Below are 288,358 nucleotides of genomic sequence, written 5' to 3' on the forward strand. Positions count from 1 at the left end.
GTCAGAGAGAGAAAGACAAACATCCTATGATCGCTTATATGTGGAACCTAAAATACGATACAAATAAACTTATTTACAAAACAAAAATAGACTCACAGACATAGAGAACAAATTTATGGTTACCAAAGGGGAAAGGGGAGGGATAAATTAGGAACTTGGGAGTAACAGATACACATTACTATATATAAAATAGATAACCAACAAGGACCTACTATATAGCACAGGGAACTATACTCAATATTTTGTAATAACCTATATGGGAAAAGAATCTGAAAAAGAATATATATATATATATGTCACTTTGCTGCACACCTGAAACAAATACAGTGTTGTAAATCAACTATACTCCAATTTAAAAAAAGGTATCAGTGATCTTTTTTTAATAATAAATTTATTTATTTTATTTTATTATTTATTTTTGGCCGCATTGGGTGTTCGTTGCTGTGTGCGGGCCTTCTCTAGTTGCAGAGAGCGGGGGTACTCTTTGTTGCGGTGTGCAGGCTTCTCATTGTGGTGGCTTCTCTTTTTACGGAGCACAGGCTCTAGGCTCGCGGGCTTCTGTAGTTGTGGCTCACGGGCTCTAGAGCACAGGCTCGGCAGTTGTGGCTCATGGGCTTAGTTGCTCCGCAGCATGTGGGATCTTCCCGAACCAGGGCTCGAACCTGTGTCCCCTGCATTGGCAGGCGGATTCGTAACCACTGCGCCACCAGGGAAGCCCAGTATCAGTGATCTTATTTCAAATAAAAAGGAGGCAAAATTGGCATAAACCTTGGGCCAGATTTCTCTTGTACCAAGTCCAGAATCAGCATGTACAACTGAAGCCAATGTACCTCATCTCAGACTTGCTGGACATTCATTTAAGGCTCCAGACCCAGTGTGTGCAAACAGAGCAACATTTCTAGTTGAAAAAGCTCTCAAGGACCATGGATTAGATACCCTCTCGAACAACAATAGCAACAACCATAGAGGGTTGTATTTACTGAAGAAGTCAAACAGTTCGAGAAGAGCTGTGGGGAACAGAGTCAGTGCACGGAAAACAAGCTGTAAACTCAAAACGTCTTTTGGAAAAGTAGCCGGCATGGGCCAGCTTTAGAGGCACTGCAGCGTGCTTGTTATAAATTCTTCTCTTCTGGCGCTCTGTACTTTTTCTGATCCACATCAGCAATGATCCAGCATCCAAAGCAAACTCAGCTTAAACCAAGAAACCAAACAAATGGTGATAAAGACGGTAGTACCCTAAATTCAACTCCATTTGAAAGAAGAGAACAAAAGGAAATGGCTGCTATTGCTTGCAGGAACACGATTTTTTAAATTGTAGTTCATTTACTATGTTGTGTTAATTTCTGCTGTACAGCAAAGGGATTCAGTTATACATATATACATTCTTTTTCATATTCTTTTCCATTATGGCTTATCACAAGATATTGAATATAGCTCCCTGTGCTATACATTAGGACCTTGTTGTTTATTCTATATATAATAGTGAGTATCTGTTAAATCCCGAACTCCTAATTTATCCCCTCCCCTTCCCCTCTGGTAACCACAAGTTTGTTTTCTATGTCTGTGGGTCTATGTCTGTTTTGTATATAAGTTCATTTGTATCATGTTTTTATGGTTTTTTTGGTTTTTTTTTTTTTAAGATTCCACATTAAGCCGACCCCCTCAAATGGCAACAATGACACTTAGAATGGAGTAGCTTTATCATAATCAAGTCATTCCACCTTGTGGAATAAGAAAGAAACGCACATAAGAAAAATGAATAAATGCAGCATAAGGTATTTTCCGCCCATTATAGGAGAACATTTTTTTTTTTTTTAAGAGATTGAACCACAAGAACAGCTACAATTATGACACGCTTCTCAGAAGGCATTTGGGGAAAATCATGTAGTGTGGTGACAGAGCAAGTCTTTCAACATAAAAAAGCCCAGAAACTGAGCAAAAGCATGTATTTATTTCAGAATCACTGCATACCTTCGAGTAATAAGTGTTGCATGTTGAATCCTGCTGAAATAAACGGTAAAAAGGAGAAGAGCACACAGTTATCTCCACAAACTGATAAACAGGGTCCATTCTTGATGTTTTTGAGTACAAAATATAAACAAAAGTGACTTAGAAAAACAACAGACAGCGATGCAAGTTTCAAATTTCAGTCAGGAGATAGTGCATCTCACCTCAAACAAAAGGCAGATACTGTGCTTCTAGAAAAAGAGCTGAAGAAAAATGACCATTATTCCACACTTACTTGTGGTTCTGACCTAACAGCAAAACCAGGTCACAGAAGACCACCTAAAAATTCAGAGACCCTGCCCCATATTCCCCCTGAGCATCCCAGTGAATGGGCACTGAAAGAAACTTCCATGAGATTGCACTGGGAGGAGGAAATATTACAAAGAAATAAAAAGGAAAGTCTGAAACCAAATGTGAAATTAGTCACAAACAAGAGAACTTCTTACCACAGAAGAAGAAAAGAGATTAGTGGCTCACCAGTGCATTCCTGGATGGAATGATTTCAAACTCGTTATGAGAATTCAGAATTTGGAGATTTCACAAGCTATGCTGAAACTGATTCCACCTATGATATTTTAGATATAAGAAAATCAGTCTGTTGGCAATATTTTTTTCCTCTTCAACTTCAACATTTGCTGGCTTTTAGTTTTTTTAAGAAATGTATATTTGGGTTCTTAGTTCCGGTCAAAATGGAGTAGCTCCATTCTTTCTAGGTCCTTCCTCTTACAACTAAAAAAAACTCTGGACATAACACAGCAAACATAGGAAGGCTCTGAAAGGGAGAAAGAAGAAGATGAACTGTCTAGGGACATCAAGACTTGAGTAATAACATGGTGGGGAATTCTGTTTGATTTTTTAATTTAATTTCTTTTGCCTCCTAAATAGCACAAATTGTTGGAAAAGTTTGTAACTCAGAACCACAAACAGATACAAACAAAAAAAGCTGTAAATAAAACCTGCTTCTTCTAGCCACAAGACTGGGAAGAGGGCAGCCTAGCAGAATAGAAAACCTTTTCGTATTACCAACTCTGTAACAGTCAAACACCAACAGAAAAACTGTCTCCCATTCCAGGATAAGAGGGGAGATAATCTTCTACACGGTCCCACGTCCTGTAGGTGGAAGCAGGTGATGACGCTCTGATTCCCCTGCTGGGGGATTGATCTTCTACCCAATCCCCCACCTGGTAGAAGCAGGTAGTGAGACAGGCCTGGGACCTGGGACCTTTTGCTGCAGTGCTGCAAAGCTTGCACTGGACACACCTCTCCTTGAGCTACAAAATACAAAGAAACTATATGGGATTAAAAATAACTGTGTGCATGCACAATTGGGGCAAATTCTGGACCAAAAGATACAAAAGACAAAAACAACAACAAAAAACAAAACCTCGGCTACCACTTCTGAAGAGCCAGGAGCAAAAACATGGTGTTGGGAGCTAAAGCAGGGTACTGAGTACGCCCCCTGCACTCAACGCCACCCCTCCGGCCCAACCCCTGGACACACCCCTACCCTCACCCCGTATAAGGAACAAGCTCACCCCACCTTAGCCTGCGAACAAGCAAGGGAACCTGTTGTTTGTTCTCGCTCCCCCCGCCACACCCCCTCCCCACCGGCCCCATGCTGCATCAGGGGGCCCTTGCCTGGGGGCAAGTAAAGCCTTGCCTGAAATTTTTGTCTGGCCTCTAGTCAATTTCTATTGCTTGGGGATTTCTCCCCACCTCCCCCACTGGGAAAGCAAACGGGGAGCAGATCTTTCACTCTCCCACCACAGAAGCAAGTGGTGCTCTGATTTTCCCACGAGGTAGTGTCAGTGGAGACCAGTGGGACCTGAGCCCCACCCTCACTTGGAAGCAAAGAGACTGAGTGAGGCTGTGAGAGTGGGGAGTCAGGACTCCGTTCCCCACGGCCTGGTGTCAGCGACGAGCATCAGTGATGCAGAACTGGGCTCTGCAAAACGGCATGATTTGGTCCTTCATTTCCATCCCCTTGACTGGCAACACTCCACGTAGGTAATATTAAATGACCCCCGGCCATGATGTGAGCCCTGGGTTTCATCTTCCTTTTCACCGTCGGCAGACTGACAGGCATTGTCCTAGCTAATTCATCATAAGACATTGTCCTTCGTGATACCTATTACGTAGTTGCACATTTTCACTATGTACTGACAAGAGGGGCACGTTTCCACCCCATGGCAGTGGAGCCCAGCAGAGCTCACAGCCCACTCAGTGAGTCAGGGCTCATAGGAGCCCGGCTGTAAAGCCATTTTTTGGCTTCTTTTAACTTACTTGTACTTTCCACATGTGACAGCATGAGCATGGGATTCTTTGATCACACAAGAGTAAAGCGATGCAAAAAGGAATTTCAAATCTTGTAAATCTCCTCTTGGTTTGGCCCTTGGAGCCCAGTTTTCCGGTCTGTAAAATGGGGATGATGACAATCATTCCAGACTCACAGGCTGAGTGACAGATGAACGTAGGCCTCTGGCACAGGTGCAGAAACTCGTGCCACAATTTCATATTGACGTTGGTCGTCCCGGTGACCTGTCCTGAGCCATGAAATGAACTGTGGGTCTAGGGACGTGTGGGGTGTCACACAGCCCACGAGGCTGACTGCGTGTGAAAGCTTTGTCTTGCCTTTGAGGGGAGGGTGTGGTTATGGCCCCTGTAAGGGGATGCATTAGACCTGTTTCTTGGGTTGCCGGATTTAGCAATAGACGAACTGGACATCCAGTGAAATGTAAATACCGGATAAACAATTAATAATTTTGGGTATAAATATGTCCTGGGCAATATTTGGGATATGCTTATACTAAGAATCATTTGTTGTTTATCTGGAATTCAAATTTAACTGGGCATTGTGTATTTCATCTGGCAACCCTCCCATTTCTCAAGGCCACGCATTTGCTCGTCTCAGCCATTGCGCTCACCTTTGCTGGTTCCAGCTGGGAGCATTTGAGCTTCGCTGATTCTCCGAGGTAATCTGGACCAGGTCCCCGCTCCTGGGTCCATGAGTCTCACAGTGGCCCAAGGCCAAGGCCAGGCTAGAATCAGCCCCCACTTCTCTGGAGTCCTCTTTCCCTGACGCTTCTGTCCGTCTTGTCGTGGGTCATCTTGACTGTTATTGGCCTGAGACCTGGGCAACTTACGGCCCGGCTTGCCAGGAGGTGAGGGAGGAACGGTCTGCTGGGCAGTGAGGAGCTGGGGTCTCCCAGTGTTCCTGCTTCACCAAGGTGGAGAGGCTTGCGGGGCACAGTTCAGAGCCACGAAAGTAGGGAGGCAGGGTCCACTGCGGCCACCTTTCTTCCGCACCTCCCTCTCCCATGCCTCCCTGCCCACGACCCAACATTTCCAGCCTTTACAAATTCCACGTGAGTCCCTTGCTCAGGGCTAGGAATCCAGTCGGTGGCTCTGGGAGGTGGTGGGACCAGCGTTACCGCCTCTTTCCGGGTCTTTCCAGGAGGTTCTGCGGTTCCCCCCCACCCCCGCTCCTGTGTTCTGCCTGCTGGCCTTCTAGCACATGCCCACAGTCGGTTTCTTTCGTGGCCCGTTGTAGCAACATCCCTGAAACTCCCGAGGAGCCCCGCCTGGCCAGTGTGTTTCCTTTCCCCCAGCGAACGTGGGAACGGCAGCCGTCCGCTGGGATGCACAGCGCACGCGATTTCCGCCACTCCCTCGGCGCCGGCTTGCTGTTGGGAGCCCCTGAGCGCTGAGCCCTGTGGGACCCACGTGCCGGAAGTGTGGGCGTGGCAGAGCCCCCGGCAATGTGGGCGTGGCAGAGCCCCCGGCGGCCCCCCTGAGCCCCAGCTCCTCCTCCGTCCTCAGCAGACAGATGTGCGGAGCCGCCCGCTGGCTCACCAGAGCCAACTGGAAGATCTTCAGGAATTTGGTGAGCTGGTTGTTACCCACAGCCATTATTAAAAATTATTTAAATCTTCAATTAAGTAAATTATACCCAAAGCAAAGGTAGTAGATGGTCATGAACTCAAAACTTACCACTTCTAATGATTTTACTATAGTTTACTATTATCTGTCTCAAGGTTATTTACATCAACTGTATCCATACAGTGAGGATGCTCTACTATATGATGGTATATGGCTGCCTGTCTCTTCCCAATTCCGGTCCCCAGAGCTGGGTGGTCCCCGGAGCCGGGGGTGTTCTCCGGCTGCTACCTGCCCAGCTCAGGCCCCACTCCCTCTGGGCTGCTGCTAACAGCGAGCGTCCTCCCTGGAGGAGAAACAGCCGGGCTGTGAAACCACACGACGCCCCTGAGCGTGCCTCCCAGCTCTGCTTTTTGCTTTTTGTGTGTGTGTCTCAGCTTCCTCCTCTGTAAAGTCAGAACAATCACATATACCCACAGGTTTCTCAGGAGGGTTAAATGATGGCCATGGTGATGAATAATGGGGTGTTTGTCTGTGTGAGTGTATAAAGCTCTGTCACCACAGAACTTAGATTTTAGTAGTGGAAACAGATAAGAAATGAATAATCACGAAATAATATCAGATGGCAAGAAGGAAAAGCTACACCCAGGCAAGGGAGCAGACAGAGGCAGGGTGGTCAGGCCAGGCATCTCTGAGGGTCCCTCTGGTGTTGTGAGTCTCCTTGTACTGTGTCCAGAGCCCCAAGGGGAGGGGGCTTGTCCACTGGTCCCTTGACACCTGCTGTGCTGTCACCGGAGCTCCTCCCTCCCCCACAGCCCCTCCTGTCCTCCCTCCCTCCCTCTCCAGCTGGTCCCATTCCTATTTCTCCCCCCCACCCCCCCCCTTCTCCGGAGCGTCTCCTGCAGCACTGCTCACTGCAACTTCCTGGCAGGAAGTTAAATGTCCTGGCCAGGTCGCGAGGCCCAGGCCCTGAGCTCCTGGAGAGACAGTTCTCTTGAAGGCAGTGCCTCCAGCCGGGCAGAGCTCGCTAGGGAGCATTTCCCAGGGAAGTCCTCCCTGGGATGTAGAAGATTCCCTGGGCCCCCCAAGAGACACCATCATTTGCAATGATTCCTTCAAAGTTCAATAACAAAACTTAAAAAAAAATTTTTTTATTGGAGTATAGTTGATTTACACTGTTGTGTCAGTTTCAGCTGTACAGCAAAGTGAATCAGTTATACGTGTACATCTAGCCACTCTTGTTTTAGATGCTTTTCCCATATAGGCCATTACAAAGTATTGAGTAGAGTTCCCTGTGCTCTACAGTAGGTTCTTATTAGATCTATTTTATTTATAGTAGTGTGTATATGTCAATCCCAATCTCCCAATTTATCGCTCCCCCCCTTATCCCCTGGTAACCATAAATTTCAATAGCAAAACTTTTAAAGGAAGTATTGATGCATAATATTTCTTTTCATTTATTCATTGGTGCAGAGAGATCATGATGGTATAAAAAATATGTGATAACATGGTACTGCCAGATAAAAGGATACATTGTGCAAGTTTAGGGGGAGGATTGCAGTAGGTTTTCATACACCACGTGAGCCATATGACGCTGATGCTATGGTTAGAATAGGTTTTATCAGAATGATTCTAAAGGGTGAAACTTATGCTGTTAGGGGCCTAAGTTGTAGTGGCCATGATGAAAAAGGACATGTTCTGGTGTCCACATCCAGTTTTGAGCACAGGGACAGATCCCTGTGCTGGATGGCTGTGACGGATTGTTCACTGCCCAAACTCAGACCCTGCCAAGGACCTCCCCAAGACGGTGTAAATCACCTCACCTGTGGAGTGACCCTTGGCTGCCCACGTCTCCCCCTCAGCAGCTGTTCCCTGGACACCCTGCTGGCTCTAGTTGTCAGGTGTTTTCTTCAGAAACCTCCCACTCCCACCCCCTTCTCTCTGGTCCCCATCCTTACCCCTTTCCTCTCTCCTCTGGCCTCTCCCATGCCCCTCCCCCAGCATAACCATTGCCATCCCACCCCAGGCTCCTGCATCCTAAATCAAAATGCCAGCTCCTGCAGGTCCTCTGCTCACCCCAGAGCTGTCAACAGGTCTCTGTAATGCAGACGCACCCCTGGCCTCAGCCTGAGGCAGTTTCTCGTGCCTCCTGGGATTTGATCCACACACGTGTCCCACACAGTGGGAATGGCCGGGCTGCCACCAGGCGCCTGCTCCCAGCCAGCCTGGTGTGGTGGGCCTGGAATGCTGCCCCCTGACGTGGTACCATTCATACGGTGCACACTTCCTCGTGGTGGGCAGCTGTTTGCAGAAAGTTTTAGTGGAAAGATGCAAATGAAGATGAGAACATTAAACAAAGAGAAAGAATTAAAGCCTCCATAGCATGTGCCACAGGAACCAAGAGAGAGTCCAAAGCGGAGTGTTTTTGGAAAGTGATGGGGAAGGTGCAGGGAGAGGGAGGGGTCCACCCTGAAGCTTTATAAGCTTTATAAGCGGGTATAAGGCTAGGCTTGCGAGGCAATGAGGAGAGCTGTGGGCACTGGTTTATTGCCCAGCATGGTGGTGACAGATCGTCTCTAAACCAAATGCCTTTCGTGTCCAGAGCTAAACTTGTCGGGTGGCAGGTGCAGAGCCAGCAGGGAGCAATGCTCGCCCTGCAGAGTGCCTGGGGTGGGCTAGGATGCAGGGATGTGGGGGAGCTGGGCCCTGTAGTGAGGGTCAGGCTCCCCAGGGCCACCTACCTCCAGACGGGAAGGCTTCACGGCTGAGAGCTCCCTGGAGCAGGGCCTCTCCATCAAGCCATATTCCAAACGGGCTGGGTCTGAGGGAGCAGCATGATGGCGACACTGTCCCACTTCTGGGGGTGCAGCTGTCTCCCTCCCCCCCCATCCCATTCAAGGCAGTCCCACCACGCTGGCCTGAGTGGGTCGGGTGTCCTGGTTTGCCCAGACATGTTGAGGCCTGGCAGCCGGGGCAGCCTTTTGGAGCGAGACTGGGGGACCCCAGTGGGCACCTCTTACTTGCTGGCCTTTTGGTTGGTGAGGGGCCACACAGCCGGCTGATGGAGATCCAGCGGTGCAGCTCCCACCTAACCAGTATGGTCAACTTTGCCTGAACAGGAATGTGGGGATTTGAAACTTTTGAAATAATACAAAGTTTCTCTAGTTGAAAAACAAAAATTACATTTTAAAGACGTGGGAGTGTGGGTGTGAGTGGATTGTTTTCTGTTTCGGTGGTGGGCAGGCAGGCAGAGATCCCGCTGGCCTCCGCTTTCTGGTGTGAACCACGGTGTTCATGTGCTTTGTGACCTTTGTGCTTTTGCTAATTATTGTGTCATTTTAACTCTGGCTGTGTTTTAATCTTTAAAATAAATGGCATATTCTGAAGCAAGATCATCTAATTATTCAAGGGATGATCTTGGTGCTAGTGTTAAATAAAAATACACCCACAGTCAGTAATTTTGAGATGAAAGTTAGATGAGATAAAATGCCCTAAAGAAGACCCCTAAACATCAGGAAATACCGGGCTGCTACCTTTAGAACAAGCACCCTAAGAAATTTTTGAGATGATGCTGAAAATCAAAGTAGCATTGAAGATCCATAGATAGCCCCAGCACTTTACCTTGTAGTCAATGTGAAGGAAAATCACTCCAGCATGACACGAGGGCTTCTGCAGTCCATTCCTCATCTAGGATGTCTCACCCTGCATCCTTAGGGTCAAAGCTCCCAGAGCTCCCAGGGCGGATCATTTCCTGACAGCTGCAGCTGGATGAACACCCCATGGGGCAGCAGCCTCTCCTTGTCAGTTTCTTCAAGAGAGGGGTCAGTGCATCCGTTCCCAGACCCCATTTCCATGCCTCCAGCCTCAGCTTCACCCACTGGATGCGCACAGAGAAGGAACGGGAGGCTGCGCCAGTACCCCACTGACCGTGGGCCCACGTGGGGCACGGGATTTGAAGAAGGTGAAGGGATTCTGACCTTTTACCTATACACCTTGGTAGCTGCTGAATATCTACAATTTTTGCAATTTAAAAAAACAGCTAATTAAAAAGAAAATAAAGGAAGAAAGACTGAGTTCTGCTGTGGAACTTGGGCTTTCCTAGAAAGCAAGGAGGAGGTCAGTGGGAAATCTCAATACAATGTGGTCAAGCATCTGCCCACTGCCAGCCGCTGGTCCTACTCTGCAGCACAGTCACCTGAGCAGAGGGCAGCACAGCCGCCCTCAACCTGCTCCATATGCCTGAGTGACAGCCATCCGCCAGGGGCCGTGGGGATGCGTTCAACATCTTAATCTGCTTGGGCTGCGCTAACCAAAAAGCATTGACTGGGTGCTTTAAACAATGGAGGGCATTAATTTCTCACAGTTCTGGAGGCTGGGAAGCTCCAGATCAGGTGGTGGCAAGGTTTGGTGTCTGGTGAGAGCTCTTTTCCTGGTTTGCACACAGCCACCTTCTTGTATTCTCCCACGGCAGAGAGAGAGGGGGACCTCTTGGTCTCTTCCTGTTTTTATAAGGGCACTAATCCCGTCATGGGGGCTCCACCCTCATGACCTCATCTAAACCTAATTCCTTCCAAAGGCCCCACCTCCAAATACCACACTGGGGATTAAGGCTTTAACATATGAACTTTGTGGGGACACAGGTGTTCAGTCCACCTAATAGAGAGGGGCTCAGGATGTTCAAACGGGAGTAAATGTTCCTTAGGAGGATTCCTCCACAAGAGGCTGCTCTCTCTGGGCTGGAGGCCCACCCCACCTCGCTTCCCCATAAGACTCTGGGACAGGGCAGCAGTGCCTCCCGCCCCCGCCCCAGCTCCACAGCCTGGCCCTCACCTGTGCTGTCCCTGGCTTGGCCACCTGCAGAAACTCAGAGAAAAGGGGCAGCCAGGTCTGCAGGAGAAAGGAGGAGAGAAGGGTGGGGATGAAACCCCTCCTTTGTTCTAAGAAGAGGCTACTGGGAGGAGCCTGGGCAGACCCTTTGGTACAGGAATTGCCTGGGCAGTATCAGGATGGCTCCGGCCATCAGACCACTGCCAGAGAAATGACCATTAGCTGGCAACGTGGGAGCCTTGTGTCACTGTGGCCAGGGAAGTCTGGGAGAGAGAAAGATGAATATTGAAGTTATTGCAGAGTGATGGGTCAGTCTTCTATTGGGAGAGACGGAGTCCCCTGCTGTGCAGAACCCAGGGAGGGGCCAGCAGACTCCGGAGCCTGCCCCATCATTGTGAGAGGCTCAGGGGTACCATCTCATGGAAAAGGGAGCTAGGGGCCATGTCCTGAGGCTACAAAATGCACAACAAGCACTCACTTAGATGGGGAGAGCAGGAAGGAGTTAACTCAACTCTAGCATGACTGCCCCCATCCTCCCCAGTGGAGCCTCCACATTGTCCATACACCACCATGTGCTCAGCTGCAGCTCTGCAGGGCACTGCCCTCTAGAGATGGTGCCACCTCAGTGACTGGGAAGGAGTCAGTCTACAAGCTGGGGGACTGAGAGCACATGTTAACAGCACTTCCTGACCCTGCCCAGTCTTTCCCAGGACCATGCTGCCTACAGCTCATCATAAATCCAGTCACGGCCCAATCTCTTTGAAAATGATTTTGCATATGGAATTGAGCAGCTCAGGGCAATGCAAAGTTACGGTGCCTCAACGCAGAGTAGCCAGCCCTGCTCTATTCTGAGATGAGCATTTCCATTGCTCAAACATTTCAGACCAGAATGGGATCCTGATAAATTTGCCATCTGTATATGTGGTCCACCCATTTCCACTCATTGCGTCAGCAGACATTGTTAAGAGCTGCAATGTAAACAGATTATTTGTTGTCTTTTTTTTTTTTTTTTGCAAAAGATATTACAGAAGAGAGCTCACTCTGAACCTGAAAAGAGTATTTCTGTGTTAGCATGGTTTTACAAGTTTTAGCTTCTGTCTGGGGGAAGTTTGCAAGCATTGCCTCCTTTCTCCGCATTCATTTGTAAAGCAACCTCCTACATGGTGCGATTAAAATAAAAACTTACTCAAATGCTTAGTCAATGCTGAGCAGCCCTTCTTTCATATGTACCCTATGAATGAGTTCTGAAGTAACAGGCCTAGAAAATGAAACTCCTCAAAAAGAATATGAAAATGATTTGAAAAGGTGCCAGAAAATACTTTGAGTGTGTGTGGGGGGCGGGGGGAGGGATATCAGCTCATGGGACTCTTCCAAGACCTCCAGATTGTGATGGCAAATGAACAACCTTGAGAGTTGATGTGGGGATAAATGACCCAGGTTTAAAGTGGGAGGCCCACCCATCATGGACACCATGGGGGCATCTCCTTTTAGTCAATGGTCCACTTCTAAATGCATGGACTCATGGCTGCCTGTTGGTTACGTGGGTGTCATCAATGCTCTGGCTTTGGGTCCCGCTCTGCTACTTCTTAGCTGTGTGGTCTGGGGCAAGTTGTTTAAACAGCCTGAGTTTCCTTGCCTGTAACATGTAGATAATAATAGCACTTACCCCACCGGGTACCCCTTCCCCATCCCTCAGAGCTCACAAATTAGATTAATCACAGTCCTTGGTTATAACAGTTTCCACCTCTGATCTGTGTGTGGCTTTGTCATTTATTTAGCTCTGTAATGAGTTATTTACAATAGTGTGATGGGCACCCATGTTTCCATCACCCAAAACGAAAGCTGTGACCAGGACGGTAACCTACATCTCACTTTATGGCCCCCAATATCTCATTAACCCCTTCTCTCCATTCCTGAGGTCACTATCATCTTGAGTCCTGTGTTCCTAATACCCCTGTTTCCCTTTATTTAGTTTTATGCTTCTGTATGTATTTCTAGAAGGTATGGATATTCTTATCTTAATTGTTTTTAACTTTGTAAAGATGGTATGCTACATGTAACTTTGGGGGACTTACTTTTTTCACTTAATGTTATACTGTTAATATCCATCCATAGTATTGTGTGTCACTGTAGTTCACTTGTTCTTACTGGTGCATCACAGCGTATACTGTAATGTACTCATCCACTCTCCCACTGAGGGGCACTTGGGAAGTAGGGGCCCAGACTTGTGCTAGTTAAAACAGTGCTGTTATAATCATACTTGTGCACATCTGCTGTTTTACAAGTATAAGAGTTTCTCTTGGCTGTGAATCTTGGAAGGGAATCATGACAGAGAACATATGAAAGTTCAACTTCAGGCGATCATGCCAAACCATTTTCTAAAGAGTTTGCACCAATCTACAAGGCCACAAGATTCATCTTCTCTAACATTCCATCATATTAGACTTGTTAAACTTTTTGCTAATTGAATGGGTATAAAATATTATTTCATTGTGATCTTGATTTACGTTTTTCTTTGTGAAGCTCTTTATAAATTAATTGGGCATATATGTTTCCTCTTCTGCAAAATATCTCTTGGTTTCTTTCCCCCATTATTATCATGGGTTGTTTGTGCTTTTTTTTTTAAATTGATTTGTAGCAGTTCTACATATCTATATCTTGTTCCAGTTTCCACTCTGACTTTCCACTGTTTAAAATTATCTCTTGGTGAACAAAAGTTCTTGATTTTGATATAGCTAAATTTATCATTTTATGATCAATTTTAAGTGCTTGTTTAAGAAAATCTTTAGCTCTCAGGAGATATAAAAGATTGTCACCCGTATTATCTACTATGAATTTTAAAACTTATTTTTGACATTTAATTTTTTACCTTATCTGGGGTTATTTTCCAGTTATAGTTTGAGGGAGATAGCCAAGTTCCTTTTTTCTCACACGGTTAACTATTTTTTCCAATTCCATTTAATGATGAATCTCTCCTCTCCTCACTGACCTTCTTTACCCCTCTCTCAGATACCAAAATCCTTTATATGCATGAGAGTCTTTTTCTTTGATCTCATTTGTATTCCATGGTCAAATTTTCTATCCATGAACCAATACTGCAAAGTTGTAATTATTCCAGCTTCATAAAAGTCCAGATGTCTGGTAAGGTAAGCTCTCCCTCACTTCTTTTATAGAAATGTCTGCCTATTTTTGGTCCTTTACTCCTTCAAATAAGTTTAGAATCATCTTTTCAGGTTCAATTTAAAAACCTATTGGGAACTTGATAGGAATTCACTGAATGTATACATTACATTATATTAAATCATATTATCTGTGAACATGATTTATCTCTCCATTTATTAATATCTCTGTTTTTTAAAAGATTTTTTTTTTTGATGTGGACCATCTTTAAAGTCTTTATTGAATTTGTTACAATATTGCTTCTGTTTTATGTTTTGGTTTTTTGGCCGCAAGGCATGTGGCATGTGGCATCTTAGCTCCCACACCAGGGATCGAACCCACACCCCCTGCATTGGAAGGTGAAGTCTTAACCACTGGACCACCAGGGAAGTCCCTATTAATACCTCTTAATAAAATTGGATACTTTTCCTTTTAGCGATCTTCCACTTCTATTGCTAGATTCATTCTCAGGGAATTAATATTTTCTGAAACTATTATAAATGGTTTCTCTGTAACTGAACAGGACCCTATGGGGCCTTTATGGGACAGACCTCTCATCTCCTCTGCCTGCTTCTTGTTTGTAGAAAAACTTTAGCCTCCTAGGCCGAGTTCCAAAGAATAAATTTAATCAGAGAAGTGAGAAAATGCAGAAACAAAGGAAAACAGTCAAACAAGACAAAATAATAAGAGTTTAGCCATTAAACAAAGTCAAGGGCCTTTAGTTCCTTCTCCAGGGCTATAGATAATATTCTGGGCCAAATCCTTCAGCTGTTTTGCAGATACTGAAACCCCCACCAGGGAAGAAGTTAATTATACGCTGCCAACAGCATATAGACCCCAGATTGGTTGGTACCTCAACCCCCCTCCCTCACCCTGTCCTTAAAAACGTTTCCCTGAGAGCCATCAGGGAGTTTGGGTCTTTTGAGCACTAGCTACCTGGACTCCTTGCTTGGTGCCCTGCAGTAAATGCTGCACTTTCCTTCACCACAACCCGGTGTCAGTAGATTGGCTTTACTGCGCGTGGATGAGCTGACCCAAGTTTGGTTCTGTAACATCTCTTTAATTGTACTTCCTAGTTCTTTGATGTGTATACATTTTATATCTTCACTAAATTTTATTATATCTAACAATTTATAGATTTTTGGAATTTTCTATGTAAACAATCAAACCTTATGCAAATGATAACAGTTTTACTTCCTTCATAAAATGATTTTAAGGGTGAATTGGGGTTATGCAAAAAAAGCAAATCTCAGTGGTTGGCAGCTAGTAAGCACTCAAGAAATGCTTGTATAATATCTACTGACATTATTGTCATTAGTAATTGATGGAAGAATTTTAGAAATTGTCTTAACCAATTCCTTCACGTTAAAGGAAGAAACAGAATCCCAGAACAGCTTAACGATTCAACAGGGATCCCACAGCTGCTCCGTGGCAGGACCAGCCCAGAAGACCTAAGCCGCTGGGCTACACAGTCAGGGGTCCTATCTCTTAATCCCCAACCACATACCAACGTGTACTTCCGTCCAGCGCAAACACCTGTTAAGAGGAGTGTTTCGGTGAGTGGAGCTTCCCTGCATCTCCATGACAAACATTTATTAAACCAGCAGCATGAATTAAGCTCCTTCTCTGTGCTGGGCTTCCCGTATCACGCACACTTCTGGCAGAGGAAAAATTTAACACTGTAACTCAGATGTACAGAAAAGGGTAATTTATTTCATTTAAAAAATTCTCCATAGAAATCTCATTTCCTGCTGACGGCGGTCGGGATGGAGGAGAACCTTAAACTTGCCTGCTGAAAGCAACTTGGAGTCTTTGGGTTTAATTCACTTTGGGTAAATACATAGCTAAATCAAATTCATATTTCCTTCTGGAAAGGTGTCTCTTCCCCTGCTTCTGTCCCAGGATGGCAGCTGAAGAGGGAGAAGCTGATGGATTCTTGTCGTATGTGGTGGGGCCACTGCACTCATCTAGCCTTTGGTCCATAGAGGGTGTTGGTTGGTCTGGGGCTGACCTGGTCCTGTCTTTAAACATCACCACTGGGCACCACTGGGTCTGGCTGGCCCTTCTGTCCTTTGGGACCACCACAGCTCTGATCTCCCTGGCCTCTCAGATCCTCTCAATATCAGCCTTGTCTGTCACCTGTTCCCAGGCTTTGTGACGATGACCTCATGGCAGGTCGGCTCCCAGCTACACCTGTTTCTCCTCTGTGGGCACATAGGAGCACTGGGCCTTTTCAGGCCATGTGGAAGCAGAGGGAGAGGCAGGGGTGTTTACCTGGATACCCCCCAGCCTTTCTGGTGTGGATGAGGAACAGCACACAGGATTTTCTCAGACCCTAGCTCAGCCCCTACTTCTCTCAGAGCCCTTCCCATCTCGCCCTCTCGTTCTCACCAGGCTGGGGGTTTCTCCTCCCACCTCTGCCAGGAGGGGTTGTAAGCAGCTCTTTGCAGGAAACTGCCCTCAGCAGGAAGCCCCTTTCCTTGTCACTTTAGCAAAGCTATATTGTAACTAACTTTTAACCAGGCACCCCATGCTCTACCCATCTCCGGCCGAGCACACCTTTCAAATCTTTTAATCACACAATACCTTGCCCAACTCGTTGGTTCTTTCCATAGATCAAAGAAGTAGGAATGAAGAATAAGTAATTAACAGATGACTGGATCTCTTCCCTAGCTTCCCCTTCAGTAATCTCACGAACAAATGGTGTGACCAAACTGTGTGAACAAGATAACGTCTGGAGGAACATCACAGGGAGTCCATGGGTGTGCGTGCAGGAGGGGCTGGCGACGACTCTGACCTCCTATCTCAATGCTTAACTGAGATTACTTCTGGTCCTTCCTTTAAAACTTTCACAGCCAAGCAGAATCTTCGGAGGTGGTCCTTTGGGGACACGGAGTCCACCAACTCCCCAGATTGCCGGCATTCTGATCGAAGACAATGTTCCACTCTACCAACGTTTATGAACTTGACTCTGTAAGTGGCAAGCAGCAGGACCCGATTCATTCGGGAACAGGATGGGGACGCACCCCTCTTCTCTCTGCATCTCTCCCTCAGCCACTCTCCTCGCTGCCAGACGGTGTCTCCCCTGCTTCCCGAGGCTTCAGGAAGCTTCCGAACGGAAGTCCTCACCTGCTCCTCATTCAGGCTTACAGCAAACCCCACGGTCAAGCTAGCCAGGTCTTTCTTGCTCTTGATCGATTCAGGGAGCTTTTGGAATCTAAAATAACATGTGTCCTCTCTTGCCAAAGCCTGACTTTAATGATGCTTCCCTGTGACCTCTGAAAATGTCAGTTTTGACATGCAGATATCTTCCTAGCAGTCTCCTGATGACCCACAGCCGGCTTTGGGGTCGCGAGTCAGACGCAGTTGTGCAGAGCAAGTCACGCTCCCGCTCTCCCCTTGTGTGTGGAGGTGACTGTCTTTGTGGACAAGGCACCCTGTTCTCCTTCTTTAGCCCATCTCTGAGCTAAAGAAGGCCAGATCTGACTGTTCTCAGCAGCCTTTCTCTACTTCGTCACCGCCCAGGATGCTGTAACTAAACATGTCCTTCAAGAATGGCCTCGGACTCACCCAGCAAATCCTTGTTCATTCACCCACTGGGTCTCCGTGCAGCCTTTACTGAGGACTCGCTATGGGTGTGGCTGTGAGAACCCAGAGACTAAGACAGAAGAAAGCCTTCAGGTTGCTTGAAGGGGCACAGAAAGTGCAGACAAGACTAGTAGTAACTGTGCTTAAGTGGCAGTTCCCACAGAACCGGGAAGAACAGGTCCCAGGAATCAAGGAAAAGCAAGACTGGGGGGTCTAGTTTCTTGGCTCCTACATAGAAGAAGGCTGAGCAGTATTTACCCTTGCTAAGGGCCATGGGCTTTACGCCCAGTACAAGTCTGAGATTTTGCCTCTGGGGACCACCGTTCCACCGGGGCTGGGGCCAGAGTGTGTTTCCAACGCTGGCCGCCTGGCTGCCGACCAGGAAGGCAGGTTGCTGTCCTATTCCACCCCCTGATGTGCTTTAGGGAGGGCAGGTGCCTCGGATGAAACCATTCAAGCCATCGGATGTGGCAGGCCTGCTTTCCAATGCCAACAGAAGTTAAGGAAATTACATAGGGCCCCAAAGGAGCTCTTTGAGAGCTGGGTTATTGTGAAATGCGAAGTGGGGTTGCCTCTGGGAGAAGGCTAAAAGAAACTCGTTTCAATTTTCTTTGGCCTTTGGAAGCATCAGCCTCGGCAGCGTTCACGTTGAGAGTCGGGTTCCCCAAATTGTGTTGAAAGGTGACATGGTTTTCCTCACACCAGCAGGGCCTTAGCATGACACCAAGTGTGTGTGTGTATGAGTGTGTGTGTATGTGTGTATGAGTGTGTGTGTATGTGTGTATAAGTGTGTGTATGAGTGTCTGAGTGTATAAGTATGTATGAGTGTGTGTATGAGTATGTGTATGTATATGAATGTGAGTGTGTATGAGTATGAGTGTGAGTGTGTGTATGAGTGTGTGTGTGAGTGTGTGTACGAGTATGTGTGTGTATATGAATGTGTGTGTGTGTGAGTATGTGTGTATAACATGTGCACATGGAATTCTTTTTGCACATCTCTTAAACACTCTCCCCAACACAGAAGAGTGTGGTTTTTTTTTTCTTTTTTGCTGCTGTTGCCTCTGCTGCTTTTAGCCTAATTTTTCTTAGGTTTTAAAAAGGTGTGTTAGAGATATCTCAAAACCCTTTCCTCCAAATTCTGAGATGTTCATCAGTGGGCAACGGAAGGGTGGTGTGGATGTGGGCAATGGTGAAGATGCACAGAAGTATTTATTAAGGATGTCAATGCTGAATATTGGAAAAGTTGCACATTCTGAAATACGTCTTACCACTTCTATGTCCAAACATGCGTGCTGTATTTTAAACATTTTATGTTATTAAAAATACAATTAAATATTAAATTAATATTTAATATTAGTATTAAAAATATTTGCTGGGTTGTATCAATAGAACTGACAGTTTCTTACTACCTCATCTTCACCATTAAGTTTTTTTAGTAAAACTTAGAGTCTTAATATGGCCAAGGAAAGAACGTCCTAATGAGATGATTACCTTTTTCTGATGTTCCTGCTTTATAGAACTTGATCCTCTTTCCTGGAGTTTGGTGAGAATAAGGGAGCATGTGTCTGTCCGGTAACAAAGGTCCCTGTGTTTGACAGCCACAGGGCAAGAACGGGAATGGTGTCAGTCGGAAAGTGAGATTTGTTCATTTATTCGTACGAATCCCAAGAAGCCAGGCGCTTTTGGTCACCATATATGAATCAGAGAGGAAAGATCCATCTCATCTTCCAGCCAAAAATAAATAAATACATAAGTAAAAGAATGCATTCAAGTCCTTTGAACAAATAAGAACAGCTAATGTTTTTGACTGCTCATGGCATGCCTGTCTCCATTCTAAGGGCTATGCACAAAGTCACTTGTGTCTTCTCACAATTGCCCTCTGTGGTCCACGGTTGTATTCTTTTCACGCCCATTCTACAGATAAAGCCACGAGTGGAAGACCAGCCTGCCCAGAGCTGCACAGCTAATAAGCAGCTAAGTTGGGACTCTCCCCCAGCAGTGTGGTCCAGGCCTGACTCCCTTCTGGCGACCACCTTCACAGAGGATGTGAGAGGCAGGTGCATTTGATGTCATATTTTGTCCTGGGCCCGTGTCCATCCATTTCCCCGCAGTCTGCCAAGATTAGAGCTGGAGAAAAATTCTCTAGTTCTGTCTTGAATTCTAAGAGTGGGCGTGGGGGGGTGGTTCGGGGGGCTTCTAAGTGGGCACCCGCCCGCAGCTCCCTGTGGTCCACTCTGCCCCCCTGGGTGACAGCATGGGGCTGCTGTACCAGCAGCACTTGGGCAGACCACACGTGGGTCCGAGGGCGGGGTGGCGGTGGGATGCTTTATCTTTTATGCTCTGGGGCTCTTGATAGGATTCTTTATTTTACTGCTTTTCAAATCCTTTGCATTAGGTTGTACAGGAAGGAAGAAAGAAAGCCTTGTAGTTTTTTATTTTTTTATTTTTGGCTGTGTTGGGTCTTCGTTTCTGTGCGAGGGCTTTCTCTAGTTGCGGCGAGCGGGGGCCACTCTTCATCGCGGTGCGCGGGCCTCTCACTATCGCGGCCTCTCTTGTTGCGGAGCACAGGCTCCAGACGCGCAGGCTCAGTAATTGTGGCTCACGGGCCCAGCTGCTCCGCGGCATGTGGGATCTTCCCAGACCAGGGCTCGAACCCGTGTCCCCTGCATTGGCAGGCGGATTCTCAACCACTGCGCCACCAGGGAAGCCCAGCCTTGTAGTTCTGATCCGCGTCCTTCGGAGGCTGGTGTGGGTCTGTATCTGGAGTCGTGTGGACACACCTGCAGAGCATGCAAGGGCACCCAGGAAGTGGCAACCAGAACAGACCTTGCCTTCTAGGGGTCTCCCTCACCCCACTTCCAGGAACAGGCTGGCTGCAGCCTCGGGACATGATGTTTCCAGGAAAGGGGAAAGGCGATGCTTGCGTCTGTGCAGAAACACCTAGCATGGGGAACACTTACCTCTGTGGAATCTTCTTAAGGTGGGCAGAGGAGTTCAACTTTGCCAGCCCGTCTTCCTCCCGACACCCATCCCCCCAGCACTCCCTGGAGGGTTCTTCCTGTGCTCCCGAGGCTGAGATGTGGGCCCCAGGCTCTGTGCTGCCAGAGCCCATGGAGCAGAGACTGCATGTCACAGCCGTCCCAGTCTGGCCCCGATTTGTCCCTACTCGCCTCCCTCCCCTTGTGTGGAAGAGGGGCGACCAGCCTGCCCAGAGCTGCTGACAGAGGCAGCAGAGGCAGATGCGTGGGAACCTGGCCACGGGTCCTCCAACTCCGGTGGTCAGGACACGTGGGCCACACGGACCCCAGATCCTCTGGGTCCTGCCCCCACGAGTGATGACCACAGAAGCAAGGCGCTCGCTATAGCTGCAGGAAGAAGAATGCTCTTCACCACCACCAATGATTTAAGAATAGAATTCACTGGCTCTGCGGCTGTTTCTCAGAGATGATGCCACTTTCCACGCCCCTCCTCTCACCAGAGACCCTCCCACCCCCCCCAACCCACGTGTAAGCAAGGGCGCCCACAGCTGATGGACGGCACAGATTCTGCCAGGCCTCCGAAGTGGACGCCCGTGAAACAGCTCTGCCAGAAGCAGATTTTATAGAAAAGGAAAGAAATGCAGAGGATTTGGGGGCAGTGGAACTACTCTGTATGATACTGTAGTGATGGATACATGTCATTTTACAGTTGTCAAACCTATGGAATGTACAACACAAAGAGCCCTAATGTAAACTATGGACTTTAGTTAATAATAATAATAATGATAAGGCTCATCGTTGTAACAAATGTCCCACATTAATGCAAGATGTTAATAATAGGGAAGACTGGGGAGGGTGGAGGAGGGAGTATATGGGAACTCTTTGTACTTCTGGTTATTTTTCTGTAAACCTAAAACTGCTCAAAAAGAGTCTATTAATAAAAAAACACTTAGAGTGAAAAACATCAATTAGTCATAAAAAAAGAGAAAGAAAAGAGGAAGGGTGCAGGGCACCGTCCGTTCCCAGAGGACTGCTCAGGTTGTGTAGACACAGCCTGGCCTCGTCAGGGAGCAAGAGCCCCCATGAGCTCTGACAGCTCTTGAGATTGGGGCTGAGGCCTGGCGACAGGACACTAGGCTGATGACAGTTTCTCTCTGGCCCTTGGCTGCCAGTGGGATTCCATACAAAGCCCTGATTTGGATGGAGATGAGACCTGCCAGGAGGGAAATATGTTGCCTTCATAAGGAGAGGTCCTTTTCAGGTCAGACTGGCCCATGCAGGAGGGGGCACGGGGACACACCCAGTCCTTGGTCACCTCACCACCTGGGCACCCCAGTGCAGCTTCCTGCTTCAGAAGGCAGGGATACTGCATTCCTGGTTTGCACAAAGATGATGCCCTGTGGCTGGCATAGCCTGGTCCAGGTGAGCAAACTGAAATGACCAATCCTAGAGTGTTCACTGGACCACTCCAGAGTCAGGAGAGAGACTCTTAGCTGTGGTAAGCTAACTTTCTGGATATTGAAAGGAAAGATCTTAGGGCAATATGGGTTGTCACATAGAAATAAAATAGCATTAATAGACTGCTATAAAATTAATAGAATAGAAATGTTTATTGAGCACCCACTCTGAATATGATACTGTGTAAGGTAGCTATTTAATAAAACGTTGGCAGGGATGGCCTTTATTAGTTTGTGTAAAATCTGACCCTCGCCTTTAGCATTTGGCCGGCTGTCTTCTAGTGGGCGTTTCACTTCACTTGTTTCTTGTTCACTTCAAACGCTCGTTGAGTGACTTCCAGGAGGCAGACGTCATGCTGGGTCCTGAGAATGTGGTGACTCCAGACTAGAGCTCCCGGAGCAGGGGAGGGGCTGCCCTGGGCACCTGTGCTGATACTATTGGTAACTACTCTGGGGGCCGGTGGGGTGGTACCAGGTGGGGGGATGGACACAGACACTTAGGGAAGAAATGGCTGCCCTGTCAGCTTGACAAGGTTAAGAGGGTGTGTAAACCCATATCTCTCAAGCATCCCATGACGTCCTCGTGATGCTTGCCTTATCCACACACTGCTGGCAGACTGTTCACTTGGTCATTTCCTTTATGATGGCTCACTCGTGCGTAAATAACTGGATTTAAGGTGCATACTTTATATTGCTATCAGAAATGAAAAGCCAGTATCACTTGTCATTAATAAATATCAGACTGAAGCATATGATCAACTTTATGTTGATAGAAAAAGACCACAATGAAACAAAGCAATGTTCTCCATTCTCTGGCCCATTGGAGGCTGAACCTCAGGCTTGTTCTCTCTGTGGAAAAGATAGATCAGCAAGAACACAGACCAGTAAAAGCAGCCACTTTTTCTCCTTGATGAGGTCAGAGTTTAAAGAGAATGGAATAGGACAGACCTGTTTTCCTCAAAGACCCAAGGTCTAGGAACAGCTAAATCTTCCACATCAAACAGTGCCCATGGATGAAATCTTGTGTGTGTATTGCTGGTTCATTCATTACTTAATTCCAAGAATGTCCTTAGATCATCTAATACATGCGAAGCATCCTGATAGGTCATTGAGGAGAACACGAAAGTGACATGACCCTTGGCCCCAAGGGACCAACAACCCTAGTTGGGAGATAATAACTGTATCATCCCCCAATGTGGTCCAACACACATGGAATAGGAGCCCTAGTTAGGCCAGCACACCCTGCCTGGGAGGGGGCACTGCGAAGAAAGATGCTCCTTTTGTTGGGATGAGTGAGCTGGACATTCTGCTCCAGAAGGTCCTTTGAGCTAAATCCAGAGGTCTAATTGTGATTTTAGCAGAGGCTTCAAATGAGAAGGGGTAGTGAAGAATTCAGAGAAAGCCTTGCTGATTCATTAGATTTTAAGGCCACTGGGATAGGGGCTTCCAGAAGATGTAAAGGGAGTTTGGGTCAGATCCTGGAAGGCCTCGAATATCACTGAGGAACTTGGGGTTTTGGTAGACAAAGGGGAGCCACTGAAAGTATTTGAGCAGGAGGTGACACAGAGCTAGTCTTTTAGGAGTTACTTGGTAGTGCTGTAGAACCATGAATGGGAGCCAGGAAAATGACACAAGAGGTGTAATGAAGCAGTCAGGGCCAGAGGAGAGAGAGCCCGTGCTTGGATGTACACTGGGCGCACACAGGGAGCATGCCCACAAATGTTGCAATTGGGTTATTATGAATAGCATGGCGTCTGCACATTATATAACATGTGACTTGTGTATATTTCATTTACACTCTTGGAAATGAACACATAGAACATGGCAAATTTTATTCATCTTTGAAAACTCACTGTATTGAACATTGGATATTCCAAATGACAATATAGTTAGGCTTTGTGAGTACTAACTACATCCAAGGTGCTGTCCTCAGCCCTTCAAATGTATTAATCACTTTATCCTTACAACCACCCAATGAAGTAGGCACTATTATTATTCTTGTTTTATCTGTGGGAAACTGATGCATGCAGAAGTTAGGTAACTTGCCTGAGGTCACACAGATAACCCCAGAACTTCTCTAGGATAACTCGTAATGGACTTCCTTTAAATAAAATTCCATTCAGGCATTCATGATGTAATTCTTTCCACACAGTGGATTTCACAACTTTTTTCGGAGCAGAGAACTTGAGCGCAGGGAATAAGCACCCAACAGGTGCGGGTTAGATGTGGAAGGATGCACTGGAGAGTTGGCTCTTAAGCTTACTGGTCAGACATTTCTGAGAAGCTTCTTCACCAAGGTTTACAGTCAGTTTCAGAGGTGAATAAACCTTTTCAGATGATCGGAAAGATGTGCTCTTTTAGTATCCTCTGAAGAATAACCTTCCCTTCTGTAGTTTGCTGATAAAGCAGGAGTCAATCCATGATATTATCATCATGACATGAATGTTTTGCTCAAGTTCAGATGTCTAATAAGAGCCATTTTCTTTCCGAGGGCGTGTTATCAGTTTCACGAATATATGCTCTGTATTTCATTAGTATTCTTCTAGCAAAACACGATTCTGAGTCATTTCTGAAATATCTGCTCTCGCCTGCATGTTGTTTCTCAGTTTTTACAAAAATTGCCTTTTCTACTTACTGGCAGAAAAATTTAACACCACACAAACCTAAAATGGATGTGCTGAGAAAAACACAGCACACCTATGGAGTTGTGACCACCCAGCCCATCATCTTGATCATCCATCTCCAGGGAGGAGCCTTGGGAGGGAAGACTAAGTGGGAGGGATAGAGGAAAAGTTCTATAATATGGATGGATATTCACCATCATGACTTCCTCAGATATTGAGCCAAAATGAGGTTCAGAGAGGTCGTCAGAGGATGTCGAGTGAAGAGAAATGGAAAATTGGAACCAATATGTGAAGGGTTGCTTTATTCATCACAATCAGAGGGTGTCTGATTAAATACCACTCACTTGCATTCAGTGGAAAGCAGTTCTGGCCCAGCCCCGTCCCCTGTCCCAGGTGGACACTTTCTCTAGGATGAACAAGAAAAGATGGTCTCTACTGTACTAGCTAGTAATGTGTTTCTTTCAACTGGAGGTACCTAGGTCCTTCACTCTATCTCATTATTGTAACAATGGTCTAGCTCACCCCTTAGAAGCCAACCAAATCATTCTCCTCTGTGCTGTGCCCACCGGCCCCTTCCATAGCAGTGATGCCATAGTGGGTCTCTGTCCCAAGTGATCACATGTGTTTTAATCACTTGCTTTTGAAGGACCCTGAAGTTCAGGCACTGTTCTGTGACTCTGCCCCTCCCATTTCCACCGGATGTAGATTCTCCATCATTTGAGGTCCGTCTGTTTTCCAAAGTGCATATCTTTGAGATGGAAGCCCCAGACAGGGCTTCCTCTCCCTCTGCAAGTAGGGTTTTGACAAACTCATCTCATTGCATAGCCACGAAAGACCCCCAAGAGGTTCTAGAAACTTCTGATCATGAAGGCTACCTGAGCAGACCCTCTCTGGGTGTTTTTGTTGGGGGTTTGTTTCAAGTTGTTTTCAGTGGGTTTGTCTTTGCACAAGTCTCTGACAGGAGGCTTGGTCTCCTGAGCCCCAGACTGAAGGCAGGATCTAGAGATTGTGTTACTGGATCATCTCAGTTGCTTTCAGCCCATGAGAGTGGTTCTTGCTTCTTCCTGGACCGTTGCGAGAAACTGAATGTGACTGCTTGGAAGTGTCTCTGGTTGGTTCTGCAGTCCCCATGTTGCTAGCTGACTGGCTCACACCTCTGAGAGCTCAAGGCTGGCAGAGCTGAACACTGAGGACCCCTTTCCCTCTGGTAGGTGGGACCAAGAATGAACTGGGAGGAGGTCGCCACCTCCAGAAGAGGTGCAGGTGCCTCAGGGAGAAGCTCAGATAAGGAGAAAGCAGAGTGGAACCCCTTCACCCCCTCTGTTATCTGTTACCGTGATGAGGCTCCCGACCTGGGGAGTGAAGCCTCGGTCAGCTTGGTCATCGGCCACTCACAGACACATTGTCAGGGGAAAGGGCCTCTTGGATGCATGAGTCAGTGCCAGGAGTGCGAGGGGAGGCTTGTCCGGAGGCCCAGGAGGCTGGAGCTGCATTGCATCCAGGTCCTTCAGATGCACATCTCAGGCCATTTAGGTGACTGGCTCCTGGCTCTTCACCCACAGGCCTGGGACCTCCCCCTGCCTCTCAGGGCAGAGCAAGGGCTGTTCAGTACTGAGGCTAGCAGTCCTGGGTGTGGAGCCTGGGATTCACAGCCCAGAAAGGATAAAGAAGCAAATTTCACGGCCAAGTCATTTCAACACTTTCTTTTGGACATTTACTATAGCACAGTTGTATGCAAAATACTGTGGAGGATATGATATGACAAATCCTACCTGCCCTCCCCGCCAAGGATACGAAGTTCTAGCAAGAGTGACCAGCCAACAGGCCAGCTCTAACCAAGGCTAAATCAGATGGAGACCCTCCTGGACTTTTATATATGCCTTTAGAATATATATACCTTTAAAAATAAATAACCTTGAACAAGTTTGGTCATTAATATATTGGGGCCTATAATAGGGACTAAATTTGTCTTTTCATGAACTGGCTGAGAAACCCTTCATGACAACCCTCCCCCCAGGCCATTGAAGTCAGTTTCAGGAATGTCCTCCAAGCCATGTTGGTACAGTTTCCGAATGGCCCATTGCATTTTGCTTCTATTATTTTATAAAAATGAACAGGAAACAGAATGAAAGTGTTGTATGCTTGTGATAAGAAGCTTCAACTGTATACATTCAATAGAGGGAAGGCCAAGTTGAAAAATCACTGGAAATACTGAAGGCTTTCATTCATTCATTCACACATGCATGCATTCACCCAGCAAATGTCAACTGACCACCTACTATGTATAGACAACTCTTCCAGGCAGAATGAGGTGCCTGCCCTCAGGGAGCTGACAGTCTAGTGAGGGAACAGGAATAAACAAGATGCATAATATGTAGAGTGTAGGCAATGAAGAGGGTCATGGATAAAGAGCAAAGCAGGAAAGGGGTGAAGAAGTCACATTGGGAGAATGGTATAATTTGAGAAGGGTGCCAGGGAAGGCCTCACCGGGGAAAGGTGACTTTGGGGTAATACCCAAAGGAATAGAGAACATGATGTACTCAGATTCCCAGGAGGAAGCCAGCTCACGGCAGAGAGAGCCGCAGATGCAAACGCCCTGAGGCTGGCGCCGATGGTGAGGCTGTGGCCTTCTTCTGGTGTTGTGTCTGAGTCTGTGTTGGTCAATGGGGAGCACTTCCAACAGCTGCTGGGGTAGAACATCTGGAAAATGGGCTTTTCCTGAAAAGTGTTGGATGAACATAACTCACATGAACTTCAGCCCAAATGACCAGTCTGTGAATATTGGACACCAAATGTGATTTGTTTAGTAATGAAACATTACTGAACATGATTCCTCTTTCTTTGGTGTTCTTGCTCACTCCCAGTGCCTTGAGTGGTGCCAGGTGCATAGCTATGACTCAATTAGAGTTTGTTAAGTGGCTATTCCAGAAGACACATGAGGGCCATCAGTGTGGCATTTGTCAGCGGGCATCCTGGGCCTTAGATGAGTGCCCCATGGGGCCTGTACTCTCTAAGAGCCAAGCATGGGAGCCCATGGGCCAGTCACCTGAGAGGTTCTGAGAAGCCCTGAGCACAGGGGCACGGGGGAGGCGATACTGGCACCTTGCAGATTCAACCAGCCCAATTGTCAGTAAGAGAGTTTTGCCAGGTCACCTTAAAAATAATTACTCAATCCCGAATGTCCTGAGCACGCTCAGTACCATGGAGCCTCTGTTTCCAAATTCCCAGGCAAACTGTTTTTTCTTCTCATCAGCACACTGGAGGGAGGACTGGATTCCCCTGGCTGCCAAAAGTGCCCTTGCTTTCAAATTCAAACCCCAAAGCAGCAGTGTGGCTGTTCTTCAAGCTGATCCGTTCAGAGTAACCGCAAATGCCAGCCCGGGTGATGGTTTCTAATTGAATGTGACTTTCTTTGTTAACGCCTGTCCTTGCCCCCAGCAGCAAACTGACAACCAGGACTTGCCTTTGTGAGCTGAAATGATGTAGCTGATAACCAACAGCCTGTATTAGTTTTTCCTGATAATCTCACAGTACTTTTAATGAGATTGGTGGCAAACGTGCCGTTTCTGGGGCAAATTAATTTGTCCTTGCAAAACAGAGTGTCAGCGATTTTTATTTCCTTTGTGTCTGACATACAACTGGTGGTGTTTTCAATGGCAATTGATACAACCTAGTATTTCGGCTGCACTGTGAGAAGGACAAGATTTTGCCAAGGGCAATAAAATCAGCATAACCACAATTAAATGTCAGATGACTGACATTTGGAAAACGGTATGCTGATATGTCTCCCTTCCTTCTCTGTTCTGTGACTTAGCAAAGGGCCAAAGAGATAAACAAGGCAGCTCAGGTAGTCGGGCCACGGAGGAGCAAAGTGGGCATGAAATGTAACCCTCTGTCCTTTCTGTGCCCTCATACTCAGTAGATGGGTACTTGCATTCTCTGTATATGTGCTGTTTGGTGACTTGCACTGATGCCATTTTGCATTGCTGAAGCCATGAGGGTGAAATCTGGCATAAGAGTTGGAAATACTGCACCCAACTCTTCCAGTCTCTCATTTCCAATGTATTGTTGCCCCCATCCCCAAACAAAAATCTACTCGAATTTTCTATCATAGTTGGAAGAGTTTTGGCCACAGTATCAGTCATGGCAGTTTCCATCTTCTTTGCTGTACATCTTTTATACTACCTCCTTTAATCAAAGTTTAGGATAAAGTTTTGATTTGGGCAGATCATGGAATAACAATGAGAATTAGCCATCTCTTTCTGAAGTTAGACAGAAAAGAACTTGCATGTTGAATCCACCAATGTAGTTTTAAAATTTAATGCTCCTAGAATGTTAACTGGGGCATTTTTTTTTTTGCTGTTAAGGGACCGATCACAGAAGAGAAAGGGATGCTAATATCTTCTTTGATGAGCACTGGGGTCCTGAAGGATATGAAAGACCTGCAGGGCAGAGTGGGGTCTCTCCACTGGCACAAGGTAAAGAGTAGGCGGGTGTGGTAGATTTCATTCTACCCGCTATTTAATTTCATTAACAAACCAGTCAAGAACATGAGAGGCTGTTCCCAGAGCTCCTTTGTCCTGTTAGGGGTTGGCCTCATTGGCATGGCTGGCTGTGGGTTAGATCACACCTGCTAAAAATCAGCAAAGAAAGGTGATATTAGCAACCTAAAACACTATGTAAAACGGGGCCATGGATCAACTCTCTTTCCTTTCTAACTTTTGATTGACAGCTTGGAGCAGCCAGTGGTGACAGCTGTGCCCAGAAGGTGAACATTTTCCCTTGAGCTGAGGTCTCAGTTCTATTATTCTTAACTTGGAGTTAAAAGAAGCAAATCATACAGGTAAATAGTTAGGAGTGGCTTAGAATCCATCATAGCAAACAAAAGCCAGGTATTTTTAAACGTTTGCAACATTGGCATGGACAACAGAGCTAAATAGAGTTCTGTAGCCCCAGGATGGGCATGACTCTTTCCTGAGTCACACAGTCTGCTTGTCCCCTGCTGACATTCCTGTGTCTTTGATAGAGTCCTTAGTAATCTATCTCTGAAGAGAGTTTTCCAGCTCAAAAATCATCATGTTCAAAAAAAAAAAAAAAAATCATCATGTTCAAGACCCCATATGTGGGAGAGCATTTTCAGTCATGAATCTTACCCAAGACTTTTGGTTCAAGTGATTTGGGGGAAAACATGGGTCCTTCCAGAGTCCACAGGTCATGTGGATGTATAGTTCAGTTGGTCTTTCAACTGGGCAGGATTAAGGACAAATTTAAAAATGTTCAGGTCAGCCAGACAGCTCTGTCTGTTTCAAGCAGGCTGGAATTCGGGTTCAGCCAGAAGCAGCACTTGGTCCAGGTACTTGAATCTCACCCTGCCCAAATCTTTATAATATGGGAACTCAGATTCCCTTGGCTGGACCCTTCCCTCAGGCAGCAATATTTTTTTTCTTTAATGTGAACCTGCCAAGATCACTGATGATCGCTTTTACAGCTTGGAATAAAAAGTTGTTTGTGATCCTATAAATAGGACAGCATATGGTTTTGCTTTTTACCTAAGACCATTGATTTCATTTGTCTTCATATTCAAGAGAAGGATAAATAAACTGCTTTCCTTGCTCAGTGGCTTGGCCACCTGAAAAACCAGTATCTGAAGTCAATTCCCAGCGGGAGAACTGTGCTTCGCCACATCTCTCTAAATCAGTCTCAGATGTTCTGGTTCTGACTCAGGATGCCACCCCGTAAACGCCAGGGTCTTCCATACTAGACGAAGACCACGTTGCTTTCTGGGTGCTCATGGAGTCACATCTGTGACCGAAATACTGATCATGCTCAGAGGTAAAGAGAAACGCTTGATATTACGCACGAATGGTATCACTTAACCTATCCTCCAAATTATCTTCATTTGGTGGTTAGGCCGGGTTCTTTTTGGAATTTCCCCAATTTCACCCAAGCAGATCACATATTTTCATAGGCGCACCAATATAAATGTATTTAACATAATAAATATTGATAAATACATAAATAAGTACAAGTAAATATAATGTATATAGCACTGCTAACAAGTATAAATATTAAATATAAATAAATGTATTGTGAATGTGTATTTATAATACAAATATCAATAAAATGTTGTTGAATGAATGAATGGGTCCTTCCCTAAAACAGTCTAAGTGTCTTGAATAGTCGCCATGATTCATTCATCTCGTATAAGCAGTCTCTCTCTGCGCGTAATTAATATGACAAATTGAATTTTTTTTTTTTTTTGGCCGCATGACTTGTGGGATCTTACTTCCCCCACCAGGGATTGAACCCGTGCCTGCGGCAGTGAAAGCACGGAGTCCTAACCACTGGACCGCCAGGGAATTCCCAACAAATTGATTTTTATTTGTCATCATAAAATGGAAAATTGTTTTCTGCTATTCTGACTCTCCTAAAGTTAAAATAGAACAATGTTGTAATTTTAGGGTTTATAATTTTTTCCACCCAGAAAATCAATACTTTCTATCTTCCCGATTTCTTATTTAAAAAGAAAAAAGAAAAAATTATGACAAACACAACCCAATGACTATTCATACTATATTTAAACACCAAATCAATATTTAAAATAATGATGCTAAAAATTAGTTCCAGATGGCTGACAGGTTTAAATGTGAAAAGCAAAACAAGTCAACTTTGAGAAGAAATCATAGGAGACTATCTTCATGATCTTGACAAAGTCAAAGGTTTCTTAATGCGGACACCAAAAGCACTATAAAAGAAAAAAATGGATAAAATAATGTCATTGATGTCATGTTGGGTACTGAAATTAATTTCCTCCACCTGGATGACAAAGAAGGCTATGAGAATCAGAAAGAGCCTGGGGGTGGGACATTTTCCTTCTCTTGGAAGAACGGGCTTTGGAGAAGAGTGTTGATTGGCAAACAGGTAAACACTCTTTGGGGGGCAGAAAGGTTCGTGGGTGGCAGCATCAGCCACTACCATGTGGGGCTGGGGAGCTTGCAGTGTGCTGGCCCCTTATGCACGATATCTCTTTCCATCTTAATGGTGACCCAGTGAAGTAGATAAGATGCTAAGCAAGGTCAAATGACTAGCCCAAGTTCAGGCAGCTCTTAAATGGTAACTGGGAAATCTGAGCCCATGTGGGTCCAAGAGGGCACCATGCCATACGCTCCCTGGGTGCAGGCCATGGGGCTGTGCCCTTGACCACAGCCCAGTGATTGATTCCCAAGCTTAGCATGAGTTTCTGTCTGCTCCATCCCTGCTTTCTTCTGATTTGACCTCCTGTTTGGCCACAAGTTCCGTTTTGTTTCATTCTGAGTATGGATGAACGGTTTGATAAAAAAAAAAAAAAAAATCACAACATAAATTCTAAACGAAGCATGTATTCAAAGAAATGGTGCTGTTAACTTTCCTTACTTCTAAATTAGATTTTCATTGGAAGTCTTTTCAGCTTGAGGATCATATGACACAATTAGATGATAGGGAACAATGACACCAGCTCCTCCGTGTAAGTTCCAAGGTAATTCAAGGTGACAGTTAACTATTGAATGATTAGAGAAAGGCCTGTTGGGACCTGGCCCAGACTCAGTGTCCTTGAATCTCCTTCCCTCCATGGTGTCTGGTACACTTCACGTTGCTGGCAGTCAACAGCTGTAAGATTTATGAAGAACGAGGTAATCACACTCGTTTTGGGGTCTTGGGCTATGAACACTTGAGTGCCATGTAGCATGTTAATATCAATTAAAAACTCCAACACCCGTCTGCTGAGGTTAATGGTATTAAAAGACTTGGCACATATGCCTGGATATCAGAACGTATTTTAGACTTTTGCTTTTAGAAGTTCCTCCTATGATTTAGACTCAAAAAGAAACTTCAAGAATTAACACTCAAACTTCCAGATTGAATGTATTACCCATGTGCTGTAGGGTGTGAATAAAAATTTGTAGCATAGGTTTTGAATAGATGCCTTCATGTGTGCGAGCAAGAGTGTGTCTGTGTCTGTGTTTGTGTGTATAACCCTTGACAATTTCAGGACGGGGCAAAGCTCTGTTGGTGCCACAGTTTCTCTGCACACCTCAAGTCCCAGATCAGAAGCCATGTCGCTAATATCCGTAGCTCCTGATTAGTCTCTGAATTGCTCTAGACCCTCGCTACTCAAAGCGCAGTCGTTGGGCTAGCAGCAATCGCATCACCTGGGAGCTTGTAAGAAGTGCCGAATCATGGGCTTCCCCAAGACCTTCAGAACCAGAATCCTCAGGGCATCTGAATGCCCACGGCAGTTTGAGAAGCTAAGAAACGCTACTCTAGACCAAGCATGCAGAGGACATTTTCTCCCACTCTGTTCAGAGCATATTTCTATGGGCCTTCAGATCCCTGCTTTGGTGATTTTGTGATTAAACGTGGTTAGGGGCTGAGCATTTTAAAACTTGTTCGGCTTTCCATGCTTGTTTGGTGTTGTATCTAGAATTTGGGGGCCCTTGGTCGGATCAATTCCTTACTTCTTTGTTCACCAAGCTCTTCTCTGGAGAGAAGGAGGATTACAGACAGAAGGGGATTCTGCTGTAATAGGAGCTGGCGGGATCTGGCCAGATGTGGGGCTGAGTCTCCAGGATGAACAAGGGATCTCTCTGAGACAAAATGTCCCTGTCGGTCTGCCATCAGGACCAACAGGGTATTTTAGTAGAATGTTTGGAACTGAGCTACAAACTTGCCTTCAATTCTGGTAATTGCCTACACTTGCAACTACTTTTTTGTTTCATAAAGAATAAACAAACAACACTTCTCCCCAGCAAAATCTAGATTAAAAAATATTTTAAAATCCTATTTTGCCACTTTGACTTTTTACATAAATGACTCATGGATTTAAAGGCCATTAGTTCTAAGGATCCATTCTCCTTCTTGGATTTACCCACTTATCCCCAGCTTGAGTGCCTTGAGTTTTCATAAAATTTGCTTTGTCGCATTAGTGTGACTTCAGTGCAGCTGTCATTCTTGGACTCTCTTTCCTCCCCTCTTCCCTCTCACCAGCCTCCATCTCTGGCTACACACACCAGCTTCATTCGCATTTACTCCCAGCCTTGACTCCTAGGTTCCCAGCCTTGATTCCTAGGTTCCCAGCCCCGACTCCTAGGTTCCCAGCCCCGTGCACCCAGATGCCTTGTGCCCAAACGTTCTTCACTGGGCCCTCAGTCTTATGTGCTGGAAGGAAAAGCCTGAGTACCTTCCCTGTTTACCACCAAGAAGTGACTCCACTGCAGCTCAAATCCAGGTTTTGCTGTTTCTATGACATCTCATGGACTTGTCAACCGTGCTATAAGGCTCGGTAAGAAACAGCCTCACGGAGATTCAGCCAGGCTTCAGTTCACACTGTGCCCCGGGTGAACAGGTTGTGCAGGAAATCTGGCCCAACCTCATCAGCTTGGAGACAGGGGACAAGGGAAAGGCCTTTGGGGACTCCAGAGTTAGCCAGGGCCCTCCCTGGCTTCCGTGCAAATCAGCCCACACATTCATGACATGGGCGGTGTGTTCTCAAGCTGTAAGGAAATCAGCATTTTGTAAGCAGAATAATATTTTAGTTGTACTGGAAGTGGAGGATGGGATTATCCTGCAGCAAATCATTTGTACAATGAGGAACCCTCCTGTGATGCAAATGCAGTTCACTTAATAAAAGCCTTCTAAAAGCAATGCACAAACCCCACGTGTCCGTAAATACATTTATAGACGTGCAGATACGTCAGATGAGTCACACCAGCAGCTATAAACAAACCCCCGCATACTGGTGACTTAAGTCTCGGGAAGATCCAGCCATGTGGTTCCTAGTCGTCAGGCCCCCTCCTCTCCCTAGTGATTCAGAGACCCTGGCTCCTCCCATCTCACAGCCCCCGTTGTTCCGAGCCTCAGAGGCAGGCGTCTGCATTCAGCCAGCAGGTGGGAGAGCTGGAGAAACCCCACCTGCCTCTCAAAAGCCTTGGCCTGGATGGGACGCACTTCTCATCACCCCCCATCGGGAAGAACTGGACGCACGGCCCCAGCAGGCTGCAGTGGGGCTGGGTCACGAGTTCTGGGCACAGGTCACAGGGTGCAGAGGGAGTCCCACATTTTGGTTGACAAACACCTTCTCCACCACATCTTACTTGCTTATTCAAGGTTTTAACAAGCAAATCTCCTCTAAGATGTCTGATACTTCTTATGTGGAAGTTTGAGTGACTGGTGTATCTTTATTTATGGAGAGTAAATCGAAGCCCTAGGGAAATTTATTTGTATTTTGGCAGCTGTGGGAGGAGAAACAAAGATTCCAGGGACTTCTTGTGCTTTGCAAAGCCTGCTGTTTTCATCACTATGGTATTGATTTTAATTTTAAAAAAAAGAAAGCAAGCAAATGAGAAAGGAATTAAGTGCACAGAAGCAGCTCTGTAGCCTGTTGTCTGAGACAAGGCTCAGGGCTGTGCGGGCCTCGCCTGTGCGCCCACCATCTGATTTATCTCGAGTCTGTTTCTCGAGAATCAGGGTTGCAGAGGAGTTGCTGAGCCTTTGAAGAACTGTCCCAGGGCTCAAGCCAGCTTGGCACTGTTTACTTCCCTGGATTTCACAACTTTACTGGAACCTGCAAAGAGTTTTGTTTAGCTTTTTTTCCCCCGCTAAAACACAGACGTACCAAGTTCTTGTGAAACTAAAAGTCATCCGGTAACCAAATCCCAGCCCCAATCTCCTTTGCTCTGAGTGCAAACATCTCATTAAGGGCTGGGAAGGATGCAGCCTTTGCCTGGAGACACAGGGCCCTAGAGGGAAGAACCCAGTAGTGGAGTCCCACAGACTTCGGTCTTGACCCAGTTCTGCCACCTGATGGCATCTGACCTTGGGCAAGAATCCTCATTTCTTAGGCCTCAGTTGCCTTATCTATAAAATGGGGCAACATCGCCCACTTTGCTGAGTTCCCAGGTTGGATGGAGGTATGGGGTGGGGAGCGGCTCACGTGTCCAGTAAGCGGTGGGTGGGAAATGGTTTACATGGAGTCCACTCCTTCCCCCCGTCTCCTTTCCACACCCCCTGATGAAAGAGTCCTCCTCAGCCCCCTCCTCCCTGCAGCCCAAACCCCGCGTCTGGTTCTCTAACCCCAGCTTGCTTGCCCCACCCACCCCTTTGTTCTCCTATCAGGGAGCATCTTCTCTCCAGGGTCTCAGGCTGCAAATACACATGCCACACACCAGCTCCTCCTTCCCAGGCGTCTCCTCCTTCCTCCCCCATTCCTGTTTCATTCCACCATCACTTCTCAGGCGCCTGGGGGCACCTCCGTGTGAGTTTCACTCTTCACCTCTGGTGATCTTTTTTCTGCCCGTCGCACCAGCCACTGCTCCATCCCTAGCATCCTCTGTCGCTCCAGTCTGCCTTCCACGTCAAGGCCAGATGCACTTTTTAAAAAAAATTTTTATTTCATATTGGAGTAGAGTTGATTAACAATGTTGTGTTCGTTCGGGTGTACAGCAAACTGATTCAGTTATACGTATACACATACCTATTCTTTTTCAAATTCTTTTCCCATTTACGTTACTATAGAGTATTGAGCAGTGTTCCCTGGGCTATCCTGCTATATTTAAAATAGATAACCAGCAGATGAGCTTTCTTACAGCTCTTCTTCCCTGGGCAGCCTGCTGAGGCCACCTGCTTCCCACAAGGTAAGAGACTTGCTAATGACCGACAGGCCCCAAACATCCTGGGTCTGAAATAAATCTTAATCTGATGGTCAAGGTCCTGCAGTCTAATCCCATCTTGTTCTTCTATCTCCCTCTCCTCTCCTCCCCAGCTGAAGAATTCCAGTTCAATCTGATTGAACTAAACATTAGCCAGTCGAAGCCACTGACATTCATGGAAAGAATGAATGCCTTCCCCATCCTGCTTTCTGGACCCATCTCCTTCACTCTTGTTCTTCCCGTGCCTCGACTGCATTCTTCATTTCCCCCCTCATTTTTTATTTTATTTTTATCCTCACCCCCACCCCTGCCCCAACACTTAACTTACAGAATCACTCACCCACTGGTGTTGACAGTCCTGGAGAGGCAAGTATGCCCAGAGAAGACAGGTGCAATTGAGTGAGGTTTAAAAATGAATGCTAGAATTATTAAACATCCCCAGACCTCGTTTCCTTAGGCTTTAGAGTTCAGATTTATAAATTTGAATAAATTTCATTACTTTATTTACTAATCCAGTTTCACAACCAATAATTACATCCCCTAAATATTTTAAACTGCATTTAACATCTAATATATTTTATTGTTCTCTTAAGAATTCCCAACATCCATAACAAGCAAAACTTTCCAAGCATTTAAAACAATTTCTGTAACTCTGATGAATTCAATTTACCATGTATGTTCAATCCATGTACAACCTAAGACAAATCATTTTCTACCTTTGAACTTATATCCTGATTCGAAAATCAAATACCCAATTATATCTTTTACAATCAGTAGGCTAATCTGTTGGATTTGTTAAAATTTCCAAAATATTACAAACCTTTTAAAGATGAAGCACACACTGATTGCTTACTAAAATTAATGCGGTTCATTTATGGGTTTGATTTACTGCCTCATTTCTCTGCTTAATTGTGACCTTGTGTGTTAAGAGACACATGTGCACCGACTTCCCGGAAGGAGCAAGTTGGAGTTTCCATCTCATGGACCCACCAAAGGGATTTGGTCTGAGACTCAGGATTTGAGTTTTCCCAGCAATGTTTGTATTCACTCTGGCACAGATACCACTACTTACCCAGAGAAGTTCCTCTGATGTCAGCCCTTATATCAAAGGTGCACATTGCCAGGTTCTTGGTCCCTTTGAGTCTGTGCATTTCTGGTTTTCTTCTTCATCCCCACTCATCTGGCTTTAACAACTCTCCACTCACCCTCTCTTCAGAAATTCACCTCCTCCTATCAACCGCCAGAGCCTCTAATTTCACACATGGTTTCCACGGAAGGGAGTCTGTGATCTGTTCCCATTTTTCTTGTTGGGTAAGCCCCCAAGCTCTTAGAGGTGTTAAAATGACATGGAGAGGATTCTCCATCTCTTGCAGGCTCTGTCTCTGGGTTTACACACTGAAACCCTGCAAGGACCGGGGTCTTGGCAGGATGGGGGTCTGTCTCTTCTCTGGGCCTGTTTAGGACCTACTGTGCATGCCCGTCAGACCTCACATACCTTTGAAACTGCAGTGGGTTTTCTGTGATTCACATGCTGTCCTCCCCCGCCCCATGGTAACTACCATGTTACAGGCAGGTAATAAATTACTGTCATCTTGCTGAATGCATTTACCCTGGAGGGAGGGCCAGATGGGAGAGTGATTCGCTCAGGGCCACACAGACCACTGATGGCAGGAGTGGGATGGATGTCTGCTGCTGTCAGCTGCACCACGTTGGCGCTGCTTTGCACCTCTAGTTCAGACGCTCACATAAAACTAATGGGTTTGCTCTTATCCCCATATCCTCAAGGCGGCTTTTAGTGATAGAAACACTAATTCATATTCCCCAAATGAGAGACGCTCTGAGATCGTAAAATGTCATTATAATGTTGGTCCTTGGGGTTAAAACTTTGGTCAGTCACTGCAGCTGTGGAAAATGTTCAGCTCGTGAAGTTGTAAAAATTACATGAAATACTGTCGTTTGGTGGGCTGGGTACCTTCGGCTGCAGAAAGGTGGGGTGGGGGTCAGATATTGTGTTTGTTAGGCTTTTTGTGCTAGCAAGAAAGAGAAAGCTGGAGGTCACCTAAGAAAGAGAGAGAGTTTATGGGAAGATTCAGGAGTATCTCATAGAATCAGAAAGAATTTTGAAGAGTGAGGCCTGGGAAGGGGTGGGGAGCAAGTCAGTCCGTGTCAGCCCTGGTCCCCAGCGGGCAGAGGGAATAGTAGAAGCACAGCAGATGGGGACGCAGCCCTGTGGATGGTGGCGGGGGTGGGGGGGGGATGTCATTTTCTAGATTTGTAGACACCCTCCAAGGTACCCGTTCTATCAATGCAAACTAACCTGGACTTAGGGAAAGCGCTGCTGGAGTGGAGTTTTGGTTACCATGGAGAGGATTGCTAAGTCACAAAGATGTTAGGAGGAGGACCTGGGAGAGACAGAAAGAGGTGTGCACGTGGAAATATGGCTCCTTGGTCCTTGAGCAAAGAGACCCAGCCCCTGCCGGGGAGGGCGGCTTCCCCTCAGACCCTGAGTCCACGGCACAGGGTATATACTGAAACACTATATATAGATATAGATGTAGATACAGATATAGATATAGATATATAAAACTTTTTCAAGTTCTTTTCCATTATAGGTTATTACAAGATATTGAATATAGTTCCCTGTGCTGTACAGTAAATCCTTGTGGTTTATCTGTATCTTTTAAAAATCTTTTTTTGATTAAAAATTTTTAAATTGTGGTAAAAATATATATAACATAAAATTTACCATCTTAGTCATTTTTAAGTGTATAGCTCAGTGGTATTAAATACATCATAATATTGTGCTGCCAGAACCACCATCTGTCTCTAGAACTCTTTTCGTCACCCCAAACTGAAACTCTGTACCCATTAAACAATAACTTCTCCTTCCCTCCTCTCTCAGCCCCTAGAAACCATGGTTCTACATCTTATCTCTATGATTTCTGACTACTCTAGGTGCTGCATATAAATGGAATCATACAGGATTTGTCCTTTTGTGACTGGCTTATTTCACTTAGCATAATGTCCTCAAGGTTCATCCACATTGCAACATGTGTCAGAATTTTGTTTCCTTTTTGAGGCTGAATAATATTCCACTGTATATATAGACCACAATTTGTTTATCCATTCATCTGTCATGGACATGGGTCACTTCCATCTTTTGCCTACTGTGAGTTAGCTGCAATAAACATGGGAGTACAAATATCACTTTGAATACCCTGCTTTCAATTCTTTTGGGTATACCCAGAAGTGGAAGGTCTGGATCATATGGTAATTCTATTTTTAATTTGTTCTCCATAGTGGCTGCACTATTCTACATCCCTACTAACAACGTTCCAATTCCTCCACATTCTCGCCAACACTTGCTATTTTCTGGCTTTTGTGTGTGCGTGTTTTTTTTAGCCACATGTTTGTTTTTTTTTTTTTTCTGGCTGGTTCTCTCACAGGCTTTCCCTCGCTTCCCTCTAGCTATGGGGATGGGCCGTTTTCCCAGGCGCACCATCTCGGCCTGGGGAAGCCGTGAGAACGGATGAGTGCCTTTTGAAGGAGGCGTTTGGCTTTTGCAATGGAAGAACCTTGGTGTGTAGGGAGCATGGGAAGATTTCCTTTTGCGGCTGGGGAATGATGTTGTCATGTAAACAGGCTAACAGACCTGAGGAAAGGGCTATGGCTTTAGAACGATGAGGATGGAAATGTACCACGATAAGAGCTGCTAGGAACTAAGCAGCTGAGGGATTGAAGAGTTCCTTTTGTCTCGTGGGCCAGTAAGGGAGTTGGTAGAATGATGATGGAGTTTGCCTTATCCAAGCAAGCCTGGGTCTCCCAGAAAATTTTTGTCTTCCACCAGAAGGTCAATGTAAGAAATTATTTCTCAATGTTAACTATTTCCTTGAGTAATTTGGTCAACTTCCTTTCTCTTCTGAGGCCAGTAGTGGAACCCAGTTATGTTTCCAGGATGTTGCTGCTTAGGATCAAATTCTTTCGAAGACATTCAGGGGATGTTTTCGTGCCAGGCATGGGAGCCCTGTGCTACAGACCAACAAGGCCCTGTCCTGGGGTGGGGTGGGAGCGCAGGCGTGGAGAGAATGAGGGGGCCATTGAGGGGGTGGAGGGACTCGAATCGCCACCAAAATAAATACCAGAGAAAGCCCCCAGGCTCCTTGCTGTGTAGAATTTCCTCTCAGCTAGCTCTCTGCAAGACCCAGTGACAAACATTCATGTACTTAGCACATTTTAGCGAATCATATAAAAAGCCTAGACAGATTTTTCTCTGAATTGAAAACCAGATTTAGAGAGCAGATTAAGAAATACTGTCCTTGCCGTGTGAATAGCTTTTGAGGGAATGGTGTCTCCACTGCATAGAAATGCTGTGGCTCCTGCCCATAGGCATTTAGTGTGTCTTTCTTGGTGAGGGGGGATCAGAGCCAGCCACGGAGCCAGGGCCCAGCCACCATGCCCACCCTGCTATGCATCCTCCGTGCCTCTCCTCTCCCCTCCCCAGGGCCCCCAGCAACCAGCATACTTTCTATCTCTATTTCCCAAAATCCTTTTCCCCTAACCCCTCTTATATAAAAATAGAATCTGGCAAACCATCACATGTTAGCACAAAGCTTTTACATAGACTTGCTTTTATTTATTTACTATCTGCGTATAATTGATTTACAATGTGTTAGTTTCTGCTGTACAGCAAAGTGATTCAGTTATACATATACATACATCCACTCTTTTTTAGATTCTTTCCCCATTAGGCCATTACAGAATTTTTGTCTTTGTTTTTTTAATAAATTTATTTATTTATTTTATGTTTTGGCTGCGTTGGGTCTTCATTGCTGTGTGCGGGCTTTCTCTAGTTGTGGCGAGCGGGGGCTACTCTTCGTTGCGGTGCGCGGGCTTCTCATTGCGGTGGCATCTCTTGGTTACGGAGCACGGGCTCTAAAGCAAAGGCTCAGTAATTGTGGCGCACGGGCTTAGTTGCTCCGCGGCACGTGAGATCTTCCCAGACCAGGGCTCGATCCCACGTCCCCTGCATTGGCAGGCGGATTCTTATCCACTGCGCCACCAGGAAAATCCCATTACAGCGTATTGAGTAGAGTTCCCTGTGCTTTACAGTAGGTCCTTATTAGTTACCTATTTTATATATAGTAGTGTGTATATGTCAGTCCAAATACATAGACTTGCTTTAGACTAAAGCCCACTCTGGGATTTACAGTTTACCTCAGGCTGCCATTTAAATGTCTTGGATGATGAAATAAAAAAACCAGATGAACGAACCTAAGAGCCTTGTCTGCCCTGGACGGCAAGGAACGAGCCCTCATTGCCTCTCACACAGCGGCCATTGCTGTTTCCACAACCCTTGAAGCCGATTCTGAAGTCAGCTCTTACCTTCTGCATCTATTTTTACATTATTAGGGAAATTGGTGAGTTTTTGCATTTGCTGTCAGTTCGTTCATGGGACTTGTCACTCCCGGCCTTCACACATCATATTAACGTGTTGTTTAGTTAAGCACAGTAATAAATAAAACTTTGGTTTATTCTTAGACCCAAAGATAAACGTTGGGAGCTATTAAATGCTTTTCTAACTTAATAAGGCCTCCCAGGAGGAATTTGTCTTCAGTAAATCACAGAGTGAAGTCTAGAAGAGCGTCTACTGACGCTCTAATCATGGTTGGCTGATTTATGCACGTTGTTATTTTCCCCTCATCTTTCCCAGTGTGCTTTGTTCAACATTTATTGAGGCTCCAGGTTCTGTAGAATAGCTCAGCAAGACACAGTCTCTGTCATTCATTCATTCATTCATCCATCCATCCATCCATCCATCCATCCATCCATCTGTTGAGCAGAACTCTATGCCAGGAGTTCTATTCAGGTGTCAGTAATTCAGTGAGGATGGTTTGGACCAGGGGTCCCCAATCCCTGGGCCTCGGACCACTACTGGTCCATGGCCCGTTAGGAACCGGGCTGCACAGCAGGAGGTGAGTGGTGGGTGAGCGAGCAAAGCTTCATCTGCCACTCCCCGTCGCTCCCATTACCGCCTGAACTACACCCCCACCCTGATTCATGGAAAAATTGTCTTCCACGAAACCGGTCCCTGGTGCCAAAAAGGTTGGGGACTGCTGGTTTGGTCTAAGACATACAATGGAATACTTAGAGAACAGACACTAAATTGGATATTCACCTAAGAAAACTGTTGTTTGGAGAATGTATTAGTTATCTAAAACAGGCTTTAAGCAATAAACATTTATTATTTTCACAGTTTCTGAGGGTTAAGAATCCGGACATGGCTTAGCTGGATGTCTTTGGTTTATGACCTCTCGTGAAGTTGCAGTCAAGAAGTTGTTGGTCAGGGCTGTGATCTCACCTGAAGGCTCAGCTGGGGCTGGTGGTGTCTGCTTCCTGTGGCTGCTGCCAGGCCCTGACCCCTCACCACTTGGCCTCTCTAGAGAGCAGCCTCATGACACGGAAGCTAGTGTGAGAGCACGCAAGACAGAAGCTACTGTCTTTTTATAACTTAATGTCTGTAGTGACATTCCATCACTTCTGCCATATTCTTTGTTAGAAACAGGTCAGTAAGTCCAGCTCAGACTCAAGGAAGGGAAAAACACAAGAGTATGAATACTGGAGGTGACTTTTGGCCTTCACACATCATGTTCATGTGTCATTTAGTTGAGCACAGAAATAAATAAAACTTTTGTTTACTTTTATATCCAAAGATAAATACTGGGCGTTATTAAATAGTGTTCTAACTTCATAAGGCCTCCCAGGAGGAGTAGATGGGCCATGATCAGATGGGGACTGCCTACCACAAAGGGTGTGTGGGTCAGGGGTTCAGCTGCTAGTAACAGACCTGATCCAAGTGGCTCAAACACAGCATTTATTTTTCTAAAATAATGAGAAATCTGGAGGCAGGTAGTTGCTGGCCTTTGCTCAGAGGCTAAGAGCTTTGTGATTCTTCTAGCCTTTTGCTTACAGCTCCAAGATTGTTGCTGGAACTCCTGCCATCATGTCTGCATTCCAAGTAGCAGTGGAATACATTGGCAGTGGAGGAAGGAGGTAAAAAGAGTGCCAGCCCACCGTCTATCCTCTTCATTCCAGGGTGTTCCATTCAAAAGCTCAAGTCACATTTCCATGGCCATCCCTAGCTGCTAGAGAGACTGTGAAATGTAACCATATCCACCATTATCTCAAAGTGCCCATTGCCTCCAGCCCCTTCCCACCTCTCCTGGCTACACATAGACCTGACTACCCTTCTTCTATACCACCATGCCTGCCCCTCGAGCCAATGTTGTGCCCCTGAAGTCACAACTTTACTAATGATTGCTCTTGTGTTTTGTGAGTTTGTGTGACTGAGCAGGGGAACCTCAATACCCCCTCCATCCCACTCACTCTCAAGCCCACAAGGAAGGCAGCATTAGAGCTTTATCACTATCAACGGGGGCACAGAAATCACAAGTGCAACCTCCTAAGTACAGCTCAGGAAGTTAATTCAAATATCTGAAAACAACTTGGGGAAGTTCACAGTGCAAAACAGACTTAGGAACTGGGTTATTCATTCATCCATCAGAAGCTCTCTTCTGAGTGTCTGGAGTGTGCTTGGCACCGTCTGGGGCCACTGTGGAGAATAAGAGAGGCAAGCATGGAGTAACTCGGAGAGTCCCAGACCCACCTTGCTCTGCCAGGGGCTTAAATGAGTCCTGGAGTGCCATCTGCCTGGCTTCTGTCTTCCTTAAAATAATGAATAGTTAGGAGTCCAGGTCCTGGAGGAAGACCATCTAGGTGTGGGTCCTTGCCTTAGCACTCCTGGGTCCCCTTGGGTGAGCTGCTGAATATCTCTGGGCCTCAGTTTCCTCATTTATAAAGTGCCCACCTTAGAAAGCCACTGGAGAATTATATGAAAAGAAGAATGTTCCTTAGCATAGTGTCAGGGGCACAGTAAGAGCTGTGCTCATATCAACCAGAGAGATAATTGTGATGATGATTATGGGGAGAATAATGATTGTTTCCATTTTAGAATGTGGTTATCCTTTCCTTACTTATAAGGATACGTCTATCTGTATATATTGTCTATTTTTCCTAATGCAGAGAGAACACGTTTGCACTGCAGATGGACCCCCTTGCCTCCTTGTCTCCCAGGGTAGGGAAGATTCCAGAACAACTCTTTTTTTTTAAGTTTAATTTTTGTTGAAGTATAGTTGAATTACAATGTTGTGTTAATTACTGCTGTACAGCAAAGTGACTCAGTTACACATATATAGACATTCTTTTTAATATTTTTTTCCATTATGTTTTATCACAGGATATTGAATATAAGTTCCCTGTGCTCTACAGTAGGACCTTGTTGTTTATCTATTCTATATATACCAGTTTGAACCTGCTAATCCCAAACTCCCATTCCTACCCTCTCCCACCCCTCTCCCCCTTAGCAACCACCAGTCAGAACAACTCTTGATTGGTCCAGATGCCCATACAATTCTACAGACAAGTGACTCCTGACTTACGAGCTTACATGTGGTCCCAGGTATTCTTTTAAAGTCATAACTGTCATTGTGTTTTCCCAGAAATAAAATGATATAAATTGCACCCAGGCCAGCTCACCAAAGATATAGTTCACTCTTAACACGGCTTACCGTTAGCATTAATAGGACTAGCCTGAGTTCTGGGTCCTGGGAATTCGGGGAAGATAAGAGAGTAAGAAACAGAGAAGAAGAGATTTAAAGGAGACAGGTATGCCGAAGCAAACTTTTGAAATATGGTCTGTTGACTGAAAAAAAAAAAAAAAACACAACCTAAAAGTTGAGAATTATGTTTTATTTGGCAGACAAAACTGAGTACTTAAGCCCAGGACACAGCATCTCAGATAACTCTGAGGGACTGCTCTGAAGAGGCAAGGGAAGGAGCCAGGATATATAGGAGTTTTTGCACAAAGACTGGGTAGTGGGAACATCAAAAGATTACTGTTAATTAAAGAAAATCAGACATCTCTAGTTAAGGAATTCAGTGCTTTTCTATGTATGGGAAGATGCAAGAGTCTGGGCTCACTGAAATCATTCCTTGATATGCACCTCAGCTATCTGTGGCCAGCATCCTGTGCTTTCATCCTGAGTCTCCTCAGGGTGCACCACTGGGGGTGGCTGCAGCAGCTGACTGCTAGATGGGGGGGGTATCCTTTTTCTACCCTGAGTTCCCTCAGGGCTTACCTTCAGAGCTGCTGTAATGTGATGGCTGGATGGCTGCAACGTCCTTTGTTTACTGAAAAGGCAGGCAACATTGTTCATACACAGTCACTTGCATCTCCATTCTTCAGGATAATGTCCACCTTCCCATGTCCTTCCGCTCTTCTTTTGCCGAAGCCAAGGTCACCTCACCCTGGGGAGGCGGTCAGTTGAGGGACAGACAACCAGGAAGGCATACCCTACCCAGGTATATGTGCTCCTTCACAGGAAAATGCTTGTGAACTCAAGCACTGAGTTCTAATTGTCAACATTTAAGGGAGTTTGAAAAGAGTCATTCTTCAACGAACTATATCAAATGCTACAATATGTGCCAGGAATATGCTAAGCGCTGGGAGCACAGAAATGAACATATACGCAGAGCCTGCCCTCACGGTGCTGCATTTTTGCAGAAAAGATGTTTTGCTTCAGAGAAGTCAAATCAGACACCAGGGAGCCTCACCAGGGTCCCTTCTGTGGTCCATGCCGGGGGCTGCTCATTGCATCATGCCTGCTGTCTCCCCTCGTCCAGGTCCACAGGCTGTCTGTAACCTCAAGTGTGTTTGCCACGTGCTTGCCACGTGTTACAGGTGGGGACCTGGTTGTTGGGCAGTCTTCACCATGCCAGGACTGTGAATTAGGACAATTCTTTTCTTTTCTGGAAACTAAAATGAGCAGTCTCACTATCCCACCACACAATCGATGGTATAGTTTCCTTTTTCTTTCGGTGTCTGGATTTTATCCCCCTGGGGGTGCTGTGCCATGAGCCTGCCTCCTTGGTTCAAAGCCAGTGTATGTTTCTGCAGGAAAGAACTTCTGTATTAATGGGGTTGCTTAGCAGGCAACAAACTACTGGTCCCTGGGAGTGGGCAGCTGAACAAGTCTGGGCATGTCATTCCTATCTGTCTTAGTTCTGAGTCTGTCTTCCTGTGACTGTCTTAGTTCTGGGTCCTGTTCAGCAGACCAGGAGCAGCCTTCAATTTTGGAGGGAACTTGCCTGTGTGTGATGAAGACTGGGTGTGATGATCCCTTTGAGGACCATCGAAGTTTTACCATGAAAATAGCGCTCCACTGTGGGCACTAGGGAGTTTTAATAATGGAGAATAATGCTTATGTTGTTGTGTTAAGTGAAATAAAGCAGGGCACAAAGTTATGTATACAGTGTGACTACAACTATGTAAACCAGGGGAGAGAGAAAGAGAGAGAGAGAGAATATGCATGAGCGGAAGGAAATGCAGCAAAATATTAATAGCGCTTTGGCTTTGGGAGGTGAGATTAATGGTCTCTACTCCTCTGTATTTTCTAGATTATCCCCAGGCAACATTTATAATTCCTACAATCATAAAACAATAAACTTTATATTAAAATATACATGGTTTCAAGACTTGATACTTTCCCTCCAGCTTTAAGAACATCTGATAAAAGAAGCTCTGGTTCTCCAAGCAGCAGCTGCTATCTTGATTACTGTATTGTTAAAAAAAAAAAAGAAAAAAGAAAAATGGAGTCATTTGCCCCCCATGACAGCACACCGAGACTTAATTACAGTTTCAACCCCTCCCAGAAATGTGACCTTCAAAATAGTCAATCTGAAATTTATCGATCAACACTAGTGAGGAAATCTGCAGGATAAAGACCCTTGCGTTCCCCTTCCAGTCCCAAGAGTAGAAGTCCTGGCCCCGAATAACTCTTTCTTTTCTTTTGCTAATAACCTTCTTGCCCCACCCTCTTTTCTATAAAAACCTTCCATTTTGTACAACTCTAGAAGGTTGCTAGAAGGGATGTTGCCCAATTTATGAATTGCCAAAGAAAGCCAATTAGATCTTCACATTTACTTGGTTGAATTTTGTTTTTTTGACAGTATTCTCTCACCATTAATGAGATAAATACTAAACAGAAACTAGTGTCAGTTGGGTAATCAGTAGATAAAATTGCCTATGAAATGAAAACAAAACAAAAGCAATATGAAAACAAAATTAAAATCTTGTATTCTATGTCAGAAGTGAATTTCCTCTTCAGGACACGTTAAGAAATGTTCTGAGTAAAATTAAGGTAATTTTCAATAGTTTTTCAAGCCTACGTTGAACAGGAAGATGTAGTAATCAATGCTGTTTTCCTTTACTGCTTTGTAGATCTGTCTAGAAACTCCAGGGTCCAGGGAGGTCAGAGGTGACCATCTTGCCTGCACTTGGTAAGTTCTTTTTTGCAATTTCTAGTATGGAATTGTGGGATCATTTTGCTAGAAACTGTTAGTGCCCTGATCAACTTTTTAAAAAATATAGTTTATATACTGTTTGTTGCAGACAATGAGATCTTCCTTCCTTCCTTTCTTTCTTCCTTTTTAAAAATTGTGATGAGAGTATTTATCATGAGATCTATTCTCTTAAAATTGAAAAAAAAGCACCACCATATGATCCAGCAATCTCACTTTTGGGTATTTATCTAGAATAATTGAAATCAGGATCTCAAACAGATATTTGCACTCCTTTGTTCATTGCAGCATTAACCACAATAGCCAAGGTGTGGAAACACTCTAAATGTCCATCGACAGATGAAAGGATAAAGCAAATGTGGTATATACATGCCATGGAATGTTATTCAACTTTAAAAAAGAAGAAAATCCTGCCATTTGTGACAACATGGATGAACCTGCAGAACTCTATGCGAAATGAAATAAGCCAGTCACAGAACAAATACTGCATGATTCAACTTATATGAGGTACCTAACATAGTCAAACTCATAGAAGAAGAGAGTAGAATGGTGCTTGCAGGGGTTGGGAACAGGGGGAAAATTGGTATAAAGTTTCAGTTGTGCACAATGAATGCATTCTAGAGATCTGCTGTACAACAGTGTGCCTGGCCAATTTGGAAAGTTCTAAGAGAATGAGGAGGTTCATCAAATCCCAAATGATGGTGGAGTTGAGACTGCATTGCAGACTCCTATGTTTAGGTACCCAAATGATTGATCGGTTGATTAGGATAGAGGCCACTGTATCAGTTATGATTAGAATTAGTTGTACATTACAGAAACCTCCAACAACAGAGGCTCAAACACAAGAAGTTTTATTCTCTCATGGAAAAGAAACCCAGAGGCAGGCAGTCTAGAGTTACATGGCAGCTGCCCAACTTAGCTAACTCAGGCCCCTTCCAGCTCATCATCCTGCCCTCCTCAGGTGGTGGCCATACCAGCCGCAAGGGGGACTAACAAATGCAGAATTGTTCTCGGAAGAATTATCCTGTGCCCAACTGAAAATCAAGAGCTCCATTATTGGGGGCAAAAGGAGAGCAGATATAGGGTTAGGCAGCCAGCAGTCGCTGCCATGACCACAACTTAAGCTATATGTGGTAGAATGTTCCTGGATCTCCAGGTGAGGCATGGCAATCTCTTAGCAGTGTCCCAGCAGCCTATAAACACAAAATAAAGCAGTAAGATAAAAGAGCTGCTCCACACAGCCCAGTTTCCCTCAGTGCAATAGGAGCAGGATAATGACATCAGCACTGCCATTCCAAGAGGGGATGATGGTAGGTACCCAGGGGCTCCTAGTCCAGAAATTCTGAAGTCTTCCAGGCAGATAGAGTGAGACCCCTCCTCTGAGGTGCAGGGTCCCACCATCTGTGGGTTCATCTTTGGGGGGCCTCCCCATCCATTGTTCTCTGGGGCCCCTGGCTGTATATCATGTGGGTTGGGAACCTGCCCTGAGTTGGGGCAGCACAGTGTTTCCAGCCCACCTCCTGATGCTGACAGCTTGGAATTCCATAGTTGAATAGTAAATGCTTTTTAAAAATTGAGGTGAAGTTCACATAATATAAAAGTAACCACTTAAAAATGCATAATTCAGTGGCATTTAGTACAACCACAGCACTGTGCCACCATCACTTCTAGTTCCAAAACATGGTCATAACCCCAAAAGGAAATGCTCTCTCCATCCAGCACTTGCTTCCCATTCCCGCCCTCCCCCCAGCCCCTGGCAACCACTAATCTGCTTTCTATTTCTGTGGACCTGCCTATTCTGGATATAAATGGAATGGTACAGTGTGTGATCTTTTATGTCTGACTTCTTTCACTTAGCTCCTGTATTCAAGGTTCATCCATGTTGTAGCATCAGTAATCCATTCCTTTTCATGGCTGAATGATAGTCCATTATATCAAATGCTTTTTTTAAGCTCATGGTTTCTTTGACAATTCAGGTTAAAAAAAAAGAATACACAGTCAGCTTCTGATCTATTTGCTTCTAGTCAGTTCCACATGGCTACAAGCATACCCAGAGTTCTTGCCAAGACATTGGTCTCAGACCTGCTTTATTTCCTTCCTTTCTTGCCTCTAACTTCTCTCTCTTTTGATCGAATGGTAGCTCCCCTGAGTCTTTCTGAAACATGGTGTGGGGAAGGCCATGCCTTTCTCTTCCTCTCTTTCCGAGTCACTTAGGCCTTTGTCACTCAATGACCATCCCAGGCTCAGCTCTTACTATTTGGCATCTAGAAGCAGTTGACTTTTTTTGACTTTACAAGGCCCTGAATTTCTAAACTCTCTCTGTTCCTTTCCTGATGATAACAATTCCATTGACTCTCAGACACCATTGATTGTAAAACAGACCATGATCTTATGCACCACCAAGGGAAAAAAAAAAACCCCTCTGCTAATTAATCACAACCTGTCATATAGTACAAATGCTGTTACAACGTTAAAAAAAAATATAAGTGCATCTCAGAGTCCCTGGCATGCAGTAATAATAATAACATGAATGGCCAACATCTACTGAGGTCTTACACGGTGCCAGGCATTGTGGATTATCCCTGGAGAGAGTTTTCATTATTATTTTTATCTCTTTCACACAATGGAACAATGGAAGCAGAGGAGTCAAACCCAGCAGGCTGACTCTACAGCCCTTGCTCACATCCTGTTGGGATATATTTTTCATTTGCCAAACCTGAGTACATTTTCTGTTCTTTCCATCACCCAGTGACCAACACTGATGGTCACCTGTAGGAGTGTGCATGTGGGTTGGAGGGGATTTTCCCTTTAGGACCTTTCAGTTTAGAGGGAGGGGTAAAGGATTACAGTAAAACAGGAAAGCGGGAAGGGGAGAGGGGTATCCATTGGGAGCCTCACTCAGGCTCATGCTCTATCCCTTCCCTGGCTCACGTTCGTCTCTGTGTTGCCAGTGCCCACCGTGTGTGGGACTGTGCCCCTCCAGCCTGTGGTCCACAGGGAATGTGGATCCCCTCTCTTGCACTGTCATAGACTGGATCCCATGGAAGGGCATTGATGGCTCAGCCTGGCTATGCCATGGGGTTACTGCTAGTTGACAACTGACATCTCATCTTCCCTTCTTGCTTAACTCAAAACCAGATTATACTTCAGCTGGCAATGTATCCAGTGAAAAGAAGACATTTCCAAGACTAGCTTGCAGCTGGGAGAGGCCATGAAATTTAATTCTACATGTGGAACTATTATTTAGAACTTTCAGTAAGACTCCATAGTGGTGGGGCTGGGGGAGGCATTATACACTTTTTTGTCTTCCCTCACTTCCTCCTAATGTCAAGATGGAGAATATAGATTTGCTGGCTGGAGTTCCAGCAGCCATCTTGGACCATGAGGTCACTTTGACATTGAAAGCTATGCTCCAGGATGGTATATCAGAAAGATAGGAGCCCAAGGTCCTAGTGATATTTTGGGCCTGCCACGTCGGCCCCTGATACCTGTGCCAGACTGCTTTTACATGAGTGGGAAATAAAATCCTAATTTAAACACTTGTTTCTTTTTTCTAGTAATATGCAACCAGATCGACTTCTGGCTGATGTACTCCCCCACTGTGTGATAGGTGGTTTAGGTCAGGTGGGAGGTACACTAGGATGATAGAACCACCAGGGCCAAATAAAGTGGGTAGGGGAGGGTCCACCAGGCAATAGTGCTCTTAGACAAAATGACAGCATACCCACTACAAAGACCTGTCACTTGCTGGGTGCTTACTAAGGGCTCAGCTCTCTGCTAGGTGCTACACCTGCATTATTATTTAATCCACACCAAAATGCTGTGACAAGACTCTCTTGTGACCATGGTTATTCTCAAGGTACAAATGAGGGAACAAAGACTCAGGAAGGTCACTTTGCAAGGCCACTTATTTGGGAGCCAGGTTCTAATCAGAATCTTTTTGACTCAGGAAAAAACCCTTAAGCCCTGGACCCCAAAAAGCTGTGCAGATATGAAAGCAGGAGGGTGGCCCAATCAGATCTGTGGCTTTGTCTCATCACAAAAGTGAAAGAAACAGATCAGAGAAGGGAGTGGTACCTGGCAGGCCAGAGGCAGGAAGACACGCGGCAGAGCCTGCCATGACTTGGACTAAATGGAGACGGGCAATGCCTGTGAGGTTGCGCTGAGCGGTCCCCGGGACCAGAGTGCTTTCACCGGTAACTCCTTCTCAAGCCCTTGGTGGGGCTGGTCCCTATTAGATATGAGATTTAACTCGTAAGTTTCCACTAAGAGCCACTATAGATGAATGCACTATCTCAAGTTCATGTTTGATGACACGTTATAACCCATTACTGGCCATCAGGAAGTGTGCTGATTTTTTTTCAACACAGTTTTTTAAATTATGAGCTTTTCAAGGGGCAAACTCAGATTGCTTGGGGGTGTACGTGTCCATGTGAAATGAAATGAAAATTAAGAAGCTAATGTTGCTGTTGAAAAAAATCACTCGGCTCTAAATCAAGATGGTACATCTGAGGAATAGTCTCCATCTGATGTCTTGGCAGTATGTCTCAGACCAAAGAACTATTTAGACACTAAGGGTTTTGTTTGGTTTTGTTTCACCAGTTATCAAGCCTAAGAAACTTCCCAGTTATGCCAAATCCTGCAAAATGATGAAGACTATCATTTGCCGCTATTTACAACGGAAAAAAACCATTCATAAGTTCTTCCTGTTTGCCAAGAATGGAGGATTTTCACTGCCTTGGCTCTTAATAATACTTTTGCTTTATGTTTTTCTTGTTAACATTTCAAGAGTGTAGTCTGTCTTCAGCAAATCAGAGACAGCTGATACAAACAGTAACTAATAATATGTTTGCCAGGACGAACGGTATCATGCTATGTTCACTAGCGTCCACCGAACCCCGTGATATAATACCTTCCCCATTTGAGCACTGTTTGTCTTGGTTTCCTTCCAACCTCACTGGCCGAGGGCTCTGGCCTCCATTCCTGTTTTTACACATTATCTCTCTCTGTCATCCAGACCAGATCTTTAATTCCCTCTCTAGGACACACTCTCCAATCTGCCTCCAACATTGAGTTTTCCCCAGAAATCCAGACCTGCTAACATCTCCACATGGATGTCTGATAGGCACGTGCAGATTAAGACAGCCAAAGCAAGAACTCTCTATTTCTCCCCGCCCCAAACTGCCTTCTCTCTCAACCTTCCCATCTCAGTCAAGGGCACCTCTCAGTTGCTCAAACCAAAAATCTAAGGGTTGTGTTTGATGAATGTCTCTCCTTCACTGCCCCCAAATCCAACCCATTCATCAGCTTTACCTCCAAACAGTTAACTCTGGTAGGTCCTCATCCTCTATCTCTGCCGCAATCATCAGACTCCCAACGGGACTCACTGCACTTCCTGTTTCCACTTGGTCCTACACAGGGCTTTACACTTAGCAGTAAGAGTTAGCCTCAGAAAATCCAAAGCAGACCATGTCACTCTTCTGTTTAAAACCCTCCAGTGTCTCCTCGTTGACCTTGCATAAAATCTGAGCTCCTTCCTTGCCCCTTTCCCAAGCCCATTCTTTCCTCCCTGTTGCTTACCAAGCATCAGCCTTGCTGGCCCTCTCTGAGGTCCCGAGACACACCTCACTCCCTTTTGCCTTGAGGGCCTAGGCTCTAGCTGGTTGCTTGTCCCCGAATGCTGCTGGTTGGCTCCTGGCCATCATTCAGAACTTAGCTTAAATGGACCTCTCCAGAATGGCCCTTCTAGATGGTCTACTCGTCTCAAGTAGTATTCTTCCACCCTATGTTAAATTTTTGCACAGTTCATATTGCTAGCCTGGATTTTTTGCATGCCCTTATTTTCTGTCTCATCCCACCAGAATGTTAGCTTCATGAGAATAGAGATCTTTGTGTCTTTTTTCCTGCTGTGTCCCCAGGACCTGCATCAGTACTTGGCCTCTGGCAAGCATTAACTGAATATTTGTTGGATGGTTGAGTTTCCAAAAGTCTTGTATTTTGCGCCATATAGTCTGACATCTTCTCTATTACAGTCTGCTTTGTTACATAATTTTTTGTAACCGTGCAGCTCATTCATAAGTACTGAGTTTTCAAAGGTGATGCATATTTAGTATGTGATTAACTCATTACAAATTCTAGACTTTTGAGTGTATCCTGTGACTCAAATACTGTATTGATGGGAGAACTTTCAAGTAGTCAACGATTTTACCAAGTCAATGGCATCTATGACTAATAGACATTACTTAGAGATAGTCCTTATTATTCCATGCACTTTACATATATTAACTTTTAATTCCCATATAACCCTGTGAGTCTGGAACTATTATTGTCTCCATTTTGCAAATGGGCTGGGTGTATTAGTTTTCCAATTCTGTGTAACAAATTACCATAAACTGGTGGCTTAAAAGAACACTTATTTACTATGAGTTCACAGTTCTGTGGGTCAGAAGTCTGGGTAGAGCTCACTGTGTTCTCTGAGCAGAGTCTTACCCAATGAAATCAGGGTGTTAGCTGGGCTGCGCTCTTGTGTGGAGGCTTTGGAAGAAAATCCACTTCTAAGCTCACTTGGTTTGGTGACAGAATCCAGTTCCTTGTGGCTGTAGATCTGAGGTTCCTGTTTCCTTTCTGGCTCTCAGCTCTTAAAGGCTGCTCTCATTCCTGAGCACATGACCCCCTTGTGCTTTGAGTCTCTGACTTCCTCTTCTGCTTTCAGCCAGGGGAAACTCACCTAACGGGGTCAGGCCCAGCCATATATGCCCTTATCTTAAGGTCAATTGACTTGGCCTTCATTACATCTGCAAAATCCCTTCCCCCAAAATAGATTAGTGTTTGATTGCATACCCAAGATACAAGACTGAGACTATCATTATTGTACAAACAATAATTAAGCCCAAATTATAATCCATGCTCACAAATGATCTTTATTAGAAAAACTTCTAGATAGCCACATCAAGTGTTTTGTTTTTCTTCTTCATTTTTACCACTTGACAGTGACGGGGGTCACTGAACAGCAAGAATGTTGTCAGTTTAAGTCTAATACGGTGCTTTTGGGGGTGTAAAAGATGAGGTGCCAGGACTGACCTTGAGCAGTTGTAAAATACGGCTCCTGGCTCTACTCTCCGCAGAGGTGCTGGCAGAGGCTCATCTGGTTCCAAGTGAATGAATCAGAGAGAATGGAATGTGGTTTATTTGAGTTGGTGTTTCCAAGAGATGAGCGTCTGTGCCATTCTGAGGAGGACAGCTGCTTTTTACAACTTCTCCTTCTTGGAAAGGCCCTGTGTGCCCGTGCTCCCTGTGGTATAGACCAGGGTCAGACCTGCAGCTCCCCGTGGCCAGAGCTCCTAGCTGGCACTTAGCAACAGCCCTCTGCTCTGCTCTTGGGCCCCTGTTTCCTGGAGAACTAGAGTTTGCAAGGTTGCTGGCCCTTGCCATCAACCAAACCATCCTCAGTTCTGAGGTTCCTTCATATTTTAATTCACATGAGGAAAAGATGCAAACTTGAGATGCTGGATTCTTTTTGCACCTAAAGAATCAGGTTACTGCCTACTGTGTCAGATATCGCCTCATACCAGGCTGTGAGTCCAAGTAAACAGGAAAGTTCAGAACTGGAGTGGACCTTTGAGATCATCTGGTCCAGGGATTCCAACCCCGACAATGCCTGGACACCTAAGGCATCCAGAATTAGAACCCACGGTCTTTGTGTACAAAATTTTGTGTTGTGTATCCTTCTATGGCTCTTTAGCAGAGGCATCTGTAGCTTTTGTCAGACCCTCAAAGGCATCTTTGCGCACCCAAAATTAAGAACAGCTGATCTAAGGACCTACTGTATAGTACAGGGAACTATATTCACTATCTTTTTAATAATCTATAGTTGTTAAATTTGGGACTTTCTGAAGATGATAAGAGAACTTTTGGAGAATGACTAAACCCACACTCTGGAGTGAAGAGAATTTTTACCTCATACATGGGAGACACCAAACTATAAAGACTATCCGGAAGACCTAAACCAATGGAGAGACATGCTGTGACCCCAGATCGGAAGACTCAACATAGTAAAGACGTGAATTCTCCCCAATTGATGATGTGCATTTCCTTTCAAAATCCCATCAGGATTTTTTTATAGATACAGAAGAGCTGACTCTAAAATTTGTATAGAAAGAAACAGCAATAGCTAAAACAATTTTGAGAAAGAAAAGTAAAGTTGGAGGAATACATTACCTGGATTTAAGACATCATTCAGACTGCATGATATTCAGACTGTGTGATATTGGGGAAGGGATGAATACATAGATCAATGAAACAGAGCAGGAAGTCCAATACAGGTACACACAAATATGGCCAACTGATCTCCAAAAAAAAATTATCAAAGGAAGAATCATCCTTTCAACTAATGGTGTTGGAACAATTGGACGTCCACAGGCAAAAACCAAAATCAAACAAACAAAAAAGAACCTTAATCTAAACCTCACACTTTGTAAAAAATTAACTTAAAATTGATCATAGATCTAACTATAAAATACAGTACTCTAAAACATTTAGAATAAAACAGGAGGAAAATTTTCATTACCTAGACCTAAGGTTAGGCAAAGATTTCTCACAAAAGCACAATCCATAAAGAAAGAAATCAATCTATTGGACTTCATCAAAATAAAGAGTTCTGCCCTGTAAAAGATACTGTGAAAGAGGATGAAAAACACAAGCCACAGTCTGGAGAAAATATTTGCAAATCACATATCCGATTTAAAATGTTGCATCCAGAATGTATAAAGGCAGCTCTAAAGTCAACGGTAAGAACACAAATAATCCAATTAAAAAGCACGTGGAAGATTTGAACAGACAGTTCACCCAAAAAGATACACAGATGACAAGATGCACATGAAAAGATATTCAACCTCATTAGTCATTAGGGAAATATAAAATTAAGCTATGAGGAGAGACTATGCTCACCCACCAGAACAGCTAAAATAAAAAATACTGACAATAGGGCTTCCCTGGTGGCGCAGTGGTTGAGAATCTGCCTGCCAATGCAGGGGACACGGGTTCGAGCCCTGGTCTGGGAAGATCCCGCATGCCGCGGAGCGACTAGGCCCGTGAGCCACAATTGCTGAGCCTGCGCGTCTGGAGCCTGTGCTCCGCAACAAGAGAGGCCGCGATAGTGAGAGGCCCGCGCACCGCGATGAAGAGTGGCCCCCGCTCGCCACAACTAGAGAAAGCCCTCGCACAGAAACGAAGACCCAACACAGCCAAAAATAAATAAATAAATAAATAAATAATAAAATTTAAAAAAAAAATACTGACAATAGCAGTGCTGGTAAGGATAAGGAGCAACTGGTCCCTCATACACACATTGGTGGAGATGCAGAATAGATGGTACAGCCACTCTGGAAGACAATTTGGCAGTTTCTTAGAAAGATATAGCTATATCTCTATACATCTTATAAAGATAAAGATATCTATATCTGTATCTATATATCTGTTACCATATGAACCAGCAATCCCACTGCTGGGAATTTACAACAGAGAAATAAAAACTCGTGTCCATGCAAAAACCTGTACACAAATGTTCACAGCAGCTTTCTTTGTCAACACCAGTTCAGTCCTTCAACAGGTGAATGGATAAACAACCAATGGTATATCCATGCAATGGAATAGCCTTAGAAAGAAAAAGGAGTAACTATTGATACACGTAACTTGGGTGGATCTCAAGGCCAAGTGTGTGCATGTGAGTGTGCCGGGGCTATTTAGGAGTAGACTAGTACTTTTGCATCCTCAGTCGTGTCCCAGCGGAGCCCAGGAAGCTCTGCGCCCAGCCCTTCAGCACCGCTGGCTTCCCCAGCTCTTTGCAGATAGCAGCCCATTCCCTTGGAGTCTGTCTGTGGTGTCCAGCCCCACAGCAGGGTGTGCTCTATCTCACCGATATTTTCCCAGCAGCCTTCCCTTTGGGGAACTGGGCTTGATCCTCCATCCCACCTGGGCCACCGCTGGCAATTCTCTCTAGGAACTGTCTTCCCTTTCTCATGCTTCTTCTCCACATCCCAAATCCTACCTCTTCTGTCCCTCTAACGCATCCCATTACCATAGTGAAAAGTGCCACCTCCACATCAAAGGGGACATTAGTCTCAGCTGTAACGTTTTAGGGTTTTTCATAGAAAGACTAGAATCGTGTACTACTTGTCACTGCATTTTAAAAATTGACGTCATTTTTCTTTTATTACAAATGATGAAACACACAAGAGGATGTAAATCAGGTCTGCACTGGCCCTCCCCACTGGTCAATATCCTGTGCTGCCCATGGGGTCTCCCTCACGGAGGCCAAGCCTTCCCCATGTGCAGTAGGTCTGGTCCCTCCTCCTACTTGACCAAATTCTTTTTCCCTCTGGTTCTCTCCTGTAGCATCAATTTTTTCCTTTCTGGTAACTCATTTCTTTCAGTGAGTATACAGACGAGCTATTATTTCTCTCATCTTAACGGAAAAGGAAATTTCTCTTGACCCCATTTCCCCTCCAGTTTTAGCTCCATTTCTCGAAAGTGGTGCCTCTTCTCACTGTCTTCTGTCTCTCTCACCCTTTCTTCAACTCCACCCAGACCTTTACCCCATCCTCCCCAACAAGACCTCCTCTTGCCGAATTCACTGATGCTCTCCGTCCCCACCTCACGTGACCTCTCAGCAGTGATTTACAGGTGATCATTCTCTCCTCTTAAAGCCCCTTCTTCACTTGTCTTCCTCCCACCTTGTCCTCTCCTCCCGACGCTGCCTCCTTTCCTTTCCTGCTGACTCCTCGTCACTCCTCGTCACCCCCTGACCCCTGAAAGATGCAGGGCCCCGGGCTCAGTTCTTGCTTCCTTTTTCTACCCTCGTCCTTCTGGGAACTCCTCCAGCCTCCTGGCTTTACAGACTATATTCCATCTAATTGAAGATGCCCTCAATTTTAAAAGCACCACTGAGTTCAGTTCCACCAAGGATGGAAAAAACACTGCCAATTATACTCTAACCTCCCATCATTCCAATGTCCATCATGTCCCTTTGTTCTAAGAGTCCCTGAGCTGCTCTGGGGTGAGTGGCACAGCTTCTCTGTCCCAAGCCATTGGGGTTGGGGGCAGGGTTCACACTCTTTCCTCTGTTCCTTTCCCCCAGCTCTCTTCATTGCCCAGCCTGTGGGATCATGGAGAGGTCTTGGAGAGGTATCACCTGGTACTGTGACCAGCCCTGCCACTTACAGGGGAACTTACCCCCTGGGGTTGTGCAGTGTACAACATGCACAGCTGTGCATTGTTGCCTGGCTTCACCCACTCCTACAAGTCTTTTCTTCTCTCTTCACAATACCCTGGCCTCGACTTTTGAAACTTAAAAGCAAGAATGAGACTCTTTAGTTCTGTGCATTCTTCTCTGTCATCCCTGAGGCAATGGCCATACCCTTGAGCCCATCACTGTGGCTAAAAGTAGTGATGCCCTAATTGACATGGGCCCGGGAGCCCATCCCAGAATCAGTCACAGTGGGATTCCCTTGTTTTGCTTCATCCAATCAAATTTCTCCCCTGGGTATGGGGGGGTGGAGTCAATTCCAACCAAACGTCAAGGCTGCTGCCAACAGGGAGGGATGGAATGAACATGGGGGCATCCATGGGGTCTGTTTCACAGGGTCAAAGGCCAGGGAGGGTGTTTTGCAGATGGAGGAGACTTGGGCCTGTGTTTAGGCCCGTGGACAGGAAAAGGTTAAGGAGGATGGAAGGAGAGGGCCTATGTGTGATTCGGAGCAAAATCCTGGAGAAGAAGCGAGGTGGAGAGAGGGGGAGGGGCTCGATTTGAAATGAGGGATGGATCTTCTCCCTGAAAGGAGGGTGGTGATGAGACCTGTTAGTCAAGTGAAAGGAGGGCCGCTGAGGATATTCCCTGCCACCCTCGTGTCTCATGTGAGGCGAGCAGGGTCTCGGCATGTGCAGCTTCATGGGACTCTTTGGGAAGCGGCAGTGGATAATTCTAATTGACTCTTTCCATTAATGAGAATTGTTACCATCTTAAGGGGTAGGGCACTTCAAGGCTAGGGTTTTTATTCACTTCTCTAATGAACAGAAAGTACGTCTACCTTACACATACCTGCAGAATTTGGGAGAACACATCATGCGGTAAGGGGATGTGTGTGCAAAGGTTTTTTAAAAAGTCCTTCCTGGGAATCCCTGTGGCCTGGTGGTTAGGAATGTGGCCTCTGACACCAAACGGCCTGGGTTCACATCTGGGCTCTGCAACCCTGGGCAGGCTCCTGGCCTTCTCTGTGCCTCGGAGTCTTTGCTAGGAGTGGGGATGATGTCACTACCTTCCTCATAGGGCTATTTTGAGGATCAGAGGTCATAATACCTGTGTGTGTTTAGGAGACTGACTGGCACATATTAAATACTCTTAAACGTGAGCCATCAGTATTTGTAAGAATCCTGTGACAATGCTAGCATGCACTGTCTTCAGACCGTTCGCTGTCTTTAGGAGTGAAACTTGTTTATTTTCCTAATTCACAGAAACCTAAATTCTTCCAGTGCTATTTTCATTGGGGAAAAAGCATGCCGATGTTTAAAACGTGTTTCCATGTAGCCACATTTAAAATGTCATCGTTGGTTCCTTTCTGGTCAACTATGCAGAAGTGAATCCTCTCTAGAACATTCCGTATTAACAATCATGGGAGGTGGTGCTGATTTGCCTTAATGAATGATTTATTTATGAATGTATTGATGGCAGCCCCTTCTCACACCGGTGCCCCTTCCCACTTCCTGGCCCGGATGAGAAGAGCTTTGGAAGGAGGGGCAATCAGGAATTGACACAGTATTCCTGGGATTATCCGATGCAACACTACATGCAGTACACAGCTCCACTGCCCTGCCACGGTGGTGGCTCAAGGCTCCCGCTATAAGAGGAGGTCTTGCCCTGGAAGACTCCAGAAGCTTCACTGAAACAGCGTGGCTGAGGAAGAAACCACTGGTAAAGCAATGACGCCTCTGGTAGGGCACTTCCGGCAGGAGGGAGTGGCCACCCCTTGGAACCTACCTTTCCCAACTATTTCAAATTTCTTTAATTCATTCCTGGTGTTTTTTTTTCAATTAATAATTTTTCAGTTCCCCCAGGGATTAATGAGTTGACCTAATACAAGTCTTCATAAGTAGAGGCTGGCTTTCTACATTTAGCACAAAAATAACAATTCATAATCCCTGCTTCAATAGCCCTCACAGCCTCCTGGCATCAATGCCTGCTTCTCGTGGGGCTGCTAGAGCCTCATGTCCTAAGATGTGTCCCTTTAGGACAGGCTGCACATGAGCCCGCCGCACCCACCCCCATTCCCACTCTCCCCCAAAAGAAAACACACTGCAACGAACTGCACCACATAGCTGTTCTGAAATTCCGGAAAACCAACAGGCTTTCCACTCTCCTGGAAAAAAATCAAAAACCAAAACACTGCCAGAAACACGAATATTTGGCCAGTTGACTAATATACTGCAACTTTCACAGGGACCTCAAAGCGCTTGGTGTTGTCTGATAGAAAATGCCCCGATTGTCCTGTTGAAAGAACTGGGATCTAGAGTAATGAACAAGTATTATTTCCCTAAAATGAATCCAGCTGTAAACGGAGAATGGGTTTCCTGACCCCTCCCGGGTGCACACAGATGCCGCTTGCCTGGGTCTTCTGTCCTCTTCCAGAACATCATTTCCTCATTTGCTCTCTAGGTTTTAGGGGTATCAGAGTGTGGCCTGCATAGTGACAGGTACTAAGTTAGCAAGGGTGAAGGGCACCGGTGTTCACCCGTGGTCTTTCATGGGTCACCCTCCAGAAGCCAGGGTGGGCCTGATGCAACCATCGCCACACTTCTTGGCTGCTGACAGGCTGTTCAGCATCACACGGATTCTGCTCTTCCGTTGCCTCTCATAATTTAAAAATGTGGGAAGCTGTGGAAGGCTGCCCCACCCCCGGGATCATTCCAAAGAAAACTGGGAGGCAGAGGCTAGTCTCAGTTCTTGCATAGAAACATTCATCAACGGTTTTTAAGATTTCCAGGGTTCTACTTTCATTTCGTTCCTTGGGACTCGAATATTCAAATCTGGCATAGTCTTGAAGCCTGAAAGATGGATTGAAGAGATTTTGTATATCACTTGATCCTAAAAACAGGGCACACAACCTCTTAATAAATAGCTTTGAAGAGATCGTGATTTTAGAGCCCGTGATTTATTACTCTATCAGAGGAAGACGTGCAGGAGAAAACGTGCACTGAAATAAGCATGACTAGGGCAAACTAACCTCCTGGAAGAAGAAGATGATACCTCATTCCTCTCTGCCCCTGAAATGCCCTGAAAAGAGCAGTTTAGTGCAGGAGTTTTGCAATCCGTTACAAAATTTCAGTGTCTATTGGAGGTTCAAATGCATAGGAAGTTCATGCATTTTCTTTTTCAGCTGTTCCCAGATCTCCTAAATAAAGCATTTCCCTAGTGTAGGCTCCCAGGGCTACATGTAGGGCAGTGGCTGGGTCTGCTTGCTGGGGTCAGGAAGGCTGTTCTTCCAGGAAGGGCTGCAAGGACCCTGGGAACGGACCAGCCCAGCTCACAAGTATGAAGAGAATGTCGGGAGAGGAAGTGGTGGCTGTGAGTCAGCATGAGTCATCTCGTTCCAATGAGAATGAAGATTGAGGTGTGCGCCTTTTTTTTTTTTTTTTTTTGAGTCTCAATCGTGTGGACATCATTGGGAATGGAGGGAAATAACTGACTGTATGGTCGTTGCTTTTCAAGTTTCAAACTGACATTCCAGGCGGGCTGTGCCTGAGCCAGCATCTGCTTTCAGATCTTCACAGCCTGGTCCTGGGAAGGTGGAGCCCTCAGCTTCTCCCTGGTGAGTAGGTTTCTGTCACTTTCATGTTCATTTCTGCAGTTTGCCTCAGAGTCTCAGCTCTAGGAAAGCTGAGGGGTCTTGGAGTGGATACTGTGTTTTCGTTGAGACATTGAAGATCTTTGACTTTAGAAAGGTGGCTCCCCTGCCCTCATCCCTGTAGCTACTGTCTGTGAGCCTGATTGTTTGGAGTTTCTTAGCGGTTCATTGTGAGAATGCTCATCCTGTATTACCGAGGAGACAGTGATGCTTTGCTGGTTTAAAAGAAGCTGTTTGAGACTCCTCTGTGGAGTCGAAGGGAAGTTCAGAGGTGGAGGTGGGTGACTGCTAACTAACCCAGGGGTGCTGAGGCCGGGCTGGCTTCCGCTTCTCAGAGGTGGAGGAAAGACAGCTTCTGAGCAATTTCTGGCCGCGTGGTCTGAGCTGCCCACTTTTAGTGCAAGAAATACAATAAAGAGGCAGAATTTTGGCTTTTCTCTCTAAGAGCATGAGAAAGATTCCAGGAGCTTATTCGGTGTCTTTTGCCTTTCCTTAACACTGAAAGGCACAAACAATAGTAAAGTCAGAAAGAAAATTATGCCGCGGACTGGGGGGCAGGGGGTGAGGAAGGGGGAACTGAGTGGTTTTGAGAACTGACTTGACCTTGGTATGTGTTTCTCAAGCTGTTAACATTCTGATAAAGCTTAGCTTTACTGTCAAGTAAAATACAGGAAACATTTTTTTTTTTTCAAATGTCGTCTGGTTACTGTAAATGAAACGGTTAAAATGTCATAAATACCTTATGATAAACATTTTTCAAATTTGCTTAAAAATCTGCACATGAGTAAGCAGGGTATGACAGAGCTTTTTCAGTACAGTCATTTGAGTGTGTGGGCTTCCTGGGTTAATAATGAGTCAGCACCTGATTTCTAAAATTGGAGCAGCTGAGAGAACATTCGATTTGCCCCCCAGCACAGTGTGGTGGCTGGCGGGCCCCCTCTAAGAGGATTCGGCTGTTTGGTCTTCCGTTAAAACCAACTTTGATGCCTCCCCTGTTTTGGTGACGCCTCCAGCTTCGGTCCCAGCTCTGCCATGTGTGGCTGGAAGGCCCCTTTGCTGAGGGGTCCCTGTGCCGGACCATCTCCTTTGGCTGATGTTGATGGTTTTTAGGTTATGCCATGACCGGATTGGTTGAGTATACGGTTGGTTCAATTAAAGATCCAGAGTTTATGAAAGGCTGGGGTGGCCCAGGGCTGAAGCTGTCCTGGCTGAGGGACCCGGTGGGAGAGGCGGTCACCGTGTGAGCTTCAAAGCCCAAGTTCTGCAGGTGACACGTGGCGTGGGAAGACTGTCAGCTTAAAATCTGAGAGCGGGATTCCGAGGAAGAAAACCTCCTTCCAATTTTATTCTTCTTATCTATAAAATGAGAAAACTATTAAGAAAATTTTTTAAAAATTAATGATTGGGTTGCAGGCTAGCAGCTCAAGGGCCCAAGGCAGGCCTGTTTGAATCCATTTCCCCCCCCCTCTAAGTTCTGCTGACCTGCCTGGGATTGGTTTCTTGTGTTCCGATGACTGTTGGTGGGGATCCCATATTCTTTGGGTCACAGGCCCTGATGAACCCTCATGTCGCAAGGCTCTGATAGCCTTGGGCTTCCAGACCGTGCGTGACACCACCCGTTTCAGGGGCCGCCTGGGAGGACTCAGAGAACCAGCGTCTGCCAAGTGCGTAGAAGAGGGTCTGGACTCAGAAGGGACCCCCTCAATGTTAGCTCTGCTAGCTTCTCTTCTTACCTGTACCCTAAAGGTACCTGGGCTCCCCGAGTTAGTGCCTTGACTTTTTCAAGCAAGATCCTGCGATTCCAGTGGGATCAGTGTTGTTCCAAGGCTGAGTCACAGGCATACAAGTGTCAGCTTGGGGCCTCAGCCAGGCAGAGACCAGGGGTTTCCAAGGTGGGAGACCTGCCCAGTGTCTCTTTCTTGGTGAGTAATCTTCATAAGCGCTCAGAGAAATGCCGTCTTCATGGAGAGAAGAGCCCGTAAAAGGAGAAATGCCTTGGGAGGTGCCTCTGTGTTCCACGTCTGCCTGCACTTTCTCCTGTCCTCGTTTCAGAGACCACACCAGCTATCAAACTTGTGTTTATCACTGTCTGTAAAATCCTCCCGGATAAACACTGTTGGGAAGTGGCTTTGAAGTGGCTGATTTTATCCTAGACATTGATTCTGTCATGTAGAAGTCAGGCAGTTGTATGGATGCTAGAGGTCCACTGGTCTCTTACCCATGAGACATAAGCCTGTGATGAACTTCTGTTATCATTTCTGTAATCAGGAGAAAGAGTCATTTAAAATGGTCAGAAATAAGGCCATGGCTAGGTCTGAAAAGACAGCATTTATTAACGTGATTTGCTGCTTTGTCATGTTTTTCTAACTACCCAAAGATGCTGATTCTAAGTGTGGATGCAGGCAGGGAGTAAAGAGGGAAACATTCGAGGATAGAAGCTGAGCAGACGTTTTAAAAGGACATCTACATCCAAAGCAAGCAAACAAACAAACAAATGCTGAGAGTTTGATGACATTTGGAAGTTGCCCGGTGCCCTATGGTCGTGGCATCCTCAGCCTGGGGACTGGCTATGGCTTGCTGGCCTGGTTCCCCACTCTCCACTCCTAGTCAACACCCCGACCTGGGCTCTCATTACCTCCTGCCACGAGGTTTCCATGGTACCCGATAGGGGTGTGTGTGTGTGTGTGTGTGTGTGTGTGTGTGTGTGTGTGTCCCCCGCTGTTTGGCAGTTTGGGCAAGTTCCTTAATTTCTTGGTGTCCTACCTTCATCATCGTGAAATGGGAATATAATAATATAATATAAATGGGACCCACCCTCGAGGGTCCTTGTAAAGATCAGTGATAATTGGCACACAAGTTACAAGGAGATTCAACAGCCATTAAGTACACATTCAGTGATTTAGAGATATACCCACACACCTTTCCATCTCTCCCTGGGCCCTGAACCCTGTGAATCCAGAAGGAATTGGCTCTCATGCCCACGAAGTAAGATCCTGTCTGTGTCATGAATTACATGGCATGTTCTGTATTTGCAGGACATTTATTGATTAGGTGAATGGGAAGTGCTTCTTGGTTCTCTCCAGGAATACCTGGGGTTCTAGATGTCACGACCATCATCATGACCATCATCGTCATCATCCTTATCCTTCACATCATCACAGTGAGAACAGCTCCCATTTCATTCAGCTCCAAACATATGGTAGTAACTTTCTGTATATTACCTTTAACCCCCTCCTCCCAACATACACACATACCCACCCTGGAAGGTAGAAAGGATGGCCAGTTACTCAACTCACTGGAGGTCCAGGATTCCCAGGCAGGTGTATCAGGCAGAGCAGTTGCTTCAAGGAGTGCATTGGTGATGGGAGAGCCCCTTACCCCCATCAGGAGAGGAGAGTCAGGAAAAGCAGGGGACCAGGAGGGTTCTGTGCATCATCCAGCAGACTGAGGTCACAAGCCAGAAAATATAGGACCACTGAATTCAGACCTGCCCCCGGGGTGGAAGCAGCTGGATTCTGTACTCATGCTTCCTGTCTTAAAGCCAGCTACAGTCAACTTCTGGTTATTTGAAAATCATCATAGTATATGGAGCTGACTCATATTGAAAATATTAAGTAAGATACACTTAAAACTAAAACCCGGGGGAACATAACAGGACCTTTCCTTGTTGATTCTGGAGGTATTCAAGATCATGCAGTGACTCAAAAGCCAAATCTTTACACTCATTCTGCAGGGGTCCAAGAGAAGTGTGTCCTTTTGCTCTGTCTGCCCTCTCCGGAATGGCCCCATCAAAGTAAGGCACCAAGTGCATTGTCTGTCTCCTTTCTGAGCTTAGGCTTTGCATCCCGGGCACTGGCTCCAGCGTGTACGTCAGTCTTAAATGGCACCACTTTGTGGGGAGATTTTCCCTGCAGCTGCCACTTGTGCCATAATCCAGAGGACCCTCTGCCCAGCGCCATGGGTGGGGCCGTGCTGTGGGGCAGGGTTTGGGCTCCTACCAGACTCGGGAGGGTTCTGGTTAGACCACAGAGCTCAGGCAGGGAGAAGCCAACAACAGATCAGAAGGAAGTCGAGGCCACAGGAAGGAGGGGTGGGTGGGATACTTGGCTGTTCTCAGAGGATTACTTTGATTAAAAAAAAACCAAAAAACTGGTTTTATTGCATCTTGTATAATTGGAAAAGCTAACAGTGATGGCCAGGCTTATCCATTACAGTTTTCTTGCTTATCTTTTGCTTTCAGGATTGATTATCCGGCAAGTAAAGACTTCTGCTACAGGGGCTTTTAGCCCTTCTAGCCACCCTGTCTTTCAAAAACGTATCATACTTAAAACATTGGAATTTTTAATGATGGCAGCAATGTATCATTTTAACTATTCTCACTGGACAAATCATTTATAGAGTGTGAGAGGGATGCATGGGTTTCTATCAGTTCAGCTAGATATAAAGGGGTATAAAGGGAAATTACAAAATAACAGTGCCTCCAGCAAGTGTTAGATTTACTTTCTCTCAGGTAGAAAAAGACAAAGCAAGCTGTCTGTCCAGGGTGAAGGTCAAAGGGCAGTCAGTTCATTCATCTCTCTTCTCTGCCATCCTTAGCATTGACTTCCTTCCTCAAAATTGTCTTATGGTTTTATGAAGGCTGCTAGAGCTCCAGCCATCACCTCTGCATTCCACCCAGGAGGAAGGAAGGAGGTGGGGGCAAAAGCCTAAGAATCTTAGATGTCAAGCTCCTTTAAAGAACCTTCCTAGAATCCCCAACTAACCCTTTCTGCCTAAGTCTTTCACTGGCCCCCTCTCTGTAGAGGATCCTAGGAAATGTTGTTTTTTAACTGGGCACATTGCTGCCCCTGACAACAGGGGTTGTTGACAACACAGGAAGCAGAGGAGAAAGGATATGAGAGGGGCAAAAAGCAGACATGAAATAACCACGTTGCTCTCACTGGAAGTATCAGGAGGGGGGTACAAAGAGACTGTGGCTTCAAGGGCTTTGAACACCTGGAGGAGACATTCAAAGGGACAGAAATCACTTGTTTGATTTTTTTGTTATATCTAAGTAGGATTTCTTTTCATTCATGCATTTAGCAAATATTTCTCATTTATCCAATAAAATAATGATAATTCGAGCACTGCTTTGTTTATGGAGTGTTTACTTGGTACCAGGCACGGTTCTGGATGCTTTGTACCTACGACCTCACTTAGTCCTTACATAACTGTGTGCAGATTCTATCAATTATCGTCCCCATCACCCAGGTGAGGAACTTGGGGCACAGGAGGGTGTAAGGAGATGAGTAAGGTCACACTGTTAGTAAGTAGAGGAGCTTGGCTTTGAACCCAACCGTCCGGTTCTTGGACCCAGAGATGTGAACCGGCAGACAAGGTCTCTGCTATTTATATCTTTCTGGCGAAATAGACATAAATAAGTTCAATAAGGTCAGGCCGCCATGGGTGCCCCAGGAGACCGGCCCAGGGAAGTGGGGAGCCCTCACCTCTGACAGCACCTCCTGCCTGGGGAAGACGCATTATAGAATCGGGTCTAAGCTGAGCATTCTTCCCCCCCACCTCCCCACTAGGGGACACACCAGGAATCTCAGCTATGTCTGGGCTCATGACTCGCCCCTTTCCTCACAGCCAGCTCTCCCAGAGAACTCGGCCTCCTGAGTCAGGACCACGCCCTTCCAGTCCTGAGGGTGCAGCAAGGAAACTGCCCAGACCTGGCTTCAAAGGCTGGGCAGGGTTCCAGCGAAGAGCAGAATGGCTGAAGTAGAAGAGGTTGGGCTTCAAGGGGCTGCAGTTTATTCACATCACTCAATCTGATCAAAGGCCAGAGAAGGGGAAACTGTCACATTCTCCGCTCCACACAACTGCCCGTTATCTAGTGACACAATCAGGGCCAGGAGGATGCATGAGGACAGGATGGATTTGGGGGAGGGGGAGTGTTTGCTGTTACCCCACCTTGGACCTAAGGCCCCTCCTGTGCTTTGCTTGCTCTGCACCATCCCAGGGCCTTCCTCCTCCAGCTCCTGTACAGATGGGGTGGCCAGTGGAAGACATAGTCTGCAGTGGGGTAGCTGGGGATTTTAGGAAAGCTCCTTAAAGGACCTTGACATCTAAGAGGCTTAACCTTTCCCCTCAGGTCCCTCCTTCCTCCTGTGTGGAATGCAGAGGTGATGGCTGGAAATCCAGCAGCCTCCTTGAAACCATAAGACAATTTGGAGGAAGGAAGCCAGTGCTAAGACTGGCCGAGCCAGCAGATGGAGCAGGTTTGGGAGGCCAGGAGCTTTACCTGGAGATGTGACTCTTTTTGGAGTGGGTTTACCTGCATGATGCAGAGAGAGGTGGGAGAAATCACTGGTGAAGAGAGTCAATCTGTGGGTCAACTAGGAGGGTCCATAGGGTTGTCAGGGTCCCTTCTGTGTGCAGCTGCATTTCATATCACTGGTATAACAGGCAAAGGCTCAGGGCTGCAGAGCGACTTCCATGGCCCTCAGGTGCTTTTGCCTTCATGGGCCCTTCCTGATGAAAAAAAGTGTCATGACTGTCTTGGTACAAAGATGCATGTCATCCAGACTGGATTTATTCTTATATATTCAATTTCATTATACTCAGGTTTTTCTTCTGATGTGAAAATAAACTAAAACATTTTATTTTGAGAGTATTATGGGCCCAAGGCCTTGTCCCCTGTGTGCCCAGTGCAGAGGAAGGCCCTGGGAGGGCCTCGTCGTGGAGAATGGAGGGTGGTCCCGGTGGGGGAGGATGGCTTCTGGACTGTGGGTGGTCCCCCGGACTATGGGTGGCCCTCTAGACTGTGGGTGGTCCTTTGGACTATGCGTGGCCCTGGCAGTGCCTCTGAGGATGGCAGGCGGGTCTGGCCTATTGTGTATAGCTGGTGAGCCTCAAGTCAGCTTTGGAAATGACAATGTGGGTTTTCAGATAAGGATTCTCAGAGCAGAGTCATCTACCCTGTGTCCACTTTACTTCCCCATTCCTCATTCTCCCTGTAATTGCTCCGCTTATTCAAAGGGTTTGTTCAGGGGGTAAGGGTTTCAGTCTCCAATGCTAAGGCATCAAAACTGGAACACTCCTTTATTCTCCAAATCTCTAAATTACATTAAATCTGTTCCAAGCTTACCCTGCCCCTACTTTACCCCCTCAACCTGCCTGTTGGGGAATTCAGATTCTTTCATGATTGGGGATCCCTGTTGGTCCTGGTATCATTAAACAATCCTGGGGTTACCCGCTTCCAGAAAACCGGGGCTGGAGGCGGGGGGAGTCCACTGAGGCGGTCGCCAGCACTGCTGCTTCAACGCTGAAGACTTGAAGCAGTCAAGGTGAGGCCCCAGAGCTACTCAGGGTCCTACTCCAGCCGAATGGGGGCCCGCATGACCCGGGGCTCTGTCGCCTGACCACAGAGCCCTGCCTGGAGGTGCGCCACTGCTCCTGGGGTCTTGGCGTGAGCTCCCAGCCTCCGTAGCTGCCCTCGGCTGTGTCCGGTGGGAGCGCCTTCTGCATGCCTGTGCTGCCCGCTGCCTGCTGCTGGACCTCTTCTAAGCTGGGCCTCCGTCTTGGCCTGAGGGGCAGAAAGAGACGTGATAACAGAGGGGAAGAAACAGAAGACGCTCGGGGAACCCATGGGAGTCACATGGTGTCCTCTGTGGCTTCCCAAACCTCCAGAGCAAGCCGTCCAATGAGTGACTGCAGCCACATGTGGCTAGTGTGACTGGGTACTGAATTTAAATGTTTACTTCATTTCAGTTAATTTAAATGTAAGGGTACATAGCCACATGTGGCTAGTGGTTACCCTATTGGACGGCACAGATCTAGAGCTTGTTTTCCTAATCCGGGCAGCTTTGAGAGTCGGGCTGTCACCCTGAGGAAGGATGTGGCACTGGGGTGAAAGTTCAGAATTGGGCACCGCGTGCGCTGAGGTCCCCCGGAGGGTGGGTGTCCCTCCCAGGTGGAGGACCCTTCAGCTAGGAGCTGTGGGCCAGGCAGATGGGGGTCCAGGGCCTCTGCCACCAGTGGCCGTGAGCCTCGATGTCCCCATCTCAGGGGGATAAAACCCCAAGTGACTCTCAGGGCCTCGAGGGCCCCAGCTGAGGGGCCTGTCCAGGAGGAAACCAGGGCTGGGTGCCTGACACCTGAAGCATTTCTGCCAGTGGGGTTGATGGCTTTTTCGAGGTGCGGGGGCCTCAAGTGAGGAGCACACAGCCTGACCGTCTGTGCTTGTGGTATTTGATGGTGAACTTTCCTGTTTGGAGATAGGCATCCTTAGTTTTGTTTGCGTGAAGCCATCCCAGGGACTGAGCTCAGGTGTGGTTCCTGTCACTGGCCTCCTACACATCCCCCAAGTGTGTCTTTTGACTCTTTTTGACTTTTTAAGAAGAGAAGCATTAAACTGTGTTCAGCCATCATTGACAAGAAACACGCAAGCGGGGGGGAGATGATCTGCCCCGGGGGGAAGATGGCAAGCCTCGGCCCCCGGCCTTGCAGCTCTCAGCACAGCACACGTTCTCTCGGGCGCAGATGATGACCTTGCACACGTGTGGGATCGTGGGCTGAGACGCACTGCCATCCCTCCCCTGAGGCACCCCCCCAAATTCCAAGATTTCGCTCCTGGCGGCTCCCCCACGCCCAGTGCCATTTGCTCTCGGTTCGTGGACCGTCTGTCGGTGGGGAGGCTGTGGGGCACTATGATGAAGCAGCCGCTGGAGCTGAACCCCCACTCAGTCCACTGCTCACTGCCTGGCAAGTCATCTGTGCCTCCTGACCTCAGTTTCCTAATTTGTGAAATGGGAACAGGAGCAATGAGCACAGAGGATTGTTTCGAGGATGAAAGGAGTTCCTTCATGAAAAATTCTTAGAAAAGTGCCACACAGAGTAAGTGTTCTATAGTATTAGCTTGGAATGGATGCCTTTTTGCCATTTACCTGTTTTAATTTTCCCTTTTTTTTTTTGTTAATCAAGGCATAGATGATTCATATGGCATTTACTCCTGACCTTTCTTTGGGCCCCAGATCTCCACCCCAGCAGTGGTCCATCCACTCCAACCTCGGCATCCGAGGAATTCCACAGGCTTTTTTTCCAGGCTCAGGGACAGCATGAGCTGTGGAGCCCTACACCACTGGGGGAAAGAGATTCAATAGTCCATCCTTTCCTTTTTTTTTAATTTTTATTTTATACTGGAGTATAGTTGATTAACAATGTTGTGTTAGTTTCAGGTATACAGTAAAGTGATTCAGTTATACATATACATGTATCTATTCTTTTTCAAATTCTTTTCCCATTTAGGTCATTACAGAATATTGAGCAGAGTTCCCTGTGCTATACAGTAGGTCCTTGTTTGTTATCTGCGGGGTTGGCCATAAAGTTCGTTTGGGTTTTCCGTAAGATGTTACAGAAAGACCCGAATGAACTTTTTGGCCAACCCAATATTTTAAATACAGTAGTGTGTACATGTCAGCATCCTTTTATGCACTCATTATTCAACAAATGTTTCTTAGGACCTATGGAGGCAGGGGATGAGCAAATGTGATTGTGAGGAGGGCTGCCAGAGGAGGGGGCCCAGCAGTGCTGGGCGAGGGTGTCTCCCACATAAGGGGTGGCCTCTGGTGGTCCCTCTGATGAGAAGATATTTGAGCGGAGATCTGAGAGGAGTAGGTGTGTGTGTGTGTGTGTGTTGCTTGCTTCTCCTGTGCAGATCTGGCAGCTAGAGTGGAGCCCTGGCTCCCCCTCACCAGCTCTGTGGCCAGGAGCCAGTCACTGAGCGTCTCTGGTCCTCGTACAGCATGAGCCAGGGGACCCACAATGGCAGGTGCTCAATAGCCCAACTTGGAGTCATCATCATCACGAAGACATGCTTCATTTGCCACTGGGAGTTCCCTGGGTTCGAAGGGCACTCCCACCACCCTCATAGCCCCTCTGTGTGAGCCCCATGAGGCAGGGATCCCCAATCCCCAGGCCTCGGACCAGTAGTGGTCCACGGCGTGTTAGGAACCGGGCCGCACAGTAGGAGGTGAGTGGCGGGCGAGCAGGAGAAACTTCATCTGCCGCTCCCCATCGCTCCCCATTGCTCGCATTACTGCCTGAACCATCCCGCCCCCCTCGACTCCATCCCTGGAAAAATTGTCTTCCACGAAACTGGTCCCTGGTGCCAAAAAGGTTGGGGACCGCTGCATAAGACGGGGACGCCTTATGGCATAAGGGGTCATCTGATCTATACTTAAACCCCTTCTCTCCTTCCAGACACAGCTTAATCCAATGCCTCTTTTCTGGTATTTGCACATTTTGGACCTAGCTCTGCCCCTGAAGCCATTCCATCATAGCCATGATCATAATTACAGTCATAATTCAACACGTTCATTGAGCAATTATTCTGTCTCCCAAACTGTTGAATTATAACATGAGCCCCAGCTTCTTCCATGCCAGAGCCCTTCCAAATGCATGGACATCACCACTTGTATTCAAGCTCTTCCTTCTTCCTGTGGTTCCTGAAAGATGCAGCAACTGTGACCCCGTGCTGCCCTCCTTGGCACGACTGCAGCTCTCTGATGTCCCTCTTCACATGAGCACCATACCCTCCCTTGTAAGGGATACTAGGCTGAGGTTTGGGGCCAACACGCCCATCTGTTGGACCCGCAAGCAGCTGCCATCCCTGCCTCTGTGTGGGGACATGTTTAAAGCCACATCTCTCTCATTTTGCATTTGAGGTGCTGACTTATTTTTGATTTTTTTAAATGGAAGTAAAATTTTACATTCTCCTTAGTTTGATCTTCTAGATTTGGCCCGTATATTCTCTAATTAAAATGTAAAGCTTCACATCATCTGCCAGTTGGAGAGGTATCCCTTTTATATCTTTACCGGAAGATCTTTTGAATCAGTGTAGACCAGGAGCAGAGATCTGTGGCACTCCACTAGCGATTGTCTTCAAGGTTGCCAGCATTTAACATTCTGGGGCACCTCACCGAATACAAACAGCTTACCTTGCTGTACAGGTTTCAATCATGTGGGTGAAAGGACGAGGAACATACAGTCAGATGTGTGATGTGATCCCATAGACTGGTGGGGCAGGCAGTAATAATTTAGACACTCAGCCAGACTTCTGATGGGTAGCCATCCTCCTTCTCTCCCGTTCTATTCTTTCTTTCCCTCATCCTCCAGCATGGGGAGCTTTTGGCAAGGCTGGCTAACTCTTGGGCAGCTGTTTATTAGATACGAGCAGTAAGTTACCTTAAACTTTCAGAACATTTGAATGCTCATTTGTCAAATGATTGCTGTTTTAGTTGTTTTACATAGTCACATCCTCAGAGTTTGTGGGTTGGATGCATTTGATTCGCTTCAGATTTGCCTTTCAAGCTGGAGCGACTGAGCCCAGCCTGACAGACGGGTGGCTGTCTGTGAATGGTCCCTTTGAAGTCCCCAGAAGTGCCAGCTCAGGGTTAAGATCTGTAGAGGGAGAGGTGAGACGCAGAATGAGTGCAGACTGCCACCCAGCAGCACAAGAGGTGACTGCAAACCACGAGCTTCCCCGGGAGAAAGTGAGTCTCCCAGGCTCTGTCTGCTGGTCCAAAGCGGGCATTACCTGCTCTGTGTTCACCAGCTGAGTCCATCACCGGGGGACACTTGGATGGAACAGGAATGGTCACTCGAGAAGGGATTCTATTTTCCAAGAGCACATCCAGATGAAAGCCTTTTAGGATCATTCAAGTACATTATTTCCGAGAAGACAACTCTTTTGTAATCCCTTCTGGGGCACCTCGTCCCTGGCCGTGGGGAGTCTCGCAGGTGCTCTGAGGTTGGTGAGTGATGGGGCGCACCCTCCGGCCACGGGCACCCAGAGGGCAGCACCTGGAAAGGGGTGCTCAGGGGGCACTGTTTAGCTGGTGTGTCTCAGCATCTCTTGAGATGACCATACGGATTGTCTCTTTTAATCTGCAAATGTGGTGAATAGGCAATAAGGCTTCCAGCTTTAATTTGTTTGAAGAAGGTTCAGAAATAAAACTGTATAAAAAGCTGTCCAGTGGAAAGCATGTTGCTCCCACGGTCTCCCATCTGGTTCCCACTGACCTCCCCCACTCAACACCCTATTCTTAGTGTCTTACGTATCCATCCAGACTTTATGCAAATATAAGCACGTAGTTGAATGAGTCTTTTTCTTTTCTTTCCTATTTTCCATAAAAACTATCACAGTCGTTTTTGACTGTGAAACCACTTTTGTGTGTGGAGAGGATCGGCTTATGGGCTCTGAGCTCAGCAGCCCTGTGTTTGGGGCTGGCAAATCTCAGGGTTCTAGCGGGGCTGGCTGAACGTCCCCTTCTTCTCTGTACTGGGGGTGAGGCCCTGAGCTTGCCCAGGTGTCCAGGGGACAGGCAGGCAGGCCCTCGCACTCCGGGAAGGCACGTGTGGGCTCCGGTCCCCAGCGAACCCCCAGGGAGCCAGAGGGGTGAGTTGCCAGGATCAGGCAGTTCTAAGACACGTTCCCAGGGGTTGTGTCTCCATTCCCCAAGGTGACAACCTGGAAACCGGCCGAGGACCAGGAAAGAGAGCAGTGACTCTGATGCCCTGTGCTTCATGAGGGTCCCAGACCCCTAGAGTCACCTTGACACCAAACTGTATTCACAAAACAGGCAGATCCGGAAACGGGGATTGCAGGTTCAAAAGAATTAATCTCAGAATTCTTCTGAGCAAACCTCCCCCCTAGTGAAAGTCAGTGCTCCTGTGGTGGGAGACGGTGCCCCAAGCAGTCACGGCTGGCTTTCTATGAGCACCTGCTCTGGGCCAGTGTCTCACACGCTGTCACTCACCGAATCCCCCTAAATGATGGTCCCCATTCCTCAGAGGGGAAGCAGCGCCTGAGTCACTATGCTGACTCAGGCACTGCTTCCCCTCTGAGGGGCTGCTTTTTTTTTTTTTTAACAGATTCAATGTAAAGTGGAATGAAAGGAGCTTATTGTTTTTATTTTTAATTTATTATTTATTATTTATTATTTTATTTTTGGCTGCATTGGGTCTTTGTTGCTGCGCTCGGGCTTTTTCTAGTTGCAGCGAGTGGAGGCTGCTCTATCTTGCGGTGCGTGGGCTTCTCATTGTCACACAGCTGACAAGTGGGGTAGCCGGAGTCCCAGGCCAGCCCGTCACCCAAGGCCACAGCCATGCCAGCTTCTCAGTGGACAGCTGTCCTCATGGCAGCCCCCGGGCCTGTGGGACTAGCTGATTTTACCCTCAGAGTACCCAGGGGCTTAGGAGACAGAAGGCAACTCAGTGGCCCAGGGTGGGTGACAGCTTTGCCGAGAGAGGATGGCCCGGCCCTTCTGTCCATCCTTGTTTCTTTCAGGCGCCAGGCTGGCCCGGAAGCCTCCTCAGAGGCCCTTCCTGCCGAGGACCATTTAAATCAGCAGCAGGATTTTGAGCTGGATGGAATTCCACGCTTTTTAATACTTTTAATTTGACTCCTTCTCAGCACAGAATTGACTCTGACGGAAGAGAAAGCAAATGACAGGTGTTTATTAAGAAGGGGACTTATTTTCGGGGGAACGAGTTTGGGGGAAGAGTTGGGCAGAGTCAATGACAACGAAAGTGAGTAGGAGTCCGACTTTGTGAGTCACCATTGAGGGCCTCTGGGTGTGTCATGGGTTGGGTTGTATCTCCCCCAAGTTCACATGTTGACGTCCCACCCCTCCAGTAACTCAGAAGGAGACCTTATTTGGAAATAGTATCACATGTAGTGAGGTAAGATGAGGTCATCCTGGAGTACGGTGGGCCCCTAGTCCACGATGGCTGGTGTCCTTACAGGAAGGGGACTTTTGGGACACCCACATGGAGAGGATGCTGTGTGAGAGTGGCCAGGAACTACCATGAGTGAGGAGGGAGGCTCGGGACAGATTCTCCCCTGGAGCCTTCAGAGGGAGCGTGGCCCTGCGACACCTTGATCGCCGACTTCTAGCCCTCAGATGTGTGAGATAATACGTTTCCGTGGTTTGAGCCCCCCAGTCATTTTGTGGTGGCAGCTCTATGAAATGAATACGATACAGTGCACATCCTTAAAGGTCCTGAAGGAGGCGCCTCTGAGCAGGTCTCCATCCGCGTCCAGCCCAGCGTGGATTAACCCTCAAGAAGCGTCTGCCCAGAAGTGGATGAGTGGATGATGGACGCAGGCAATCAGGTTTTATTTAAGCAAATAAGATGTTCTCACTTTGTTTTCACTTTTCCTGAACTGCCGAAAGGCAAAGGCTCAAAAATGGGATTTGGTCTTCACATTTGCTTAAAGAAAAAGTTAAAAAGGAAAGAAAAGGAAAACGTGCTTCATCTTTGTAAGTGATGGGATTGATGCTCCGTCCAGTAGGTAGACTACGGCGCGTGACCCCATAGGGGGCTGTTTGGGGCTGTCACCCCCAAGGGCCCGTGACTGAGCCATGGGCTCCATGTGAGCAGAGAACCTCACACGAGAACCTCCCCGACAATCGGAACTTTCACCCGCAATGTCGTTTTCCGGCTCCTTTCCCTTCTGCCCACGTTCACATGCATCACTCCAAATTCACAGAACGAGGGCAGGGGCTCCCTAGTGCCTGGGAAGTCACATTTTCTGAGGGGATTTTTTGCCGCATTTCCTAGTTATTGAGCACGGGTGTCTGTGAGTCTAACATAAACATGGGTTTGACAAGCAGTTCAGAAAAACAGGAACCATCAATTCATGAGAACTTAAAGAAAAAAATAGTTTAAAGAACCGAGAAGTTGCCACATTATAGTGAAAGAATGTCAGGTTTGGGAAATGACAAAAGTGAGCAGTTTTCACCTCGAAAACCTGGTGGAATCAGTTACACAAGCTGTAACCACACACAAACATGGGCATTTCTTATCATATAAGAGCATTTACAGTCAAGAAGCTTCTTTCAGAGTATTTCATGGAAAGTTATTTTAGCAGCAAGGCGAGCCTTCAGCAATGAGTAGTTGTCAAGTGAAACCCTGACTTCAAAGCCAGGAGACAGAGGAGCCCAGACTCAGAACAGAAGGCCACTGGCAGGGTGGGTGCCCACGTACACAGCCCCCGTCTCGGGCATCATGTGCTGGCCGGGATGCCCTTGTGGCTGGGCAGGGGATGCACCTACCGCCGGGGTCCCCTGCTTGCCACCATTTGCTACAAGTGCCAGCTTTTACATTTTTCAATAATTCTTTTATTGTAAAATTGAGGGCATGATTTGAAGCAAAGCAAAAACTGCTTATAAAAAATACTACGGGGCTTCCCTGGTGGCGCAGTGGTTGAGAATCTGCCTGCCAATGCAGGGGACACGGGTTTGAGCCCTGGTCTGGGAAGATCCCACATGCCGCGGAGCAGCTGGGCCCATGAGCCACAATTACTGAGCCTTTGCGTCTGGAGCCTGTGCTCCGCAACAAGAGAGGCCGCGATAGTGAGAGGCCCGCGCACCACGATGAAGAGTGGCCCCTGCTTGCCGCAACTAGAGAAAGCCCTCGCACAGAAACGAAGACCCAACACAGCCATAAATAAAATAAATAAATAAATAAAAATTAAAAAAAAAAAATCTTCAACAAACAAAAGCCCAGGACCAGATGGCTTCACAGGCGAATTCTATAAAAATAAATAAATAAATAAATAAATAAATAAATAAATAAAATACTACGTCTGTGGGATGTAAATGGCTTATTACCTTAAGGTACTATCTGAAGAAAATACAAATGCACCAGGTGAAGGTGGCCTGAAGGTAGGGGTGCTGTGTGACTGTCCCAGGACGGAAAAGGGGTTCTGCTGGGACCCCGTGGCAGCACCCAGACCGCTGTCCTGACCCCAGGCGCAGGCTTTAGAAATTAAGACTGGGAAAGAAGTGATGCTCACCCATATTCCTATTGCTAGAGCTTTCTGCTGTTCCCGTTCACACATATTTGCTTCCAGTCTTTTCCCTCTGTACTTATTTAGTAATTGCATATGTAATCTATATAACATAATTAATCTTCTTTAACATTTAGACTAGTACACTTTAAGGAACACCCTTTGCCTCATTTTTGTGGTCAGCTTACCTTGCAGTCGTGCACAACTGGTCTCTCTTCAGGGGACTCTCTATTCAGGGATGTCTTTAAATTTTGCCCTCCCTGCTGAAGAGTTTTATGGCATAAATCTGATAAAATTGTAGCTATACATCAAAAAATGTAAAGGATTAAACCCAACCTCCAGAAATATTGATTTTTAAAAACAAATGTATAAACTAGCAGATTGTTCTGGGGAGAGGTGGTTTAAAGGAGAGGTCTGTGGCTTACTAATTATTCTTTTAAAAATTGCCTACTCATATTCTTTGCCCCCTGTTTCCCCTTCTTCCCTCCCTCCCTCCTTCCCTCCACTTTCTTTCTTCCTTTCTTTCTTTCTTTCTTTCTTTCTTTCTTTCTTTCTTTCTTTCTTTCTTTCTTTCTTTCTTTCTTTCTTTCTTCCTTTCTTCCTTCCTTCCTTCCTTCCTTCCTTCCTTCCTTTCTTTCTTTCTTTCTTTCTTTCTTTCTTTCTTTCTTTCTTTCTTTCTTTCTTTCTTTCTTTCTTTCTTTCTTTCTCTCTCTCTCTCTCTCTCTCTCCCTTCCTTCCTTCCTTTTCTTAATTTCTCCCCTTTCTTTCCTCCCTCCCTTGTTTTCTTCCTTCCCTCCTATTTTTGTTGTTATTCTGTAAGAGCTCTTCAAATATTCTGTATTTTAAATCTTTGATATATATCCTGCAAGTATTTTTTCCCAGTCTGTTGCTTGACATTTTACTTTGTTTCTTGTGTCTTATTTCTTTTACAGAAATATTTAATTTTTATGGTAGTCCAAGCTGTTATTATGTTCCTGACCTCCAGGTTTTAGCTTGCCTAGAAGGTCTGCTCCCACCTCTAGATTACAAAAATATTCTCACATATTTTTTTCCTTCAGGTGATTTGTAATTTTATTTTCGAGATTTAAAATGCCAAGTGGATGGAGATTTATATTTGTTTATGATTTGAAGTGTTGGGGGGTTGTCAAACTTGTCTCTAAATGGCCAGCAATTTCTCCCAGCACCATTTACTAAGCAGTTCACTTTTTCCTGCTGAAAATATATTTTAAGTTTATATATTTTAGGTTGGGGGTGTTGGAAGGGGGTGACATAGGTGATTTTGGTTGGAATGCGGGATTGAGGACTTTGACACAACCCCTCTGCTTTTCAAACATCCTGTGACTTCAGGGCTGAGGGATGCTCAGCGCTTTTAGAGAATGTGAAACAGAAACAGGAAGGGGTCGGGGCAGATAAATGGGGACATATGAACGGTGAACTCAGTTGGAGGACAGAACAGCTACAGCAGAGGGGAGAAGATGTCAGGAGAGGGCTAAGGGGAAGCTTGGAGTAAACGGGTCCAGCGGGCGGCCAGCTCATGGAACACAGATGCTCAGGTGGACACAGGCCAGGCCGGGCCAGTTCCCAGGACACTCATGGGCGCTGGGAGAATCAGGGTCGGATGGATATCTGCATATTGAGAAACTTTGACCTGAACCTGGAAAAGTAGACGGGCTACCCAGGTAGAAAAGAAGCCTGATTTTTCTGGGACCAAAAATAAACAGATCAATGACGATCAGGTATGGACACAATCACAAGATCAGGTATGGACACAATCTATACGAAAGAGCCGACCCCACCAGGTGGAGGTGGAGTTGAACCAGACGATTAGAGGGGCCGTCAGGTCTGCTAAGGGGTCGAGTGGATGGAAATATGGGGAGGGCACCCAGAGGGCCGGCCTGAGAGCCCCCTTTCAAAGAAGTCTTCCTGGGAGGCTGTGATGTCTGTCTTACCGCTGTGAAGACTTAGGGTGAGACCATTAAATCCCCAGGGTCCATGGCAGAGATCGGCTGAGCCAACCACGTGATTGTGTGACCTGTGCATCACACAGGTCCCCGTGTTCACAAGGTCGGTGCCTGATTTAATGCTCTGCTGTCACCATCTTGAAATTCTTAATAGTGTTTGAACAAGGGACCGTGCCTGTTCCCTGGGCCCCATGTGTTCTGAATCTGGGCCTGGACGTAGGTAACGGGTCCCAGCCGCTGTCCTGGGAGCCCAGCTGTCGCTTGCAGCCCTGCACGCCCCGTTCCAGGGAGCCCCCGATGGAAGGAAGGCAGGGCCTGCGGCAGGCGAAATGGACTTGTCCATGGTGACTTGGCCTCTCCACGGCTGCTTTATGTAACAGCAGGTCCTGATTTATGAAACGTGGCTTGAAAGCAGCTTACAGAAATGAAGGGGAAGGGGGTGAGGAGAGAATTTGCGGAGAAATTCTGCCCCCGTGAAAGAACCTCCAGCCACATGACTCCCTGCACTTGGGCTGTGTTCTCTCTGCTGGAAGAGCCCACAGAGAAAGGAGGCTGCCAGCAGGAGGCCCAGGCGCTCTGTTAAATGGATGGCTCAGCCGTGCTCTTCTAAACAGGTTCCCTTCCAGAACTAAGAGTCCAGGGGCCCGAGGGACTATATCTCTGTCCTGAAAAGGCACACTCCAGGGGGTGGAGCTGTTGGACCACGTTTCCAATTGACCCACCCATTCCTGGGGCGCCCTCAAGATTGAGAGAATCGTGCTTTCTGTTCATGATTCTCTCAGCACCCACGGTCCTGCCACTTTGTGGACCTCCTTGTGCAGAAGGCACCACGTGGCCTCAGCATCCAGCACTGAGAGAGCCCCAGAGGGATAGTTCTGGACACTACCTGGACATTAGGCTCAGGCACCCCTACTTGGGGACAAACTTGCTCTCAAGTTATAAAGAAAGCACCAGGGGGCCTGATGCCACCCCAGGTTCCTGCCCCAATTCTCCTAAATCCATGGCTCCCAGGTGAGTTCTCCTGGATTTCACGGATCAGGTTGTGACCACAGAGCGCCCACTGAGGTCAGCCCGCTGCAGGGTCCCTGGAATCTGGTAGCTCAACAACACGATGGTGAAACACCCAGAACATCCGGCTGCAGTTGCCCCCCTAGGAAGCAGAGGCTTCAAAACAACTTCTTCTCTGCTGTTTCCATGTTCAGGCCACCTGTGGGTCAAGTCGTTCATAAGGTGGCCATGGAGGTGAGGGTGTAGACCACAGTAAAGGCTATGCTCCCCCAAAAGCCTACAAGCGAGGATAGAGTGGGAAAATCCAAGTTGATCCAAGAGATTTTTTTTTTTTACTGCAGGACTTCTCAGAGCCTTTGGCCATGCTTTGTAAATATCCAAAATAGCATAAAATAGGCAGTAGATGGTAGATGGTGGGGAAACCCTCCTCTCTTTTATTTTTTGGACAATTTTATGGAACCAGAGTTCCAGTGAATGCAATTTGGGATAACACATTTCAATATTATAGAAGATTAAAAGGAATATATTAGTATGGGCTGAAAGAGAGGTGACATTTGGATTGAAATTAAAAAATGGGAAAAGAACCCCATATGGGAGGAGTGGTGTGGTCAGAGGCAGAGCCCAGTGGCACGTGGTGCCTGCAGGGCTGGCCGGGGTGGGAGGAGGAGCCTGGGCGCTTTGTTAGAGCCTCAGTTGCCAGGTCACCGCGCTGGGCCTTTCACCTGCAGGCAGCGTGTGTGTGCCCATGCGCGCGCGCACTACTTAAAGGTTGTGAGTAGAGAACAGGATGATGGAGCTTTAGAAAAGTGACTTTCTGGGAAGAACTGAAGACCCACTGGAGACTCAGAGCCTACTTAGAAGGCACTCAGCACGGAAACTTGCCGTGCATGGCCAGGAAGGACTGACCTGGACCGTGGTGGGGCCACAGATGGATACACGAGGGCCGCGATTAAGACAGAAGTGGCAGCAGGGAGAACTGGCTGAGTTGTGAAACTCCAGGCCGCCCATGTCACCCTTGACATTTGAGAACTCAGAGCAGATGGTAACACCTGGGCCCGCCTGTACACGTGGGTCAGGCGGGTGACTGCGACCATGTGAGGGGTGGGCATGGGGTGGAAGTAGTTCCTCTCGCCCAAGCATCAGGAAGACTGCAGAGGGATTCCCCCTCTTTCTCTCGTGTGCATTGGCTGAGTGGCACCAATAACAAATGGCAACACCTGTGTGCCAGGTGCACATCGTGGCAGCATGCCCCGCCGGCCACCATGGCGTGGCCAGCTCCTTTGGCCAGTTGTCTATGTGGAAACTGTGTGGTGACGAGGAGAAGCTGGAGGCCTAGGCAGGCCCTTCCAGTGATGGATGGCTGAGCACTGCTGGTCAGTAACTGCAGTCCCAGACATGCATTTCTTAAGGCATATTCCAGTTGGATGTGGCTCTTTTAAAGCAGAGGACTTTCTTGCTATTTGGAACCTCCAAAATCCGCTGCTCACGGAGCTGCCTTGTCCTGGAATCTCACAAATTTGCACGTTGAAGTTCTTAATAAAGGACTAATTAGATGATTCAGACAAGCCCTGTGGTTTGGAAGTCACAGGTTCTGGGGCTGAGTGTCCATGCAGGAGACAGAGGTTGAGGAACAGTATCTCCTAAACCCAGGTTTTATGTTTGGATCACAGGCAGCACTTCCAGACCGTCTCCCAAAGAAATTCACCAGTCTCTGTTCTCTGTCCATTCCCATCTTCTGGCCCCATCCCGGGCACACATTTTTGTGTGGGCACATTTCTGTGTGAACATGCTCTGATGTGCCCTCATATGCAGACACTGGGACCATGACATTTTAATCCCTCCTCCATCAAGGCATATAACCAGGACAGACTGATGGAAGGTTTTTAGTACTTAGAAGGGCAGACACGATCATCGTCTTACGTTACAAAGAACACCAAAATATACTATGGGAAATATTTCTGGTGGCAATGAGGAAGTACTGAGATTTGAATGAAGTGAAAACCCACAGATATTTTATTAAGCACCATAGGTTCTGATGAGGACGCAACCATCAATCAGAAAGGAATTCTGGTGGAAATGACTTACAGTGAGGGGTATACGCCTAAGCTGAAGGGGGCTCTGGGACACAGGAACTGGAGGTCAGCGGGGAGAATGACTTACGCTGAGACCACGGTGCCTGTGAAGGAGGCGGCATCTGGACGAGGCCTTGAGAGGCACTTGGACTCGCATGTGCAGCGGTGATGACAGAAGGCTGTCCAGGTGTGGGGGGCAGTAGGTGCGGGAGCGCGGAGGTGGGCGAGTCCAGACTGTGCCTGAAATGAGTGTCGGGTGTCATGTGGCTGGTGAAGGAGTGAACAGAGGTAGCGGCGGAACTCAGCAGGAAGGGAAAAGTGTGTCCTGATCAGACCTGCTGTGACATAAATCTGCAGATGAGCGTGGCCCCTCACCCCAGAGCCCTCAGGACACGCACTCTGCCACGGGTGACGTTGCTCAAACCAGGGCTGAAATCCCCTCCGGGGGGACTCCTCTCAGAGCCCTGGAGAGCCACAGTGGAAAGAGCCAGCCAGGCCAGCACGCCTCTCACTTCACCTGGCAGTTTCTAAACTCTGTCCCATGGAATTTGTCACTCTGTTAGGCATCCAGAAAAAGCACGGTGGCCCCCAAAGCTTCTTCCAGAAGAAGAGCTTGAAAATGGAAACGTAAGCAGCCAAAACTGTGACTTCCAAACCACAGGGTTTGTTTGAATTACCTACTTAGTCCTTACGAACAACCTCCACGTGCAAACCTGTGAGATTCCGGGACAGGCGTTTCAGTGAGCAATGGATTTTGCTGGTTCCGAATAGCAAGAAAATGCCCTGGCTTTAAAGAACTAGATCCCTTTGGGATATTCTTTATTGATAACTTGTAGCTTTAAAGAACCAGATCCCTTTGGGATATTCTTTATTGATAACATGTCATAGCAGGAATATGACTCCAAACTACGTAGCTGGGGTCTTTCTTTTGGGGATGCTGGGGTCTTTCTTTGGGGGATGCTGGGCACTTTTTTCCTACCATCATGGACTTGTCACAGTGCTCAACGTGGATTCAATTGCTTCTCTCCACAGCTATCTCTCACTAACTCCAAGGGGCGTGTGTGTATCTGTATGATTCCGTGTTGTCGATGTGGCAGTCTTGGCTCTATACCATAGTCCTTATTATTTAGGATTCCACTGAGAGGATAATACTAAGTTTTGTGAAATCGAAGTTCATAAATTGGCTGAGCCCATGTGGGTTGAGGGTCCTCTGAGCTCTTGCAGGCTGGCACGGCCTCAGCTGTGTCCGGTGGCCCAGAAGATACAAACCCTGGACACCTTGCAACTGTTTGTAAGCAAATAGAAAAACCAAAGTGATTTTGAAATGTGCATTAGTTTGCTGGGGCTGATGTAACAAAATACGACAGACTGGATGGCTTAAACAGAAATTTATTTGCTCATGTTCTGGAGGCCAGAAGTCCGTGATCAAGGTGTTGGTAGGTTTGGTTTCTTCTGAGGCCTCTCTCCTTGGCCTTGCAGATGGCCGCCTTCTCCCTGTGTCCTCACATGGCCCCTCCTGTGTGCCCGAGCACCCCTGATACCTCTCTGTGTGTCTTATCCCCCTCGTCTTATAAGGACAGTCATATTGCATTAGGGCCCACCCATATGACCTCATTTTGCTTTAATCAACTCTTTAAAGGCCCTACCTCCAAATACAGTCTTATTCTGAGGGACTGAATGGGGGTTAGAACATCAGCATATAAATTTGAGGGAAACACAATTCAGCCCATTTATGATGCTGCATTTCAAAGACTCACATCCATGCCAATGGATGAATTATGCAGACAGTGGCTGGGTGAAATGTTTGGCCACTTGATATCATCGTTCTTGATTATAAAGACAAAATACCTTCACCATTGCGTTCTTCATTCTGGGGTCCATGTTTTAAATAGCAAATTCAGAATTTTGCTAGCTGGAGTATTAAATCTCTTTCTGGTTCCAAACAGTACACTTTCATCTCTACATATTTTGACCCACGTGACTCTCATGCTTGCGGGAACACAGGGGCTCCTGGTGTTCGGAGCAGGACCATTTATTCCCGTGATAAGGGGCTGTACCACCTGCTAAATGGCTTGATCTATTTGGTCCCCCCGACAGAAGGCAGCTCTCGGGGTCAGGCAGGCTGATGACCAGTTCAGCTCCTCCCCTTTAGACCTGGCGACGCCCTCTCAGGCTGGAACTGCCTGCCCCCAGGCAGGTCTGTCCCATCATAGGGAGGCTTCCATCTGGCCCACCTTCGAGGGTTCTTCTCTAAGCACATTTCAAGGTCAAATTGTATAGGCTCATTCTCCAAAGGGTTGGCTATCTTTGGTGGTGCTTTTCTGCTCTAGATGTATGGGTTTTCTTTCTTTTACTTGGCAATTTTTGATAGTAATTTCTCCCACATGTTCTATTCACATAGGGATTCACTAAGGTGAGGACCAGGAGGAGACAAGGAATATCTGAATGAATAAGTTAGGTCTCTCTCCCCGACTTTTAATCTGTTTTATGCTCTTAAATACTATCCACTTGACCTTTCCTTGAGAGCTTTGGTTCTTTTATCACTGGAGTCCCACAGACCAGGGTTTGGACTTTGAGCCCACCGCTTACTAGTCACGTGAGTTAGGCTAATTCAGTTTGCATCCCTGCATCTCAGCATCCTCATCTGTAAGATGCAGGTAAACGATAACACCTATTTCTGAGGCTGCTGCCAATGTTAAATGTAAAACTCAACACAGAGTTCGACATTGAGTCGGTGCTTGGAAAATGTCAGCTACATCATAACTTTTACTCTCACTTTGCACTTGCTGTGGCATTTCACAAAGTTATTATTCCTTTCCCTAGACTCACCTCAAGCTTCGAGAAGACCCAGTGACCATCTTGTATAACCCCGTCTATACCTCTCTACTCTGTAACATCTCCTTCCATGACCAGGTGCCGGGCCATCTTCTAATGGCTGGAAAAGTTGGGTTTTCATTGAGCCAGTCTGTTTATTGAAAACTTGCCAACTTCTCATCCACATTTGGCCCCTTGTACAGAGCAGTTCAATCTGTCTGTTCTTACATCCCTCTTGTGTCCCTCCAAGATAAGCCCAGACCCAACTGCAAACAGGTAGAATGTGATTCTCACCTCCTGCGCCTCTCCCCCCTGAGGCAGCCTTGTCTCTTCTTACTTCTCCCAACCCACGTCTCTTCAGCTCCCCTCTGATTCACCCTCCCAGTCTCCCTTCCCCTTCGCCCCGACTCTGGGCCTTGCTCCTCTTCCTTAGTCGACTGGCGGTGGCATCTTCTTTGGTTTGCTCCAATTTTTATCTCTTCCTCACCCTTAAAACCTACCAACGCTCACCCTCAACATCTCCAGAATCCACCTTCCTTGGAAGGGATGAGGAGGCGGATTTTATATAAACCAATTTAAAATTTGATGTCTTCAATGATTAAGTTCTTTCAGGAAATCATTGATGTTAGATTCTGAGACATATTTCCTGTCTCAAAGAGTGAAGTCCCATCTATGGGATGGGGCTCCATCTTTCTCTGTAGAATCAATAGCAACAATGTCCAAAAGGATCTGAGTTACTTCCTAGCTATGCCTGAGCTGTTTGGCGGTTTCAGACCTCGGCCTCAGATTACCCTGACCAAGTGAGTTCATATGAGTCCCTAAAAAGGTGCTTCCCACCTAGAGTGCAGCTTGTTGGCCGAGTCTGGGGGTGGGCTGTTAGTTTGGACCTCAGACACAGTTACTCACAGAAGACAGGTGCCAGGGGAGGTCCCCGGGTCCCGAGTGAAGGCTTGTTCACCCTCCCTGGGGTGACTCGGAGACTAGGACTCCTGACAGCCCCATAACTTTGAACACCAGGATGCTACATTCCTTACAAGTGTACGTGAAGACCCACCAATGATCCCACTGGGATGCAGGGACCCTCCTCCCTTCCCTGCATCAGCCCACAGCTTGTAGGGTGGCAACCTCAAAGCTCCTCAGGGAAGAAGGCAGGGAAGGGAGATGACAAACGTCCCCCGCAGAGTGGGAAGGATACTTAGATTCTCAGATTCCCTCCAGGGGTAAGAAAGGGATGCGGGTTTCCCTGCAGGCCAGGACACTGGGGTGAGTCCTGAACCAAGATCAACATTCCCTCCCAGATATCAGCTATTTTTAATGACAGAGCTGGTGAAGAACAGGGTTTTCGTATGTGGAAACAATGAGATCCCTAATCTCGCATCCCAGCACTCACCAGATGTGTCCACACAGACCAGGGAGAGAAGGGCCATTCTTGAGTAAACGGTGTTCACAAGTTGGACAGAATTTGTACATTTGGTTGTTTTTTTTTCCCCTTCAGATGGAATAGTGTGCGGTGGGCAAAAACAAATGCCTTGACTTCTAGCTTTTCCAGAATCTCGGGCAAGTTAATCTCTCCAAAGTCTTGGTTTTATGAACTCCAACTGGAGACAGAGCCCATCTCATGGCTTCCGCCTCATGTAGGGATGCTGCTCAGGCCAGTGGCTGGTGCGGAATCAGTGAACAGCCCAGGAGGACTCCTCCTGTGCAGTTACAGCTCTTCCTCAACCTGGCCTCGTGCCCAGGACCTTCCGCGGAGGCAGAAACAGCCTCTAAGTCCGCTCAGAATCGCTTGCAAGGAAGGGTGGGCTTTGTCTCGCCTTACATTTGATGGGTCTCACCGTGAGGGCTGCAGGGCATCACCTTCAATGTGGATCAGCTTTAAACTGAGTGACAGGTCACTAGAGGATTTCTTTACTACTTGGGGCTTTCCGAGAAGTGTCTGTGCTTCGGTAGTTTTTGTCTTATAAAAGTTTCCCACCTGCAGTGGAGTTTATAATTACTTCAAAGCTTTTTATAAATGAACTAGATTTCCTTTGCACTCAGGATAATTTACAGAGTCATCAGTCACTTCACTGCAGCTGGAAGCTTCACACAAACCCCGCCAATGCACCTTGAAAATGAAACCGCGTGTAAGTGGGAGCGAGGAAGCATCCCTTTGAGGGAAACAGAAATGACTGTCCAGCAAATGGTTCCTCCAGCGCATCTGCTTGACATTTTTAAGAAAAAAAAATCCTAAATCACTCACCAAGATTATGTGAATCTCATAAATGAAACGATAAGGATTACAACTTAAAAGAATCATTCCGTCTAAAACTCGTATTAAAATACCCCTAAATGATTTATTTAGCATAAAAGGGCTGGAGGGCATGCCCTTCTGCCCACCCCCGCTCCATCCCCAGATTTTACCAACACCGTTTCTGCTTGGGAATTTTTTTTTTTTTTTGTCAGCATGGATGTTACCTTAAATTATATCACTTGAGTGAAACTGCAAATAAAATCACACATAATGCAGACAAAAATGACTGTACTTCCCAATTTTGAGACCGTGACTTGCATGTGAACTAGACACTTGTCTTCCTAAACCCCAGGAGACCCCAGGATTCTAGAAGGAGTCAGAACACACCTCCAGTTGTCTCTTTCCTCGGATTTGTGTAATTCCTGGCACATGCCTTTCAACTTCCATTTCTGTGAAACGTGTGCTCTTAGCCTCAGGGCTTTCTTCCTGCCACTGCTCCTAATTCATTACTTTATATTCGCGATTGCCCTTCGGGAAAAGGAGAATCTTGTTTCAGAATTGCACCTGGGCATTTTAAAGTAAATACGATGCAAATGCTTAGTTGGCCTTGTCTGTACATTCACTTCAGAGTGAAGAATGAATATGTAAGACTGGGAGGGGGTGGGGTGGGCGGGGAAAGCATTTGCATAATGGTGTTTGCTGCAGGGGGAAACTGAAACCCGGGCTGTGTAGGTGGAGCCCTGTTTCCTAACGTCAGCGCCGTCGCCCACGACCGCCCCCGCCGACACATGATGCTCTGCAGCCGCCCCCGGAGACAGAGGGATGGCCGGGCGCTGGGGGCCGGAGAACCAAGTGTGAAACCAGAATCAACACCTGGAGATGGGCCGGCTGTGGGCTCCCTGGTCTCACCCGTGAAGAAACACTCCTTCTTTTCTCCTGAGGCGTGTGTGAACCTCTATCAGTGGGGTCTTATCTTGTGTGACAGGGCAAGTCTTGAAAAATGGGGATAGATCACATTTTTAAAGAATTACTTCTTCCCCGCCCTGAGAGTCAGTTTCTCAGTCGGCTTGAGTGTTGCAGAGCCTGAAACCAGAGGATTAGGGCAGCCCATGGCCGTCTATTTCTTCGAGAACAGTTCAGCCCTCGGGGTGTCATAAAGGCAGCTCCCTGGAACGGCATCTTTCACCTACTCGATCTGTACCCCTGATGTACTGCAAGGCAGTTTGGGTTTGTAGTAGTTTGAAAATTATATGATCTTACATGTTCTGTCGTTTTTGCCTAGCTAATGTCTCTAAGCAGCAGGGTGAATCTGGGGCAGTTGGGGGGTAACACCAGAGTGTTTTTCATACAAGATGGGTTTGCTCTCAGTACTAGATTTTCTGCTGTGAAATATATACTCCTTATAGGAGTTGTGAGAATAGGAGCCTTATGGTAGCCGTGTTTCTTTTTGTTCTGTCTTCAGCCAGCAGTTGGCTGATACCCTTGCTGGTCAGCAGTGGGGAGATGGTCTCTTGGACGAGTGGTCCCACCCTGGAGGTCTCAGCCCCATGGATGTTCTCAGGCCCTCTGAAGTCCACCTGCATGTCAGCCATTGTAAATAACTGAGAAGCTAATGGCTCTGGCATTTATGTAGTCTATGACATAGGGGCTCTTTTAATGTATATGATAAACATTCTTTTATATGCCTAAACTATCATTTAAAAAAAAATTACCAGCTTATAAAAATAGAACTAGTAGCATAATGTGTGTGAGGGGGTGATGACAGAGGCCCGGGAGACAAGTGGCAAAATGTTCTCTAGGAATTTTCACTTATAAACTTTGATTACTGTTCATTTGGCCTCAGGATTAACATCATGGAACTACTTTTCATTCTTCCATAATGGGTATAACGTCTCACCATCAACTTCTTAATTTAAAAGTATTTATTTTATGGAACATTGAAAAGAAGATAATTTACACATGTGTGATTTTATTAGGCCTCCGTGGGATGTTTGCACTGAAAAGCTGCGATTGAGGCAGAAAGACAGGAGCGGGGGAGCTTTATGTAATTCACCTAAACATTTTAACTGGGTTGTGTTACTTTTCTTGTTACATTTTGGAAGAAGGAGGAAAAAACAGTCTTAAACCTAGGATTGGGTTATTACACGCGTTTATTTCCACACATTATTACATAAAGGATATTAGGTCCTAGGCAGCAAGCCACCCTAAGGAATAGTACTTTTGTCCTTAGGAAGGTCACAGTTTAGAAGGGCAGACAGTTGTGAAAGATAATGTGATATCAACAGTCTTGTTTCCCAGGGGCCAAATGTGTGCCAGGCTCTGGACCAGGTTCAACTTGTGAATGATCTCACTTCCTCCGCACACAGTCCAAGAGAGTGGTCCTATTATGATCCCTATTTTACAGATGAGGCAATTGAGGCACAGAGAGGTTAAGTAACTTGTCCAGGGTCACACAGCAGGTAGGTGGCAGGGCCTGGATTTGAAGCCAGAGAGTTGGATCCCAGAATGCATATATTCTCAACTGCCATGGCACTAAACCACACTATGAACGAAACCCTCTGGGAGCACAGAGAAGAACTCTGAGGCTTCTGTCTGTGGGCGTCGAGGGTGTGTTCAAAGAAGAGTTGATGTTTAGCTCAACCAGGAAGGGTTGGGACGCCTGTGTTGGATAAATACATAAGGTGGCTTCTCCTGCTAATGACAGTAGAAGAAAAGTGTCCCAAGGCCATTTGTTTGCACCTAAAGATACATCACATTTTAAAGGACCCTGGTTACCCTTCGTCTTCTTCAATCTCACGCCACGGCCACGTGGTTAATGTTGGTGAGGATGACATTCCTGTCCCCCAGAGCAAGATGTCACTTCTCATACACGTCATTCAGGGCATAAAGTGAGTAAAAATACAACACTAAAGAGAATATTTCATCAAGATATGCTGACTGGGGATTTCACTTACTGAAGTCTAGTATTAGACTTACTAGAAAGTCTCCAGTAAGTCATGAGAAAAATCGATTTTGAAATGTGCTGATGTAGGTGGTACGCACCTGAAAGATGCCAAGCCAGGCTTTGGAGAAGCCTGATGCCCCTCCTGCCCTTCGGTGGCTTTTAGTTAGAAAACGAAATATTTGTTTGGTGCCCACCATGGCCAGCCTTGCACGAGATCCTCTTGGGGCAGCTCACGTGCCAGTTCAGGCAGGCGGGTGATGGTGCCTCAGGAGGAGGTACTCAGAGCCCAGCACCGCTGTGAGCGGGGAGAAAGCCCAGCGTCCTCCTGCGTGAGCGGTGGGAATGTATCTGCCTGACAGCAGTGACCGTGTTTTACCCGTCTTTGTCCCCTTCCCGCCCTGTCCTCTTCTCCCCTCTCCATCCCATGGTATTTGTTGGTGCTTGTTATGGGTTCTTATGTTGAAGCCCCAAAACCCCCACTACCTTAGAATGTGGTGGGATTTGGAGAGGTAATTAAGACAAAATGAAGTCATTTGGGTGGACGTTAATCCAATACGACCGGTGTCCTTAATAAGAAGAGGAGATTAGGGCACGGACACATGTAAAGGGAAGACCACGTGAGGACACAGCGAGACGGCGGCCACCTATAGGCCAAGGGGAGAGTCCTCAGAAGAAACTGAGCTTGCTAACACCTTGATCTCAGACTTCTGGGCTCCAGAATTTTGAGAAAATCGACTTCTGTCGTTTAAGCCCCGCAGCGTGTGGTGCTTTGTTATGGCAGCCTGAGCAGACGGGTACAAGCGCCGATGTATTTTTGTTGAATAAACCCATGGTGAGATGGATGCGGGGTGGGGGAAACTGTTGCATAGCTAGAGGAGAAGCAAACCATAGAGGTCTTTCAACCGGGGCAGAGAATTTAAATTCAGTGTTGGAGGCAACAGGGAGCACAGTAGGTCCTAGCGCAGGGGAATTCCATGGCCAAAGCAATGTTTTAGGAAGACTGGTATGGTGAAGCTCTAGACTTCTGAGCCAGTGAGAGGAACCAGGCCTGGGAACCATAAGAAGGCTTGACAAAGGGTTAGTGGATAACTGATGGGAGGTGATGAAATGAAGGGGGCTCCTTCCTTCCCTGTATGTCAGTGTTCTCTCCTGGAGGGACAGAAGAGAACTTCTGAGGGACCAAGAAATTGGAATTCTACCTGGAGACAAGCCCACAAAGGCTCTGATCTGATTGGACAGAGACCAGCTTCCTCACTTATATAATGAGAGCGAACGAGCCGGTCTCTAAGGAATTGAGAATCCACATCCCTGGAGTTCCACAGGGCAGATGAGATTTTAGGGGGACCTGGTATGTTCCCAGCGCCAGACAGATGCTTTCACCTATGGGGTGTGGCACCCCAGATACCCGGCCCTGGAAAGTGAAGAGAGGGTGAATTGGGGCATCCATGATCAGAATCCATTCGTAGACCAAAGAGGCCATGAAGGGTGAGGCCCATGGGCAGCCTGATGGGCTCCCGGGCTGACTTGGCCACTAGCGCTTCAGTGCCACCAGCTTTCTTTGGCTTTTCAGCCACTGCCAGCGGGAGGCTGGCTGGGGTTCCTTCCCTGGTTCTTGCTTTGGTGGATCTTGGTTACACATTAAACTCTAGTTCAATATCCTGTTGCTCTTTATTTGTACTCAGGGCTGCACAGTGATGAATGAGTGAAAGATTAGGGCAGATCAAATGTCAAATCTCAGCAGATGCCCTTATGATTAGAGTTGTTTCTACAAAGCAAAGCAAAGCTTACGGTATCAAGATTATTTTTTAAAAGTGCACTTTGATCAAAGTTGAATCCATATTTCTTGTTATTTCAAAGTTTAGAATGTGTGAACACCCTTTAAAAGCCCTATTATACAGAGCTATTCTGAAACCAGTAAGGCCAAGAAACCTATGAGCGTTATTTAGCATAAAATGAAAATCAAGAGCCTTTATATTTTAAACTCTTCAAGAATTATGCTAACCTACTTGGTCAGATTCCATAGCAAAGACTATTGAGTCCCAAAGAAAATGAAATTCCTGGGGCAGGGGGAATTGGAGTTTTATAAGATGGCGGCTGGATGAGAAATAATGTTGAAAGTAGAAGGAAGTCTAATGATTATATCATGTAGTCCTTTGTCATGACTTAGTCTTCTCTGTTTCAACAGTTTCATCTGACTTTCTATTATTTTCTGTATGTTTTAACTTCTATTTTTAACTTTCTTTATGATTGTACAATTCTAAAGGACTCTCAGAGGGACCCACCTGGGAAGCCTGGGGTAACATCTCTGGGAGTAGGCTTTCTCATCGTGCTAAGGCTTGGAGGGACTAAGAGAACTGTTTTCTGTTGAATTTGATTGGATCTTTCGGTGTACATTTCTGTGTCTTTAGTTAAATGGGATGGACTGTTCAGTAACGTCGAATACTTTAGGGATAAAAGAGGAATCCACACTTGTAGACCCTTTCCTTCAGGAATGGACAGTATATAATTGCAGAGGCTTTCGGATTTAAACAAGACTCTTTCCAGGTTAAGAGTGACAGAAAATGCAACTCGAACTGGCTTAAACAAATTCTAGCACTTACCATCTCATGTCAGTAAGCAATCTCGGAATAGGATTCGCACAGATACCTCTCAAGTGAAGTGAAGACATTTCAACTTTTTTCCCCTCCTGGATACCTCTCAAATGAAGATACCTGTCAAATGAAGTCAAGACATTTCAACTTTTTTCTCCTCCTGGCTCTGTCTCTAATGTGTTGACTCCCTTCTCAAACAGACCCAACTTTAAGGGCCTCAAGTGGCTGCCACTCGTCCTCTGGGTCCCAATCCAGCAGCAAAGAGCTTTTGTCCCAGCATTCCCCGCAGAAGTGCTGAAACTCACTCTGATTGGACCAGCTGAGGTCATGTGCCTATCCCTGAGCCAATCACAGGGGGTGAAGGACTGTGATGTACTCATTGATTTACCTGCCTTATCGTCACTCCTCTCCCTGGGCAATGGAGTTATGAAGATTGAGAATGGATCACTAAGGCAGCAAACCACAGGTGTCCACTAGATTTTACTCACTGGCACAGGTGACTCACTAAATGTATGCTTCCTGGTGTGCAAAGGAGCCATGTCTTGACTTCCAAGTAGCCACCCGTCGCTTACTTGTCACACTAGCTATCCCTTTTGTAGGTTGGCTGGAAGAGGGACCTCAGTATCTTCCAAGGTAGCCCCTTACAAATTGAGTATTATGTCTATTATTCTTAAGCCTGGCGTGCAGCTGGTGGCAGGATAGTCCCTATTTAGATATTGTCTGTCATTTCTTCCACCTCCCTCCCAGCAACCCCAGCTCCTGGTGCCAAGTGTCTAGCTCCTTCCGTATTGGCCCAAAGCGTTGTCTTTTGTGTTTGAGAAGGATTTCTTATTTCATGCATCCACATTTTCTTTCTATGAAGCAAACACAGGCCTTTTGTCTTTCTGACTTTTTCTACATGTCATTTAGCTAGGATGATTTGCTTCAAAAATGCTCTCTGATGTTGATAAAATGTTTTGTCTTCTCTTATGCCCAAGGAGCAAGTCCTTCCTTAGCAGAAAGTATCACCTAAAGGTTCATCTGTTTTGCCAGTCAAATGCTGCAGAGATGTTCTCTCTAATAAGAATCCCTTTTCTCAGTTTTGACCACTGAGAGGTCGATCAAGGCCACTTAGCAGAACAAAACAACCTCCTATTTCTTTGTCGTCCAAGTTCAAGGCATATTCAGTGAGTTCTCAATGATTACAACCAGCAAGCAAAGGATGGCTGCTGTATTATTTGGTGAACTTCATTGTTTATTGTGATTGTTCAGTTCACTTTTAGACCTCACTTCATTTTCAGCCATTTAGAAAGACAGTTATTTGTTCTGCGAGAGCATTTGCAGTCTGTTTCTGATTAGTTAAAATGGTCTTGACCAGGGCTAAGTTCACATTTCAGCTTTGATTTATGCCTTCCCTATCTGCAGATATGTTTCTTGTTACCCCATACAACAGAAGACCTCTTCTTATTTATTCCTTCTCATTTTCATGTGAACAAGGTAATTTGGTATCAGAAATACCTAGGCAAGGCTAGGTATGCTAATGTTATAAGAGAATAAGATATGGAGATAATATATAAAATTCCGGATTACTGGGGCACAGAAAATAACCTAAGCAATTTCTGGAGTTGATGATTCCAAATTCTCAGGTGTCCTTCTTGAGAAGAGAAGACATGATATTAGAACTGTTCAGAGAAGGGTTCCATGGAACTGGGCCAAGGCCTTTGATGAACACATGTCCACAAAGATAGACTGTACACTCCAGGCCATTTGAAGAGAAAATGTGGCCACCAAGGTCGATGTTTTAAGTTCTGTGGCCATTTATTCTCTATTCCCTCAATCTCACTGGCCCTGAATCTTGTGTAAAATGTGGGCAGGGTAGGAGCCCAAAGAACGACATGGTAGTCAGATTAAGGAAGAAAGACAGAGTTCACAGAAGTCACTGATAATTCAGTAATCACCTCATGTCTTAGCTGGAATGACCCTCTCAGGGGCCCTGTTTCTATGAGGAGAAATACAGGTGTCTCAGCCTTTTGTCCACCTCTGAGCCTGGGAACTGCAGTGGACACCCTTCACCTTGATCCCGCACCTTCATCCTTCTCTTACACAACCCAGCTTTGCAACAGATGCTATAGGTGGCATTTGTATTTTCATTGTGTTCATGGGTCTGTCTGGCAAAATGCAAAATCTTACTGATAACGTGTGAATTCTTCCAGCGTAGAAATGAATACCGTCATCCAGATGTACGGAAAACAAGCCCACTTAAATATTTTTAATAACATATAACTTTTATAGGATGATGCATTCTAGTTATTTCATCTTAACCTCTGCCACATAAGACATTTGAAGACCTGAAGTGGGTTCCATGACAAAAATCCAAATGTAACAGCCTTGGAAAAGATGGTGTGTGTGTGTGTGTGTTGTAAGATGTTAGAGTGAGTGCTTTTGTTTTCTTTTCCCCCATTTATACAGACTTTTGTTCTGCTCTTAGATAAAATACTAATAAACAGGAAGTTGAAAAAAATGTGGTGCAATTGTTCTGAGTGTTGTTTTTCTTGTGAGGCTTTATTACGGGCCATCCCAGACCATCCTATTCAAAGCAGCCCCTGTAGGTGGTGATGTTAAAAAAGAAATGAACCAGTCGGGCTGCTGGAGCCGCCAGCTCTGCAGCTGCCTGCTTCCCACGTGAAGCCTCAGCCTTCAGGACCCTGGGGGCTGCTCAGACTTCCCAGTGGTTTCCTCTTTATTGGCCCTGAACCAAGTTGTAGAATTCTAAGGATGTGAAAGTAAGGCCATTCCTATGGAAAAAAATATTTTTCTTCTTTACTCCTCATTCTGAGTGCACGAGACTTTTTCATTTCCCCTGAATGCTCATTTTTGTGTGTGTGTGTCTGTGAGTGTGTGTGTGTGTTAAAGAACCAGGAGCAAACAATTTAATAGGAAGGTGCAACATTTATTTATCTGTAAGACAGTTCATTCGCTACGACCGTGGGCTGTTGCCATTTGGAACAAGTGGTTAAGAGAATCTGAATCTTGTTTTCCTTTGCTGAAAGGGTGACTTTAATAATCACGGCAGTAGTTCATTTCATGATCTATGATGAGGTGATCGGCAAGAATGGATACTCCTGAAAGTAACCCTCACCTCCCCAGGCCCTCTGCCCTCAGTGAGTCCTGGCCTGTTTGAACTGGGGTCTGGGAGCTCCGGCCCCTGGGACAAGCAGAAGCTAGACAGGGGAGGTGCGGGGATGTGCTGATTCTTGTGGGACAGTTATCAGTCACAGTGTAATGTCACCTCCGTTCTTCTAACCCTGCACTTGTGGGGTTTCTGTGCCTTCCAGGGCTTCCCCGTTCTGTGTGAGAGCTTGCAGAGCCAGGCCTGGAGTTTTAGACCCTCTAGGCTTTTACCTTTTTCCCCCATGATAGTGTCGCCTCCTTGGATGTCCCATAGCTGGGGATGCCAGGCAGGAAGGAGCGGGGCAGAGCTGCAGGAAGGGGGAGCTGAGGGAATAGGAATGCTAGGGAGGGGCCAGGCCAGGCTCTGTCCCAAGTGTGCCCAGGGTCCCCACCCCTCCCCAGAGGCACCCAGAGGACCCCCTTCCACCATCACCCGGGCTTTTCATCCATAGCCACCTGGGTCTCATCTAACCTCCCCAGTGCCTGCTCTGGTCAAGCCTGGGCCCGTGGCTGATGCTTGCGCCACCCAGACAGCTGCCTGTCCTGGACCTGCCCTTCTGTCTTGCTTGTTTTTGCACTTAGTACTAAGTGAAACTCAATGTTAAAAACTAGAAGGAAAAGATAGAGATGCCGTCACAGGAACGTGAGCATGGGCAGAGGTAAGAGGGAGAGTGCCAACTGCCCAGACCCTGCCCCAGAGATCCCACGGTCTGGAGCCTCGATGCCATTCAAACAAGCTCTTGTTGCTGTGAAAGTCAAAAAATGGGAGAGAGTAAATAAATCCCTTCTCTGTCACCCTGAACCTGGAGAAAAGCAAACCCTTGGGGCCGTAGGATTTCACCAATTAGAAATCCCATGAGGTCTTTTCTGGGCTTAGCCCTCTTTGGGGAAGAAGTAGGATGTGTATAAGTGTGTGACATCCTCCCAGGTTCTGGGGAAAGGTTCCAGGGAGACAAATGTCTCCATGTGGAACTTGGTGTTTGAAGGACCTTTCAGGGTCTTTTTAGGGCAAAGAAGCCTGATTTTGACAGGATTAACCAGTTTGCTTTCAGAGGGCAGTGGTCACTGTATCTGGAGATGGTGAACAGTGGGTTTCCCTAAGATGTTACACATTTTAGGTTGAGTGCATAGGTATTCGGCACTCTCATGACTATTTTTACCATTTTATTTTCTGTTCAGAGTCAAGAACTGTATCCACCTAAGTTAGCCCCTGTCAGTAAATAGAATGTCCCAGCAATGGAGCATCTAAATGCTTCCTGGACCAGACCCCTGGCATGTCTGTGAAGATAAATGATTGGAGTTAAATCCAAAAGTCGAGTCAGGTGAAGATATTCTGCAAGAAGTGTCAGGCTGCTTTTGTATATTCTGGCTCCTGAATTACTGAGTCTTTTCTTAGATGGCTGGGCTTAGAGGTTAGAGAGCAGATAAGTAATTTTTCTCTGTAACGCTGAGCATTTTCACTGATTTCAGTCTTACTCATTAGAAAATAATCTGCTCACCCACAGATGCCAAGCGTTCCAGAACAGAACCACTCTACCTCCCCCTGTAGCTGGGTTAGACCTCTTTCCCCCTCTGTGGCTTTCACAGTCAAATGTGAGTTGACTAGCAGTCATTTGTGAGCGAGAGGTATTTTTGAAGCATGCTCGACCCCACTCTGTCACAATATTTGGTGGTGGTGGGATGTGTGTGAAATAAAATATCCACCCCAGAGTCCTGTGAAGGTCACCCACCCTTGGATTCTGCCATTCGAAAGTTTGGACATTATTACCCCAAAATGCAATCCGACTGAACACCAGTTTGTAAGGGCCCTGTTATGAAATTGCAGGAATTTCCATGACCTATGCTGTCTGAGTCGTTTTTAAACGTTGGTGCCCTGAGCCTGATCAGCCCGTTTTTATTTCTGACAATTTATAGTTAAGGAGGGATTGAAAATGAATTTGATCTGTTTCACTCTGAAATTTCCCAAAGGTCATTTTACCAGCTTTAGACCAAAGTCGATAATGCTTTCGTTTTGAACATAGTTATTTTCTTTTTGTGAAGTGATCTCTCCTTGCTTGGTGTGTGGTCTAGTGACTTGATGATTTCAAAACCCTACGCTGTGAGCAGGCTTGGTCTTAAGAGTCTGGCTCTGGTGTGGCCGGGCTAACTTGGCCCATTAATCGGCCTGACTTTGCACCGAACAGCATATGACTGGCAATTAGATTTTGTCCAAAAGAAGGAAACAGTAGAGGACCTCAATGGTGTAATTTTAGAGCTTTAATGTTTGGTCACTGGTCGGAAAGATCCATTCACTTCTATAAAGATATGTAAATATGTACTCTTTGTAACCTCTCCCTCCAGATAATTCAAAGAGCCTACAATTAATTGTGCCAAATCAGGAATTTGCTTTTCTAGAAGATTTTCCTCTTTTTCTTAGGAAATCTGTTAATAAATCTTCTTGGTCATTGTAATATTTCCATATATATTTATATATTGTATATTTTATGTAGCTAATGTATATATACCAATGATCTGAGTCCTTTTTAAAGAGAAGAATAATATTAGTTGATTCACCTCCATTTCTTTTCAATATCAAAAAGGACATTATAATAATCCCAACAGGAGAGGGTTCAGAAATTGAAACAAGTTGACATCTGCTGAGTTCTGAATTAAAATGGAGCATTTAGCTTCCTTTTTTTTTTTTCTCTGTTAAGCCTTAATAGTTTTTACACATCAGGCCTTTTTAGATCTAAGGTAAAAATGATTTAGAATTATATTTCAAATTAGAACTGTCATATGATCATTCACATATTTTGCTGTTGTTATGATATAGTAAACAATGCTCTATAATCAGTAATTCACATACTGGGTCAGTGATTTTTATCTGCAAATTCACCCACATTGCATGGCATAAATATTTCATAATTGCTTACCTATGAAATTAGTATTTCATATTTGCTTGCCTATGCAATTAAGTTTTCTGTGATGCTGCAGCTCATCTTGTAGTACACAAGTCAAAAAAATTAGCAAGATGCATGTGGTTCCTTGTACAAAACAAATGACACATGCTGGCCTTATCCATAATTTTTGGTGTTAACAGATGAATTTGAAAAATGAAACTTGCCTTTCCTAGCAGCAAGAAAACCTTTTTCTTTTTCTCTCCTCCTTCCTTTTTTTTTTTTTTTTTTTGTTGGTTCTTTTTAATTTTTTAACCGCTAAATCATCAACCTCAGCCATCCCTTCTTCAGGGGAATTACTCACTGTATTTTCTGTTGGGATCCATGATGAGTTTCCTGTTCTTTCGCAAAAGTTTACTCAGTGGTGAGAGCGAGCTCGCGTACAGAGGACTCATGATGGGTATGAGATAGCAGCCTGGCTAATTTTACTTCTGAAATGACTTTTAAAATAGCAGTTTTTAAAGTGTGTCTTTTACCAAACCAGAACAGCGGTATTTATCACTGGATCCTCTCCCTGCATATAGGCTTTCTATGCTAGATGTCTGGTCTCAACTTCCATTTTTCTCACACCAGTGGCCCTAAAGAAGGCCACTCTGTTTTAATATAACTTACATGTAGCAGGAAAGGAAAAGGACAGTGCACCAAATAAACCGTAATCCTATTTAATCCTCACCATGCTGAGAAGGTTTGTGAATATGAAAATATTGTATGATTGTCCTTACATGAGATGCCTAGGGCTGTGAAATCCAAAGAGAAAGAAAGTATAAGAGGGGTTACCAGGGGCTGGGGATAAGGAGGAATGGAGAGTTATTGTTTACCGGGTACCAGATTTCTGTTTGGGATGATGCAAATTTCTGGACATGGAGTGTGGTAATAGTTGTACAACATTGTGAATGTGCTTTTTACTACTAAATTTTAAGCTTAAAAATAGTTAAAATGGTAAATTTTATGTTATGTGTATTTTGCCACAGTAAAAAAAAACCCCACATGCACGGAAATAAGGCATCTGAATCACTATGTGTAATAAAGTTAGATGCTAGATGTGATTTGCAAGGAATTATAGAAATTATGGGGGGAAAAAAATCTCAAGAGCCACCACTGAGTCCAGACCTCTGGTTTTACTGATCTGAGAGCTGAGGCCCGGGAGGAATCCTGTTCTCACCCCTGAGTGATGACGGGAGACCAGTCCCGGACTCTTAGATGACACTTGTCTGCCTCTCCCCAGAATGGCCATTCCTTCTCATTTGGAGTAACCGTGCCATTGGTTAGATTAGCTTTGTGATAAAGCCCTGCAGCTAGGACCTTTTAATCCTGCAGCCTTTAATCCAGACGGTCCATGAGTTAGCTGGGTGCGTCACTAAGGGAAGGCTCCCAGACCAGAGGCTGATTGATTCCCCAGCCCCGTGACTGGCTTTTATTTCATGGGAAAATCGTGTTTGGAACCAAAGTGGCTCCTATAGTGGCAGTTTGCAGCCCACTCTCTCTCCCTGAGTGCAAGACACTGTCACTCGATGTGAGTTTGGGATTTGATGGGCTCTATCCATGCTTTCAAACCTTAATTCATATTTAGTTTACATCTACTTTCCTCAAGTGTACCATCTTACCAAGGGAAGTATATATGCGAGACTTATCCATGTGATGTTTGTAAACTGGTTTAAATCAGCTCGGGAGCTAAACCCTCATGAAACAAATTTCAATAACCACTCTATGGCGTTGGAATACAATCTCTCAAGCCTCTTCTATGATATGCCTTTCTTTTTTACTCCAGTATATATCCCCTATCATCAAACAAGTTCTTGAGCCACGTTTGATTTAAAGAATTCCCCTTCGTTGGAATTAACACGAATTATGTTTAATTTCACACAAGCTGTAGTCCCACTTGTAGACGACTTGCCTACTTCCTGAGGGTAAACACTGCGCCCGTGCAAGGTTTTATTGTAACACATTTGTGCCCATTGTCAGCACTAATAATTCTGGGTAGAGGCTGCAGTGAAATGAAGAAACTGCCCGAGCGAAGGACCACAAATGCTTGATGTGTGAGACAGGCATGTCAGTGAAACAAGAGCATGACATACTTTTTCTTTCCAAATGAGGCAGCGCTACAACTAAAAAGCCATTTTGCCTTTCGCTTTCTAAAATACGTCTTGCTGGAGAAAATGATCGCTTCGTCCCATCCATTGCCCGTGGAGATGCCATTCGGAAAAATCTTGCACGAATGACAGCACTTCTGGGGGATTTATAAGTGGCCATCCCACGCCGTCCCAACGTGGAGCCAGATAAATCACCTTCAACATCAGGGTTGTTCCGGGCTGTTTTCTGTGGTTGGTTTTGTAATTCAGCTCACTGGGAATCTTAGGCGAAAGTATATTTCTCCTAATCTGATGAGTGTTTCCCTGGGTCTGAGCTCCTTCAGAAGTGGACCACACACGTTCAGTAGGGACCACCTGATGTAGAAAGGAGGAAGGTGAAGGAGCCGAGTGGCTGGAGGAAAGTCACCGAGGACAGCCTGGTGATCCAAGGCTCTTGAGAATTAAATGCATTGATCTTGCCTGAAGGGAGCTTGGGCGGGAAAAGGAATAGAACTCACCAACGTGAAGGTGACTGATGCCCAGGAGACAGAAGCAGTGTTTAGCACGGTAGGAAGCGTGACCAGAGTAATGGGGTGAAACCAAGGAGGGACGTCCTGGAATTTAATATTAGAAATTAACTTCCAAACAGGGGTGTGTCCGTCAGAGTGTGAAACGGGCTTATCAGAAAAAACTGGGAGACTGGTTCTGGTGACATTGCCAAGAAGGTTAGAAGGAAAAGCTGATGAACAGGACGAAGTAGCAAATAAGGTGTGTGCTGGCAGAGCACTGGGCCAGGTGAGGGCCCAAGGGACAGTGTGGCTTTTTACAGACCCGCCCCCACCAAGCGAAAGGACATCAGGGAAGCCAGGTCTACACCTGCAGCTCTGCCCCTGAATCAGGAGCTGCCGAAAGCTGAGCTTTTTGTCACCTTAACACCTGGCGTCCCAAATTTGGCCGCTGGAGTTCCTCTGAAAGCCTCTTTATTACTGTGAGTTAGTGTTATGAAGCCGCAACAGGGAATGACATGGATGACCATAATGGGTGTACCTTTTCTTTTATTACATCTTTGGACTTTCCAAATAAATTGCAGAATTCTCATTCATATCGGAACATTTTCCATGAAAACAATAGTTTATTAAAAGTGCCCAGAAATGTCCCCGTTGCCTCCCTGAGTGGTCTGGCTGGATTTGTTTTTCCCCTGCAGGCAAGGAGATTTATTCCCATTGCAGGGGTTTCCAGTGTCATGTTGACAGTCTTGAGATAATTCTTCCTGGCTTCATGTACTGACCTGCTTTTAAAATAGTCCTGTCACACTGCTAGGTAGGCAAAGTCATATTTTCATCACAAGGGAAGAGTGCCTTTTCTCAACGTGAAAGGATCACACGCCATAGAATAGTGATTCTGTGACCAAAGCTCCTTTCCCCTTTAATTTCTACAATTGCTTTTTAAAAACTGCATGGAATAAGTATCTGAATCAGAAAGGAGGCCCCGGCTTTCTTCAGGTTCTCTCGGGAGGAACCCCGGTGTCTGTGTGGATTTCTCCTCCATCCCTCCCTCCCTCCCTCCTTCCTTTCTTCCCAAACGTCTCCTCTTCCTCCTCCTTTTTGTCCTCTTGCTTTTTTTCCCAGCCCCTCGTCTTCTCTTTCTTCTGCACTTTTTTTTTTAAAAACAATGCACATAAATGGCTTTAAAAAATACAAGAAAAATTATTTTTGTATTTTTGCTTGAAAAAAAAAGACATGAATTAAACACTGAAACCACCCCTGAATATATTAATCTACAGGAAGAGAAGAAGGCCAAGGGAAGCAGCAAATAACAGAAGCAGAACTATTTTATTATTTTTTTTCCAATTGTGGAGAGACTCAGAGAGGTTTGCACTCCCACCAAGCGGACCGTACGTGGCCCATGTTAGGTGACCGCCCCCCCTGCCCAGGAATGAGATGGGTCACAGCACCAACAGTGAGAAGGAACAGAAAAGCCACAATGCCCTGGGTGGTCCGAGAGGGAGTGCCACCTGGGGCTCACTGGCCTTCCCGGTGACCATGGCCATCTGCTCTCCAACGTGGTACCGGGGGCCAAGCAGGAGAAGAACCTGGTTAAGGAGAAACAGACACCAAGTGCTCCCCTGGGAGAAATCTTGTAATCTGCCAGCTGCGGGGACAGTCTTATCTCCAGACATCACCTCCCCTCCTCCCAACGCCCACAGTTTGCTCTGAAAAGAGACCAGAAATCCTGCTTTGAGAGCTTCATGAACACACGAGCCTCCCCCAGGTGTGTTCACCGCTGGTCTGGGAGGCTGAGCCCAGGGGCGGGATGACCACAGCCCACCTCCTCAGTCTTTCCAGGGAAGGGCAGAGGGGGGCGGGGATGGCAGATGGTAGTGTTAGGACTTGGTGCAGGCACGGTGGAGGAGGGTCTGTGGGGGACACTCAGGGACCAAGGAAGTCTAAAGGATGGAGACCCAGGCTCACCGAAGTGCATGGTGGGAGTGAGGAACCTTCTCCAGGCGGGAGGGATGAACCTATTACTCGGATTTCTTCCTCTTAGTATATGCTCAAACACCCAATACTGAAGACACTGTCCTCTTGGCTTTGGAAGGCTCCACGGGCAGGAGATGGCAACCCACTTCTTAAACGCTAATGGGATGTCCGTGGTGCTCCAGCCAGGGTGCTTGGTGCTGGCCAGGCTGGGTCCGCCAGCCACGGGGTCCGTCCTGGAGAACTTGCAGTCCAGCCAGACACACGGATCTATGGACCAGCAACCTCTGTGGAAGGGGCTCCACGGGCTGTGGGGTGGTGGCCACTGATTTAAACAGTGGTGAAGGCGGCCTGGTAAGAAGACAAGGATGTGGGCGGGGCCAACAGACGTCTGCCGTCCTTCCCGACTCTTCACTTGCTGTCATCTGCAGCCGGTTAAACCCCCTACCCCAACCCCATGGCTTCCTTCTCTCTAAATGAGGGTAATAAGAGTATCGGCCTCAGAAGTTTGGGCAAAGTCGATAATTTACACAATGCACCTAGGACAGGACCTCAGCAAATGGTAGCTGTCAGTCTTGGTCACCCCAATGTACCCATCTGTGCCCACCCTGGAACTGTGGTGAGTCCCAAGCTAGGAAGTGGGCTCGTGCTACCTGACAAGCTCATCAGTCTGCCATTCATGGGTACATTTAGCATATTCTCACCCAGGGCCAACTCTGACCAAACCCCGTGCTGGCAGGGGACACACTGCAAGCCTGACTGAGCCTGCCCCAACACTGGTCACCCAACTACTCGAAGGAAGCCTGAAGCACGAGGCCTACGTGTTGCCTGGTGACAAGGTCTATCCTCCCAGGGAGAGGTAGCAGGAGGTACATTTCAAACCACAAAGTGACATTTGCCCTTCCATTCAAATGAGGGGTGGTAGCGTCTAAAGAGAGAATGGCTCACTCCCTCTCCACTAGCTTCTGAGTCATGGCCACCAGCAGGGGCCAGACTCTGGCCACCCCCATGGAAGGCACATGAGAGAGCTGGGGAAGCCACGTCCAGAGAATCAAGGTGAGTCTGGGTTTGAAGGCAGAGACTGGGCTTTGCTTCCCACTGGCAAGAAGCAAATATAGATCATTGACACTACCACAGTGTTAGGCTTCTCAGTGAATCTGAGTGAAAAATGACAACGGTTTCCAAGTGACTTCTGGAAATAAACTGTGGGTAAATAGCATCTACTTAAAGCCTGGAAACCGAGTTTCCTTTGGTTTGTGTTTTTAAATGCTTTGACGATGTGGTTTGCTTCTCTCCAAGAACAAAAAAGAAAAAAGTAAATAAAGGCTGACAGTGGAGTGTGATCCAGAGCCAAGCTATTCTAATCGCCTGCCGCCACCTGGGGCAGGACAGTTGGTGACAAGAACAGACAGTCGGTACGGGCATGAGATCCATCCCAAAGGCACCAAACCCAACGTTAAGACGAAGAAAACACACATTCCAGCATGGAGCAAATGTTGCCATCCTTCGGAGGGAAAATGCAAATGAGGATGATTTCAAGGATTGTTTCTACCTTGTCACCAAACGGAGACATTGCCAAGCGCTCGTGGCTGTGCTGTTCGCTTGAAGCGATTAGGGCTCATTCCCTAGCAACAGGCAGCAGCGGAAAGAAAGCAGAAAGCATTGCAAGAATGTCACCTAATAAACACAGTGGGAACAGCATCAAGGACAAAGGCAGCCCCAGAGGGAGGGACACGCCAGGCAGAGTGCGTCACCTCCCGGCCATCTTGTCTATGCCCGTGGCCACCGGCAGGTGGGACGGGTCCTGCCGATGTGGGAATCCCTCTGAGGCGCTGAAATATTTGGAAGATTTCACATTGGATTTTGCAGGCTGGCGTGGCCGCTCTGGATTCGTTCCATCAGAAGTGCTTTAGTGCTATCTCATAACTCTTTTTTTTCTGTATTTGTCCTTCTCAAAACCAATCCGTCAAGCAAATTTGCTGATCAGCTGTCCCTGGGACCTCTGTGCACTGGCTCAGAACCTCAGTCTGGTGTTGTGTTCAAAGGAGCAGGCAGATCGGAGCCTCTCAGAATCTAGAAGCAGAGCCCCCTGGGTTTAGGGGAGAGTGAAACCCCTTTCTCCCACCCTCCTTGGACCGCAGCTGTCCTGGTACTTAGGCACTGGTTCTTGTAACTTCCCAAATGAGTACCACTGCACAGGCAAGAAGAGAGCTCTTAATAAATGAAGTCCAGTTGGCTTTGAGTTTAGAAAATAAATCAAATGGCTATTTCCCACTAATAAGACAGTTGCGGAGCAGATAATAAGTCGTAGCCATTCTTGTCCTCTGCCTGTTCCCTGGGCCCCTGTACTGCTTCCTTTTCTAGCGGCTCTGTCAGAACCCTGGTGGGGATTTCCTCTGACCTGGCTCTCCTGGGGTTGAACGGCAACCTATATGGACACATTTTGTGCTACATCTTTTTTTTTTTTTTTTTTTTTTAACAAAATGATTAACAATGAAAGAGTTGGGTTTGGGGAGAAGCCCTTTTTAAAACAAACTACGGAAAGTAATTGGTGGGTAGTGGCAGTCTTAGAAAACACTTCTTTCTGTAACCCTTTAAAAACTCTGTTGCTAACTGCATGTAAACTCCTTCATTAATATCCTGGATCTGGTACCCCTTGAGCTCTATAATGTGAATTAAGGTCAAAGGGTGCTAAGGAACAGAGTTCTTATTTGAATGTACATTTTGGTCATATAACATCAACGACCATTTCCCTTTCTGTTTGAAAGATCTGTGTGGTCCCAGGCATGAGGTTCTGTGGTTCAGGGGTGCTGCTGGCTGCAGATTTCACTTGGGTCTGCTACAGCTTGTCTTAAGCCGAATTTGTCTTAGAGCTTAATTTCCATTTTCAACAAATTAGGCAAAATGAAAAGTGGTCTTTGGAAAAGAGTGAATGAGTGACTAATCCATTCTTCAAACGTCTTTCTTGTGATAGTTAAATGGTGGTGATTCACTAACCCATCTCTTGATAAAATATAAAGCATGAATTCACGGTCACTAAACAATCTGACAAAACTACCAAACCACGTTCCTGGTTGAAGATGCGTAAAGGCCGATGTTTCTCTGGATCTTTTTACTGATCCTTTGATGGGACTTTTACTGAGACAGCTTTAGCTTTCATCATGGTAAAACTTTTTGTGTCACTCTGGGTTTTCCTTGTCTTGGACAATGTTAAGTGTTAAGTGAAGGGCACCCCGTCTTATCAGAATGTTTTTTCCAAGACACGCAGCAGGAAGTAGTGGGCTAAAGGTTTGGACCCCTCTCTATTTCAGGAAACATCATGCTTGTCAGTAATAACTCTGTCCCTCCGTGCTCTGTTCACCGTGGTTTGCTTGCTCTGTCCCCATCCCTGTGACTCGGTGTGAAAGCGGGCTTCAATTCCACTTTGTCACCCACGGCCCCACTTTCTTTTTAGTTGATCTTAGGTAAGGAAGTGAGAGGACATGGAAAGGATTTGTGTTCTGTAAATAAGAGTTAAGTCTTTGCAGATTTTGAGGCTGGAAATCAACAAAACAAGATTTGCTCACAGAAGTGGTTGCTTCTAAACTAAGTATAGACTGGAGATAAATCTGACAAGCTCTGACATCTTTAAATGTCAAATCCACCGCACAGCCCAGATGACATCGTACCTAATGATCGAACTCCCTTTAAAATATACTTCATGTAAATACATTTTTTGTGAAACCACAAGCTGTTTCTCTCAGTTTTGTTTTCAGCTGGCTTTGATAAAGAGATTGGTTGGCATCTTACAGCTAATTAAACAGCTTTCAAGCCAACATCATTGAAGAGTTTTAGACTCAAAAATATACTATACTCTTCATGATCCAGGGGTGTTCACGATGCTTTTTAATTGTGCTAACAGACCCTGTCAGAGGAGAATCATTTTAGCTCAAACTTGAGTTTCCAACACAAATCGTCCTATTTCTGATGCTGCAGTTACAGGGTCTGATCTCTGTCAACTTACCAACACAGTAGGTTGAATTCATACTAACAAGAAAAAATGCAATTCCTATGTTCACTTAGATATATTAGTATTTGTGATATTGCACATTTCTTATACTTGTTACATATTTCATATGGGGACTAGAGAGCTATCTGTTTTTTCTTTGTGGAAAATAGAAAATGAAATGTGAGAGACCTTTGTTTCCAGGGCAAGGATTCTGAGTTTCTGAGCTTTTTTTTCACTCTTGTCTGTCTGGCTTTTTTATTTTCTTTTTGCTAGTTGCAGTTATTTCTAGGTTCTGGAAAATTATTACTTGCTTTAAAGAAAAAAAAAAAAAAAGCTTGGTTTTCTAATTTTAATTTTACAGTGTAACCTGTCCTAACCCTTAAAGCCAGATTGCTCTAACAAAATTGTGTCATTTCATACACAATGGATTGGCTCTCAGTAAAAATGTGTATCTAATAAATGGGGGAGAAAACCCTTACTTACACTTAGGAATGCCTCTAAATGTAACAATGGTATTTTAAAACCTTGGTGTTAACACGTGCATTTTGTGAAAAAAAGGAAGAATAAGTTAGCTAGTTACAGGTGAAGTAGTTGTGCTGAGAACATTAATTTATAATATGGAAGAGTTTACCTTTTGATTTTTCTACTTGCCAAAAAATTGGGAATTTTTAAAAAATGCTTTGAATCTTTCTTCAGTGAAAGCTTTTGTCCTGTGCTACCCTGATCATAAGAAATTCCCAGGTTATACATACAATTGAGGGGGAACTTGAATTTGTTCCGTGAGCACGGCCTTTTTACTTGTGGTAAAACAGAGTTAAAATGACAACAGTTCTGAAGAAAGTGCTTGAAGACCATGTCATGTTTCACTCTTTCCAGATGACTAAAATCACAATCATTTCCAAGTCTTATGTCGGGGGAAGGGGATATATGTGGTTTAAGAGTGGCAAGTATTAGTTAAGGTCAGGGGTTTTCTGAATGTGAATATTCGATTATGCTGGTTAAGGGTGAGGGCAGATATTCTAGGGTAAGATACTCATACAGAAAATGTCTTAAAGTAACAAATTCAGGTGATTCCCAGAGACTTCTTATTCCCTCTCATCTTTCATTGTAGGGTTCATTCAAGGTTTTTTGGTTTGTTCTTAAACGCTGTCGTCTTACACAAGTCAGGCTGCCTGCTCTAAAGTGTCAGATCAGTCCCATAATATTGAAAGAGCTGGATTATAAAAACAAGAAGTGTGTAAATTCTGAATCACATGTTAAAACATGTCTGATGTTGAACAGCCTAACACATTCTCTTGACCAGAAGATGTTATTACATTGATATTGTCTTCAGTTCAAGTTTACGAAAAGCCATGCCATCCTCTCCCTGAGAATGCTGTAAATTCACCACAAATGTGTCCATCCTTCTGAAGGATTGAAAATTCCTCCAAAGTTTTCTGTCCATCAGTACATGTTCTCAGTGTTCTTCCTGAGTTGTGTTATTTGTTTGTAGTGCTTTTTCAGTGTTTATTTTGCTGCCCTATGTTTTAGGAAGAAATCCACTTTCAGAAGAAATGACTTCTTACCCTCTGTGGGTGTTTACTTTCTTTATTACCTTAAGAATTTTCAAGTAGGAATAGATTAGGAGAATATATATTTGTGCAAAGAACATGGAGGGGAAAGAATTAACTAATTTTTAAATTGTTTGAAATCAGGGGACTGCTGGGCTGGATCTATTGGGGTTTTTCAAATTGTTCCTGTATTTAATTAGCCAAAGCACTGAGTAGTATTTCTTTCTGATATAGATGTTGAAAACAGCTTAGTTTTTCTAAATGTAAATAGCAAGGACTAATGCTCTTAGTATTGCCTGTAAAATCTAGAAATGTCTGCAGGCTGTTGTGAACAATTCTGTCTCTTTATGGAGAGTTGTTTGGGCTTTTTAGAAACTCATTAAATTGATTGTGAGTGCCTCAGTGTTATCAGGAAAAGGAGCTTTAGAAAATGGTTTCAGAATGTGTCATTTTCTCCTTGGTTTAATATGAGATAGTGTGTGGGCATGCTGGTATTTTAAAAGGCTAAAAATGTACATAACTCTGTACCTTCAAATATGAGATAGGATTGCAAACAGAGAAGAGTTTTCTTAAGTCTTCTGTCTGAAATTCTGCTTTTCTTCCAATTAGTTAATTCTTGGATTTTTAGCGAGGATTCTTTCATCCTTTTTTTATCTTCAGTTTGTTGTTGGCATTCAGCATAAACAAATTTTGAAAAGCCATGGCAGCTTTCTATCCTTTTGATCTGAATATTTAATGTTTCATCAAATAAAACCCTGTGTTTTCATTTTAACTAGTTTCATTATTTTTTTTAATGAAATGATTTGTGGTAGAAGACTGCTATTTGGTTTCAATATTAATATATAAGATGAACTACGTGGGTGTCATTTATTTTCAGTAGTAAATAACTGCTTAACCGATTCTTTTCCTTTAGCATAATTCAATTGACGCCTTTAGAATTTTGCCCTTCACTTTCACACAACATTTGATGTGTGTGGATGAAAAATAAAAATTACATGTTGTATCATTAAAAGCACCTTTCATGGTGTCATGTGGTCAGAATCAGGGAATGTCATGTAGCTGGTTTCAAAATCCAATCAGTAAGTTAATCATTAATTATTCTTGTTTCCAGGAAACTCTACTTAGGTTATTTCAGAATTTGAATTTGCTAGAATTCTTGTTTTTAATCTTTTGTGTGTGTGTGTCATTTTAACCTGAAAAAGGGGTTAATTTAGCAAGATTAGGTACCTTTTCTGTTTGTATTGTGGCTTCTTCAATTTCTCATAAACTATTTAGTAGCTAAAATGTTGAAAGCAGTTTGGGAACAAAATGTCTGCTTCAACCATGACAAAATTGGCCACAGTTTGCCGATTGGGCTGATAACAAAAGCCAGCAACACAAAATAGGTAGAAAAACAGTTTGTTCGGTGATGTGAGACCACTGCAGGTCTTTTTGCATGTTATTTTTTTCATTCTGGTGTTTATGTTGTGCGGGCAGAACGTGGAGAGAGGTTTCTGCTCACCCCTAATTTTGATTAACCATTTCAGCTAGTGGATTTCTTTTACAGCTTCAGAAAAGAAGCTGCTCCCCTGGCATCTGAGACACATTTGAGTTAAAATCCAGCTTTGCACCTAAACCCCACGTTTCACCCGGGCTCCACCTGCTTGTAAATGTCTCGAAGCTCATAATTGGATCTTTTCAAGCAGCACTGTAAATTCCCTTTTCTCAAGACTTCAACGTGGAAATATATGGCTGTGACTGCATTTTTGCAAGTGTAAAACAAAAACGATAGTTTGCAGTTTTAAAAAAATTCCCTATCTGAGCATACAGTTGACAAAAATTTTAACAACGAAAAGTACACATTGCCTCTCATGTGGTCGTCACAGACTGTAAACAAATATGAATGTCTTACATGAGACAATACATTTTTTCAAGTGATAGGACGAGATAACAGCATCCTCTCACTCCTCTCTGTTCTTCTGAATTCTCATGCCTTGAGTGTGTGTCTGATGGTCTTTTTTTTTTTTTTTGTTCTAAAAATCAGATACTCCAGGGCAATAATTAGGATGAGGGTTATGTTTCTACTTATCTAATCTTTGTTTTCACAAATAAATACAAATAACTCAAACTGAAACTTGATGGCTTTGGTGATAATAAAATAGCAGCCACGGGGAAATTTTCTTCATTTTAATGTTCTTTCACAACCCACATTCAGTTTCGGTAGGAAAATTATTAACCTTTTCAACAGCATGCTAAAACATAGGTTCATAATAGACTCCTGAGTATGATTTGCAGGTTTTGGTTCTATTTTGAGATTTTTTTTGGTGTGCAGAGTTTTTTCTTTTTCTTTCTGTCTTTCTTTTTTAAATGGCTTTCTTTGACAGCGATATTCATGACTTGGAGTCCTTTCGTTGGTATCTTTTCAGTGTGGGCACATTTTAGGACATTTGTATTTATTTTTTATGGTGGGAAGGGAAGATTCCTATTTCCTATCCTCCTACTGTTTTGTGCTGTGAAAGAGGAAATGTTCTTTAGTCTCATTGTTTTCCCTCATTTGAATTCTTGGGTGGACATTGTGAATCCCATGCCCCCATTTTAAAACAATCCATTTGAGCCACATTTCAGAGGGCAGATGGCTCTGGGTTAGGCATCTGACTTGACTCCTATCTGCCTTGGGTGGCCTCGTGTCAGTGTCCATCAAGCCAAAGCAAGTGGGGCCAGTTTGGGCTTGTGGTCCTGAAGGTCTGCACAGCCACCAGCTTGGATGGAAGGCCTGGGATGGTGGGGTCTCCCTAGCTGACTGCTGCTAGTCTTGCACTTCTGGAAAGGGCGTGGGGGGAGGTGATCATGATCTGGTAACTCCTGTGTCTTGACCTGAAACACACAAGGGGTGGAACGTGGGGTGGGAGAGGCGGGCGCGTGGGATGCTCTCGGAGGGCAGTTTCCATTTTAGGCGTCTTCTTCCCCATGTCTGGCTGAGACAGTCACACCTGCAGGGAGGGCCCTGGATGGGACATCGTCCTACCCCACGCACACTGCCCTGTGTCTGATAAGGCTGTGCCTCGTGACTCACGGTCCCCTTCTTTGTTGCATCCCCGTGGTTTGTAACTCCCCACCCTCACCTGGTGCCCTACCCTACCTGTTCCCACCGCCCCTGCAAAGTGGGAATGGAAACTGAGGAGCCCTCATCTTGTCTGTATCCAGTACTGCCACTTTCAGTGTCATAGCCTGGGTTTGTGTTTTTCTTCTTCTTCGTCTCATACTTCCTGTATGAGGTTCGTTTTTTTAAAATGATAAACAAACTATTTTTTTTACCTTTTTTTTTTTTGACCTGGTCATGTGTTGCCTCCTACCTGTCCGGTTGTGAGCTTTTGGCTGGCGCTCCCCACCTGAATATCATCAGGTGTCGATGTGAGCAGGGCCCCAAAGCAGAGTGGGCTCTGCTCCCCTCTCCTCCCAGGGTGGCAGTCAGGAGGGTCAAGCTGGTGGAGACATTTTCTAGTCTCCTGTTTGAGAGAAATGCCAGTAGACAGCTGGCTCGAGATTTCTCCTCAGGCAAAGAGAGCGGGGGAGAGGAAGGCTACAGTGTGGGAGGGTGGGGCTTGGCCAGGAAAGAAATGTGATGCGGAGGGGAAATCCCGGGTGCAGGTGTAGTATCCCATGGTGCCTGCCCCACGCTATACAGATGAGCAGCAACTGGAAAAGGGCATTGAGGGATGAATCATACCAACATTTCTCCCGAGGTCACCCCGAGAACATGTTGAACGTCTCAGATGGTTTCTGGGCTGCTGGCTTCTTCCTCCCACTGTAGGGATCCTGGGACAGAGCCATCCAGTGAGGAGCTTGGGTACAGTTGACCAAACTGAGAACATCAGTAGATGGCTGACTTGCAGTCACCGCGGTCACAGGGGCTTAGCCCGCGGCCCAGGTATCACTCACTACTGGTGATGCTTGGGCGTGCATCACAATCACTTGAGGGCTTGTGAAAACAGACATCCCTGGGTCTCATCGCCAGAGTTTCCAATTCAGAAGGTCTGGGGCACACCCTGAAAATTTGCATTTCTGAAAATTCTCAGGTGATGCTGTGGATCCAGAGATCCACATTGAGGACCACTGGTTAGGGCCATGGGCCATGGGTGACTGGAAAACCTAAAAGCTTGTAGGTTGTCTCCATTTTCCCTCTAATCCTGAGCTGCTCTTCGTGTGTTCTAGACCAACCTTAGAGGTAAAACCAGCCTTTCAGAAGGCCCTTTGCATCTCTTAGTAATGGTATAGCAAGGTTACCTGTAATTTTGACCTTTTACAATAGTATAGTCAACCAGACTATAGATCTGCTAAAATGTTTTTGAGGTTTAGTTCTTTGAAAAGGAGGTTTTCTTTTATGGATAGAGAAAGTGACCAAGGTGAGGGGGATGGTACTGACTAGATCAGGAAATAATCCAGTGAGGCCCAGCCCTTGGGTTGCCCATCCTCATCTCCATTAGTGGAAACCTTTAGTATTAACAGAGGGAGGTATTTTGTGGGTCCCTCTCGGTACCAAAAGGTGGACAAACCTCTGAGATCCTCAGGGGCTCAGGGTGTTTGAAGATCGGGATGCTGGACAGGAGGCTGGGTGCCACCATGTACTGGCTGGTGGTTGAACTTCCCCTGCCCCCCAGGTGAGAGAGATGCTCCTAAAGCAGCAACCTGAGAGGGCGGATGCTTAAGGGAGAGCACACATCTGGAGCAGTATCTAGCAGATGGGATGAGCTCAACAAATGATGGCCAAGAGGACCCGGCTGTGTTCGGGGCAGCCCTGGGGAAGGCTCGCACTCTGCTGATGGATTAGTTAAAGGCTGAAACTTTCTGAACCACGGGTAAGTCTGTAATGATGCGTGGCACACTTCGTAAAAACTGCTTCTCGGGGAGGTCCCCTCAGGAGAGGTTCTAAGTCGGCTCAGAGTTATGTGGCTTTCATTCTAAAAACGGGCCCCCCCCCAGAAGCAAAGGAAGGGGGCCCCTCAAGGGTGGCTCCTCTCTCCCCTGCCCTGATGTCTCTAGTAGCACAAAAACTTAATCTTTTACACATGGGATCCATATCACTCATCCCTAAAATTAGTCTGTAAAAAGCAATGACGTTTTCTGAGCACGTCCTCTAGGTTTTAACTTTCTGAGACGTAAAAAGCCAAGGACTCCTGAGAGCGAACACCTTGGCATTGTCTAGCGGGTCCCACCCTCCTGGCAACTGTTTCAAAAGCTCAAAAAAATTGGCTTCCAAGCCTGTCCGAATCCAACGTGAGTCAACACGAACAGGATGTGAGCGCCTGGCCGGTTGTTTTCCCAAGCGTTGACGGAACCCTTGATGCACAGCGGGCTCGAGTGTGTTTTGCACATGGGTGGCTGGGGGCTCTGGTCTGGCTTTTCGGCACTGACGTATCGGCAGTGTCATGGATGTTACAGCAAACTGAAGTTTGTGCTCCTTGCTTCCCCGCTCCCCTGCCCTGGTACTTACTGCCTGGGAAATAGAAATTTGGATGGAATCAAGGGGAAATGCCCTGACCGGTGGCCCATCCAGCCCAGGGATGGGCGTCTGAGCTGCTGTCTCTCTCCCCTTCTCAGTTTCCCAGGCTAGAAGCCTTTCCTCTGCCATTAGGAACCAAAAGGGTGTGATCTGGGAGCTGACTCAGGGAGCATCCAGAAGATTGCCTGGGCTGCATTTCAGGCCCCTGATGAGGACTCATATTCACAGTGTGATGTACGTGACCCTGAGGCCATCCCTCAGATCTGAGGGAAAGCGGAGCTGGGTACCCACAGTGGGGAGACCTGCTGGGGGCCCCCTGAATGCTACAGACCTGCAGAAACAGCACAGCTCAGCCAAGCTGGGAGTAAGAATAAGGAAGTAACGTGTGACCAGAAGCTTCTCTAGGAATGTCCTAACACAGGGGAGGCGCTGGTGGTCTCCACCCCCTCCCAGTGTCCGCTGGCATAAGGGAAGCCAAATGTGCGATCAGCTCTGAATTAGGGGCAAATCTTTTAGCGTTCCTGGATGTTCCATCTTGGGTTTCTTCAGTGTTAACTAGACGGCCAGGTCAACGTGAAGTCACTCAGGATTTGACTTATGCGTGCAAAGGCTCGCACACAAACTAGCTCAGGTTTTACAGTGGAAAGCTGTAATTCAGAATATAGGGATGAAGGTAGGAGAGACTCAGGTCTTGGTCCCAGCAATGTCTTTTCCAGTGTGACCTTAGGAAGATTGCCGACTTCCTTGCTCTGTGTGCTTGTAAAATGCAGGTTGACCAGATGATCCTTCCGGCCCTGCCACCTCTCACTCTGTGATCCTGGTCCAAGTAAACGTGGTTGGGTGGTCCATACCAAATCCTGCCTGGGCTTTTGCACTTTGGTTTTTCCTCCCCACTCAGAAGTAGGGTAACTGGAGAGGAGCGTAGGTTCCTAAGCTGTCTATTTCAAACTAAAGGAACAAGGTTGCCCCTTCCACCCATGTCAGCCACTGATGCATTTCTTAGTTCCTGTTTCTCTTTGCCCACCCAGGAAGGCACTGTGTATAAAATCTTGGGCCCAGATTCAGATATTGTCACATTAGAAAATGCTAGCTCATGGAACACACATCAGGAAACTGGTTTTCCCAGCAGGCTCATTTGAGCACTGCTCTCCCCAGAATGTTGGCGACCACACAGCCAGGTTCATTGTCTCTCAGAAAGGCCGGTATTTCACTGCCACTAGGATAGGAGGCCTCTGAGAAAAAAATAATAAAGGCTGCGGGAGTCTGTGTGCTTCAGCTAACTCATATGTGGAGGGCACTTGGGGAAGGTATTGAGGAAAAACAATACAGAGTTTCAAGAAATAAATGCAGACTGTCACAACTGTCTTGTGAGTGTCAGGACAGCAAGGACTCAGTCAAAGAAAAGCTTTGCTGTCTGCTGCCCTGTGGAACCCTGCCGGCAGAGGTTCCTGTGTAAGAGGGGTTCCACTCCAGATATGTATGGGAAGCACACAAGAAACTAATGTAAACGGCTTTCTTTATTTCCTAACTTCTCAGGGTCTTCTGCATGTTACTGTGCATTGTGAATGAATGTCTCCCGGAAGGATGGAGCTTTCCCAGAATCATGCAGCCCCTCCCACCCCAACCTTTTTGCAAATAATTTTGTGCCATTAACAAAAGTCAGGAAATGGAGAGGGGCCAGGGCAGCTGGCTTTCCCCGTGAACTCAGGGTTGCATCTGGGGCAGGTTGCCTGTGGAGGGGATTGCAGGGTCCTCAAGGAAGCTCTGAGCAGTCATGGGCAGAGCCCATTTCTTCTCTGACCATCAGTAGTGGCTGGTCAGATAATATGGCTGGGAATAGCAGGCAGGTGTGGATTTGACCTTGCTTCCCATGGCGATGCTGTCTCCACCCCTCTCTTCCTACTCCAAGCATCTGAGCAGCAGATTTAAGCACAAAACCGGTCTTTGGGGGAGGTGGCGCCATTCGTATTTATGAATCAAGCCATCCTTCTGTCAGTCTCTCGAAGTATCCCTTCACTTGTTTGGAAGAACTAAGAATGAGATTCCGCAAACGATGTGCTGCTTGGGAGCCAAACCATACTGGTCTCAAGTGGCAAGGCAGTTTTTAATAGAATCATAGGTTTTGGAGCTGTTCTCAACCCTGTGCTGTCCTCAGGGTCTTTGCTTGGTCAAGGTCCCCCCTCTTAGCATCCCTCCTTCCCTCCACCTCACTGAGGCTGCTTGGTACAAGCTTGTCTGATCACGATGCTGTGATGTCCCTGGGAGCCCAGCTCTCTTGGAGGGGAAGAGGAGAGGGGACCAGAAGTTCAGCCACCATCCTCCTCATCCATCCTCGTTGGACTGTAATTCCATGGTGACCTCTTTTAAGTCTCTTTGGACCCCTGGGGAGAGGTGTTCAGGACATCACCTGGGCAAACACCAGGGTTGTCCTGAGAGTCCTGTGTGACTTCAGCTAGACCAACAGGAGCACATAGGGGAAGGGCCTCGGTGTGCCCCAGGCTTAGACCTGGGCTCAGAGGGGCAGAACTGACTTCAGCTTTTCAGTAAACAGGCAGTGGGCTTCTGGGAACATCTGCCTTCACAGTCTCTTGTGAATTATTTTTAAACCGATGCCCCGCCCCCCTATCCCCACCGCAATCTTTGTTGATTATCACTGTTTGAATAGATGCTGATAAATTTGATTCCCCATCTTACTGTGGCATTTACGATCTGTCTTTCCCTTTTCGGTTTCCATATACTGGAGTGACTGTGTCTCAATGCGGTTGGCAGTGACCTGTGTTTTTCGTGCATGTTTTTGTTTCAGAATAACTGGGAGATGAAACAGGAAGCTTTATGACACACTTGCTCGAAAATGACACAGGCACCGAAAAACCAGGACTCAGCCCCCTGCAGCACCTCTACCTGCTGCCCACAGCCGAGTGCAGGGGAAGGGCTGGCCCTGGGACCTGACTCCATCTGCCATGGACTCTAAGGGCCTCCACATTCAGTGGTGATGTCTCTGCGATATTGTGGTTATGGTCTAGTCTGGTCGGTTTCTTATTATCTGGCCAGTCTCTGTGTGTCTTCATCCCTTTTCCTTCATTAAAAGCATAACGAAAGAGAAATGGATTGTTTGCTTATTAGTTATGTTTAAATATTGATAGAAAGGTTACCAGATAACATTTGAGATTCGTTCCTCTAGGACCAAAGGGCAACCCTGCCATAACCACACAGATCATTATGACAGCGTCTAGAAGAAGCATGTTGAACTTGAATCACTTATTACTCAGCCTGGTTTGCCCTGCCCTTTCTTCTCTCTCTGGAAGACCTCTCAGGAGTCAGTATTAGCACGTTAACATTTGAGAAAAACACTGGGAGACGTTTGGGAGTCTCTTCCCACACCTTCTCTGATCATAATCTACAAATGGTGCCCCCAAATTATCAGCAACCTTGAGCTTGCTTGCTACTGGAGACCTCTGTCTTCTCAGCTGCCTTGCTCCCTCCCTCCACACATCAGTCACCCATTCACTTCTTCATTCCACAAAGGTTTCTTTGGGGCATCCCGTGGGCCACGTTCTGGAGACAAGGCTGAGGATGGGATCAAGTCTGCCCCAGCCTTCTCAGCACCTCTAGCCTACTTGTGCGTGGGCATCGATCGCTGGGCTTCGCTCACCAGGTGTAGGAGGTGCTGGGCAGTTCATCACAGACCGATAGCACGGTCATGTCCCTTAGATGCCCTGATTTCTTAAATCCACCCTTCACATCGGAGCGCCTGGAATTGGCAATTAAACATTCCTTAAAATGAGTAAATGTCAGAGCATCCCTTCTGTGGGGGGCGGGGGGTGGTCCCCACTCTCTTCCCCCACCCTTAGTAAGACATCTCCATCCTCCTGGGGACCTGGCCAAAGAGGCCATTGGGAGTAGCCTTCCAGCGATGCCTGTCGGTCTTCACGTTTAAGCTTAGCAGACATGCAAGTATAATTTAAAATGACCGCGTTGTACTGTTCCACACATCTCAGAATTAATTTATCTGTAGATAAATAGTAGACCACGATGATCATGTCAAAACTCCCTACTGCCCAGCGCAGTATATATGAGACGTATATCCGGGTCACAGCCCAAAGGTCCCCAACCCAGAGGGGTCTCTCTGACCACCTGTCCTGAGAGACCCACCCCCCCCGCAGTTATCCTGTTTTTTCACTTATTAATTAGCTGTCACCTTTCACCCGCCCCTCAGATTTCAGCTCTATAAAGGCAGGTTCTAGTCTGTCTTATTCCTCAGTCTGTCCCCAGCACCTGACACTCCGCTCAGCGATGATGTGTTGACTGGATCCATTATCTTACTGCTTCTCAGAGCTAAGGAGGTAAACAGAGTAGCCTCGGAGAGGACCCAGGCTTTCTGCCAGGTCACCGCCCAGCAGGAAAGGTTGATCATGAGCTATCTGCCCTCTGGATATTCAGATTCTCATCTGAAACCAAGCTTTGCATTGCTAATGAGCATCCTTCAGTTACATTGTGTTTGCTGACGTTCCGGAAGATGACAGGTGACCATGTAGTAGAAGCATGTGTCCTCCGAGGAGTGTCTGGAGGGACAGGGCTCTCGTCCTTGCCTCGGACGAGTCACCAGACTTCTCTGGATGCTAATCTCCTTCGCAGAACACTAGGAAGACCAGATGACATGATTCCCAAGATCCCACCCTGCTCTGAGATTCTTTTCTTCCACCTCTGCTGATTCCATTTCTCTGGGTTCTAGAAGAGGAGGAAACAGTGCAGAAAAGTATCACAGGGCAGCAGAGACAAAGACCCCGAGAGTGCCAGGAACCTAGGTGCAGTCGTGGGTTTGTGGACATGCCCTGTGGGTAGATGTTTGAAGTAATGGTTCTGAACCCAGGCCAGACATTAAAATTACCCAGGACTTTTAAAAAATCCAAATGCCCAGGCTCCACCAGGACTAATCACACCAGAATTTGGTTGAGGGGAGGGCGGGGGGCAGGCACAGACATCAGTGTTTTTTAAACCTCCCCAGGTAAGTCCACCATTTAGCCAAGGTTGAGAACTGCTGGTCTAGGGTTTTATTGTCCACTATGGTAGCCACTGGCCACAAGTATTTATTGAAAACTTAAAATGTGGCTGGTGTAACTGAGGAACTAAATTTTTAATTCCTTTTTATTTTAATTAATTTAAATGTAAATAGCCACCTGGGACTGATGGCCGCCATGTTGGACATCTCAGATAATAGAACACGTATATTGTCACAGAAAGTTCTACCAGACAGCTTAGTCTAGGGCAACTCTTGACGCCTGTAACTGCCTAGTGAACTGACCCTGAAAGAAGTTGGTCATTGCCCCTGTCTGTTACCTTGACTAAGGCCTGCTCTCCTGTCTTGGGCCTGCAATGTATTTTTCACCTACCTTTTGAGCCAGAGCTTATACAGCAGCAAGAGTGGTGGGATTGAAAGGAATTTAAAATATTTGAAAAAGTCTAAGCCCCCAACTGAAGTCATCTGGCGTTCACTCGGGCCATTTACCCGGTTGCATCTTTGAAGACCCAGCCCTGGAAGGGGAACTTTCTGAATGATTATTTAAGCAGTGGGAAGCAGGCCTTCCAGAAAGAGCTTTTGGAAAAGCAGATTGCCAGAAGAGGGGTTTGGAGTTTTGGAGGTGTTTGGGCTTTTGAGTTGAGCTGGGCTCGGCTCGGCAGCTCGGCAAGCTCTACCAGTTTGGGGTTAGAGCTGGAGAAACAGAAGCCAACGCTGAATCACTTTCTGCTTATCGCTTGCAGACTGTCAGATTTTTTTTTTTCTTTTTTTGGAGGGAAAGCACCTTACAACAAATAATAATACTATTTTGAATTTCAGAGCTTTCCCTTTTTCAAAGCACTTTACCACCTCTGACTTATTTTGTCCTCACAACAAGGCTGTCCCATAAGTAGGGAAGGGATTTTTAGGGCTTGTCACAAACTCCCAAGAGCTTAATATTATGGAAAGAATTTACAAGTAAAGGTGTAGGCTCTGAGGTGTTGTTTTGTCATTTCTGGCCACACTCAAGTAGTTGTAGCACGACTAGAATCAAATGTACCCCGATTTTGTGCTCCTACAGTGAGTTGTGGTTTGAAAGGAAACGTAGGACTTCACATGGGTTCTGTCTTGTTTCATCCCAGCTTTCCAACTCATGTGAGTTGATTCTTTGAAACCATTTTTTTCTCAGAGGTTTGTGTGATTTGTAAATTTGATAAATATGCTTTCAGTGTCTCCCTCCAAGTTATCTTTTAATTCATTGATTTTTATATTGAAGTACAGTTGATTTACTATGTTGTGTTAATTTCTGCTGTACAGCAAAGTGATTCAGAGATATATATATATACATATATATATATACATTCTTTTTTTATGTTCTTTTTCCATTATGGTTTATCACAGGATATTGACTATAGTTCCCTGTGCTATACAGTAGGACCTTCCTGTTTACCCATTCTGTCAAGTTATTTTTTAAATGGTGACAGGACTGGGCCCTGTGGCCCTCCATGGAAACATTTCTTCTTCCCTCCAATGGTTATAACTGGTGCAAAACTAGCTACAGAACGACACCGTCCCCTTGGAATCTTTAACCTTCTCTATGTGTAGAGCTGAAGAGAACCATTTCAAACCATACTTGCCACAGGGGAGAGAATACTGAATAGTCTGTCCAACTAAGACCTCCCAGGCGGCCAGCCTGGCCGTCTCCAGCAGCTGAAGTGGGATTCAAGGTAGCAGGATTGACACCATGCCGTGAGTGGACCTCTTTGGGATGTCTGTCCTGCCAACTGTGAATTCTTCTGGTCACACCATCCTCTGGCCCATCTTTTGTATCTTATGTGCATAGGATCCGATGAGAGGTTTTCAGATGCTTTACTGAAAGCAAGACACACTTTCTGGGGCATTCCCCTAATCGACTGTTCTGGTGAAGCTCGTCAAAACAGGAAATGAGGTTAGCATGGAATGACTTTCTCTTAGAGAACTTGTGTTGCCTCTTTAGAGACCACCACTTTCTTCCCAAACGCCTGTGAGCTTTGCCTCACACCTCTTCTGGGATTGCCCGGAAATCGGAGTGAGTCTGTAGTTTTTAGAACCCATTCTTTTAGAAAGTGGTGGTGATATTTGCTCGTCCCCAGTCTTCCAGACCCTCTCCTTTTCACTCCAGTATCTCTAAGATGTTTGCAAGTTGCTCTGAAGTTAGATCTGCAGGTATTTCAATCACAGCACAAACATGGTTGAGCTAAGGGTTCCATGTACTTGTCCAGATGGACGTGGTCACACACGGGCTCCCCACCTGGGCTTCAGGTGGCTTCCTCCTCATGCTGGTGGGTCCACATGCTGCCTTTTCATCAGAGATGCCAGTAAGAGAAAATGAATCCGGTAGAGATGAAAACTTCGTGGGGAGAAGCTACGTTCCTCCCCTGCTCCCCACGTGAGCATCTGGCTCAGAAATGCACGGTGATTGAAACAGCGGGGCCCGACTTCACTCCTGTGAATCCCCACATTGGGTTCTGACTCCGTCATCAAAAGCCATGAGGGTTTCATAGTTTTAGGCGAGCTGCAGCATGCTTATGGAGGCTGAGGCTTTCTGAAAAATGGCCCTACTTGAAATGTCTAGATTTAACTATCTTTTTGTTAAGACTGAAGTACTTTTGAGTCACATTTGCTTTGATTCAGTGGCAGGGAGTCTGCCTGGGGAAAGTCTAGCCTTGACTCACAGGCGCCTCGGGAGCACTGATGTCTCCAGATGGGAGACTTGGATTCCCTTGTGATGGTCTGCCTGTGCATGATGCTCTCACTTCTGTAATCCCGGGTCTGTCTCTCTTTTCCCATGACTTATCTGGATCTCAAAAGCCATCTGAGTCCCCATAGCTGGGAATGGGGCACAGCCACTCCACACCCCGACCTTCAGCTGGGAGTCCCTGCCTCGCTCTTCCCAGGTCTCCAGGTACTGCATTTTCAGTGATGACTGGCTAAGTAGATGGATTAATAAAGGTGCACCTTGAGAATCATCCCAGCTCTCTGGTGATTCACAACATTATTTTCAGTCCTCATAACCGGCCGCAGAGGTGGGATTATTATCCTTTTGTTTCAGCTAAGAAAACCGAGTTTCCCTTTGTTTCAAATCACAAAACTAGGAATGTGATGGTTCGTCTTGATTGAAATCCAGAGCAGTCTGGCCTCACTCATCCCTCTCACGCTGCCTCTCTGTATTACATTTTATAAATATGTACAACAAACAAATGCCATTTTTCCTTACGAAGGACTGAATGGTAAGTGCCAGTTGGAAGGAAGATACGAGAGCATCATGGAAAATGGGGCGATTGGAAATCAAATGATCCGTGCGAGGTCCTGGTCCCCTTCTTGCTGCAGCAGCCCTGCAGGAGGGTGGCAGCCCACGAGCATCTTCTGGGGTAACTCAGTGACCATGTTGGTCCTGCCTCTTGCCAGCCTTGGGTGAGGATCCTCAGTCACAAAAGGGTCAGGATGTGGACACACCTGTTCTCTGAAAAGTGCCTAATTCTCCAAGTGTGGCGGGAGGGTGGGTGAAAAAGGCAGAGGCCCCACCCTGGCCCCTTGGCACCAGTATCTGCTTTTCAACAAGATCCCAGGGGACCGGAGAGCACAGCTGCTTGCTCTGATCTCTGGGCCCCTTGAGGTCAGAGCTCTGTGGTCACACTTTTCACCTCCAAAGCCCAACATACGCCTGCCTGACGTAGGTGCTGAAGAAAGGCTGGTAAAGTGAATTTGGTGTTTATTCTTCTGAGGAGCTTGTGGGGTGGGCGAGGTGGGGAAATCAGTTAGACAGAGGCCCCTGGGGCCCCAGGCAGGCCTCCAGCCCTCAGCTAACAGCGGGGCCATTCAAGAATCAATGAGGGACTTCCCTGGTGGCGCAGTGGTTAAGAATCCGCCTGCCAATGCAGGTGACACGGGTTCAAGCCCTGGTCCGGGAAGATCCCACATGCCGCGGAGCAACTAAGTCCGTGTGCCACAACTACTGAAGCCCGCGCTCCTAGAGCCCGTGCTCCGCAACAAGAGAAGCCACCGCAATGAGAAGCCCGTGCACCACAACGAAGAATAGCCCCAGCTCGTCGCAGCTAGAGAAAGCCCGCATGAAGACCCAACGCAGCCAAAAATAAAAAAAAAATAAATAAATTTATAAAAAAAAAAAAAAAAGAATCAATGAGATGGAGAAGGGGGTCAGGATAAGGAACCGTGAAACGAGTTCCACCCGTGGAAGTGGTCCTCGCTGCCATTTGAGAAGGAAAAGCAAAAGATGAGGGAAATCTATCATCCAAAACTACTAGTGTCCTGTCTCCAGCTCTTACCAGTTCTGATTCCGTTATTGTTTTCATCTCTGGACCCTCTAGAGGCAGCACAACACAACAGTCCGTTTAGGGGAGGAAACCATTTACCGTGTTTGCCCAGGACCATCCCATCCATGCCTGTTAGACATCAATTAGCGCCTGTTAATTCCTTTCCGCTCTGCCTTTCACTCTCAAACGCGTCCTGGTTCGGACAATAAAATAGTGGGCGCTCTATCTTTAGGTCACCTTATATCTGCTTTTTAATTTTCCCAAGAAGTTGCTTTATAAACACTAATTCCTGCACACAACTGTCACCTCTTCCAGAAGGAAAGGGGTTTGGCGGCTTACGCACGGTTCTGGCAGGGCTGCCCTAGAATCAGCAGAGTCAAAAACGGGGGAGTGAGAATGAGTGCGTGCATGTACACCCGTGTGTGTGTGTGTGTGTGCACGTGTGGTGTGCGTGTCTGTGGTGCGAGTGTGTGCTTGTGTGTGTGGCGTGTGTGATGTGGTGTGGTGTGTGGGTAGACGTGAGCTGGGTGCCCGTGGCACGTGCGTGTGGTGTGGGTGTGTGATGTGGGCGTGGTGCGTGGACGGGCGGGTGTGGGCACCGCTGCGTGTGCCGTGTGTGGTGTGTACGTGTGCGCGTGCATAAGCCTGGACGTGGGGATGGCACGTGTGTGGCGTGGGTACAGGTGTCTGTGCGCTCAGTGTGTGTGTGTGGCCTGTGTGCTTCATACGTGGCTGAGCGTGGGTGTCTGTGGTGCGTGAGCGCCCGTGTTCCTGCGTGTGTGGCGCGTGTCTTCGCAGGGCGCACAGGCGGAGTGGGCGTGGAGGCCTGGGGGTGTGTGATGTGTTTGTGCCTTTGTCTGTGGTCTCTGTGTGTATGTGTGTGTTGTGGTGTATGTGTGTGTGTGTCCACGGTATGTGCAGGTGGGGGGTGGGTGTGTCTGCGTGTGGAAATGGGTAGGTGGGGGGCTGATTTTGAGCCCTCGGGGGTCGTTGGCAGTCTCCCTTCAGACCCACCTGACACCACGGAAAGGGAGGCCTCTTCCCACCGCCACCCCCGCCCCGGCACTTTGGGGAAGCCACTCTGAGAGGTGACGTGGACGGAAGGGATGGGGACACCTTCCGGGCCTGGTGAGCCCAGGCCCTGAGCCACCTGCACCTGGAGCCCTCGAGCGTGGGCCCGGGCCATGTTGTTCATGCCCAGCTGGTGACTGGCACACAGTAGGGCCTCAAGAAGGATGTGCGCAGGGCAGGATCACTCCGGAAGCCCCTTCCCTCTGCCCTGCTCACTGACTTGGGGCACTCGAGGAGCGCTCCTTACTCCGCGTTTCATGCCCAGTGTCCGTGCGTGAGGAGAGACGAGCTCCTCGCTTCAGCTTGGTGCCCCCGGCTGGCACCCCGATACTGCATCCTCCTGGACAGACTGCAGAGGCCGCCAAGCCCAGCCAGGCAGGGCCCTTCTCCTGGTCAAGGCCAGGTTTCCACAGTGATCAGCACAGCGGCTAGATGCTGACCACCGGAGAGGATGGCTGGCCTGGCCCATGGCCAGCATGTTCCCCTGCCCAGCCCTCACCTGCTGTCCCCTTCGGAAGAGCATTGCTCATGTTAGCTAAGGGCCACCTGACTCTCCCTGACCTGTCTCTTCCCGAGGCAAGAATGACCCCGGAAAGTACTTCTGAAGACATGGTCAGTGCTGGGGCCCTTCCTCTAGAGTTGGAGAAAGGGAGATGCCATAAATTCCAGAACTTGATCTGTCGGGCCCCAGATCTGGTCTGCGGGGTCTCTGGTCTGCATGTTTGATCTCTTGGAATCTCGGTTTCCAGAATCATCAGCTAGGGAGAATAATGCTTCCCACGCCGACCTAGGAGGGTATTTGCAACGATGTATGAAAGCACTTAGCCTAACGCCAGGCGCAGAGTATAGAGTCAATAAATGGTGACCATCATCCTATTATTTTAACGCATAAAAATTGAGGTTTAAAAAATAATAAATGTATCAGGAAGTGGTAGAAATATATCATCAGCAAAAATACTCAGATGGGGTCCTAATGACCTAAGCTGTAAAATCATAGCAAAAGGAAGAAAAGATCTAGAAAGCAAGGGAAGCAGAGACAGCAGTCTCAGGAAAAAAAAAAAAAAAAAATAGGGGTAGAGAGAGAGTGAGCCAGAGCAGTGCAGGGCCAGCCAGCCAGGGCACGGTTTCCTCTGCCGTGACAGTGTGACAAGGGCCCGATCCTGAATCTGCAGAGCCAGACATGGTAGAGGGACATTGATTTGCTTTAATGTAAATATTTTGATGTCTTTCTTTTTCCTGAACTTTTAACCTTGCTGGTAAACAGGGTTCATACAGTAAATGGATTGTTTTTCTGAGAACTGCCTTTTGAGGAAATAGGAAGAAAAAAAGGATTTTTATTAGCTAATTGTCAGTCTCGTGCATGATTAAAAGCTTCATTATTCTGCTTCTTAACTCTGCCTTCAGGAGACGCTTGGCCACCAAAAATTGATGAAAAACACTTTAAAATGTGTAAACACACCAATTCAAAAAATAGCAAACCTCACACAATAAAGGGAGAAAAGTCATTCTGTAGAAGGTTTCTGAGACAAGAAAAACAACCAATCCAAACTCCAGTTTGTTGTTTATAATTAGAAACTCCCCGAACTTCATTTCTCTGGAGATTCAGGCCCTGGCTCACCATCTTGGTCCATTTCCAGCCCTTGTAACATCTGAAATGTTAATGGAAGTCAAGAGGGCATCTGAAGTCCTGGCAGCAAAGGCTGAGCCTTAAGATACACATGTAATAGCCTTTCTTTCTCCAGGCAGGTGGCTCACAGCCATCACTGTTTACTAACACTGTCCCCGTGGGTGGATTGTGCAAGAGTATTTTGTGATAAAGGAGAACCAGGACAGGGAACTAACCAGAACACGGAAGATCTAGGTTGTAGCATGAGCTTTTCACTTGAAACTGTCATTTAACCTCTACCCTGTAATTTTCTTAACTGTTAAGTGAAGATAAGACCTTTGGGCTGTGAAGCCTCAGGGAGATGTGGTCAAAACACCAGATCTGTAACTTGCTTTGAAACAGTTGGAGGAAAAGAGAAACCCTCTCCATATCAAGTTGTGATGGAGTCGCATCAGCCTCTTAGTGGATGACGGCAAGTCCTTGAATGTTCCTGAGACCCGACAGCAACCCCAGCCTCCAAAAACTCTTCCTCTCCTGACTTTTATACCTACAACTGTTGTGTCTCTTCAGGTGAAGGCTGGCAGAGCCTACCTTTCAAGTCATGCCCCCATTGGAAGGGAAGCCAAGGACACTGACAATGTTTCAAGTCTCCGAAGATATAGGGCAGGGTTGATAGGACTTCTAAGAGAGTTTCTTGCTGCGCTCTTAGAAGAAGGAGGAAGAAGCAGAGGAGAAGGGGGCAGAGAAGATGAAACAAAGGGCCAAAACTTTAAATATTTATTTATTTATTTATGTATTTATGTGTTTGTTTATTTTTATTGCGGTCTAGTTGATGTACAATATTATATGAATTTCAGGTGTACCCATAGTGATTCACAGTTTTTAAAGGTTATATTCCATTTATAGTTATTGTAAAATACTGGCTATATTCCCTGTGCTGTACAGTCTATCCTCGTAGCTTATTTATTTTATACATAGTAGTTTGTACCTCTTAATCCCCTACCCCTATCTTACCACTTTCCCCTTCCCTCTCCCCACTGGCAACCACTAGTTTTGTTCTCTATATCTGTGAGTCTGTTTCTTTTTTGTTATAGTCACCAGTTTGTTGTATTTTTTAGATTCCATAAATAAGTGATATCATACACTATTTGTCTTTCTCTGTCTGACTTATTTCACTAAGCATAATACCCTCTAGGTCCATACATGTTATTGTAAATGGCAGAATTTCATTCCTTTTTGTGGCTGAGTAGTATTCCATTGTATATATATATATACCACTTCTTTATCCATTCATCTCTTGATGGACACTTAGGTTGTTTCCATATCTTGGCTATTGAAAATAGTGCTGCTATGAATGTTGGGGTCCATGTGCCTTTCTGAATTATTGTTTTTGGCTTTGTCAGACATATACCTAGGAGTGGAATTGCTGGGTCATATGGCAGTTCTATTTTTAGTTTTTTAAGAAACCTCCATGCTGTTTTCTGCAGTGGCTGCACCAATTTATATTCCCACCAATTTTAAAGATGTGATTGAAGCAAACCACAAAATGTATTAAGAGAGGCAGCTCGTGGGAAGTCAATTCCTAAGGCTCTGGGTTCCCATTATTCTCCCCTCCTTTCTTTCAGAATAAATTAAAGAATGGGCTAAAATCCAGGTTGTGTGTATGATATTTTTATCTGATGGATTACCTCATACTCCTAATCAGAGCTTATGTGTTGTAAAGCACCCCCTTCCTGTTCTCCAGGCACCTCACTTCTGTAAATGTTATGAACATACACACATATGAGTCTACTCTGCAGAAAAGCCTAAGGAGGTCTTTGGTCCCCCGCAATTCATCTGAAGGTTTAGTTCTGGAAGGCCTGAGCTTGTATTACCAGCAAACTGTTCCACACACTGCAATAGCTCTGTAAATCACCACTCTCCCAAATCAAACAAGGGGAGACGTCAGTAAATACTACAGAATGGAAACTTCTCCTTCATTTTCTGACCTTTCTAGTTGACAAGGGTATCAGTCAGTGCAACGTGTGTTGGGACTGGTAAGTCTGAATATTCATTTGTAAGGCTTTACTTGTAAATGAAATATTTTTGAGAAATTCAGTTGCCTGCCGTTCATACTTTTTTTCCTCTTGATTCATTTCAAACGATTTTTCTTTAAAAAATTTTATTTATTAAATTAGAGTTGATTTACTATAGTTGATATTGTGCTGATTTCAGATGCACAGCTTCAGATTCTTTTCCATCATAGGTTATTACAAGATACTGAATATAATTCCATGTGCTATACAGTAAGTCCTTGTTTATGTATTTTATACATACTGGAGTGTATTAATCTATTAATCTATCTATTAATCCCATACTCCTAATTTATTCCTCCCCCTCCCCTTTCCCCTTTGGTAACCATAAGTTTGTTTTCTATGTCTGTGAATCTGTTTTGGTTTTGTAAATCTGTTGATTTGCATTGTTTCCACTTCAAACTATTGAAATTGGAAAAATTGTGTGCTGTTTTAGGATGCACTTGTAATCTTGAAAAAGTCATCTCGTTGTCGTGGTGCTTTCTGTCCCTGCTCTGGTTGGCTGGTTGTTTCTAGTATCTACAGGGCTCTTCCTCCCTGGGTTCCTTCCTAGTAATGACTAGGCTGCTGGCTGTCCAGCCAGATGATGAAATAGGAGTTTTTAAGGCAAAGACTGCATGGGTAGTATTACTAAATATAGCTCCTATGTATGTGCACGTGTGTGTTTCTATCTCGAAAGTGCTTTGCAAAGTTACATAAATACTTGTATGGAAGCTGTGGTGTGCCCCGAGAAAAGTATATTTGAAAGTATTCCTTCCACTGGTAAATAAATCTTCCCCAACAATTCATCCTTACCACTGCTAGTCACGTTTGAATCTCCTTCAGTTCTCCTCTCCTGAACCCCTGTTAGGAAAAGGGTTCCCCGAGTGTGGCAAATACTCCCTGTTTCTTATATTGAGTTCAAACAGGAAAATTCTAGTGTTTACTGGAAAAAAAAAAAAAGAAAAAAGTACTGCCTACTTTATATCTGTTGCACCACACTGGCTTAAATGACAAAACAAACAAACACAAGCACTGGAAAGCTGGGCCTCTCTTAAAGCAAAGGTTGTGAAATTACAGGGTTCAAATTAGGCAAAACTTTCAAATCCTCTAAGAGTAACATGTTGGGGTGTCGTTTAGATCCCCCCCTCCCAGTGCCTGTAAAAATAGATTTTTAGCTTGATTTATGCCAGTGTTTGTAACTTCAGCATGAAATACGATCTCCTCTGATTCCTCCTTAAATTCAAGGAGAAATACATCTTTCCATCAAACTGAGACATGAAAATAATGGTTATTGAAAACCTTTGAGCACATTTGTTTTAAAAGAGCACTTCCATACACTCATCCATGGCCCATTCCTCCCCATTTTAAGATGGAGAAATGAAGACTCAGAGTGGGCAAACGACTTGCCCCCAACGACCCAGTTAGGAAGCGGCAAAGCTGGTACTCGGAGTGGGTTTATTTAACCAAACTGTTTAAAATGTGAAATTAGTTTGTGAAACAACCTTATGTGGTTGGTATTATTGTCCCCAGTTTATCATCACCCATCACCAGGCCCAAGGCAAAGTCACACAACTAAAGACCAGCAGGACCAGAACAGGGGAGATAAACGCTCCTGAGCGCTTTAGGGTTTGCGCATTTCCTCGGGTCCAAGTGCAGGATGGACTCGAGTAAGGAACCTACTTCCAGAAAGAGGCTCCCCTCTGAGAGTCGATGCCTTTCCCTCACTCTGTAGGTCCAGAAGGCTTGTTCTGTCTAGACTGACACAGAAATATGCGGCTCTCCTTTTTTCTGTGTCTCATCACAGAAAGGAGGTACGAAAACTTGGGAAACGGGAGACCTCCCTTTTCTGGAGTCACCAGCAATCAGCTCCAAGAACCTGAAAACAAACCCTCGGCAGGGAGTGTGGAGGCCTCTGTCGGGGATTCTCCGAGTCTCTGGCGCCGTGGCACAGCGGCCAGATGCTCCTGATTCAACATCGGGCCTGTGTGGATGGCACCCAATAGGGCATCTCGGGCAAAGCAATGCGGTCCTTCAGCCCCGCAATAAACCCTCGTCCCGTTGACAGCTGCTTCCAATCACTTCTTCAATTGAGCGCTGAACAGTCAGTGAAGGTCAGATACAGGATCTGTTCTTCTCGCCCATGAAGACATTTTAAAAAAGGCTCTGCACACTCACCCCCAAGTCAGGGCCTTGACCACTGTGGACTGACAATGTACTGTGAAGAGAGGGAGGGAAAATCCTTTCCCTGAAAGTTTCCATCCATCGTTGAGTAAATATCATAAATCTATGGCAGAAACAGGCTGCCTGTACTCCAGTTAGCTCCTGCTACAATTTTAGCTTCCAGGCTTAATGCCCTAAACGTGAATAACATCGTAGCCCAGCACAGGTCTGATTAAGGAGGCGACTTTGCCAACCTCAGGGTCAGAGCGGGACTCCCCGCTCCCTTCCTTTATTCCCTGTGGCTTAGTAACCACTTCAGCAAATTTCCCCATTAAATATACAAGGCAACTGAGTGCAATAAAAACTAAAGGAGGGCTTCCCTGGTGGCGCAGTGGTTGAGAATCTGCCTGCCAATGCAGCGGACGCGGGTTCGAGCCCCGGTCTGGGAAGATCCCACATGCCGCGGAGCGACTAGGCCCATGGTCACAATTGCTGAGCCTGCGCGTCTGGAGCCTGTGCTTCGCAACAAGAGAGGCTGCGATGGTGAAAGGCCCGCGCACCGCGATGAAGAGTGGCCCCCGCTCGCCACAACTGGAGAAAGCCCTCGCACAGAAACGAAGACCCAACACAGCCATAAATAAATAAATAAATAAATAAATAAAAATTAAAAAAAAAAAAAAACTAAAGGATGCGGCGGGTAAACACCAGTGTCTCTCCGGGCAGACCTTGCTGGGTGACAGAGAGCAGCTCTGCTCCGTTTGCCCTCCGGAATCCTAAATGTCCCCCGTCACGAATGCCAGCATAAAAGTGGCTCACACCGTGCTTCTGCCCACTGGTCATCTTCAGTCTGTGGGTTACACGTCCAGGACCATCTGCTTCCCAGGCGGTCATGTGATCTATACATGGAGTAGCTGGATATTCCCTAGGTACATGCGACGTGATTGATGCCCACACACGGCATCTGAGAACGGGGCTGAGGGTCACACTCAGGAGGTGACTCGAATTGTTAGCACCTAACATCCCATCAGGAAAGAACGGGGCTTTTTGTCTTGCCCAGATGGTGCCAGCCCCTCAAATATGATTATGGGTCCCTTGAATAATTCCTGGATGGAAGCCATATTTGTTGAGCTCTTAATGCATTTTGGGCACACTTAATAAGAAATGCTGAGTCTTCTGTGAGGTGGCAGAGGGTCTCTGCACATGTGACCTTATTCACTGCCCATAACAATCCTGTCCAGGTGATGAATTATCTCCATGTTTTTCACCTGAGAGCAAGCTGAGGCTTATTATGGGGTGACAGTAATGGAGCTGGAATTTGAGCCCCACTCTGACTCCAAATTCAACATTCTTAAGCAATAAAACTTTCCTCCCTCCCCATCCCTGTTTCTATTCTCATCCTCCTAACACACACACACACCCTTGTGTGGGCCAGTAATACCAACAACTTACCACAGCACAACTGCATTGGTCCAAATTATAGGGATTTAGAGTCTAAATTTTCCATGATATTGAGGCTTTATAGAGTCAATATTTCAGGTAAGTTTGTATTTATTTATTTATTTATTTATTTATTTATGGCTGTGTTAGGTCTTCATTGCTGCACGCGGGCTTTCTCTAGTTGCGGCGAGCGGGGGCTACTCTTCGTTGTGGTGCGCGGGCTTTTCATTGTCGTGGCTTCTCTTGTTGCGGAGCACGGGCTCTAGGGGCGCGGGCTTCAGTAGTTGTGGCACGTGGGCTCAGTAGTTGTGGCTTGTGGGCTCTAGAGCGCAGGCTCAGTAGTTGTGGCACATGGGCTTAGTTGCTCTGCGGCATGTGGGAATTTTCCGGACCAGGGCTCGAACCCGTGTCCCCTGCATTGGCAGGCGGATTCTTAACCACTGCGCCACCAGGGAAGCCCTTCAGGTAAGTTTTGATTTTCTCTTAAACCAGGGTTCAGCAAAATTTTTCTCTAAAGGGCCAAATAGTAAAGGTTTTAGGCTTTGTGAGTCTCTGTCATGACGATTCAACTCTACCATTGTAGCACAAAAACAGTTAGAGGCAATATGGAAAGGAATGGGAGTGGTTGTGTTTCAATAAAACTTTATTTACCATGACAGGCAGTGGGCCAGATTTGGAAAAGAATGGGAGTGGCTGTGTTTCAATAAAACTTTATTTACCAAGACAGGCAGTGGGCCAGATTTGGCCCAGGGGGCCACAGGTTGAGACCCTATAGTTTGAAACTCAAGCCACCTTTAAAACACCCTAGGGTTTTAGACACTGGGTCTGTCTAACCTATCAGAAGCAAGGCTGGGAGCCAGGGCCCTTGCAGTAAGGGGGCAGAAGTTGACAACTGTTTAAGAAGCACTGCGGCCAATATTGCTACTATCCCCAGATAGCCAGACCAGCAGGTCTCAACATGTGTTCCACAGAGAGATAACAACAGGCATTTTGCCAGAAAAGAGTTCTCTGAACTAGTAAGTTCTGGAAACATTGCACTGGAGAATTAAACTGTTTCCATTATTGCAAGACTTCTCAGGGCCTTTAGTGTGCCAATAATCCTATTAATCTCCAGGAAGGGAAAGCAGTTCAAGTCTCCCCTTCTGGCCTGACCTTGTGCACAGTCCTCTGTGTGTAGAGCATGATGTCTGCAGTCTGGGAAGACTGTTCTAGACCCAGGTCCTAAAGTTTTTCATACTGTCTTACTTTTCTACCTCTTGTCCCACCTGTTCCCACTTGAGGGTACCCACCTCAGTTGCTACCATGCACACAACAGCCCACTTCATCCTCAGAGCAACACTGCGGTCTGGTCAGGGACTTTGGACACTGTGTCTCCCATGACCCAGTGTGGATGAGCTCAGCGTGGAGGGTGTGAGAAGGACAGGGCTGGTGTGGAGGCTGGTGCATCTCTTTCCTCTGTTTCTACAACCTGCTGCTTGAAGGTCTGGTATTTATGATCTGCTAGAATGTTCCAGAACCTCAAGAGTCTCCTGTGCTCCTGGTTTGAGAGACTAGATGGAAAATCTCCATAAGAACACAGACTCAGAGCTTCATGAAGCCTGACACAGGAACAGTTGGCTTTAGTCAGGAAATGTAGGGACTCTGATGGGAGCACAGATACGGGACATTTATGCCCGGAAGGTCATCACCTCCTGAGACCTCGATGAGAAGGCAGGACTTGAGGTCGGGAGTCGCTGCTGTTGTGGAGAAACCATCCAGGGAGGGTAGTTTGGGGCAAGACTCTTAGCTCTGAGGAGCTTTTGGTGCATTGTCTCTACAATAGAAATGCTGATGCTTGCCAGCCTGGGCTCAGAGCATGGGGGCTGGTGGGGAGGTGTGTGAGAGAGCTTTGCAATGAAGGCTGAGTGATTGTTTGGAGGAAGAGTCTGGGAGCAATTCAGACCTTTCTGGGTCCTTCTGAGGAGCTAGGCATTGTGGCAAAGCTTGGGATTTGACTTACAGGACAGGCTTCTTTAAGCATATGCTTTAGTCGCCAGCTTTGAGCCCACTCTTGAAAACTAAGCAGTAAATAATGAGAGGCCTAAAAAGTTCCATCCAGTCCGAAAAGACCTCCAGCATATGGAACGCAGCAGTTGATGGGGGGAGGGCCTCTGCCCCTCCATGGGGCAGTGGTCAAGGGGTTCCTGAGCCTTATTTATAATGTTTAGTATTTTACGAGGAGGCTGTGAATTATTTCTGTAATTGAAAGTTGGTTTTTAAAAAAGACAAAGGGAATCAGGAAAAAAGATGTGACTTTAGGCTCAGACTCATTTCCATCTCAAAAAGATGGGCGAGTCCTGTGGAAATGTCCTTAGATTTGTTGATCTGTTGTTATCACCCCGTTTTGTTTGTCTCTCTCTTTTTTTTTTTCCATTTGTGTGGCCACCTGACTTTCCTAGTGGTGATTACTAAGAAAACTCCTAAACTGAATCAAAACAACAATGACAAAAGCAAAAACAAAGACCCAAGTCACCAGCAGCACAACTCAGACCCTTTTGGTTAGTGTGGGTTTTCCACAGGCCGTCTTTGTGTTTCAAATGCACCTGTTTCCTTTTTTCTTTCTTATTTCCCCGAGAACCACTGAGAAGCCCTCCCTCTTTCCCAGGGACCCAAAAGGACCTCCCTGTGGTGGGACCCACACGGGCCTTGGGGCCACACATTTCTGGCAGAGCCGGGGAGCCCCATCCTCCTTCCCCCCACCTCCCTACCCCAGGATGAAGGGCCTTCCCAGGTGAGGCTCCCCTTCCACCCAGGCAGGTGCCTGGTCCTAAAGCCAGGTTTCAGGGAAAGCCTTTTGTGGCTCTCTCCCTCATCCTTGGTCTGTCAGAGGAGACTTTTTTTTTTTTTTTGGCCACACCGCAGCAGCTTGCGGGATCTTAGTTCCCCCAACAGGGATGGAACCCGTGCCCCCTGCAGCGGAAGCGTGGAGTCCTAACCACTGGACCGCCAGGGAATTCCCTCAGATGAGACATTTTATGGGCAAAGGGACCCCCTTCTTATGAGGAATCAGTCCACAGGGAGACACTACCCCTATCAGTGGGGCCCTTGTATCTCCTGCCTAGAAAGTACAGTCCCCTGTTTCCTCCTGGGTTGTGAGAAATGGGTTCTAATCCTTCCATTTCCATAGTCTCACCTCCCCAGCGTCTCCATTTTACAAATGAGAGCTTCCGGGCCTCTCTCTGACCCAGGCAGGCAAGGTGAACGTGGCCTCCCCTCAGCACAGTGAGCCAGGAGAAAGAGCGCGCAGGTTAAGAGCCACACAGGCATGAGTTCAAATCCCAGCCCTGACCCTGACTAGCTGTGTGATCCAAGGCCACTCACCCAACCTCTCTGAGCCTCAGTTTCCTCATTTCTAAAATGGGGACAAGACCAAACGCTGCCCCGTGGGGTTGTTGCCGGGGAGAAGTGACGCAGTGGCTGTGCAGGGCCCGGCGCTAGTGCCCAGTGGAGGGGTTTCCGAGCGGGGCCTGACAGCTCACCAGGAAAGGCTGCGGCCCGTCCATCCCGGGGAGGCCGTGCCAGATCAGAGGGAAGCTCAGCAAGCCACTTGAAAGGGACCTTGACTCATTTTGTGGTAACTGAATGTGCAGTTCAGGAAGTGCTTCGCAAGAGCGAACTGGGCTCCAGCCGCCCCCTCGTACCCCTGCCCTCCGCTCCGAATCTTCGGTGTGAGGATGCCGTTCCCAGCAGCGTTCCCGGCCTGAGCTGGTGCGCATGAGCGTGAACCGCAGGGCCCGCGCATGCGCACTGCCAGCCCACTGAAGGCTCGCAGCGGTGGGGTCCGTGGCTGGAGGACAGCACGCCCGCCCGACCACGTGTGTCCACCCCTGAGGCCAGGCGCTCCGCTTTCTGAGCCTCTCGTAACTGGCGCTCCCACGTGTCAACCCAGCGCCCAGCACTTGACATTTAATAGTCACAAGCAGCTCCCCTGGAAAGTACTAAACTTCTCACCATTTAAGGATGGGGAAACTGAGGCACGCAGAGGTTATGAAATGCCCGGGCACATGGAGGACGATGTGTCTGGAGCTGGGATTTGAACCCGGGGAGTTGGACTGCAGAGGCTGCCTGTTAACCTAGCCGCTGGCATCTAGAACCTGGCACACGGTAGGTCTCAGTGGTTCCTAATAGGAGTGGAAATGGGGCCACTGCACGTGATGTTGTGAGTATGGCGGGAAAGAAGGGTGTAGGGTGACCTCAACCCCTGCTGCTGTTTCCTGGTGGGTGGGGAAGGAGCTGTGAATGTGGAGGAACCTCAGGGCATGTGGCAGGGTCCCCTCTGGCTCCTGGTGGGCTGCCCCGCAAGCCTCTGGTATCAGCTGCCCTGGGAGTTGGCATGGTCGTGTCCACTGCACCCTCTTAGACCCTCCAGCCCCCCGGGCCTCCCACTGAACACCCCAGGGACCGCGGCAGCAGGAGCCCATGGAGAAGGTACTGAGGCCATCGGAGAACCATGGGGTGACCTGCTGGGAGGCTGGTGCCACTGGGGACCAGAGACTGGATGAGGTGGGGAACCTCTGAGAGGAAGAGGCTGCCTGGCCTTTAGCCCTGATCCGTCCACCCCCATCTGCCACCCCCAGGCTGGCCACGTGGGGTTTCCAGGGAGAGGGAAGTGGGGGAGTGAAGTGACGTGGGAAAGCGGGTGGCACAGAATTGCAGAGCTGGCTCCCAGGCCCTGAGAAGAGCAGATCCTCCTCTGTCCCCTGCCTCAGAGGCCTTGGGGAGCGAGAACTCTGTACATTGAGCTGTACCCCTGCTGGGAACTCAGGGCCTGTCCTAGTTCCTCATTCAAGGCGCACACCCTAATCCCCAAGGCAGTTAAAAACCCCAAGTTGCCCAACTTGGTCCGGGGAAGCCTGGCCCATTGTCCCACACACCCTTACAGCCTGGACCCTGGCTGCTAGGCCTGGTCTGTCTGGCCCCAAAGGCCAGACAGTGACCTGCGTCCTGGAGTCCACGTGTCGAGGAGGAAGCTGCCATTCTGACGGCCCAGAAACATCTGTTCCCCATTCGTCATTGTCGAGCTCTGATGTCTTTGGGGGCTAAGTTTGAAGGACAGTTTTTACTGTTGTAACCAAAAAAGCAAAAGGAAACAAACAATTACAGGCCTCCTTTATTTCAGAACTTTTTTGTGTGTCAGTAGAAAGCCATTCCAGTAAACAGGGGCTTTGACCAAATTACCCTCCCCCATGATGAGTCGCTGGGGCGTCTCCTCTCCCCTGCTTCACACCCCATTGTGCTGAGAAATGTTGAGATAAATACATTTGGGCTGAGGCTGGAACAAAATGAGCAGAAAATGTTTCATTTTCACCGGGGCTTGTCTGTGCGTCTTTCAGAGGATACCTGTGACGGGGCCAATGTGCCTGATTATCTGGGGTCAAAATGCTTTGAGTAACAGCGGCTGCTGTCAGAGCAGCACCGTTGTTCACCTTTCCAGCCTGTAGCTCAGCTCCTACTCTGATCTGGATGTTTCCAATATGTGCTTGTTCGTGCGATGGATACGCTCGTTCAGACTCACGGGAACTGTGGCAGCACCCAGATCAGCCCTGAGAGCTCTTACAGCCTTCCCACCCTGGGCCCTGGCAAGCGCGAGTGTCACCAGATTCAGAGCAGCCATAAGATGCCCTGTCTGCTGGAGGCTGAGGGCAGGTGAGCCGTCCTTTTGGAGCTAATGAAGGACCACCGCTTGTCCCAGGGCTCAGGGGAGGACTCTCCCACTTAGGGAGAGGTTCTGGGTTAGGACACGAGGAGGATGCTCCCCAGCAGGAGGCAGGGTCTGTGCTCCTGGGATGTGACAAGGGAGCCCCTTGGTCCCTCTCTACCTTCCTGCTTGTCGTGCAAAGTGTTTTGGTTTCCTGTGGCCGCTGTAATACCCTTGGTGGCTTAAAACAACACAAGTGTATTCTCTGACAGTTCTGGAGGCCAGATGCCCAAAATCAGTCTCACCGGGGTCAAGGCAAAGTATCGTTCTGTTTTGGAGGCTTTAGAGGAGATTCGGCTTCCTTGACTGTTCCAGCTTCTAGAGGCTGCCTGCACCCCTGAGTAGTACTGATACTTGAAGACGCCTAGTTACAAAGATGCAACCAAACCCTGTCAGGAGAGCTGCAGTATGTTAGGGGCTACCCATCTCTGTTGCATCCAGTTTCCTCTGGGGCAGCGCCCCTTCCTTCCATTGTAATATCTTGGGGAGGGGGATGGCTGCAAAAGCCACACCAGAGCGAGAGGTACCAGTTCTTTCCCCCCTCTTTTGGTGCAGCCGGTGGGGGACACAACACCACGCTCCGTCATTGGCATGCTGTTTTCTGAGACTTGGGCACTTACCTTGTTCAGCTCAGCAGTGCCCCCCCTGACCACATTAGTCCTGCTTCGTGCCTGTTTCTGCCATTCTCTTCTCTTCCCTGCCCATTCCCAAAGCCAGCGACCCAGCCTTCCCCGTGATTCAGGGAACTGCCATTTTCTTAGCACACAGGCCCTTTGTGATGGAGTTCAAAGATGAAAATTCTGTTGCTTGCACTCAAGACCTGTGATACAAGGATTGTCTGTCTACTGTGTTGAATAAACGGAGGACTTGAGGATTCATTTTAGTGCCATCTTACAAATGGCTTGATGCGTCTTGGAAACTGGGTCCCGGCATCAAGGCCCTGGCTGCTGTTAATGAGGGGGTGTGCCGAGAGTGCTTTGGGGGGGAGGGGCAGCGATAGAGGATGGAGCTGGTTTTACTGATCTCTGCCCCTGCTTATCTATTGTACAGCAACAGGTTCTTCGATTACATACAATGGCATCATTATTGCCAGAGCTGTGATGGGGTTCAGAATATGCTACTCCAAAATAGGGCCACCTGGACGTATCGAGTATTTTAAGCTGAAGGGACTTGAGAAAATGCAGCTGGAAGCTTACTCTGCCCTCCACCCCACTTGCCCTTCTTCCCTGAAACAGGTCATAAAACCCTCATGTGAGAGGTGCCCTCCCTTTACCTGGAGAAAAAGAGCATCCTTATCTCTAAAGACAAAGAGACGCCAAGAAGAATTCTAACAAACAGACCTTGTTAAGATTCCCCCAGTTTAATACACTCATACTCCTTCACCTGTCATATTCCTCCATGCCTGGATGCTCCTCATTAAACCCAGCACAAAACACTCTGGTCTAACTGTCACTTTGGGTCTTCATTTCCTTATGAAGGCTTCCAGATCATGTGAAACTTCTATTAAATAAATGCATATGCTTTTCTCCTGTTAATCTTTGTCAGTTTAGTTTTCAGACCCCAGGACCCCACAATGATCAGGGAAAGACTTTTTCCTCTCCTTCAGCCCTATATTTTCTCATTAAACTCCCACTTACCCCGCTATGTGCAGGACACAGAGGATACAGAAGCGGGCATGAGGGTTAGTAACGGCAGGCCAGAGCCTTAGTGAATGCTGGCAGCGTTTTTGTTTAGTTTCATCTCTGAAGCACCTCAGTGTGCAACGCATATTTGTTGAATGAACGAATGAATGGAGGTTGCGGTCCAAACCAGCCTTCTTGCTGGTGGACCGACGTGCCCATCTAAAGCTGCAGGCACGCTTCAGCAATGGACCCCCAAACCCAGCTGAAGAGCAGTGAACATTGCTCATTTCCTTTTTGTTTTGTTTGTATGTTTTACCCCTCCAGGACTCCCATGGACCAGAAACAAAACCAAAACTCGAATCCCCAACTCGGGCTTTTGCTTGAAGGTAAGAGGGCTCAGAAAAGGGCAGTGAATATTGGTGCTGTACAGTTTTCAAGCATTTTGGAATAACATAGATCTAAAGAAAACAACAACAAGAGGTAAATATTCTTTATCATCAAAATGGATAGCTGTGAAATTTACAGGTAACTTACAGTTGTTAAAAACTCTTTCTAAACTATGGGTCTTCTTGGAAACTAGCCTGGTGTCCTTGGGCTGGAGGTACCAAGAAGAGCCAAGAGAGACTAATTGTAGCTGAGATCCAAGGAGTCATGGGATGGGGTGGATGATATCAAACAGAACTCAAAGCCAGGAGAACTGGCTGAAGCAGGCAGGATGTAGGTGGGGGCATCCACTTCAAGAAGCCTTTTGAACAGAGGCTCTAAGTCAGGAGGCAGCTGCCCTGCGGAGAGGGACAGCCTCAGACCAGCAACTCTTGACCTGCTGGCAGGGTAACTGAGAAATTTCCTGAGATACTGGGCTTTCAGTGCTAAAACGGGGACAGTCTCAGGCCAGCTGGGATGGTGGGTCACTCAAGTTCCCATCTGTCTGTAGCATTCTCTAGCGATGGAAGAGCCTCAGTCCCCGGGGCCACCAAGATGCCCCTGTTGTCCACTGGTTATGCTTGGGGTGGGAGTGGGGTGAGAATAGGGGGAAGGATCACCGTACCATCCCCTCCTGGAGCAGAAGCCAGGGCTTTTCTAGGATTTTGGACTCCGGAGTGGAAGGTGAATGCTTAAAAACCTTTAGGATTTCATGGAAATACTAAGATTTTCTGTTTAACAATAAATTTTAATATTCAAAAAAATGCAGACATGTTTCTCAGAGTTGGGACTGAGTCGGTGTAGAAAATATCCTTTCTCAGGGAAGGACTGGGGGTATGGGATTAGCAGATGTAAACTATTATAAACAGGATGGATAAACAACAAGGTCCTACTGCATAGCACAGGGAACTATATTCAGTATCCTGGGGTAAACTGTAACGGAAAAGAACATTTAAAAATGTCTATATGTGTGTAACTGAGTCACTTTGCTTTACAGCAGAGATGGGCACAACGTAAATCAACTATCCTTCAATTAAAAAAAGTAATTAAAAAAAAAAAAGAAAATATCCTTTCTCTAGAGGTGAAACTGCACCGGAGTTCATTTGAATTTCAAAGGGAGTGCAGCTTACTTTGAGCCAACACAGCTCAATGAATCCTACTATGGCATGTCTTGTTACCAGGCGTACACCTTAGTGCAGAGGGACTCTGGAAACTAGATTTGGAGTCGTGAGGTCTCTGGCCACTGTTTCCCCTTCTCTCTTCCCAGAGGCTGCTTCTCTCATGGCCCATCTCTCATATTTTGATCCTCTAGAAATGCACAAATAACTCAACTGCATGTCAGAAGTGCAAAAAAATTTAACTTTCATCTTTTTTGTTGTTAATATCTAAGCTCATCTTGCACTCAAAGCCCCTTTCCTATTGGTAGCAACAAAATTTTTCATTTAACTAACTGACGAGTCCTCAGTTTCTACTGCCTTAAAACTTAGACTCGGTGAGATCTAAGTTTCTGATGTCACCCAAGGTTTCTTTTCCCCTTTTCCTTTTCCAAGACAGAGTCCAGGTGCCAGAAGTGGATCTGTGTGCCCTGTCACATTCAGAAAGGAGGGTCTGGCCTCCCAAGGAAGCAGAGTTCCTCCCTCCTGGTCTTTGGTCATCAGCCTCTGACCTCACTGTGTCCCCCGCCTTGGCATCTATGTCTGGGGTTACTTGTGGGCTGTTCTCACCATGGGCACAGCGCTAAGGGCTGCTGTGACCTGTGTCTGTCTTCAGATTGGCTGGGAAGTCATCAGTGGCAGAATTATACCACAATTTGTTTATCTAGTCACCTGTTGATGGCAATTTGGGCTATTTCCAATTTTGGAGTCCTGTGAATAAAGCTGTGAAGAATATGTGCAAGTCATTTTGTGGACAAATGTTTTTTATTTTTTTCTCTGGGGAAAATACCTAGGAGAAATACCTAGGTCATACTGTAAGTGTATGTTGAATTTATAAGTAAAAGCGATTGTATGTTCCTACCAGCAAAGTACGAGAGTTCCAGGTGTTCTACATCTTTGCCAACATTTGCAAGGGTCAGTCTATAAAATTTTAAGCATTCTAGCGCATGAGAAATGATATCTCATTGTGGTTTTAATTTGCATTTGTCTAATTACTCATTATGTTGAGCACCTTTGCATGTACTTATTGTCATCTGCAAAGTGTCTATGCTTGTTCTTTGCCTATTTTTAATACTGGATTGTGTATCTTTCATTATGGATTTATAGCAATTCTTTATTCTGGATACAAGTACTTTGCCAGTTAAATATATTTTGAATATTTTCTCTCAGTCTACGGCTTGTCTCTTTTTAAAGAGAAGAATTTGATGGGGACCAATTTATCATAAAAAATTTTGATTAGGGCTTTGCATGTCCTAAGAAATCTCTGCCTGCCCCAAGATTGCAAAGATCTTCTATGTTTTCTTCCGCAGGTTTCGTAGCTTTAGGATTTTACTCTTAAGTTTATAATGGATAAACCTAAATATGTGCTGATTAATTTTTATTTGGAGATTTTCTAGATACTCTGTTGGTGATTTCTAATTCCCGTGTGGTCAGAAATACATGCTGTATGATATCGTATAGATCATAGGCAAAAACAATTACTGGTTATCTCTAAAAGAAATTATAGAAGGACAAAAAGGTAGTCTTTTATTTTGCTCACATGTTTACCATTTTTGGTATCTTCTTCCCTTGTTGAAGACCCAGGTTTCCTTCTGGTGTCATTTCTCTTCAACCTGAATAACTTCCTTTCACATTTCCTGATGAAGAATTCTCTCAGCTTCATTTAATTAAAAATGTCTATTACCTGAATTTCTTGAAGGATTTATTTAACTGGATGTAGAACTTTAGCATTAATCATTTCATTATCTTATCATCCCATGATCTCTGGCTTCATTGCTTCTGATAAAAAGTCAAATGTGATTCATCTTTGTATCTGTGTCATTTTCTTCTCTGGCTGCTCAAGATTTTTTATTTTTCAGCAGTTTAACTATGACATGCCTTTCTGTGGTGTGTGTGTATGTTTATCTTCCTTGGAGTTTATTGAGATTCTTGGGGTTTACAGGTTAATGTTTTCCATCAGATTTAGGACGTTTTCAACCATATTCTTTTAAATACTTTTCCTGCCCATTTTCCCTCTCTTCCCCTCTGAGATTCCAATTACACATTTATTAGAATGCTTGGTATTGTACCAAATGTCACTGAAGCTCTTTCATTTTTAAAAATCTGCTTTGCTCTGTTTCTAAGATTGGCTAATTTGTATTGGCCTGTCTTGTAGGTCACTTACCCTTTTTTCTGTTGCCTCCAAGATGTTAGAGCTATCCACTGAATTTTTCATTTCTGAGTCTTGTCAGCTCTGGAACTTCCATTTGGTTCTTTTTAAAGAATCGTTTCTGTTGCTCTGCTGAGATTCTCTACCTCTTCACTCATTATGGCAATGTTTTCCTTTAATTCCTCAAATATATTTATAATAGCTGTCAATACTATAAATTTCCAGTCTGCTAATTCCAACATCTGGGTTACCTTGGAGTTCTGTTGACTGATTTTTTTCTTGAGTAGGGGTCACACTTTTCTGTTTCTTTGAATATCTAGTAGTTTTTTTATTGTATACTGTTTTTGTGGACAATGGGTTTAGAGATTCTGTATCTTTTGTCTTGCTTTGATGATAGCAGGCAGTTAATTATGGCATGTCACCTTGAAGTTGTGGAAGCTTGATTTTTACTCTTTAAGATGGATCTGTTTTGGACTTCCCTGGTGGTCCAGTGGTAAAGAGTCTGCCTTCCAATGCAAGGGATGCGGGTTCGATCCCTGGTTGGGGAACTAAGATCCCACATGCCACGGGGCAACTAAGCCCATGCACCACAACTAGAGAGAGAAAAACCTGCACACCACAGCTAGAGAGACGCCCGTGAGCCACAACTAAGACCCGATGCAGCCAAAAATAATAATAAATAAAAAGATGGATCTGTTTTGATAGTTTTCTTAGTCTGAGGGAAATGTCTTTAATCCTGGGACATAATCTTTGCTCCCCTCCCCTCCCCCTTCCCTGGATATCAATAGAATGTCCAACATGTTTATGAAATCTCTCCTGGAAAAACTGGCAAGATTCAAACTCCAAACTCTGTCTCTCATTAAACGGGCAGCAGTTAAAATCTCTACTCAGCTTTTAAAAGTTTTAGCTTCTTTCAGGATCTAGCTCTTCAATTCCCAGACACTCTGGCAGCCCTGAACTCTGTCCTCTGACACTTCAAATAGTAAGATTGCAGCTTTCTGTCTGGCAGACTGAGGAGAGCCCTCAGCAGAAAACTGTCTAAACATAGATCTCATCCAGTGCAGTTCCTTCTTTCAAAGGTCAAAGTCCCCTGCCTGCTTTTGCTTGCTCTCCAATGCTTCCAAATCGTTGGTTTCTAATATTTTGTTTGGAGTTTATACTTGTTATCTGCAGGGGGATTGGCCCAGTAGGAGCTACTCTACCATCATCAGAACTAGAACTTCTTCTATACCCGTTTTAAGGATTTTAAAATGTATTGCAAAACTGGCCTTCACAAATAATTGTACCAAATTACATTCTCACTGGTGGTGGATGAGAGTCCTTGATATCCTGCCCCCTTGGCAGCCAGAATTTCTGAAGCTAAATATCCTGGAATGCCAGAACTTTAGAGACCACCAGATACAGTAATTCCTGGTTCAAGGTCCCTGGATCCCAAAAGGATTCATGAAGGTAGTATAGGGTTGAAGGACAAGTTTTATAAGTTACAAACACTATTTCCAAATATAAAAAGCAGAGTTACCCATAACTAAAACTTTAAGTGACATTACTTTTGGTTAAAATGACATATTTTTCATGGAGACTTTGGTTTCTTTTTCTAGTCAGGACTTCTGCTTGGTAGTTAGTTATGTTTTTGGCCAACCCAAATTGGCAAAATGCATTATTACTGATAAGCAAAGTGTGACTTTTAGGACATAGGAACCTTGGGGAGAAAGTGAATCAGAGGAATTGTTGGTGGCCATGGGCCCTTTGAGCAGTGATGGGCGTTTCCTGCAGATGAATTTAGACTTCATCACTGGATCTCTCTTTGTCTGGATAGCTTTGTCGGCTAGAGCTTTAGCCCCTTTATTTACTGAGGCCCAAGGAGCTCAGAGAGCTTTGCCTGGAGTCACACAGACTTACTCCCAGTATGGGTACAGAGATCAAAACCCAAGATCAGCCTTTGTTCTGAACACAGAGGCACATCTTTTATTTTAATAATTTATTTTGTTTATTTTTATTTTTGGCTGTGTTGGGTCTTCATTGCTGCACGCGGGCTTTCTCTAGTTGCGGCGAACAGGGGCTACTCTTCGTTGCGGTGCGCGGGCTTCTCGTTGCAGTGGCTTCTCGTTGCGGAGCGTGGGCTCTAGGTACGCGGGCTTCAGCAGCTGTGGCACACAGGCTCAGTAGTTGTGGCTCGCGGGCTCTAGAGCACAGGCTCAGTAGCTGTGGCGTACGGGCTTAGTTGCTCCGTGGCATGTGGGATCTTCCCGGACCAGGGCTCGAACCCGTGTCCCCTGCCTTGGCAGGCGGATTCTTAACCACTGTGCCACCAGGGAAGCCCCTACAGAGGCACATCTTAACTGTGAAGGAGTAATTCTGCTATCTACCATGGTTCAGAGAGAAAAATAGAAAAAGGTAAACTCAGAGAAGAGTATTTTAGAGAACTGTCTTGGGAGCATTTTAACGGATGGGCAGCTGTGTTCTTTGAAGTGCCTGTGATTCCCGTGTCACTAAATTTCAGAGGCAAGAAAGACCCGGTGGAATCCAGGTGAACAGATTTTCGCTGAGCACGGGACCCATTGTATCTTACCAGGTTTTCCTTTATTTGCTACAATATTCATTTCTTATATTTTGATGCTGGATTTGGCTTTGTGTGTGTGGCTTCACTTCAGTCCTGCTTCCTAGATTTCCAAAGGCAAACACTTGCCATCTTTCGTAAAAGCCGGAAATGACTGGAGTCATGTAAACACACAGATTGCTTTTCCTTTTATCACTCCTCCAACATCCAGGCAAATGTTACATATTCCTTAGTATATAGTTTCTGTAGCCAAACTTAGGTTTATTTCACCACGGTTTTTTTTCCAGGGAAATCAGAGTCCCCCATTGGAGGCAGTGGTCATGAAGCCATGGAGACTTTTGTCAAAGTCTTATTGCTTCAAAAGGACTTAGGTCAACCTTTAATTGCCTCTACCCAGAGATACGAGGTGCCTTTTGCTGCGTGTGTACGTGTGTGTGTGTGTGTGTGTGTGTGTGGTCATGTGTGTAAGAGTGAATGTGAGTGTAAGAGGCCAGGCCTCTTAGCCATTTTACTTTTACTCGTGCTCTCAGAAGACCAGCCGGCTAAGCAGGGTCAGGTGAGGCCAGGGTACTCCTGCCCGGTGTTGTATGGAGATGTCTCAGAAATCCAGGACCCAGTTCCGCTGCCTCAGAGCCATCTCAGGGGTCTGGGATTGGAATGACCAGATCCCCTGGGAGGCAAGGAAGCAGCCTCACAGGAAGGAGAAGCTGGTCAAACCATGGAGTGGAGAGGCCTCTAACCTCCAGGACACCATAGGCTTTTATCCCCTTCACCTCAGGAGCAAACCCTTTCCCACTTGTTTTTCCATCCAGCCAGGCCAACGCTGTCACAAAGAGGGAAGACCCAAGGGCCCCATATCCTGGCGCTCCAGCCAGGACTAATTTCAAGAGGACACCTGGGGACTTCCCTGGTGGTCCAGTGGTTAAGACTCTGCACTTCCGCCACGGGTTCGATCCCTGGTCCGGGAACTAAGATCCCACATGCAGCGTGGCCAAAAAAAAAAAAGACACCTGGAACAGTGCTGGGACAGGGTGCAGCGAGGGGGCAACAGCCCTGCAGAGACTGCCTGCGGAAGGAGGGGGCAGGAAAGCCTTCCCAGAGGAGGGGGATTCAGCCATCTGTGATGAAAGGTCCAGCACACCGGCAGCAGGAGGCCTGGAAGGCTGTCTTTTCTCCACCTTGAACCCTGTGAACTTAGTCAAATCCTTCCCTTCTCAGTCTTCTATCCAGAGAACTAGGCTGGAAGCACACCAGCCCAGGGGCCCCTCCAGTTGTGCAATGCTAATCCTGAGGGCGGGGCAGTTGCAGATAAGATGTGAAAGGGGTCTGTTCTTGGTCCAGGCCTTGCAGCCCTCTGAGCGGGATGCACGATTCCTTCCGGGGCTTCAGATCCCCTCGCCCCATCTCTTTCTCCTTCTCGACCTTGTCCATTCTCCTGCAGCTGGAACTGAGAGAGCCTCGCTTCCTGCCTCTGCTTTGTCCTTGTCACCATTTGTGACAATATATGTGGGGTGAGAACAGGACCAGGGGACCCTTTAGACTTTAGGCCAGTCCATTTAGATCTGTAAATTGTGGGGGTTTTTTCTACTTTCATCTGAGCTCTTCAAATAAAAAGATTTGAGAAGCTGAATGCTTTGGACTGCTGACAAAAATAATCAATAAACAATTTATAATAGGACTAGAAAAGAGTTTTATTTGAGCCAAACTGAGGACTATAGCCCAGAAGACAGCCTCTCAGATGACTCTGAGGAACTACTCCGCAGAAGCGTGGTTTTCAGCACCGTTTTACATGTTGTCAGAACAAAGAACATTACATGAGTCAGGGATCCATTCCTTCAAGGTACCAGACCAGATCATCGTGTACATAGTGAGTCAGTGTGGCTTTGGCACCTGGGAAGGGAGTTTTATCATCAAAAAGGTACCAGCATTGGCGTCCCAGGAAGAAAGGCATTTGATCTTTATGTTTAACACGGACCTTCTTTACTTTTGGTCAACGCACCCTTTTCTTTAATAATTAAAGCAGATGTACAATGTATGTTTGGTAGGCCGCAAACAGGCTGTTTTAGTCAGCATAAAGTTCAAGTTAACTCACGTATAAGCCAGAACGACTTCCCCATATCTCAACATGTGAAAATTTCTTTTATCAGGACACATATAAAAATATGTGTGGGCTCTGAAGCCAGACTGCCTGGTTTAATCCCAGCTCCAACTCATACTAGCTGTGTGACCTTGGGCAAGTTACTTAGCTTGCCTGGTCTTCGGTTTCCTCATCTGTAGAATATGACAGTAATAGTAGCTATCTCATCATTATTAGGATTATATTAGCTATGATGTATGAAATTCTTAAAAAGTTCCTGGCATGTAGAAAGTACTGTATAAGTGTGAGCCATCATCGTTTTTACATGATTTTGCTTCCTTTCTCTTTGTTCATTGCACATTTCTAATTGCTAAAAGAGATCCCAAGTTTCTTTTCATTTAGGTGAAAGGGAAGTCTGGCTACCTCCTGCCTCCTTAGCCCTGGCCTGTACACACGCTTCACCTTTGCTTTTCTTGCTGGAGCCAAAGACACACAATTGTGCCCGTGCCCAGTTAGGGGCATTGAGACACAGAGCAGATGTACTTCCTAGACTGTGGTTTGGGTCCCTGTACTGTCTTTCAGCTGTCTTTTCAACTCTGTGTAATTTTTGTCATCCTCATTATCAAGGATATTCTTTTGTCATAATTATTTTTTTGAAAATTAACATATGCACATTGTAAAAAACTTCAAGTACAAAAAGCCCCCTAACCCTGGTCCGAAGGCTGATTTCCTTCCCTTGACTGGTAATCACTGTTACCAGTTTCCTGCATGTCCTTCCAGGCTGGTTCTAGAACAGCATTCATTTGTTAACATCTTCTCTGCTTACCAATCGACGCCATTGGTACAGGGGTGTAAATGAGTGTGGGTGTACCAGGGCTGGGTGAGAATGACCTCTGGGCTAAGTTGCCCACCTCCCCACAGCCAAGGCCATCTGCAGGCACCTGCAAGCCACCAAGGTTACAGCCCTCGGGGCTGGGCCTTTCTTAGTCCAGAGGAATTCAAGAGCCAGCTCAGTGAGTTGAATGTCTTGGCACCAAGGTCATTGCCTGACCTTGGAGCCCAGTTCTAAAATCCACCCTCAGCCTCTGGTCTGACACCCACAGCCTGGTTCCTGAACCCCTCCAGCCTCTTCCCTTGAGCCTGGCTCTTTGACCTGAGAGTTTGCTCAGGAGCTCACCCTGTCCCCTCCAATCTTGCCCAGAAACCCACACGAGAGACCAGGGCTGACCCACTGCAGCCCCAGCCTACCCCTCGTGTCTGGTCCCCCTTGTCTCTCTGAGTCACTGGGCGCTCTCTGGCAGGACCCTTGCTGGAACCCACTGACACTGCCCCTGTCCTGCACTGCCTCTGATTCTGTGGGCTCCACACTCTATGGGGAAAACTCCCTCTCCCTGGCTTGTTGCAACCCCAAGCACCTTAGGATTCAAGACCTAGCGGTGTGGCTCAGAGAGATTCACTTAACCTCTACGAGCCTCAGTTTCCTTATCTACAAAATGGGCGTGATATTCCCTACATACCTCGCAGGGTTGGTCTGAGCCTAGTATTTAAGTGCTGCCATGTGGATAGAAGTTCCTTTGGCTTCCTTCCACCCACCTCGTGGAGATATCGAATTTCCAGGTCCTATCAGCTCCCTCTCCAAATGGCCCTCACGGCTCGCCAAGCTTCAGGCTCCCATTTTGATTTAAGGATTGAAACCGGTGAATTTCAGGTGACTTAGCTTTCATACCTCCCAGACTGTTTGGCCATTAGAACAGTTCCAGGAGAAGATCATCTCTAAGTTTCTTGGAGGGTGGGTAGCAATGACATAATAATAAAAATGGAGGTCAGTATTCATTGAGCAGTAACTGTGTGCCAGGTATTCTGCCAGGAGCTATACGTGAATGACCTCACAAATCCCTGTGACAATCTATGGAGGCAACTACTGCCATTGACTTGTGATTGAGATGCCCAGATAGAGGCTCAGAGACCGGAAGGGATCTGATAAGGTTGTGCAACTAACAGATGGGAGACTGGCATTTAACCTTTGGAAAAACTCGAAGATCAACTAATTTATTCAGAGCTTGCAAGAGGAAGGGGGTCAGCCACCATCCCTTGCACGTGGCAGAGACTCAAAGGCAAACAAGGGAGCGGGAAAGCTTTATAGTGGGGGAGAGGTGGGAAGGGATTGGAGGCTATTGGCCTGGGGGATCTGGAGATGGGCTGTATAGGACGGGGCATCCCATGTGAGGGATCACATCTGACTTTCTCTTGGTGGTCCTGTGTTGGAAGTGGGGACGAAAATTAGGGAAGCTGCAGTGATTCATCAAGTCCTGGCCATTTTGGCTGAGTGTTACAGAAGTCACTGTTTAGCTTCCCGGATTGTCAAACAAAATAGTAAGCTGGGTTCCTGTGAGTGTGACTGAGAGCAGGCTCGCCTCCTGGGCTGTTTACTGTGGATGAGGGCTCGGTTCCCTGGGCAGGTCGCTGCAGGTTGGGAGGCAGAGTCTGTGTTTATATACGGTCTGGTCATTGTGCATTTGGATAGTCAATCTCTTAAACCCAAAAAGGAAGTCTAACTCTGTATTCTTGGAATCTGGAAAATTCCATAAGGGCCATTCCAAGAGCATCTCAGAAGAGAACCCCAGATCCTGAAACTACAGAGGATCAGCCTGTCCCGAGCTGTTGACCTCCGTGGCTCCCACGTGGGCAGGGTTCTTCTGCTTCGGAGGCCTGATATTCCACCGGCTTCCGACAGCGGTAGTTGCAGCGTTTCTCGGGGGTCCAAGCTCCTCTCCAGCCAGAGGCCACGCTCAGGGCCCTCTCAGAGTGAGGTTATCCGCCCCACCCCCTGGGTCTGCAGAGACCAGCTCCCCAGACTGGCCGACTCGCCTTGCCTAAGGCAGCCAAGACGGTTTCTACTGGGCACGTTTTCTGTGTGGTGTGTTTTTCTTTCTTTGGGAGCTCATAAAATTCCCCCGTCTGCCCTGGGCCTCTCCGTCTTTAATCTTCAGCCTCTCCTGGAGCTGTCCCTATTTCTATTTAATTATGCCTGTTTTTTTTTTTTAATGGAAGTTTCTTGTTGACTTTTTATGAAGATACGGAGACATGGATAGACTCCAACAAAAATGAAATCTTTATGGAAGAGTCATCTCTCTCCTGGAGCCTCCTGACAAATGTTCCTCCTTGGATACCTAGACATCTGTACATATTGGTGGGGAGTTGGGGGAAGGGGGGAAAGTCGCTCTGGTCTTGGCTGGAGCTCAGCCAGCTGAGTGGCAGGCAGCGGAGCTGGTTATTACTACAGCATCGTGACCGCGGAGGGAGTGGGGTACAGCTCAGCGGGGGGCAGGGCGTGGCGGTGACCTGACACACGGAAGAGGAGAAGTAAATCTTTCCCAGGTACAATCCCTTTGCCTCGGTGGCAGCTGAATTGGCACTGCTCCCTGATCCCAGGCAATCTGGCTACATGACTCCACAGGCGTGGAGGTGACACGTTCTGTGACCCCTTATTCAGCATCTCCTGCCCTGGTCTCCCCACAGCCTGGCCTGAGAAGCCTTTGCCTTTGGACCTAACACCAGACGTGACTGTCTGGGGTCACTGGCTTGTTTTCCTTGGGCGAGCTTCCCAGAGTGTGGTCTGGGTACGGCTTGGGATCCACAGATGGTTCTCCAGGGATCAGGGGCCTATACAGGGTGTGAGTACTGGTGCCAGGAGGGGAAGGAACAATTATTCACTTACAAGTCGGTATTAGGAACCACGCACACTACATGCTCGGCCCAGATCTGGGCACCAGGGACTTCAAAGTCATGGTCCCTTGTCCCATGGAGCTGACATTCTTGAAGGAGGAAACAGGCAAAAATAACAGGCAAAAAAGTCAAGTAAATATATAAATGACGTGATGATTTCAGATTGTGGAGAGAGCATATGGGACAAACAGGGAGAGAAGAGAAGGCTGTTGGGGACGAGGAAGGGCGTCTGTTTTAGACAAACGGTCAGGGAAGGCTGCCTGCTGACATTGGAGACGAGCAGGTCTCAGGTCAGGGGAGAAGCGGTCCAGGCAGAGGGGCCAGCAAGTGCAAAGGCCCTGGGGCACTTGTGGAGTTGAGAAACAGAAGATGAGGGTGGCTGGGATGGTGTGAGCCCCCCCAGGGAGTAGAGGGAGGTGAGGCTGGGTCAGGTCTGGGGACTTTGTAAACAAGCCTTCCTGATTAACAGCTCTTATTTCAAGTACAACATGAGCCACTGAGTGGATTTAGGGAGTAGAGGCCTGACGCAAACTGATGTTCCTTTTATAGACGGCATTTTGGCTGCTGGGTCTCTGGAGAAGGGACTGTAGAATTGTATTAGAACCAAGATGCCGAGTTTTCGGAGCCTCGAGAAGGCAGCAGGAGTTTTCTACTCTCAAGGGATTTGGGGAGGAGGGAGATGTTGGGGTCACTTTCTTCAGGGTGCTTGGGTCAAGAGCTGTTTCCTTAAACTTCAAGGCTTCCTGCGAAACTTGTCCCCAGCCTAAGTTCTGAGGACAACTGAGAAGTGATAGTTATGTTTGCCTCCCTGCAAGTATATACTTTCAGGAGAGGACAAAGCGCTGTAGACCTCACATGTGAATTTTGTCAAGGAATGGAATCTCCTACGTGAGTGACAGCTGTCTACCCAGTAGGAGGAACGGTCATATACATCCTAATAAGGGAGGAAATGAACATATTTTAGCACCTATCGTGGCAGACTCTATCCCGTGTGTTAGGTCTTATAACTGCCACCACTGCCCTGAAAAGTACTGTTAAATATGAAATCTGGGACCAGAGAGGTTAAGTAACTTGCTGAAGGTCACAGAGCACTAAAAGGCAGAACTGGGGTTTGACTCAAGTCTGCCTGATTCCAGTGCCCTTGCTTCTGTCACTCACCACAGTGGCCTTGGACAGCATCCATGTGCTCCCTCCCATAAATACTGTCATGGTTCCTCAGGGAGAATGAAGATCATGGCTGGGTGAGGCTAGGGCACCCTTGGGAGACCCTTGTGTCTTCCTGCCATGGGCCCAAGAGCTACAGAGCCTCCCTGAGGCCTGCAAGCTTTCAAAAAACATGCTTGACACTGGCACATAAAGTAGCTCCAAGGTGGAAGAAGAAAGCTGCAAAACCACAGCTAGGAACTTAGATCCATAAAGAATAAGAAAAGCGAAAGATTTTATTTTACCCTCATTTCTCCCTTCTTCCACACTCATCTCTGCCTTGTGCAGCCCCAAGTTTCTGACCTGTATCACTTTCCTTCTGCCTGAAAAACTTCTTTTAACATTACCTGCAGGGCAAATCTCCTGGCAATGAATGCCCTCTGTTTTTGTTTGAGAAAATCTTTCTTTCTCCTTCACTTTTTTCCAATTAAATTTTTAATTTTGAGATAATTGGAAATTCACCTGTGTTGTAAGAAATGAATCAGAGAAGTCCTGTGTGCCCCTTATTCACAAAAGTAACATCTTGTAGAATGATAGTAGATATCACAGCCAGAATACTGACATCAGTACACTTTTATGTATACTCATTGGTGTGTGTGTGTGTGTGTGCACGTGCACGTGTGCACATTTAGTTCTGTGCATTTGTATCCCATGGGTTGGTTTGCGTATCTATCACCACAGTCCAGGTATGTTTTATTTCCATCACCACAAAGATCTCTCCTGTTGCCCGTTTATAACCCAAGCTCACTCCTTCCCACTCTCCCCGCTTCCTCAACCCTGGCAACCAATGGTCTGTTCTCTTTTAATAATTTTATAATTTCAAGAATAATATATAAATGGGGTCGTGGTACATATGCCTTCTTTGCTCAGTGTGACTCTCTGGAGATTCATCCATGTTGTTGGGTGTATTGATACCCAACCTCCCTCTCGATTGCTGACTGCTATTCTGTGGTGTAGGTGTACCACAGTTTGTGTGTTTAACCACTCATCACCAAGGGACATCTGGGCTGTTTGTAGTTTTTGACAGGGAGATCAGGGAGAAAGTGGTCCAAGAGAGGATGGAGAAAGAGACCCCACCAAACCAAACCAAACCAACCAAGAAACAAAAAAATGAGAGAGAGAGAGAACAAACAAGCCTGCACAGAGAGTGAGGATGGAGAGAATGACGGGGGGGGGGGATGGGGGGGGTGGAAGTGGCTGCTCCAGGAGGGGCCATCGGGGATGAAGAGAGAACTACAAAAAGTGGAAGGTCATAAGATATATAATCACGCCCCCATAGATTCCTTATTTGCAGTAAAACTCATATTCTCAGACAAACAGGAACTTTCACGATGGACTCTTCTTCTTTTGGGAAGAGGAAGCACAGGTCCTGCCTGCACGTGCATGCGACACGCTCCCTCGCTTGCTCTTGCACACGCACTTTTGCAAACACACAGTTCTGCACGTGTGCACACAAGGCCAGCCCCAGTGTAGCAGCGTTGTGAGGGGCCCTGTCTCCTCCTCTTTTAAGGCAGATGTTTTTGTAAACATCAGGGAGTGGTCTTTTCTTGTGTAGATGTAATATTAATAGCTCCTGGTCACCAGCCCCCTTGCCCACTGATGCTTCTTGGGGGTTGGGAGGCGAGGAGGAAAGAGCCATATTCTTGGCATCCTGATTAGAACTTGGAAGTTAGTGCCCACTAGAAATAATGCACGGGGCATGGAGTTTTAGAATTAAGTCTTTTGTGGAATGTCATAGGACTCTAGTCACCCCAAAACATTGTGTCCATGGGAAAATGCACTTTGAGTTCCATCTTGCAAATGAATTTTTATGGGCTTGAGTGTTATGTAAACTCTTCATAGTATCCTAGTGATATGTATTTATTGTAAAAAAAAACTTCGAGGATAAAGAAGAAAGCAAATATAACCCATAGTTTTTTACTGCATACATTTTTTTTTCTTACAGAAATGTTATCACATTGCACATACTGCATCATATCTGGCCTTATTTGGTAATTGTGTAAGGCAGAATTCTAAATATGGCCCCCCAAGATTCTATGTCTAAATCCCAGAACCTCTGAATACCATGAGCTATCATGCCCATGAAAATATTACCTGACGTGGCACAAAAGAACTTGGTAGATTTAATTAAGGTTATTAGTTAGTTGACTGTAATATAGGGAGGTGATCCTGGATTATCTGGATGGGCCCAAGGGAATCCCTCGTGCCCTTAAAGGCAGAAGGAGAAGTCAGAGAGACTCAAAGCATAAGAGGGATTTGATGTACCACTGCTGTCTTTGAAGATGGGGCCACAAGCCAAGGAAATGGGGGAGGGCTTTGGGAGCTGAGAATGACCCCAGCTGACGGCCAGTAAGGAGATGGGGATCTTAGCCCTAGAATCACAGAGAAGAGAATTCTGCTAACTTTAAAGCATCTGTAAGCAGAGGCTTCCGCAGATCCTCCAGATAAGAGCATAGGCTAGCTAACACCTTGATTTCAGCTTGTGGGACCCCGAGCAGAGCCCCAAGTGAGCCCACCCAGACTTCTAATCTATAGAACTGTGAGATAATAAATGGGGGTGTTGTTTTAAGCTGCCAAAGTTTGTGATAAATGGTTATGCAGCATGAGAAAACGAATCCTGTCATAAACCACAAGCATTTTCCATGCCAGTGAGCTTATTTGACATGTCTTAGTGGCTGCAGAGTATTCTGTCACGTGGATGTCCCATACTTTGGTGGGTGTCCTTTTAACGACGGACACTAAATCATCCTTGAGTTTAACACAGTCATCTGCAGATGAGACTCCCAAGCCAAGTCCTCACATATCTCACTCTTATTTACTGGGGCAGAGGGTTCTAAGAATCACCCTCCCCATCTGTGGGCCCCAGCCAGAGTAGACTAGACTCCTTATTTCCAATGTGTGCGGGTCTTGCTGACACTGTGCCCTGACTTCAAACAACAACTCTACCCATGCCCTGCCTCACCTTAGTGGACGCATTTTTTAAAAAGCAGATCCTCCAAACTTCTACTTACAGTCAAAAAGAGTAGCAGGGACCAGATTGATCCTCTCGCATGAAACAAACAAAAAAATGGCAAAGCTATATGAATCTACAAAAAGTTACTAGAACTGAACACTGAGTTCAGAAAGGGTGCACGTTATAAGATCAATATAAGGAAATCACTTGCATTTTTATGTACTAGCAATGGACAATCAGAAATTGAAATAAAAAATATGATTTATAGTAACCTAAAAAATAAGAAATACTGAGGAATAAATCTGACAAGGGATTTGAAAGGCTGTATGCTGAAAACTACAAAGTATTGCTGAGAAGAATTAAATAAAACCTAAATAAATAGAAAGATATACCATGTTCTGAGTAAGAACACTGTTTTTAAGATGGTGATTTTCTCCAAGTTGATAATTCAACACAATCCCAGTCAAAAATCCTTGAAAGCTTTTTTTTTTTTTGGTAGAAATTGATAAACTGATCCTAAAATTCAAAAGAAAACATAATAGACCTGGGATAGCCAAAAGGGTTTTGAAAAAGAAACACATTTGGAGAACTAACACTACCTGATTTTAGATCTTATTATAAAGTTACAAGAATAAAACAGTATGGTATTGGAATGCAGAGGGACAAATGCATCAACAGAAAAGAATCTGTATTTCAGAAATAGACCAACTGATTTTTCAACCAAGAGGAGAAGGCAGTTCAGTAGAAAAAAGATACTCTTTCCACAAGTCATGCTGGAACAATCGAATATCCACCTGCACGAAAGGTCGAACTTCAATCAATACCTTGCACTCTATACACAAATTAACTCCAAATGAATCATAGGTCTAATTTTAAAGCCTATAGCTATATACGTTCTACAAGAAAGTATAGAAGAAAATTCTAGGCAGAAAGGGGAGGTCAGAGAGCCTCTGAAACTGAAACTGAAACTCTGGGTTAGGCAAAGACATTTTAGATATGACAGCAAAAGCATGACATATGAAAAATTTGATACATTAGACCTCACGAAATTTAAGGACTTCTGCTCTGTGAGAGGCACTGTTACGAGGATGAAAAGATAAGCCATAGACTAGATCATATTTGCAGGTCACGTATCTGACAACAGACTCGCATCCAGAATATTAAAAAAAAAAATACTCTCAAAATCAGTAATAAGAGAAAAATCTAATTTTATAAATGGGAAAAAGAATTGAACATACGCTTCATCAAAGAAGATGTATGAATGCCAAATAAGCACAATATCATTAGTAACTAGGAAAATGAAAATTTAGACAACAATGAGATACCACTCCACACCTATTAGAACATCTGAAATTTAAAATACTGATCGTACTGAGATGTGGAGCAACTGGCACCTTACACACTGCCAGTGGGCACGTAACATGGCACACCCACTGCGGAAAACAGATGGGCAGTTTCTTAGAAAATTAAACATACACTCATCCTATGACCCAGCCATTCTACTCTTAGGTGTTTGCCCAAGAGAAATGAAAGCACACGTCTGTTCACATGAATGTTAATAGCAGGTTTATTTTTAATGGCTCAGAACTGGAAACAATCCAAAGGTATAGCAACAAGTAAATAAACAGTGCCATGTCCATATAATGGAATACTGAGCAATAAGAAGGAATAAACTATTGATACCTGCAAGAACATGAATGAATCTGCAACTAATTACTCTGAGTGAAAGAAGTCAGAGAAAAAAGATATGAAATGCCTGATTCTATTTACATGTAATTTCAGGAGATGCAGACTAATCTACAGTGACAGAGAGGAGAAGAGTGCGAATTCATATGTTAAATGCATATATTAGAAAAAAAAAAGATCTAGGGAATTCCTTGGTGGCCCAGTGGTTAGGACTCTGCACTTTTACTGCCAAGGGCGCGGGTTCATTCTCTGGTTGGGGAAGCTGCGTGGCACAGAAAAATTAGGAAGGAAGGAAAGAAGGGAGGGAGGGAGGAAAAAGAAAAACAGAAAGATCTAAAATAAACATTCAAGTTCTTAGGAAATTTTTTTAATGTATGCAAATTTTTTAAAATGATTTAAGAGGTTGAAGGGTTCTGGGATGGAATGCTGAATGTGACAAAAAGAATCTAACTGTATTACAAATGTATGAAATCACCTCACTGAAGGGGTGGGCGGAAGAGGGTCCGACCTAAGTAGCATTGGAAATGAAGGGAGACTGTGAGACCAAAAGCAGGAGGAATCATACGTATCACTGTATTCTAGTCGAGAAAGTTGTTTCCCATGGGGGTATGGAAAATGAAGCCACTAGTCATGAAATCTGGAGCTGAAAAGTTAAACAAATGGATAGCAGATTGTGGGAGCCAAGTTTCTCATCATTGGAGTGGGAGGTTACAGACAAGGCAGGGGAGAAGGCTGGAGTGATCCACGGGGTAGAGGATTAGCAATGGAGACTTCAATAAGGACTCACGTTTAGCTTAATAGAGATACAGACGGAGGCATACAAAGTATTTGTAGATACGGATTGGTATAAATACCCATATTTACTTGCTCTGTCAGCTAAGAAGTCCTGAGAGAAATGATGCCCCTGTAGCAATGAGCACACCTAGTGCCCAGGTCTTAGATTTTATGACCATTCTCCAATAAAAGGGACTAGGACTTCTTGGAGACATGGCTGTTTCTAGGATGGGCAGGGACTATGCAGGATGAGCCTGGAGCATTTTATGGTGCTAGAGAGTAAGAAAGTGCTCAGAAAAACAAACAGCAACACGTGATGATGGAAGTGTGTCAAAGGAACACAGCAGCCATGCGAAAGAGCTCTCAGTGGTCAAAGCTGGAACAATTTGAGCAATAAAATAAAGTAGTATTGGATTATAAATAATCCAAATATAAAATAAATATGGATAATTTCATGCTGATAATATGAATAAATAAATGGAGAATAGGTAAATCTTCTACACAGTGGAATTTCAAATAATTGATATAGATAATTTGCCCCCAAGGAGATAGAGCATAACTCCCACTCCCTAAGTGTGGGCTGTGTGCAGGGCAACTTCCTTTCAAAAAGGACAGCGTGGAAAGGGAGAAAAAGAAGCTTTAGAGAAACTCAACCTACCTCGGCCCGATGATCAAGGTCAGCATCAAGAGTAATAAGGCATCTTGAATGTTTGTATCCTTGATGTAATGTGATGGGAATGGGACTCAAGCTTCTGGGTCTTCCTCCCAGAAATCCATAATCCCAACCTAATCATGAGAAAACACCAGACAAATCCCAATTTGGGGACATTCTGCAAAACACCTGACCAGTACTCCTGAAAAATGGCAAGATCATAAAACATAAGGGAAGTCTGAGAAACTGTCACAACCAAGAGGAGGCTTAGGAGACAGGACAACTTCATGTAATATGATGTCCTGGATGGACTCCAAGGACAGAAGATGGAGATCAGGCAAAAACTAAGGAGATCTGAATAAAGTGTAGACTTTCATTACCAGTGTATCTATATTGGTCATTAATTGTGACAAATGGGCCATAGTAATGTAAGACATTAACAACAGAAGAAACTAGATGTGATGAACTCTTTGGACTATTTTCGCAACTTTTCTGGAAATCTAAAATTATTCCGAAATAAAAACTTCGTTAAATAAAAAAGCATTAAAAAAAAAATTGCTGTTCTTCATTAAGAACAGCAATATCACACATGTTCCAGTACCTTGCATCACTCTGCAGGAGCTTCTCCAGACCCTGTGTGTGTGTGGAGTCTGCTCCAATCCCCAGACAGGCAAATAGGGCCAGGGAGGGGAAGTGACGTGTCTGGGTAGCAAAGTGTGAGCAGTGACCCCAGGACTTGAACTGGGCTCTCCTGGCCCTACCCCATCAGCTTGCCACGCTGGTTTCCACGTGTCCCTCTGAGCACAAAACATTGGAATTGATACACTTATACTCCAACTTGACTTGCCTCGACTTGACCTACAGGTTGGAGGCACCATCTTGCTGTTCCTTCGCCTTGGAAGCAACCGTCTCAAAAAGAAGACAGCCAGGAGCTGGCACTGGTTCTGGAATGCCGTCCTATCCACAGAACTATCCCTCATCTCTCTGTGCCAAGCACTTTCACAGGTAATGATCTCATTTGGTCAACCCCCAAAATATCATGAAAGGAAGTGATTATTCCCAATTTGCAGATGAGAACACGGAGGCTAGAAAGTGACTACAACTGGATGCAAACGCTTTTCCTTTTTCCCGATCACCTGTCCACCCTGACTCTGGCTCTGACCAGCACCCACCTGCCCGGGGTCCCAGACAGAAGCTGCTCATTCCCCCAGGTGTGAGCTCATGACATCCATCACCACCCATGGCTTGACATGGCCTCCCTAACAGATAGATTATCACCTGTTCTCTGCACATGAGTGTGCCTTAGGGAGCTTATCAAATCCCAAAGGGGAAATTGCATCCTCTGGGGAAAATATCTGTGGCGAGGGGACCGTCTTGTTTCCTTTAGCTGTCCTTCTGGATCACAGCCGAGTCCCCCAACGCACGCACGTGGCACCCGAGAGTGTGGGCAGAAGCGCTTCTGCTGAGTGGGATGAAACCTTGCAAGCACTCTGAGGGTTGAAACTTTGAAGAGGTTGACATCTTTGAGAGCTGAAGAACCTTTGAATCTCCCTTCGGCTCCCTCTACCCCGACCACAGCCCTTCTCTTGATGTCAAACACGTGCTCAGATTGAAAACAATGAGGCATGTGTCTAAGCCGACAGGACTGTTTTGCTTGTTGCTTCCTCAGTGGTTGGAAACAGACCTGCCTCGGAGATCCCCACGACACTTTAAATGGGGGACACCCCCTGTCAGTCGTATCCACGGATTTGCGAGAAAGAGCAGGGAATGGCATCTCTGCCGCCTGGAACGGCGCCTGTGTGACCTGGCAGCATTGGGGGTGGGTCCCTCTTCCAGCTGCGGAGAAGAGGGGACAAAGGTGGCTGGACTTACTGGGAAGCATGTCAAGATAAAACTGAAATGTCCAGGAGCCCATAGAGGGAACCTTCCAGAACAGTGTATGACATGACCGCCTTCACCCACACCAGCCATACAGGTGACATCCTCCTCTACATGATAAACAGCCTCCCTTCAAACCAGAACACCTGGCTTCCATGCTCTCTTCTGCCAGTGAGCCAGCCATGCCACCCTGGGTGAGTCCCATGGTCTCTTACCGAAGAAGCGGACTGAATATTTTCTGAAGAATCCCAGCTCTAAAAGTCTATGAGTTCTTTTGTCTCTGAGTTAATGGGAAATCGGCTACGTCTCGTCCTCCTCTCTGTATGGTCGAAGTTAGGAAACATTAACAGCCAGAGATGAGCTGACCAAATTCTGAAGAGGGAAGGATTTGGGGACCAAATGGGGAAGGATTTGGGACCAAAACAGGTAACAAGAGTATATGAACAGAGGAAATTCAGGTTGAATCAACTTTCAACAAATCGTTATTGAGTAACTTCTACATGAGAGTCACCAAACTGTTGGAGGGAGGAAAGATAAAACCAAGATTCTCTCCCTGAAAATCCTACATTCTAAGTGATGCATTCCGTAATGCTCAGCGGAAGAAAAATAACCCAGAACTTGCATAGACAATAGGCACTGTGGGGAAACAGTAAGGCTAAAAGAGAGACAGATGTAGAGCAAGAGGTCGATTCCAGGCGTAGAGCAACGAAAGAAAGGGAGGAAGGGTAGCCTTCAAGCATCAAGCCCAGTAATAGGGCCTTACTTTATGGTCGGTCCTAGTACTCCAGAATTTAGCCCTAGGTACCACCATGCCCAAAGCTCCATCACTAGGAGGGGCTGCCAGGATTCTGGGGATGATGGCAGGTTTCGAGAGGATGTTGGGGTCACTGGGCTGTGAGGATACTGGAGAGAGAGGGGAATGGGGTGGGGAGGCCGAGGCCTGATGCAAAGTGGGGGCTATTTTACATTAAGGACTACATAGCGGGTCAGGGTATGAGGCAAAGTGGGCCCCCTACATCCCCGCACACCTGTTTACTGATGTTCTGTGGGACCTAATTCCTCACCGGCGTGAGCTAACACTAGAAGCTCCTGACCATCATTCATAATTTTCACCATGTGAACGAGTTTTCAGGTCTCCTCCTGGAAACAAGTTGAGATAACTGGGAAGTTCGCAAGAGGCTGGGTCTCTAAGTTGGCTGGACAAGGATTGTTCTGCATCATAATTTGCAGAGGGTCCCACCTGTGTCCAGAAGGGGAAGTGGATGCTTGTCTTGCTTTGGAGACCTCATGGGGGAATTAAGCAGAATATAATTTCTGTCGAGAACAAAGCAGGATTAGAGTTCCGAGAAGGAAGTCCTCCTTGCTAAGGGGATGGTCTGAGCTGAGAACTCATGGGCTGTGCTTGCATTGCACGGTTCTACCCTTTGTTCCAACAACAAAACGTAGACTCAGTGTCTGTAGAACAGAGCTGGAGGGGCCTTCACAGTTGGTTTTAAAGTTAAACTAACCACGACACCTGGGTCCCTCATCTGTGCCTTTTCATCATCTGTATCAGTTTGCTGGGACCATAACCAAGTATCAAAGCAGGGGCTTAGAACAGAAACTTACTGTCTCAGTTCTGCAGACCTGAAGTCTGAGATCAAGATGTGCGCAGGGCTGGCTCCCTCTGAGGCTGGAGGGAAAATCTGTTCCAGGTCTCTCCTGGCTCCTGGCGGTTGGCTGGCTGTCTTTGGCGGTCCTTAGCTTGTTGCTGCATCACCCCAATCTCTGCCTTCATCTTCACATGGTGTTCTCTTTGTGTGAATGCCTCTGTGTCCAGATTTCTCTTTTTTTATTTTTATAAGGACATCAGTCATGTTGGACTAGGGGCCCACACTAATCCTGTAGGAACCCATCTTAGCTAATTATATCAGCCATGACCCTATTTCCAAGTAAGATCACATTTTGAGTCTCTGGGGGTTAGGCTTTTAACATGTGAATTTAAAGGGACATAATTCAACCCGTAACAGCATCCTTTCTGCACAGGGAGCCAAGCTGGAGGACCCATCAGGTCACAGGCAGGGAAAGGGATGCAGTGGGCTGGGTCCCTCCCTGTTTGAAGCAGCTTTGGAGGACCCATCATCCCTGCATCACAGGTGTAGATTGAGCTCAGGTCCACGGCAGAGCCCGGTGTGAGCTGAGATCACTGGACCTCCACCACCCTGCTGGGGGCGGGCACTGGGGCAGGACTCCCAGACCCACCCCGACAGGGGGCTACCCCAGGCTGAGGATGACCCCATGATTCTGGCACACACCCAGAGGTGAGAACCACTGCCCCGTGCGGCAGACCCGGAATAATGGGCTGCTCTGGGCACCAGCTGAACCCACCCAGGTAAGACGTGGCCCCGCTGTGCTTCAGCTTCCCCCACTGTAAAAGGGAGGTGATGCTCTGTCCTGCCCTGCCCACCTCGGGTCAGGCGAAGCCCCAGTAGGAAAGCAAGATGGAACGGCTTTGAGAAGACCCCACACCTGGCGACACAGAGAGTACTGACGCTCTGTGCAGTCCTGGCCAGCGGGCGCCAGCCGGCTGTCTCATCTCCTCGGGGCATCCCGAGTGCCTGCTGGCAGGGACACTGTCTGATGACTAAAACGTACCTGGCCTTCCCCAGCCCCGCTTCACACGCAGCAAGGCTCAGCCAGTCCTCGTTGGCAGCCTGCCCGCCTCTCCGGCTGCTCAAGGCAGAGGCTGAAACCTACCCGGGTTGCGTTTCAGGAGTCCCGGGCGCTGAGCTCTGAGGGCAGCAGCCTCTGGGGCTGGGCTCTGGCCAGGTGAGCCAGCTGCACCTGTGGCTCCGGTTTCTCCCTTGCCCCACCACCCCCAGCTTTTTTTCCAGAGTGCCTCCATCCTGCAAGACTGACAGCTGACTCTGGGCTGGGAACAGAGTGTAGGAAGTGGTCTTTTCAAACGTCCCTCGCAGCCCCAGCTGCCAGAAGCCCCGCTGCCGCCGCGTTGCCTTATTTACCCTGGCCACCAGGCCTCTCCTGGCTGACCTGAGAAAACAGATTATGGTCCAGAGCCAGGTCCTTGCGTGTTTCCTCTCTGGAGGTGAATTGAGTTTTAAAAGAAAGGTTTCCTGCCGCCTGTGACACCGTTTTGGTGCGTTTTATCTGTCTCCACCTGCAGGGCAGGGAATTAACCTGCTGCCCGGGGCCGGGCCAGCGGACGCTGTAAGGCGAGCAAAGCTCACAAGTGTGGGTCTGACGCCACACCAAGGAGGCCTGTTCTCCTCCACAGAGCATTGTGTGAGGGAGGCCCAGGCCCAGATCTGAACAGGGCTCTGCGTAACTCGATATGTTTTCTTTCGTTGCTGTAGTCACTGTGTGCCAGATTTAACTCTGCCCCGTCTGTGTCTATGTATGTTGGGTTGTTGCAGGGGGAGGGGAGAAGGAGGGGGGCCACCGGAGGGGGAGGGGAGTGTAGCCATGTGTTTTTTTTTCCTCTCCATCTTCCTTGTTTCCTTTGCCTGCTTTGCTCCCTCTTTGCTATATACACCCTACCACGACTGTCCTCGTGTCTCGGTCCTTAACCCTTTGCAGATGAGCACTGCACTTTGTGCGTCCTGTAATGCATCTCCACAGACTCCCTCAGGCGCCCTGTCTGGGAAGTGCCAGCCCTGTCAGAGTTAACAGCGGGCCTCTGGAAACTTGAACTTCCCCAGAAGTGCTTGTGCGGTAATTAGCAGAGCCCCACTCCGATACAGAAAAAGATCCCCTCGATTATAAACAAACAAGCAGAGAAGGACCTCAGAGCCAAGAGTCACCAGTGTGCCCCAGACCCGCGGCGGGTACCCCCTTTGCAAAAGGCTCAGATCCTGTACCTTCCAGAAATGGGATGGAAGGATAAGCTTGATGCTCCAGCAAGATTCAGAAGGAAGGTGGGAATCTGTTGTCCAATGAAAACCTATCAGGCTGGGCCTCACTCCTGAGATGCCCAAGGTGAACCGACCCAAGGATGGTAGAAAGAGTCACTCGTGGCGGCCTGGGCTGATGGATGGATGTTCTTTCCTGGGTGAATAGAAGCCTTGCTTCACTTTGCTGGAGGGAGATGCAGGCTGGCAAAATATCTTGGTACCTAGTAAAGGGTGGTGGCCAGAGAGAGCTCCTCACACAGGGCGGGCTCTGCTCTCAAGGGGGGTGGACATCATTCCTCAGGTCCCAGGGCCCCGCGGGATCAGGGGATGGGAGTGAAGAGCCTCAGTCTCGCTGTTTATGTCTCCCAGCCATCACAGAAATGCTGAAAAATACAGAACTTTGGGTCTCCTTGCAAGGGGAAGATGCCTTGGCTCATCCTGGGCTATATTTAGAATGGAAAATGTGCTGGCTCAGAGAAAACTGGTCATGTGCCCTTCTCCAGGCTGCACGCTGGGCTGGGAACCCCGCCCCATCGGCCCTCCTCCCCATCCTTCACACAGCTCTGACACCCGCTTCCTCCTCCAGGGAGCCCTCCCAGCCTGTAGGAAGACCCCACAGGGTAAGGCCCGGTTTTCCCGGTTAATAAACTTCACAAGCGTCCCCCTCTCATGAGGACCATGAGAACCTAGTGTAGCGCTGTTTGCGAGGCCGGGTGTGAGCTCAGAGCTCAGAAGGGCATGTTGGACCTGAACGTGGAAATTCCGCTACCTTCCCCCACTCCTGCTTCTCCAGGGGTGAGGGCTGGGGACAGCGTGGCAGGGAGTGGACGCAGGGATCCTGGCCCGAACGACAGTCCTGGGTCCAGCGCCACGATTGTACTCTGGGGAGTAATGTCACCTTAGGCACAGAGAGCTTCGTGGTGGTGATGATTCAGCCGGTCCCCATCAGCACCCGGCTAACTTTCTTTTCATAACCATCAAAATGTTTTTAATGAACCTGGAGGTTTGTTGCATCACTGTTTTGCTTGTGAATCTGCACGTGATTTCTCAGAAAGAACAATCCAAACCCGCCCTGTCGCCGATGCTGGCCCAGCGCTACTTCCCACTTTACTGGGGAGAGGGGTCAGAAGAGGCACCGCTGAAGACAGGCGTCTGTCACCCGTGCTCGTGGGGGCAAGGGGGACAAGGAGGCAGTGGGTACACAGTGGTACTCTCACTTCTTGGGCACCTGTCGTGGGCCGGGAGCACCACGCACCATTTCTGATCCTCACATCCCCTCTGAGAGGTGGGAATTATCGAGTCCTTTTTCCCGTTCAGGAAACCAGGGGTTAAATGCCTTGTCCATGGACCTTTCCCCCACCCTCCTCGCCCAGCTCCCCACCATGTCTCGCCGGTTCTCCCTGTGAAATGCAGCCCCTTGGTCTTCCACAACATCGCCCCCAGCCCAACTTCTCACCCCGTTAGACTCATACTTCTCACAGACCAGCATGATCTTTGGGAAATGCATGCTCCTCCCTGTAACCTGACAGTGGCTTCTTGTTGCTCTTAGAATGGAATTCTGACTTCTCTCTGTGCACGGCCATCACCTCCCCTAGGTTCTAGCTGTGGCTCACCCACTATGCTCAGGCTGGTCCTGCCTCAGGGCCTTTGCATGTGCTGTTCCGTGCCCCTGGTTTGAACCCCGGACTCTGAATACACTTCTGGTCTCTTCCTAGCGAGGTCCGAGGCGCTGTTCTAACTTTTGGTTAACTCTGCAGCCCACTCTTGTACATCTGTTCTCTTGGGCAGGAAGCAGGCATTCTGGCTCTCACACTGTGGGGCTGGTACCTCCATCCCCAAGACTCAGGTCACACCAATACCCTGTAGTCTGCTCCCTCGTCCCAGGGTGAGCCACGCTCCCAAGATGCAGGGCAGCTGCCTCCTTCTTGCACAGGCTCTGGTGGATGTGATTTTTCCACCTAGGGCCCCTTGGCCAGAACTCAAGGCTCTGCGATTAGGGCGAAATGGCTCCTCATTCGTGGGGCTTTAGCACATGAACTGACACATCATGTCCTAGAGGCCTGTCCAGAGGGGAAGAGGACAACCTTTGCCTGCTTTAGACGGCCTTTCTTAAACCCAGTGCATTCTGCACTAGGATTTTCCTATTCAATTATTGCATCATCTCAGAAGAAAACTCTCTTATAACTAGTGCAGCTTGGGCTGGCTTGAACATCTAGCACCTCCCCACACACCATTTGATCTATTGCTTCAAAATAACTTGTTTCCAGTTATCAGGCTACTGAGATCCACCAATCACCTGGAAGCAGCCCCATATTTGTTGCTCAGAAAAACTGGCCCTTTCAAAGAGCTACTCAAAGGTGGCCTGGGACAGTAGCCACTTGGAGGGGACACTTTAAGACAACAGCTGATCCTTTGCACAGGATATTTGAGGCCCCCAGAGGGCAAATAAGGTTCCCTTCCTCGTACCCTCCGCTGGTTTCACCAGCCTCCCCCTCTGAGGTCTACACAGCTTGAAGTATGTGACTTCTAGCTCAAAACTGAAAATTTCAAATGAAAAAAAAAAAAAAACGAGAGACAGAGAAGACAAATGTGAAGTAACATTGACTAGATCATTGAGGCAGCCTGTCAACCATATTTTGCGACTCTAATTTTTTTTTTTAGCCCTAGTGTCACACCTTCCTTGTCATCAATTTTTAACACATGAGCATTTTTTAATTAAAATTCAGTGTCATCGAACAGGTCATAGAGTGTGAGCAATATTCTCTTTGTTCTAGAAATCCACATGTAATGAAGCTGCCATTCACAATTGTTTTCCACGGGGCTGCTTATTAAAAAAAAAAAAAGATTTTCAAGGAACAGAAATAGGTGCATTTTCCCAGCATGGGGTCCATCAGGAATGAAAAACTTACCAATCATAGCCCAGGCCCTGGGGGGTGTGTGTGTGTGGCAGGGGTGTTGTCAGATGTCAATTTGGGCTGATTGTTTCTGAGGCCACATGACTACGATTCTTGGGTTTCCTGTGGTGCATTTTATAGACTGATGTCCCTTTTTAGAGATAAATTATTAGATGAATGTTTATAGATGAATGCACATTCAGTGTGCTGGAGTTGAGGTGGGGAGCCCTGCGAAGCTGCAGGAAAAGGCTTTAGGAGACAGACAGGGACCAGGGCGCTGAGCTGAGGCGCCCGTTGCCTGTGACCGAGACCTCCTGCACTGGAGACAAGAATCCTGATAGACCCCAAGTCTCACCTGGAGAATGAGCAAAACCAAAGCAGCCTCTGCCAAAGGCCCCAAACGCCCACCATGGGGGTCACAAACCACAGTAGGGCCTGGTTTTTTGGTTTGTTTTCAATACCTGAGCCAACATGTAAAAATCTCGTGGCTTCTGGCTCTCTTTACAAAATCAGAGGATTTGGGCTCACAATGTCTAATCCCCCAGTATCAATCTGCTAAATCTGCTTATTAGCTGCCCACGGTCCCTCACTCCTTAGCTACTGAGCCCTGTGGGTCTCTGAGTTGTGGCCTCGCCTCACGGGACATTTAGATAGGAAGAACAGTCTTTCTTCCTTTGGGGCAACTCACTCCCTCCTACCGGGGTAGTCGTGGGCAAATCGTCCTAGAGCCTCAGTTTTCCCATCTCTATAATGGGATGACAATGGGCCCTCGTAGGGTGGTCCGTAAAAGCTCCCTCCCCTCTGCCTGCACATCCTCAGGGGCCACCGGTGTGTTTTTCTGGAGGGAAGTCAGCTGGGTACTCTGTGTGTCAGCAGCCTGCGTGCCGTCGTCCTCCTGAACGGCTTGTTGGAGGAGTGAAGACAGAATTATTCAGAAACAAGTGATTTCCCAGCTGCGGTCTCCTCTCTGATGACAAAGGACTCCCTCGGCCCACATGGGAGGTGAGGCAAGAATTACGTGCTGCAGAAAGGCTGCTGGGACCATCTTGAGTTTGTTTGTAACTAATCTCCGGTAATTTAGATCTTTTTAATTCACAGTAACTCCGATTCCCTCGACAACATCTATGGTAAAATATCAGGAGCGTGTGTGGAGACCAAGTGTGGGGAGGCTTTTTGTTTTCCCACCACCAAATCCATAGTTACCCTCCAAGTTGAAATCTTATCATATTTAACTGGTTCCACATAAACAGATCTGTGTATATTTTCAGTAGTTTCAGCTGAAACCTGTTAAGAACAGATGTGCAGATGGTCGCCCAGCACTGATCCATTTAAATGTATTTTTCCACGAGCAGCGTTTTCACTCTGCCCTTCCTTGAGGGGGGAAGAATAAAAAAGTGGGACCATTATTAAGATGGATATTACACGCTTCTGAGTCTCTGCAACCAGCGTTTGCTGTTGGTTTTCCAACAGCAATGTGGCTCACGAGGCTCTGGGCACAGGGTGTGCCTATAATGGACAATGTTTGAGCCCATGTGGTTGGGAGGATGGGCCCTTAGCTCTCTCTGGCTGCCACCCATGTAAGGGTGCTTCCCCGGCTGCTGGGGACTCAAGCAGCCCCTGTCCAAAAGCTGGAGTAAGTAAGTTATTCACCTCTTTGACCCTTTAGTTTTTTTAAGCAGAAAAAAAAGGGTGAGGGGGGATATAAAAGAACCCCTACAACTCAGCAACAACCAAAACCAAATCATCTGATTTCTAACTGGGCAAAGGACTTGAAAAGCTATCTCTCCAAAGGAGACAAATGGCCAAGAAGCCATGAAAAGATGGTCAGCATCACTGAGAATTAGGGAAATGCAAATCAAAACTATAAGGAGATATCACCTCACACCCATGAAGAGGGTTAGTATTAAAATTAAAAAAAAAAAAACAGAAAATAACAAGTATTGGCAAGGATGTGGAGAAATTGGAACTCTCATACACTGCTGGTGGGAAATGGAGGTATGGAGGTTCCTCAAAAAATTAAAAATAGAACGACCACATATGATCCAGCAATTCCTCTTCTGGGTATAGAGCCAAAAGCTTTGAAAGCAAGATTGCCAAGAGACTTTTTCACACTCTTGTTGATAGCAGCAGTAGTTGCAGTAGCCAAAAGGCGGAAGCAACCCATGTGTCCATCAACAGATGAATGGATAATCAAATGTGCTCCGTCCGTACAAGGGAATATTATTCAGCCTTTAAAAGGGAATTTGGACACACACTACAACAGAGATGGACCTCAAGGACATTACGCCAACTGAACTAAGCCAGTCGCCAAAAGACAAATCCTGCATGATTCCACTTACATGAGGTATATAGAGTAGGCAAATTCACAGAAACAGAAAGTAGAAGGGTGGCTGCCAGGGGCCGGGGGAGGGGGCAGTGGGGAGTTACTATTTAATAGGTATAGAGTTTCAGTTTTGCAAGATGAAAAAGTTCTGGAGATCTGTTGCATAACAATATTTATGTACTTACTACTGAACTGTACACTTAAAATGATTAAGATGGTAAAAATGAAAATAGGGGGAGAGAGGGTCAAATCGTGATACTGACCCATGGATGGGTGAGAGGATTCCATGAGATAATGCGCACTTAGCAGGACTTTATCCTGTGGGCTGCGGAGATTATAACTAAGATGGAATGAGATAAGGCGGGTTGTTTCCCCAGCTTTGAACGTTTGTTCTCCAGAAGGCTCCTCTCCCACCCTCCCACTGCCCACCTGACAGAGCTCATCCGGCCTCCCAGATCCCCATCACAGGCTGTAGCCATCTCGAGGACTGTCCCCATGGGCTCAGCCCGTGCCTCTGGGGCACAGAGTTCTGCCCTCCCGGCCTGCTTTCCCCAGCTGGCGCTGGCTGTGAGAGGCTTCCTGGATGCTTTCAGTGGCCTCTGAATAAACCACAGGGCCCCCAGTTCCTTCTGTCTGCAGGCTTTCATCCCCCTGAATTTGCCCTGCATTGGGAGGGGGAGGGAGAGCTTGGGTGGGGGAACATGATGGCAGATGAGCCTCAGGGGTTCAATGCCAGCTGCTTCCAGCTCCAGTTCTGCCCCAGTCGAACCCCTTAGCCCCAGTGTGTCATGGGTGAAAGAGGGGTGAGGGCAGAGTTGGGCTTCATAATCTCTAAAGATTCCAGATCTTTTGTGGGGGGGGACTCTGTCCTCCGAGTTCTGTCCAGCCTGGTCCCCTCCACAGGGCACAGCATCCGACAAATTTCACATGCCTGAGTTTGCTTGGTACCTAACAGGACATTGTGAGCTGAGCGTTAACACAAGCACCTCTGTGTTTTTGTGTGAGCTGGGACCTGGTGGGGGTATGTCCTGGGCTCTGAGAACAGCACGAGGCTTGGAGGCCCTGGCAGAGCCCTGGCAGAGAGATCTTCGGCAAGACAGGCATCTCTGCTACCTGACAGGAGGAGACCCCCAGCAGGGCTTGGACTCATCTGAGTAGACAGATGAGCAGCTGGCTTGGGAGGTGAGATCAGATTCCCGGGGCAAAGTGGTACCACATTTGTCTTAATGAGGAGGAAAGAACAAAATCAAAGCATTCGTTAACACTTCAAAGAAGTTAAAAGAGCCCATTTGGTTTCCAAGTGCTACCTCTCCTGGCCGGTTAAGTGTCTGGTGGAGAATCCCATTATCCTACTCAGGGGGAAGATGCCAAGGGCTTCTCTTGCTGGCTGAGAATTGTGGGGAGGCCCCCTGCTCTTGGCGGGGGGTGCTGCTTCCGGATCCCAGCCTCTGATCTGTTTAGGAGATGGTTCTAGGGATCCATACTTGTCTGTGGACATCTTGATCTTCTCCAGGCTTTTCATATCCCTTCTGTATTTCTTTCCCCTGATGATTTTCTTACGGGCTCTTTTTGCTGTCGTTTTCAGAAGTTAATACTCAACAGCCTTGATTTCTAGGACCAGTTCTGGACTTTACGGGAGCGAAAATCAATAGACTCAAAACTTGGCTTCATTATTCATTCGACTCAAACTGATTTGGGGCAACACCTCTGAACCCCAGCCAGAAACATCCCCAAACGGGGCTCTTGCCTGGAATCTCACTGCTCACACAGGAGACTCGAGCGCACTTAGCAAGTGAGAAAGATGCCGTTCCCCTCCCCCCGCCCCACCCCGGGGAGTTTCAGTCCAGAGCTGCCCCTCCTGAATAGAGACCCCCGAAGTGAGCCTGATCAGACTCTCCCACTCTGCCTCCATCTTCTCCAGACTGCTTCTAGATTCCCTTCCTTTACTCATGTTGCTACCCCCCAACCACCAATATTTTCAGAATCTACACACACATTCACCCATCTCTCTGGTTTCCAAATATTATCTTTATCAATACAGTGGTGTTTCCCTAAAATGACTGACAGCTGCATGACCTTTCCTTTCAGCCACAAATGAAAGGGGACTTAAAAGATATGTGTGTGTGCGTGTGTGCGTGCATGTGCTCGAGTGCACGCCTGCCTAACGCACATACGCCTAATGGAAACCAGGATAAATTACAGAGAACGGCAATGTAATGATTACAAAAAGGTATACGAGGCATAACCCATTAGCGAGCTACATTTTGTTCAAAGCTGAGATACCCAGGCAGAATAACATGCCTTTGTGCCGGAATGCAGTCAGCTGTAGCAATGACTAATAATATAGTTGAGGATCTGTTCGCATTTTTCCCCTTTTGTGCCTATTTTCATAAGTTAATAACTCAAGCATGAAATTGTTTCAGGCTGAAAACTGGTGGTGAGAGCACAGCAAACTTTGTGGGAAACAACTGTGTGTTGTTGTTGTTACTTAATTTAGTTTGGCTGTTTTTAAGTTAGGGGAGTGGAAATGTCCATGCGCGTTTTCTTGAGCCATGTGTGTCTGTGAAGCCCAAGAAAGTTTGGGATTGTGTTATACAAAGCACATTTTTACTGACTACAGATAGAAGTTTCTTTTCGTACACGTGTGCTTCTGCTTGGTACAGGTCGGGATCGTTGGCGGCGGGGGGTGGGTAGGTTTGGAAGAAATTGAATCAGAACGTTATAAATGACATCATTCTGGACTCACCTGCCTTCAACTAGAAAACTTCTACCCCAAGTCAAAGAGGCTGGTGGGCAAACAGCCGCCTTAAACAGCTGGGGGTGGGAGTAGGGGTGAAACCTACTGCCGGGTCTTAGTAAATTCCTGGAACAAAGGAAGGGGCAGAAACAAGACGAGTGATAGTAATCCTGCTCATTCCTCCAGGAGTCCGGTTTACTGAGCATTTTCCTGTACCCAGAACCAGAGAAAGTCCAACTGCAGGAAACCAGATTTTTCTACAAGTCTATAAACATTTTTCCTTCCTCTTCTTTTATTGGGGCAGGAGACTGAAAAATACAGAAAAGTGCAGAGAATAATATAACAAACACCTAAGTACCCACATTCCAGAATTAACAAATGTTAAGATTTTGTAATGATGACTCTAACATTACTGATAAAGTTGTTTTCTTTCCTTTATTTCACAGATGGGCAAAGTGAGGCGCTGGAGGGGATAGGACACGGCTGAAGGCTGAGGTGTGCAGCCTCCAGCATCTCTCTTCTTTACGAACTGGATCCCTACAAGGAGATTCTCAAGCTGGTAAGGCAAGCATTATTGTCCCACTTTATAGCTGAAGGGCTTGGGTCCCCCAGTGGATGTGGACGAGGGCCTCCGTGTTCTAAGCCCTGTGCTGGGCTCAGGGGACAGAACAGAAGACAAAGCCCAAAGCAGCCCAGATCCCTGCCGGAGGGAGGGATACAGAGAGTGCCTGCGTGGGTGGGAAGCAATTCCCTGCAGCCAGGGTCAGCTTCACCAGGCTCCTAATCCAGAAGCAAGCCAGCAAATTTTACTTAGGGAGACATTCCATAGAAAAATGTGTACTTCGTAGGGTATATTTGAATCAATGACTCAGTTACGGATCATTGCCAAAGAAAAACAAAATATCCTGCCACCCTGTGAGATGATGTGACGATTGTTATTTTTACTAGTAGATTGCTCCATTTATAAATCTTTGATAAATCCCTTTCCCCAGCCAAACGGCATCTGAACCTGTGAAGAGTTAAAAAAAAAAAAGTGAAATTGACGAGGGATGCGAGCTGGCCTTCTGTGTGCCCCGGAGCTTCTCAGGCTACAGCTCGGTGCGCGTTGCATCGGTTGAGCCCACGCTGGGTTGCATCATATTCTGCAAATCTACGTGCTCTCTGAGGGCGACAGGAGCCGGCTCGGGGTCCACCAGCTGGAATCTCAGAAAGCGCGGTCTCTAAAAATACCCAGCTCTGCAGATTCACTTGGGGCCCAGGGGGCTTCTAGATTGACAGCTCCCTTTACGCACCAACCACGGGTTCAAAAAGAAAGGAAAAAAAAAAAAAAATCAGCATGCTTTTTTGAGTTGATTGATTTCTAGCTCCGGAGAGTTTTCGCAGGTCATTTCAGAGTGATGGAAACTCCCCGGAATTATTTTAGGAAAAGTAAAAGACAGCAAAACTTAACTAGCAGCCAGGCTTTGTCCGGGTCTGGGGCTCCGACGCGCGCAGACAGACGCCCAGCCTCACCGCGGCCAAGGTCACGTTTAGGCTGCGCCGGCACCTCTGCGCGGTCTGGCACGGACGGACGCGCGCCCGGCAGGTCGGTGGGGCTGCAGCCCGCCCCTCTCCAGCCTCCAGCCTGGAGGCTGCCTTCCCCCGCGCATCCCCGGAAGGCGAGGGGCAGGCACGGAACTCGAAGTTCCAAAGTGTAAGGGAGAAAGCCGTGTCCAGTTCGCCTGAAATGAAGCACACAGCCCTGGGTGCTCAGGGTCTCCCAGCCCGATGTGTGCGAATTGTTCCCCCGAGCAACATACAGGGCTGTGTTTTGGGGGAAAAGTACTTCCTGCTGCTTCCAAAGACAGAAAAACCACAGGGTTCCTGACATAAGGGCGTTGGCTTTATCAGCTTAGAGCAGGTCCTTCCTGGCCTCAGCCCGGGGCCCTTCCTACCACCTAGGCAGAGACACAGTCAGACAGAAACGCACAGCTCAAGCGCTGACACACACCGAGAGTTGTGTTCAACCCTCAAAAAACTGTTAGGAACAGATTGCAGAGTCAGGGTGCATTCTGCCTTCCTCTCTTCCGTTGCACTGGGCACTGTGCCGCCTTTGAAGTCACCTCAATCCAAGGACAAGCAAACCTAAAGAGGGCAGTCTGGGGCCTCCAAGAAAACACCAGAAAGATTGTTTTTAAACTAGATCTACTCCAGATTGCTTGACTTGAGAAGCTCACTACTGCTGGGGGTGGCCTTGTGTGACCCTGGAAAGCTGGCTTTACCATGGCCCTGTGAAGAGGCAATTGGGCAGGGAAGAAGTTAAGACAGTTCCTTGAATGGATTCCTTGAGTGAGGTTTGAAAAGATTTGGTTAAGGATCTCCCCATCATTTCTAAAAACCCGCTAGCCAAATGTGAGAATTCCAGTTGCTTCGTGTCCGCATTAGTGCTCATTACAGTCAGACTTTCTGTCGTAATCGTTCTAATACATGCGTAGTGAGAGCTCTTTGTGATTTTCATTTGCATCTCTCTGACTAATAACAATGAGCATCTTTTCATATGCTTGTTTGTCATTCATATATGTTCTTTGGTGATATGTCTGTTTAAATATTTTGCATATATATACACATATATATAGAGAGAGAGAGAGAGAGAAAGAGAGAGAGAGAGAGAATTTTCAGTAAATACAAGCCGTTATTTAAAAGATCTTAATCTGAGTTTCTCTGATAGTGGTGATTAATATAGTAGCAGTGTGGTTGAAACAACGCCATAGTGAGCCTGACCTTGACTCACATGAGACTTCTAATCCATGTTTTTAGGAAAAAGAAGTTGAATTCATATTTGCATTAAGGAAGAACATTACCCAGTTTATTAAAAAAAAGAAAAGACTTTTGCCCATTTTTTAAAAATTGGGTTGTTTTCTTATTATTGAGTCTTGGCAGTTCTTTATATATTATGAATATAAGCCCCTTATTAGACATGATTTGCAAATGTTTTCTTCCAGACTATAGCTTGTCTTTTCATTTTCTTAACAATGACTTTTTGTTTTTAATTTTAAAGAAGTCCAATTTATCATTTGTTTCTCTTATGGATTATGCTTTTGGCTTTGTATCTAAGAAATCTTTGCCTAACCCAGGGTCATGAAGATTTTCTTCTAGAAGCTATAGATATTTCAATCTATGATGATCCATTTTGAGTTAATTTTTGTAAATGGTATGAAGTGCAGATCAAAGTTCACTTTTTTGGCCTTTGGATATCCCAGTGTGCCCTCAACATTTGTTGAAAAAATTATCATTTCTCCACAGCATTGCTTTGCACCTTTGTTAAAAATCAGTTGTCCATAAATGAGTCTAGTTTTAGACTCTTGATTCTGAAGTTCCATTGGTGTGTGTGCTTGTCTTTACTCCACTGTCCTGATTGTTGTAACTTTATAATAAGTCTTGAAATCAAGTGATGTAAGTTCTTCAACTTTGCTTTTCTTTTGCAAAGTTGTTTTGATTATTCTAAGCCCTCTGCATTTCCATATGAGTTTCAGAATCAGCTTGTCCATTTCTACAGAAAATCTGCTGAGATTTTGATCAGAATTACATTGAATCTACAGATCAATTTGGTGAGAATTTACACCTTAAAAATATTGAGTCTTCTCACAGATATAGAGAACAAGCTAGTGGTTACTAGTGGGGAGAGGGAAGTGGGGAGGAGTAATATAGGGGTAGGGGGAAAAAGGGTTATTATGGGATTATATGAAATCGTGTGTGTGAAACTTTTGAAAATTGTAAAGCACTATAGAATTTAAAGACTCATTCAAATAAAAAAATCTTTTTAAAAAATCTTTTTAAAAATTTTAGAACTCAGTATCTTCTATTTATTTAGGTTCTCTTTAATTTCTCTCAGCAATGTTTTGTAATTTTCAGTGTATAGATATTGTCCATCTTTTGTCAGATTTACCCTAAATATTTTATACTTTTTGATACTATTGTAAGTGATATTTTTAAATATTCAATTTCCAATTGTTCATTGAAAGTATACAGAAATACAATTGATTTTTTGTACATTAATCTCGTATCGCATATCTTTACTAAAGTCACTTTTTACATTCCAGTAACTTTTTGTTTCTATAGGATTTTCTACATAGATTCTCATGTCATCTGCAAATGAGGACGGCTTTACTTCTCTCATTCCAATCTAGCTCGCTTTTATTTCTGTTTCTTGCCATATTGCACTGGATTGAATCTTCAGTACAATGTGGAATAGAATCTGTGAGAGTTTCTGATCTTAGGAGGAAAATATTCAGTCTTTCACCGTTAATAATGATGTTAGCTATTAGTTTTTAGTAGATGCCCCTTATCAGATAGAGGAAGTTCCCTTCTAGTCTTAGTTTGCTGAGAGTTTTTACCAGGAATATCTGTTGGATTATATCAAATGATTTTTTTGCCTCTGTTGAGACCGTAGTTTACTAGCGTCATCATTTAGCAAGTTTGAGTCAAGTATAGAACATTTATCTCTTTTTACGTCCCTTTCCCCTCCCTGTTTATAATATAATTGTCTTAAATATTTCTTCTACATTCATTTTGAATCACATTAGCAGTGTTACAGTTTTTGCCTCAACTGTCAACATAATTTAGAAAAATTAAGAAGAAAAGGAAAGTCCATTGTATTTACCAGCATTACCAATATGTTTGCTTATTGTTTTGTTTCTTCCTTACTGACATTACAGAAGTCTTTCTTTTATTGTTTCTTTTCTGTTTAGGAAACTTCTTTTAGCCATTCTTATGTGGTATTGATATATCTGCTAGTGGTAAATGTTCTTAGTTTTTCTTTTTTTGAAAATGTCTTAATTTCCCTTTCATTCCTGAAGGATCCTTCATTGGAAAGGACCTTTCAACTGAATATACAGTTCTGTGTTGGCAGTTCTTTTCTTTCAGCACATGAGAGTACTCTGGCCTCCATGGTTTCTAATGAAAATGTGCTGTCATTCAAATGTTTTTCCCCATAGGTAGTGTCATTTCTCTGTGTTTTCAATATATATATTTTTCTCTTTGTTTTTCTGAAGTTTGACTGTGATGTGCCTTGATATGGATTTCTTTGGGTTTATTCTGTTTGAAGTTTGCTCAGCTTCTTAAATCTGTGTGTTCGTGTTTGTGCTTTTGTTTTTTGCAAAACTTGGGATGTTTTAAGCCCTTATTTAATTGAGTACTTTTTCAGTTTTGCCCTCTTTTCCTTTCTTATCAGAACTTGGATATCACAGAAGTTAGATCTTTTGCTATAGCAAGACAGGTCCCTGAGGCTCTGTTCCTTTTTTTTTTTTTTCCCCCCAGCCTATTTTCTTCTCTCTGTTGTTCAGATTGGATATTTAGTGCTGTCCTATCTTCCAGGTCACTGTGTTCCTCTATTTTGCTGTTGAGTGCCTCCATTCAGGTGGGTGTTTTGGTTGTTGCTGTTGTTATTACTGTATTTCTCTGTTATAAATATTCCATTTTGTTCTTTATATTGTATCTCTCTTCCTTTTTTTTAATTTGTTTCAAGAGTATTTGTCATTGCTCTTTGAAGCATTTTAATGGTGGTTGCTTTAAAATGTTTGTCGGATAATTCTAACATCTCTGTCATCTTGGTGTTAGCATTTATTCATTGGCTTTCTTCATTCAGTTTGAGGTCGTCCTGGTTCTTGGTATGATGAGCAATTTTCTACTGAAAGCTTGACATTTGGGGTATTATGTTTTGAGACTCTGTATCTTATTTCGATCTGTTTTCACTGGCTTCCTCTGACATTGTGGGTGAAGGTGGTGGTGGGGGGGGAGTGGCAGTGAGCTCTCTCATTACTGCCATGTGGGGTGGAAGTCCAGGTCCCTCACTTGGCCTCTGTGGACACCCGAGGAAGGGGTCTCCTTCTTACTGCTGGGTGTGGGTAGAAGTGCTAGGCTTCCACTGATAGCTCCCCCATGTGGTGGTGTCAGAGTGCCTCGATGCTATTCCTCACGTGGCCTTGCTACCCCTGAGAGGTTAAGAGGGTCCTGACTCCCCGCTAGGTCTCCCAGATACCACCCTTGCTCCTTGTTACTGCTGTGTGGGGACGAAAGTCCAGCCTCCCCGCGTGGTCTCCGCTGACACTGAGGAGGAGCTTGTGACCACTGAGTGGGGATGAAAGTTTCAGCTCCCTGCTCAGCCTTCTCAGACCCCACCCTGGGGTGGGAGGCAGGCAGGGTGGGGCAGGGTGTTTGGGGCATGTTTCAGCCTGGTGATGAGGGTGGACGTCAGGGCTCCCCTTGGCCTTTGCTGATGAAGGCGGGGCTGCAGTATTTTCTATGGTGTTTGGCTAGAGTGAAACAGTTATTGCCTAAAACTTTTCTTTCTTGCTGGGCTGGCCCTTTCCAGGCCATTTGGCTAGAGAGAGCAGGCTTTTGTGGGAGCTTCCTCTTTGCTTGCTCTCTTTTGGAATTTCTGGGTTCCCGGCTTCTTCAACACCTCGCCTGGGATACACAAGGCAAAAAGAAGCCAGAGAGCTCACCACTCCGTTCTACCCATCCCGAGGTCCGTATCAGTCTGTCTTCTCTCCACCTTCCAGAATCTTCTTATGTTTGCACTGTATATAACGTCCAGGGTTTTTAGTGGTGGGTGGCAGGAGGAATGGATAAGTATGCCTGTTCCAACTTCCTGGAAGTGAAAGTCCTCATCTCACTTTCAGGATGCATTTCAAAGTAAGCTGCAAATATGCACCCTTAAATACCTCAGCATGCGTGTTATTAATTACAGTTCAGTATTTGTTTATATCTTTCTTTTTTAAGATAAAAGTTGTACATACATTAAAATGCACAAATCTTAAGTGGACCATTTGATGAGTAAAACCCACACTCTATCAAGATATAGGGTCTGGTCCATCACCTGAGAAATTCCCTCATCCTCCTTCCCAGTCAAGCCTTGTCCCCAGCCAGCCCCCAAAGGCAAACATTGTTTTGCTTTTTAGCATCCTAGATTGTTTTGTTTGTTCTAGAATTCATGTGAATGGAAACATGCATCAGACACTCTTTTGTGTTTGGCTTTCTTCTTTCAACATAATGTTTTGAGATTTATCCATGTTTCGTCCTTCATTCCTTTTTACTGCTGAGTTGTATTCCATCACACGAATATACCAAGGCTTGTTGATCTATCCTCCTATCGAGGGATACCTGAGCTGTTTCCAGGCCCTTTTAATCTGAGCATATTTTTTAATGGTCTGAATAAACCTTCATCAGAACACAGGGTCATATTTGAAAATGTCACTTACAGCTCTGACATACTGAGTTTCGTAGTTTTCTGAAATGATATAAAGAATCATTCCTTCATTCGTTCATTTGTTCATTTAACCACTATTTTGTGAGCTTGTTTTCGGTGCCAGGAGTCATTCTAGGCCGTGGGATTAACAGGGAAGAGGACAGACTCAGATCTCTGCCTGGTGCAGCTGGCATTCTAGTGAGGGTAACGGGGAGGCACAATAAACCAAACACGAAATAGACATATAAGATTGGTTAGCAATGTGTGCTATGAAGGAAGAATAAAGCCAGGTCCATGGGTGGAGCCTGACAGGTGGCCCAGGGGTAGGTATGATGTCATTTTAGCTCCAGAGGTCAAGGGAGGACCTCGGAGGAGGGCAGGGAGGGTTCTTAAGAGAAGGTGAGGTTTGAAGACACGAGGACCTTTGTTTAAAAGTCTATGTTTGTACAGCACCTTCATGCCTGGGAATTCGTGAACTTCAGAAATGACTTCCCCATCATCCCTAAAGGGTGGGAAGACCCAAGGCCCCGAGAGGAGACAGCTGGCCAAGCTGGCACAGGGAACTCCACAGCAGCCAGATTAGAGGTCTGTGCCTACCGCCCGAGTGTTGGTGAGCCCACCTTCTCCTTGGCTTCCTGAAGGGGAGCCTTCAGTGTCCCCAGCCCCTCTGCCCACCCCCTTCCCCCTCCTGCAGGTGCTTCCCCAGGAAATGCTAACGTGGAGTGAGAAAGCCACGGCCAGGCTGAGGTCTGAGGGTTCCTAGTGTGTGTGTCCTTGAGCAAACCCTCTCCTGCTGGTGAAAGATTCTTAAAGTCAGAAGTTGGGGATGGAGTGAAACTTGGTGGCCGACATCCACCCACATGTCCTCCTTCCCTTATCACATCTGTCACTACACACCCCCTTAGCAGAGCTGCTGCTCCTGTGCGAACACCGGCTGCGAGCTCTTTCTGTTTTATCGTGTTTAACTCTCACACCCACCCTGTGGGTAGGTCTCTATTCTTACCCATGGGAAACAGGAGACAGGCATTTGCTGAGGCTAAAGCAGAATGCTAAGTCGGGTCTGTCCGACCCTCACCGGGGTGCTTTGAGCCACTGCGTTTTATTGTTTACTCTGTTCTGAGCAAAGGGAACCCCTGCCCTTTGGGGTTATGAAATTGTAGAGGTCGGTGGGAGGGATCTGGAAAAAAGCTACAGGATGTTTCCAGGAGAGGAGTGGGGTGGGGTGGACCTGCGTGGGTCTGAGAGAAGCCTTGTGTGGATGTCCCTGTGGAGCCCGGAGAACAAGGAGTTTGATGGGAAGGAGCTGGGATTCAGAGTTGAAAAAACCTAGGTTCAAGCCCAGACTCCACACTGATTCCACGGATGGCAGGATTTGGGGCAAATCCTTTAAGCCCTCCAGCTTCCACTTCCGTATCTGTAAAATGGGGTAATAATGGTATCTCTTTCAAACGTTGCTGGGTGAGTCCAATGAGGCGATGCAGATAAAGTGCTTAGATGGTGCCAGGCTCACAGTAAATGCCCAATAAATGCGGATTTGCTATTGCCTGAAGAGTGGCAGCCCTACAGACGCAGAAACTGTAGATGCGGGGAAGGACAGCAGTGCGGTGCAGGCAGGGGCAGTGTTTTACCCAGGAGCGGGGGGGGGGGGACCTGGCAGAACCCAGGCCCTTGCAGGAGGATATCCGCAGGGACCTGGGCTTCCTGCATCAGAGGGATGAGTGACCTCTGGGGTGTCTTCCAACCTGGAGATTTCGAGTCTTTGCTACGGTAGCAGCGACGGCTCCAGCAAGGCAGGGAGAAGCAGCTTCTGTTGGCTCCCAGACACCCCAGCTGTGGTCTTTGGGAGTGTGTTTATCCACCCCGGAGGGAAGTGGACGAGTGAGAAGTGAGGGCTGGGCTTTGCAAACACTGGCCTGTGAGCTCCGGTGCGCCCGGCGTGGCCACCGGGCCAAGGCAGGGTCACACGGGTTAGGGCGCGCTGCGCACTCACTGCATCAAGATGTATTTTGCAAACGTATTATAAACAGATTACATCTCTTATCCTAATGTGCCTGTTGGCTACCTGCCCGTGAATTTTAGCCTCCAGGAGAAAAACAATTGCTTGAGCTGAGTGTTGGGTACTCTTACTTTCCATACGCTACTCAGGGCTCCTCTGAGTCCCCTTCACCCCAACACACACACACACACACACACACACACACACGCTGGCCTTCATACAGACATGCGGTCGCGGACCGTCGACCCCCTTCTGCTGCTACAGATGTTCCTCCACCCACATGTGTATCTGGGGATCCAGCACCTCCTAATAGCGCTGTGGCAATATTTTGCGCTTTCAGGAAAAGTCCCCCGTGTACATGCACACCGTACCTTTCCACATTTAACAAACTCCCCCTGGCTTCCGCTTTCAAACCCTCCATTCCCCTCAGATAAATACTTTAATAGTCCACTTTGCGATTAGTGTTCAACATGCCTTTTATAAGGAGAAGGTGAGGCCCAGGGAAGGAGGGTCATTTCCCGGAGGTCCCCAGCAGGTTAGCTGCAAGGGCTCTCCGGTCCCCCCAAACAAGCCAGGACACCATGATGGCGAGGAGACCCTTTCAGCCACCTCGACCGTCTCCTTGAGGCCGTAGTCTAGAGCCCAGAGCTGACCAGAAATGACTGCTGTGGATCTGAGACCCAGCCAGCCAGACGCGGAGGAGCCCCCCGGGTAGTGGGGCCTGTGCTGCTTCCCATCAGCCTGCGTGTGAGTGACATCGAGAGAGAAACGCAGGTGTGGGTTTGCACCAAGCTCCCTGCTTGCCCTCTCCAAACCTCATCGGGGTCCCCTCCCCTTCAGTCCAAGTTTGTAGCCCCTCCTCTTCCCCTCCCCCACCCCCTCTCTCCTTCTTCCTTTCTTCCTCCCTCGTCATGTCCTCAACCAGAAATGCTGGCAGGTGCGCTTCCTGCCCAGCGTGGGCCTACTTTCCTCCTGAGCCAGAAAAGTGGGCACAGAACAAATGCCCAGGCTGACCCCTCAGGGCCCCAACATCAAAGGCACAGGAAACAACTCTGTTTCCCTGTCCACTGACAGGTCAGCTGATGTCTCACCAGGCAGCGCCTCTGCCCGCGGAAACAGCCCTGTTGGCCACGCCAGGCACCCAGATGTTTTGATCTTGCACGGCAGGTGGCCAATTTCTCTAACCTTTCCATGTGTAAAACCTCTGATGAACGGGAAGGGGATTCTAGTCAGACCACGGAGTAGACCTGTGCAGCTGCCGGGGGATGTCTGCACCTGCCTGGTGCCCACGTGGACACAGTGCACACACGTGCACAATCACACATGCACACTCAGCCCATGTGCAAGCATTCATGCACATGCACTTGTGCACAGGTGCACACCGCACGTGCACACACACCCACGTAGGCTCATCCACAGAGGGGTTGCTCCAGGCCTCTTACTCAGCATTTCCTTACCTCATCGAAAAACAGAAAGACAAATATATGATATCGCTTATGTGTGGAATCTAAAAAAAAAAGATACAAATGAACTTACTTACAAAACAGAAATAGACCCACAGACATAGAAAACAAATCTATGGTTACCAAAGGGGAAAGGCGGGGGGAGGGATAAATTAGGAGGCTGGGATTAACAGATACACACTACGATCTATAAAATAGATACCCAACAAGGACCTACTGTATAGCATAGGGAACTAGACTCAATATTTTGTAATAACCTATAAAGGAAAAGAATCTGGAAAAGAACATATATGTATGCATCATATATATGTATAAGTGAATTGCTGTGCTGTATAGCAGAACATAACACAACATTGTAAATCAACTGTACTTCAATTTAATTAAAAAAAGATAGAATCAAAATAAATCTTCCCCTGCCAAAAATAGATAGATAGATAAACAAACAAACAATAGTCTCCATCTGGACATTTGTAAGAGTAACCCAGGTTCTCTGCTGGACTCCTCTGGCAGCCAGCCTCCAGTGGGCCTTGAGGGAAGCCCTGAGTACATGTAAACCTTCCAGAGGGGTCGAGACAGCCTTCAACATCTGCACACATCCACAGGCAGTTGGCCAGGCCCTCGAGGGCCACAAGGACACCCGTCCTTCACAGCGTGATAGCTGGGAGCTCGCCAAGGAGCCGAGTGCCAAGCTGGGCCCACTAGGGATTTAGCAGCAGGCCGTCACCCACAGCTGCTGGGATTCAGAAGACAGACTCTGAGCCAGGAACCTGAGTGTAGTGACACTGCGACAGAGCCCAGAGCCACAGTGCAGCCCTGTCCTTGAAGAAGCCGGGGGACCCTGTGATGGGCTCACGCCCGCTCAGGGTCCAGGGTCGGTGAGAGTTTGTTTCTAATTGGGGTGCAGTGAAAAGAGCAGATTGAGGGGGTTTGTTTGAAACCTGCCCTGGGGAGAGGTCCAACGAGGGGACCTGGAGCTGTGAACGGTGCCCTGGTCATGAACTAGCTCACCATCCGTGAACCCCTCCCCTTCCCTGGTACCTAAGGGGCACAAGTAACTGTGACATTTTAATTATTTCAGATTTAAAACGTGTTCTCCTCTGCCTGCCTCCAAAAGGATTTTGAGAGGCTATAGGATTCACCGCTAATGTGTACTAATTAATTCACAATTAGATGAAAACTTCCGAGCAGCGGAGCGGGTTCCAGCAGGCCCCCAGACGTGAGGTGACGGCCACAAGTGAGCGTGGAACACACCTCCACACGGCACACAGCTGAGGTCCGGCCCCAGACCTTCCATCCTGTGGTCTTGATGCCTAGGATATCTGGCCAGGCCGTGGTGACCCGGCCAGGATTCAGGGGTATGGCGTCCACCTGGGCACCCAGCTACTTACCTGCTGTCTCTGGCTGCCCCTGGGGAGAAAAAAGAACACAGGTATCTTTTTAAATTTTAAGAAATATTTTTAATCGATAACCCTTGCCCATGGTCCAAAGTGTCAGAGATTCAAACCAGTGTTTGGAGAAGAGTCTCCCTCTCAGCCTGACTCCCTGGACCCCCAGAGGCAGCCATCAGTGTCAGATTCCTAAGGATCCTGTCGGGGCTATTCTTTGCACAAACTACAACTTTATTTTGTTACATAAAGGACAGCATACTGTACTACTGCTTATTTAACTAGTTACAGAATGTTAGACGTTTCGGTTGTATCCCGTCTTTGGCAAATACAAGCGATGTTGCCTAAATCTCCATATTTAAGAATTTCTGTAGATGAATTCTCAGAAGCAGAGTTCCCAGGTAAAGGGATAAGTGCATTTGCAGTTTTGATGTTGCAAAATTGCTCTCCATCAAAACTGTACTATTCTACAAACAACTAGGATGAATAAAAGTGCCTGTTTCCAAACATCTTTTTGAGTACGGCATGTGATTAAAGTTAGACCATCTGAAAGATGAAAAATGGTATCTTGGTGTAAATGTAAATTGCATTTTCTTTCCTTGAATGATGTTGAGTGTTTCTTCCAATGCTTCGGGACCATTTGTATTCCCATTCCTGTTATCTTGTCAGTTCACATCCTTTGCCCTTTTTTCTACTTGACTGTTGGTCTTTTATTGATTTAGAGGAGTCTTTATATATTAGGGATATTTGTGCTGTCTGTGATATTAATTAAAACAGTTTGACATTTGAGTTTGTGGTAGGTTTGGCCATGCAGAGAAAACTTGATTTTTATGTAGTTATTTTCATCAAATTATTTCTCTTTTTGGTTTTGTATTTTGTGTCTATGCTAATAAAGGTATTCCTCCCTCTGAAGTGAAAAAATTATTATTATTTTCTTTGAGTACTTCTATGGTTTCATTTTTTTACATTTAACTATTTGATCTGTGTAGCTTTTGGTTGGATATGTAGTAATTGAAGTGTGGATTCACCTTGCTACCAAATGCAAGTTCACATGCCCGATGCACAGCGAGGCCAAACAAACCAAAACGTCAGAGTTTGGAGCAGAGAAGGGTTTATTGCAGGGCCATGCAAGGAGATGGGTGGCTCATGCCCAAAAAACCCCGAACAGAAGGGTTTCAGCAAAGCACTTTTAAAGGCCAGGTGAGGGGGGATGATGGGTTGTTGCAGACTTCTTGTTGTCGGAATCCTTTGTTCTTGCAGCTGTCCATGTAGGTCAGGTCACCATGTTCCTGTAAACCTCCAACAAGACAAATGGTATTCTCTGTTCTGCAACTTTTAATCTCTATATGAATGGAAAAGTGTTATACCCTTAAAGGTCAGAGTCTTGAGAATGGGCTGTCCTGTATATTTTAGGCTATAGGCAACATTCTTAACTCAAAGCAAAGGCAATAGAATACAAGGGTTAAAATAAAAGACACAAATCTAATATGGAGTCACATCTGTTCTTCCCTATTACAACCTTTTTTCTCCAGATGGCTGCCCTGTGGTCTCAGTACTATTCCTGAATCGCCCATCTTTCCCCACTGGCCTTTCTTGCCCCTGGCTATCTCTGGGCCTCCCACTCTGAGGAACAGAGATGCTTTTAAGTGAGCAACACATAACGCACAGGTTCAGAAGGCCAGGCCAGGAAACATCCCCAGAGGCCTTCCTTTTTACCTATGGTTTAAAATACAGAGAAAATGCTCCTCACTTTAGAAAATACAACCTTTTCTGTTTGCTTACCTTCCCATTCTGTCACATTTTAAACCTTCCTCCAACACCCCGCCATCACCCAGCAGTCTGGCCCCCCATGGTTTGAAGGTGAGCATTCACACTGCTGGCCCTGTATGAAAAGTCCAAGACTGGCCAGACTTGGTGACGTCAGCAGGACTGGGTCTTAGTCACCCCATCTCTCTGCTTTGCCTCCCTCTTATCCTCCACCTCCACCCCCAGAGGTGGCTGTGAGTTGGCTGCCAGAAGCTCAGCTCACAGCCTGCCCTCTTAGCAGCCCAGGTGACAGACGTCTGGGAATGTCAATGACAGGACCAGCTGCCCATCCTGGACTGGTCACTGGGAATGGGACATGGGGTGTGCTGGTTAGTGGTTCTGGGTCACTTGTCCACTTCTGGATCAGGCAGACCACCTAAATGATGTGGGACTTCTGGGAAGGTATATTAAAAAGCGTTGACTCAGTTGTGGAGATATTCCCTTCCTCCCTCTTTGGGACATGGATGTGAAAGCAGGAGCTCCTGCAGCCGTCTTGTGACCTTGAGGGTAGAAGCAGAAAGACAAGAAGAAACAAGCTCTTCTATGGGTACATATATTCAGGGAACTACACTTTTGGGTGGGGAATGGATATCGGGTGCCAAATTTGCTTGCCTCCAATATTTACCTCAATAGTCACATTGACTCTGTTGTGGCCAGTGATGTGTGATCCTTATTGATGATTAATTGACTCCCACTTGGAAACCTATGACACAGCCTCCACTCCTGGGGTTAGGTCTGATATGTATCATTGGGTTACCTTCTTCTTTTTAACCCAGCTTTTACAGACCTAGTCCACTGAGAAATTATTTAAATTTTACTCAACTGTGATGAAGCAACTTCTGGACTAGTTTTATCTCTGCTACAATATGTCACAGAGCAGCAGGGTGGAAAGTCTCAGAAATGAATCCAACATTCATTTTTTCTGTGTAAGGTAGAATATTCCTGAGGATCATGTTAACCACTCCCCCCTTTCATACTCTCAGTCTGTGAATGATTACACTGACCCCTCTTCTTTGTCCCATAATTAATCATTTTACAGGTTGCCATCTTAAAGAGAAAGAAAGAAGTTATCAAATCCAAACCCCCAGAAGAGTTGGGTCCATGCCTGCTCCCCTGGGCCAAGATGCCCACCAGCAACAGGGGCTCAAGTGTGACCTCAAGTCCCGTAGACCTTGGAGTCCTAATCTTCCCTGGATGGTACTATCATTGAGAGGCAGGTGACATGCTGTTCCAGGGGGCAACATCGGGACACACCCTGATGTGACTTGCATCAAACATGTGCAGACAGATGTTATGGCCCTCACACAACCTTGTCTCTTCGAGGCTGCACATAATCATCTTCCCCAACTGCTTCATGTAATTCAAGGTTCCCGGCAATCTAAACATGCCAGTTGACATTGTCAGGGCACAATATAAGATATTTTGCTTCGTTTTGACTTTGTTTAGTTTCAATACCGTTTTTGTCCTTATAGCTTTTGTTTTTTCTAAAAAAAAAAAAAAAAAACACCTGTAAAGCCCATCACCTAGAGACAAAAGAAGAAACAAAATGTTGGCTATTTTTTTTCTGTATATAAAAAAGTATATGGCATTTTACTTTACAATACTGGGATCATAATATCTCTAGCAGTTTTCATTAGGAAATAGTCTTTTATAATATGCTTAATGTCTGTGTAATAGTTCACCTTATAAATGTATCATGAATTATTTAGCCATACCCGGCTGGCTTGCCTCTAATTAGAAAAAATTTCATGAAGTGTCACCACTGGGCAAGAGTAATCTCAGCCAATCCTCCTGACAACCCTGTCAGACAGGAATTATGATTATCTTCAGTTTATGACTTGGAAGGCTAAATAAACTACTCAAGGACACTCAGCTACTGAGTGCCAGGAGGGAGACTAATTAGCACCCCCAGCTACACTGTTGCCCTGTCCCTGGACCCTTGTACATACCGTCATCTATTTTTGCAATCATGAAAGACAAATGTTAGCTTACTGTTGTTGTTTTGTTTTATTTGATCTTTTTTTAATTTGTACTTATTTTTTTGCTGCATTGGGTCTTTGTTGCTACGTATGGGCTTTCTCTAGTTGCAGCGAGCGGGGGCTACTCTTCGTTGCGGTGCGTGGGCTTCTCACTGCAGTGGCTTCTCTTGTTGCGGAGCACGGGCTCTAGAGCACGCGGGCTTTGGTAGATGCGGCTCGTGGGCTCAGTAGTTGCGGCCCACAGGCTCTAGGGTGCAGGCTTAGTAGTTGTGGCGCATGGGCTTAGTTGCTGCACGGCATGTGGGATCTTCCCGGACCAGGGATCAAACCTGTATCCCCTATATTGGCAGGTGGATTCTTAACCACTGAGCCACCAGGGAAGTCCCTAGCTTACTGTTTTTATTTGCATTTATTTTGTTGTTGTTGAGTTTGAGCATCTTTTAATTTCTTATAGACCATTTGCATTTAGTTTCCTTTAAAATACTTGCTTGTGTTTTTTTGCCTGTTTTTCTGTTAGTCTTGTGCTATGTACACACACACACATACACATCATTACCCATTATCTGTCATATATGTTTCCCAGTTATTTTCTTGTCTTTTAATTTTGTTATGGTAATTTATGACTGAGAAGTTTTAAATTTTTTATGTCTACCAATATTTTCCTTTATGATTATTCCCATTAATTTTATCTTTAGGATGCTTTCATCCCTCCCAGGTGCAGATAAATGTTTATTCCTATTTTCTTTTAGTGGTACAGTGAGTTCATTTCCACATTTAATTCCTCCATCTATCTGGGAGGTATTGTTAATTTTCTTCTCAAAAGGTCAGTCCAGAAGTATACTTGAATCAGTTTGTGTGGGATGGCCACACACCCATCACCGTGTTCCATCACGCCTGTTACCTGGATGAGCTCTTAGGAGATTGCCATACCTGGTACCTGGACCAGCCCCTGGGGCCAGCACATTATAGAGACATTATACTTCCACTGATACAACTAAAGCTACATCAGCTTTTAGCAATCCCATGCATTACTCACTGACATTAAGTCCATGGCAACGAAAACTACCAGACTTTCTTTTGTTCTGGGGGTGAGGGTAAAACTTTTAGAGAAACATTTCCACCAACTGCTATAAATTTGCATGTAACACTTATACATAACTATGTCTATCAAGTAGATATTATTTGGTCTTTGGCTTTTTATCTTGTAGCATTATTTCCATTTATATTCCAAGGTGTCAGAATATTCTGACACCTACTTCTCAGCCTTCAGAACTGTACATGGCTTCCCAGGTCACTTTGGTTCATTAGCTATTTCACATGCTACTTTTGGACATTTAGGTTATTCCCTAGATCTTATTTTCACACAGGCAGCTGACAAAATAGCCATGCCCCTACCCTGCATGTTCTTCTGTGTTTCATTTTTAATTCTCAGTGTTTTTATTGACATATATTCTGACTCGATTTTTATTGATCTTGTTGGTTTGGCCTCTTATTCCATCCAGTTGAAATGAGTTTGCGTCATTCACGATTTGGTTATTTATTACATATATTGTCCCTCTGAGCTTCTAGTTGCCCACATATTTGACACAAGTGCCTTTGACATCTCTGTTCAAGGCTTTGAAAGCTGTGTCTACAGATGAGGAAACCGGGGCTTGGAGTGGTGGAGTGACTTGACCAAAGTCACAAGGCTATTGTGACTTGGAGCCGAGGCGGCGGGGATCCAGGTCCTGTGCCTCCCAGGTCGGGGCAGTGGGGTGGCACAGAGATGGCCAGCACTAGGGCAACAGCCTAATGATGACAAAGGCATTAGCTGTCATGGCCGGACACCGAACTGTGTGCTTCACATCCCCGGCCTCAGCCCTACGGATGACATCGCTGGGGGCGGGTGGGGAACGGGGTTGTTTTTATCCCCATTGTGCAGACAAAGAAAGAAACTGCAGCTCCGAGAGCGGAAGGAAGTGAGTTTCCTAGGGTCAACAGGGAGTGGCTAGCTGATGGATTTGCATCAGTCCCCAGCACTGATACCCTCGACCGTGGTGCGGCTCTGATTCCTGCGCCATCAGTGGCGTCAAAGGACACTCCAGGGACACCATTAGGGCTGGGCGGGTGGAAGGACACAGCCGCTGGCACAGATCTAGGATCCCCCCCTCCCCGACCTCAACAAGACTTCAAAGTGTTCATCTTTCTGTTTGGGCTCTATTTTTCAACTAGCTAGGGATCCACCTCATCTTATTTTCACCTGGTCCACATTCCTCCATTTCAAGAACGAGACTTTGTCAACTGCTTGGCTGACGTTATTTTAGGTATACAATGCTTACCAGATGCACCTGTTTGATCCCAAAAGATTCCCGGGTGTTTGGTGGTGGGGGGCAGCGGTGGGGGACTTGAACCCATGTTGTTCCCCGTATTCTTTTTTTTTTTAATAATAATTTTTTTCCAATACATGAAGGAGCTGAATTGCTTGTTTTTAGTTTTTGGCTGTACCCCATGGCATGCGGGATCTTAGTTCCCCATCAAACCCGTGCCCCCTGCATTGGAAGGCAGAGTCTTAACCACTGAGCCACCGGGGAAGTCCTCCACCCCCATGTTCTTTTTTAAAAGTTTTCAATCTGCATGGTCAAAAGTTCTCAAATATTCCCTCAGGGATTACCATCAAGCAATCTATGCTTTTACAATTTTTGAAAATGGACAGTTTGCCCAGGGGTCAGCTGCCCAGTGTTTAATCACGGTGCTTCTTTGAGGTCATCTGAGGGCTTCCACCTTTGCCTGGGCTGAAGACGAACTCATTTAGCGTGTCTGGGTATCTGAGCGCTGCCTTGTCTTCTCACCAGCCCCGGGTTCTACCTTTGGAAGAACATTATGAAGAACTAGGAAACAGGGAAGCTAAATTGAAATTGCTGAATCTGACTCCTTTTTGTCAAGTCTTTACACTTTAGCATCTTCTCCATGCAGAGCCCTGTCCCTTTCTTGTTCTACTCTTCCAGTAGCTTTAAAAACCCTCATAACATTGTGGCTCCACAATAGCCTCTGCTTATTCTGGACATTAGCCCTTCCCAGGACTGTTCTCACAGGTACGGGCCCCTCATGCATGTTCTCCTTGATTCTGTGCCTCTCTTCACCTTTGCGTGCCTTTCTAAAGATCTGAGATCACCAGTGATCACCCTTTGTGACCACATTGGGTTTTTTTCTAGGTATTTCCTTTCTTTTTGTCCCTCACTGGGATTAGTCACTATTATATAAGCAGAATTTGGGATTTCCCCCCAATCTCTTTCCTCACTTGGGATCAGACACTCGAACCCCTGGTCCCTCAAGTTAAGACTGTGTGGCACTAGGAAATTTTGCCCATCTTTCCAGGTTTCAGTTTCTTCAGGTCAAAATGGGTGTGATGATAGCTTTAACCTCCTAGAGTTGTTATGAAGCAAATAGTGCATAGTCCTGATCAATATCAGTATTATTACCTATCTATTATTGAAACCCTTTGTGGTTACAATTGATAGAAATCCAACTCAAACTGGCTTATACACAAAAAGAGAGTCTGTTGGCTCAGGGAATTTCCCCCAAGGGCTCACCATCAAACAAAGTCCAAAGGTCGATCGGCTTCAGGCACAGCTGGATCAGAGCCCTGTCAAAGTCGATCAGCTTCAGGCACAGCTGGATCAGAGCCCCGGCAGTGTCCCCAGGGCTCGGGTCTCTCCATCTGGCTCTGCTTCTGCTTCATTTGGGAGCAAGATGGTGCTCCAGTCCCTCCCCCCCGCCCGCCTCCTCCCCCAACCCCTCCCCCAACCTCCTCGCGACCCCGGGCCCCCAGCCCAGCAGAGCCACGGTGAGGATTAGGACCACATTGCCTGGCTCCTACCCCTGGGAACTGGCACCCTGCCCAGAAAAGGGGGAGCTGGGCTCTGAATTTGGGAGATGTGCTCCCCAAAAAGCAGAGCTCAGGAGCCTTCCTGACTGTGAGTGATTTCACGGACACTCCTGGGCAGCCCCTCCACTCTGCAGCCGATGGCAGCTAGCCATTAAATGCTACTCTTTTCCAGCAAGACAAACCCCACCAGAGTGGAAAAAGATGACCCTGAGCCCTGCCCACAGGTCCCGCTTTATACTCCCTCCTTCACCCCGTCCCTGGCCCTGACGCTCGTCTCTGACACCTGCTAGACTCCATCCTGTACTCCCCTCAGCTTGGTCCTGATGGCTGGTAATGAATTGGCTTTTTCTTTGTCCTTTAACCCCACCCGTGCCTTCCGGATGGGTTTTCCACACCTGGCAACTAACCTTGGAATCACCCTCAACTCTGTCCAGTGGGCCTGCTGGACCGGATTTTATGTTTGTTTGTTACTTCTCTGCAATGCACCCTTGGGCTGTCCTAATACAAGTCTGGTCACTCACTGTGGTTATGGTGTGACACTGTCACATACAGTGCCAGGCACCATTTTTTTTTTAGTAGCCTGGAATCCCTGTCCCCTTCCTTTGTGCAACTCCGTGACCCTCTGTGACCCGACCTTGACTCCTGTGCCATCTCAGTGGATCAGGGAGTCCAGGTGCTGTGCCCCTTGCAGGGAAGTAGAAAAGGTGTCCACAGTGTTGTCTGCCGAGCCCCCTCCTCTGCCCCAGGGCAGTCCCGAGCCAAGCGGGGTCAAGCAGCCTTGGACTGAGCAAAGGCAGCCCATTCATGCCCCACGGAGACGCCTGACAGTGGAAGAGTTTCTGTCCTGGGCTGAACTGGCTCTCAGCTCAGAATCCAGCTTTTCTGTTGACTCCGTGAGCTTCTCTGTAGCTTCTAATACATTTCCCTTTTTGCTTGAGTCAGCAAGAGCAGTTTCTTTGACTTTCAAGAACCTAGCTGATATTCTAGGGCTGTGCTTCATCTTTTCTGGTTTTATAGATTTATTTGAGCTTTTTAAAAATGCCTCCCTCTGAAGTTTCCAGTTAAACTCTTTCTGGTCACACTAGCAAGTCTCCTGCAGCGTGTTCTTCTCAGATTTGGGTTCATACATCTTGCTTCCTGCCAGGACCCCGCTGTTCTGGGGGTGGATCTGGGCTGCGGTCCAGAAGACACAGTTCTCCGCTCTGACACCATCTACATGCCCAGATGTTCCCTCCGTATACTTCCTCTCTCCTCCTTTCACTGCCAAAGTCACAAACTTCAAGTGAAAGAAGGAATGAAAACACCACCTGTAACACCAATTCCTTCAATTTCCTCACCAGAACTTCCACATAAATAGAAATAGATTGGATTTAGACTCATAGGCACATAGACCATCACACCTGGAAGAAAACTTAGAAACCATCACAGGTCTTTACTCAAGTGCCATCTGTGATCGATTGGTTATGGCTGACTGGGTTTCACATCTGGGCACAGAAGGGTGCTGTGAGGGAGTCACAATGCCTGCATGGGTGTGGTAAGGGAAAGTACCAGCCTATGATCTGATGAGTCGCTCTCCTCCAACAACCTGCTCTGCATTTTACAAATGAGGAAAACTGAGTTACACACATACTAAGTTGTCTAAAGCTATATAGGAAGCCAGGACAGATTTGGGGATAGAATCTAGGTTGTCACACCTTTCCTATCAATGACAGTGACTTCTCTTCAGGTTGGAGTTCAGTCTCATATGAGGTCATCACAGTCTTCTTGCTGGTTGCATGGTGTGGATTCTATGCTCAGCCACTTCTGTGCATTGCCGCAGGATCCTGTGGATGCCTGTGGGGCTAGGGGCAATATTCATGGAGAGCTTTCAGGATCAGAGTTCCGATGCCCTAGGGCAGTCCAGGTGGTGCCGGCCCTGGGAGCTCACGCATTAAGTGGGGATGTTTTATCAGACTGCAGCTGAAAACTTCAGAAACTACTGTCCCAAATGGAATATACTCCAATTCATTCCAAGTGGGGAGAAAACAAATAGCCCGGTGACCCTCCCCAAAATGTTAAAAGTTCCTTACACTTGAGATCCAGACCTGGCATGATTCATGAGAGCTTGCTGTGGAAAGAGGGGGACAAAAGGTCTTCAACCTTCTTCCTGTGAAAGCCAGCTCCCTATTTTTAAACCCATCCCGTTTGACTGTCAAGGTCAGAGCCTTCATAAAAGCCAAAATGCACTCCTAGAATTAGCAGGGCAGCATGCTCAAGGATGGTGAGGGCCCTGCAGAGAAGCAGGCAGCTGCAGGATCTGGGGTGTCCGCCTGCAAACATTCACTCAGCAAGTTCCTGGGAGACCAGCCTTTCTCCTGGGCCAGCAGCCCCAGAGGGGGCGTTCCCGATAAGGAACACGGCTGCTGCTTTGGGGGAGGGAGTTCTTCTGGACTGGGGCCCATTCTCAGGACAGTTGTCAGTGGCCTTAGTAATGGGACAGCATTCTGTTTTATTAAAAGCCTGTTGCTGGCTGGGAGAGCTGTCTGCCTGCTGTGTGGGCAGGGGCCCAATATCGCTGCGGGCAATTCCAAGCCAGTCCTTCGAGCTGACATCAAACCAGGAAAGAACATGACTGAGTTTTAGCTGATGTAGCAGTACTTTTTCTTTCTTTCGTTTCTTTCTTTCTTTTTTTTTCTTTTAACAGTTCTCTCTCCCAGTTCTACTGTGTACATTTTGTGTGTGCGGGCATGCATGTGATCTTGTCAACCGGCTGCAGCTGGAGTTCACCCCTTGAGCACACCTCCCCTGGCTCTCCCCTTCTCCTCCTCCCTTTCCCCTTCCCCACAGTCTCACCCTTGCCTCACTGGCCTTCCCAGCCCCCAGCCCCCTGGTAGACACTGGGAGCAAAGGGAGACCCAGACTGTGGCCTGAGGCTATTTACAGGGTAGGGGTGGGGAGGGGAGAGAAATTGACTGCTTTGTTTATCTTCTGAGTCTGGAAACGCTACAGAATTCATCCATTTTCAAGGAAGCCTTCATTTGCAGGTTTCCAAAAATAAAAAATAAAAGGAGCCTCACTTCAAAAGGAACCAGAGGAAAAAAGCAGTTTTCTCTGAGCTGATTTGTTTATTATTATTATTTTATTCTTTAACATTAGATTTGTTGAAGGTAGGCAAAGACGGTCACTTTTTTTCATATTTTTCTTTTGCTTTTGTCTTTTTTTGCCTTATCAGTGTAGAGGGCAAATAATATGTGGAGAGATTGATATAAAATGCTCATTTTACACATGTCTACGGGAAATAGAGGTTTTGTGTAAACTTTTATGTTCGCGTTTTCTGCTGAGGTTATAGATGTCTCTGGGACTCTTCCCTTCATTTGTAAATTAAAATCACTCAAATTGCCCCTCTTTTACAAATTAAAAGAAATTAAATGTGCTTCAACACAGATTTTAAAAATAATTTCAAAAAATTTATAAAAGCGGTTTTAATATGCTGGTTAGTTGTGTGTACATGATTTCTCTGGGTCTTTTGAAAATTTGGAGTGAGCAGTGCCCATATCAAGTAGAGCATGTTAATTTACTGGCTTCTTTTTAACCTTGTACTCAAGCAATAAACTTTGCCTGTAGTGCCAGAAAATGGTATATGTTTTGAAAAAATATTTCCAAAGATGGTCAGTGTAGATAAGGGGAATTCAGAAAAAAAATATATAAAATGTGTTACTTCACATGTGAACATTCAATTTCAACTTAAGGATAGACATTCCATTTTTAAAGCTTCTTTTATTTACCACATTGTATGAATCACTGTACTGATGTAAGCCTAAAATCATGTAAACTCACAAGTTTTGCCACAGATTTTAATTCATTTTATAATTGTTTTCAAAATCTTGGGAAGAGTAATATATGGCACAAGAAAAGAGTGGTGTAAATCATGTTAAATCCAGTGTACTTTTTCCTAAACTGTGTCTTCAAGGTATAAGATATTCAACAAATTGGATTTTTTTTTTTTTTCTCTACTCTCTGGTTACTTAAGAGAAACCAGAAGATTATCCCTATGGTGAGGGTATTGAAAGCAGTATTTTTATTTTTTTACTTTTTTGATGCGGGGAAAGGCTTGATCAGCTGGCATAGTGTACTGGCTACTGTGTCTGTGGTAAATTCAAAACATTAACTCCAGGTTTTAATACTGCACTTTCCCGCAGGTCACTGGGCCAAAAGCCCATCCAATATTGTCAGGCAAAGGCCCAAGATGAGGAACAAGTAAAACACAGATACGAGGTCTTTACTGGTGCAGCTAAACATTTGTAATTAAGAAAACTCCAGTAGTTCCATGGTAATCTGTTTCTAGATAAATGTAGTCGTAGCCTCCGGCTCCAAAGGAAAACCTCTTCCTTCAAAGGAAAACCTCTTCCTTCAAGACACTGGGTGAGGAATGGGAAGAGCTCAGAGGAAAGCTGTTTTCTGTGTTACAGACAAGTATTTACATTATGAATCAACTTTCGATCCAGGAAAGAAGTGATAACCTGTTTGGGTTTTCCAAAGGAATTAATATCCTGTGGACTAAATACAGAGTAGGCTCAGAGAAACGTTGAATAATGCAATTGATCTCTTCCAAGAAAGCAGGGGGTGGAGTTCTGATCATAGGAAGCACCACTGACAGTATTTTTTTCTGCTTTCTGGAAAATCAACCAGGAAAGAAAATATGTCTGAAACATTTAACAAATAGGCTGTTTTGGCATCTGGTTCTGGAACAAGATGGTGTAGATTCACTTTCCCTACTCTGTTTCTCTAAATACAACTAAAAACTCTGGAAACTATTCAACAGACAATGATAAAAGAACTCTGAAAGTTGGAAAAGAAGATGGTAGACTGGCAAGAATCCTCAAGACTTGAGAAACAAAAACTTTTTGAGTTCCCTGAGCTTTTTTATCTTCCATGTACCCTGAACAGGGCACAGGAGAGGCTTGCAACCTGGAATCACCAACAGGCTCAGGCAAAACAAACAAAAAACCCCAAGAATATCCTACTCTTTCTGGCCAAAGTCCAGGAAAAGGAAAGCACACCAGAGACCCAGTAAGAAGTTCCAGCCTCCTTTGGATTGTCTGCAAGGACCTAGGGTCCTTGCAGACAATCCAATCCACTGGAGCAGCAAAGCCCTGGACACTTCTGGCTCCTGGTCCAAACTGAGATACCATCAGGTGGTCTGAATCACCCACAGCTGCAGCAGCAGTTGAAACCATACGTCTCCTTGGCCTCTACGCAGTGGCATAAGGAGACCCAGGCCCACCAGCAGCTTCTTCCTCATTCTCACAGGTTTCCCAGCAACAGAGTCTCCATACAAAATAGTCACTAAGAAAACTGTATGAAGAGATATACTGAAAATATAATTAAATCAAAAAAGAACTCTAAAAATGTTCAAGTAACCCAGAGGAAGTCAATAAAAAAGAAACAGAAGAATGATAAAGAGAAGGAACAAACAGGAAACAAATAATAAAATGTCAGACTTAGTCCTAATAGATCAGTAATTACCTTAAATATAAATGGTCTAAGTACACCAATTAAAAGGTAGAGATTGGCAGAATGGATCAAAAAGGCATGACCCGACTAGATGTTATTTACAAGAAACCCACTTCAAATTCAGTGACATAGGTAGACTGAAAGCAAAAGAAAGGAAAAACATATACCATGCAAGCATTAATCAAAAGGAAGTGGCTATGTTAATATCAAAGTAGACTTCAGAGCAAAGAAAGTTACCATGGGCAAAGAGGGAGATTACATGTTGACATATAGGATTAATCCACAAAGAAGATACAGCCATCCTGTGGACCAAACAACAACATATTTCACAATATATGAAGCAAAAACTAAGACAGCTGAAAGAAGAACAAGATAAATCCACTACTGTGGTTGGGAGCTTAAATTCCCCATTCACCTCCCACTCAGGACTTATAGGACTACTAAAGAGAAAATCAGCAAAAATATAGAAAAGAAAAAATATAGAAGAATTCAACAATGCCATCAACTGAAAGGATCTAATTGACATTTATAAAATGCTCTGTCCAGCAACAGCATTTAAAGGGCCCATGGAACATTTGCCAAGATAGGCCACATCCAAACTTTAACAAATTCGAAAGAATTGAAATCATATAGTCTGGCCATAATGGAATTAGAGTAGAAATCAAAACCAGGAAAACCTCCAAACTCCTGGAAACTCAGCAATAAACTAAATAATTTATGGGTGAAGGAGGTGATCTCAAAGGAAATTTTAAAAGTACATAGAATGGAAGAAAATGAAGATAAATATATTAAAATTTGTGAGATGCAGCTAAAGCAATGCTGAAAGGGAAATTTATGGCACTAAATGCTTACATTGGAAAGCAGTTATCTCAAATAACTAATCTAAGTTCCTACTTCAAAAAATTTAAAAAGAGCAAACTAAACTCAAAGCAAACGAAAGGAAGGAAATACTAAGGAGCGAACATCAATAAAACTGAAAGCTGTAAAATAATAGAAAAAATAATGGGAACATAAAGATGGTCTTCAGAAGAACATCAGTAAAATTAATAACCTCTAGCAAGATTGGCAAAGATAAAAAAAGAGAAGACACAAATCACCAGTATCAGGAATGAAATGAGATACCACAACAAATTCTGTAGCCATTAAAAAGATAATAGGAAAGTATGACAAACAATTTTATGCTTATAAATTCAACAATTTAGAAGAAATGGGCCAATTCCTCAAAAACCACAAACTACCAAAACTCAGCCAAGATTAAATAGATAATTTATTCAGCTCTATAACTATTAAAGAAATTGAGTATGTAGTTAAAATACTCCCCCAAAATAATCTTCAGGCCCAGATGCTTTCCCTGGAAAATTTTACCAAACAGTTAAAGGGCAATTAATGCCAATTGTACACAGTCTCTTTCAGAAAATAGGAGAGGGGATTCTTTTTATGTGGTCATCATTTCTGACACCAAAACCAACCAGAGGCAGTTAAAAAAAAAAAGAAAGAACAGCTAAAGACCAAGATCTGTCAAGCACTTAGATGCAAAAATTATCAACCAAACTTAATCAAATACAACAAGTTATAAAAGAATATGACACCATGACCAAGAAGGATTAATGCCAGGTATGTAAGACAGATTCACTATTTGAGAATCAGTCAATATAGTCCACCGTATCAACAGATCAAAGAAGAAAAAGCATATAATCATGTCAATTGATGCAGAAAAATCATTTGACAAAATTAAATACCCATTAACGATGAAAAAAAAAAAAAACCCTCTCAGTACACAAGGAATAGAGGGGAACTATTTCAACCTCATAAACCCTACATCAAACTTTGTATTTAATGGTGAAGGACTTAGTGCATTCACTCTAAGTTCTGGAATAAAGCAAGGATGTTTGCTGTCATCATTCTTATTTAACACAGTACTGGAGGTTCTAGCCACTGCTATAAGGCAGGAAAAAGAAATAAAAGTCACACGAATTGGAAAAGAAGAAATAAAACTATCTTTTGTTGCAGGCAACATGATTGTCCACATAGAAAAATAAGCTGTCCTCCTTTCACTGGCTTCATTGATCAAGCAAGTCCTTCCACTTGTTCTGAGGGTGTTGCTGCAGCAGACAGAAGCACAGGGGCTGAGAGCACAGCTTGGGCATGGTAGACCAGGTGGACACCCCAACTCCACCATTCCCAGCTGTGTACCCCTGGGCACCTTCCTTGACCTCTCTGAACTTTGGTCCCCTCATCTGAAATGGAGGTTATGACAGAAACAAGAGCCTATAGTGGTTGTGAGTATTAAGTGAGAGCAATGTACAGACAACTGAGCAGTGTACTTGCTGCAGGTATTGCTACTACTTGCTGCTGTTGTATGTGATCCTGCACTGTCTGCTGTGCTGCCCCCAGGACTGTCACTGGAGCCAAGAAAAAACTCAATTCTCCTGCTCAGTGGTCCTGTGACTTGTCAACTCACACATCCATTCTGAGCTTCACTGCAGAATGGTTATAAATGGTTTATAACATGGGGACAGTAAACCCTCTCTCATAAGATTATTGTTAAGACAGGATGAAACAACACATAAAAGTGCTTTGAGCACTTTAATAATAATAATAATAATGATAATGATAATAATAATAACAGCAGCTAAAATTTATTGAGCACTCCCTACCACCAGCACCATGGATTGCTTTTTACTTACAACATTTTACTTAATCCTTATAACCATGAGTTATTAGTCTGATTTATGTAGATTAGGAAACTAGTCCCCAAGAAGTAATCTGCCCAAAGACACAGCTTGTGAGCCATGGAATCCAGATTTGGACCCCCAGGATCTGGCTGTGTTCTCATGCTTCCCAGAGAAAGTAAGCCAGTGAGGGAAAGAACAGCTTGGCCTGGGGCTCACTTCCACTGGAAAGGTGGGTATAATCTGGTGTGGGAGGCTCAGAGAGCAGTCTGTGACATGCAGTGGGAGAGCCAAGAGTCATCCTTGGCAGTGGCAACTGGCTCCAAACTAACAAACTGTCTGAGAAATAAGGTTCCCTCTAGTAGGACACCAGGTAGGATGTTACTCAGAAAGTCAGCTTTCCATTCCCTGGAAGGATTCAGTGATTAGACTGAGGCCAACTACGGGCCCAGGTCTAAAAATAACTCCATCCCTTCTAACAAGGACTCAGTCTGGACTGAAGTCATTCTTTCAGGTGCAGAAAAGGAAAGCTTGACTGTACGTCATGGACTTAAAATAGGAGTGGGGTCAGAGGGCCAGCTGGGGCTCACGGGTGCCAAGTGGGCAGTTTGTCAGCTGGTGTTTCCTGCTTTGGACAGCAGGTTTCTGCCTCCTTTTTTGAGTTGAGAAGGAGTGAAATTGTATGTTTGAAAAGCTCACTTGTTTTGCTTTCTCTCTTCTCCATGTGTGCCCTTTTCTTCCATAATCCACATTCATCTTTACTGGGTGTTCATGCATTGTCCTGAAATATACTAGTTACAGAAATTAAAATTGGCTACTCTGCTTCTTTCTCCCTAGCTCTGTACGATGGATCCATGAAGTTTTCCTTGAATATCTCTGCCCAGAGTGCAACAAAGAGGCCACTAGGTGAATAATTCCCACAGTCCCATGATATGGTGGAGGTCCATATGTGAGGGGTGGGTGCTCTATGGAAAGGTCTCCTTTGTGAAGGAAGGTGGGCTAGAGCCTAAGAGCCTACCAATTCTAAGAGTCTGTGATTTGTTTCCGTTTTATAGCCTGGCTATATTTAGGTCAATGAATTGTATTCAAGATGGACTCATCAGTGATTCATTCAATGAATTCTTTCATTGAAAAGTTATTGAAAGGACTTCTGCTCCAGACAGGGTAGCATAAAATCATTCCTCTCTTCTCTCCTCTCACCTAGGGACAATGATAAACTCTGGAAATACTGCAAGAAGCAACCATTAAGAGAGTGAAAAGGCAAGCCACAGAGTGGGAGAAGATATTTGCAGATCATAAAACTGATAAGAGACTTGTATCCAGAATACATTAAAAATTTCCATGAATCATTAATAACCCAATAGAAAAAAATGAGCCAAAGACTTGGATAGGCACTTCACAAAGAAGTTATATAGTTTACCAGTAAATATGAGAAGCAGAGCGCACAGTGAAATCCCAAGGAGACACATCTACACGCCTGCCAGAGTGGCTGAAAATGAACAGACTAATAATCTAAGTGCTGGCGAGGATATGGGGCAAATACACCTGCCATCCACTGGCTAGTGGGGGCATAAAGTGGTGCCATCACTTTGGAAAATTGTTTGGCAGTATTGAGTGCTCGTGTTGTAATACTCCCATGGCTCAGCATTTCTACCCCTCTGTATACACCCAACTGAAACATGTACTTATTAACACTGAAGGCGCGTACAGAGCTGCTCATAACCATCCAGTTATAGTAGCCAAAGACTGGAAACAACAGTGGAATGGATTACTATATTGTGGTGTCCTTAACAGTGAAACTGAACAATCGAATGCAGCACACGGTAACACAGAACTGAAATCTTCATGCTCAGTGAAAGAAGCCAGACAACCAAGAGGGTACCATGAATGGTTCTACATACACCAAGTTCAAGAACAGACAAAGCTAATGAAGATTGAAGTCCAGACGGTAGTTATTTGGGGATGTATCTGGAAAGAGGCACAAGGGGTTCTGAGGTGCAGCTAATGTCCTGTTTCTTGATCTGGGCAGTGATTTCATAGGTTTGGACACTGTGAACATCTATTGAGCTCTTATGCTTATCATTCGTGCACTTTTCTCTCTGTGTGTTTCGCTTCAATAAAGAGTTTACTTAAAAGAATGTACTTGGGTTTGCAAAGTTGAAAAGAGCCACGAAATCCTCATTGCTTCACAAAGAGTATTTTATATGCTGGTCAAAAACGTGAGAAACCAAGACGCTGGTCTCTCCCTCTGAGCCAATAAGCAAACAAATTAATAGAAAAGTAAGTGGGTTCACAAATGACTTGCTTATAGACAGTCTACGCCAAGTGTCCTGATATCTTCCATCCACAGACAGGCCAGGCCCCCTTTTGAGAGTGGCCTGCTGCCTTCTCAGCCCGTCTGCTTCACTGAGCCCATGGAATTCGGTTCCCCCGCCTCCAGACTCTCAGGCCTTGTGCTACTCCGTCCATCTGCTTCCCAGACACCATGACCAGGGACAAGGGAGTCTGGGCCACAGTCAGCCCTCCCTTGTCACTGTACAGCTCACTAGTGACCCATTTTTTTCATCCCATGCTGATGCCCCCTGACATATAGAATTGGGGACAGAATTCTTTGGGAATTTCCTCTCTCTGGAAACATCTAGAGAGCTTTTGCTGAGATCCTAAAGATACTAAAGGCGTCTTTGCTGAGATACGTGGCTAAAATCATCCAGGCACTTTTTAAATGAGGAAAGAGGCTCTAATTTGGAAGGTATATCTGGTGAAAGAAAGGGCCCTACACAAAAAGGCTGCTTTATTTCATCATGAGATCTTAGGGCCTTCCAATCCCTTACTCCTATCGATCCGCAGGGTGAGACGTGTTGGTATAACCAGCTGGACATTTTTTACAAACCGTCTTTGTGAGGTCCGTCATCTCCCCTCCCCAGTAGGATGCTGAAGTTACGTTAGGGGGGATGGGCCTTTGAGAACCCAGCACAGCCCCCCAGTTTGCAGAGGAGGGCGCTGAGGCCGAGGAGAGAAAGGGGCTTGTCAGTTGGGCAGTAAGAACACAGGTCTCCGGGGACACCTGGCAGCCACCCCACATCAGGGATTTGAGGACAGAGCGAGTCTCGTTGCTCCAAAATTAGCTGTCACCTCCTCCCCTTGGTTCCTTCTCTTTCCTTCCTACCATCAAAGTCAGGTTCCAAAAGCCTCCTTAGGACGGGCCGGGGAGCTGGCTGTGCCTCCTGCTGGGAGCGAATGGGCTCAGGCGGCCTCATCTGGATGGGCTGGAGGAGAGAGGCAGCTGTGTGGACGGGGAAGCCAGAAACACGCGTTCCTGAGCGGCCTTGCAGAGGGCTGTGTGAGCATCTTGGCTTCTGCAAGTGTACCTCACGGGTTCAAATCCCACCCTCACGTCTTATCCTCCCTGGGCCCCGTCTCCCTACCTGTGAGGCAGGGATAGTGGTGGAATCCACTTTGTGGGGTTGCTGGGAGCAATGACTAGCGTGTGAAGCACTTAGAACAGCATCTGTGATGCTGAGATGAGGGTAGATGACCACCCGAAAAGGCAAGGGGACATTCTTCCAATTTCTTAGGTGAGAAAAAGAGGCAGACACGGCATTTGCTCAGGGAGGTAGAGCCTATCTATTGCCCAAGCTAACACTGTACCACCCGGCCTCTGGGAAACCCTGGCCTCTCGTTAGGAACAGCTAGGTATCCAGTGACCACATGATGCAGAGACAGAAAAGGGAGAGTCTGATGGGTGGAGCCCTGGCTGGGGCTGGGAAGGGTGCCAGAGGCAAACCAATGTCACCTCCTTGACTGGTCAGCCTCTAAGGGATGCTTTTAACCAATACCCAACCAGGTGGCTGGTGCTGGGGTCAGGGAGGGGGGTATGGGGAGCCTCTCTGTAGAATGGGCAGGGACAGCCTGAGATGCTCTAAAAGCCAGGGAGGGACTTCCCTGCTGGCGCAGTGGTTAAGAATCCACCTGCCAATGCAGGGGACACCGGTTCGAGCCCTGATCCGGGAAGATCCCACATGCCGCAGAGCAACTAAGCCCATGAGCCACAACTACTGAGCCCACGCACCACAACTACTGAAGCCCACGCGCCTAGAGTCCATGCTCCGCAACAAGAGAAGCCCACGCACCTCAACGAAGAGTAGCCCCTGCTCACTGCAACTAGAGAAAGCCCGCGTGCAGCAACGAAGACCCAACGCAGCCAAAAATAAATTTTAAAAAAATTATTTAAAATAAATAAAAGTCAGGGAAGTCTTTCCCCTGGAAAACATTCCCTCGTGGGATCTGTCAGGTGATGGCTGCAACGTCCCCTGTTAGAGAGCCATTTCTTTGGCTTAATGTTTGATTTTCTCTTAAAAGCAGAGCCCTCACTGGCAGAGGAGAAGACGAATTAGCCTTGATTCCGAATTCTGTGAGTTGCATGCAACAGGTTTTAAGGAAAGTGGGGGAGAAAGCTTTAGGGATGCCTCCTGTCTGAAAGGAAAGAGCCATGACAGCAAAGGTTACAGAGACCAGCCAGTTTTCCGCGCTGCCCCAATTCCAGCTGTGCTGGGCTTGGGTGGTTCCTCACATTTTACATGGTGTCTTCTCTGCTGTGTCTCCTGTGAATCTCTGAACAACCCTGTGAAGCAGGGATCATCCCCATTTTACAGATGAGGAAAGCGAAGGCTACTCCCCATTCTCTAATGGTTCCAAGCAGAGCAGCCAACGTTGGGAGATGGGGGGCTCCTGGGCCCAAGTGCTTCCTATCTCACCTCTGCTTTGTGTCATGGGGGACGGGGCAGGGCTGGAGGGAAGGGGAGGAGGTACAGAAAACGAAGGCCCCATAAATGTGACAAGGGTCTGCCCACCCTAGAGCGCTGGGAGAGTGTACTGCATTCAGGCTGGCAACGTTAAATTTGGTTAGTGAATTGCTGAGACCCACGCTGACTAATGAGGGGGCCCCTGCCTTGGAGCCTTGTCTTTGCCTCTCCCTCTGCCTGGAGTGCTCAGCCAGGCGTCCCTGGCCCTCTGACCCCTTAGCTCTCCGCGGTCACTCTCCAGACAGGCTTCCCATTCCACACCATCGCTCTCCGCCTTGCACCCTGCCTAACCTTCATCAGCGCCCCTGACGGTTTCTTGTCTGTAATCTGTTCCCCTCACTAGCACGTTATTCTTCCTTTGTGTTGATGTCACAGTATCCTAGCACCTGAATCAGTGCCTGGTGCGGAGGTGGTGTTCAGTAAATGAATGAATGAATGAGTGAGTGAGTGAGTAGGTGATGAATGAACTGGGCAGTTTCTCCTGCCACCCCACACTGACCCTGTGGGAGGTGTCCGAGGGGCACACGCTGATTCCAGCCACTTAATCCTGATATTCAATGAAACAGAGTAGGTGGTGTCCTTAGTAAGAGGCCACGTGGGCCCTCCTATAAAGGCTCCAGTGGAACCTGTGAAGTGTTTAAAAGACAAAGACGTAGCAAACAACTCATTGGCGTGGATGAGAAGCTGTTCCAGGGATGACATTCGGCTGCATCTTCATGAAAATGACATTGCAGGATTCTGATCAGCTCTCATCCACTCCATTTCTGCTTCTGTTTCCAGGGTTTAGTGTGATTGTTTAAGAGACTAAAGGAAGGAAAAGCAGTCTCTAGACGCTCATAATACAACCAGGACCCATGGCAATAGCTACTGTCTGTGGACCGCTCGCTGCGTGCTGAGCGCCAGCCCAGGAAGCTGGGTTGTGTTATTCTCACCTAATCCTACATCAGCCCGTGGACAGATGAGAAAAGTAGGGCTTCAACCAGCTGGCGTTCTGCCCTCACAGTTTCCTTTTCTTTCCAGTTACTGGGGTTGCTCAGAGGGGACAGTCAGACTCACCCGGGACGTTGTGCCCAGTCACCTCAGTTTGCTCTTTTCTAAGCTATGAGGGTCATCCTGCAAAATGGGGGCAATGGCGCCTCCTACTTTTGGAAAACCTGCCTTGTTCTCCGGCATCTTGGGAGTTTCCCAGCCTGCTTTGGTCCAGGTCTGGCTTGGCGTGCTCAGCAAATCAAATGCAAGTAAGGCCTGGCCTTCTAGCTCCCATCTCCCCAGCCCTGTCACGGCCCCTCCCCAGCAGTGCCTGCGCTGGCTCATGGCCACGTCTGTCTAGTGGGCTGCCTGCCAGAGGGTTTTCACGAGCTGTCCGGGATCATATGCTGAAAGCTCAGTGCCTGACAGGGAGGACACTCAGTAAACCACAGTTGCCCTGCACTATTTTTCTGTTCCTGATTCATTTCCTACTCTTGCTTATGCCCCTCTGTGTCACTTTTCCATGTCACCATCTAAAGTGACACACATGCTGCCTCTGAGGGGTAAAGATACCATGAGGAGGGAATTCCCTGGGGGTCCAGTGGTTAGAACTCCGTGCTTTCATTGCCAGGGGCACGGGTTCAATCCCTGGTCGGGGAACTAAGATCCTGCAAGCCGCATGGGGCGGCCAAAAAGAAAAAAGAAAAAAAGATACAAGAGGTATACTCCAATAAAGATGTTAAAAAAAAAAAAAAAAAAAAAGATACAAGAGGGAGGAATCCCGTGTCCCAGGCACTGCCCAAACACAGTGTAACTTCCTGCAGAGGGCTCAACAGCCAGCAGCCTGAAGGCATCAGGCCTCCCAGGAGCCCAGTTGACAGGATAGGAACATTCCGGGCTCCTTTCAGCAGCGTGTGGACAGAGCCCCACAGGGAAATGTACACAGGAGACCTGGATTCTGTTCCTGTCTAGCTCTGAGGTTTATTCCCTAGGTGTCCCTAAGTGACTGTCGGGGGCAGTCCTCCCGGTGGAAGCTGACACGGGAGAGAATGGCCGACTAGCTCTAACCTCCAGCTCGTAGAAGACTTATTTTCTCCCGACTTGAGGACATTCGTCAGGACATCGGAGTTCTCACCCTTCTTCTGCTCCTAACTTGTTATGTGACCTGAGGTAGGTCACTTAGCCTCTCTGAGACTCAGTTTCCTCTCCTACAGGGGGAGGGTGATGGGCTGGACTCAACTCTAGAACCGTGAGACTCAAGTCCGCCTTTTAGGGTCACCTGGGGACATTTTTGGCAGCCAGACTCCACTCCAGGCCAATCAGAGTGGTCCCTCGGTATCCGCAGGGCATTATTCCCAGGACCGCCCCCCCTCCCCCTGTGGATACAAAAATACGGGGATGCTCAAATTCCTTATATTAAATGGCGTAGTACAGTCGGCCCTCTGTATCCACGAGTTCCGTATTCGCGAATATGCAGGGTCGGCCGACTGCACCTGAGAATCTGGGGGAGCGGGCCTGGGGGTTCCCATGCATTTGGGAGGGAGGGTAATTCTGGAATGGATGGCTCCTCCCTCCCCCCCTCTCCCAGCATTGACCTTGGTAAAGGCCCAAGCCCCACCCCCGCCCCACCCATCTCCTCCACACCCACCTTGTACTGTTTGCCACGGATATGTTTCCCCACTCAAGGATGGATGTGTTTAAGCCCAAAGCCCCTGAGAGTGGAAAATGTCAACTCACTTTCTCATCCTGCTTCCGTGGGTGTCTGGATGTGGGCTCTTGCGGACACAGGCCCTGGGGGCCCAGGTTGCTGTGGCGCTGACTCAGGGACTGTGGGCCTCCAGGAGAATGTGGGCAGGTCCTGAGGACATCTGAAGGCGTCACAAAAGACGGTGACAACAGACCTCTGTATTTGCGAGTTTTCAAAAGGGGGAATTCCTGCCTGTCATAAACTATCCTTCTCTGATGCTGATGATTTCTTATTGTTGTTAGAGGTGATTATTTGCACACAGGAATGAAAAATGGCCCCTCCGCTCTTTCTCTGCTGGCTGAGAAGCAGGACATCTGCTAGCTCCAGGGTCACCATCGGTGGGAATGGAAAACATCAACTCTCTTCTATTTCCCAATCTCTGGCCTTGTTTTTCTCCTTCTTTCCTTTCTTATCATTTCTTTGGCCTTTCATCTCCTTTCCCATTCTTCTCTTCATTCTTCACACCATAATGTTTACTTAGTTTTGAATGTTCTCTTCTGGTCGAGAGTTGGCTTGGTCCAGACTAAGTGGAAATAAACAGGATTAGATCTGTTCTGTGCTGAGAGGGATGAAGATAAAGATCGATGCCAGATATTGTTGTAATGATGAAATTTGGGGGCAGAGGGCACCAGGAAGGGACAGACCGGTTCACAGGAGACGTGTCATTCACCCTTATGAGCGTGTGCAGCACAGAATGAGGCAGAGATGTGATTCTAGCATCCTCCAGTACAGCGCTTCTCAGAGTGTGGTACCTGGGCTAGCAGTGTCAGCATCACCTGGGCACTTGTTAGAAATGCAAATTCTCAGGTTCTGTCCCAGACCTGCTGAATCGGAAGTTCTGGGGGTAGAGCCTGGGAATCTGTTTTAACAAGTTCTAGGTGATTCTGATGCATCTTGAAATTTAAAAACCATCGCTTCTAGTGCGTAGATATCTCAATTATTATCATTAAGTGAAAGATTGTTTGATGATTTGGACATGGCCATGGGGGACCCCAGATGTCTGAGGAAGGCTGAGTAGGAGGCAAGGGGGAGGATCAAGGAGGAGTGAGAGGTGGGGTATTCATAGCAGGGGAGACTGCTGTGTTCCATTAAGGACTTGCATTGGTTAAGGGGCAGCCTGATTGGTTAGGGGTAGGCTGATTTGGGGAGTCAGGAAACTGAGAGAATTTAATTCAAAGAAAAAAATCCTTGTTCCCGAGGCTGATTTTTGCACTATCCAAATAAAATAACTCTAAATAACTCTGCTCGGTTCCATAGCAAAGGCTAAGTGAAGAAACCACTTGGTTCTTAAATTATTTCTGATAAATCGAGAAAAGTGTTGCTTCCAAAAATTATGGACCTTTCAAATATACAAAAAACTTCAGAGAGCAATATAAAAATATATGAATAGTGATTTAATAGTGACAACATTTAACACACAGTAGATGACAGCATTTTATTATATTGGCTTCAGATCTTTTTAAAGAAGATGCAGTTGGATGCCCCACCATACACCCCCATTGTTTACTAGGTTCTACACATTAACATAAATGGAGGGATTCTGCAGTCCTCTTTCTTCTCTCCATGTTGTTGATTCCATCTTTGTTGCTACCCGTGGATGTGGCTCATTTTCATTGCCAGGTGGTAGGTATTTCGTTATATGGACCCTTCTCATCCTGATGGGCATTTAAGTGAAGATGCTGTTCAGTGTTTCCATGTATTCATGTGGGATAGTGAACCCTGGACGTGGGAAATTATCTTTGAATATATTTAAAAAGAGGTTTTTTTTTTTTTTCTTCCAATTTAAGTATAAAGGTCTCCAGATACACAGCTGGGGCTATGTTATCAGTTTTCCAAGAAAAAATTTCTTTGTCCGTAAACCCATTCTTTTCTTCCTACACTCATTCAGCCAACCATTGTTGAGCAGCTACCCTGGGTCAGGCACTGTGCTGGGTGCTGGGAAACAGGGGGCCAAATCCTAGGGGTCCATAGAGACTGCAGAGTCGGGATGCCTGGAGCTTCTGCCTTTGTGTAGGTGGCAGAATATCCGTCCAGTTGCCTAGACAACTCCAACCTGGAAAATGAATGAGCCCATCACATTCCGTTCACGTGTTTCTAGTTTTCCTAGAACCCAAGCTGCTTCACGGAAACAGACCCCTAACCCCACCCCAAGAGTCCCAAGTGTTAGAACTGACGACAGCTCCCTGGATGTGGAGGACCCACCCTCCCCGGGGCACTGGACTCTGCCTGCCAGCTGCTCCAAAGTGAACTATTGACTCTGTCCAGTCGGAGGCCCGTATTCAGTAAACAAAGGTTCTTTCATGCATTACTTTTGAGAGTCCACTATTGCCAGACCCTCTAAGGGGCACCAGAGATGTATCAGTGACTCAGACTGACTTGGTCCTGCCCAGGGAAGACCCACAAGGGGAGAACCACACCACAGCGATGGGGGTGGGAAGGACAGAGACCACGGGAGCACTGAGGGGGCCCTAACATAGTCCTGGGGGGACAGGAGAAGCCCTGCAGCCTGGGACGGGAGGAAGGAAGGAGGTGGTGTTAATTTGATGCAGCAGTTTGACTGGGCTAGGGGATGCCCAGATAGCAGGCGAAACGTCTCTGGGGATGTCTGCTAGGGCGTTTCCAGGAGAGACTAGGGTTTGAACCAGTAGACTGAGTAAAGCAGAGGTCCTCTCCAGCGTGGGTGGGCATCATCCCCCCACCCCAAGGCACCTGAATAGAACAAAAAGGCAGAGGAAGGGTGAACTCACTCTCTCTCTGCTTGAGCTGAGACATCCATCTTCTCTTGCCCGCAGACATCACTCCTGGTTCTCGGCCTTTCAAACTCAGATCAGGACTTAACCATCAACCCCGCCCCCCCCCCCGTCCTCAGGCCTTTGGACTCGGGCTGAATTACGCCGCCAGCTCTCTTGGTCCTTCAGCTGGTGGACCACTGATCATGGGACTTTTCAACCTCTGCAACATGTGAGCCAATCATAGGGTAGAATAAACCTCCTCTTGTATATGTCTCTGTACGTCCTGTTGGTTCTGTTCCTCTGCTGACCCGTGACTAATCCACAGGCCAAGGTGGAGGAAATGAGTCCCAGCTGGAGCACGGGCCAGAGCCTGGCCTCTGCAAGGATCTGAAAAGAATTCAGGGCAGGGGCCAAAGGACTAAGGGTGGCAGGGCAGTCCGGGAAGAGGCAGGCCTCCTCCCCAATTCTGTTCCTGATTTGGGCCAGAAGTATCCCTGGAAAGGCAGACAAGCAAAAGCAGAGTACGAGTCAATTCTCAGCCTATCCCCTGTGCCTGGAGCTCTCTCTTGGGTGGGGCGATGGCATACAGGGCACTCCTGATGGGTCGCCTCTTGCACCCTTCAAAGCTTTCCAGCCACTGATGGGGGTGGAGGAGCTGGGGAGGGTGGGGAAGCGCCATCGCCTCCCGGCGGAGAGATCCCACACTCAGCAAATGTGTGCACACGGGCCTTATCCCCCGTGTTTACTTATAAGATGGTTTCAGATGCTGGTCCATTTGGTGACTGGGCCTGTCCTTCCGTGTAGCTGACAGTGGGCCGATTGGCAGTTACTGCGGTTGAGGCTCAGGGCTGCAGACAATGGAGGCTTTAATCGTATGAGCGGTTCGAAGCCCAGTCTGGAATTAAGGATGACTCTTTACCCAACTCACACTCTTACCCAACAAATCAGTGAGATGGCGTGATATCTGGAGACCTGAAGCATGTCTGTCCGTCTCAGATTTGATGGAGCTGGTGGAGGCCACAGGCTCAGGTCGTAAACTTTGCACTTTACTTGAAGCCCTTTTCTGGTTCTGTTAGTGGCTCTAATGCCATACGTACACTAAACTTGAAAATGATTTTACATCTCCAGTTTCCTTGGGGTGTGCAGATGAATACGCCCAGATAGAGTGGTTTTCATGTCCAGTTGTCATTTGGGGTGAAGCTTCCACTGTAACTGCACGGAGTCCTGCTGAAGAAAATAATCAAAGCTGACGGGAAGCAGCCTTTCTCCGCAAGGGGAGAGAGAGCCTTTGGTCTGCCTTGGGGCTTGGGGAAAGGCTGAGCTTCCTCCCCCAAAAGAAATCGTTCCCTGCTGACTGCAAGTATCTGTCCTGTTTATTGTTCTGTTTAGAAGTCTGGGAAGACAGGAGGAAGTTGCAGAAGTACCTCCAAACCGTTGATTCTGGGGCCTGGTGAGGGGGATCTGTCAGCATTCACTCAAGACTCCACCTGGACCCGCTGGGATGAAGATCTTTCCAGGGATGGGTTAAGAGCCACCTCCAGGGGTGGCTGTACTCGCTGGCGTTGATCTGACAGTCACCGACCTCTCTCTTTGCCAAGATCCCCTCCGCCCACTTATGAGACCAAAATTCCCCCTTTACTACCTTCTCCTTCTTGTTGCCCCAGAATGGGGGGCAAAGTGGGAACTGACCGTGAAAGAGAGGGGCAGCTCAGTCCACTGGCCAGAAGCCTCTGCAGGCTTCGAGGCACCATCGTCCAGGCACCACGCCTTCGGTTTCTTTGGAAAGCTCCCACTTCGTGGGCCTGGAGGGTCAAGGATGGTTCTGGATGGCGCCATGACCCCAAGGCCAGAGTCTGGGGAGGGCAGGACCCCCACATCCAATACAAGGAGGGGACTCTGAAGTGGGTAGGAATGCCTGAAGAACCTCCAGGACCGGGTGAGGGACAAAGGCAGGGCAGGTGTCAAGACCACAGGGCGGCCTGGACAGCCTAGCTGCAGCCCCCGGCTTGCCCTTGACTCCCGGTGAGCACACGGGGACACAGGTCCAAGAATAGACGAGACAAATGGCAGCAGGAAGGGAACTGCAAAGAGGCTGATGATTGCATCAGTAATCAGCACGAGTGCAGCTCTGAACTTCCTGGTAAGGAAAGGGAAAAAGAAAGGAAAACAGAATGGTATGCAGCCCTTATTGTCTAATAAAAGAAAACACACCAGTTCTTCAGGGAACTTTTTTTTTCCCTGGCAACGAATTCTTGGAAGAATTTACGTGACAGAACGCTCCAAGGAAGGATCCTTGTGTTGGGAAGGAGGCCACCTAGTCTGAGGGGCTTTGGAAATTCCAGGCGTGTACGTGGGAGGGGGGCCAGGCCAGGCCGCCATGATGGTCCAGCAGGCTCCAGGGAGGGAGGTGCTGGGGGGGGGCGGTGATCAGAGGATGTTGCCCCGGGATGGGGGAAGGAGCTGGGGTGATGCCCCCAGGGACTAGAGGCGGAGGCCGGGGCTGTGACAAAGACCAAGTACCTCTGTTATATCCTCCCTCAGGGAGCGGGCCTGTGACTGTCCCAGGGACAGCACCGAAGGGGCAGCCAGGAAGGCGGGAGCTGGCTCCCTGGCCTGGGCTGGCTGGAGCAGGCGAATCACGAAGCTCAGAACAAGTGGTCATCGATTCCCCAAAGCCAGAAAAGCAGCCCTGGGCATCTGGGAGAAAGAAAGGAGCCCGGGGAGCTCTGGAGGTATAAGGGCTGCAGCTCTCGGGGTTCTTCAGGCTCTGGGTCCTAGGGTGGGTCAAAGCTGAGAAAGTGATGCTTGAAGGAAAGAAGAAAGAGGGAGGGAAGGGAAGGGAGGAGGGGAGGGAGAGGCAGAAAGAAATGGGAAGCTGGGAGGAGGGAGAGCAGGACAGAGGGCACAGGGGACATGGGTCCGGGCAGGAGACAAGGCCGAGGCTGTGATGAGGCCTTCGGCTGCTTTCACCGTCTGCCTTCCGGTGACCATCTAGGGGCATCACGGAATAAAAACTTAGCAGCAAGGGTGGGCTGCGGGGTGTGGAATGTTGTCCAGCGGGGAGGCTTCAGAAGCTGTCTTCTAGGGAGGGTCCAGGCTAAGAGGGGAGGCCAGGGCCTTCAGGGGAAGTATTGCATAAAGGGGTCTGGGAAGGGTTTTCCTGGGGACGTAGACCTGGGTTTGCGGGTGGATGTTGTAGAAGCCGCGGGTGATTCTGACTCATGTTCCCCTCATGCCCTAAACAGCCCCCCACCTCCTGCTGCAACATGTGTTAAAGTCACATTCGTTTGTGGGGAGGAGTGAAGAGACATATCGGCAGACCAAAGGGTTAAATAAGTGACTGGGAGACAGAGGGCGTGAGGATTCATCCATCTGAGGAGTCAGAGAGGAGGGGGCCGTGGCTCGGGCCTCGTCTGAAGGATGCGGTGAGGCCTCCACCTGGCTGGGGGGTCTAAGGACAGATGGAGACCGGAGACGGTCCACCTGCTTCTCTGCCACCCGACTTCTCCACCCGCTGGTGCGGCTCAAGCTCCCCCAGGGCACCCCCAGGAGGGGCAGGCTCTGGGGGTCTTGGTCCCCAGTGGGGCCCTCCTGCCTGGGCATTGGATGGGTGCACAGCCCAAAGTGAGCCCACCTTCCACCTCAGCTCACATCTGCGGAGCCCCCTGCACCAGACAGAGCTTAGGAAATCCACTCCAGCTGTCCCCACAGACCCTTCACGCCACCCTGACGGCACAACCCGGCCACACAGGACTCGAGAGGACTCAGCATGGCTGAGGACCTCCCCCCCACCCCGCTCCCCCCCAAGCCAGAAGAAGCAAAGATGCTTCAGGGAACAGAAAAGCATCTCAAGAGATGCTCAGGGACTTCCCTGGTGGTCCAGTGGTAAAGAATCCACCTTCTAATGCAGGGGACTCGGGTTCGATCCCTGGTCAGGGAACTAAGATCCAACATGCTGCGGGGCAGCTAAGCCCACGTGCCACAACTACTGAGCTCACGCGCCTCAACTAGAGAGAGAAAACCCACCGCCACAACTAGAGAGAAGCCCATGTGCCACAATGAAGAGCCCGTGCGCTGCAACAAAAGATCTCTCACGCTGCAACTAAGACCCGACGCAGCCAAAAATAAGTTAAATAAATAATTAATTAATTAAATAAATCTTAAGGAAAAAAAAAGAGACAGAGATGCTCAATTTGACTCCTTTGAGATTTCTGGAAGAGGTTCTATCCCCAAACCAACAACTCACCCACCAAACTGCAAATGTCAACGTCATTGTAAACAGGAAAGGAAAAGATACCTTGATCACATTTTGCGTGAGCTGTGAAATCTCTCACCCCAGGGTCTTCCCTGTCCTCCTGTACCCACCCCTCCCTTCTGTACCGAATTTAGAGCAAACTGTAATTTGCAAGTAGATTTTAAATGTTTAAATATATGAACCACGGTTTGTTTAGCAGGAGTGAAAAATTAATTTTTCTACATTTAAACATCTTGAAATTTGTATAGAAAAGTACGTTTTCATCGGAAAAATAAAATCTAGTTCTACTAGAGATCACATTTTCTAGAAACTTTCGAATTTTCCCCAGACAAAAGCCCCCAGGTTCGAGGTTTGCTGTTGGCGTCACCAGCTGAGCCGTGTCCTCGAAGCAGCCATGACTCAGCTGATTCAAAATAAACCTGAGTGTGAATTCTCCTCTCCCAAGATTCGGATCTCATCCTCGGTACCCACCCTGTGGCCACCGCGTCACCTCTGTAACATCTGCTCAGGAATGTCGCAATTCTCCCTGACTCATGGGGAAGCACAGGCTGCAAATGGCCGAGGAGCTCACACACGTGGGGTGGGCGGCACGTCACCTGCAGGGTGAGTCAGGTCAGATGCGTCCAAGGAGTTGGAGCAGAAAAAACAAGAGTGGCTCGTCCCTGGTAAAACACGATGGCATGTTTGTTTTATGATTTTGGTGGAATGCTGCTGGTCAGGAGTGAATTGTCATATTCTTCAACCAAGTTGGTCAAAATAGAAACAGCTGGTTCTTTGGGCAGGCAGAGGTCAAGGCTGTGTGCCCGCGAGCCCCGGACCAGCCTGTGTGCCGTCAGGGGGCGGGGGTTGGGGGCTCTCCTTCCCTCCACGGGCTCGGGTCGGCTCCCACCCCTGCAGTTCCTCCTGCCACATTCACAGGGCCCCTTGTGACTGCAAAAAGGGAACTCTCAGCCAGGAAACAAAGCGAGTGTTTTGAACTCACTGTCAGGGCTTCCTCTGACCCTGCCCTGCCGACAGTCCGGCCACCTGCTTTGGAAATAGGACACAGGGTCAAGTAGCAGGGTCCCCACTCTCCCAGGCCCATCACAATGCAGAGCTGAGAGCGGGCAGGAGTTTGAGCTTCTGCATTCGGAAGGTCAGGGTGATCCCAGCTCCGGAGAGCTCTGACCGGGTGTCGTCATGGCCAAAGTTAGGGGGAGACGTTTGGCACAGCTTAGCTCTTGAATACACACACACAGGAGGGTGTCAGCGCCGTAGTCCCTGTGATCCGTGTGACAGGCCAGTCCTCCAGAGGGTCCCCTTCTGAGAACGAGAGGGTCCTCGGCCTTTGGGAGTGCAAGGGGGCCAGGTGCAGCTACTCAGAGTATCTGTTATCTGTCAGACCCTCTCTGGGCCCAAAGCTGCTCCTGGGGGGGGGGTCGCTGTTCTGGAGGGAGAGCCCAGGAAGTGGGAGGCTGGTGCTCTCAGGAGCCCCTGGAAGAGGCTCCAGGGCTGAGGGTCAGACGATCGTCATCAAGGCTGGGCTTCAGACAAGGCCCATCAGAAGGAAGCTTTTGCCCTGAGCTTTGAAAGTTGAATCCAAAGCTCCCCGATTTGAATTCTTTTTCTTTTGTCCGTCTCTCAAATTCTGGGTTTCTCCACCTGGTCCCTCTGCAGCCCAGGGCCTCAGTCCAGCTCCCTGATACCTAAAGCCTCCTACTCCCTTTCCTGCCCGGGCCTGCCCGCTCGTCTGCCTCTCACTCTGGGGTTGCATCTGTCGTGTCTCCTCGCTGGGAGAATCTGCCTTCTAAGAGCCCCCAGTGCTTAGTTATTACGGTCGTGACTTCTGACCATTTCCCGAAGATGCACACAAATAAAAACATAAAACAAAGACACAATTTTAGGACGTTGAAGGCACCTTGAATCTAGGTTAGGTGCCACTGGATGCATTAACCTCTGACCTATATACATAACTCCCCACACCCACGCCGAGCTTTCTAGCAGCAAGTGTGAAATGAGGCCTCATCAGGAAGGATTTTTCTTGAGCCTGACCTACGTTTTTGAGAATCTAATGAAAACCATGGATTTTTTCCCCCATAAAAATGCACATATCCTAATACATCTAAAATTTAGCATTCATCCTCAGAAGTTTCACACTCCTCCTGCTGTTCATGAAAATTCAGCTCTGCTTTCTGATGGCATTCAATTAATTCTGAGTCTAAGCACCCCCCTCCCCTGATGCCCCAATTAGGATGGTTCCTCCACCATGGGGTCTCCCCTATACCCCCAGCTGGAAATCCTCTCTGCTTCCTTGGGTTTCCCCACTTGTTCTGTGGCTCTTCACCCTGTGACACCCCAGGGGTCAAGGCTATGTGTTCCCAGTACCTCTTGCCATGGCACCTGGATATATGGTCAACACTTCATTTTTGAATTCATTCAATTTTTGAATGGGTCTCAGGGAATGAGGGATTATGGTTTTCTTCTTCAATACACTGGACATTTGGTTCTGTCCCATCCAAATGCTAACACAGGTTGAGCAGAACACAACTTGGTTGGATTTAAGTTTGCTTATTGGGTCAGAAATATAACAGAAATTAGGAGAAGGGCAACTGATAAAACTTGGTGTAAGGAGACACCAAAAAGTGTGAGAATTTTTAATCTATGGAGATGGTGACTCAGAGGGCATGTATGTATTGATAATATCAAGGAAATCATGAAAGCAATCGATAGCCCATACTGGGATTTGCTTACCAAAATTGAAAATACTGAAATTAAGGGGGCCTGCAAAAATGGAAAGAGACAGCATCTTCTATTGGCTTTAACACTAATTTGTGTAGTGAGGAAGGGAAACATATGGCTGTCATTATCCTGAGAGGTTATGTAAGTCATAGCCACAAACAGGCTCAAGAAAGGTTTAGAGGTTGCTGAAAGAAATTAAAGAAGACCTAAATAAATGGAGAGACACCCTGCGTTCATGAGTAGGAAGACTTAATACAGTCAAGATGTCAATACTACCCAAAGCAAGGTACAGATTCAATGCAATCCTTATAAAGTTTCAGCAGCCTTTTTCAGACATGAAGAAGCCTATTCTCAAATTCACATGGAATCTCAAGGGCCCCCAAATATCCAAAACAATCTTGAAAAAGTAAAACCAAGTCAGAGAATTTACACTTCCTGATTTCAAAACTTACGACAAAGCTACAGTAATCCAAACAATGTGGTACTGGCATAAGAATAGGCATACAGATCAATGCAGTAGAATCGAGAGTCCAGAAATATACCCATACATCTACGGCCAGTTGAATTTTTGGCAAGTGCCAAGTCCATCCTGCGGGGAAGAAGAGTCACTTCGACAGATGGTGCTGGGACAACTGGATTTCCACATGCAAGAGAATGAAGTTGAACTTTTACCTCATACCACATACAAAAATTAACTCCAAATAGATCAATGACCTTAATATAAAAGCTAAAACCGTAAAACTCTTAGAAGAAAAATAGGAGTAAATCTTCATTGTGTCATATTTGGCAATGGATTCTTAGATTTAACACCAAAGCCATAAGCAACAGAAGAACAAAATAGTTCAGTTGGACTTCATTAAAATTCAAAACTTTTGTGCATTATCAAGAAAGTAAAAAGACAATCTATAGAATGGGAGAAAATATTTGAAAATCATATATCTGATAAGGACTTGATATCCAGAATATATAAATTACTCTTACAGCTCAACAACAAAAAGACAAATAGCTTAATTAAAAAATGTGCAAAAGACTTAAAGAGACATTTCTCCAAAGAAGATATACAACTGGATAATAAGCATATGAAAAGATGCTCAACATCATTTATTATTAGGCAAATAATGAATTATTAGGCAAATCAAAACCACAGGGACATACTATATACCCACTTGGATGGCAATAACAATAAAAAATAATAATAAAAACAGAGAAGATGTGGTGAAATTAAAACTCTTGTGCATTGCTGATGAGAATGTAAAATGGTGCAGCTGCTCCAGAAAAGAGTTTGGTGGTTCCTCAAAAATCTAAAGATAGAATTACCACATGACTCAGCAATTTCACTCCTAGGTACACAACCCAAAGAATTGAAAACAGGAGCTTACACAGATACTTCATTGCAGCATTGTTCACAATAGCTAAAAGGTGGAAACAATACAAATGTCCATCAACAAATGACTAGATAAATAATATGTGGTGTATACTTACAAATGACTAGATAAATAATATGTGGTGTATACTTACAGTGGAATATTATTCAGCCTTAAAAAAGAATGCAGTGCTGATCCATACGGCACCATGAATGAACCTTAAAAACATTGTGCTAATTAAAGTGAGCCAGACACAAAAGGACACATATTATATGATTCCACTTAGAAGGGGTACCTAGAATAGGAAAGTTCATAGAGAGAGAAAGTAGAATGGTGGTTACCAGCGGCTAGGGGAAGAAGGACTGTGTCGGGGGGGGTGGGTTATAGTTTAAGGGCACAGAGTTTCTGTTTTAAGTTGATGAAAAAGTTTTGGAAATAGATAGTGGTGATGGTTCCATAACACTGTGGATGTACTTAATGCCACGGAGTTGTACACTTTTTAAAAAAGAAATGTTTAGAGAAATGTGTGTCACATCATAGGTTATCAAGAACATGGAGGGATGAACCATTGGCCTTTGCAGTGGCCTTTGTCCCAGAGCTTCATTCCTCACCATTGATAGGCTCTTGTCTCAGCTACGAAGGCACCCCTGGGGTCCACAGGACTAGGTTGAGGGTGAGCTTTCAGTTCTGCAGAGACCTGTCCTGGGATGCCAACAGATGTAGTGATTGCAGACAACCCTCAGGCAAAATGGAACGGCCTTGTGTATTTCTGGAAAATCCAGAGGTGCTGGCCACTAGAGTGTTTTGGAGCATCAGATGTTTCCCAGGTAGGGAAAGTCCTCCTGGCATAAAATTTTCACTCCTTTAGAGGACGAAGGACAACAAAAGAAGCTACATTTTATTAATTTACTGGTAAGAAAGAAACACACACACTGACACACACACACAAGCTCTCCCAAAAGAGAGAGACATCAATTACAGATATTTGCAATGACTACCCTCTACTAGCAATGACTACACGCATTTGGCATGCTTGCAGCCCAGAACTTCTTATCTTGTTCCCTGATGACATGCCCACCCAGGCTACTGTCATGGACCCCGTGGCGTTTTAAGGTAGTTCACTGCAGGCAGTGTCCCCGGCAGTATTAGTTAAGATTCCATCATCGCTAGAGATAGAGTCCAGCCAGCTCAGACAGAAGAAAGCAAGGGAAGTTGACAAGGAAGCTCAGGGAATTTGGGAGTGGGGGAACCCAGGCTGCTTCCAGAGGGCTGGGAAAGCAGCAAGCACAGCCCTTGCCTCATAGAAGAGGCTGTCTGTCCCAGGTCCCAGCTGGACCCACTGCCCCTCTGTCCCTGCTTCACTATTGCAGATGCCACACCCTGGGTGAGGACCTGGTTGGGTCACACACCCCTCTGGGAGTGGCCAAGGGCAGGGAGAGAAAGGATTTTGCTTCCTCGACTTCCATGGTGGAGGGTGACACCTACAATATTCTCCCACCTGCCCCAAACACGATGGGGGAGGAGTCATCCCCAAAAGGAGACTGGGGGGCCAACCGGAAGTAGGACTGCACTAGAAGAGCCAGAAACCCAGTACATACAGTAAATCATAGCCCTCCCAGATAAATATCCAGTTCCCACTGGACTGAGAATCAAGGGTCAGGACCCATACCAGGCTTTATAGGTATCTCCTCTCTAGGAATCTCAGGGTATGTTTGTGCATCTGGAGTAGCTGGTGCCTGATGGAGAATTCATGGGTTTTTTTCTTCGGCGGAACACCCTAAGCTCCCTCTTCTCTCCCACAGAAAGGTGACGCCCCAGCTGCCTTACTCTCAAAGTCTTGGCGGCAGTGGCCCCAAGTCCTCCCCCCGCAAGGCCAAGGCCGAGGAGACTGCTCCCGGCATGTCAGTGGCAGGGTGATGCTTCCCCAGGGCAGAGGCACGGAGGGACCCCTTGGGCAGAGACTGTGGAAGTCTGGGGATGTCACCCCCTTCTCCTCGTGCAGCTGACCACTGGGACATAGAAAATGACTCAACTGGAATGAGTGACAAGTGCAACTTGTTCCTGGTCTCAGCAAGCTGCACTTCTGCGCTGGTGCCAGGTGAGAGGCGGGGCAGGGAGCCAGGAGAGGGGTCAGGGCCCAGCTGGCAGAGAGCGGCAGTCAGCTCCCGGGGCTGGTGGGTGTGGTGTGGGAGCTTGTTTGCCCACAGTATTGCTACAGCAGCAGCAGCCAGGGGCTGAGATCACAAGGGGAGGAGTTCCAGAGGAGAGGTCAGGCCAGGTCGTCGATCAGGAGGCCCGTGCCAGGCCTGTTATCTGAGGAGACGTGCCAACCCTCAGGTAGTCCCCGATGGACAGATGAAAAAATGGGCAAAGCACCTCCCTTCCCCAGGGCAGGGCACTGGGCCAGTGACCGGCAGAGCCGGGGTTCAAACCCCGGTCCCTCTTGGTCAGAGAGAACAGCAAGCAGGATATGAACAGGGATGGATGGAGACGTAGGGACAGTGTTGGGACCTGAGGGGAGGATGGATTTGCTTAGACAGGGGAGAGGCCTTCCTGGGAATTAGGAATGGAGGGTGGGTAATGGGGAAATGAACCTGTTACCCCAGTGGAGAATGGCCTCAGCGGCCTGAGACATTGTCTCTCCCTTTCCTGTCCCTTCCCGCAGTGACTGACTGTCATAGCTTCAAATGACATTTGAGCTTTGACCCCAGGGCACAGCCAGGTTTCACCTCAATGAACTTTGCAAAGGTAACTGGAATTCAAGGCTGGTTCAAAGCTTGGTGTGCATACTTCAAGCAGAAGGGTGTTTCTCAGTGTTATCACATGGGAAGGAGATTTTGTGCACATGGGGAGGTGTGGGCCTCGGGGATGGGTTTCTTAAAAGGCCCTGAGTGCCTGACACAGGATGCCAGCCCTCTCTCTGCAGGCCTCCCCAAGCACATTCCCCGGTCCCCCAGCTCTGGCCATCTGGTCTGTGGGGGCTGGCAGGGAATGCCAGGCAGAGGGTCTGAGGAAGGTACCCTGTGATGGTCCTGCTGCCCCCCTGCCATCACCTGAGTCAGGGTCAGACCATGCTGGGCTTGTCCCATAGAGAGGCATTTGCTGCAATTTGCGGGAACATTTTACTGTGGTTTCTAGCCTGCCCTAAATTCATGTTTTCTCTCTTGCACTGATACTCCCTTTTCTCTCTGATATTTGAAATCATGCAAAGATGAAACCAGGTCAGATTACACCAGTGACTATTAAAGTTAGATTCATATTTCCTCTCTGGCCTTCTCAACCCACTATGTAAAGCAAGAACTGCATTAGAACAAAACATTGATATGGCAGCTCCTAATAAGAATTCTGCACGTATTCTGTCCTAGAGACCATGCCAAATTCTTCCCAGGACTGTCCCAGGAATCTCATTACAACCCACAAAGTAGGTTCCGTGACTGGTCCCATTGACAGATGAGGGCACTGAGGCTCAGAAAGGGGAAGTGGGCAGGCCAGGGTCACATGGCTGAAAACAGCAACACGGAAATGAATCCGCCATGTTGGACACCCCCAACCCAGGCCGTGCTCTATTTCCCTTGGATGCAAAGCTACCACCTCCCTCCACCCACACCCCTGACCCTAGTGGTCTCTCTCATTAGAAAAGATTCTTCAAGTGAGAATTATCAGTATTACTGGGGATGTACTTAACTGCCACACTCCACTCCTGCCTGTAATAATTATATCCTGTTATTCCCAAAGTTCCCAGCATTACAACCCAGTGCTCTGCTGGCATCAGATAAATGCATGGCCTTCAGGATAGCTCTCAAAAGAGGAATACAATTAGTTTACCTGGTTCTCAACTGGCTAATTGGTTAAAAAGTGTGAACACCAAATATTTATTTGCTGTGTTTTCATCTAGCAGTCCTAGTCAGAGTGGGATGGGGAGAAGAAGAAACATTTAGAAAGATAAGGGGAAAATGCAGGGCTGCATTGTCAATTTCAGGATGAAGCAATAAAGAAATATCATATGGGGGAAAATCACTTCTGATGTCGGTTGAGGTTACGAATGGAGCATTGCCCGTTTTTAACTCTCTGGTTAGCATCGGGAGAGCGTTGGCCTGTCCTCAGGGTTTAGGGCACTAGCTGGCTGTGGCCAGTTTGGGGGTTTTAACTACTAATTCAGCTCTAGCTTGCTCAGAACGGATTGCCTTACTGACCAAGGGAAGAGGACGCCACACTTCTGGTAAAAGAGGCCATTCCTCGTGTCTCCAGGACCCCTCAGCTTTGCTCTCAGCTGGCAGCCACGCTCCCCTTGGGTGCTGAGATCTTCCAAACAAGCCCAGACCCAAACCAGGTCAGAGTTAGGGGTTAAAGTTTCCACAGTCTCGCACTACCAGCAAAGTTAAAAAATAATGATAATAATGAAGGTACAACAGCCAGCCGGCATCCAAAGTTCTAGGTGTGAACTGTACTCACCCTAGCAGCCAGAAGGAAACGGCCTTTGTAACCGGGGAAGGAGAGGGTGTGGGTAATGCAGTGAGCGTCACGTCTCAGAGATGGACCCTGGTTCTAGTCGAGTCTATTGTAGTTTGGGATCCGGGATCCCAGGAGCTCCTCCATGTGGGGCTCAGGGCCCCACGAGCACTTTGGGCTTCCCTGGGTTGGAACTGGGCATTCATTCCAACGCTGCTGCTGTGCTGGGGGCGCCCCCAGACCTGTCCGCTGGCTGGGCTGACAGTGGCCAGGTGGAAGCAGGGGAGGCGCCAGGCCCCTCGTGAACCACCTCCACACTGGCTCAGATGGACCATGGAAGGCGCCCTCAGAGTTCCCTGCGAGTCCCACATCGCTCCTGTTAAACCCCAAACCTGGCCTCCGCCCCTCTCAGCTGCTACACGTGCAAGTGAAAACCTACAACCCGAGGGACCCTGGAAAGACCTTCAGGCACCTTCCTCTGACCTTGTGAAGGTGGGTGCAGCCTCCTCCAACCCTGCCCGGAATGCCTTCCTGTCCCAAAGGGTCCCAGTGCCTACTCTGTGGTCTTCATCTCACACTATCTCGGGGAACTGAAGTACAATAGAAAGCTCCCTTTTTTCCCTGTTTGGGCGCCTTTTGGATCATTTTTAATACCTTCCTTTTTGCTCTTCCTCAACTTGAAATGTATCAAGATGTCCTGAGGGCAAAAGAACGGATTTAACTCTCTGATTAGAAGGAACGCTGTTGGCCTAAGTAAGCCTCACTCATTTTGAAATCCTGACATTCACGGGCAAAATCACTCAAGCTCTCTTGTTACTTCCTGTGCTTAATTAAGGGGCTCTGCATGTGACCCAACCCTTTTATTTTGCAGAATGACATCAGACTTATTTTCCATTTTAATAGCCTGGTTACTTCATTGATTTTTTTTAAAATCCAATTTCACTTTCTAGTGCAATTTTTTATGTTTCTTTTTTTCCCTCCACCCCAGGAAATGCTAACTCCCTCAGTGGCTAAACTCCAACTGTTACGAGGACCTCAGTCTTTTTTGAGTCCAGGGTCCAAAATCAGAATTTGAAGAAGGAATTAGAGGTGTAATTTGAAGAAGGAATGAGAGGTGTAATTTCTGTTTGCTAATTACCTATTGAATACAAAATTTCACAAAGTGTTGGAGTTAATATAATTAACCGTCTGATGCTATTCCTGACAGGGGTCCCTGAGTCCTGGGGGTGGCATCTGGGTCCCTGCAAGAAGCCACATCTGCTCTGAGAGCCATTCCTGCCCACAGGACCCTCTTCCCTCTCGTCACTTGCCCCTATTCATTGGAGGAGGATGATTCCAATCTCATAAGTTTGTTTCCAGCTTCCTTAATGTGTATCAGGCAGCCGTGTGACATTTATTAATCTGGATGTGAATTGTCATGGCTGTTGGGTAAATTCTGCAGTTTGAGGGAGACGTGAGAATTAGTCACCTTACTACATAACACGGTTTGGACTCAGGGCTTTATGGAAAAGCAGACATTTCACATGGCGCCTGACATTTCTTGTTTGTTTACCTTCTGATTGGGCTTCTGTTTGTTTGATGCTTGGGTGAGCTGGGGGATTTCATTTTCTGCCCGCCCTGAGGGGTTTTCCCCCATTGAATCTTCATGCCCTGCTTCAGTTTCCCCAAAGGAGCCATCCTGGTGAGGGCAGGGAGGGCCCTCGTTCTGGGCCTGGCCCTGCTCATTCCTCAGTGGTAGCACAGGGGACCGTGGCACAGACCGGCTAACAGTGGCCCACGGTGGCCCCAGCCTTGCCTCCTAACAGGAGGAGGCCTGGACATGAGCAGAAGTTGTATTTTGTGCTGCCCAGCGTTCTTCTTCCCCGAGTCTCAGTCACAACTAGAGAACGTCCCAGAGCTGAGCACCCTGCAGGATTTGAGTGATACTTTTTTTTTTTTAATCCAGGAGGAATCAAAGATATAATGCATGCGATAAGCACTCATTAAATATGAGTTTTCTTCTTTTTTAAATATTTGCATAATGACAATTTGAGGAAATTAATTGGCTGCATGACTGGAAAAATACACTCTATTGTTTCTTTTCCCCCTGAGAAAAATGTTAACTGTCTGCTGTTTACTTTCTTGCTCTTCAGATGAGATTAGTCCTTGATTAACGTCCCATTTGAAGCAAAGCTGCATCATGATGAAACAGATCATGGTTGCTGCTTCAAAACCTTCTTTCTAACCTACTGACTGTGATGAAAACTTGTCCTAAGCACAGGGTGGGGACAGAGAAGCAAGAGCTGGGTCCCTGCACTCGAGTTGGTGACGATCACGCAGAAAGATAACTAGTCCAGAGACACGCGTGACAAGAACCGATGGATGGTGGTGGGAGAGTGAGAGCTGAGACGTTAGGGTGTAGGTTAGGTAAGATCACCCCAAGTTGCTGTGGGCTCTCGTAGCTTTCCACAACCCAGCTCCAAGCTTCTGCTGGCTTAGTCCCATGTGTGATGGTCCCCAAGATCGCCCAGGTCCTCAAACCCAGAGACAAGCCCCAGCCCCTCTGTGACGTCACACAAAATCTCAGTCTCAAAAGACATTTGTGTATATAATAGAATTTACTGAGTGGTGGGTGGAGGGTACCTGGCTCATAGAAGGTATTCAATAAATATTTATGGGAGGAATTAATCCAAAGACTCTCAGTTAAACATTAGACACCTTTGTTCTTAGAAGTTTTCAGCCCCCCACGCTTGAGGATCTTACTCTGGGTGCTTCAACCTGGATCACAACCCTCCCACCCCTGCTAAGAATGCAGGGTGACCTGGCTTTACTGCTCAAGGTCTCAATTAACCCCTCCACTCTCCTAGTCCTGCCTGCTGGCACTGATGTGCTCAATCATCCCATTTCTCCACCCGAAATGCTCTGGGGGTATGCCTGTGTGTGGGATCACCTCTGCCCGATCCCCCCATCACCGATGGGTAAAGAGGCAGGATGGGAAGGCAGTGGGGTTTTCTCAGGACACCAGCTGCCTTACTCTGCCCCTTTGGGCCTCTTAGCCTGGGTTTCTCTGCTGCAGTTGATGTTTGGCAGAACGGCCTGCCTCTTGGCCCAGTTCCCAGGACACCAGGTAATCGGGTTGTTATCGGGGAAGCTGAGGCCAGCCTCTGATGCAGACGCTCTGCCTCATCTGACCTTCTCCTGGGCCTTCTGCCTTCTGGGGCCCTGTGGCCCTTTCTTCACATGGCTGGGCTTGTGTTTGCTCCTCACTTTCCCAAAACTTTCTCAAAACTGAACAATCTGTTGTTTAGAGACCATACGTACATAGTACAACTTATAAAGAAAAGCAAGAGAACGGCTGACATAGAAGTCAGGAGGGTCATTACCTCTGTTGGAGGGAAGGAGGATGATACCATGTGGGGGAACACAGGACTCTTCTGTAAGATGCTGGTATTTTTTTCTTTTTTTTAACCATTTTTTAAAAATTGAAGTATAGTTGATCTACAATGTTGTGTTAGTTTCAGGTGTACAGCAAAGTGATTCTGTTATATATATATATTCTTTTACAGATTCTTTTCCATTATAGTTTATTACGAGATATTAAATACAGATCCCCGTGCTGTACAGGAGGTCCTCGTTTTGTATCTATTTTATAAATAGTAGTATATATCTATTAATCCCAAAGTCCCAATTTATCCCTCCCCCCTTTTCCCCTTTGGTAACCATAAGTTTGTTTTCTATGTCTGTGAGTCTGTTTCTGTTTTGTAAATAAGTTCATTTGTATCATTTTTTTAGATTCCACATTTAAGTGATATCATATGAGATTTGTCTTTCTCCTTCTGACTTACTTCGCTGAGTATGATAGTCTCTAGGTCAATCTATGTTGCTGCAAATGGCATTATTTCATTCTTTTTTTATGGCTGAGTAGTATTCCATTGTGTATATGTAGCACATCTTCTTTATCCATTCCTCTGTTGATGGACACTTAGGTTGCTTCTGTGTCTTGGCTGTTGTAAATAGTGCTGCTGTGAACATTGGGGTGAACATGCTGTTATCTTTTTTAAACTTGGGTGTGGATCCTCAAGTGTTCATTTTATGATAATTCTTTAAACTGCTCGGATCCATTCTACGTGCTCTTCTGTACGTGAGATATGTTTCAAAATGTGCCTGTGTGATATATTTCACAGTAAAAACCATTTATAAGGAGCACCCCTGCCATGACTACCTCCCCTGCCATTTCTCCAAGGCCAGCAGGCCCGGTAGGTCTGGGGAGGACCTACTTCTGCCACTGCTGCCGCCTTCCCTACCTTCCACACTGACCCGAGCTGCATCCTGTCCTGGCCACGGTCACGTGGCAACTTTCTGGACAGCCCACTGTCTTCTCCCCTCCCTACCGGTTCAACACAATATGGAAACTATAAAAAAGAATGTGTTGCAGAGAACTCTGCTTCTGATCGGAAGCCACCTCCATCCGACTTCCCTCCCAGGCTGGTAAGGCTGTTTAGGAAGGCACGGACACTTTCTAGAACATGCAGGGGGCTGAGTGACCACCCAGGAAGAGCCCGAGGTTTGGAGTCAGGCGGCCTGAGCTGGCCCCTCATCTCCGCCTGTAAGCGGCACACGTGATTCTTCCTCTGCGCTTTCCCTGGTCATCTTTTTTTTTTTTTTAACATTTTATTTTATATTGGAATATAGCTGATTAACAATGTTGTGATAGTTTCAGGTGCACAGCAAAGCGACTCAGCTCTGCATGTACATGTACCCATTCTCCTCGTACCCCACCTTCCAGGTCATCCCTCCACCTCCGTTCAGTGCGCCTTCTCTGGATTACCCACCCCACCCTGTGCCTTGTTCAGGGCCCCCCTGGCCTCTCCTTTGCCTTGCCTGTGAACTTGGTGAACATTACTTGATAGTTGTGGAATCTTTCTGCAAACCGATCAATGCCGAAGTCAGTCTTGGTGAATGAACGTCCGAACTGCCACCTCCGAGTTCACACAGCTGGCCACAGGGCTGGCGCCAAGAGCCCTTTGGACCCTGAAGCTGGGCTGTCGATCCCACTGAGCAGACACACACTTTCCCTTTGAAGAGCATGTCTACAAGGTGGATGTATCGAACCAAAGCTAACATGTGGACCGTGGAAGGGGGAACGTGAATATCTGTTGGTTGCAGCCAGTGCTTAGTTTGGCAAACACGTGAGGACCTTCTAACTGGCACAGCTCTCCTATGTGTCTGCAAATCCTTAGTGAGGATCCCAGCTCAGCTGGGACAGGGCAGGGGCCATCGGCTCAGACTTGCTCCCCAGACCATCCTCTCCCGTCCATGGGCTGCAGCCCAGTACGGACACCTCAGATGGGCCTGTGTGCGCACCCTGCCCCTGCCACTGCCTCCGTGTGCCCTTGGGCAAGTTGATTAGCCCGTCTGAGTCTTCATTTCCTCAAGTGTCAGATGGGGGCGACAATCTCCGCTTCACAGGGTTGATGGGGCTTAAACGAGGTTGTCGAGGTCACCCCCAAGCCCAGGACGTGGCTGGCACTTCTTGGTCCTCAGGCTGGGCCAGCTTCTTCCTCCTTCCCTCCATCTTTCCTCTATACTTCTGGGGGCACTTACCTGTGTAAAGGAACATGAGGCTGCCTCAAAGGACAGCCAGGATTGGCCAGTGTCTCTGCCATGCCCAGGAGCCAGCTAGTCTCTGGCCCAGAGCCCATTCTAGCCCCTCACTCTGTGGCCCCAGTCAGGGGACTCCCCCGTCCTCAGAAGCCCGACCCTAAGGAAGCTCTGTACCCAGCATCCTGGCCTCATGCAAAGAGCCCTGACTGAGGTCTGAAACCACAGCAGCTGAGAGCCAGAGGCCACCGAGCTTGAACCTTCAGTTTGCAGCGGCAGAAACAGACCAGAGAGGGCAGCAAATCCACCCAGGGCTGCCCAGCTTGTGAGCATCCCAACCCAGGATGGAATTCACATAGCTCGACCTTTTGGCCACACCGCCCTGTACTTTCCTTCCAAATATCCTTGCAGTTGGATTTTGCTTATTTCCCTTGGGAAGTTATTTCCCTATGGAAGCCATGAATGTCTTCATGGGGATTTCCTAAGACAAGCCAGGTAAATTTTAGAACCATAGTTAAAAAATAAAATGGCACACTGTGGAGAAAAGACTGTGGAGGGGACCTGTTGGTGACAAAAGATGCTGTCAAAATGCTGGCAGGGGCCTGTCCTGTTGGCCGCCAGGCTTGCTGACCACCCCGGCCGTGCACAGATTTCCTTCCCAGGTTTCCTTCCCACCAAGAAAGACTCACAGATTCCATTATTTGGTCACGGTTTTGTACAAAGCTTGGAGGGGAGGAGAGATTCACTTTCCTCGAATAGTTTTCAAGTCAACAGACAGGACTGATGTGGGAATAACGTCCCGAAGTGAGGTGCTCGGGGCAGGGCGGGCAGGGCTGCAGCCGACCTGTCTGTCCTCAGTAGGGACAGAGGCTGTTCTGAAGGTTCCATCCTCGGACTGGCCACCAGCTGTCGCTCCTTTGCTACCTCGGCTTTTGGGATCTTACACATCCTTCCTTGACTCTGGAACTCGTCCCCACAGTGACTTCCCCAGCCGGAGAGTGCCCCCCTGGCCAGGCAGAGCATCATCTGGGGCGGCAGCCACCTCCAGGGAAGTTGGAGGCTAAAAGCATCATGTGAGCTTAGACTTGTCACGGAGGCTGCCTGACACTACACGGTACAGCCTCCCCGGCACCTGGCACGGTGTCTGGCTCACAGTAGGGCTGTTTCTCTTTGAGAAGGTGGGTGAGTGTGTCAGAGCTGGAAGGTGTAGTAGACTTGCTTGGGTTTCATGAAGCTAAGAAAGTGATGGTGAGTCACTGAGGTCACACAGCTGGTTAGGGACCATGCTCCAAGCATTTCAGGATGGATCCAGCATCCAGCCAACACATTTTTATCAAGTGTGTACTATGTGCCAGGCACTGTGTTGGAGCTAAAGGTCCAATTTATTCCAATTTATTTATTCCAATTTAGAATAAAATGGCCTATTTTTGCCTTTCTAGGGCACAGAGTCTATTACGGCAACAAAGGTTAAACAAATAAATAGAAATAAATTGTGTACAGTGAGTCCTAACAGAGTGGGTGCCCAGGTCAGGGGAGGGTTCTCCCAGGTGGTGGGGTTTAAGACTGCGTAGTGTTGGTCACGTGGGGAAGTGAGAGGAGGGTCTCTGGTGAGGGAACAGCTTGTGCAAAGGCCCTGAGGAAGCCTGCACGGTGGGAGCTAGGGAGAAAGGAAGAGTGGGAAGAGGCGAGGCGGGGAAATTAGGGGCCATATCACCAAGGGCCCCAGGACAGGTAGGAGTTTGGGTTTTCTGTGACATGTGTCAGGACACTTCTGAAGGGCCTGATGATGGGGTAACATGGTCTGACCTGCGCTTCGTAAAGGGCACCCCAGCTACTGCACTGATCAGAGGGAGAGAGGGGAGTTGATGGACCCACAGGAGATGCTTGCAGAGGCTGGTGACAGGTGGCCCCTGTCACTCACCAGATATGTGACTCTTACTAGCAACAGCTTCTCCAGCCTCAGTTTCGCCCGTGTGACAGTGATGGTCCCGGCTCACAGGACTGCTTTGGGGGTTGGATGTTTGCAAGGGACCTAGTGGCCTGCCTGGCACAGGGACACTGCCGTCCTTTCCCACGAGACCCTCCCTCTCGCTTTTAATAGGAATTATTCAGAACCCAGGAAACTCAGACTTAAGATGCTGGTTTTCCTTTTTGTTTTAAGATGGAGAGACATTCTTAATTTTAACGTGGTTTGTGCTTTTTGTGTCTGGCTTATAAGTCCTTTCTTCCCCACCACGAGATCATAAAGATACTTCTCTTATGGTTGGAAAGTTTCATTTCTACATTCAGTCTTTAATCCATCTGGAATTTGGGTCCGACTGTGTGAAGCCCAGCTCCCCACTGCTTGGCTGTGTGACTTGGAGCATCTCAGGACCCCCGTGTTCCCACCTGACAGGTGAGAGGTTAGGTTACGGCATCTCCGAGGCTTCTTCCTAACCTGTAGTTGTGAGAACTCAGTCCTCCTCGATTCAACCTGAGACCAGAGTGACACTCCAGCTAGCGTGAGGATAAAATCATTCCACAGATTTCCACGTGCCCTGCAAAGACGCAGCCGTGTTCACACGGGGTTGGCTGTCCTCCCATCTCTCTGCTTTTTTCTCCTCCACAAATAAAACAAAGCACTTCAAGGCAGGTTTCCCAAGGCCCACTTCCTAGCCAGAACTTGGCTTTAAATCATTCCTCTTTGACATTTTAGTTTTAACTATCCTGCACGTACCAGGCCAAGGATGGAGGAGAAGCCTCCGTAACTAGAATTGTTATGAAAACCAGATATCCGACTATACTGGCATTTCTGGACATAACCAATTTGCAGGACTTGTAAGTTTATCTGCTAAAATCTTTCAGACTTGCACTGAAGAAGGCTCTGAGAGGTGCAACTGCTAGTTAGTGGCCACAGGTTAGTGACCACATGGGTGGAAACACGTCTCTAGAAGTGAGTGGCTGGTGATAAAAGAAAAAACAAACATACACACAATTAAAAACGCAGTTTTCCAGTTTTCACCCTGATTGCTATCACAAAACGGAGGGTGAAAGACTCTGTGTCAGGTCAGTTTGCTGGGGGTGACCCAGCCCAGTGGTAACAGCTTGGGGTGGGAGAGGGGTCCCCAAAGACCCCACGGGCCCGATGAAAAGAAGCCAGTGTTCACAGGGGCCCCAGGGGTGGTGCAGGTAAGGAAACTCAGCCCAAGTTCGTTTAAGGAAAAAGGTGTGCACGTGATCCAGATACAGGGGCAGGGAGGGGTGGTGTCTTAAGGGACTCAAGGGTTGAGAAGGAGACTTGGAGGGAGTCTGGAAAGAAAACCTCCAATCCACTGGGACCCAGGTCTGCCCAGGCAGAGACCAGCTGGTCTCCCCCTCCTAGTGGGAAATTCCTTTGGAGAGGGAATCTGATTGACAATTGGACTGGGCCGTGAGGTGCCCAGATGTTTGGTCAAACGTTATTCTAAATCAGGTGTTTTTGAGAGGGCTTTTTTGCATGAGTTCCATGTTTAGATCAATAGACTGAGTAAAGCAGATTGCTCTTCCTAATGTGGGTGGGCCTCATCCAATCAGTTGAAGGCCTGGCTAGAACACAAAGCCTGACCCTCCCACGAGTAAGAGGGAACTCCTCCTGCTTGACTGCCTCTGAGCTGGGACTTTGATCTTTTCCTGCCTTCAGACTCAAGCTGAAGCACAGGTTTTCCTGGGTCTTGCGCCTGCTAGCTTTCACGCTGGAACTCACACCATCAAAGCCCTGGTTCTCAGGCTTTCAGACTTGGACCAGGACTCCATTTGTGCTCCCCTGGGTCTCCAGCTTACTGACTGCAGTTCTTGAGACTTTTCAGCTTCCATAATCATGTGAGCTGATTCCTTACAACAAATCACTGTGTGTGTGTGTGTGTGTGTGTGTGTGTGTGTGTCCTATTGGTTCTGTTTTTCTGGAGAACCTGACAAAGGCAAGGTCCTGTGGAACACAAGTGCTACCTAAGGCCCATCTCTGTAAGGGGGAGGCAGTTTCCAGATAAGAGAACATCGTGAGCTGGACAGACACCCAAAGGGGTCTACAGGGGCCATTTCACACCAGGAGCAGCAGGAGACCCCTCCTCTGTGTTTCAGGAGCATGTTGCCCATACATCCATGTAACCATACGTGTGCATGTATCCAGCCTCTGCACCCCACAAGGCCAGTGGTTCACTTTGGGACAGTCTTTAAGCCTTTGTATGTCAAGGCCTAGTCCAAGGCTGGGCAATGCTCAAGTGTGGCTTTTGAATTACTGGAGACTGAGGTGGCCGTCAGCACACAGAGCGGGGGGACCTCAAGCCACCCTGAGTAGTGGTGACAGAAAGAGCCTGTGCTCCAGATACTTCCCGCCCCAGGCACGGAGGCCACACCATCTGTCCTTGCTTTAAGTTAAAGCATCGAGGTGCCCCCAGAGCCTCCAGGCAGGTTCTGCAGGGGTCAGGGAGGAGCTGCCCAATGGGACAGTGCAAGACTCCAGGGCAGCCTTCCTCTAAGCCCAGCATGGGGGCTTATTGTTGCTATTTTCAAATGTTTTTAAGTCTGGTAGAAACCAAAGGGGCCTCGCCAGGGCTGTGATGTTCTCTTTCACACAAGGCTGACCTGCAGGATGAGTGACACCAGCCAAACCCCAGGGCAGCCTCTGCCAGCCGCAGGCGTGCCCCAGTGGGCTGCTACTCACCTTGCACAGCCCCAGGATGGCAGCGTTCCCTCTGCGCCCTTATTTCCAGAACTCCTTAGTCAGAGCCCAGCATCATCGGAACCACAGTGGGAGGAGGTGTCAGCAGGAAACAAGAGGACGCTCACCCCTTGCCCTGCCTGCCCCTCTAAAGGCAGCCACAGTGGGCCCTGCCCCAGGGCACAGTGAGCCCCCTTGGCCCGGTGCCTGTCCACTTTGGCCCCTTCCCTCACCCTGGTTCCTCTTTATCCCATCCGTGTGTGTCCACCCTCGGTGAACTGCTTAATGACATCAGCTGTGGTGTGGACCCCCGCGGCTCTGGGTCATGCATTTCTGTCTCTGATCTGACAGTTCTGGATGTCCTTGGACACCAGAGTTGCGTAGACATAGAACTTTAAAGCCTGAAGACCATCCGGTGATCTCTGATCGCCTTTCTTGACAAAGGTGGAAAGTTCTAGAAGAACCCAGCAGTGAGGGGACCAGAGACACTCGGAGTGTCCCCATACATCCTCTCCAGGGTACCTCTCCCCCACGGAGCTGCTTCTCACTAACAGGCCCCTCTCATCCTCCCCTCCCCGCGCCGCCGTTGAGTCATGTGCTCAGGCACATGCTCACACCGTCCACAGGTCAACGGTGTCCTCCTAAATCCATGTCCACCCAGAACCTCAGAATGCAACCTTATTTAGTAACAAGGTCTTTACAGATATAATTAGTTGAGACAAGGCCATACTAAAGCAGGATGGGCACTGATTCAATGATTAGTGCCCTTATGAAAAGAGAAAACAGAGACCCAGGGACACACACACACACAGACACACACAGACACACACAGACACACACACACACACAGAAGGCCACGTGGAGACAGAAACCGAGATTGGAGTGATGCAGCCACAAGCCAAGGACTGCTGGCAACCACCAGAAGCTAGAAGAGGCAAAGCAGGATCCTACCTTAGGACGTGCAGAGAGAGAGAGCACAGCCTTGTCAACACCTTATTTCAGACTTCTGGCCCCCAGAACTGTGAGAGAATAAATTTCTGTTGTTATCAGTCACTGTTTATGATTATTTGTATGGCATCCCTAGGAAACAATTCATGCACTCACCTGCAGCCAGCTTACATTTTATTGGTGCTTCCTCCTTACTTTTCTCCTTTCAATCTGCATATTTCCTCCCTACAAACCTCCTCCTGCCCTGAGACGACATCACTGGCCAGGAGACTCTCAGAATCACCTCTAGTGACCGGCCTAAAACCCATTTATTGATCGCCCTTAAGACTAGTGTCAGATCCATTTCCGTTTTCGCATATGTAATTCTTCTCTTATTCACATCCCAGCTGGGTCTTTCCCAGAGCATGGTGGATGTGGTGATTGGCAAGATGGAGGCAGGGGGTGTGTGCATTATTTCGTTTTGAAAGTCATATATATCCAAAGTATACAAACAGTTTATACAGCTCAATATCAAAGAATGAAACAACCCAATCAAAAAAATGGGCAGAAGAACTAAATATACATTTCTCCAAAGACATGCAGATGTCCAACAGACACGTGAAAAGATGCTCAACATTGCTAATTATTAGAGAAATGCAAATCAAAACTACAATGAGGTATCACCTCTGACTGGTCAGAATGGTCATCACTGAAAAGTCTACAAATAATAAATGCTGGAGAGACTGTGGAGAAAAGGGAACCCTCCTACACTGGGAATGTAAATTGGTGAAGCCACTATGGAAAACAGTATGAAGCTTCCTTAAAAAATTAAAAATAGAGCTGGATCATATGGTAAGACAAAAACTGGAAAAGACAAAAACTCTAATTTGAAAAAATACATGCAGCCCAGTGTTTATTGCAGGACTATTTACAATAGCCAGGACATGGAAGCAACCTAAGTGTCCACCGACAGTTGAATGGATAAAGAAGATGTGGTATATATATACAATGGAATATTACTCAGCCATAAAAAAGAATGAAATAATGCCATTTTCAGCAACATGGATGGATCTAGAGATTATCATACTAAATGAAGTAAGTCAGACAAAGACAAATATCATATGATATCACTTATAGGTGGAATCTAAAAAAATGATACAAATGAACTTATTTATAAAACAGAAATAGACTCACAGACATAGAAAACAAACTTATGGTTACCAAAGCAGGAAGGTGGGGGTGAGATAAATTGGGAATTTGGGATTAACAGACACACACTACTATATATAAAATAGGTAAGCAACAAGGACCTACTGTATAGCACAGGGAACTATATTCAATATCTTGTAATAACCTATAATGGAAAAGAATCTGAAAAAGAATATATATATACATATTTATGTATACATATATATGTATATATATATTATGTATAACTGAATGACTTTGCTGTACACCTGAAAATTGTAAATCAACTATACTTCAATAAAAATAAATGAATGAATGAATTTTTAAAAAAAGAAAGTCATATATAAATTTTAATGAGATTTGGAAAAAGCATAACTTGCACATCAAATCTATCATTTCAGGGATATTGTTGCTTAGGACAAAGCTAAGTAAAAATTGACTTAATTTAAAGTTGATCCTAAGGAATATATTAAGTAAAGTTGGCACATGGTGGAGCATGAATTGCTGAAATGTGGGCAGTTCTGGAGTGGAAGAAACCATGTGGTTTTGGGGTCTGACAATTCTGAGTTCAAATTCTGTTTTTCTTACTGGTGCTGGGACCCAGTGGCGATTGTTGAATCTCTGAATCTCAGATTTCTCTTCTGCAGAATGGGATCACAAGGCCTAAATTAGAGGCTTTCTCTGAAGGATTAAGACAAAGGGTGACTGAGGATGTGCCTGGCACAGTGCCTGGCACATGGGATGCTCAGCAAATGAGGTGGCCTCCACATGCTCTGCTGTGAGGCCTCCTGCAAGGTCCCCCAGGCTCCTTCCTACGGTCCATACTGCTTCCATCCTTCCCCGCCAGAACCCTGTCTGCATCGTGGGAAGCAGCAGGCTTGTCCTGGTGGGAAGGCAGAGGCCCTGCCAGGTTGCCTAGGCAACCAGAGGAAGGCATGTGGGCACGTGGTGATGAATGATAGCTCTCCCTGCCCCTAACTCCTGGGTCACCTTCAGACCTGGAGCCGTCACACTGAAACCCTCCTTTCACTGTTGGAGCTTTGGAATAAAGGTATCGTGGGTCACCCTGGGGGTGAGCAGGGCAGAGAGATGCCTGTTGCACTGTGAGATTGTGCTGGAGCGTGCTTTCTGGAAAGATCTGGAAAGAAGGCAGGTAGGCCTCTTACCTAGACAACCCTGGAAATATCCTCCTCCAGACATCTGCCCAGGAGGCAGGGCTTGTCCAGAGGCCCGAGTGCATTGTCCCCAGGGCCACCAGCTTGTCCCTGGTGCAGTAGCACAGACTCTCCATCCCAGAGCCACAGGGGGCCCGTCCTCACTGGCATCTTGCCTGGACACTTCCCAGATCCCCAGGCCCACCATGATCCCACTTCCGAGGTCTCTTCCAAATGTCAATGCCATGCCCCAGACACACGGCTTGGGGATCACTCCTTCAAGTAATACTATCATTAAAGTATGGACTTCATTTAATGCATTCCTGATACTTGTGTGACAAATATCTGATATTAATTTATGATCGTTTTTTTTATTGTGGTGAAATATACATAACATAAAATTTACTATTTTAGCCAGTTTTAAGTGTACAGTTTAAGGCCTATGATTTCTAACGGACCTTAATCTACGGATATTGAGTAAGGCTTGCGTAGGTTGGGGAAGTTCACCTCTGCTCACAGGACTATTAAGGGGCTAGATGGAGACTTGAACCCAGGCTGCCTGATTCCAAAACTGTGCTTATCATAATGACAATGAGAACCAGAGGAAGAAGAAAAAGCAGCACAATTAATATTTATGGAGCCTTCACTATGTGCCAGGCATTGTTCTAAGTACTTTAAATATGTAGTTATAATCTCATAGATATTTATATATAAAATCTCATTTATATTTATATACCTAAACACTCATATGTAGTTCCTTTATATTTATATATGTAATTTCATATATACACACGAGTGTGTGTGTAGCTATGTCTGTGTATATACATAAAACCTCGTTTAATCCTTAGGTCAACTCAGTGAGGTGGGTCCTATTTTCAGCCTGTTGTACAGATGAGGAAACAGGTCCAGTGAGTGGAGCTACCCAAGGTCACGTGGCGGGTTAGAGGCGCTGGGAATCTAGCTCAGACTGGCTCAGGGCTGGTGCTGTAGCCCCGCCTAGGCCTCTCCTGTTGTGGGCTGAGGAGGGTGGATTGATGGTCTCTCCTGAGACCCTGCCATGGCACCCTCTAGAAACAGGGAGGCGAAGAGACTGCCCTCACTGGGCCGTGTATGTGACTGGGTCGCTCTCACCTCACGTGTGTGTCTGTGCACTCAGGGGCTCTGGAAGGGCAGCCCATGGCCATGAGGTTTGCAGAGGGAACAGCCCTTGAGAGCTGACCCCGTGACCCTCAGCTCACCATCATGGTGCCTCCCCAGAGATGGGTGGGCCCCTACGTAAATCAATGGGTGGCCCCTACCAGCTAAACCCTTGGAGGGAGTGGATCTGTGGGTAGCCTGGGCGGGGTTGGGGGACCGTCAACGGTCCCCAGGTACTTTGAGATGATTCTCCATCCTCCCCCAGCCCCTGGAGTGAGGAAGGAAGTGGTGAGCAGGGCCCGGCTGGGTGTGGGCCCATTCTCCCAGCAGCGCCAGCTTGGCCCTCCTGTGGCAGCCACCACAGGAGCACAGCCACCACCGCTGCTGCCGTCTCTGCGAGCTGGCGGCAGCTCGTGAGCTGTGCATCTGGGGGTGGGCGTGGGAAGAGTTTTCTGGCTGGTTTCTGGAGAGCCTGCTTCTCCATAAGGCGCAGATCTGTTACCTTTCAGCTGCATCAGCACATGAGGTTTCTGGCTTTGTGTATTTATGTTCTAGTTCTGGCTCCTGGCCTGTATCTCTATTCACCAGAAGAGCTGGAGTGCCGCGCTTCTAGAAACGTGTACCTGGCAGCACTCAGGAAAATAAAATGATAGCCCAGGAGATGGGCACTTGAGCTCACAGCTGGCTGCTGTGGCATGAAGAGCTGACACTGGGGGACAGTCCTGTGTATTGCCTGCCTTTCCCCGTTGAATACAATGTTGCAATCATTTAGGGGGTTTTATGGTGCTTTTAAAAAACCTACAGTAAGTCCCCTACATACGAACCTTCAAGTTGCGAACTTTCAAAGATGTGAACGTGCGTTCGCATGTCCAGTCACGTAAGTTAGTTCACATGGCTGCCACGTTGTCACCTGTGTGCATCCTCTACAGGTGGTTGTGCTTTTGTGTACTTTACTGTACAGCACTGTAGAGAGTACAGTAGTACAATATCTTTATTTCAAGCCCAGGATGTCCGGAAGCAAGCATAAAAGCAGCGGTATATAGCTGATTGTGTTAGTTGGGTACCTCGGCTAACTTTGTTGGACTTACAAACAAATTGGACTTACAAGCGCGCTCTCGGAACAGAACTCGTTCATATGTAGGGGACTGACTGTATTTTAATTAGACCTTCTAAGAGTCCCGTACTCAGGAGCAAGATACAGGAGGGGCGGAGACTCTGCCTTTTCTTCTCTGGTGCTCAAGCCACCCCCGGTTCATACCCAGCAGAGCCCTTGGCCTCGAAGCTGATCCTGACTGCTATGCAGCTGAGAGGAAGGAGATGGGCGTGAAGGTGCAGCTGGGAGAGGCCCTCCTCTGCTCTCCCCAGCACCAGGTCCCACTCGCAGAGCACAGAGAGAGGGGCCTGGAGACCCTAACCTTGTCAACCATGCGGGGGCTGGCAGTTCTGCACGGCCATAAGGAGGCAGAGGGGGCTCGGTGCCCCCAGTTTACAGAGGGTGAGAGACCCCTGCCCTGACGCTGGCCACCTTTCCGGAAGCGCCATGTGCCCATTGGGCGCTTGCACGGGCAGGCGTGGGGCGAGCGCAGGTCCTGCTCTCCCCGAGCCCAGCTCAGATCCCGACAGGGCTGCCCACCGTGGGGAACCTTGCTTCATGCCTCTGGGTCCCCGCGTCCAGACCTAAAGAACGGGCTAATCGTGCCGATCCTGGCAGGACGGTTGGGAGATGAAACGACGAGGTGTCTATGATGGGGCTTCGCACAGACCGGGGAGATGTGCAAATGCACAGCTCTCTCAGCAAAGCTTCCGCTGCGGGCACCGCCGTGCTCCTAACGTCAGCTCACCTGGGCTGGACCCGAACTTCATGTCTGAAACGTGGTCCTTATCCTCCCAACTCAATAGCCCCCCCTACAGCCCAGAGTAGCCCAGCCTCCTGTGAGGTCAGCGCGGAAGCAGGCTGGGATCCGACCAAGACGCGGGCGTGTGCAGGCCCCGGCCGGCAGCAGCCCGAGGCTTCCAGAACTGCCCCCAGGAGAGGGACTCAGTGCCGCCTGCCTCTCACCACCGCCACACACGTAACTGGGCACAGACACAGACGTGCGCATTCACACACACATTCGCACGTGTGCACACACACACAGAGACACAGCCATCGGCACACAGGCACACATTTACACACATTCACACACAGACACATACACAGACACGCACATTCACACACATACACAGACACACCCATTCACACACATATTCACACATGTGTAACACAGACACACCTTCACACACACATGCACAGACACACCCCTTCACATAGACCTTCACACATCCACACACGTGTTCACACACTGATACACATACACAGACATGCAAATTCACACACACATACACGGACACACTCATTCACACACATATTCACACATGTGTAACACAGACACACCTTCACACACACATGCACAGACACACCCCTTCACATAGACCTTCACACATCCACACACAGATGCACATACACAGACATGCAAATTCACACACACATACAGAAACTCAAACTCACTCATGTACACACTTGTACACACATACATACATACTCACACATATATATTTACACATACAGACACTCAGACATAAACACACACGTACAGGCACACACATTCACACTCACTCGTGCACACACACATACACACAGACACTCACACTCATACCATCACCAGGGCCTGGCTGATACACAGGGTTGGACTTAGTAAAAAAAATACTGACCTCTGTCCATCATCCTCTCCTGTTCCCCTCAGGCACCAAGGGGTCTGAGCCAGGGCAGCCTCAGAGTCCCCAGGCAGGGGGTCTCCAGGTAGGGCTCAGCAGTGCGGCGCTGCCCAGTTGGACTTGGTGGCATCAGGCTCCTTGCTGTCCTCTGGCCACACATGTGCCTCTGTGTGAGGTGGACCATGTAGCCCACAGGAAAAACCATGAAATGCTGGATCCGGGTTACCCCCTGGCCAGTCCTAGCATGGAACTTGCTGTGAGTGATCACCTCCTGAGCCACCATCCTCAGGACCCAGCATGGGAGCCAGTGGGCTCCACGGACCACCACTCCAGAGTCTGCAGCAGGCGGGGTGACCAGTGCCCACCCCTGGCCCCACAGATGGCTGCACAAGGCAGATTCCTGCTACACCTCCCGGGCCCAGGTGTTCTGTTCTCCCCTCTCACGCCAGGTCCTGCAGCCAGGGGAATGAGGCAACAGTATCCTCAGTTGGGGTCCTCCCTTGTGGCCAGAGATGCTGGGTGAGTTACAGGAAGAGGCGCAAGAAAAAGCCGTAATCTCCACTCCATCCCTGGTCATCCTCCCTCAGGCGTCAGCTTCCAGCTGTGCTGTGGACCACTTGCCTCCATCCCTCCACCCCTCCGCCCCTTCACGCCTCCACGCCTCCAACCCTCCACCCCTCCACCCCTCCACCCCTCCAAGCCTCCACCCCTCCAAGCCTCCACCCCTCCCCCCTCCACCCCTCCAACCCTGCACCCCTCCACCCCTTCACACCTCCACCCCTTCACGCCTCCACGCCTCCACCCCTCCACCCCTCCACCCCTACAAGCCTCCACCCCTCCACCCCTCCACCCCTCCAAGCCTCCACCCCTCCACCCCTCCAAGCCTCCACCCCTCCCCCTCCACCCCTCCAACCCTGCACCCCTCCACCCCTTCACGCCTCCACCCCTCCACCCCTACTTCTCTCCCCTCCACTCCCACCCCCAGTGCTCAGTTCTGATCCTTTTCCACACAGAGCAGATGATCTTTATTCCCAGGTCCCTCTGGGCTCCAGACCTTGCTGTTCATATTCCCAAAGGCACTAAGATTCTTTGCTGAACAAAAGGACCCTGGTCTTCCACCTTAGCTGTTAAAAAGGAAAAAAAAAAAAAAGACAGATGCTTATAATTGAATGGCTTTTCTTATTGTTTTGCTTTGTTTTTGTTTCCTTAACATTTCCCAGATCAAAGTCAGAGGCAAGACTCCTGTCCTCAACCAGAGAAAAATCCCAAGGGTGATTTTTCATTTAAGTGAGGGGAAGAGTGAAGGTTACTGGTGTTAATGTAAGAATAAAAAGATAACTCACACACGTAACAGAATGAAAGCCTCAGGTATAGATAAGTGGTTGGCTGAGTGCAAATGAAGTGGGTCTATCTCAAGAATTACAGAATCAAATTGTGATTGTTGGTTCCCCTGCTGCTACTTCTTGAGGAATTGCTTTGGTTTGGTCTTTAAGGATCTTGCAGCTGAATCGTCTGGGGGAAAATGTCTATATCTGTTGGAAACTTTTCTGTTACTGATGAAAGCGGGGATCTATCGGCACTATAATTAACAGAGGAGGGGGAACACTGTTGGATTCAGACCCACCCCTGGCTGGATGAGAGTCTGGAACCCACCTTCCCGGTTCAGGCCTGGGCTCATCTGAGAGGTTAGGAAGGCTTCCAAGAGGAGGGGGCATCTATCTGATCAAGGCCAGCGGCACCAAGACTCCAAGTTATGGCGCTCAAACTTGGGGGCCTTTTGAATGTAAGGTCGTATACGTGATAGATGAGAGACTGGCTCAGGGCTCCAATAACCTTAGGCCCTGCTTAGGAGTTGAACCAAAGGAGGAACAAGGTCAAACAAAGGTGTCTGGGACCAGGAGAGGCAGGTTCATTGGATATGGGGAGCCTCTTTCCCAACCCCCTGTCAAAGTCGTGTGATGGCCTCAGCGGGCCAGACTTGCTGCCTGTCTGTCCCTTCTTGGCCTGGCTCCATCCCAGCCTCTCCCGGTCAGTCGACTTGGTGGGGTGGCTTTTATTAAATGGCTGTTTCACCTTTAATCTGATAAAGCCAGTCCATGAAAGTCATCACCTGCAGAGGGGCAGAGAGCAGCAGTGCGAATGCACATGCACCCATGCACGTACACATGTGCACACGCATGATCAGTAGCATGTTGGGGGAAGTTCATGCCAATGAAGGAAATGAAATATACTCGTTGGAGAGAAAACCCAGCCACTGGCGTACCGTTCCCATCACAGTAGAGATGAAACACGTGGTTGGTGCCCCGTGGTCTGCAGTTGAATCACAGGACTCGTTTGACTTTATCCCTAAATCATCACGGAGGGCCACCGGTGCCAGCTTCTGAGCTTTTTTGCAGACTCTACAGATCACAGGAGAGAATAAAACAACCTTTCTTCAGCTCTGGACCACAATGTGGGAAAAGCCTACCCTGGCTGGAAAGGGGAAAGGGGAAAGGGGAAGGGGGAGGAGTCAAGGAAATCTCTTCAAGAGAAAAAAAAAAAAGGAACCATCTTTACTCTTTCCCAAACTGACAAATTTGACTTGTCAGATGCAAGTTCAACTTATGGACAACGCACTCACAACTGATAATCTCCACAGTAACTGCTGTGTCACGTGACAACACAGAAGCAGTGGAGCCAGGAGAGCTGCTCTCCAGACTTCTGGCAGATTCCACAAAGTCAGCCTAATTAACAGGCGTGGAATGGAGACCTCGGTTTAGGTCATTGGCAGACGTTCTTAAAGAAGAATGAAGATGTGTTAGCACCTTCTCTTCCCATTCACGGGGCCCTGTGCTGGGATCAGGGAGGCTGCAACCTCGTATCCCCTCACCCTCCCTCCTGATCTCCCAAGCTCCAGGCAACAGTTGTAAATGCGGCTCTTTGTAGCATCGTGTCTGGAGAAAAACTCTTAATTCTTCTCTTGAGGCTTTAAAATATCAGAAACTGGTGAGAGAGAGAGAGCCAGGAATACACCTCCAAATGATCCCAATTCTTTTTATTTAAGATTATAAATTTCTAGGGACTTCCCTGGCGGTCAAGTGGTTAAGATTCTGTGCTTCCACTGCAGAGGGCGCAGGTTTGACCCCTGGTCAGGGAACTAAGATCCCGCATCAGCGCAGCCAAAGGAAAAAAAAAAAAAAATATATATATATATATATATATATTTCTACTTTAATTTCCCACCGCTTCTCCCAGCAAAATACAGGTCTGATATACTTAAAGCTCTCCGTCCCTAATGTCATTTTGTTCTTATATGAGAAAATGCTGTCTCCTTCCCAAGACCTACTCTTTTAGTCGAGTTTAATGTAGGTCTGGTGACTTGATAAAGGTGGAAAGTTGGTTCGTTTTCAGAGGCTCAAAGAATGAGTTGCCTCTGGGCTGCTAAGAATCTTTGTGACTTTCTCCAGCGAGGAGGTGACAGGGCAGGGCTGCCGGCCCTCGTGGCCCAGCCCGTTCATGGTCAGTGGCTGCCCTTTCCACTGCCAGCTTCGACCTGCAGAAATCTGTGCCCAGGCCACTCAGGCAGCTCTGCTTGTCCCAGACTCCAGCATTTTGCTTTGTCTGTCCCCGGACAGTTGCCCCGTTGTCTTCAGGTTAATAAAGTTTTGGTCACAACATGATGATTTCGAACATCTCTTGGGCCCCTTTGCCCTTCATCTGGGACGGGCTGGTCCACCAATTCTGTCGGAACTGTCTCCTCCGAATCGGGTCTGTGGAGTTAGTGTGAGCCTGGGGGCGACCCCGACTGCCAACCAAACCGTGCGTGTGCGTGTGCATGAGCTGTGGAAATGAACAAAAACCGCCTGAGAACAAGCAAAGGCTATTTAATGGGGGCTTGTCCTAGCCAGGGTGTCAGACACCATCACGTGCGTTTGGCATCACTGAGGCAGGCAGGGCTTGGGCTGGGGACAAGAGAGGGGAAGATTCACGGAGGAAAAGAGGGAGGGTTCCAGGTGTGCCCTGATTGGAGGCTGTCAGTAGGGGAAGCTGCAGGCAGCAACTAGCTGCAGGTGGGGCATCCTTATGGGATGGGTTAGGGATGCACATCTGGCTTTCTCTTGTTGGTCCCTAGTTGGAAGTGGGGACAACAGCTAGGGAAACTCTCAGTTATTCATGAAGTCCTGGCAGTTTGAGGCCAATTGCTATGGAGTTGTTTGACTTCCTGGGCTGGGTGCTGCAAATGGTGGGTCCGAGTTCTATCTTATCCATGCACTGGCCGTTATCCTCATGTATGTTCAGTCTCAGAGTGTGTATAAGACTGTCTTCTCCCAGAACTTGCTTGATATTAGTAAGAAGTTGAACAGGTCGGGGTAGGGGAAGGAAACTCATCTTTTTTACAAATAGCCACAGGTGGAAATTCAGGGTGCTTTTGAGAGAACTGAGTTTGAGGGGTTCTATAGCCACTGTTCCTTTGGCCCAGCTGAAGGTCACCTCATGGTCGATGACCATTCTCAGGTGCTGCTGGGAATTGAAGATCGTACGTTGGAGGCCAAATTTGGGTCCCATGTGGGCCAGCATGGAAACCATGAAATAGATCAAGGTAGCCTCCAGATATGCCCACCCCCTGCCTTCTCTTTCCTCCCCACTCTGTCCCACCCCAGGGAGCCAGCTCACCACCAAACCCACCACAGGCCCAACTTCAGTGCCTTATCTTCAGACTTACCGCTTTTTACCAAGGGAAGAGTTATTGAGAAGGCAGTCAAGGCTGATCTATTTTTAACCAGGAGACAAAACCCAAAGACAAGAACGCTGTCCCCGGTTATGGACTGTCACACCCCTTGCAGCAGGTGGTGGGCTCTGAAATGCCGTGGTCCAGATGGCAGCCAACTCCACCCACATGTCAGGCGGGCGACAGTGATTCCAGACGTACTCCTTGTTTAGGCAAGGAGTTTCTGCCCCCAGTGACATGCCTTCGGGCAGCAAAATGATTCTAGACCTTGCCAGAGGTCACAGACTGGAGGCTTGGGGGCCACATTCAGTCTGAAGATGTGTTTTGCTTGGCACACGTGTGTTTTAAGTTTTTTAATTACTTGTCAAGATTTAAAAATCAGGAGCTTGCCTTGCACATAAAAAAAAAAAAAATCTGTATTTTTAAACTTCTTTTAGAAAATGGGATGATCTGGGTCACCTTCCCACCCAAGGACGCTCAGCAGAAGACCAGCTGCCCTATTTTCTTCTCCACCATGGTCCCCATTTGGCCTACAGTTTTTCCCTGTTTGTGGACTAGATGTGTGTGTGTGTGTGTGTCCTTCCTCCCCCATCCCAGCCAAATTCATGTTGAAATCCTAACTCCCAATGTGATGGTATAAGGAGATGGGGCTTCTGGAGAGTAATTTGGTCTTAAGGGCAGAACCCTTATGAATAGGATTAGTGCCCTTATAAGAGAGACCCCAGAGGGTCCTCTTGCCCTCTTTCTGCCACGTGAGAATATAATAAGCAGTCTGATCCCTCTCCTGGGCATATATCTGGAGAGAACCCTAAGTCAAAAAGATACATGCACCCCAATGTTCATTGCAGCACTATTTACAATAGCCAAGGCATAGAAGCAACCTAAATGTCCATCAGCAGAGGAATGGATAAAGAAGATGTGATACATATATATAATGGAATATTACTCACCCATAAAAAACAACAAAATAATGCCATTTACAGCAATATGGATGGACCTAGAGCTTATCATACTAAGTGAAGTAAGTCAGCAAAAGACAAATATCATATGGTAACACTCATATGTGGAATCTAATTTTTAAAAAATGATGTAAATGAACTTATTTACAAAACAGAAACAGACTCACAGCTTTCGAAAACAAACTTACAGTTACCAAAGGGGAAACATAGTGGGGAGGGATAAAGTAAGAGCTTGGGATTAACATACATACACTACTATATATAAAATAGATAATCAACAAGGACCTACTGTATAGCAGGAACTCTACTCAATATTCTGTTATAACCTATATGGGAAAAGAATCTGAAAAAATATCAATATATGTATATGGATAACTGAATCACTATACTGTACACCTGAAATTAACACAACATTGCAAATCAACTATACTCCAATAAAATTTAAAAGAAAAAGAAAAAAATACAGCAGTCTGCAACCCAGAAGAGGGCCCTCACTGGAACCTGACCATGCTGGCACCCTGATCTTGGACTTCCAGCCTTCAGAGCTGTGAGAAATAAATGTCTGTTGTTTACAAGCCACCCAGTCTATGGGGTAGTGGGTGGTTAAGGTGCCCGTTTCAGAGTCAGCTATGTGACTTTACCTCTCAGAGCCTCAGTTTCCTTATCTGTCAAATGGGATAGGACCCCTGGCTCCCAAGTTCATGAGGCTTCCCTGGACATGCGTCCAATGTGGCCAGTAGGGAATATGGTTGGATGTCAATGGTAACTATCTGAATAGGCTGGTTATGCTGTGGTGATAAATAAACCCCAAACTCAGTGTCTGCACCAGTGCAGGTGTATCTGTTGCACATACCGCATGCCTGTCTTGGATGAGCAAGGCTCTGCTGGGCGTCACCCTCACTCAGGGGTGCAGGGTGATGAAAACTCCCTTCTAGGTTTGCCATCGGTCTCTGTGACAGGGAGAAGGGGACGTGGTATATCAAGCCTTGGGCTTACGGGCCTCCTCACAGAAGAGGCACTTGTTACCTCAATTCCCATTTCATTGGCCCCAGTAAGTCACAAGTCACAACTAACTTCAAAGAATGCCCCAGACCTCATGATTCCAAGTGCTGCACTCTCCCTGCACAGCACAGCTGGCTCCCCAGAGAGGACACCCTGCTCCATCACTCACTTCCAAGGAGACCTTCTGGACAGGTTTGCCCTGAGGGATAGAAGAATGTTTACCTCCTCAAATTCTAGGCCTATCAGTGAAGTAATAATGACACATCTCAATGAAAAGACCCCAAAGACAAGATGCCTCCTGTGCTTCAGTGTATAAGACCATGGTCTTCATACCCAACCAAGGCTTCTCTTAGGTTTTTGGTGGGACGAGCATGTGGGCATATTCTGTGTGCTGGTGCCACGCCCACATGTGACAGCTTGATGCTGACCCTCACAGCAGTGTCCTATCCAGTGGAGGAGGGAGAGCCCTATTCAACTCAGGGTTCCTCGTAAATTAAAGATAATTCTCACGTTGACTGGAGACCGTTAAATGTTAGGGAATGTTACTGCAGGTAGCCTCCAAGGTCTGACAAGAGTTTGCCTCTTTTTGTTGTGGTGTGAAGACCTCTTTAGAGGACGGTATATAGGTTCTTACGGTGTGACCATGAACTCTGGGAAAGTGCTGTCTCCTCCCTGCCCCGAGATCCATGGGCATCCATGGATATGAAAGGCGTCTCTGATATCCATCCTTCAGCACCATTCTGAGGCCTCTCTAAAGAAGGCCAGGAAGAGCCAGCTAAGAAGACTGCAGTGTAAACACAGAACCCAGAGACCCTAACCCTATGGCACTGTGCCTGGTGGCTACTGGGACATCCTTTGATAAAAAAGAAATGGGGGGCTTCCCTGGTGGCACAGTGGTTGAGAATCTGCCTGCCAATGCAGGGGACACGGGTTCAAGCCCTGGTCTGGGAAGATCCCACATGCCGCGGAGCAACTGGGCCCGTGAGCCACAACTACTGAGCCTGCGTGTCTGGAGCCTGTGCTCCGCAACAAGAGAGGCCGCGATAGTGAGAGGCCCGCGCACCGCGATGAAGAGTGGCCCCCGCTCGCCGCAAATAGAGAAAGCCCTCGCACAGAAACGAAGACCCAACACAGCCAAAAATAAATAAATTAATTAATTAATTAAAAAAAAAAAATGGAAAAATCATTTTGGAAATGCTCTCCCAGATGGCAAGAGCCCCCGTGGTGAGGTTGAGTACTCATCCTGTACTGGGCCCTCTTTGCAGCACTTTCTGGGCTTTGCTTCTTTTAGTCACCGCAGTAACCTATCCAGTAGCTACTATCGTGATTTCTGTTTTACAGATAAGAATTACTCTTAACTCAGAGTGGTCTGAATGTTACAAAACACCCTCAAGCACTGCATCGCCTGCAAAATAGCCCCACTTTGTACTGTATATGTGGTGGGACAAAGGCGCCATCTCTCCCCAAGCCCCCCTGCTTTCCAGTGAGCAGAGCATCACCTCCCCCGCTCCCACTTTCCCCCGGGAGGGGCTGGTGTCCTCAAGGTCCCCCTAATCTGTGGCAGGCCCTGACGTGAGGGCTGGACAGGATTCAGCAGAGACGCATGCCTCTGTTCCTGCCCCCTCCTTACATAAAGTCATTTAAAAAGGTCAAAACCACACTGAGCTCATCATGGCAAAACTGAGATTCAAACCAGGCAGACCAAACTTTGAGCCGCTAAACTGTGCTGCCTCCTATTATAATATGATTATAGTATAACCCAAATCTGAAAGACCACCCACTGTTTTCATTATTGGATCCTTCCAATAAACTGGTCATGCTGGTAAGCACCATTCCCTAAAGAAATCGAAAATGACTATTCTAAAATAAATCTGGAGGACACACCCAGCCACAAAGTGGGAGGCGTTTTATACCAACACAACCAGGGCCTTTCTCTCCAGCCAGTCTGTGCTCAGGGCTAAGAATCTAGGACTCAGCCCCCGGGGTGGGAGGGTGGTTTGAGGCTGGGAGAGAAACAAGAGATGCCAGCTGGCAGCAAGAGGCAAACAGGGTAAAGAAAGAAAAGGATTTAAAAGGCAGACGGGAGAATTCTGACAGCTCTGAACGTCCTTGTGAAAGGTCCAGGACTGGTGGGCGGAGCTTGGTGGGGGCCACACTTGGTGGGCGGGGCTCATTTGCATAACACATAACATCAGGTAGAGGCGCATCATTGGCCAGCCTCTTAATTGGACCTGGGTCCTGAGAAAAACACTTACCTCTGATCCTTGGGTGCTGTTTCTAAAGAACAGAAGTATGTAGTTTTAGAAATACAGTCACAAAAAATGCTAGAAGAATAACATGCATTATTTAAGTACTTCAAGGTACCCCTTGATGCTTGACTTATCCGACCTTCGCTTATTCTCAAGGATAAATGCGCCATCACAGGCGGGACAGGGAAGGGGGAAAGATTATTTTAACATTTTATTCACAATCCCTCAGATTCATATGGAGAGCACTTTAGGGATTATTTTAAACCTGAGGACTTCCCTGGTGGCGCAGTGGTTAAGAATCCGCCCAATGCAGGGGACACGGGTTCGAGCCCTGGTCCAGGAAGATCCCACATGCCGCGGAGCAACTAAGCCCATGCCCCACAACTACTGAGCCTGCATGCTGCAACTACTGAAGCCCGTGTGCGCCTAGAGCCCGTGCTCCGCAACAAGAGAAGCCACGACAGTGAGAAGCCCGCACACCGAAACGAAGAATAGCCCCCGCTCACCGCAACTAGAGAAAGCCCGTGCGCAACAATGAAGACCCAACGCAGCCAAAAATAAATAAATTAATTAATTAATTTAAAAAAACAAAAACAAAAAAACCCTGAGTCTTCTTTCTTGGTGTGACCAACATAGCCTGCCATGTGGCATTATTAACCCTTTGCAGGTGAGGAGACTAAGAGAGATGAACTTCCTGGCATGGCCCAGTGTAGTGGAATTCTCCACCAGTGCCTGGGTCTCTCAGGCTGTCTGCAGCTGCCACTGTGGGTTGACCCCCATTCTGGATGCATTTCTTGGATTAGCATCGCTGGAGTCGGGGAGCGGGGAGGGAGGAAAAGGACACATTACACTGAAAAGGGGAAATGGAAATGCAAGAGGGGAAACTGAGTGAGAGAAAGTCGGGATGGAAAATGAAGGACGCTTCTGCCAAGCTGAGGTCGGGGAGGAGCTGGGCCCATAGAGGAGAGGGGAGACCTGGTGGGGGGCTCTGTCAGAACTGAAATCCTTGTTAACACTGGTGCAGCAAGAGAAACCTGCAGAGTCCTGGTGGACTTCCAGAAGCTTCCTCTCCGACAGCTGGGTGCAGAGCCCTACCCCGCTTTTACCAGCCCCCCCCAACTCTCCACTTGGCAAGACTCTCCTGTCATCAGCTCTTCTGTATCTGGTGTCCCTCTTGGCTCTAGAACCTGTAAGTGAACCCAGCAGTCACACAGCGTTCTAGGAATGCATTCTTTCCAGTTTCCTGCACTGATTTTCCAAATCACCTCGGAAGTGCCTTTAAATATGAGGCTCTGGACTTGGAGGGCATCATGCTAAGTGAAGTAAGTCAGAGAAAGATAAATACTGTATGTTATCACTTATATATGGACACTAAAAAATATAACAGACTAGTGAATATGACAAAAAAAAGCAGACTCACAGATATAGAGAACAAACTAGTGGTTCCCAGTGGGGCGAGCGAAGGGGGGAGGGGCCAGGTAGGGGTGGGAGAGTGGGAGGTACAAACCGTAGGGTGTAAGATAGGCTCAGGGATATATTGTACAACATGGGGAATATAGCCAATATTTTGTAATAACTGTAAATGGGAAGTGACCTTTAAAAATTGCATAAGAATAAAAAAATTAAAGAAAAACAATGAAGAGTTCTGCTCACCACAAGCTCCATAGCAAATGGTAGGAGGAGTGTTGGCAGGTTTTGGCAATTTTGTTAGACTGCACATCAGGTTAGGTTTTCTGAGGTAACTAGACCTGTCTGAAGATAGAGAATCCACGCCGCGGGCAGGGGCTCTCACAGGACGGGCCTTCCCTGTGTGGACGTGTGTCAGGGCAGCGAACACATGTGGCTTCTAACTCTGTTCTTCCCTCAGCCCTGCCTGTGGAACCTCTGGGCCCATGTGCTAACTCTGAGGTCAAACCTTCCCCAGACTCCGTTTTAGAAAACTGTAAACCTTAAGACACATTTCTATCTGAAAGTTGGGTTTAACCATATAAAATTTATAAAACTTTTTTTCTTCCAGTTTTACTGAGGCATAACTGACATACAGCACTGCGTACGTTTCCGGCGTCCAGCATCATGATTTAACTTAACATATATCAGCAAATGGTGACCACCATACACATAGTGAACATCCATCAACTCATACTACAAAATAAAACAAAAAGAAAAATCTTATTTTCCTGTGCGAAGAACTCAGGATTCATTTCTTTAACAACTTTCGTAGGAAACATGCAACAGTGTTCATTATATTAACCCTGTTGTACATGACACCCCAGTACTTATTTTTCTTCAAACTGAAAGTTTGTACCTTTTGATCACCTTCATCCAACTTATAAAATCTTACAATTTTATTTATTTATTATTATTTTTTGGCTGCGTTGGGTCTTCGTTGCTGCGTGCCAGCTTTCTCTAGTTGCGGCGAGCGGGGGCTACTCTTCGTTGTGGTGCGCGGGCTTCTCATTGCGGTGGCTTCTCTTGTTGCGGAGCACGGACTCTAGGCGCGTGGGCTTCAGTAGTTGTGGCACGCAGGCTCAGTAGTTGTGGCTCGCGGGCTCAGTAGTTGTGGCTCTCCGGCTCTAGAGCGCAGGCTCAGTAGTTGTGGCGCACGGGCTTAGTTGCTCCATGGCATGTGGGATCTTCCCAGACCAGGGCTCGAACCCATGTCCCCTGCGTTGGCAGGCTGATTCTTAACCACTGCACCATCCAGGAAGTCCCAAAGTTTTATAATTTTAAAGCCCTAAACTTTTATTTTAAAAAAAAAGCAAAATTTGGTAGACTTGGTCAATATCACAGCATATGGGGAAGATCTTCACGACTGGAAGGTTGTGAGGGAGCCAGACGTGAGGCTGTGTGGACAAGGGAGCAGCAAAGGCCCTGAGGTGTCAAACAAGGAAGCACACCAACAATAACGTATCTTTTTGTTGACAGAGTTGTTTTTCACATGACCTTGTGGAATTTTCTAGATGAGATCCTCTCCATTATGTCGATGAGAAAATTACAGCCCAAAGAGGCAAGGGACTCACTCAAGGGGCCCCAAGAGTGAGGGGCAGAGCAGGGGTTCTCACCCTTGGCCTCTGATCCCACCTACTGTTGTTTGTTTTGCTACATTGCTCCTTCGGGGGAACTGGAGTCCTCCTCCTGGAATGTTTATGTGAGGAAAAGATGTAATGCCACGTCATTTCAGAGGGGGCTGGTCTTCACATTCAAGGGTGACATGAACCCTAAATGAAGAAGCAGTTTTTCTTACTCTCCCATGGAAATATCTATGTCACATCTTAACGTTTCCACTTCATGTTCCAAGACCTGTCGTTAACTCTTCATGATCCGTGAGTGGATTTTCCATTTTGTGTATTTTTCTGAAGGATCTGAGGCTCTTTGCTTTTTGTGGCAAGACAGGTTTTAAAAATCCTCAGGAAGAGAAGCAAAGTTGGCCATAAAAGATATCAAAAGTGGGAGAAGCGTTCACCGTTGGCTCATCTGAGCATGGCACGTATACCCCGATGACAAAAACTCAGCCTCTGTGCACCGGTGCTGAATTGAATCTCGGAGACAGAGTTTTGGGCGAAGTAGAAAAATATAGCTTTATTTCTTTGCCAGGCAAAGGGGGTCACAGGGGGCTCGTGCCCTGAAAAACTGTGTGTTCCAACCCAGGAGGGATTTGGTGAGGGGTTTTATAGCAATGGTTCAAGGGTGGGTTTCTGATAAGGATCGGGATGTGTGCAGGGCCTGCATTCCTTTAATCTGGGCTCAGGTGGTCTCCTGATGAGCTTCTCTGATTCTCAAGGAATGAATAATTCTTCATCAAGTACTTAACATCTTCCATTTGTTGGGGATTTTAGTTCTGTAGAAGAGCTCAAAGATATCGTTATGTGTATCACTTGAGGTGGAGTCAGGACCCTGCCCCAAGCCTGCACTATTGTGTCCTGACTGCTCCTCCCTTGTCTCTGCATCCCCTCCCTTCCCTGATTAGCAACTGTTCGAATCTGCCCTTTGGAACTCAGGGAAGGTCATGGAGGCTGGAGTTTATTCCCTACAAACAAGAAACACGAGCCACAGAAAGGATTCCGTGCCCAGGAGCCCCACAGGGTCCTGCTTGGTTTCACCCCCAACCAAGAGAGTTGGATGCAGAATCCATGCCCCACTCCAAAATAACCATGTGTTCCACATGTATGAAATTTACAAGTAGTTGCACAGGAATAACAGGGCTTGTGAAGGTATAATATCGAAGAGTAACCAGCGGCAAAGAGGAACGATGAACTCACAGTCTAGGGGCCATGTTTTCAAGTCTCCATTGAGACTGAGTTTGTTTTCTGTGATCTGTCACATTTTCTGCTGGTCAATGTTTCCCTTTGGGGAGCCTGGCCAATGAAAAGTCATGCAGAAAACAGTCACTCCCAGAAATGCCAGAAAAGCAGGGCAGGCAAATGCCCTCGTTTTCCGAGGAGCAGACTGTGTAAACCAGAAGAGGGTATTTCTTATGTTATCTTTGGCAAAACTCTCAGATGAGTTAGCAAACACTGACTGGAGATAAAGTAAAACTTGGTTCAAAGGTCAACCTTTGCACCAACTCAGGTTACATTCCACTCTCCACCTTAGCAAAGAGGGGCAGGCCCCAAAGCAAGCAGCAGACAGCAAAAACAACCTCAAAATTTCCCTGAATAGAGACCCATGGGATCTGGGGCCAATTGCAATTCTCCTCACTTGCAAATGTGCTGGGGCAATGGGCTACCCATGGAAGAAAGACTAAAATAGTAAAAGAAAAGATAGGACAACATGTTTATGACCTTGGAGTTAGAGAGGGCACGGCCTCAAGCAAACACAAATCACAAAGGCAAACAGAGAAAGAGTGATGTCAGCCTTTATCAAAATGTGAAACTTCTGATTCAAAATCAGAAATCACTAGAAGCTGAGATAAAAGAAAAGCCACAGAGTGGGAGAAGATATTTGTAATATATTATATATAGATGTGTGTATGTATGTGTATTTACGCATATGTGTGTATACATATACAGATATATCTACATATATGCAGAAATGTATACACATACACATAAAGGCTGGATTATTATCCAGACTCTATTAAGAACTCCTATCAATCTGTAAGAAAAAAGACCACACCATCAACCCAATGGAAAAATAGATAAAAAGATGACCACCCAGCTCATAAAGTGGGAGGGTCCAGAGGGACTCTTACTTTATCTCTATGGTGCAAATTATTTCCAGTGAAAGCTTATTCTTATATAAATTTTACAAAGAAAAATAAAGAAGAAAATTACCTGAAGATGAACCCAAGCAATGTGATGTATTAGTTTACCAACACATAGGAAGGGAGCACTTAATCTATAAAATATGAGCCCTCTGGTGTGAAGCTGGGCAACTACAGGGCAGCAAAGGCCAGAGCTGGACCCAAACAGGACAGGGAGGCAGCAGGCAACAGGGCTGCAAGAGGGAGGCCCAGCCCCTCACAGCTCTGTGCCTGGTAGCCTGTGCGGGCCTTGGCTGCGCCCTGGGTGCTGGGAAGGATGGACTCCAAATTTAAGACCCTCTGACCACCATTCTACCATTAATGCTCCATTACAGATATGCAAGTCTTAAAAGGACTGAAAAGAATTTCCACCCCCTTCCAATGCCCAATTTAAAAACTACATTTGAATTATCGATGTTGAAGTTGCATTTAGAGACAGGCTAGAATGAGCGAAGTGACCTCAGTTTTCAGGCTGAAAACAGTAATATTTGTCTTGCCCTCTTTCTTCATTTGATTTGATTTTTTTTTTTTTTTTGGTCCATTCACTCATTCCTTCTGTTCTTTAGCAAAGAGTTGTGTGGACCTTCCAAGCACCAAGTGCTGTGCTGGTTTCCAGGAGACAACGGCCATCCTGTCCCTGAATTCAGGGCTCTGCAGAGTGGAGGGTCCCAGCCAGGGATGCGAGGGACGCTGGAAAAATGACACTGGTGGACTTAGGGGTCTTCCTTGGGGGTGCTGGGTGCCCTAGAGGCCCCAGAGCAGCTGTCAGGGTCCATACCACGCAGGCCTGGGGATCTGAGCAAAAGCAAACTCTGATCCCTAACCAACCCAGGTAACTTCAAAGGCTCAGGTCTCCGGTGGAAGGAAGTGAACATTTTCATGTGGTTTGTGCTGGGACCACACTAAGGTGGCTCGTTGCAATTGGACGTACACCTCACAACAGTGTGCTGTGTCATTTCTGGTATCAAAACAGCCATTTCACGTGCTTCGTGGACACGTGGGGTCTTGCTCTCGTGCTAATCATGCCGATGGATTCGGGAGCAGTGAATGAGCAGATTTAGTGACTGAGCTGGGATTGTGGTTCTTTTTTCTTCTAAAATGAACAGATATGGAATTTGCTCTGCTTCTCAGGAGAGTATGTACCTCCCTCCACACTTGTGGTAAGTGTTATCATTCCCTAAAAAGAAGAGAAAAATCCTTACAACATCTTAAGCCTTCAGCTTCTATTATGGGCTCCATCAGGTTGGACCCGCAGGCTTTGGGAATAAGGAGAACTGTGACCCCCTCCAGCTCCCATCTCATTCCACGCACCTCCTTGACACCCTCCGTCTCCCTGTCTCTCGAGGGCTTGATTGGAGAGACACACTTTACATTTTATAATACAGTACCTACTACTGGGAGATCTTTTATAAAGGAAGCCCCATGAGACAACAGTCCTGCCAACCCCCAAATCTTGGCAATGGGCCGGATAGAAGCATCCAGCAATGTACAGGGTGTGCTACGAGGCAGCAGTGATTCCTCCTGGTGGCGAGGCCACCTTTGCGATGGGATTCAGCCATTACTAGGAGTAAGCTCGTCGACCACTCTGAAAAATAAATAAAAATGAGAATCACATTCAAAATCCAACTTGGGCTTCCCCATATATATATATATATTTTTTTTTTTTTAGATTTTTTTTTTGATGTGGACCATTTTTAAAGTTTTTATTGAATTTGTTACAATATTGCTTCTGTTTTATGTTTTTGGTTTTTTGGCCCTGAGGCATGTGGGATCTCAGTTCCCCGACCAGGGATCGAACCTGCACCCCTGCATCGGAAGGCGAAGTCTTAACCACAGGACTGCCAGGGAAGTCCCTCCCTATATTTTTAAAATGTAGAAATGTGTGGATCTTACCCTCTCCTTCCTTTTCTCACGTATAGGAGGTTGGGCTCCTGGGCACTGTCTTGTCAGTAAAGCCTGTGCACCATGGCCTCACCTGTTCTCAGGAGCCTGGGGACCTGGGCTGCATCAGACGCAGAGCAGAGTTTTGATTGATCCTCTTGTTTGCATCCTGGATCTCAATACCCTGCCACAGAGGGTGTCACTTTAGTTTCCCTGCCTTCTCCTGAGGTCACTTTAGCCTCTGAAGTCAAGTCTGCCCCTGCCCTGCGTGCTCTGAGCTTCCCTCACTCTCTGCTACCTCTCTCCCCTTGATCCTCAGAACACCATCTCTGGTTCTCAATAATCCAGAACTTTCCACTCTGATGGTAGCACTGATGCCATTATACACCAATCCTCCTTCTCATCCACCTAAAACATTTGGATGGATCCGTCCCCTGGTCCCTTCCAACCCATATTCTTCCCTGCGGGCCATTCTCAGACATACATTACGTGTTCCCTCGACTCTTCTGTGCTGAAGGAGGGTCCAGAGGCTGGGCTGGGGGAAGGGTTTCCAGGGGCCCAAGGACGGCTTCCCAGAGGAGCTGGGTCACATTGGGGTCTGACAGAGGCAGAAATGTAGACAAGCAAAAAGGCTGAGGGGGTGTGTTCCGAGCAGGATGGAGGGCCACCCCCTTGCAGGATGGAGCCAAGATGCTTGGAGTGGTTGGTAGGTGCAGGGCAGGGCAGCAGCAAGAAAAAGCTTCGAGAACAGGAGGAGGAACTACTTTCAAGGCTATGGGGGGCCTTGAAAGCTGGGCTGGGGGGCTGGCACCCTCTCCAGTGGGTGGTGGGTACCTCGGAGAGCTTCCAGCAGGAATCCCTTTCACTCTGATTGGTGATTCATTTTTCTTCCAACTTTGGGAATAAAAATCGCCCAGTCAACTGCTCCTCTACAACAAGCTTTGTCATATTCTTGAAGCATCTGTGCCACCCGCCTTTCCCTGGCCTTGATTAGCCTCTGGCCTTTCTGTGAAAGCTTGGTTTCTCAACCCCGCCAGTGATCAGGGTGGCCTGGCTTGGCATCCAGGCTACCCAGTCCTGTCCCAGCCAAAGCTGGTGTGGGGTTGGGGAGTGTCTCTGTTGTGTGCATTTTAGCCGGCTGAGCTCAGGACTTTCCTGCGTGATCAGAATATTCTAGCTCAGGAAGGCAGGGTTGGCGACAGAGCCTGGGAGGTCAGGGGATCCAGGATCATGCGAGCTTTCTGCTTCCTCCTCTTTGAGTTCCCGATGAGCCACTACAGACTGGCTGAACCCTTCAGAACAAACAATCATAACTTAATTTTTTATTTCAAACACAGCTTGAATTTTCTCCAGTTTTCAGGTGACCCAAGGGGATAAATTCCCCGAATCCTACACCTGATAGTCAGAATTGAGAAATCACCCTGCCTTGGAACACAGGAACTTTTCTTTTGTAACTCCTGTCTCTGCTCCTCAATGCCTGGTTTTCTGTTTGGGAGTCCCCCCCGGGGTGATGGTGCCGCCAGATAAAAGTTGTAATGAGAGAGGGGCCGAGGGGTCTGGGGAAAAGGCAGGGCAGAGAGTAAACAGACCTTCCCCAATCCAACGTCTAGACTGCAGGGCACTCAGTAGGTCTGCAGAGTGACTCTGACTGCCTATGAATGCCCTCTATTCAGGAGTCCAGGCTTTTGTTTAAGGCTGGGCTACATTCTGAAGAGCAGAGAACTGGCCTAACTGGTCTGGCCACTCAGCAGAGGTGAATACTTCCCCCTGGGGCCAGGACTCAGGTGAATGAAGTCATCGATATTTTGGGGGCAATTCTAATCTGTGATTAACTTTTATCTCTGCTGTGAAATAACAGCCTCCTTTTCAGCCTGCTAACAATAAATAAAACTGGCTGCCTGGAGGGGTCTGTTTCCTGCTAGGCTCAGACCACGGGGGCAGCTCTAAACAGAGGCAGACTTGAGAAGGCTGATGGGGCACCCCTGGGTGAGGAAGGGCTGGGTGTGAGGGGGGGACAGGAGTCCTCCTAGTCTTGGCCTTTGTTATTCCACTACACGCAGCTGTCCTGACCTGATTTCAAACTCAGCTTACCCAAAGCAGACAGGCCACTTTCTCCTGTCCTCTCTCCTTGTTTAACCAGGAAGCCTTGATAGAACTATTTAGTAATTTTTGAGTCCTGTCTCAATCAGTCTTGTCTTGAATCCCTCAGTGATCACGGGGACACGTCGGAAGGCCTTCCACTGGCCGCCCTCTCCTCCCCAGGCCCTCACCTTTGCAGGAGCCTTTTAATTTCTCAGCCCATATCAGGTCTCAGACAAAAAGAAGCCAGGGTTGTTTTTCTAAAAGACATATTTGTCCTCTGTCTAAAGTTCCTACTGTTGGGACCCTGGAGCCTGGCACTCAAGACCCTTCATGGTCCAACTGAGAACCTTGGGTTCTCAAACTCAAGACCATGGGGAATGTCATAGGTGAATCAGGCAGATGATACCCAGGGCTTTTTTTGGTCTCTATTTTGTTTATTCAATTTTGATGGAGACAAAATACCAGAAATAGTTTACTTTCCTCTTCACTCTGTAGTAAAACAACACAGCAAGCAAGGTGTGACCATTCGCACATGACCTCACTGCTGGGGAGACAGTAGAGAGTGGTGGGGACTAGGGCTAAGACTAGGACAAGGCCAGAAAGTTGCCCAGTGAACAAATCTTAAGGAGGCACTCACTCTCAGGGCCTTGCAAGCACAGGGTTGGCACCTGAAAGTGAGTGCATCCTTAAATTTTGCTCCTTGGGCCTCACTTGCCTCACCTTAGTCCATCCCTGGTGAGGATAGTGGTAAAATGGGAAATGGATCCACCCAAAGGGATGGCTGATAATCAGCTTCAGGTAGTTGTTGCCAAAAGGCAACACGGTGGTCCCACTGCTGTCTGCAGGCGCAGAGCAGGTGCTCAGTGATGTCAAATGACAGCGTAGACTTTAGAAATAGAATTTTGGAGCCAGGTGAGTCTTGAATTTGCATCATTCTTTATTCAAGGAATAATTATTAAGAGTCAGCAGCTCAGCTGCTCTGAGCCCAGGGAGCACTGGCTGCTTCAAGAGAGAGTAGGTTTTACTGGTATTGCAGGTGTAGTTCCCTCATGATGTCAGGACCCTGACAAACTCCTCTTCATGGAGCTTCACTCTAGTACTCATTATGTAACAGAGGAATAGGAAGGCAGGAAAGAAGAAAAAAATAATTTTTTAAAAAGCACGCAAAACGTGTAATAGCAAAATAATAATTACAGTAGCTATAAATAGGCTTAAACTCATCTACTCCAAGAGAGCAATTAGCAGACTGGATTTCTCTAAAAAGTCCCATTATATCCTCCTTCCAAGATACCATCTAAGACAAAACCACACAGAAAGGCTATTTAAAATAGAGGGACAGAAAAATATACACTAGGTCACTGCTAGCAATAAGAGACAAATTAGAAGAAGAGAAACCACATAATAATCAAGACATCAGATCAGAAGCCATCTTAGTTCTAAATGTATACTCATCTAATGTAAACACACCTCAAAATATAGTAAGCAAATTTACAGAATACAAGTCAAAGATTTTGACTCATCTAACTTCACCAGGAATTAATAAAGCAAGCAGCTGAAAAAAATTAGGATATAAAGGATTTAGAAAATAAAATTAATGGGCATTATTTCATGTGTGTGTGTGTGTGTGTATAAAAGTCTGCAACCAAAGAAAAATCGTCATCATTTTCTTTGGAGATACATAGATCATTTGAAAATTTGACCACACGCTAGGTCACAAAGAAAGACTGAACAAATGTCTAGAACTCACCAAAATCACACAGATTATATTCTCTAAACACAAACCAATTAGATTATAAATCAATACTAAAAGCATAGTCTCAAACTCGTATGTGTGGGAACTCAAATCATTCATAGGTTAAAGAGAAAATTACAAATGAAATTTCTTTGGGATGGACTGACAATAAAAGTATTGCGTATCAAAATTCAACAATTTGGCAACTGAAAGTATACTTAGAAGCAAATAAATAAATGAATGAATTTATTTTTAAAACATAAGAGATTTGAAGTAAATGAGGTGAGTGTTCAAAATAGATATGATAGGGGACTTCCTTAATGTGATCAAAGATATCTACCAAAAATGTACAGTAAATGTTACAATTAGTGGTGAAACTTTGGAAGCGTTCCCATCAACATCAGGAGCAAAGACAAGGATGTCCATTATTAGTATCCCGGAAGCCTCACTGAGGGCACTAAAGCAAGTAAAAGAAATAAGAAAAATAAGAATTGACCAAGAAAGAAGCAAAAATGTCATTTGCAGAAAATATAATAATCTACATAGAAAATTCAAGAGAATTTTCAAATAAGCTAGTCAAATGGAAAGAGAATCCAGCAAATATGCTAGATGTAATATCTATACACAACAATTAGTACTATTTTATGCATTAGTTAAACCAATTAGAAAATATAACAGGAAGAATATCTCATTTATACTAGCAACTAAAGCTATAAGATATCTCTGCATGCATTTAACAAAAGATGTGCAAGTTGTTTTGATTTGGTTTGGGGAGGCTTTTTTTTTTTTTTTTTGGAGAAAACTTTGAAGTACTGCTAAAGAAAATGAAAAAATATAAAAAAGTGGAGTGATTTATCATGTTCTTGAATGGAAAACTAGACTTTAACAAAGATGTCAATCATCCCCTAATTATTCTCTAAATTCAATACAATTTTGTCCAAAATCACAAAGGGTATTTTTGGTAAAATTCAAAAAGCTGATAACCATCAAGACTAATTATAAAGTTATGATAATGCAGATAGTGAAATATTGGTACAGAGATAGCATATAGATCAATAGAAGAATAGAGCACTCAGAAACTGACCTATGCATATGGAAATTTGATTTATGACAGAAGGATCATTACAGATTAGTTTAAAAAAAAACGGATAGGTGAGCTCATTCAATAAATAACCTGGAAGTAATAGGTTATCCCTATAAGAATAAGTTAGTTACTTACATCACAACACATGCAAAAATAAATCCTATGTTTATTAAATACCTAAGTGTAAAAAGCCACTACTTTAAACAATTTAGAAGAAAATATAGGAGACTATCTTTAGGAACTCAGAGTAAGAAATTATTTTCTCAAACTAGTTACAAGAAGAGAAACATTAATGCAAAAAGTAATAGACTACTTAGAATAAGCAGAACAACATTAATTTTTTAAAAACATTGTTTATAAAAAAAGGTTAAATGTCAAGTCAGATACAGATGCTTGCAATGCAGTCATGTAACTGACAAAGGGTCAGAATCCAGAACACGTACAAATCACTGAGAAAAAAAATGGCTCAATAAAAATAATGGGCAAAGATGAGGACAAGTCCTGGATGAGGCAATCCAAATGTCAAACGAATTTTGATCAGATGGTCAACATCATTAGTAAACAGACAAATGCAAACTCAAACAACAAAGAGATACCATCTCTGTGTTCGGGTTCTCCAGAAACAGAGCCAGTAGGATGTGCATATGTATGGAAAGAGGTTTATTTTAAGGGGTTGGCTCATATGATTATGGAGGCTGGCAAGTCCAAAATCTGTGGGGTGGACCAGCAGGCTGGAGACCCAGGGAGAAGCTGATGCTGCAGGTCAAGTCTGAAGAGCTGACGTTGCAGGTAAAGTCTGAGGAGCAGATTGCTGGAGAATTCCTTCTTGCTTGGGGAAGTCAGCCTTTTGGTCTATTCAGGCCTTCACTTGATTGCATGAAGCTCATCCACATTATGGAAGGCAATCTGCTTTACTCAAAGTCCACCATTTAAAATATAAACATTGAGAAACACCCACCCAGAAACATCCAGAATAGGCCCAACCAAACTGACACATAAAATGAACCATCACAACCTCTTATGCATCAGATTGGCCAAAGTGTTTGTGTGCCAGTACCAAGTGTTGGCATGAACAAGGAGCACTGGGAATTTATTCTGTGCTGATGATGTAGAGTGCGGCCATCTCTTTGGAGGGTGGGGATCCACATTGGGAAATTCACACACATGCATAAATATCCACAACAGCCTGTCTGTGGCTCCAGTGAAAAGCTGAAACGGAACTGGAAAATCATCAATAGGAAACAGATAAATCCAAAGTGATACTTTCATACAATAGAATATTATACAGCAGTTAAAATAAACAAGTGAAAGCAACTCATACCTTCATGGGTACACCTAAAGACAATGGTGAATGACAAAACCTAGTTTCACAAGGATATATACCGTAGGGTAGATTTCCATAAAATTTAAAAACATGCAAAACAATACTATGCAATATTTATGGACAAACATCATAGGGAAATCTAAAAACCATGCTTGAGATTAATATACACTAAATTCATGGTCGTGCTGTCTCTGAGGAAGAGGGATGGGCAATGGGATCAAGGAGGCCATCAGCTGTGTCTATAATATTTACCTACCAATTTTTTTTTAAGGCTTGAAACAAATGTGGCAAAATATTGACTTAATGAAGCCATGGGGATGCACGGATATTTGTTATATTCTTCTCTCCACTTGTTCACGTATTTGAAATATTTCCCCAAGAGAAGTGTACAGAGGGTTCTGTGTGTCTGGTGAGATGTTGCAGTAAAGATAAGTGTACAGGAGTAGAAGATATTGGAAAAGTGCCCCAAATGCCAGGCTGTGACCCTGGGGTGTTCCTGCATGCTGGTGGCAATCCTTACAGACCAGCAGCATTGCAGGAGCCCAAGGAGGAGCAAAACACAGAGGTGACAGGTGCAATAACCCCCCTGTGGTACATTGAGTCTGGGCACGAAGCATGGTGGAAACCCAGAGGCTGGTGACCCTACAAAGATAAGAGTGCAAAGGAAGGGGTGGGGGTCTCTCCAGCTCGACACAGCCAGTGCAGAGGACCACACACAAGGCCTTGGGGGCTGCAGAAATTAGTTACTATACAGCGTGGTGGTGCTTTTCTCCAGAGAGGGGCTGGTCCATGTCCGCTCTAGTGGGTTCAAGTTCCCCTTCAAGAGACCTATTGACAGGAAAAGAACTGAGTCACTCATGTGGGTTGACCCTTATGACCTCAGCACTGAACCCTTAGGTTTTCAACATGTTTCTTAAATGGGGCCGAGAAATGAGAAAAGGACCCTGGGGGTAGCAGGAAATAAGACTAAGATTTTCCACTGGGGCTACAGGTCCCTGGGACTATTCTTAGGACCTGAGGGCTCTGGCAGCTGGCACCGCAGGGGTTTCATGCAGGTGAGTCACTGGGAAGGAACAAAATCAGTGCTATGCTCATCTCCACCTCTGCGTGTGGAGGAGGAGATATTTTAGAGTATTCAGAGGCGTTTTCTTTAAGGACGTTGTTTCCTCTTAGTCGTGATAGGAAGCCATCCAGAGCCAGCTGTTTCTCCATCGGGGCTGGGATGGGCTGAGAAAACATCTGTTGACTCAAAGTGAGTTTAAGCGTCTCAGGCAGCAACTTGTTAACATTTTTCATTGTAAGGCACACGAGGGCAGTGAATTTTGTCTGTTTTGGGAGCAGAGGGTCTCCTGGATAAAGGTGGAGCCGCATTCAGATCAGCCCTGGGAAGGAGGGAAGGATGGACCGCACAGGGAACGGGCACCTTCAGTTGAGCCCAGACGCTTGGCCCTAGTCGTCCCCCATCATGGCCTCGTTGTTATCGATTAAAAGGTGGACATCAAATAAACCCCAGAGGGACAGGCCAGCCAGTGTCTCGACCACACGCTCTGCATTCTGCCCTTGCCACTATCAGTGTCAGTTCTGGGACATTTCTCCAGCGCCATGAACCCAGAGGTGTGACTCAGCAGAAATCACAGGAATATTTGGAGGGTAAAGTAGATGATCTTAATGAATTGCTTTGAGTCTGGAAACAAAGAAGCTGGCTGCTAATAAAGGAGAATGGAGCCTTTCTAGGTCCTTCCCAGCAAATGCAGAGATCCAGAGAAGGAAGAGAAAGCCAGCTAATGTGACATAAGTAACGTATTAAAGGGCCAGAGGGATGCGATGCTGGGCTTCAGTGGATGTGTGTGAGGGCAGCAAAGACACACCAGGTACATGTTTGGAGAAGCCACCCGATGGCCTTCGGGAATGCACCGGCCTGAAACCCAGATTGGAATTCCGGAAGCTTCCCCTGAGCCGGGAGTTCTGGGGCCTCCGACTAAAATGGGAGTGGAGGGGATGGGGGGCAGGGTCTCTCTGCCCACCAACACGACCCTTTCTTCTTGGTCCTCGCCTCGGAGGCTTCCAACCCCCTGGGAAGCTGGCACTTTCCATATTAGTACATCATGACCTTTGTGTGTCATTTAGTTCACTCTGTAGGTTGAAATTTATTTTACAGATAAGATTTCAAGCATATTGTAATCAAAAGACTATGGTAACAACCGCGCCCGGTCTGTATCTAATGCCTCCCTGGACCAGGCACTGGGCTGGGGCTCCTGCATATGTTATCTCATGGAATGGCCTCTTGCCTGAGTATTATAATCACCATTTTTACAGATAAGGAAACTGAGGCTCAGAGAGGTAACTTTAAAATTCAAGTCACACAGCAAAGTAAGTGCAAACAGCAAGTATAAAGCCAAATTTTAGTCCCAAATCATTCTTTTCACGTCTCTGCATAGCAGTACAAGTGAATACCCACTTTAAGATGAGAATACCAAAATTAAATATTAAATATTCTCATAGAATCCTACATTTGCATAAACACAGAAATTTTGTTGTAGAAACGCCCATTTATATGTCTTGAAAGTGACTGGTTGGAAAATAAGCAAAAACAGAAGCGAGCAGAGAGGCTGAGAGGGTGCTATTTTGGCTCTGATGTGAGTTTTAAGGGACCAGGGACCAGAAAGCCATGCTCTGTCTCCAGCTGTCCCCCCACTGCTTGGGTAAAGCTGAGCCATGAAGCCTGAGTCTCCCTCTGTGGTTTTTTCTGACACCAAGTACATTGTTCCAACACCAGTTCTCCAACTCTCCAAAGCCAGCTGGATGTCCTGCAATTCAATCCAGTTCTGACGCTAACTATTCAGAGTTAGAGCAGAGCCCACAGGTTAGGGGCTCAGTCCCCCAGGATTGCCCCCACTTCAGATGCCAGCTGCAAATGAGGAGCCCAGGCTAACCACACTTCTGCCTGGCCAACTACAAACTCAGGGGTTCCCACACCCCCTCCCCAAGTTCAATAATTTGCTAGAACGACTCAAAGAACTAAGGATAGTGCTCTACTAACAATTACCGATTTGTTATAAAGGATACAACTCAGGAACAACTAAAGGGAAGAGATGTGTAGGGCAAGGCATGGAGGAAAGGGCAGAGCTTTGATGCTCTCTCTGGGTGTACCACCCTCCCAGCACCCCGGTGTGTTCACCAACCTAGAAGCTCCTAAATCCCATTGCTGAGGGATGTTTATAGAGGTTCCACTACATAGATATGGTTGATTAAACCATTGGCCAATTGGTGATTGAACTCAGTCTCCACCCTTCTCCCCTCCCAGGAGGTCAAGGGTGGGACTGAAAGTTCTAACCCTCTAATCCTGTGGTTGGTTTTTCTGGCTGACTAGTCCCATCCTGAAGCTATCTAGGGCCTCCCCATGGGTCATCTCATGAGCATACAAAGGACAGTAAATTCTGAGCATTTTAGGCACTCTATGCCAGGAACTGGGGACAGAGACCAAGTATTTATTTTTATTACACCCCTCCCTCTCTAAAACCTGTTCCTGTTCACCAAGGCGCAGCATCCCAGGCTCACCAATTCCTAGAATCTTAGGGTAACTTTTAGCTTAGCTATCATAGGTAGACCCGACAGCCTTGCAAGTATTCTTCATGTAGCCTGGAACTATTTCACATTTTGATTTTGCTTATTAATTTGGCCATCTTTCCTGTAGTTGACCCAAGGTTTCTTCTACTGTGGTCAGAAAATCCACAATCTGCTTTCTATTTGGGAAACTTATTTATGATTTTCTTTGTATTCCGGTGTGGTCATGTGTTCTCTGATTTTTAAAGATGTACATACACACATTCATTCATTCATTCACTCATTCCTTTACTTATTTTTATTTTTTATATAATTTTAAAGGTTACACTCCATTTACAGTTATTTCAAAATATTGGCTATATTCCCCATGTCATACAATATATCCTTGAGGCTATCTTACACCCAGTAGTTTGTACCTCCTACTCCCCCACCCCTATATTGCCCCCCCCCCGTCACTGGTAACCACTAGTTTGTTCTCTATATCTGTGAATGTGCTTCTTTTTTGTTATTGATATATTCACTAGTTTGTTGTACTTTTTAGATTTGACATATAAGTGACATCATACAGTATTTGTCTTTGTCTGACTTATTTCACTCAGTATAATACCCCCCATGAGATATATATATATATATATATATATATATATATATGTATGTATGTATGTATATATAACATCTTTATCCATTCATCTGTTGATGGACACTTAGGTTGCCTCCATAGCTTGGCTATTGTAAAAAAAAATGCTGCTATGAACATTGGGATGCATGTTTCTTTTCAAATTTCACTCATTCATTCATAGTGCTCTTCAAAACCTCTGGATTTTCACAAAACCTAGGCACGCTGGTTCTCATGTTGTCTGAGGGTTATTCAACTCATTGTTCTTCAGCATTTTGAGATGTGAAAAGCTGCTCACCTCCAGCCCTAACCTCCTGTGCTTACTTTCTCTGTCACTAGACTGTCGCTGTGAAGGCAGGGACACTGCTGAATCCCTGGTCATGAAGGTGCTAACAGAGGCTGCCTCTCTCCTGCGCTTTCTCTGTTTTTGGCCGATGGGACTGAAAGAGAGCAGAAAGATGTGGAAGAAATGCACAAGATTACAACTGTAAGGTTATTTTAAAATAATAATGATGAGAAAACCTATTTATTTTAGAGCTGGAGAGAACTAATTTGAATCCTGGTTTTATCCCTTTGTACTGAGAAACTTTGAGATTGTTCCTTAGCCTCTTGGAGCCTTCCTCGTTGTTTAATGGGAAAAATAACGCCTGTGTCATGTGGTTCCTGGGACCTGTGACAAGACATAGAGTGCACCCACACATGCCGTACAAGGCAGCTGACCACGGGCTGCCTATGGCTGGGGTCCTGATGGTGGTGCTTGGTGCGTATCTGCCATCACTGCCGCTCTCATTCCCCTTCCTCACTGGGTCCCATCAGACTCGCCTGTTTTCAGAAAACTGATAGAGACTGACCAAAACTATAGCACCTTGAGGCTGATGTGAGCAAACACAGATCAGCATCAAAGACACGATTTCTTGTCTTGTAAAATGAGGAATACTTTAAAGCTTACTAACAGTAACAGCTACTATATATTGCGTGCTCCCTATGAGCCAGGCGTGATTCTTAGTGCTTTCCATGTATTAACTCCTTTAATCCTCCCAATGGCCCCATGAGATAGGTGCTCTGACTATCCCCTTTTTACGGACAAGGAAACAGAGGCATTGAAAATCACTAACTCACCCAAATCACTCAACTAGCGAGCAAATCGACCCACGGTGCGATTCCATTTGTAGGAAGTTTAAGAACAGGCAAAATTAATCTATGCTGATAGAGATCAGAATAGCAATTACCTAGGCAGGGGGTGGTAGTGGTGAATATATAAATGTACACACACATACACTCACACACACACATCTTTCAGTGAAATGTACACATTTTGTAAAAGAGAGAAACAAGAAAATAAATACATCATTTGAACAGAAAAAAAACAAAACAAAACATGTGATTGCCCAAACACCACTGTTTGAGGTTCTGATCTAATTGAGGTGAGCAGTAGTCTGATTTAGAAGTTTACTCACTGATGCTATTACATTGCTGCAGGGTTGAAAATGTTGCTCGCTGAAGCCTCACTAGAAAGGCTAAGAGGAAGCAGAGTGGCTCTGTGTTGGGATTACACCATGTGCTTGGTGCAACCATGAGGCCCCATTGGCCTTTTGTTTCTCTACTCTAACCTTGATTTGCTCTGGAAATCCCTCTCTGAATTCTGCAGATGTTAGCTCTTCACCCATGACATCTGCAAGTTTCCCATTTTTACCAGAATCACCCTCTCTGAATTCCTCATCCCTTTTTATTCATCACCAGGCTAAGGACCTATATTAGTTGCCTTTAACTGTGTAACAAATCACCCCCAAACTTGGCTACTTAAAACAACAAACATTTGTCATCTCATACTACCTGTGGGTCAGGAACATGGACACAGCTTAGCTGGGTGCCCATAGCTCAAGATCTCTCATGACGTTGCAGTCAAGCTGTTGGTTGGGGTCTCATCTGAAAGCTTGATGTGGGGCGTGGGAGCGTTTCCAAGCTCACTCATGTGGTTGTTGCTGTGCCTCCATCCCTCACCACCTGGGTCTCTCCATAGGCAGCCTCAGGACATTGTGACTGGCTTCCTCTAGGCTGTGTGATCCCAGAGAGGGTGAGAGAGCACCCAAGATGGAAGCCACAGTCTTTTCATAACCTGATATCAGAAGTGACAGCCCATCACTTCTGCCCTATTCTGCTTGCTAGAAGCAAGTCACTTAGGGGACTTCTCTGGTGGCACAGTGGTTAAGACTCCACGCTCCCAATGCAGGGGGCCCGGGTTTGATCCCTGGTCAGGGAACTAAGATCCCACCTGCATGCCGCAACTAAGAGTTCACATGCCACAACTAAGGAGCCCACGTGCCACAACTAAGAAGCTGCAACTAAGACCCGGCACAACCAAATAAATAAATAAATAAACAAATAAATATAGAAGCAAGTCACTTAGTCTACCCCACACTCAAAGGTGTAGATACAGGTGGGTTGGATCATTGAGGGCCATCTTAGAGGTTGCCAACTTCAGGACTGCTAATTGTTTCTCTGAAAACAAAAGGGGAAGAAAGAGAAAGACCGAATATTGTACATTTCTTCTCCCTTCTGAGTCCAGATGGTGGGCCCAGTGTCTATTTCCATGCTTTAAAAGCCCACTCCCATTTCACTGGGTGGTTTTCAAACGGTCACGTGAAGAGAGGGATTACTTTCAAGGAAACTTCAGTCCCTCCTTCAGTTGATACCGCCTTTGGCTGGGTCTCTCCACAGAGCCGTTCTGGGGTGGAGGGAATACTCTCTCCCAGGAGCTTCTGTCTGAACCCGTGGGCTTAAAAATGGACATGGAAGGGCTTCATGAAAAATATCATTTGAGCACCTACTGGATACCAGGCTCCATGAGTCTGGGAGTGCTGGGCTCTATAGAGAAGCCAGTGTGATGGGTGAGAGAGATGCAGAGGGTCAACTTGTCAGAACCTCCCTCCCCCAAGTGTTATTATGGGGTGAGGGATTTGGGGGGAGTTACTGGACCTTCAGGAGCCTCAATTTCCAAAGCTTCTTAACTGAGAGATTATGTCTGTGACGCCCTCAGAGCCACACTGGAGTCGGGGTGCTCCAACTAGGTCTCTGTGAAGCGTGGATACGCACAACGCGGCAGCAGAGATTACCCTGCAGAACCGTGTCTCACCTGGGCCAGCCTGAGACTGGGCTCAGTGGATCTTGGTGATGGTTTGAGCAAACCTGTATCCCGACGCCACGGGAGGCTCTCAGAGGAGCCGCTTCAGGGAGTGATGGCCCTGGGTCCACGTTCAGGTGCGGATGGGAGCTGGGTCAGGGTGAGCCATGTCTGGGTTCAGAGCCTGGTGGCTCTCTTGGCCGGTTCTCCCAAGATCTAGGAAAAGGGAGTAGTCCAGATAGACGGGCCGGTTTTCAATCCTCGTCATTTTCTTATGCTTTCTTGCTTGATTCTTGCCTCCTGTAACCCTTCTTAGGGATGTCACCTGGCCACTTCCTCCTGGCTAGAGAAATCTTTAAGAAGTTGCGAATTCTAGGTGGGTCCAGAGTTAGCCTCTGCCATGGGAAGCCTCTTCGGTTTTCCACCCTCCAGCCCCATCCCCACATCCTGCGCCTCAGACTTCACATTTGGGTCTTGTTTACCAAGTGATGGAATCCCACGGTGGGTGTCAACCTCAGTCTCATCTGAAGGACCATCAACTTGCCCATCTGGAACAGGAGGCTGCTAAGTCCCGAGAAACTGGGGCTCCCAAGCCAGTGCTGAGTGGGTGCAAGGGCGTGTCATCCTGAAGGTCAATGCCATGTGGGAAAAGGGTGGGGCTCTGTGCCCCCGCCCCCTTCCCAGCCCCAATACTATCTTGGGTAATTCCTTTAGCTTCTTTTAGATGTTTTTGCAATTTATAAATCAGAAAAATATTGAGAATCTGATCAAATAATAAACATGGAAGAACTCAGAAAACGGTGTAATTCAACAACAATAAACGTGGAGCATCTGCTAAGTGTCAGACTATGTTCTGAGCATGAAGCCAAGACAGAGCTCACAGTCTTGTGGAGAGACAGAGAAAAAACAAACACATGCATGCAGAGCGCCCTGCAGAATAACGAGGCCTGATGGAGGAGACAGAAGGAGGGGGCATAGTAAGAGGTTCAGGAAGGAAGCCCGCTCAGACCTGGATGAGATGAGCACTGAGCCATGCGCTTTCCTATGAGAAGAACATTCCAGAAGGAGGAACAGCCAGGTTCCCCAGATGGAAGGTGTGTGTGCCAGTGACTACGGTCTACATCGGAGCTCTGCCCCCAGGACCATGATCCATCCATGAAACAACAGAGTATCTGGGGCACTGCGGATGCTTGCAGCAGCCATGGCAACATGTAAAGTGTCTTCGGCTGATTTGTTGAAAATAAGGTCTAGAAATCAGTCAGCAAGAAGGTGATACAGTGTTCCCTGTGCTATACAGTAGGGGAAATCTGCTCAGTATTCTGTAATAACCTAAATGGGAAAAGAATTTGAAAACGAATAGATACATGTATATGTATAACTGGATCACTTTGCTGCACACCTGAAACTAACACAACGTTGTTAATCAACTATACTCCAATATTAAAAAAAAAAAAAATGGGATGCAGATCAACAGGATAAATTCAAAGTCCGAACTCCCTTCACAGCCCAGCCCAGCTCCAATCCCCCGTATCTCCCACCACACATCTTCCCAGCCCTCACGTCCCAGCAGCAAACTTCTCACTAGTCCGCAACTTGCCTCCAGCCTCGGTTCTTCTGGCTAGCATCTCCAGCCCCACCACTGTGCCTGACTTTTAAGAACCACCTCAAACTTCATCACTTCCTGAAGACTCCCATCCTCCCTGGGGTCACCCAAGCCATTGGTCACTCCTCCCAGGCCTTCTCCTTTTTTTTTAAGATTTTTTTTTTGATGTGGACCATTTTTAGTCTTTATTGAATTTGTTACAATATTGCTTCTGTTGTTTGCGCATTGGTTTTTTGGCCACAAGGCATATGGGATCTTAGCTCCCTGACCAGGGATGGAACCCGCACCCCCTGCATTGGAAGGCGAAGCCTTAACCACTGGGCCACTAGGGAAGTCCCCATCCAGGCCTTCTCTTGCACTTGGACATTCCTCCAATGTGATTCTATTGCCCAGGGCCACTGGGAGGTACCCGAGGACCTGCCCCCATCCATAGTGTGACAGAGTGTTAGTGAGAACTGAGGCAAACAGGCAGGGGATCACATTAGTGATGGAGCAGAGGTGCGTCCCCCGTGATGTGGAACCACTGGAGGGTCACTGTCAGTTCATAATTACTCCAAAATACTCCTAGTAAATTTCTGTTTTAATTTTATCTTTATTAGTAGTAATTTTGATGTCATTGCAGAGAAAAAGTGATGCTCTGTTGCACAGTCTACAGAGCTGGCTTCGTACACACTTGGACAGTCCTGCTGTGTTTCTGGGAGTTACACACCACTGCCTTTCCTTCTGGGAAGCTGCAGGGGATGCATTGCCTCCTGACGGGATCCAATGGTCGTATGCTGGAGGGTAGAGATGGGGCACGTTTTACCCTACCCTCCTCTCACTTAGCACAGAGCCTGGCAGCGTGGAGGGTCAGTGATTATTGAGATCAAACACCTGCCCAGCACCCAGCCTCCTGCCTTCTGCCTTGGAACCGGCATCTCAGCTTCCTCAGGAGTGATGAAAAAGGAAGCCAACCCTGACCTGTAGAAATAGTCTATTTCCTTAATTCCAAGGCACACAATTGTTCAGATTTTAATTATTCTGGATTCAGGATATGTCTTACAATTAGTTGGTACGTTACATGGGTGTTTCTTTTATTTTTTTCTCCCTCCCACAAAAAAAGCTGTTCTGAAAACAATGCCATGTCTTACAATTGATGGCATCTTAGAATCAAAGAAAATAGGAGTTAAAATCATGGGGTGGCAGCTGAAGGTCCAACTCATGTCGGACTCCCAGGAGCCACTGTGAAAATCATGTTCTGTTGTAAATGTCTGTTGGTGTGAGCGCAGGGCGACCGGATTCCTAGAGCCCTGGGGTTCCCTGGCCATGCCAGGATCACGGGGCAGACAAAGAAGAGTGTAGCATGGGTCCTGCCCACATGCGGTCAGCCGTGCTAGTCTGGCCACTGGCTTTTGTACTTTTCATTCCGGAATTCATAGAGAAGGCTGCCAGCGACGAGGGGTAACCTCGGGACACACAGGCCTGTGTCAGGCCTTAGAATTCCGGAAGTCAGTGGCCAGAGTTGTATGGAGCCAGACAGGACACATATGGGAATACAATTACAGTGAAGCCAGCGTGGCTGGAGCGGGGAAGAGGGCCCCGTTGCATGAGGGCCCAGTGTGGTGAGCAGGCCCAGGTCTGGTGCTGGTCTTGCTGAAGCACACCTCCTGGAACCCATTCCTCGCCACGCACTCCCTCAAGAGCCTCCTTGAACAAACACACCCCACGGTCTCAAAAAGCTTAGAAGTGCTACGGCAACTGTCAGGCTCTTGGAGAGCCATACACATTAAAGGCACTGAGAAGTCCTGCAGAAACATGATGAATGTTTGTTGAATGTTCTCCAAACATCTTTGATCACAGAACCCTTGATTCAGGTTGCATCTTATAAAATCTGAAGATAGGAATTTTCTGCAGAACCACTACTGGGCAACAGTCCTGTCTGAGCAGAAAGTTTGAGAGCTGAGAACCCCTTTCGTCACTCTCCAGCTGATCATGGAAAGGAGAAAGCAGAGTGGAGAGGTGCAGGGCAAGACCACAGAAGAGACCCTTTCTGGGAGCCCAGTGCATGGCCCCACTTGCACGCCGGCCTCCTCCGGGAAGTTGGCTTTGGCTGTCACAGGTGTCCCCGGGGCAGTGCACTGCCAGCCCCGGTCTGACAGGTATGCGAGCCAGGTGGGTGTGCTCAGCATGGCCTTGGCACACGGGCTGAGTTGCTTTTGGAAGGATCTTTTCTCGAACAGGAACTCACACACACACAAACAGCAGCAAAATACAAGGCCACACTTACCCACAAAGGTTGTTCTCTGGTTCCTCCTGCAAACCCAGGACAGACCTTGTAGAAACAAGCACTGCAGGGCATGGGGTACGGAGCCAGACAAAGAGGACTGTTGCTCTCTGAATTAGGGAAACACAGATGCTGCTTGCCATTCTCTGGAGATCTGTAAGGAAAAATGGTGGATAATACTGGTTGATAAGCAAGGCCCGAGTTCCCTAGTTTCTCCCTAAGCCCTTGGTGACCACCTCCTGGGTGCAGGACAAACAGAACTCCAATGGCTTTAGGCTGCAGGTGGGTCTCTGGTGCCCAGCAAACTCTAGTGGGGAAAAGGATGCAGCCCTGGAGAGGTAGCGATAGCCAGTATAAAATCGCTGGTGTCAAACCCTCCTCGAGACAGCAGGGATCCGGGAAGAGCAGGTAGGTCTTTCCAGAAGACTCACTGGAAGCATTGAGACTTGTGCTAAGTTTTGAAGGGTTGGTCTGGGGAGGAGGGAGTCACATGCAGCGGGCACAGCCAAAGCAAAGGCTGAACGGTCAGGATCTGCTCTTCAAGTGACGAGCTGGTGCCTGGGGTCCTGGGACACCAGCTGGGAGGTGGGGCGCAGATACCTCCCACCTGGTGGATTTGTTCATAGAGATATCTCTTGGGTACCAGATGCCATGCAGGGACGGGTCTCTTGGCTTCCAGTAGGCAGCAGTCAGGAGGGAGCCATTGAGTGCCGGCTTGGGGTTGAGGACCTCTGGGACGAGGAGATGGATGCAGGCCAAGGGTTTGGTGTGGCAGGCTTTTTTAGTGGACAGGCGTGGTCGTAGAAGGGGAGCCCCTGAGCTGGGAGAGATAGAGTGGCGAACAGTGAAGTGTCAGGCCGGGGTGATTGGGCCAGAAGCCCCAGGAAAAGTGGGGGAGGGAGGGGCACATCCCTGCCCCCTGGTGCCAGGGTTATGGTTATGACTGAGGCCAAGTGCAGCAGGGGGGGCCGGCTGTGGCCCCCACCCAGGATTCCACTGCAGATGTGTTTTTCTTTCTTTTTTTTTTTTTAATAAATTTATTTTATTTATTTATTTTTGGCTGTGTTGGGTCTTCGTTGCTGCGCGTGGACTTTCTCTAGTTGCGGCGAGCAGGGGCTGCCCTTTGCTGCTGTGTGCGGGCTTCTCTTGCTGCAGAGTAGGGGCTCTAGGTGCGTGGGCTCAGTAGTTGTGGCGCATGGGCTTAGTTGCTCCGCGGCACGTGGGATCTTCCCGGACCAGGGCTCGAACCCGTGTCCCCTGCATTGGCAGGCGGATTCTCAACCACTGTGCCACCAGGGAAGCCCCAGATGTGTTTTTCTGACCTGCACAGTGATCATTAAATCTAGGAAAGCTTTATATCGATGTCTTGATTTCTGGCTTCTCCTGAACAGTTGAAAGGCTTGGCCTTCGTGGGCCTGCACCTGGAGTGTTGGCCAGAGCTGGTCATAAGGCACCTGGGACTCGGGGACTGGGCCCTTCAGCCCCCACGTCCCCACTCTACTGACTGCCTCGTGCTCGGCCGGCTTCTCTTCTGTCCCTTTACAGCCCTGCTTGGCCCCTGACACGTAGGTTCACAGCCTGGACGCAGGTCAGGGCACGAGGGGCAGCTATTGACAGCAAGGAGCTGGGGGTGAGATCCAGTTCACATCCGGGTCCCCAATCCTCGGCATGTCCATCCCAGGGAAGGGGCTCCTTTTGCTATTCACACAAAGATGTAGAGATTAGAGCTGGCCCTGCCCCCAAAGTCTCCCATTCATTGTTCCTCCGAGTTCCCATTGGCCGCAGTGGACCACGTAGCCCATAAGAAGGAGAACAAGGCGGGGGGAGGGGGCTGGGACTGACAGGGTACTGCATTCTCAGACACAACTGTCTGGACATCTTTAAAAACGTGGAGAGATCGGGATGCCCATGCTCAGTACCGCTCAGCTTTGGGAAGCGGTCGGTAAGCGTCTAACCGAGCCATTTAAAGGTCAGAGGAGATTCGAACAAGTTGCTACTGCGGTTATAAATCATTGACTGCCTACAAGGGTTTTCCTTATGACCCTCCCAGCCTCCTGTGTCATGGTTATTTTTATTTCCCTGTTTTGCTGATGAGGAAATGGAAGCTCACAGAGGTTGAGTGATTGGCCCCGGGCCACTGCCCTTCACGCTAATACTAATACTAACAGTCGTTACCCGTCCGGGGCTGGGCTGAGCATTTCACACCCTTGGGCCCGTTTAGTCCTCACCCCACGAGAGAGCTGGTGCTACTCTTCCCGTCTAGACGGGGAGACTGAGGCCTGGAAGGGTCTGTGTGAGTTCTAAGCCACCTCCATTAATAAGACCAAAGGCCCACACCTAAGGGCTAATTAGGATGCACAAACATGGGATTAAAACCTAGGTCTTCAATAGAGAACAGTTTTGTGGTTGCCAAGTGGGAGGGGCATGGGGGAACGGCATGGGGGAGGGGAGGATTGGGAGTTTGGGATTAGCAGATGCAAACTATTAGATATAGGATGGATAAACAGCAAGGTCCTACTGGATAGCACAGGGAACTATACTCAATACCCTGTGATAAACCACAGTGGATAAGAATAGAAAATTGAGTCACTTTGCTGTACAGCAGAAATTAACACGACATTGTAAATCAAGTATACTTCAATTTTAAAAAAACAAAACAAAACCTAGGTCTTCAGTGTAGAATCTGTACTACACCATTACTACTACTGCTACTACATTTTTGATGTTAACCTCCTGGTACCCTGAGCTGAGACCATCTGTGCAGGTTATATGGTTAGGAAACTCCAAAATCTGAGCATTAACCAGAATGTTTCTAACAACTAGGAATCAGTGCCTTTCCTACGAGACAGACCACCTGTGGCTGACGCTGGTCATTTGTATGGATAAAGCTCGGGCCGAGTCAGTGACCTGGGTTCCAGCCCAGCCCGGCGACTCTAGCTGTGTGACCGCAGCCAGCCGCTTACCTCTCAAGGTCTCACCTGCCTCTCCTGGGATATGAGCACGGCCTTGGCCCCTGCGTCCTGGGCTGTGGGGTCTGGTGAGGTCACATATGGATGGGGCTCAGATTTGGTGCTTGGCGAGCCACTGAGGATGGGGATGGAGAGGGGGTGTGTTTCTCATCCCAGGCAGAGGGGTGAGGGCCAATCACCAGCAAGGCCGGTGAGAGTTTTGAGCCATTTCAGAGCAAGGCTGGCGATGGACCTGGGAGCACAATCCAGCTCCAGGGACAGGATAGAGGGGCAGCCCCTTCATCTTATCACATGCAACGCCCCCACCCCCTGGCAGAGTGGGGAGAGAGCTCCCGGCCGCTTCCTGCAGAGGAGCGCTGCGAAAGACCTGCCCCAAGACCTACACCCTCCCACCCAGCCCTGCCACTTAGACACCTGGCCCTGGACCATTCAGTCCCCAGGCCCCCATGTCTCAGGATGGTCCCAGGCAGCAGGGAGCACTTAATCAGCTTCCCCTAGCCTCCTAACAATGCCAGGCATTGAGCCACTCTGCTTTTCCAGAAACTTCTGTGTCCAAGGTCAGGTGGCCACTCAGTTATTTTCGCTCTGTCCCTGGGGTCGCCACTGGGCTTATGACAAAAATCCTCCTGCTTAGGACTTGGGGAGAAGAGGAGCCCTGTGCCCACCTCCCAGCTGCCGTTTACATGCATGGCCCTGCAGGTTTGGGGGCTTAGCTCTCCCCCAGGGGGAGCCCCACATGGAGGGTACCTTTGGTCCCCCAGCTGCTGAATCTTGCTCCAGCATCCTTGAAGACACTAAAAACCTGTTGAAAAGAGAAACTCTACTCTATTAATACTCTGTAATGACCTATGTGGGAAAAGAATCTAAAAAAGAGTGGACATATATATTTGTATAACTGATTCACTTTGCTGTACACCTGAAAGTAACACAGCATTGTAAATCAACTATACTCCAATAAAAATTAAACAGAAAAAAGAGAGAGAGAAGAAAGAAAGAACACTAATTTGTTGTGCTGAAGCAGCTCCGACTAGCATCAGGTCAGATGGAGCTGGGGTGGGAGCCGAGCGGCAGCAGCCAGAAGGCTTTGCAGTCCTGGATTGTTTGTCCAAGTACATCCTGTGAATATGCGAAGCTCTCTGGCCCCTGCCCGTGGCCCAGCTCCCATCCATAACGCATTCAAACACTTGAAAGCAATTACAGTAGTTGGAGCTGTCAGCCTGGGCTGTTTTTTCCTAACCAGACGGTGTCCAGGTGCCCATCCCCCCTAGCAGAGGGGGAAATGCCATGGTGAGGAGCCAGGTCAGAGCACTGGATGGAGGGCGGGGCGGGGGGGGGGAAGAGAGGGGAGACTGAGGAGCTGGACCAGGGATGGGAGAGGCTCTGGAAGGTTCTGTTGTAGGGGGTAGAAGGGCAGTAACATTCCCTTCCCTGGGAGCTGAAGATAGGAAGACAGCAAGGGGCTGTAAAAAAAAAAAAGGAAAAAGAACAGGACACAGGACTTCCCCGGCCGTCCAGTGATTAAGACTTCACCTTCCAATGCAGGGCGTGCAGGTTCGATCCCTGGTCGGGGAGCTAAGATCCCACATGCCTCGCGGCCAAAAAAACAAAACATAAAACAGAAGCAATAGTGTAACAAATTCAATAAAGACTTAAAAAAATGGCCCACATCAAAAAAAAAAAAATCTTAAAAAAAATATATTATTAAAAAAAAAAAGAAGAACAGGACAGTTGTGGGGGGAGAGTGAGAGAAAAAGAAGCGGGGTGGGGTCGTGGGGAGCAGGACGAGGAACAACAGCTCCAGGTCCAAGTTGGCAGTCTGTTTGAAAGAAAAGTGTGCAGGTCCGGGAGGAAGGGAAGGATGTGAGATCTCCGAGGTTTTGCTGAAATTTTCAGGTGTGAATGATCTCTCATGAAAATAGTCACAAGAGAGAAGCTGCCACCAACTTATCCATCTGGAGAATGGGTCAGGGGAGGTCTCAGGAGGGAAGAAGTCTCCGTGGAGACTGAGAACCAACACAGGGTCATGGAGCTTTCAGAGTCAGAAGGCACCTCTCGTGAATGAGAAAGCTGAGGCCTGGGGACAGTAAAGTGACAATAAAGTGATTTGCCCCAAATAATCCAGCCTGAATTCAAACCCTGAGTCCAAACCACCACGCTATAATAAGGCAGGTCAAAAGTATGATAAAGATATATCAAATATACCTGAAACTAACGTCATGTTTTACATCCATTATACCTCAATAAAAATATATACGATAAAGATAGATGGTGGGCTGGTAGTCAGAGCTCTCTGCCCACACCATCCTCCTACACACACTGAAACCCACATAGGATGATGGAATGTGGTAGCTTCTTGTCTCTAACAGATATTAATTTTGCAACCTGGTGTGCTTTAAACAATACACTAATAAAGCAGAATTTACACATCCAAACAACGACCTTGAGTTCCTTGAAAAGCTGCACACCTATGTTTAGCAATTGAACTCATTTGTTAATTCCTTTCAGAGTAATCCATCTACAATTCATACTCATTCCTGAATGCCTATGTGAGTCAGACTCTGGTATCGGCAATTAAAAAATAAAAAAGACAGAGCTCCCACTGTGTAATTGCTAAACACAATAACAGTTTTAATCAAGGTATTGAAGGAGGGTCAGGGGAGCCCAGGAGGGCAGGACTGCAGCTGTGTGTTCAGCTGGGAGGGTTTCGTGGCAACTTTACCATGCGCTTCCCAGAGCAGACATCACTAATCAATCACAGCATTCTCTCCCAAGGAAGCTGGATCAAGCTCAGCATCTTTGTCAGCCTAGCTGAGAAGCTCATATACCTTCTCTGATTTGCCACCCCTGGGATGCTAGCTGAATCTGCCCATTTTCCAGAGGAAAGTGAGGGACAGAGAGTTCAGAAGCAGGGTGAGATCTAGAACCCAGATCAGCTGACACAGGAGACTGAGCAGCTCAGAGACCCTCCCGCCAAGTGGTCAAAAACCACCCATGGCAGCCTCTATTTCACCCCTCAACCCCACCCCCCTGGCCTTGGATCCACAGATAAAATTACATTCCCAAGAGCAGTGCTTGTGTTTTATGAAATACTATAGAAAATGGGTCCTCAACCCCCAGGCCGTGGACCGGTGCCCATCCGCGACCTGTTAGGAGCTGGGCTGCACAGCAGGAGGTGAGCGGCGGGCAAGCGAGCGAAGCTTCATCTGCAGCTCCCCATCGCTCCCCGTCGCTCGCATTACCGCCTGAACCATTGCTCGCATTACTGCCTGAACAATCCGCCCCCCTTCCCCCGCACCCTGCCACCGCTGTCCGTGGAAAAATTGTCTTCCACGAACCCGGTACCTGGTGCCAAAAAGGTTGGGGACTGCAGCTATAGAAAACAATTTGTTTTTTCTTCTCTTACTATTTTTTGTTATATAATACATTCTCTTCAGAAAAACTAGAAACTACAGCTAAGTAAAATGGAAAAATTAAAGTCACCTATAATCTAACCACTGCTATTTACATTTACGCTTTGTTGAATATTTTTCTAGTATCTTTCCAGGCATTTTTCTCTCTGCTTATGCATCTGAGTGGTGTGTAATTGCAGAGTAATGCATTTATCCTGTATGTCTAAATGTATATGTGTGTATATGCATACATATATGTATATATGATCTGTATGTATACATATATACACATATACATACAGACGCATACATAGACATATATACGTATATATATGATCCTATTGCACACTCGTTTGTAAGCTTCCTTTTCCACTTACCAATATATTATGAATATGCAAAATTTCCCTCTGAATGTCTGTGTCACTGCCAACATACACTCTCCTGGCCCCCGTTCCTCAACCACTAGTATTATGGGTATTGAACCCCTTCATTCAGGAGGGCTTACCAGGCAGTGGAGGGGGGTGAGCCTGGGCCCACAGAGAGTACCACAGGGCTGGAGATGGGGTGAGCCAAGGAATGGAGAGTTCCAGACAACAGTGTGCAGAGCAATGCCATGGCCTGTGTCCAGCAACCAGGAGAAAAACTGGGGAACAGGAGCTGGATGTGGCTGTGTCCTCTAGCCGGGAGCCAGGGCCCCCAGGCCTTCAACCTGGCCTCTGCTGCCCCATGCCTGCAGCCGGGACGTGGTCCAGCAGAACCAGGCTACCAGACAGAGCGGGAAAGGTGGCTGCAGGAGGGGAAGGTGTTTTGTGGATGAGCTGATTCTCACAGGGGTCAACAGAGTGGGAAGTCCTGGAGAAACCATCCCCCAGGACTTGACTGAGCAAACTGGCTTGCTGGAGGAACCCCATTTCAAACCAAGAAATCCAGAGGGGAAAAAAAAAGCATTCTAGTTAAATTGTTCTATATTTAAAAACTGGGAAAAAGGAAAAACCTAATTCGAGTATTGAAGTTCCACTGTTTAGAAGTCCACACAGGTCCAGCCCGTTAACCTGGTTAAGGGGTGCACGCCGTGGCTGGGAGGTGTGATTGGGAGCGCCTGGCACGTGATGGCCGTCAATCAGTTTCTACTCTCCCTCCCTTCCTCCCTGCACCCCTCCAAAGGACATTAAACTGAACACAGCTTGAGAACGGAGACCTCATTTCCCCGCTACCACCCATAACACCCTGCACACACTGGCTCCACCATAAACATCTTGAGTTTGTGACCCTTGTAGGACAGACAAAGGAAGAATGGTGATGTCAGAAAACACCCTTGCCTGGGACTCATTACAATGGTTTGAGGTTTCAGAAGGGCTCAGCGCAAAGAGACCCTGGAACTCAGCCACGATCCCTGGAAGACATTGCGGGTGCCACGTGGGAGGGAGGGGCAGGGCCATTCTCAAAGACAAGGAGGAGAAACTGCCGAAGACATCACAGAAAAGAAAGGTCAGGAGCTGCAGGACCTGGGATGGGAAAAATCTCACTTCTAAAACAGCTTCAAAGAGCACTCGCTTAAGAGCTTTCCAGAATCTCTTTAGGACAGAAAAGGCTGAGGAAGTATGGGTCTAGGATATGAACCTTTAGCAAGAAACCACCTCTCTGGTCTCCTACTGCCTTGGGCTGTGTTTATGACTCAATGTCTGCCCTTCACCAGCTTCCTCTACAACTCGGAAAACAAAGACGTGCTTTCACGCATTCAGAAGGCAAGCCCATGTAGGCGTTGGCACCGCAGCAATAGAGGGGCTAGAGCAGCAGTTCCCAACCTTTTCCGCACCAGGAACCGGTTTTGGGGAAGACAATTTTTCCATGGCTGGGGCGGGGGTTGGGGGATTGTTCAGGCGGTGATGAGAGCCACGGGGCGGGGGGGGGGGGATGGGGAGTAGCAGATGAAGCTTTGCTCGCTGGAGCTCACTGCTCACCTCCTGCTGTGCAGCCCTGTTCCTAACAGGCCGCAGAGCAGCACAGGCCTGCAGCCCTGGGGCTGGGGACCCCTGGCCTAGAGGAAGGATGAACAAAGGGACGAGGTGATCCAGAACGGAGGCGAGGCCAGTTTGGAACACGTTGCTTGTTAACCTCACTTGTGCAAAGCTGAACAAGCTGGCATGTGTGTCTGGACAAGAATGGAAAGGGAGGCTGGCCCTGACTCACCAACCAGGGAATGTCAAATGGAAGGAGTGGGAAATGGGTCAGGGCATTTGCCTTTGGACTTCATGGAAAGGCTAGGAAGCAGGAATGAGCAGAGTTCCTTCCACAAAAATCTAAAAGCCAAAAGGATCAAATAGATCAACTTGAAAAATTGGAAGGGCTGGCAAAGAAAAGTCCCCCCCCCAGAAATCACCAAGGTCATGGGGGAAGATGGTGAGAAATTTTTATGCATTAGAAAAAGGTATATTAGAAAGCCAGGTTGAGGTTCCCACCAGATCTGGCTTGTCCCATCACATTTGCCCACTGTGATGGGTTGGCCCCAGCTACCCATCTGGATGCCCCAAGGACTGCCCACCCTGATGATCTCATTGCCCCTTGACTACCTCACTGAAGACCTTGTCTCCAAATGAGGTCGCATTCTGAGGTCCTAGGAGTTAGAACTTCAACATGTGAATGTTGAGGTGGACACAGTTCAGTCCATAACAGAGACTGGCAGGTAGAATGTTTACTGTGGGGTGTCCTCAGGATCAATACCTGTGAAAGGAGGAGGAGGAGGAAGAATAGGCAGGGAGAGACTAAGACAGTGACATAGGGCTGACCCTGCAGAGAACTCTGGAGCTAGGATGACCCTTTGGAATTGTCCTGAGTTGGGTCAAGATGCACTTGCTTTTTACACCCCTACAGTGACGAGTGGCCACCCCAGGAAGGGCTCTAACCTTGCTTGGTTCTGTGCACCTGAGGTAGTCCCTGAAGGGGCCACAGCAGGAAGCTGCCAGCAACACAAGTCCTTCCTCGAGGGTGGACATCTTAACCTTGAGGGTGGATGATGGTTGCACGTCACAGGGACAGACCCAGCCGAGGTGCTGTGACAGTCGGGGGTCACGGTTCCTCCCCCCCCACCACGGGGAGATCGGGAAAGACCTCATGCAGTGGGTGTCATTCGGCCCTGAATTAGCAGAATGGGAAGAACTGGCTCATGGGAAACAGGTGGGAGCTCCAGGGACCATGGGGACTTCCCAGGTGGGGAAACAGAGGCGAAAGAAATGTGGCATCACTGAGTGGGGCCCTTATAGGCAACTCCAAACATTTGTGATAGGCAGAGCAGAGAGTTTGTGGAGAGGAATGAAGGCTGGAAAGGAAGGTGGAGGCCTGAGCAGGGGGGCCTTTGCTGCCCAGATCGGCAGGTGGTGGGAGCCACCAACATTTCCAAACAGGACAATGACGTGGTCAGAGCCATACTCAAGGAGATTGCTGGGACAACACTGTAGGAAGTGAGTTTTGGGCAAGAGGAGAACTCCTGAGGCCCCTAAGTGTCAGGGGAAGAGGAGAAGCCGCTCTGGAGTGGTGGGGGTGGACCACTGAGGTGGGCAGGAGAGGGGCTACTGCGGAAGGGCTGAGGATGTGCCATGAGGCAGCAAGGGAGGAGGGAGGTGAAGACTTGACCGAGGGCATGTGAGTTTTCTGAGTAGAAAACTCAGGAGTGGAGCAAATTTGAGAGAGAAGATAGTTTCTGTGAAGATCCTCCACGGGCAGTTGAAATATGGGTTGATAATTTGAGAACCGGTCAGGGCCGTGATGATGGATTGGGAGCCCAGCCACAGCAGGAGTCCCAGGGAGACTTCTCTTAAGGGACTTCCATTTGGGAAGACAAGACCAAGGCATAGAGCCATCAGCCCCTGATGTGTGATTCCCACCTGCAGAGGAGCTGAACAGAGGTGCACAGCTGCAGAAGGGCAGCCTGGGCAAGGGTGGGGGAAGAGGGCATTTGAGCTGGATCTTGAGGGAGGAACAGAGTCTGCTTAGGAACAGGGGGTGTGGAATAAGTTGGGGGAGGGCCCCAAAGACCTAACCAAGCTCTAAGGAACAGAGAGAAACAGGTGGAACTGATCAGCAGTGGTGAAGGTGGAGAACTAGATCTCAGTGTGGATGGAATTTACAGAGAGGATGAGTTGGAGAGGGGGCCATGGACTGAACCACAAATGAGAAGGATGTTGAAAGGAGAGTTGTTCCTCTACTCACAATACTTCTCATAGCAAATGTGTGGGTTTTCCAAGCCAAGAAATTCTCTAATTCTCTGCAGATACCAACTGGATGTCCTACAATTTAGTTCAGTTCTGATTCTAACTACCCAGAGTTTGCACAAAACCCACAGGTTAAGGGCTCAGTTCCATAAAACTCCCTGCATTTCAGACGCCAATCACAAGTAGTGGATCCCCAGGTTACCCACACTTCTGTCTGGTTTGGCTACAAATTGGAGGTTCCCATGACCTCCTCCTCAGCCTTGATAATCTGTTCTAACAGTTCATAGCACCCAGTGAAATAGTTTTACTTACTATTTCCAGTTTATGGTAAATGATATTGTAAAGGATACAAACGAACAGCTGAATAGAGGTCTGGAAGGGTCCTAAATGTAGGAGCTTCTGCTCCCATGGAGTTTGGGGTGCACCACCCTCCTGGCTCATGGATGCATTCCCCAACCCAGAAGCTCTCCAAACCTCTTTGTTCAGGGTATTTATGGAGGTTCCATTACATAGGCAGAGTTGATTAAATCCTTGGCCCTTGGTGATTAATTTAGTCCCCAGTATCTCTCCCCTCCATGGAGGTTGGGGGTGGGCTGAAAGCTCCAACCCTCTAGTTCTATGGTTAGTTTCTCTGGCAACCAGCCCCGGTCCTGAAGCTATCCAGGAGCCCCACCAAGAATCACCTCATTAGCATAAATTCAGGTATGGTTAAAAGGGCTCATTATGAATCACAAAAGATGCTCTTCTCTCCCCTATCACTCAGGAAATTCCAAGGGTTTTTGGAGCTCTTGTGCTTGGAATAGGGGATGGAAATCAAATATATATTTCTTGTCATATCACAATATCACAGTGTCTGAGGTCTCAGCCCTGGTCCCAGAGCAGGTAAAGAATATGGAAGGTTCACTCTTTCCAGAACCCTCCTTCTGCAGCTCAGCTGGGGCTGTGCCTGATCAGCCCCTTGCCTTAGCCTCCCAAGCAGCCCACCTGTTCCTTCACCAGTCTTTCCTCCCCACACCCTCAACCCCACCCACCATCAGAGAGGTCTGGTTCTCACATTTCATCCTCATAGGTCTGTTACCCAACTGTATGCCAGGCATTCTGCTGGTTGCAGGGCAGCTCCCAACCCCAGTTGGGACCAACAGAATCTTTGCACTTCATTTGGCTGCTAGAGACCAGACTTAGATGTCTGGGCCGTCCTAGTGGGTGCACAGCGGCCACCTGGGTGACTCCACTGATGTTAACCCTCTACAGATGGCCACATTGGCGGCAGCAGCCATGGAGGGGGTGCCCTCAGGGAGGGCCCACCGTGCAGGCCTTCCTTTATTCCAACTGCTTTCTGTTCTTGCAGTTTAAGAAGAAAACAGGCAGCCCATCCCTCCTTGTAATGGGTGCCTCTGCGTATTTGAAGACAGTAGTTAAGTCATGCCTGAGCTTTCTCATCTCCAAACTAAACAATCTCAGCCCCTGTAACCTTTCTTGGCAAATTTTAAGGCCCATATGCAGAGGGAAAGCAAAACAAAACCATCTGATGGGGGAGGCCTCCTATCTCCAACCCAGACTCTGCGTTTTGAAACTTGGGTCTTTAATTACATGTAAATTGGGTAGCTTCAAGCATTGGAACCAGTGAGAGACCAGGTGTTCATCAAGCCTCCCACGTGTTTGGCTGCAAAGCTTCGTGTGAGCACCCAGCTGAGGCTTGCATTTCTTCTGTGTTCAGATGCATTTGGGGGGATGAAAAGGTACATCGCTGGGCAGTGACCCAGAGGCCCAATCTGCTGAAACTTCCTGCCCCAGTCTCCTAGGGGTGGGATGGGTCCCAGGAGCCTCTAGAGAGCCAGTCAGCCTGCTGGGAAGGCTGCCCTCTGACCCCGCAGAAGCTGGCAAGACCGGTTTCCCAGGAACTCTCAGTGGAGCTGGTAACCTTGCCTGTCAGCTCTCCCCAGAGACTTCCTGCTGCTTCTAAAACAGGAGAGAGGCTGCCCGTGCTGAGTGTCCGCAGTGGGGTCCTCATATCACATTCAGATTCCTTCCTGAGGTGGTTTCCTGGGGGCACCTTTCCCAGGAATTCACTGGGTGTCTTAGGAGACCCCAGGTTAGTGGGTTCTGCCCTCAGGTTTTGCCGGCTGTGGACCAATTGTCCTTTGGGTCTCTGGGGCCTCTTTCTTCCTTCAAAGCCCAGTGTTTGTAGATCAGGCCGAGCTTCCAGAAACAGGAGAGTCACATTACAAGCTCACTTAAGCAAATTCAACACATTTTTCTAAATAAATAAAAGTTATTTGGACAGTGCCAATACTTCGTGTGTCATTCTCATTATACCCAGAAGTGGATAGGGAGGC

At 46.9% G+C, this 288,358-nt stretch overlaps 1 long non-coding RNA gene across 4 annotated transcripts; it reads left to right on the forward strand.

Moving 5' to 3' along the window:
• Nucleotides 1-62,315: 62,315 nt before the first annotated feature.
• LOC133105130 (uncharacterized) lies at nt 62,316-214,106 on the forward strand. Of its 4 annotated transcripts, none has more exons than XR_009703807.1 (4): nt 62,316-62,473; nt 160,834-160,974; nt 174,138-174,250; nt 213,215-214,106. It is a non-coding gene; the product is annotated as an uncharacterized LOC133105130 (long non-coding RNA). The 4 variants fall into 4 exon arrangements; XR_009703806.1 differs by lacking the exon at nt 213,215-214,106 and adding an exon at nt 202,780-203,672; XR_009703805.1 differs by lacking the exon at nt 213,215-214,106 and adding an exon at nt 185,546-186,102.
• The last annotated feature ends 74,252 nt before the right edge of the window (nt 214,107-288,358 follow it).

Source organism: Eubalaena glacialis, chromosome 14 (assembly GCF_028564815.1).
Source record: "Eubalaena glacialis isolate mEubGla1 chromosome 14, mEubGla1.1.hap2.+ XY, whole genome shotgun sequence".
In the NCBI taxonomy this organism is placed as follows: domain Eukaryota; kingdom Metazoa; phylum Chordata; class Mammalia; order Artiodactyla; family Balaenidae; genus Eubalaena; species Eubalaena glacialis.